The 270,372-nt window shown below is 38.4% G+C and overlaps 6 protein-coding genes and 1 pseudogene across 6 annotated transcripts; 3 read left to right on the top strand and 4 right to left on the bottom strand.

Moving 5' to 3' along the window:
• Positions 1-35,004: 35,004 nt before the first annotated feature.
• On the bottom strand, positions 35,005-39,791 carry LOC126611963 (uncharacterized). Its single transcript, XM_050280265.1, has 3 exons — positions 38,607-39,791; positions 36,139-37,700; positions 35,005-35,619 (listed from the first exon to the last, which is right to left on the bottom strand). The coding sequence occupies exons 1-3, from the start codon at positions 39,745-39,747 to the stop codon at positions 35,005-35,007; spliced, it is 3,318 nt and encodes a 1,105-aa protein (XP_050136222.1). The 5' UTR covers positions 39,748-39,791.
• Positions 39,792-51,315: 11,524 nt separating this feature from the next.
• Positions 51,316-52,807, bottom strand: LOC126612024 (F-box/kelch-repeat protein At3g06240-like). The gene has a single exon (XM_050280317.1). The coding sequence runs from the start codon at positions 52,727-52,729 to the stop codon at positions 51,536-51,538; it is 1,194 nt and encodes a 397-aa protein (XP_050136274.1). The 5' UTR covers positions 52,730-52,807; the 3' UTR covers positions 51,316-51,535.
• An 18,189-nt stretch (positions 52,808-70,996) lies between these two features.
• LOC126611962 (uncharacterized) lies at positions 70,997-71,992 on the top strand. Its single transcript, XM_050280264.1, has 2 exons — positions 70,997-71,456; positions 71,823-71,992. Exons 1-2 carry the CDS (start codon positions 70,997-70,999, stop codon positions 71,990-71,992), a joined length of 630 nt encoding a protein of 209 aa, XP_050136221.1.
• A 14,160-nt stretch (positions 71,993-86,152) lies between these two features.
• On the top strand, positions 86,153-187,008 carry LOC126609803 (F-box/kelch-repeat protein At3g23880-like; annotated as a pseudogene).
• Positions 187,009-217,344: 30,336 nt separating this feature from the next.
• LOC126609799 (F-box/kelch-repeat protein At3g23880-like) lies at positions 217,345-218,764 on the top strand. Its single transcript, XM_050277727.1, has one exon. The coding sequence runs from the start codon at positions 217,470-217,472 to the stop codon at positions 218,670-218,672; it is 1,203 nt and encodes a 400-aa protein (XP_050133684.1). The 5' UTR covers positions 217,345-217,469; the 3' UTR covers positions 218,673-218,764.
• A 26,123-nt stretch (positions 218,765-244,887) lies between these two features.
• LOC126609804 (F-box/kelch-repeat protein At3g06240-like) lies at positions 244,888-246,182 on the bottom strand. The gene has a single exon (XM_050277731.1). It carries the CDS (start codon positions 245,928-245,930, stop codon positions 244,902-244,904), a length of 1,029 nt encoding a protein of 342 aa, XP_050133688.1. The 5' UTR covers positions 245,931-246,182; the 3' UTR covers positions 244,888-244,901.
• Positions 246,183-260,712: 14,530 nt separating this feature from the next.
• LOC126609800 (F-box/kelch-repeat protein At3g06240-like) lies at positions 260,713-262,070 on the bottom strand. The gene has a single exon (XM_050277728.1). The coding sequence runs from the start codon at positions 261,946-261,948 to the stop codon at positions 260,755-260,757; it is 1,194 nt and encodes a 397-aa protein (XP_050133685.1). The 5' UTR covers positions 261,949-262,070; the 3' UTR covers positions 260,713-260,754.
• Positions 262,071-270,372: the final 8,302 nt, after the last annotated feature.

Below are 270,372 nucleotides of genomic sequence, written 5' to 3'. Positions count from 1 at the left end.
TGCAATTGGGCAACAATGGGGATTAGTAGTACTGCCCACTCCACGTTGAGTTTAAACTATTCGAACCGTGTATTTTGTAAGTCTCGATTCACATATCATCCTTAAAAAAATTCAATCTAATCCAAAATCATTTACCTATGAGGTGTCTCAAATATTTCCGACCTAGCTAATATTTTGCAAGGATGATCTATGAGGTGTAACTCGAAAAATAGACGGTTCGGATTTTTGAAGTTCAATGTGGGATGGGTCTCACAACTAAACCCCATCTTTTGATAAAAAATAAAAAAAAGGGATCAATTCCCTTAAAAGGTGTATATGGTTGTAGGCCTATTTAACTGAGCTATATAAGGAATAGAGAGAGGGGGCCAGTGGCAACAAGAGAGAAATAGAGAGATTTAATTCTGAGGTGTACTTATGCCTTTATTTATAGTAGTAAGAAGAGCAGAATCCTTACCCTTTTGGGATTACATCTCTTAATAGGTAATCAATTCCTAATATATAACTACAAGATACTCCTATATATACTAGGATTTGTACAATCACATTTCTAATCCGATAGGACTACAACACTCCCCCTTAAGTGTGTAAATACTCAAACAAAATGTCGCATCAGGTCTTCAACAATTGAGGTAGAACAGTTGATGAAGTAGTAGGCATAAAGGGTGAACGCAAGTTTCAAGCACAACTAAGTATGCATTGATAGCAAAACTTATAAAACCTCGCTATGGTAAAACCCAAGGTATGGGGAAAACCCATTGACTAATTAGTGAACTCAAAGGAGTATGATCATCCTAGGATGGGTGCCTCATTAAAACCTCGTTATGTTACAAAAATCCAGTTGGAAAAATGCTCCTAATCGTAGAAAAAGAGTACATCAAGATCAAGTGAGATACTCCCCCTAAGTTAGACATAACTCAGATAATTTACGCATACTGATTCCTTGGACAAGTGATTGAATTCAAATAATTTACGCATACTGATTCCTTGGACAAGCTTCTGAAAAGTAGACTTGGGCAGTGACTTCGTGAAGAGGTCGGCCAGGTTGTCATGGGAACGGATTTGCTTGACTTTAATGTTCTGATGTTGTTGTTACTGGTGAGAGTAAAAGAACTTTGGCGCTATATGATTGGTGTTGTCTCCCTTGATGTATCCTTTCTTCAATTGCTTAATACATGCAGCAATGTTTTCAAAGATCGTCGTAGGAAGGTCAATAATAGAAGAAAGACCACTAGTGATTCGAATATATTCCATAATTGTTCTCATCCAAAACCACGCTCGCGAGGCTTCATGCAGGGCAGGAATCTTAGTATGGTTCGAAGAAGTCGCAACTAACATTTGCTTGGTAGACCTCCAATATATAGTGGTGTCTCCAACGATAAAGACATAACCCATTTGAGAACGTGCCATTTATGGTTTGGACAGATAGCCAACATCTGCGCAACCAATAAGACATGAATTAACCTGAGGACTGAGGGGGCGGTGGCTTCTCTTGATGTAGCAGAAAATGTCTTTAACATCATTCTAGTGTTGTTGTATCTAGCCAAAAGATTAACAGCGAAGGAGACGTCGGGTCTAGTGCATTGAGCCAAGTACAATAAAGCACTAATGACACTTATGTATGGAACTTCAAGCTCCAAAATCTCTTCCTCATCCTTCTTCGGACAGAAGGGATCTCATTTATCATCTAAAGTCCGAACGACCATAGGAGTACTCAAATGCTTCGCTTTATCCTCATTAAAACAAAGCGACACCTTCATGGTGTAGTTCGATTGATGTCCTAGAATTCCATTCGAGCAATGCTCGATCTTTAGGCCGAGACAATATCGAGTTTTCCCAAGATCTTTCATCTCAAATTTCGATTTCAAGTGCGCTACAATTTCCCCAAACTTTACGGGAGTTTCAATAAAGTTCATGTCGTCGACATAAACTGCAACGATTACAAATCCGAAATGTGACTTCTTAATGGACACGCATAGGCATAGTTCATTGTTCACATAACCCTAACTTGTCAAATATTCACTCAGATGGTTATACCACTTCCGCCTGAATTGTTTCAATCTGTAGAGGGACCTTCTCAATCTAATCGTAAGAGTGTTCCGTGGTCTAAAACTATTTGAACCAGTCAATGGAAGTCCTTCTGGAACTTTCATGGACATTTCCGCATCTAGATCCCCATAAAGATACGTGGTTACCATATCCATAAGCTGCATGTTCAATTTTTTGAAAACTACCAAACTGATAAGGTAGCATAAGGTTATGACATCCATTACGAGGGAATACGTCTCCTTGTAATCAATCCCAGGACGTTGAAAGAAACCCTGCACTGTGAGGCATTCTTTGTATCGCACTATTTCATTCTTCTCGTTACACTTCCTCATGAAAACCCACTTGTAGCCCACAGGCTTAACATGTAGTGGAGTAGGAGCTACAGGCCCAAACACCTTTCATTTAAAGAACAAATCGAGTTCAACCTATATTGCTTATTTCTAATTTGACCAATCCGTTATACTTCGACATTCATTGACGGAGTGTGGCTCAATGTCATCGCTAAGCATGATGTTAGAAGAAATGGTATACGAGACTGCATCATCAACTATCATCTCATTCCAATTCCAAACCTCATCCAAAACTACGTAATGGACCAAAATCTCACAATTCTTGGAAGGTTGGCATGTTTCATCTGAAGCATAACTGTAATCTAGAATAACCTCATGCATTGGAACAAATGAGTAAGCAATGGTTGGATTCATACTAGGTTCACTAGTTTATGCCAATTTTCTCTTCATGGGTTGTGAATCCTTTGAACTAGGTGGCCTGCCATACTTTAGGGTAGGAGCAGGTGATTGGCTAGTTGCCAATGTACCTTGTCGTGTGGGAAGTGCGGTCGTCCCACCCTCGGCGATGGTTCGGCCTTCCATGGTGGTATTACAACGTACGATCGATATGTCCATCCTTGCAGGTGCGTTTGTAGCAGGTATATGTAATCTCATCACCTTCTTTAGATCAGTAAAAGCATCTGGCATGCTATGAGCAATGCTCTGAAGATTTAGAATGCGTCGCACTTCAATTTCAGACTAAGGTGTGTGGAGATGTAAATGAGACATTGTGGAAGGTGTGTGGGGATGTAAATGAGACATTATGAGAGTATTCCACGACAATTCGCGACGTTCTATAGGAACATTAGTGATCTCATCTCCCCTTAACGATGAGAAGACTATCTTATCAAAGTGACAATCCGCAAAACATGCAGTAAAGAGATCTCTTATCAAGGGCTCTAAGTAGCAAATAATTGATGGTGAATCATAACTGACATAGATTCTTATTTTTCTCTAAGGACCCATTTTGGTACGTAGTGGCGGCGGTATTGGCACATAAATTGCTCATCCAAACACAAGTAAATGCTAAACATCAGGCTCGTATCCATTAACCAGCTGTAATGGTGAATGAGGTTGGGTAGAGGTGGACCTCAGGTAAACCAACATGACTACGAGCATTATTGCGTGGCCCCAAGTAGATACTGGCAAGTTAGTTCTCATAACCAAAGTGCGAGCTATTGTTTGAAGGCGATTTATGAAAGCTTTTGCCAGGCCGTTTTGGGTGTGAACATAGGGTACATGATGTTCAACTTTAATCCTAACAGACATGCAATAATCATCAAAGGTCTGTGACATAAACTCTCCAGCATTATCCAGTCGAATCGACTTGATTGAATAATCAGGGTGGTGAGCCTTAAGCTTAATAATTTGTGCTAGGAGTTTCGCAAATGCAGCATTGCGTGTAGATAACAAATAGACAGGTGACCATCATGTCGATACATCAACCAACACCATGAAGTATCTAAATGGTCCATACGTTGGTTGGATAGGTCCACAAATATCCCCTTGAATCCTCTGAAGAAATTTAAGGGGATCGTGAATAATCTTTGTAATTGAAGGTTGAGTGTTCAACTTCCCTAAGGAACATACTTTGTAAAGCGGATGGCTAGGATAAGATTTCAATTGATGCCAATGAGATGCTTTGAGGATATGGCGCATCATATCTCGTTTGGGGTGTCCTATTCGATCATACCAAAGCAACAAAGTGTTCTGGAACCCAGCCACATGGTGTGTCTCTACGGCTCGATTGGTTGTTATGTACAACCCACTCGGGAGACGTTCCAGCTTTTCGTGAATATGATTTCAGCCATATTCGTAAGAAGTGATACAAAGAAATTCATAACAATTCTCTTCAGTGGTTTCAACATGATAATGATTATCTCGAATGTCTCTAAAACTTAACAACATTCTTCCGGAACGTGGAGAATAGAGTGCCTCTTTAATGGTTAATTCAGTACCATTGGACAACATTATACAAGCCTTTCCGTATCCTTCTATCAGGTTGGATGGGCCTAAGAGGGTTGTCAGAGGTGCATTATTAGGTGCGAAGTTAGTGAAATGGTGTTTCTCATGCAATATGGTGTGCGTAGATGCACTATCAGCCGTACAACTAACTTCCTCACTAGTCATACCTATAATTATATTCATTCAATTAATCAATTCAAGAAATAATGTCCATAAAATGATATCCAAAGTGCAAAACAAACCAAACCAAACAAATAATTACAAATACTTAAAGAATTATCCGAAAAATTAAACCATAAACCTAGAAAATTAGGAGGGAGGGGGGAGCAGGGTTCGGCCACTAGGGGTATAACACCCTAAAAACATGTCTAAATTTATTTTTCCATAGGAGCGGATGCCTTCTGAAAATTTAAAATCTCTAGAGATGTAATAGCAGCTTCGGGGATTACTACATGCGCAAAGTTGGACTCACAAGGTGAATGATACTTGGCAATGGCCTCGGGGGTAGCTCGGCATATGCTTGACCAATGATCTCTTAATCCACAATGGTAGCACATGTCCAGTTCAATGGAATCCGATTAAACGGTTGCTTTTCCCTTGTTCTTGAAGGTTGGGACCTTCTTGGCAAGGGATTGACACTTCTGGGTCAAGTTTCCTCCCTTGGATGGGCCTCTGTTCGGTGGACCTTGGGCCCGTGGTGGGGCTTGCAGCCATTTCCCATGTCCACGATGGGATCTCAGTCGGTTGTGGCTGCTAAAATTGTCACGTGCACTTCAGGCACGGTGTGCAAGCTGGTAGGTCGAGCTTGATGATTCTTCATCAAAAGCTGGTTCTACCTTTCAATAGGAAGAAAAACAGGTATCAAATTAGAAAATTTGGTAAACTTCTATGCCCGATATTGTTGCTAAATGACAATATTGATGGCATCCATGAATCTTCAATACCCTAAACAAAAATTAAAATGCAAAACTCTATGATTGAAACCCAGAAATCTAAAATAAAAAAACCCATAAACAAATAAAGAATTCCAGAACACAGTTCGAGCCCTCTTTTCCCCATCCCTCTTTTGTTCGACTTCCCATCCCCACAAATCCAAAAAACCTAATTGAACAAACAAGTAATTAGTTGTAAAAAGATAGAGACAATTGATAAGCTCATATTTATATATATTTTACATAAAATTCACTTGTCTTTTCTTAGTTAGTTCCTTATATTTTTGAGCTATTTACTATGTTTTTGTGTTTTGTGTGATTTATCAAGCAAAGAAAAGAAAAGTAGCACAAGTGAATTATTAAGTAACAAATTCGTCAAAACTGCCTGTGCAGATTAGCTGACTTTGAAAGCATGTTACGAACAGCTCAGAATGAATGAGAAAATGAGCCTTATATGCGTGGAAAGCTACGGATGTCTATTTTCTGGAGCAATTTACGGTTTTTAATATCATTTTTCTAGAAGAAGTTATAAGCATTGTAACACTAAAAGGTTCAGAAACATGGATAGCACACACACAAAGAGAAAGGCAAGGCATGGACAGTTTGACATGGGCAGAAAATGGGTGGATTGTTGGCTGAAATAATGAAGAACATGTGTGTGCAAATGCAAAGGAAAAAAACACACACATGGGCAAAGGAAACACACACACATGGGTAGAAAATGGGTTGATTTGTGGTTGAAATGATGGAAGTCATGTGTGTGCAAATGTAAAGGGAAACATGGACATCACACACTCATCCACCACACCCATTACATCCACTCATTACCAAACATTCATCCACTACATCCATTACATCCACTCATTACCAAACATTCATCCACTACACCCATTACATCCACTCATTACCACAACACTCATCACTACCACCTTAATTAGAGGGTGGTCCTTTCCCTAGCCTATAAATACATCCACCCTTCACCATAACAAGGGGGAAGAAAACAAAAGAGAACACAATCCACCCATCCACCCTTCACCATAACTCACCTATATCCATCCACCACCATAATTTACCACTCATCCATCAAACCACACCTTGTGCCGCTACAAAGAGAAGAAGAAGGACCCTTGGACGTGCTTGCCATTCAAATTGGATTGTTGGAGCGTTTTTAGGTGTTTTCTTTCTTTTGTTTTCAATGTTTAAATTTGTTTATCTTTGCTTTGTAAGTATGAGTGGCTAAACCCCTATTTAGTTAGGGGGAAGTTTGAAGCCATGAACATGCTTGAGATTTAAATTGATTTCTTCCAATTGTGATTTGATAAGTTGTGATTGCAATTCAATTATCTATTTTATTCATAACTGATTCTTGTATGTTTATTAAGGATGCATACTTAGTTTTCATGCATGAATTAGATGCTAGAATATAAATGAGTTTCACCTAATTGTTACAAGTTTATATTCATGAGTAGTGAAGGTTGTTTATCACAATCGCGTTAATTGAATTCTTGGCATAAGTTTCATGCAATTCATAGTTACAAGTGTTTCGTCAATGCTTATGATTTTCATAGAACTTAATGATTCTTGCTTGTATCTCTATTATGCAATTCATGTAGGGAACTTGTGGGGAATGCTTTGGGTTGTTGTATGCAATCATCCAATTCAATGAAATTAGGAAAATCTGAGGATTAATTTAAGCGTACCTAATTAATCTGGGGTGTTGAGCATCATAGTTTATTGAAAAGCAAATGGAAATCAATTCATATACAAGTGTGTCATGTGTGAAGAACGGACCTCTAACTAATCCATCCATCATCTTATTTCTTAAATTTGTTTTACAATCTGCCAAGTTTTATAACTTGTTTGTTGGTTTCAAATTCATCAAAACTAAAATCCCCCTTTTACTTTCTTGTTTCAAAGTGTTTAAAATCTGTTTGTTTGTGTTTTAGAGTGTTTTGAGTCAAGTCAAAACCCAAATTTCGTCCAAAGTTGTGTTAGAGTCAGAAACTGCCTAGTTTGTGTTTTTAGGCAGTTTTGAGTGTCTTTAAGTTATTTTGAGTCTTGTGAACCTGTTTTGAGTTCTTTAAGTCTATTCAAACGTTTTTAACTTTGTTTTTATGTTTTTGAGTTAGTTTAGAGGTTTTAGCAAGCCCTTCTAATCCCCGGTTTAGAACGATCCCTACTTGCATTATTACTACAATTCGACAATAAGAGGGTTTAATTTGTGTGTTAAGTTAATTTTCGCATCAACAATGACCGAGTAAGAAAGAAAAAGAGATGAGAGAAAGAGAGACAAACATGATGGTAGTGGAAATATTGCTGCCGAATCTTCACTGGCCAGAAAGAACGAAACTTTTTTGGCCAAAACGCAAAATCTGGTACAAAAATCATATCTTTAAGGATGGAACACTAATACAAACAAGAAACCCTCACTTCGAACCTTCACTCTCATCTTCCCACTCTTGCAAATCGAAACTTAGAGATCTGAGCTTAACCTAGAAACTCAAAGCTCACAGAGCTTTCTCAGCATGTATTTCTTCCAAATAACAGAAATGATGAAATGAGCTAATGGTTTTTAGTATTTATATGTGGGCATTTTAGACTCTTTGGTTTTGTGCATGGTGTGCATGGCTTATTTTACCCGCCCATTTGGTATTTTTGTGTATAGGAGGATGTCGTTTAGATTATATAATGCACCAACTAATTTTCAAAGGTGTATGATGAGTCTATTTTTTGATATGGTGGAGCGTTTTATAGAAGTATTCATGGATGACTTCTCCGTTCTTGGGTCTTCATTTGATAATTGCCTTCACAATTTGGCGCTAGTACTTAAAAGATGCCAAGAGAATAATTTGGTGTTAAATTGGGAAAAATGCCACTTCATGGTGCAAGTCTTGGGGCAAAAAATTTCAGAGAAAGGTATCGAGGTTGATAGAGCGAAGGTTGAGTTGATTGTAAAGCTTCTACTGCCAACTTCAATGAATGTAGTTTGAAGTTTCCTTGGTCATACGGGGTTTTACTGTTGGTTTATCAAGGATTTCTCGCAAATAGCCAAACCTCTTAGTAATCTTCTTCAGAAAGAAGTTACGTTTGATTTTGATTCTGAATGCATATCTGCTTTTAACACCTTGAAGAATCTACTCACCTCAGCCCCTATTATGACAACAACCGGTTGGAGTCTTCCATTTGAACGGATATGCGATGAAAGGGATTATGCCATATGAGCTATTTCGGGGTAGCGAAAGGACAAACTTCCGCATGTTATTTACTATGGAATCCAAATTATATTGAAATTGTAGTTCCTTGTATATTCATTAAACTAGGTTTACATTCTTATATACATATCACTCGACACATTCCTATTCTATTGCCTATAATCAAGGTTGACCAAAGACTAAATTAGGAAGTAAATAACTAATTATCAATTTACAATATATGGTAAATCAATCAGAGATTTCTTTCTCAACACTCCCCCTCAAGTTGGAGTGTATGTTAATGACACCCAACTTGCCAAGTAAAACCTTAAACTATGTCGAGCTTAGTGGTTTGGTGAACAAGTCTGCAGGTTGATTCAAGGTTTGTATGTAACCTATTCTCACACACTGAGTGGCAGTCTATTTCAATATGCTTTGTTCGTTCATGAAATATTGGATTCAAAGCAATGTGCATGGCAGCTTGATTATCACAAAATACTATGACAGGTCGTGCATGATTCACTCACAAGTCATTCAAAATGTTCCATAACCATATAACTTCACAACATGCAGTAGCCATAGAATGATATTTTGCCTCTGCACTAGAACGAGAAACGGTGCTTTGCTTCTTCGTTTTCCAAGAGATCGATGCTTGACCAAGGAAGATACAATAATCAGTTATCGACCTTCTCACAAAAGGCTTGTAACTATAATGAACCTGTAGAAGGTAAGAAAATGGCTTGTCCACGAGATTGTTTGATGTACCTGAGAACCTTATGCATTGCTTTAAGGTGTGGTTATCGTGGCTTGTCCATGAATTGGCTCAACATATTAACCACATAAGTCAGGTCAAGCCTCATGATGGGTAAGTAAATCAGCCTCCCTATGAGTTCTTGTATGATGAAGAATCATGTAGGTGCATCCCATCTGTTTGTGTGAGGGACAAGTTTGGTTCCATTGGGAACCGTGAGGGCTTCGCACCAAGGAACCCAGCCTCTTCTAGTATCTCTAACGCATATTTGCATTGGCATAAAGCAATCCCTTATTTTGATCTAGCAACTTCTATTCCAAAAATATTTAAGTTTTCCCAAATCCTTTAGCTTAAAATGTAGAGAAAGGAAGAGTTTGGTCTCTTCAATTTCTCTCAAATTGTTTCATGCAAGTATCGCATCATCAACATAGACAAGTAATGCCATGAAACTACCTTGACAATTTCAGATGAACAATGAGTAACTTGACAATTTCAAACTACCTTGACAGCTTGATAAACCATTGTCTCTTGGCCTGTTTTAAATCGTAAAGGGATTTGTTCAATTTGCATACTCGAGTCTCCCTCTTTCGTTCAAAACTAGGAGGTAAGAACATATAAACATCCTCGTATAAGTCACCATGCAAAAATGTGTTAGTCAAATCAAGTTGATGAAGCCAACCACGTAGGGAGGCAATACTGAGGAAGACACAGACAGTAGTGAGCTTGGCAAAGGGAGCAAAAGTTTTCAGTAATTAAGCCTCTTGATTTGATTGTATCTTTTGGCAACAAGACGAGCTTTGTAGCGCTCGACACCCCCATTAGGTTTAAGCTTCACCTTATAGACCCATTTGCAGCTAATGGGATGTTTATGATGAGGCAAGGGCATAAGAGTCCAAGTGCGATTGTCCTATAGTACAACAATCTCTTATTGCGTGGCATCACGCCATTTAGGATCTTGGACAGCTTGAGAAAATCTGGTGGGTTCTTTGATAATGGTAAGGTTGGTAAGGAAGGTTTTATGAGTAGGGGATATATGATTATAGGATAAATAACGAGATAGAGAATGGGGCATACCTGATGACTAGACCATGCTTGTGGAAGATGTGGGAGCAACGCGAGATAGGAGGGCCACCTCGACGTGAAAGTCCTACAAAAATATGGAATGTTTGGTCTGTCTGGTGCCTCGACGGATTGGAGGAAGTGGTTGGAGGTGGGGAAGAATGAGGTAGTAGGGTAGTGGGAGGGGTTGGGGAATTATCTGGTGGTTAAGTTGTAGTGGGTAAATGAGATAGAGGTGAGGTGGGGTAAACAAGTTGTGGAGATGTGGTATCAACGTTGTCTCATGGCACGAAACTTGGGTAATGCAACTAAAAGGGAGAGTCCAAATCAAATTGGATAAGTAAGGGTGCAGTGTTTGATGTGGATGGGGCAACGAAAGTGTTATGGCTTTGGAATGGAAAATGGTCTTCAAAAAACACAACATCCTTGGAAACAAATTTCTTATTTTATTTTATATCGAAAAATTTATAATCCTTTTGACCATAAGGATATCCAAGAAAATGCATTGGATTGCACGAGGGTTGAATTTAGACGGCCTTTGGGCGTGTGCAGAAGCAAAACATAGGCTACCAAAAACGTTTAAATGGGAATAGTTAGGTGGTTTGTGAAACAATTTTTTGTAGGGTCTTTTACCTTGAAGAAGTGGAGTAGCTGTTCTATTGATGAGGTAGGCCGATCCCCTCAAAAACATTTTGGCAGACATGCTTGAAAGAGCATAGCAACATTGAACAAGTGTCGGTGTTTACGTTTAGTAACATCATTTTGTTGTGGTGTATTGATGCAACTAGATTGATGTATAATGCCTTTGAGAGCATAAAATTGCTCAAGTTAGAACTTAGGGCCATTGTCACTTCGTATTATTTGAACTTGAGTATTAAATTGAGTCTCAATCATTTGAATGAATTTGACTAAGATGTCTTTTGTGTCGGATTTATGCTTCATCAAATAAACCCAAGTACTTCTAGTATGGTTATCTAGGATGATAAGAAAATATTTGGCACCTTAAAGAGAAGCAATCTGATAACCACCCCAAATATCAATATGCAATAATTCAAAACATGACTTGGTAGAAATATAACTCCATGGAAAGGGTGATCTTGTTTGTTTGGCCAATGGGAAAATTAAACATTTGCCTGAATCACAAGACTTATTATTAAAAAATGGAAATAACAAAGAGACTTTATGAGATGGGTGTCCTAGACGTTGGTGCCAAAGTTGTGGTAAGACAGTTTGGATACTATTGCATGTTCCTTTCTTCGATGGGTCGAGGTAGTAAAGTCCCTACCTTTCAATTCCCATCTCAATCTTCTTCCCTGAGCAAAGGTCATGGATGAGATAAAAATGGGTTAAGAATGTTATGACATATAAGGAATCATAGGCTAGTTTACTGATGGATATTAAATTCAACCTAAAGAACGGCACACATAGGACATTATGAAGGATAAGATTATGAGAGAAAACAACTTGTCCAACGTGAGGGCAACGAGGCCATTTAGCAGTTCAATGGAATGATTTTCAATGGGTTGTGAGTTGTGAAAAAAGACTAGGGCTGCAAACAATGTGATCCGTGGCACGACTACCCAGGATCCAAATACTTTGGTGCCTTTCTATGGAAGAGAAAAGGCTTTACTAGAAAATTCTTCATGACTAGAAGGATTACCGCCTTGATTGGCAAAGGATGACTTATTCTTGTTCAACAGCTGAAGGATTTTCTTGCAATCCTCGTGGGAGAACAGGAAACTAGGCATTGTCTATAGCTTGTCGTGTGTTGAAACTTGATTCCCCTTTGAAGAAAATGGGCGACTGGATTCGGTCACAGCAGCTGCTTTCCATTTTCCACATAATTTGAAAGTGTGGCCTTTCCATCCGTAAAAAGCGCACTTGAGATGTGCACGATAGTTTTTGGTGGTATGATTTGTTTTATTTCACTTTCCACATCGCACCTCATTGTCCTCCCGCACAGGTTCTCACAATGAATTCTTCACTGCAAAGACAGAAGCCTCTGATTGTGTACTCTTCCCATTGGAAACTCTGCTTGGCATTCATGTCGAATGACCAATGCATATGCCTTGTTCACCGTAGGTAGTGGTTCAAAGAGAAAGTATTGCTTCGAATCGTAGCATACAATTCATTTAGTCTCATAAAAAACTTCATTATTTTCTGAGTTTCAACATATGAGGTAATCTACTTCTTCGTTCCACAATTGCATGCTGGAATAAAACACAAAGCATCACGTTCATCCCATCAACTTTTAAGTTTAGTAAAGTAAGAACTTACACTCATATTGCCTTGGACACAATCATGGATCTCATTCTGGACATGGAATAATTAAACTATATTCATATATGAGAACCTCTCCTGCAAACTTGCAAAATCGATCCACGTCTGTCGAGCATCCTTGTAGTTGATGACACTCCCTGAAATCTCTTTCGACATGGAACCTAGCAGCCATATCTTGACCAAGTTGTTGCAACGATTCCATTGGTGCAACTCCTCAGGGTTGTTTTCACTTGGTTTCTTGATTGTTCCATCAATAAAGCCAAGTTTGTTCTTGACTGTTAAGGCGATACTCATGCATTGAACCCGTGTGCGGTAGTTGTTTTCCACCAATGGCTGTGGCACGAGGATTGCACCAGGTTGGTCTAAGCGGTGGAGATAAAGTGGATGATGTAGTATTTGTATTTGACAAATTTCATTCTTATCTTATTTGTTCAAAGGTTGTGGTATATGCAGATCAAGTAGCCTTGAAGTACTTGATGTGTAAAAAGGATGTAAAGCCGAGACTGACCAGATGGGTTCTTTTTCTTAAAGAGTTTGACCTCGAGATTAGGGACAAAAAGGGCTCCGAAAATGTGGTAGCAGACTACCTGTCAAGGCTTATCCAAGATGGTGATGCAGAATCTACACTACCACTCAATGAAACTTTTCCAAATGAACACTTGTTTGCTACCCAACATGGAGAAGTCCCATGGTTTGCTAATTCTGTGAATTATTTGGCTAGTGAGGTGATTTTGAAAGATATGAGTTTTCAACAAAAGAAGAAATTTTTCTCCATGGTCATGCAATATTTTTGGGATGATCAATATTTGTATAAACATTGTCCAAATCATGTGATTCGCAAATGTGTACCCGAAGCTGAATAAAACATCATTCTCAATCATTGCCTCTTTCTTGTGTGTGGGGTACATTTTGGTGCCTCAAAAACAACAGCTAAAGTTCTCCAATCCGGGTTCTTTTGACCCTCTTTATTTTTTATGGCGATGGGGATTTTTGGTTTTGTTTGGCCAAAATGATGCTTTTATGGAACTAAGACAAACTTCCACGGATTTAACTTTGCTGTTGAATTCTTCAGAAGCAATTACTGCTTACACCCAATCCCGGCCGGACACATGTTCGAGTTTTAATTAAAAAAAAAAAAATTTGGACACGTGTCGAACATGGATTAGGTGTAAGCAGAAGCTGCTGCTAAATTTGCAGCAGCCAAGTGATAGGAGCATATTTATGCGCCTTAGTTAGCTAGTTCTTATGCACTTTTATGGTGTTTTCTTAGTTAAAGTCGTCTTTTAAGCTAGTTTTATGTGTTTTCAGGTTTTTAAGGACAAAGTAAGCAAAAAGATGCAATTTGGAGCATTTTGGAGCAAAATTGAGCTAGAATGGAGCTCATGCATGTGGAGCACAAAGAATGGACGAATTTGAAGGATTGAAGAAGCTAGGAATGTGTTTCAAAGTTGAAGACTTGAAGATGCAAAGTTTCCTAATTGAAGTGGGAAAGTGCTTAATTGAAGATGAAATCCTAGTCAAGCATGGATTCCTAGTTGAAGAAGGATTCCTAGTTGAAGAATGATTCCTAAGTGAAGTTGGATTCCTAGAAGGTTGAAGTTTCCTACTCAAACAAGGTTTCCTACTTGAAGAAGGGAAGTTAAAGCCAAAGAATCAGCTCAAGTGAAGACACCTTATCCAAAACATTATCCATAACCTTATCCTATCCTATCTTATCCTAATCCTAATCTACCTATATTTCAGCTACAAAAGGGATTTCTTTTCCTATTTGGAGACTTAAAACCTGATTTCTAGAAGCCTTATCCCTTCCTACAAAAGTGCCACACCTTATCCCTTGTTTTTTCTAGAAATTAGCCACAAAACAACCTTGCTAGAAGGCCTTATCCCTTGTCCTACAAAAGTGACACCCCAAACCTTTCTAGAACTTCTAGAAACCTGATTATTCCTTTCCCCCTTGGTTTCTAAAAGCCTTAGCCTTTTCCTTCAAGGATTGTGTGTTATTATCCTATACAAATTAGGCCTTTAAATCCTTTTCCTTTGCTACATAGGGGCTGCGAATTTCAGCCTATAAATACCATCCCTTGCTGCACAAATCATTCACCACCCTCTACCATATTTTCACTACACCATTCACCCAAACATCCCTCTTGTGCCGTGAGTTTGCAAAGGAGAAGGAAGGAGACTCTTGGAGCCGTGCATGCCATTCAAGGAGCTTGGATTGTTGGAGCGTTTCTAGGTGTTTTCTATCTTTATGTCAATGTTTAAATTTAATTATCTTTGTTTATTTGCGAACATGAGGAACTAATTTCTTTATAGTTAGAGGGGAATTCAAAGCCATGATCATATGTTTTATATGACTTGATTTTCTCCAGTTATGATTTCATAAATCGTGAATGTGGTTTACTTATCTATTTGATTGATAACATGTTTATGTATGTTGATTGAGGGTCGACACTTAGTTTGCATGCATGAATTTGATGCTAGAGTATAAGGGAATTTCACCTAATCGTTATTAACTTATATTCATAAGTAGTAAAAGTCGCTAGTCACGATTGTGTTAAGTAAATCCTTGGCAAGAGTAACATGCGTATTCCATAGTTATGAATGCCTCGTCAATGCTTATGATTTCCATTGAACTTAATGATCTTTGATATGTGTCTCTATCATGCGTATTCCATAGTTAGGGTCCTTGATAAGAATAATTTGGTTGTAATGCGTATTCCATTCAATTCAATGAATCTAGGGAAATCTGAGAATTAATTGGTGCAATCTAGTTAATTTGGGGTATTGTCATTCATGGTTTGTTGAAAGAGTAACTGGAAATCGAGTCGTATGCATATGTTTCATGTGTGGAGAAGGAACCCTCTATCTAGCCTTTCACCATCTTAATTTCCATCAAATCGTTTTTGTCAAGTTTGTTTTCAAAGTTTCTGTTTTAAAAGTTAAATTCGTCAAAACCAAACCCCTTGCTTTTAAATCTTATTTTTAGAGTCAAAACTTGTTTCTTTTAAGTCTTTTGAGTCTTTGAAGTTCTATTTTCGTCCAAATCACTTGTTAGGTCTAGAATTGAGTCTTTTTTATTGTTTCTTGCTGTTTTTAGTGTTTTAAAGTTAGTTTTGAGTCTATAGAGTCTAGTTTAGTGTTTTTGAGTCTTATTTGTGTTGATTAGCATCCCTAGTTAATCCCCGGTCTAGAACGATCCCTACTTGCTTAAATACTACAATTGTCATCAATAGGGTTTAATTTGTGTGTCAATATAATTTTCACACCACCAAGTCTAGTTCAACTTCCTCGTGACAATATGTAGTAATGTTATAGTTGCGCAGACAAGACAGACAAAAAATATTAAAAAAAAAAGTATGTGGAGTATGGGATATAACGGATGGGAAATAAATTCTTTCCGGATCTTTTCCTTCAAAACTCACGGATCAAGTGATTCGAACCTTTGAAATTTGATCAAACGGCAAAAAATTATTATAACTTTTAAATTTTTTTACTAACTTCTTTGTTTTTAGCCATTGAATCAAATTTCAAGAGTCCGAATCACTTGATCTATGAGTTTTGGAAAGATCTTTTTCCTAACTGATGCTCCAATTTTATTTATTTTTAAATAAGAAATTAACGGTTCAAAGACCAAGAATATGAGAAATTTTGGAAAGGGATCCTCTTTGGATCGCTTCTTCCTAATCCACCATGTCCGAATATTCGGTCAATTAAAATTTGATCAAACGGCTAAAGTTATTATAACTTTTAAAACCAACCTCTGTTTATAAGGGTTTGATATAATTTTAAGGAAAACTAATGAACAGTCCAAAAAAAACATCCCTTTTAATGAACAGTCATTTTTAAAGAGATAGTGAATAGTACCAAGGAAATGTATAAATGTGATTTTTTGTTAAAAGTGAACAGTACTATAAGTGTTTTGTTAAAACTCTTATAATTTTAATGGTTCACATCATTGAACTTGATGAATCAGGAAAAAAGAATTCGGAGAGAACCTCTTTTCAAAAAATCTAAAGAAAAGTTAGAAAGAAGAAAGAGGAGTTGAAGAACGAACCGTAGGACTGACAGAGTGACGGTCCATGGAGGCGGTCTAGAAAGTGTGATTTGACCATGCTCAAAGGCATGACAACTTTTGGCAGGCATCGTACAGTAAACAGTCTATCTCTCTCGCCCTACTATGTGCTTGAATGCAACAACTACTGCGATCTTTTGAAATTCATAAGTCTTTTTAGGCTATCTCCAACTAATGGCTGGCCAGAGGGCTCATTTTAGCCCTCTGACCCTCCAAGATTCTCCAAGATATTAATATTTTAATGAACAGTTGATAGGAGCATATTTATGCGACTTAGTTAACATGTTTTCTTGCATTTACTTACTTAGTTATTGCTTATAAGAGTGTTTTAAGCTATTTTCGTGTGTTTGTAAGTCCTAATAACAAAGTTGGAAAGAAAGTGCATTTTGGTGCAATTTGGAGCAATTTTGGGCCAAAATAGATTGCATGCATATGGAGCAAGTGGGATGGACGTTTTTGGTGTTTTAGAAAGGGTTTCAACACATGCAAAAATCTGAATAATGAAGTTGAAGTGTGGAAGTGTGCAGATACATACACTTAAGGAACAATTTGAAAGGAAAAGAAGTGAAAGATGCCATTTGTTGGATTGCTTTACAAGTTGTATTCACATTTTCAGCAACTACAAACATATTTGCAAGCTGAAATGATGCATAACATGTGTGTAGAGGTGTAAAGTGGCCGAAAGTTGATGTTTGCAAGATGAAATGATGCAAAACATGTGTGTGAAAGTTGTCTAACAGCTAGTACATGTGGAAAAGGGATGGAATACAAGGCAAATGCATCAGAAATTGAAGAATGAAGGCACATGGACAGCTACAAAGGAGTTGAATTAGCAAAAGAGGAATGATTGCCTTTTGTTAAAGGCAAGACACAATGATAAAAGAGCATGTAAACTAGCTGTTTTTGCATCATTTTGGTCTTTGTTTGTATTGTTTATTGAAGCCATTTGAGTGATTCTTTGCTTTGGAGCTTCTATAAATAGGGAGTGAAGGGAAGAACACTACACATTACACTACATCAAAAACACATCAACCACCCCTCCATATTCAGAATTTTCGCCAGAAATCATTCCCTATCTTTGCCGCAGCCTTCCTTCACCTTTCTACCATATTTTTCTGATTCTTTTTACCCTAGCCGTACCCCCCATCAATCCTAAACCCTTCCATACCATTCCATACCCATTCTCCCATACAAATACCACCCTAGAACCTGACTTTAGACCAAGTGCCGCAGCAAGGAGGAAAGAAGACTTGTGGATGCACTTGCTGTCCATGTTGGATCATCTAGGTGTTTTCTTTCTTTGGATTTTAATGTCTAAAGTTATGTATCTTTGCTTAGTGAGTATGAGGAACTAAACCCCCATTGGCTAGGGGGGAATTCGAAACCATGTTTATGCTTGCTATATGATTTGATTACTTCTAATTGCGTTTCATAAGTTGTGAATTCAATTTACTTATCTACAGGAATTAAAACTGATTTGTGTATGTTGGTTAAGAGTGCACGCTTAATTTTCATGCATAAGTTTGATGCTAGGATATAAGGGAGTTTCACCTAATCGTTATGAACTTATATTCACAAGTAGTAAAGGTTGTTGATCACAATCGTGTTAAGTAAATTCTTGGCATGAGTTTCATGCAATTCATAGTAACGAGTGCTTCGCCAATGCTTATGATTTTCATAGAACTTAATGATTCTTGCTTGTATCTCTATTATGCAATTCATGTAGGGAACTTGTGGGGAATGCTTTGGGTTGTTGTATGCAATTCATCCAATTCAATAACTTAAGGAAAATCTGAGGGTTAATTAGTGCAATTCACGGTTAATCTGGGGTGTTGGGAATTCATGGTTTATCGAAAAGCAATTGGAAATCGTTTTGTATGCAAGTGTGACATGTGTGGAGAAGAACCTCCTAGCTAGCTTTCCATCCATTCACTTTTATCAAATTCGTTTTAGAATCTGTTCAATTTACAAAGTTTGTTCTTGTTTTCAATTTTCGTCAAAACTCAATCCCCATTTATTTTGAACTGTTAGATTAGTTAGAAATCAATTTAGTTTGTGTTTTTAAGTGTCTTGAGTCAAGTCATAACCCAATTTCATCCAATTTAGTGTTAGGTGTTCAAAACTGCCCATAAAGTGTTTTAAGGCAGTTTTGAGTGTTTATTTGTAGTTTTGAGTCTTTTGGTTTGTTTTTGGGTTTTATAGTTTAGTTTTGCATTCTTTGAGTCTAGTTTAGTGTTTTAAACTTTGTTTTTACGTTTTGAGTCAGTTTCAAGTGATTTGGCAATCCCTCATAATCCCCGGCCTAGAACGATCCCTACTTACATACTTTGCTACAATTGATAAAAAGAGGGTTTAATTTGTGTGCTTATATATTTCGCATCAACAGTACAGGGCTATATTTACCTCCGTCTCCAACCGAAGGCCAGAAGGCCAGAGGGCTCGTTTTAGCCCTTTCACAAAAAACCGTCTTCAACCAAGGGCCATAGAGCCAAACATAATTTATTATTTCAAAACTACAACTTAAATTCAAATCCAACGGCTAAGTGACGTCAGCATGACATCAGCTAGCCATTGGTAGTTGACATCATACTGACGTCAGCTAGCCGTTGGATTTGAATTTTTTTTTTGCTATAAATAGGGTGGATATTGGGATATAATTCACACAACTTTGAATTCAATCTATTTAAATTCAATCTCTTTCAATTCAAGTTTGCAATGAATTCCAACTTTGGATCCTCTTCAGATTCCAAATGGGGGTCCTCATCTAATTCCAAAAGAGAATCAAAATGGGCGCAAATGAGACGAGAAGATGAGGAGTCTGATGAAGAAGTTCAAGTAACGCGCAACAAACAAAACATAGCAGCAACCATGGCTACGGCCATGGTGTGTCAGTCAACTGAGGAACAACTTCAATGGGGTCGCTCTATTGCTGGTCGTTCTTACAAACCACGAAACAGAGTGATTACGCATGCCAATCTGATGAACAACTACTTCAACCCCAACTCGGTGTACACAGAAGATGATTTCAGACGTCGCTTCTGGATGAGGCGTCATGTCTTCGAGCGTTTACTTTGTGATGTCCAGCAGGTCAATCCGTACTTTCGACAGAAGTGGGATAGAGCAGGCCGCCCTAGTTTCTCACCTCATCAGAAGGTTACTGTTACGCTCCGAATGATAGCCTATGGCTCCCCAGCTGATTCGATTGATGAAACCCATGGTATGTCTGAGTCTACATGCCTTGATACTCTTCAAGAATTTTGTGACACAATTGTTCAGCTTTACAAAGACGAGTACCTCCGCGAGCCAAATCAAGAAGATCTGAATCGGCTCATTCGCAAAGCTGAAGACCGTGGGTTTCCGGGCATGATAGAGTCATTAGACTGCATGCATTGGGATTGGAAGAACTGTCCCATCGGATGGCAATGAGGCTTTAGCGGAAGGTCGAGAAAGCCAACTGTTGTGTTAGAGGCGGTTGCCTCATTTGACACATGGATCTGGAATGCTTTCTTTGGAGTCCCTGGATCCTAAAATGACATTACAGTTCTTGGGCGTTCACCCCTCTTCAATAACTTGACGGAAGGTAAAGCACCTCAACTTGACTACTACATCAACAGCCGTCAATACAATATGGGGTATTACTTGGCAGATGGCATCTACCCAAAGTGGGCGACACTTGTCCAAGCAATTCCAAACCCTAGGAATGATGCAGAAAAGTTGTTTACCTTACACCAAGAGGCATATCGGAAAGATGTTGAGAGAGCTTTTGGTATTCTACAAGCACGGTGGAAGATCACCAGCGAACCGGCAAGAGGGTGGAGTTGAGAAAATTTGGACTCCATCATGATGTCTTGCATCATATTACACAATATGATAATGGAGGATGAGCGAGATGGGTATATTGATGGAGAGTCCGATGACGACCAAGAAGATCCAAATAGGTCAAGAAGGGCTCGTGCAAAAATATATGATGAGCCTAATTTGCCTTTCAATCCAAGAACTGGTAGTATCTCTATAGATGAGTACATGAGGCGCTATAGAATGATACGTTCTCGTGCCACAAACAATTACCTACAACAAGATCATGTTGCACATCTTTGTCACAGCCTGTCCCGAGATTTTATTTATCGAGGTTGTGAAATGATAAAATTACCCTTGACGGTTACTAAGGTATGTGTGTGGCATGTTATTGGTCTAAATACATACATTCCTAAGTTGTTGGAAAATAATTTAAGTTGGATTAAAAGTTGGTATGTATGTTTTGTATGGTTAGGGATTTGAAGAATTGGATGGTGATTGTTTTAGGGGGACCACACACACACACACGGGACAATACCCTCACACGTGCCCTCTTTCTCTCCTCCCTCGCAGTTCACACATGGGGGCGCGTGGACCAGTGCCCACTTCGACGCGTGGAGGCGCATGGCAAGTCCAAAAATTTTCTTAAAAATACCTCGACATCCGTGACATCGAGTAGGTCACTGTGGTATATTCATATACCCAAATTGAGCATCGTATGAGAAGTTATTTCGTATTGTTGGTTATGTGCTTTACATAACGTTTTTATAGTTGTTTCGCATATAGGTGAGACCTATCTCGAGCACGAGCGCGTTCAAGGGCGTTAAGGGGGCTATGACCCTTCGACTTATCAGTGAGTGGGCAGTATTTTCTGTTTATACCTATATACTATTGAATTTCCCAGAAATTGAGTTTAAATGAAATTATGTTTCTAAAATGCCATGCATGCATAATATGAATCGTATGAATTAGTAATTGATGCATATAAATGTGAATTGGTGCTGTGGACGCACAAGTGAGTATTAGGTGAGTTTTATGTTATTCATGTGAATTGTCGATGATGTGTATTATGTTGATAGCTCATAACCTGCACCTTTGATGTTAGTGCTTATATTATTCACCCCGCACCACACGCTAAGTAGGTGCTAGTCGTACAGACCACTAGAGGTGGTTCCAACATGCTAGTCGTACAGACCACTAGATGTGATTCCGACTGGTAGGTGACCTTAGATTATGTGCACATATGATTGATGAGAGAAGCACTAGAGCGTATTATTACACCATTCTTATTGTACAGACTACTTCAGGTAGTTCCGATTTATGTGCAGAGTAGTGCCGTACAGGGCACCGTGGTGACTCCGGTTGGATTGGATATTGAGCTATAGAATTAACCATACAGGACCAACTGTAGGGTCTCCGATTGATTCCTTATTTCACCTGTTATATTGATGCATCATCATTCTGTTTTTTACGCTTATAGCATGGCATACTTTCTGGTTTTTGATAAAGATTGATGATTTGAGATATATGGAAATTATATGCTATTGTGCTATTTTCTGGGAAAGTATACAGGTTTACAGCGAGGGGTTAGAAATGTTTTCGAAAAGCTTTGTTTTACTGACCCACTCAATTTTGTTTTGCGCCCCTCCAGGTTCTAGTTAGCAGTTGGTGGTTGACGAGGACTTCTACGGCGTTCTGACAGACTCCTTGAATGTAGGACTCACCTGCAGGTGTTGTAATTTAGTAATGGTCCTACTTGACTGCACCTAGTGCTTAAGCTCTGTTTATGTGTGTGTTCACACTTTAACTCACTCTAGCATGCTAGTTGGATATTATTGCTAGTAGTTGGTTTTTATTCCTTCGTATTTCTTTTATCATTTATGCTTCCGCGTCGCACTTATGGTTACGTCACACTCACGTAACAGCCAGCACGTCTTGATTCTAGGATCGGGGTGTGTCATCTTTGGGCCCAAAGAAGCATGGAGTAGGCATTTACGTTTTATGTTTTCAAATGTTTTTAAAAATGTTGTTTCAGTTTCATGTTGTATAATTTTTATGTTGGTTAATGTTATTTAATGTTGTTTCATATTGTTTAATGTTGTTTCATGTTACTTAATTTAATTTAATGTTGTATAATGGCTTAGGAAGTTATAGGAAAAAAAAATAGAATTTAAAAAAAATATATGAAACAAATTTTGTGAAATAGAAGTTATAGAAAAAAATGGAATTTAAAAAAAATATGAAACAAATTTTGTGAAATATAAGTTATAGGAAAAAAATGAAGGAAATTATTGAAAAAAATATTGAAGGAAATTATTGAAAAAATATTGAAGGAAATTATTGAAAAATTGAAACAAATATTATAGATGAAGGAAATATTGGAAAATATATTGAAGGAAATATTGAAGGAAATATTGAAAAATATTGAACAAGGAAATATTGCAAATGAAGTGAAGAAAAGAATTGTTTAAATTAAAAACAAATAAAAAAAAACAAAAAAACCCAATGGCTAGTTGACTCAACTAGCCGTTATATTAAAAAAAAATTGAAACTATTAGTGTCGGTTATAACCGACACTAATAGTAAATAAAAAAAAATTGCCTATGAATACCTATTACTGTCGATTATAACTGACAGTATTAAAAAATCCTTCTTTAATGTTGTCGGTTATAACCGACAGCAATAGGAAAACTATAAAAAAAAAATAGCCAGCCCGGGGCTGGCTGGCTGGCCGAAAACAGCCAACCCTTTGGCCCTTTGGCCCTTTGAAATTCCATGGGGCCTCCCCAGATTCCCGAGCCCTCTGGCCTAGCCCTCGGTTGGAGACAGTTTTAGGGCTATTTTCGACCCTCAGGCCCTCTGGACCCTTTAGTTGGAGATGACCTTAGTCAATTGGGCAATTCACATGACTTCTCCCTTTAGTTTTCAAACAATGTAAATCATAGAAATAGTCATGAATTTGCCTATTATAAATTATTTTAGTTCTTTCATGAAAGGTCCATTAATATCCTCGTTAAGTGAAAGGGTTGGCCTAAAAAAATATTGTTAAAAATGCAATTCACATAACTTCTCCTTTTAGTTTTTAAACAATGTAAATCATATAAATAATTATGAGTTTGTCTACTGTAAATCATTTTAATCATTTCATAAAAGGTCCATTAATATCCTCGTTAAGTGAAAATGTGGTCTAAAAAAAATACTGTTAAAAAAGTGATCATTTGATCGTTCACGTCACAATTCAACGAGAATATTGACAAATTTTTTCATAAATTTAATAAGGATATTGACATGTTTTTCACTAAAAAGACCAAAATTATTTATAGTGGACAAAATCACGGACCAGTACTATCCAACCAAAATGAAAGAGTTATAACAATCTCATGGGTCATTTTTGGCTAAAATGACAATTCCCAACTATTGCGATTTGCAACAACCATTTCTTATGAAGGTATTAGGGTTGAATTTTGATTCAAAAACTATTGAGAAACCTTTCATATGGGTCATTTCTTCGCTCTCTCACATCTTTAATACAATAATATTAGAAGGTGGATAAACACATTCTTTTTTATTTTTATATTTTAAATTGATGAACTCATGAAATGTGCGTCTTTTTTGCCGCTCAAAACGATACTATTCATAAAATCTAGCTTTTATAATTTTTGTTGTTTTATTGACACGTACTTAGAAAAAATATTTTCATGTTTTGTATATGTTTTATTGATTTCGTTAAATTGCACGTGTTTTTAAAAGTCCAACATACAATACACATTTTGTACATGTTAGCATGTACTTTTCATCTTTAATACGTGTTATTGTACACATTTTTCAATAGTACATATAACTTCACACATTCACCACAAATTTTTAACATAAAATAATTGATTAATTTAAATAAATAATTATTAAAATTAAAAATGGCTGAAGTTGTCAATTAATACACGTACGTAATTTTTTGGCATACTATACTTGTGTTCTTATTTTATGAACAATGAATAGCTGCTTTAAAGCTATAAATATTCTTTGTCGCCTAAGTTTGTATAGCATCCCTGATCTTACTTATAATGTTACAACCCGTACCACAAAATATTACATTTTATTCTCAAACCATGTCAAATGACCAATTGCCCTCCTCTCGAATTTCAATTTCTTAAAGTTTCTCAATGTTACTAAAAACCATGGGATGGGCATTTTTGTAATTTCACCTGGGCATGCATTCTCATGTGAAATTTAGACTTTTAGGTTTGCCTTCCCTTGTCAATAATTTAATATGTATCACACATGCTTGAATTAGTCTTAGCCTCTTAGGACATACTTTGCACTAAGGGCCGCCATTGTTGCAAATATTCACTCAGGGGTTTGACTTCTTACATTAAAGGTTTGTCATGCATATGTATTTCATGTTTAAATTTCTAGTTCATTCTATCTAGAGGTTATGTCTCATCAAAACTTTTCACTGCTTACCACAGAGGCTGACTGACATTTTTTTTCTAAGTGTGGTTTTCTCACCCTTGATTTGAAACAATTGCTTTGGCTTTTGACATGTGTCTCCTTGCTCCCTTTATTTGAAATATCCATGCCTCTCGCTAGGGTTCATTTGGTTTTTGGGTCTGAGATTGAAAAATATTTTAGTGTTGAAAATACTGCTGGGTAGTGAATCCCCACAGTACCTTGGAAGACTTTCCAATTCTCACACAGAATGGGTTTTCAACTTTGGCATAAGTTTTCAATACCCATGAAAATGGAAATTGACTTTAGATGCAGGAGATCGTTTTTCTACATTGGGTGTTGTAAATGTCAAATTGTAATAATTCGAGTTGCTCTATAAATAGAGCACTCGAATGCAATCAAAAGATACGAAAAAAAATATACAGAGAGACTCACGGTAGAGAGAGAGGAAAGAAGAGGAGAGGAGATAATAGAAAGAGTTATCTTTGTACTCTTATTATTTCAGATTACAATGAAAGCATCACTGCTGTCCCGATGATGTACTCCAGTCACACTGACTGTAGAAGAACCTCGTAAATTTTGTGTCTTGTTTATTTATCCCACTGCACCCACCATCAATTTTATAACACGTTATCAGCACGAGAAGCTCGCATGTCAGTGGAAAACACAACGTCATAAATCCGGTGAAACACTATCTATCTCCTACCCCTGTCAGTTAAAATCTCACAGAATAAAAGGTATGTCCATTTTCTGTATCTCCTACCGCGCCAGAAGCGCCCCACCGAATTCCGGTGAGAATTGAAATTTACAACGACCTGTAGTCGTCACGAGATAAGAAAACTCGTACCTGACAACTGATTTCCAGAGATCCAGAAGAATCTCATTAGACTTGGAAACCCAGATCGCGTCGTTTTTTACGGATCTAAAGAACTCCCATGAATACTCGGTTGTCTGAGATGGTGATGGCAAGAATGAATCCACACAGGCCTCTCTATCTTGTACCTCCATCAACCACGTTGTCATCTATGTTTCTGTATGGAGGTTCTTGCTTCGCGATGCCATGTTCTCTAAGCCATGCAAGAAAAAAAAATTGAAGAAAACACGGGGATGGAAAATGGTATATCTTATCTGGCCTCTTCCATGGAAAAAGTAACAGTCTGTGGGTTTTTACAGAGAAAAAAAGGCAAAAGCAATGAAATGGTGCATCAGCACCTTTTGAAAAACATAAGACAAAATAATAAAATAAAAGAAAAAATGATGGTGTGTCAGACACCATGTGGAAACTAAGAAAAAAAAACCAAAAGGGTGAACTCTTTTTGGATGGTGTCGTACCATCTAAAAAGAAAGAAGAAAAAATATATATTTATGTGAATTGGTGTTGATTTAAAACCATTTCACAAGTTCTATTTACTTAAATGCAATTTATTTACTATGGCTGGAATTACCGTCTATTGCTTTAATTTATTTATTGTACTTATCTTTTGTTACGATGAGCATAACAAGGACCCAGAGTTCCTTGATTAGATCAGAACCTGCAGTTTCTTGATCCTCATCATATAAAAATAATTGGACCCGAAGTTCCATCGTACAAAAAGGATTGAGCATGAAGTCCCTTGATCCTCAAGATCAAGACATAAAGTTCCTTGATGAGTACCGTAAGTTTGAAGTGCCACAGTGCCTCAACTTAATTGTAATAAAAGCCATAAGAGTCTCAGTCTACAGACTATTAAATAAGGACCAGAAGTTCCTTATGTCCATACTCAAAATGGTTTAGCAGAAGCATTTATTAAGCGGATGAAATTGATTACCCGCGCTCTGCTCATGAAAACGAAATTGCTAGTTTTCTACATGGAGACATGTCATTTTACATGACGCATTATTAAGTTCGGTTGAGACCAGTTGCCAACCATCAATATTTCTCAGTACAACTCGTGTTTGGGCACTAGCCAAACATTATACATTTACAAGTTTTTTATTGTGTTATCTATGTGTCTATTGCACTGCCACAACGTACTGAAATAGGCATTGATGTTAAACATCATCTATTATTCAATATTCAGAACCCTTGACTGGGGATATATTTACTGCATGGTTTGCGGACTGTCATTTTGATAAGACAATCTTCCCGCCGTGAGGGGGGGAAAATATCATTCCAACAGAATGACGAGAAATGATCTTTCCAGAAGAACGAAGAGAATTTGTCTTATTTTGATTCACGAAGCAATCAATGAGAAAATGAAGTAAGAATAATTGAATGATGCCAGATACATTTAATGATGCAACGAAAGTGATGAAATCACATATACTTGTTGCAAATGTGCCTACAAGAATTGATATCCCTGTTTGGACAAAATAATGAGGCAGTAAATGAGTTATCTGTTGCACGCTTGAAGCGTGACAAACCCTCAGACTCAAAAAGGTTCAGTCCTTCGAAAAAAGAAGAATATTGCATTACTGAACTATTGCATTCCCGAAGCATAATTGTTGCATGCCAGAAGCATGACAGTTGCCGCATGGATACACATCCCAGAAAGGACAATATGCGGACATGAGAATGTTGATGTTTCATGCATGAAGCATGATAGACGTATAGGTTCCAATGACTCAACTCCCGGAAGTGGAGATTAAGATCCAAGCTCTATAACGCTCAAGAAGAGGTTATGATCCGCATTCTCTAAATTACGACTATCCTGGAAGAGATAGTGTAATGCCCTTGAAAAGGCAATGGACATCCAAAGAAATAAAAAGCTTTTATGCATGCGCATGAACATGAGAATATGAGATCACGGATTGATGATAACCAATGGTAATTTTGGTTTTTACAAGTAGCTACTAAAATCATCAATGAGCTGTGTTGATATTGAGTCTCATTCTTTCAACAAAAAAAAACAAAGATGGAGAAAGGCAATTCCATTACAATTTTATAACAACGTGGGAAAATGGACTATATATTTGAATGTAATACAAATAGCCAAAAGATGTTGAACCAAGGAGGTTACATTGGGCATTTGTAATACAGTGAATTACACTCACATGATATGACACAAGGTTACTAATTGAAACCTGAAATTATAATCTTGTAAATGAGTTCATATGAATGGAGAATTATATACGAAAGGTTGTGAGTCGCTCATATCATATCTCCATAAGTAAATCCCTCAATTATACATGGGAGCAAATTGCTCTGTATAAATTCCAAAGGAAAATGTGTCATGAAGTGTAGAAAATCCCTGAATGATTCAACTTGCTTGAAGTAAGCCCCCGAAGGGTAAAGCATAAAATATGTACTCAATACCAATGGATGGTATAATTGCCTTAGTGAGTACTATCATTATGATATTGTTGCAACATACTAAAATCTCTTGCAAGAATCGATAACATTAAATTAGAACTCCTGAAGAGTTGATGATGTTAAATTAGGACTCCTGAAGAGTCAAGAAAGATTATAACATGTTGAGAGAAATATTGTCTCGAACTGCAGATCGAACAATATATCAACACGAATCTTATCCACGATGTTTATGATATTAAAGAATCGAGTAAATTGTACAAATGGTCCCTCAACTTTAATCAAATTGGAGCAATGGTCCCTCAACTAAAAATCCATTACCTTTGGTCCCTCAACTTATCAAAACGTGCAGCTATGGTCCCTCAACTAAAAATCCATTACCATTGGTCCCTGAACTTTAATTCAAGTGGAGAAATGGTCCTTTAACTTTAACCCAATTGTAGTAATGGTCCTTCCAATATAACTCGTTTTAACAAATTTTTTGACATAGTTGACGAAAAGAACCATAATTATACACTTTGATGAGTTAAGGGACCCTAATTATATAAATAGTCATTCCAACATAGCTTATTTTGACAAAATTTTGACAAAATTGATGAAAAGGACTATAGCTACACATTTTGATAAGTTGAGGGACCAATGGTAATGGATTTTTAGTTGAGGGACCATTGCTCCAATTTGATTAAAGTTGAGGGACCATTTGTACAATTTACTCTAAAGAATCATATGGATTGAAGATTATGAGTTAAATACTCAAATATGTAGAAACTAAGAATGATCATTTATCTTCGAGAGGGTAAAGATAAATTGATATTTGGTCCAGAAGAACCACATCTTAGAGAAGTATATGCTTTATTGTATTTGATGCAATACATTGAATGAAATAAAGCTTATCTATTGATATCTCTGAGAAATTACAGACATGTACATACACATGAAAACATGAGGGAATCTTCACAAAGGTTGCTCATGTGAAGCCTCAGTACTCGGAAGTACCCCATAAGAGGGAGGCACCAGAGGTTGATTATTTGGAACATCAGTACTTGGTGAAACTCCAGACGGTTGAGACAATGGGTGTCTTTCGAATAAAGACCTGAACCCTTACTTGTCATTTTGAGTCCGACCTTCAGATTCCAGTAGCTGATTGAGCTTTCTTTTCATGCTCATTGAGTAATTATATGTGTAACATTCTATTCTCGTGCTTGAGCCCTCTAATCTCTTGTTTAAGACTTGCCACCTCAGCCATCAATGATTCAACTTGGTGAGTTCAAGCAAGTAGGCGTTGGCCCATATTGGATACAGAGCCTGCACATTGAATACTGAGAGCCAAAAAGTCTTGAACGGCAGCGTCATCAGATCGGTTTGAAAGGATTCTGTTTTCCTTGGGAGTGAGAAGATTCCTAGCTACCACTGTAGCTGTTAGGTCATTCTTCATCACAGAGTCCCCAACCGTAAGAGGACCATTTGAAGATAAGGAAGACGGGCGCCAAATATTATCCTGATGCGGCTGGCCTGTATTAGTCCTAAGACTCAAATCTAAGCAAATGTTAGATGGGCAAGCCATTTTCAGAAGTTGATGAAAGATAAAGGTTGGACATAGTGAAATCTCAGAAATACAGTAGAGACAATTTTCACAAGTGGGAAATCTTTAAAGTGTGCAAATTTGAATACAATCAGTACCTCTATAAAAGAAGAGGCAACAGAGCCACTTGTTCAGAGATCGAAGAGGCATATCTCTCTGAATTTCAAAAGCCAGATTTTCCTGAATAAAGTTTGTTGGCATTTTTCAGACGCAATCTCAGCTTTGGATATCACGTACAACTTTGTCAAAGATCTCTGATAAAGTTGAAAACGCATGAATTTCACTATTCCGACTACAATACTGTTGCCGACAAGCGTGGATGACAAAGTCACATCCACACCACTACCTGCTATTGGAGAAATCCCTATATATGTCGATTTTCATCCTCCATGGCAAGGCACACATCTAAAACTCCTAACTCTCTCTTTCACTGCCAAAGATGCATCTGCAACCAAACCTCTCAACATACTTAGTTTTATTCCTATCTGAGAATACCTCTTCAAACAAGTCACACCAGAGCAAGAGTATCTTATATCATCAGGGACGAGAGCAAGAGTATCTCATATCATGCAATCTCCTTGTCCTTTCCTTTGTCCTTGTTCTTACCTGCAAAGACAAGCATAAAGAAAGCAATATGTCGGAACCTCCACTCAAACTCCAGATAAGGAACCAACTGCCTGGAACCTTTCCTGATTGCTTACCTAGCTCTCGAGTAGTCATCTTCAACTGTTGTTGGAGTTGGGTCTCCAGTCACCAAGAAGTGATAAACCATCCAAATGCAAGGGTTGCATTCCACTCCTGCATCAAAGGGCAAATACTGCAGGAGAATATGCCACACATGCATGGGGAAAACCAGGGAAAATACTACTTAAGCAATGGGAGCAAGTAAGGAAAGTGAAAATGATACATTGAAAGATGTGGAGACAAGCGCAACAAACATGTGTTGATTCATCCCAGACAAAACCGAAGATCACTTGCCACGTGAAGTTCCTCATGGTCTAATTTCATTCAAGATCAAGCCTCGAAGGTCCTTGAAGAAATCACAATTCCGATTCAAGATCAAATGTCCACCACCCTTGAATAAAATTCAGCTCCAGATAAAAAGAGTAAATTCAGACCTTTGAAGCAAGTCTAGCAGAAAGCCCTCCAGCTCAGTTCAATAACAAGCCTGTGGAAAATTAACAACAAGTAAAGCACCTCTTTCGGCAACTCTTCTTACTAAGAGACTGAAGCAGAATGATCAATGATCAGCTTAAATGATTTAAAAACAGGGGGAGATACTCATCAGGGGGAGCATCCAAAACAGATCACGGTTTAACGAGGTAACTGATGTTGATATGTGGGCATCCAAGAGGGAGTGTTGAAAATACTGCTGGGTAGTGAATGCCCACAGTACCTTGGAAGACTTTCCAATTCTCACACAGAATGGGTTTTCAACTTTGGCATAAGTTTTCAATACCCATGAAAATGGAAATTGACTTTAGATGCAGGAGATCATTTTTCTACATTGGGTGTTGTAAATGTCAAATTGTAATAATATGAGTTGCTCTATAAATAGAGCACTCGAATGATACGAAAAAAAACATACAGAGAGACTCACGGTAGAGAGAGAGAGGAAAGAAGAGGAGAGGAGATAATAGAAAGAGTTATCTTTGTACTATTATTTCAGATTACAATGAAAGCATCACTGCTGTCCCGAGGATGTATGATAGCGATTTTACCACTTGTAAAACAAAGGGTTAAACCATAGAAAATTCTTGCAAGAGAACAAGTGTTTGTAGTATAGAATGGCTCAAGCAAGGTCGATCTCCTCAGGGACTGATATAAACAATTTACGAGTTTTTGTGTATTTACTTATTTAACTCTAAGAATTACACTAATTTGACGAAACTAAATACTACTGGATGTGAATTAAACAAATATCTAAAATGGGAATTTGCTTATAGGAACAATGATTCAACTTAACAAAACAATTAAAAATATAAACTCAAGATAATACAATTAATTTAAGAAAATTAGATTGACAAGGTGCTAGAGTTCAACCTTTACCAACAACACTCCTACGTAGCTCTTCCAATTGCTTAAATAATTGAAAATACCTATTCTTTGAAGGTTGGATTTTCCTTATGTATGTTTTACTTGTGACATTCAAGCTAAAACTCATACCACTACATGCAATTTATCCATGACATTTGGATTAAATATAAACATGAATGATTCATTAATCTTGATGAAAATCCTTTTGTTAAACCATGTAATCCCTAAGAGTATGATATTTACCTTAGGATAAATTACAATCCTCAATCACAAGAATCATAACCAATTTTAACGTGACATTCGTTCAAAATTGCATCTAATGACTTTTCTAAACATCCTAATGGTGATCAAGCATCAAGACACATAGATAGTTTAATTTAGAGATTGAAAATATCAAAGCAAGCATTTAACAACACTTAAGCAATTGAAAGAGAAATCTACATAATCATGTTGCGGCTCATGGCCTCACTCTAGCAAAATAAATTAGTTACACATACTTGTATTAATACATAAGAAATTATCCATAAAAAAATAACAAAGAAAGAAAACACCCGTTTTTACAAGACGAGCTTTCCGTTCGTCTGCTCTCTGCTCCTGACTTCCTCTTTCTCTGCACCCCTCCACTTGCTCTGTGCCTGACTTCTCCTGCGCACCAACTCCCTCTTCTTCCGCACCCCCTCTGCTGCACACTGCCTTCCTCTTCTTTTATTCTTTCGTTTTTTTTTCTTTTCTTTCTTTTCCGCACTGCCTCAGTGCTCTCTCCACTCTGTCAGTTTGTTTCTTTTTTTTTTTTTTTTTTCTTTTTCCGTTTGCTCTCCTGCACACCCCTGTCCCGTGTCAGTCTCCCTGCATTATCAGTCTCTCCTTTTTATTTTCCTCCCATGTCGTGGTCTCCTCCCCCTTTCTTTTGATGCCGTGCCTTTTTCTCTCTGTCAATCTCTCTGTCCTGCCACTTCTTCTTATCTTTCTTTTTTTTCTTTTTCCTTCCACTCCTTCCTGTCTTCTGCCTTTTAATTTTTTTAATTTTTTTTTATTTCTTTTCTTTCTATATGTTATGTGTCTGCTATTTCTTCCTATGTGCCATCCTCTCTGTCATCCTTTGTCTGTGTCTTCTCTTTTCTTCCTTTTAATTGAAATTGATCCTAAAACAAATTTAACTGCACATTAACACAAGGTAAGGTAAAATGCCACAATTTTAACACAAAAACATCACAAAGACTTTAGAAATAGATGGTATAAATGCATGAAATGTATGAGTGATCAAATTCCCCCAAACGAAAGACTTTAGAAATGGATGGTATAAATGCATGAAATATATGAGTGATCAAATACCCCCAAACTTGCATTTTTGCTAGTCCTCTAGTAAAACAAAACACAAAACAAAATCAGTCAATTAAGACTAGATTCAACAACTTAGTAGCCAACTTCTCAATTTCGATTTCAGAGATAAGTGCTAATCATGAAACAAACAATCAAGAACTAAGCAAGAGCTCAAACATCATCCAATAGTTAACCAAATTTCCTTCAAACAAAACGTTGAAATGCCATGTGTGAGCTAGCCATGTCAATGCAATTCCAAGCTCCTTTAAATCATCATATGCAAACATGTGAGCTTCTCACAAGACATACGCTCATTCACTCATAAGTTTTGGTTAATGTGTTTCACTCAAGTGATCTCATTGTACATGCCGCCATATGCTTGCTTGTCCACCTAACTCGCTATCAATATTTAAGTAATACCTTGGATCAATAGGACTTTATTACGGTTGTAATGGGGCTAAAGGTGATAGGCTAATGAAAGAAAGGATATGGAAATCAAAAATTTTGAGAAAGTACACTTCGGTAGTTTTCCAACACCTCAATATCACACCACCTCAAATTGAAAGCAAAATAATAAAACCTCGAGCACATGTTACTCCCCAAATTTAACTTCAAAAGGAAATTTATACTCTGCAGACACATTTTCAACAAATCAACACTCTCCAATTTTCTTTTTCTTTTTTATTTTGACAGAAACAAATCTGCAAAGCTATGCATAAATCTGCAAAAACTACATCACCCATCAAATTCACCTTTCATTGTAATACACATGCTCCATCCATCTTTCTACATAAATGAAACCCCCAAGAGCACAACCCATGTAATACTTTCTCAAAACAATATGGAATTGATTTCTGTGTATGGGCTCAACTCCAATATCGGAGCATGGTAAAGAGATGTGGCTAACAAAGAAATGGCTTAGTTAAAGGCTCAACGGGCTACTACGGACACACATAGCATATAACGTAGGCATGAAAGGCTCAAACGATCCAAAGATGGCCTATATCATTTCCAAGTTATTACATGAATTGATTAATGAATCGAGAAGTATAAACAAGTTCTAGAGATACATGTACAGTGAGATCATACGCACAAGAAGGAATGAGATTGATGCATAATGGTTCAATCATGTAACGGCTCAAAAGCTCACAAGGTTTACATAATCTCACATGATTCACATATGAAACGCTAAATCATGCTCAAGTTTCACATTGACAAGACTAGACACATTTATTTTTCAAGGATGCTTGCTGGAAAGTACAGTTAACACAAAGACAATGAAAAGAACTTAGACTTCTTGAAAGGAAGAAGGAAATTAAGATCAAATCTCATCATTGAATTGAGAAGTAGCTACAAACAACAACAAAAATGAAAAAAAAAAACAATTTTTTTTTTTTTTCAAAGCAGTAAACTAACGAAATATATTTCCACCCCCAAACTTAATTATAGCATTGCCCCCAATGATAATGAAATGAATTTTGAACAATAAACATAAAAATGGAAGGAAAGAAATACAAAATGAAATCAATACACATAAAGAAAAGGAAAGAACACACCAATTTGTGTAGGCGAGGAGAGCAGCAGTAAAAATGCATTTTTGTTCCATGATAGAATTCCAAATCATCCCCAAACTTGTTTCAACACGTTCCATTATGCATAACAAATGTGTGAGTAACCCGTGGGATTAAGAAACTTTGCAAGAAGTTGTGGTAGAGATTTGCAAAATCATTACCTGCATAAGGAAGCAAAAGTAGGACTTAAACACACAAACCAGAAAACAACAGAAAAATAGAACAAAAACATTTAAAATTATTCAAACTAAAGATGAAAGATAGAAAGCTTGGGTTGCCTCCCAAGAAGCGCTTTTAGTTACTGTCTAGAGCTAGACATTCTGTTGGCAGTTTGATTCAAATAACAGGTTCCTTCAAAGTGATGGAATCCTTGGCAATATCATATGGAGACTCCTTGTATAACTTCAAGCGATGTCCATTAACTTTGAAGACAAAACCAGTTTGCATGTTTTGGATATCCACAGCCCCATGAAGATGGACCTGTACAACACGATATGGACCATTCCAACGTGATTTGAGCTTTCCTGGGAATAGTTTCAGTCTCGAATTAAAAAGCAAAACCTTTTGACCCGGTTGAAACTCTTTACGAAGGATGTGAGCATCATGAAATTTCTTGGTCTTATCCTTGTAAATCTTTGCATTCTCATAAGCATCATTCCTTATTTCTTCCAGTTCATTCAACTGCAGCTTTCGCTTCTGTCCCGCTGCTTGGTAGTCAAAATTGAGGTGCTTAATAGCCCAATATGCCTTATGCTCAAGTTCCATAGGTAGATGGCAAATTTTCCCATACACCAAACGAAAAGGAGACATCCCAATTGGTGTCTTATAAGCTGTCATATATGCCCACAAAGCATCAGTAAGCTTTAAACTCCAATCCTTTCGAGATGAACTGACAACTTTCTCAAGAATCCTCTTGAGCTCACGATTAGATACTTCAACTTGTCCAGATGTCTGTGGATGGTATGGGGTGGCTATGCGATGATGAATATGATACTTGGCACAAAGGGCAGCCATGGTGCAGTTTAAGAAATGCGTACCTTCATCACTGATGATAGCACGAGGTACTCCAAATCGGGGAAAAATAGTATTCTGCAAGAAACCGAACACCACAGAACTTTTGCATGTTGGAGAAGCTATTGCCTCCACCCACTTAGAGACATAATCAACCGCTACCAAGATGTAAAGATTGCCATGTGAAGAAGGGAAAGGTCCCATGAAGTCTATACCCCAAACATCAAATAGTTCAATCACCAAAATACTTTGTTAAGGCATCTCATTTCTCTGAGAAAGATTTCCAACTCTTTGACACTTATCACAAGCCTGGCAGCAGAGGTATGCATCTTTGAATAAAGATGGCCAAAAGAAACCACTCTGTAAGATCTTGGTCGCTGTCCTTCTTGGTCCAAAATGACCACCACATGCATAGTGGTGAGCAAACTTCAAAATGCTTTCTTGTTCTTCTAAGGGGACACACCGACGAATGATTTGATCTTGGCAATGCTTGAAAAGGTATGGCTCATCCCAAAAGTAGTGTTTTACAGTGGAAAGGAACTTCTTCCTTTGTTGGTAGCTAAACTCTGATGGTATTTCTCCAGATGCCAAATAATTTGCGATGTCAGCATACCATGGTACTTGATGAGTAACCGCTAGAAGTTGCTCTTCTGGAAAGCTCTCTTGCAGGGGCAATGAATCTGTCTCATCAGTGCTTGCATTTACTAATCTTGAGAGATGATCCGCCACAACATTCTCACGTCCCTTTTTATCTTGGATCTCCAAATCAAACTCTTGCAAGAGAAGGACCCATCGAAGCAATCGTGGTTTGGCCTCTTTTTTAGACAATAAGTACTTGAGAGCAGAATGATCAGAATACACAATAACTTTAGCACCAACTAAGTACGATCGAAACTTTTCAAGAGCAAATACCACTGCAAGTAATTCTTTTTCTGTAGTGGCATAATTCAGCTGAGCATCATTCAAAGTGCGGCTGGCATAATATATAACATGGGGGAGCTTGTCATGTCGCTGACCAAGGACAGCACCCACAGCGTAATCGGAAGCATCGCACATGAGCTCAAAAGGAAGGGTCCAATCTGGAGCTGTTATAATTGGGGCTGATGTGAGAAGATCCTTCAATTTGTTGAAAGCATCATGACAATCTGCATTAAAATCAAAACAAGCATCTTTAGCAAGTAAATTACAAAGAGGACGACTAATTTTGGAAAAATCCTTAATGAATCTTCGATAAAAACCAGCATGTCCCAAGAAAGATCTCACATTCTTCACAGAAGTTGGTGGTGGTAATTTGGCGATCACCTCAATCTTTGCCTTGTCGACCTCTATTCCTTTGCTTGAAATTAGATGTCCTAGCACAATGCCATGCTTAACCATAAAATGGCATTTCTCCCAATTTAACACAAGATTAGTCTCCCTGCATCTTTCCAAAACCAAAGACAAGTTATCCAAACATATATCGAAAGAATTACCAAAAACAGAAAAGTCATCCATAAAAACCTCAACAATATTTTCAACCATTCCAGAAAAAATACTCATCATGCATTGTTGGAAAGTGGCAGGGGCATTGCACAATCCAAATGGCATTCGTCTGTATGCAAATGTACCAAAAGGGCATGTAAACGTTATCTTCTCTAGATCCTCAGAGGCAATTGGAATTTGGTTGTACCCTGAATAACCATCTAAGAAACAATAGAAAGAATGACCAGCTAGTCTCTCGAGAATCTGATCAATGAACGGCAGCGGAAAATGATCCTTTCTAGTGCTGTTATTGGGCTTTCTATAGTCAACACACATTCGCCATCCGGTGGTCATCCTTGTAAGCACAAGCTCGTTGTTATCATTCTTCACCACAGTAATACCAGCTTTCTTTGGAACCACCTGAGTCGGGCTCACCCATTTACTATCCGAGATTGGATAAATAATACCTGCATCAAGCAACTTCATCACCTCAACTCTTACAACTTCCTTCATGATCAGATTTAGACGTCTTTGAGCTTCAGCAATTGGTTTAGTCCCAGCTTCCATAAAAATTCTATGCATGCACAAAGCTGGACTAATACCCTTTATGTCAGCAAGTGTCCACCCCAGAGCATCTTGATACTTGCGAAGAACTCTTAGTAATTTTTCTTCCTCCGTGTCATTAAGATCAGCAGCAACACGCAAGGTCTCATTCACCCCGAGATGAGCATACTTGAGGTGGCTCGGCAGTAGCTTGAGCTCTAACTTCGGAGCTTGCTCACTTGAAAGAAGAAGGGGCTGCTTAGGTACTCCAAGGCTTTCATAAACATGTCGCCACCTTGGATTATGAATTGGTGCACTATCCAATGCAGCAATGACGTCCACCACATTTTCTTCCATAGATAAAGTAGCATCATGGTTGGTGAGGCAAGTTAACAGCTCATCATTAGATGATCGTCAGGCAAAGTTTGCATGCACAATCCCATCCAAAACATCAACACGAAAACACTTTTCAGGTTCGAAAGGACGTTTGACAGCTTCAAAGAGTTTGAATACAACTGACTCTACTTGCACTCTTAAGGTTAAAGTACCTGCTTCCATATCAATAAGTGTCCGGGCGGTGGCCATGAACGGTTGGCCTAAAATGAGAGGCACTTCCTTGTCTTCCTCCATGTCAAGTACAATGAAATCAGCTGGAAGATAGAATTTATCCACTTTAATAATCACATCTTCCAGAATACCCAAAGGATAGGTCACGGACCTATCTGCCAATTGAAGACTCACAGATGTGGGCTTGAGTTCTCCTTCACCTAATTTTTGAAAAACAGAATAAGGCATAAGGTTAACACTTGCTCCTAAATCAATCAATACTTTATGAAAATCAAGACTACCAATAGTACAAGAGATAGTGAAACTCCCCGGATCTTTCTTCTTGGGTGGTAGCTTATGTAAGAGGACAGCACTACATTGCTCAGTTAAAATCACCTTCTCGTATTCCAAGAACTTTTTCTTTTTAGAACATAGCTCCTTCAGAAATTTGGCATATGATGGGATCTGTTTAATAGCATCTAATAGAGGCAAATTAATTTGAACCTTAGCCAACGTCTTCATGAATTCAATGCATTGTTGATCCTTGGAACGTTGTTGCTGCCTTTGTGGAAATGGCAAAGGTGGCTTGTATGGTGGCTTGTCAGAAGGTGCAAATAAACTACCAAGGCCTTTTTCTTTGTTTGTATCAAAGTTGGGTTGAGATTGCATTTTGTCACTTGCACTAGGATCTGGAATACCTGCTGCAGAAATAGCCTCTGACCGAGACTTTGTAGCTAACGGTGCACTTTCAGTAAGCTCTTCTTCTTCCACTTCGGCTTCATGATGCACCATTTCTCTGTTGTCATAACTCTTGCCACTTCTTAATGTCCGTATTACTTTGCAATGCTCCATCCCTCTTGGATTTTGCTCAGATTGGCTCGGGAACTTTCCTTTCTCTCTTTCATTGAACATGGTAGCAAGCTGTCCAACTTGACTCTCCAAATTTCCCACTGATGCCGTGAGATTCTGAATGCTAGTTTGTGTGGATTGGACAAAATTGTTGGTGCTATTAGAGATAGCAGACATATGTTGAGCTAGCTGTGACATTTGGTCTTCAAGAGATGGTTTCTTAGTCTCACTAGTTGATTGGTAAGACTGTTGGTATTGACGTGGCTGTTGGTTACCACCCCAACTGAGATTGGGGTGGTTCTTCCACCCAGGATTATATGTATTGGAATAAGGGTCACTTCTGGGTCTAATGAAATTATTCACCATATTCACATGCTCTTGCACAAGCTCAGGATAGCTATCCTTGTTGGGGCATTGAGTGATGTCATGAGTTGTCTCACTACACATGATGCAAGCTTCCTGGGCATTGGGCATGGAAGAGACCTGCATTAAGGCAGCAAACTTGGCATTAAAATTCTTTTCCATTTTAGCAATTTGAGCAGAAACATTAGGAGAACTCTGAGAAATCACAAAAACTCCCCTCTTTTGTGTTTGTTCTTCTGTCCATTGTTGGGATTCAGAAACCATCATATCAAACAACTCAAATGCTTCCCTTGCAGATTTTGACATTAACGACCCTCAAGCAGATGCATTCACTTGACTCTTGGTGGTGGCATTGAGACCATCATAAAATATGTTCATTTGAAGGTTAGAATCAAACCCAGCATTAGGACATTTTGTGTACATCTCATTATACTCCCAAGCTTCATGGAAAGACTCGTTTGGTTTTTGAGCGAAAGCCAATATCTCTTTCTTGAGTGCAAGAGTCTTGGAAGAAGGAAAAAACTTATTGAGAAATTTTTCTTGCAATTTTGTCCATGTTGTAATGCTATTGGCAGGCAGAGAATGCAGCCACGCCTTGGCTTTGTCCTTCAAACAGAACGGGAACAAGCGTAACTTGATAGCTTCAGAAGAGAAACCTCTGATTATGGTGTTGTCACATGCCTCAATAAAATCAGCCAAATGCATGTTGGGATCACTGTTTGGCAACCCATGAAAGGATGGCAATATGTTGAGGATGTGAGGTTTGATTTCAAAGGTTGTCCCATCTTCCACATCTGGATATATAATGCACCTTGGCACTGCATTGATTCTCGCTGCCAATGAATTCCTTAAAGGTTGACCTGCTGCAGGTAAGGCTAGGGCCATGTGTGCAACTGGTGCCAAAGGTTGGAAAATAGATGTGCTGCTCTCAGGATCACGGAACAAATCCTTAAGAAAAGTATCACCAAGGTTGGAATCTTGTGCTAAATATTTTTCTCTAGCTAACTTCCTTGCACTTCTCTCTGGTTCAGGGTCGTAAGGAATAAGCACTTGATTCTTGGACGTTGTTCCAATCACCATATACTACACCTGAACAAACAACAGAAATATTAAGCCAAAAAATAAATAAAAATAAAAATAAAAGTAAAATAAAATAAAACTTAACAGAAGCTAACTAAACAACAAAAAGGAAAAGAAAGTAAGTAAACCTAGATGAATTAAAAACACAATTTATGCAAATTGGCAACCACTAGTTAGTTAAACAAAGACAAAAATCTCACACCACACATCCATTGCACTTAATCAAAGATCGAAGCTCAACTAAATTAATTGCTGTTTTTTTTTTTGGTTTTTTTATTTTATTTAATGATTAATAAAAATAAGACTTAAACATAAGCATAAGAAAAATAAACACAAAAGCTCGGGAACTGTTGGCACAGTCCCCGGCAACGGCGCCAATTTCTTGATAGCGATTTTACCACTTGTAAAACAAAGGGTTAAACCATAGAAAATTCTTGCAAGAGAACAAGTGTTTGTAGTATAGAATGGCTCAAGCAAGGTCGATCTCCTCAGGGACTGATATAAACAATTTACGAGTTTTTGTGTATTTACTTATTTAACTCTAAGAATTACACTAATTTGACGAAACTAAATACTACTGGATGTGAATTAAACAAATATCTAAAATGAGAATTTGCTTATAGGAACAATGATTCAACTTAACAAAACAATTAAAAATATAAACTCAAGATAATACAATTAATTTAAGAAAATTAGATTGACAAGGTGCTAGAGTTCAACCTTTACCAACAACACTCCTACGTAGCTCTTCCAATTGCTTAAATAATTGAAAATACCTATTCTTTGAAGGTTGGATTTTCCTTATGTATGTTTTACTTGTGACATTCTAGCTAAAACGCATACCACTACATGCAATTTATCCATGACATTTGGATTAAATATAAACATGAATGATTCATTAATCTTGATGAAAATCCTTTTGTTAAACCATGTAATCCCTAAGAGTATGATATTTACCTTAGGAGAAATTAAAATCCTCAACCACAAGAATCATAACCAATTTTAACGTGACATTCGTTCAAAATTGCATCTAATGACTTTTCTAAACATCCTAATGGTGATCAAGCATCAAGACACATAGATAGTTTACTTTAGAGATTGAAAATATCAAAGCAAGCATTTAACAACACTTAAGCAATTAAAAGAGAAATCTACGTAATCATGTTGCGGCTCATGGCCTCACTCTAGCAAAATAAATTAGTTACACATACTTGTATTAATACACAAGAAATTATCCATCAAAAATAATAAAGAAAGAAAACACCCGTTTTTACAAGATGAGCTTTCCGTTCGTCTGCTCTCTGCTCCTGACTTCCTCTTTCTCTGCACCCCTCCACTTGCTCTGCGCCTGACTTCTCCTGCGCACCAACTCCCTCTTCTTCCGCACCCCCTCTGCTGCGCACTGCCTTCCTCTTCTTTTATTCTTTCGTTGTTTTTTTTTCTTTTTCTTTTCTTTCTTTTCCGCACTGCCTCAGTGCTCTCTCCACTCTGTCAGTTTGTTTCTTTTTTTTTTTTTTTTTTTTCTTTTTCCGTTTGCTCTCCTGCACACCCCTGTCCCGTGTCAGTCTCCCTGCATTATCAGTCTCTCCTTTTTATTTTCCTCCCATGCCGTGGTCTCCTCCCCCTTTCTTTTGATGTCGTGCCCTTTTCTCTCTGTCAATCTCTCTGTCCCGCCACTTCTTCTTATCTTTCTTTTTTTTTCTTTTTCCTTCCACTCCTTCCTGTCTTCTGCCTTTTAATTTTTTTAATTTTTTTTTTATTTCTTTTCTTTCTATCTGTTATGTATCTGCCATTTCTTCCTATGTGCCATCCTCTCTGTCATCCTTTATCCGTGTTTTCTCTTTTCTTTCTTTTAATTGAAATTGATCATAAAACAAATTTAACTGCACATTAACACAAGGTAAGGTAAAATGCCACAATTTTAACACAAAAACATCACAAAGACTTTAGAAATGGATGGTATAAATGCATGAAATATATGAGTGATCAATGTACTCCAGTCACACTGACTGTAGAGGAACCTCGTAAGTTTTGTGTCTTGTTTATTTATTCCACTGCACCCACCATCAATTTTATAACATTTAGAGCTTTATTTTTCATTTCCATCTCAGATCTCTTAGAAGCATCAAACATATTTTATGAGTAATGTTCTTCATTGAATATTTATAAATCTTTCTTTGAATTTGCTTGCTTAAATCTTTTTATATGCTCATCTATTTTGGCTAGGAGATTTACATTTTCATAAAAGAGTTGTTTTAGCTTTGAGCTGTCTCTTTGAGTTCCTCATCAGAAACCCTAGCCACAAGATCACTCTCATCCACTAAACACCCAAATTGTTGCATATTAGGGTAGCATTGTTTTTGTGATTTTGATTTATGTTTGTGGTCAAGTTGTTCAAATTTCAAATCCTTAAACTGACCCATTTTGGGTTATTCTCGTCAGTTTCTTCTTTCAATTGTTTGACTGGAGAAATTAATTAGACATTTGAATCCAGATTCGCATATCATCATATGCATAGTTTGTGTGTTGGTCTCGATGCTACAAGGTGAAGAATTCAGGATGAGCTGCCATCATGTGAAGATTGGAGACAACACCATTTCAATGCCACAAGTTGAAGATCTTAGGAGAAGCTACTACTTCTTGAAGACCAAATGAATTCATCTCGTGTAATGTAAGGCTGCATAAAGATAAAGCTACTTCGTAGACTAGGTCCAGGAATTGAGTTTTGTCGGGTACTTTGTAAGAATCTTGCTTACACTAGTGGATTGGACTTTGTGGTGAGTCTCCGGTTTTTAGCCCAGAGGTGGGTTTTTCTGGTAAAAAACTTCTTGCGTTTTTTGTCTCTTAAACTTGTCCACATATCATATTTGCTTGCATATATTTCATGCATCCTATGAGTTGTTATTAGATATGTGTTAGTGACTAAGTCATATATGAGCAATGAACTGAATTGTTATTGACTACAATAACTTTTAATGAACTAAGTTTGATTCGTAAATTTGTGTTTGATTAACTGACGAATATGTACTTAGTTGACTGGTGAGCTTAACTAGTCAATCCAACATACTTAAATTCATAATTTCTTTGTTATCGTTGTTTACATAATGAATTGATATGTAAATATGTTCAAGTTTAGGAATTATTGTTGTGAAACTAATCTGGGTAGACTCTGATTAGTTGAACGTATTGGATAATTAGGATTTGTTCTTACAACTACATTTTATATCACTGACTAACTTGTAACTAGTTGATTAGCTCATTTAACTAGTTTATTATGCAAAGTTAATTTTTTTTACTTGCAGAATATTCTATGTAGTACCTAATTTCAATTGGTATTAGAGCCATGCTCTTGATATACATAGAGTGATCTCTGGGATTTACTGGTATTGGGTGGAATCTCACTATGGGTCATGATTTTGTTCCTAGCTTTTGTAACTCTCATCCGTTCTTTGATGGAACAACTATGCCGAATGGAGTGAGAAGTTTCAAACTTTCTAGAAGCTCAAGATCCAACCACTGTTGATTATCTCACCCTTGATAAGGAAGATGTAGATTGGAAAGAAACAAGGAAATGTTTTCAATCATAGAAATACATCATCTTGGAGTTTTTCTGGACAATGTTTCACTTGTTGTGGAGTTGGTCACTATGATGCCACATTTGCCAATAACATGAAAAGACTAGTTTATAAAGAAGATAAAGCTAAGACATAACCTTCATTGATAGTAATACTGAGCACTCCCAACTATCAGACTAGTCATCAGATAATGAAGTACAAAGTGTTGCTCTTATTGCTTTAGTGGATGAAGGTCATCTGAGTGATGATAAACTTATGTTGGATAATTATGAGGACTTGACTGATGAGAAGTTGTGTCTTGACTATGTCTCATTCTTTTGTGTGACTTATGTTGCACAAGTGGATAATATTGGGTTGACCAAGAAGGTTATTATGCTGGAAGAAGAAAATGAGTCTTTCTGATTAGTCAAAGTGGAACTGAGTGAAAAAGTTGTTTCTCTTGAGGCTCAAGTCAAGATTCTAAATGAAATGAGCTCTGTATGTATTGATGAAGATGAAAGAGGCGATCTTAGTGCTACTTTTGGTGCTGGAAGATTTGTGGAAAAGGTGTGTGTTGGAAAACAAGTGTGTGACAAAAGACGCCATAGTTGTGTGGAAAAAGGTTCATGCTCTTTGGACATAACTACACAAGTTATGGATGAATCATTGCATGTGACTTTTGAGGAAAGTCTTTTCTCATAGACAATTTTCATTCCCACGTGTCATTATTGTTACGGACTTGATCATATTCGACCTAAGTGCAAGAAACCCTTCTCAGATAAGAAGGAAGTCAAATAATGACTCAAAATGTTGATTCCTCTAGATCTAACAATATCAAGTCTTGTTCAAGACGGTTTCAAAGAGGTTCCGAAAAAAATTTATAGCTCACTGTGCTTCCTTAGTCCCAAAACCAGATGTATGGTACTTGGATAGTGGATGCTTCTGTCATATGTTTGGGTCAAAGATATCTTCTTGTCACTTGAACCGTCTAGTGGAGATGATGGTGTGTTTGGTGGAGTGTACAAGTCTCAAATTACTAAAAAAGGGGCTGTCAAGATTATTGTTCTTCCTCAGCTTGAAAATGTTTATTATGTGGCTAGGTTGACAACAAGTTTTCTTACCATCGACCAACTTTATGATGATGTTGCTGATGAAGTGTGTTTCTCCAAGAAATGTTGCAGAGTGGTTGAAAAAAATGGAAAGAACTTGCTGGTTATTCTAAGGTCAGAAGATTCTTATTATTCCAAAAGGTGGCATGTCTTCAGATTGGAACAAAGAAACTGATAAATCAATGGTTTTAAAAAGGCAGCCACAATTTTTCTTCTTTGCATGTCATATGTGTGAATCTTGCAACCCGGGAAAGCAATCTGTAATGTTTCACATGGGAGTCTTCTTCATCGGAATTCCCAATGCTTGTTGAAATGAAGCCTTAGAGGCCAAACTCTAATGGTGTTTCATGGTAATGTGATGACAATCTCGATTGCTGGATGCATTAAAAAGCAAAGGTATGTTTCTTTCTTTTATGTGAATGCAAATTGTTATTTTGTCATGAGTACTTGTGTTTTTATGATATGGATATTGTTTCTGTCCAATAACCCTCAAGTGAAACAATTGGCTATTCATCTTCGTAGTTATCTTGTGTGTGAAACTGAGAATTGGAATAACCCTTGTTTGGCATTTAACAATGAATTGTTTTGGAACTCAATTTCACTTTGTTGGAGGGTCCTTGGAAAGAAAATTTCTATTTCAATCTTGGTGCCATTTGAAAAACAGCTAATTGGATGCCTCACAAACTCTTTGGGTAATCAAAGGTGCAAAATTCTTCGATGATCTATTGATCTTGATGTCACTATTGAATAGGTTGAATAGCCATACTTCCAAAATTTCTTTTTGATGTATGATGCGTCTCCATTTCTAATTTTGCCGTTTCTGTCAACTCATCAGTTAATGATATTTTTCTCTATAAGCATCTCTTACATTGTTAGTATTTTGTGGATTAACCTTGGATAATCTTTCTATTTTGATGTCAAAGGTTCTCCCTACTGTGGCTGATAGCTTCTGAAAAATTATTGTTTCATTTAACAAAAACTTGTGCTGGTTTAGAAGTTAGGCTTACTTTGGTCTTAATTGAGTAGTGGCAACCCTACTTACTTTATAAATTGAGCTTAATATCAATTCTAGTGCAAAACACCACCTATTTATCTCTTGGTTTCTTGCTCAGTGCGCCTCAAGATAAAATCATTAATATGAGCCTCAAAATCATCAATCATGAGCAACTTTCTCAAAAATTCCAAAAAGGGAATCTCAATCTCTCATTCCTTCAAAAGTGTTATCCCATGCAATGTCATGGGTCATCAAATTTTTCCACTTGTCATAAAATGCTCAAAAGGTTCGTAGGGTGCCTCAAATACTTTCTGCACCAACTATATCAAATGACTTTTGTACCTTTTTGCCACATGCCACCTTAAAATCTTTATTGGTCTTGGCTTTCCATTGTGAGTAGTTTTGTGTTTAGCTTGTTGTTCGATTTATGTTGACCTCCGAGTTAATATTGAGTTTAATGGTTTGGAGTTTTGATTTAAAGATGGCTATCACCAATCCCATTCCCATATCTGGACACATCACAGTTGCACCATGAGCTTGTGTTAATCTATACTTGACTATCCATGTGTGACCTTGAAGACCTGCCATTTGAGAATTGCATTGCACGTTTAATTTCCGGTCATTACTTATTTTCTGATTTCTTCTCATGGAAGCATAAATATTAGAGTTTTTCACGAATGAAGATAGATTGGAATAACTGTTCACAAATAAATATTAGAGTGGAATAACGTTCTTCGGTGACTTCACTCTTCATTCGTGAACAGTGATTCCACTTTATCCTTGAAGACCTTTTGTGCACGGCTTCCACAGCGCCTCGTCCCCAGTGGCAAAGCTACGTGAGGGTTAGGGGCAGTGGCGAAGACAGGATTTGCCGAGCGGAGGGGCGAAATTCAAAAAAGTGCAAGGTTCAATTGAAGCAGTTGCTTTCACATTGGAGAGTGCAAAGTTTTGAGTTAATATTCAAAGCAGAAAATAGTCTCTCTACCAAAGCGGTTGTAAGAAATAATGTCAAAACCAATGTAAGAAGCTTAAATTGGCTAGGATTAAATCCTAAAAAATGTTAGGCGCCAGTCAAATAGCTGATTGGGACATAGCAGCTAGGTGCCTAGGCAAGATCTAGGCAGGAACCTAGATGATTTAAATTATCGTAAAGTAAGCATTAAACAATATTTACATTGTTTTTAAAAAGTAATACAATATTTATAAATAATGTGAGAGTTCAAGATAAATATGGTGGGAGTCTTAGAAGAGAAAATAAAAATACATACAAGAATAAAAAAAGAAAAAAAAAGGAGAGAAATGGGTTAATAAAGCACACAAAAAAAGGTGGGGTCAGAAGAGAAGAAAAGGGGGAAATTGGTAAACAAACAAGTGGGGTAGAAAGATAAATACTGGAAGAGAAGTGGTGGGTCAGCACAGTATTTTAAGAGAGAAAAAAAGTAAACAAACGATCAACAGGATAATACTTGGGTAAGGTGTCAGTACCCAAATTTTACTGACTTAGGTGGCCCAATAATTGTCCAACACTTGTCTTTAAAACTCACACCCTAATGGACAATAATTGGGTCCTCATCGGTGAGGACCCAATATACTGAATTACTATTTAACCCAATCAAATCAAGCCATTTGCCATTTAAAATACTCTTTATGCCTATAACCAAGCAACCAACTTTAACCTTACACCTATAACAAAACAGTTCTTCTCTCATCCTTCCATGCCGCAGATCTCATCCCCGTCCACGTCAAATTTAACTTGAATTTCTCCATCAATCTTTCTCCTTCAACATACCCAACCCTGCCCACTCATACCTAACTCCCTTATCTACCATGGCAACACCTATGCAACTGCTTAATTACTGGTAGCGGAGTAGTCGCTTTCTCTCCTTTTTGCCTATGGTAGCAGAGTAACGGCTTTCTCTCCTTTCATCCCTTCAACTTCTCTCCTCTGTCTTCATCATTCCTTTGTAAATCCAACCAAACTATCACCTTTCCTCTGCAAATTCGACTAAGATAGTGCACTGGCCAAAACCAATTTTTACAAGTGCCATGAATTTCAACATGAGCGGAGGTGTTGAACCAGCACTCCTAGGCTTGTTTTCCGGTGAGGGAGGGGCAGCCGCCACTCCTTGCCCTCACATAGCTTCGCCATTGGCGAAGAGTGGTGGCCGCCCCTCCCTTCATTGAAAAACATGCTTAGGAGCGCTTGTTCAACCCCTCCGCTATGTCAGAATTCATGGCACCTGTAAAATTAGTTTTGGCCGGTGAACTGTCTTGGTCGAATTTGCAGAGGAAAGGTGATAGTTTGGTTGGATTTCAGATGAGTGACAAAGATGGAGGACAGGGGTTGAAGGGATGAAATGAGAGAAAGCTACCATGGGCAGAAAGGAGAGAAAGCGACTACTCCATTACCAGTAATTAAGCAGTTGCTTAGGTGCTGCCATGGCAGAGGAGAGAGTTGGGTATGAGTGGGCAGGGTTGGGTACGTTGAAGGAGAGAGATTGATGGAGAAATTCGGGTTAAATTTGATGTGGACGGGGATGAGATTTGCAGCCTAGGATGGAGGAGAGGAACTACTTGGTTATAGGAGTAAGGTTAAAGTTGGTTGCTTGGTTATAGGCATAGAGGAGTTTTAAATGACAGATGGCTTGATTTGATTGGGTTAAATGGTAATGTCAATATATTGGGTCCTCACAAGTGAGGACCCAAGTATTATCCATTAGGGTGTGAGTTTTAAAGACAGGTGTTGGAGCTACTTAAGTCAGTAAAATTTGGGTATTGACACCTTACCCAAGTATTATCCTGCTGACCGTTTGTTTACGTATTCTCTCTCTTAAAATACTATGTTGACCCACCACTTCTCTTCCGGTCTTTATCTTTCTGCCCCACTTGTTTGTTTACCCATTTCCCCCTTTTATTCCTCTTCTGACCCCATCTTTTTTTTTTGTGCTTTATTAACCAATTTCTCTCCTTTTTTTCTTTTTTTTTTATTCTTGTATGTATTTTTATTTTCTCTTTTAAGACTCCCACCGTATTTATCTTAAACTCTCATATTATTTATAAATATTGTATTATTGTTAAAAAAAACAATGTAAATATTGTTTAATGCTTATTTTACGATAATTTAAATCCATCTAGGCTCCTGCCTATATCTCGCCTAGGCACCTAGCTACTAGATCCCAGTCGACTGTTTGACTAGTGCCTAACATTTTTTAGATCTAATCCTAGTCAATTTAAGCTTCTTACATTGGCTTTGATATTATTGCGTACAACCGCTTTGGTGGATAGACAATTTTCTGCTATGAATATTGACTCAAAGTTTTGTACTTTCCAAAGACCGCTTCGATTGAACCTTGCACTCTTTTGAATTTTGCCCCTTCCCTCGTCAAATCCTGGCTTCGCCACTGCTCATCCGTCGATGCTGATGTGTGCACCCCCAGAATCCCCACGACCTATGTAGTGGTATTGGTGGTTGATACGACCTAGAACCCTACTGAGAAAAAAATGACAAAGTTGGTGGCGCGTTCCCAAGGCAGCAGATCGCCTCGTTCACGTGTTTGCATTCGGGGGCCGCCTATCTCCTTGTTGGTGGCAAACTTGGTAGCCATCGAGGCTGCTGATCTCTTTGTTGGCGGTGAGCTTAGCAGGGCCGTCGAGGCCACCAATCTCCTCGTCATGGAGGGACACGTGGACGGTGCATATAGACGTGAGGATGAGGATGGGCTTGGATTTGGAGGGGCGAGGAAGGCGACCGGGCAGGGGGGAGCGTAGTTTGGGTTGGGGTAGTGTAGGTTGATCTAGGGAGAGAGAAGGAAGGGGAGGTGAAGAGGGTGGAGGAGAGGGAGGAGGTGAAAAGGGAGGAGTGGGAGGGATCAGGGAGTTAAAGAGGGAGGGGGAAGAGAAATTTTTATTTTTTATTTTATTTTTAATTTTAAAATTTTCCAATACCCACATGGGCCATATTGACATGTGGTGTGTAATTATTGTCCATGTGGACGCCACATCATCAATTAACGAAGGTTATGATAGAAAACTTAACTAATGTATGAAAGTTAGGTACTAAACTGAGACGAGAAAATCTTCACGTATGAAATATTGAAAACCAAGAAACTTCAGGGTGGTAAATTGAAATATTTAATGAGTAGTCTTTGAGGCGACTTAAATATAGTTAAACTTGATTGATATCCTGAAACTATTGGTGATTTATTTTCACCACATGGTCATCATACATACCGTATAGCTAGCTATAGCTGTAGTTTATTGCAGGTACTAATATCTCTAGTAGAGGCTCAATTCGCTAGTAGACGCTAGTCATCGGTCACGTAGATGCTATTTCACTAGCTTGCTATACAACTTGAATTACCTTGATTGTCTGATTGAATCACTTTCTTCGATATGACGAGCTTGGGATATGAATTGTATTACTATTATGGCAGTATTAATATATATATGGAGTTTTTGACTAGATAAACTTGATATATATATATATATATATATATATATATATATATATATATGGAGTTTTTGACTAGATAAACTTGATCCAGTCACATTATGTTTTTTGACCCCTCAGGACATAGCGAGCACAAGGAAATCCCTACAAATGACGAGTGGGCTTGGCAGTTAGATTTTCACCGACGGACTTGGTGATGATTCCCTTACTGCATTTTTACCTAGTTTGTAATAATCGCATAATCGTACTTTTGATTATGCATTGCACTACATTTTATTGTGTTATTGTTGTGTGAACTACCTTATGCTCTGAATTGATGTGATAATAATGGGATTGTATTCCCAAACATGTGTTCCCAAGTGGGGAGATTGATCAAGCTTTGCCTTGTAGTTAAATTTGATTTCATTAATGAGCGTTTTGGTTCCAATTCATTCACATAATTATTTTCTTATGAGCTTTCGTCTCTAAGTTGACCGTGTGATGTCATTTTACGATTGGGTTATATTGTCAATTTAGTGGCGGCCAACACATTACGACCTCTTAACATGTGGTCATTGGGTCAGTGCGTGTCATATAAATATTTGCACTTCTACGCTAGAAGGTTAAACTTGATTGTGTTAAATGAGTAAAAACTTATTAGGGTTTTAAGAAGGGCATTTTGAAGGAAAAAAAAAAAACCGAATACATAAGGGAATTGTTATTATTAATTAACTCTAAAGGAAATTAATTATCATACACTTTCAAATTGAATAACTTACAAAATATGGAAAGCACAAAAACTAAAGGCCTTTCATGATAAGCAAACATAGTACGAAGGCCATAGAGCAATTAAATTAAAAGATGCAAACTCAAGCCTTATATCATGCATACAAATTAAAGAGGAGAAAATGGAACTTTGCCCTCAAACTCACTTAAGTGGGACAATACTTTCCACGTAAATTAGAGCTTGAAAATCTACAACCTTATTGAGAATAGGAGGAATATGAAGATACTTGATATTTCCGGTAATAGAATTATAAGAGGTGGCTCTTCCATCGGAGGCAAGCATAAGAAGCTCCTCACTTTTCCAAAATGTCAAAGGCTTCTCAATGCCTTGTAAGGGTCCAATGGTTAGGAGTTTTGTCCATGATCTCTTATCTCCATCATAGTCGTCCATTACCCAAATTTCATATGATTGAGAATCCCCACTTTTATTGTAACGAGAGCAAAAAGAAGCAAGGGATTCATTACGAAGAAAAATGTAAAAAAATGTAAAACCGGATTCTCCCCTAAAAGGCAATTGTATTCTATGAAATGTCTCATCACCTAAATCAAATGAAAGTACGTATTCCTCGCCATCCGTTGCATACCAATAACAAAATCCCTTCAAGTACACCGAACAAGACCAGGAATAGGTATTACTTGATATATCAATCTTGATCTCTTTCCAAGAGTTAGCAGTCATGGTGTATACCTCAGCCGTGTGAGGAAAAGTAGTACAATGATAGTATGTTTGCTCATCATCTGAATACTCACAATTTTCTATAATTTGCACAACCTTATATTCTTTAGCTTTGCAATCATAGCCAAATCCCAGTGCTTCAAATGTTGTATCCAATTCAAATTTTCCATCGGCAGGGGGTAGAAGAAGGCATGAATCGGGAAGTTGCATGAATTCCCTTGTTGCAGGATTGCATAAAAGAACATTTTCCCCTGCTATTACACAAACAATCCCATTGCAATAACCGAGAATTTGAACAAAATCATGATCTTCCAATGGAAACGGTATATTTAGGTCCCCAACATCATAATGAAGGTTATGCTCATCACTATCAATGGAAATATTAATCATGGACCATAAAACTTCTTGTTTCCAATTATGGTCCGGGAAAATGTGAGGCTGAGAACGGTTAAAAAGGATACAAATGGCGGATGAGAGTTTGTTGTCCACAGAATTGTTGAGGTGTTTTTCCACAAAACTTGGACTATTGATGAGAGTGCACCAAGACTTACGTATACATTTGAATCGCATCAGAGACTTGGTCGGCAACTTGGACAGGATTTCGACCACCCTGTCTTCAGGAGTTTCAGTTTCACGCATTTTTACAGTTTTGTTCCACATGAATTCTTCACACGTATATATACACAGGAAAGAACACCGCCAGTTTAAGAGGCAAACTAAATCAAACTTGAAGTCCCTAAGGCCTGATAGGTCGAGGGTCAATTCTGAAACATATTACCTCATTAGATTCCAAAATCCAACAGTATTAAAAAAACTTGGAGTTCCACAACCACGACATACATAGCTATCAGTTTCGAGTTTTATGGAGGATCATTCCTTCAAATTTTACTATTTTTATTTTTTTTACTACTATAAAAATAACCATTTAGATTATACTTTTTTAATTTTACATTAAATTAACTAAGAAAGGAAAATTCACATGATATCCTTTGTTGAGGCCCAAAAATGTCATTTGGAAGCCCATTCATGTCTCAAAGCCGAGCTTAAAACCATGCATAAAGTGCGTAACGGAGAATAAGCCAATTTATGAGCATGCCACGTCAATAAAATTAATAATTTATTAGACTCCAAGCCCATGCAACTGCCGCATATCTACCATGCCAAGCCGTATTATGATAGTAATACATTAATATTATAATACATGTCACACCTTGCATGCGACATGCTTAAAAGAGCCGAAGCCATGTAACGAGGCTTGCCGAGTAGTTTGTGGTGTGGATGGATACGGAAGTTCACAAGGCCTACGTAGAATTCGAATTGTGAAACCTTGAGAGAAAAAAGATTTATCCAAGCCCATGATTTTGGCTTCGCGTGGAAAGGTTTGAGAGGAAACAGATATATCCTTCTTTCTCCCTTATAAGCCAACTAGAATACTTACTTAGGAAACAACAAAAACCCAAACTTGAGCTAACCAAATCACATGTTTACCTAGAGCCACACGCCCCTTTATTGCACAAAAAAGAATCTTTCCTTCCCAAACTCACACTGGAAAAAGAGAAGAGAAACCAAATCAGAACCAAATCCCCTACTTCTATAAATGCAAGGCATTGGTACGCTCTGGAGAAGATACAAACATGTGGGGGGATGAAGAAAGACAAGGGCAAGAATGCATCATGTAGAGTAAGCTTTCTCTAAGTGTAGGAAACCCTCGTTCTTCAGGGATAAGCTTTCCTTTGGTCTTAAGCCTTCCAATAAGCCTTCTTAACTCCAGCAAAATCACCAAACCATTAAAAACCTAGATTAGCTACTTCAAAGCCATACTTCAAAGCTAGTGGGCTTTCAACTTCCACACCATGCATCGTTCGTGCAAGTCATGATTTATTGTGATAACGCAATAATTCCTAGTGTTTGTTAGTTTAACAAATACTCCTCAAAGCCGTCATGATCAGCCTAAAAAGCACTCGTTAATTCCTAGGGAAACACTTTGTCAATGGCTAGGGAAACACCCTATCAAAGCTTAGGGAAACACTCGTCAGCACCTAGGAAAACACTCATCAGCTCCTTGAAACACTCCATCAGCGCTTGAGGGAAACATTTCATTAGTGCTTGAAACATCAAACTACCGATGAAAACATCTTATCGGCATTGGAAGCATTCAACATAACACCAGACCAAGCACCTAGGAGCTACCGGAAGAAGAACAAAGCATTCCCAAGGACTTGCTTTTCCTTCCGGTTGCTTTGGCTTAGTCCTCGCTAACTTAGAAACAAGGGAGGTGAATGTTTTGGCTCATCTCTTTACAACCGAAGTCCATCGAAGTCTTCGATACAAACCACCCCGCCAACATAATTAGCGACTCCATTAGGGACTAGGCTATTACTCTTCCAGTGGCTCCACGCTTTCACAAATTTCGGATGCACAAGCTGCCAAGGAAGCTAAATATAAGAACATCCTCTCTTCAGTTTCATTTTTATCATTTCCTCGTCAAAATAATGATACATAAACATTGGATACAGAGTTTTGATGCACAAGCTGCCAAAATGAATTGAAAGATAAGAATTTTCTCTCAAAATTTATTTTTCCTGTATTGTCGAACAACTATGCATTTACCCTTTTCTATGGGTCTATGGTTTAGATATCTATCTTCAAGCAAAACGAATTTCATGACAATTCATTTTAGTGGCTCCAAAAGTCATGGTAGTTGGATACTGAAAACTCTAAAGCAAGTTCCCAGATTTAGTTGCATATCCAGCAACTCGGGCTTCCATGCTTGTACAACAACAACAACAACAACAATAAAGCCTTTTCCCACTAAGTGGGGTCGGCTATATGAATCCTAGAACGCCATTGCGCTCGGTTTTGTGTCATGTCCTCCGTTAGATCCAAGTACTCTAAGTCTTTTCTTAGAGTCTCTTCCAAAGTTTTCCTAGGTCTTCCTCTACCCCTTCGGCCCTGAACCTCTGTCCCGTAGTCACATCTTCGAACCGGAGCGTCATTCGGCCTTCTTTGCACATGTCCAAATCACCGGAGCCGATTTTCTCTCATATTTCCTACAATTTCGGCTACTCCTACTTTACCTCGGATATCCTCATTCCCAATCTTATCCTTTCTCGTGTGCCCACACAACCCACGAAGCATCCTCATCTCCGCTACACTCATTTTGTGTACGTGTTGATGCTTCACCGCCCAACATTCTGTGCCATACAACATCGCTGGCCTTATTGCCGTCCTATAAAATTTTCCCTTGAGCTTCAGTGGCCTACGACGGTCTCACAACACGCCGGATGCATTCTTACACTTCATCCATCCAGCTCGTATTCTATGGTTGAGATCTCCATCTAATTCTCCGTTCTCTTGCAAGATAGATCCTAGGTAGCGAAAACGGTCGCTTTTTGTGATCTTCGCTAGATTGCTCCGGTCATTAGTGTGGATAAGTATATAAATGGATAGAGATAGGAAAGCAAACACAAGATGTACGTGGTTCACCTAGATTGGCTACGTCCACGGAATAGAAGAGTTCTCATTAATTGTGAAGGGTTTACACAAGTACATAGGTTCAAGCTCTCCTTTAGTGAGTACAAGTGAATGATTTAGTACAAATGACATTAGGAAATATTGTGAGAGAATGATCTCGTAATCACGAAACTTCTAAGTATCGGAGTGTGGTGTCGTCTTGACTTGCCTTATCTGTCTCATAGGTAGATGTGGCATCTTCTCTGGAAGTACTCTTCCTCCATCCAGGGGTGGTATCTTTAACTGGTGGAGATGCACAAGGTAATGTATCAACTTCACTTGAAGCTTACTTGTAGTTTCAGGCTTGGTCAAGCGCGATACAAACCATGTAGTAGGAGTCCTCCAAGTCGCCGAGCTAGGGGGTCTGCTGAAAGAGGTGACAGACGAGGTAAGCAATCAGAGCTCCGACTGATTGTTCACCTTCTCCCCATCTTGCAGCAGCATGAAGGATAAAGAGAAGAAAAATGAGAAGAGATGATATGAGATACTTTTGCTTTTGAAGAAGTAACTTTCCACAGGCTTATTCTTGAACTGAGCTGGAGGGTTTTCTGGTTTCCTCCAGAGTATAAGGCCGGCTGAAGAATTTGAGGGTCAAAACAAGTCCATCAAATCTAGAGTACGTTCCACCCTGTTGATATGGGATACTTTTGCTTTTGACAGAGTAATGGATGTATCGGCACGTGTGCTGTTACGCTTGTCTCCACATGCTTCCTTGTATCCTTCGCACTTGCCCTATCTGTTCCTCAAGCAGATGCGGAATCTTCCCTGGAAACATAAGATGTTGAAGATGAGTACTCGAGAGCAATGCCAGGTAAGTAATCAGGTAAGGGGTTCCAGGCAGTCAGTTCCTGGCTGGAAGCTTGATTCCAAGTGCTGACTGATTGCTCTCTTTCTCCTTGTCTTGCAGGTAAAAACAAGGCCAAAGGAAAAGACAGGGAAAAAGCATGATATGGGATACTCTTGCTTTTAACCCTGATGATATGAGATATTCTTGCTCTAGTATAGCTTGTTTGCAGAGGTATTATCGGGGGGAAAGAAAGCTGAATATTTCGAAAGGCTTCGTTGGAAGTGCCCTCTCAGATATGATGAAGGGTTGAGCATTTTTGCAGGTCTGCCTGTCCGTTGGGGATGGAGGTCGACATATATAGGAGTCTCCCTAACAAGTAGTAATGCTATTCCTTTACCCTGCTTGGTCATAGCACGGTAGTGGGAGCTGCCAGTTTCACATGTTTTAACTCTGTCAGAGCACTTTGAAAAAGTGGTCTGTGGTATCTGGCTCTCGAGATTCGGAGAACGATGCCTCTTCGATTTTTGAGAAAGCAATCATGCTAGGGGTCTGGCTCTCGAGATTCGGAGAGCAGTGTCTCTTCGATTTTTGAGGAAGTAATCATGTTGGGAGTCTGGCTCTCGAGATTCGGAGGGCGGTGCCTCTTCGATTTTGGAGCAAGCAATCTTGTTGGAAGTGTTGTCTCGAATGTGAGTAAAGGTTGGGCAAAAAAAAAAAGATTCATCATGCTCAATTCAATTTTCCACTGCGAGATCCAAGGATACCATCATCCTTGTTTCCTCTATCATTTTCGTTCACATGCTTTGGGTTTCTTTCCAAGATATCTACACCACCATGCAACTGCCCATGCTCGATGTTTCCTGCGGCATTGGCCAGAGTCTAGGCCAACGCTACTAAGGCTCTGCCTAGTACTTTCCACTATCCAAGTTGGATGGGTAAGATACGAATTTCTCTCCTGCCATCTAAGATTAATTAATTGTCTTCCCTTGCTATTTTAAACTGCTATATTTATATTTGCCCATATTTTGTTAGCTCCTTATGGAATTGCACATGCACATTAGTTATCCTTCTTGAAAACACTAGTTACTCCAAATGACTGTGCCTACTGCTCAATGCAACAGTCTTAAGAAACCATCCTATTATCCTAATTCAAGAACTCTATGATAACATTCTTAGATGATATTGTGCTAGGCAAAACCATGTTTTGTTCGATATGCTCATGCGTATTCCATTAATTTGTCATTTATATGCTTAACACACATTTATGCATGATCACATGGAAAGCCCAATTTGCACAGTAGCATGATTTCCATCCACTCACAAAGTTGTATTAAAATGTGATGTTAGGAACATTACTTGGTGCCTAAAGTTTGTAGTGCTTGTGTTAGCATAACAACTCTTTATTAGCAAGCACTGGTAAATCGTCGAACCAAATCGAGTATGAGGATGAGTGAAACATCACTGTTGGCCACTAATGGTGTATGCGTTTCATGCTAGAAGGAATCCTCAAACAACTCATATTAATTGTGGAAATGCAAGGGACATGGAGATTAATTTTTCTATGCCGTCATGTACTAGCCTACAAGCAAATGCCATGCGAACCTACCATCAATCATCAAAGCCAAGCAAGTTGTGCTAATTCGTCATAACTAATCCCATAGGCTACGGAAGAAGGAGGAACAACCACAATGATGCAGGCCGCCTCTCGAACAACCTCGAAGTAAAGGCACCATGCCATTGTCAAAGTTATCATGCAGGCCGCCTCTCTTGTAGCCACACCATCCATATTACTGCTACGAACAACTCCCTCGAGTTGATCTCTTTACGGAAGATAAGCACTCTTGTAACCTATTCCATTTTTTAGTATATTGCTTTTTATTCTTTAAATCAATTAAAAGTCAATTGCATATTTTATAAGCTCTCGGTATCACACAATGCCATGCCAGATGATAATTTTGATATTTACATACTACTCATAAATATAATGGCTTGAGAATCTCTATTAGTCATTCATGAGTTCTCATTTACCATTGCCATCTACCGCTCAATACATATAGAAAATCCTTGAAGTTTTGATAGATGCTTTTTTGGTTTTTTTTTTTATTTTTTTATTTTTTATCCCAAACAAACGATATTATCTATACTAGAAGGTAGGGAGGGGTGAGCTTAGTCTCACAATGGGCTAGCAATAATGTGGTTCAAATTTGTATTTGGTGAGAGTCGAACATAAGACCTCTAACTTACAAGTGAAGAGGAATACCACGAGACCATAATACTATATGGCTAAGTTTTGATAGCTACTTAGCTATTGTTTGAACACTCATGTAAGTGGGAGAGGCAATAATGTCTTAAGTTAAAGATTGAACGTGCTAAATTTCGTTAAGAGTTTGTTGAACCATGTATTTTCACAAAAAAATAAAAAATAAAAAAATATAGAAGTGGAATAAATGTGGAGATGTTTGGGGATTACAGGTCTTAAGGAGTGAAAATAATATGGAGATTGTTAATATTTCTCCCCAAAATATTTATAAAAAGGGTAAATTACGTAAAACTACCTCAATTGTTGGGTCATTCACAATTTCATACCCCGTCTTTAAAAAATGTCAATGACATACCTCATCTACGAATTTGTTTTGTTACAATTTCATACCTTCCGTCAGTTGTCTGTCAATTCCTTGTTAAATGCTGAAGTGGCTTGAGGCGGGACTCACTTTCAATTAAAAAAATTAATTAAATATTAACTAAATATTAAAAACTTAAAAAATAAATAAATAAAACAAAAAAATCCAAACCCACACCCTGATCCTCCCCCCCCCCCCCGAAACTCCCTATCCCCTTCCCATCTTCCTCATCGACCCGTGTCCCCCTCACACCGCCCCCCCCCCCCCAAAAAAACCTTCATTCCAAACCAAGAACCCCACCCCCACCTCCCCCGCAACCCCCCCCACCCCTCTTCTCCCTCCTGAGCCTCCCAACCACCTCCCTTTCCTCCACTCTCTTCACCTCCCATCCCATTCAAAACTTAAAAAAATAAATAAATAAATTAGAAACAAATATGAACCCAGATCGTTACACCCCACCCAACCCTTCCTTCCCGTCAAAGTCTAACCACCTCAACGGGTCCTCAAGTACCAGGAGCTCTGTTGAAGTCAGGTTCGAAGAGTGGAGGAGATGAAGGTGGTTGGGAGGCTCGGGAGGGAGAAGAGGGGTGGGGGGGTTGCGGGGGAGGTAGGGGTGGGATTCTAGGTTTGGAAGGAAGATTTTGGGGGGTGGGGGGGGGGGGGAGGGGATCTGGGTGTGGGTTTGGATTTTTTTGGTTTTTTGGTTTATTTATTTATTTTTTAAGTTTTTAATATTTAATTAATTTTTTTAATATTCAATTATGTTTCAAGATTCAAGCCACGTCAGCATTTAACGGAGGAATTGACAGACAACCAACAGAAGGTATGAAACTGTGACTGACCCAATAGTTAAAGTAATTTTATATAATTTACCCTTATAAAAATGTTACAAAAATGGGATAATAAAAACACTTCACAACTGGGGACGTGGATGGTTTCGTACAGTCATCCCATTATGTAGAGTTTTTTTAACCTAAAAACTATTTACCATATGTGGCGCGCAGGCCAAATAGATAATAAACTAACTACGTTCTTTGGTTGAGTGCGAGGCGTGCCAACACATTAGCCGAGCTTGCCGGGGAGTAAAATGAATGTTGTTGTGGCATTGGGTGCACTAATGACTTTTGAATCTTGTGACTGCGGCTAAGGAAATAACACGTCTTGGTCTTTGGGTTCGAGCACTTAAAGATAAGGCTTTTATTTTTGTGAAGTTCATGAATCATAGGCACTGGGTTCGGCAACTATAATTATGTTCGTGAGAATATAAGTGCACTGAGTTGGTTCCAGAGTATATGGACACAAGTATTCAAAAGAAATGTGTGTCTTGATTGTAAATATGGTTCAGCCGTCTGAATGCCAAACTTTAAAATGAACTTGTAGGTATCCAATCATAAAATGGTTTGGCTTTCAATGTGCCGAACATTGTAACCTGGTAACACCTCACTTCACCAAAAAGGCTACTACGATGACCTCTTCAAACTAGGATTCAGAGAATCCTTGCTAATTGAGACTTCAAGAGTTTGCGCATGGCAGATTTGTGTGTTGATTTAGAGAAGCTTTGAATTTTGCACTCGCCTTTCTATTTATAGTAGCAATTCTATGTGGCCGAAGTAGAATCCCATTCGTACTGTAACTCCTCAATCCTCTTTGAATGGGCTTCATCCAGTCCTACTACATGTAGAACTCTGTGTCCAACACTAGTATTTTTCAGATTCAATCCATGACTCGAGGTATAATTGATATCCAATGACTCCTTGTTATATCATGACTCAGTCGACCTTCTTATCCAGATATGATCAACTTCTGATAAGACTCAGCCGAATATCATTGGGTTGGGATTTCCTTGGGTATATACTAAGATATGCTAATTTCATATACTGGACCGAGCCCATAATTATTCTTGGCCCAAAACTATTGTTTTGGGTCTAAACATTGCCCCTTAACTTAGGTCTTCAGCCTACAACACTTGGCCAAGCAACGGACTTGAAGAAGTGAATATTTTCTAACCACCCACTTAGATGCATTTATGAGGCACAGATCTGTTCAAAATGTGCCCTAAAGCCAATCATACGATGATGCTTTACGGATGTTTCACATGTTAAACTAATCTAGTTTAATATAAAGGGCAAAAATTATTGTTTAAAGCTGTCTCATATAAATGCTATATGCCAAACGATAAGTCCAAGGGATATGTAATTGGAAGAGTGTGATCTAAAGAAGTTAGATTCATGAGACCATTGTCTTTCATATGCATATCCTAAACATTTCATATCATAGGATTGCCAATTGGGCATTGACAATCCGTTAAGATCAGTACGTGCTATATCTTCTTTTAGGGAGAGTGATTGGTCTCGAGTCATTGGTGTGATTGACACCAAGACAAGCATGTAGGTGCTCAATAGAGAATGAGTCCACTGAACACGATCAACAAGGAGTTCTCATACTCATGTCACATGAGAACTCATGGTTGGGATAATGCAAAGTAGTCATTTGACCTGAGGCATCATAGTTGTCTTGTGGTTAGGTCTTTGTTTTTTGACTATGTCAAAGTCTCTCCATCAAAAGGTGTCCACGGCATAGTTGGGGTTAAGCCATTTAACCATGGAGGAGTGAATGCGCAACAAGGGATCTCTAACCTTCAAACCGTTTAAGGGAGAATTCTTGCACCCACAATACAACATCTCAATATTGTTAAAAGGATCCTACGCTATCTCAAAGGGTCCATAGATAGGGACATCATCATGAGTAATAACCAGTCCACTAAGATTCATACATACGTTGATACTCACTGGGCAAGCAGTGCCATTGACTAGAAAATCCACCATTGGTTATTGCACATTTGTTGGAGGCAACATTGTCACTTGGAAAAGTAAGAAACAACAAGTCATTGCCCACTCTAATGCTATAGCTGAGTATCGAGCAATGGCTACCACTGCATCTGAATTAATTTGGCACAAATGTCTTTTATCTGACCTAGGGTTCTCGAGCATAGCTCTCATGTCTCTCATGTGTGATAATCAGGAAGCCATGCACATTGCTGCCAATCCAATTTTTCATGAAAGGACCAATCATATTAAAGTTGACTACCACTTCATCAGGGCTCAAGTTCAGTCACAACTCATTCCAATGATCTTCACTCTCAGTCATGATTAATTGGCAAATGTGGTTACTAAGGCTCTATCGTCTGCACAATTTCAGCATCTCCTAGGCAAGCTTGGCTTGACTATTTTCCTTGATACAGCTTAAGGAGGAGTATTGGAGTACAGATATGAAATCAGGCTATTGGAGTACAGATATGAAATTAGGCACTCTTTGTCAACAAAGCATGGCACTTTTTGTCAACATCTCCTTTGTCCTTTGTGTTTGCACCTAAAATGTGCACCATTTCACTTATTTGGGCCATTTGGGTAAAATATGGCATTTGGAGGATGAATGTGCAAGAAGGCTAACTTGGAAAAATATTTAGCTATCAAGTGGGATAGTTTGGCATTAAAATAATGCTTTTCCCTTTTTATGTTGGTGGTGGAGGTTTGTCAAGAATTTTGTTTAATCAAAACAAATGTTTGCTTTTGGATTGGAAGATAACATGCAGACACGGAAGTGAACATATGGATGAAACAAGCCACCTTGCTTCTTTTAAATGTTAGTTTATTGCAAGTGGTGGAGACATATGATGAAAGTATGTGGTGGAGATACAAACTTGCTTATTTTAATATTATTTCACAATGCAAAACAAACTTGTCAAGAATTTTGTTTAATCAAAACAAACGTTTGCTTTTGGATTGGAAGATAACATGCAGACACGGAAGTGGACATATAGATGAAACAAGCCACCTTGCTTCTTTTAAATGTTAGTTTATTGCAAGTGGTGGAGACATGTGGTGAAAGTATGTGGTGGAGATACAAACTTGCTTATTTTAATATTATTTCACAATGCAAGCTGCAGAGGAGTTTCTTTCGAGCAAGTGCAATGCTCTTAGCAATGGGCTTTCTCAGTTCTCTATATAAACAAACATACAACTTGACTCTCAGCCAAGCAAATGCCCAGAAAGTCGTGTTTTGTCCAAACTCTGCACCCTTTTAGCCTTAGATTTCCTTAGAAAGACATCTTTTGTCTATGTAAAAGCTCTGCTACCTTTTCCTAAATGTTGTAGTATCGATCTCTCTTATATAAACTTTTTTCTAGTCGTCCCCTTTAGTACTCAATCCTTTTGTAACTGCAAAGAGAAAAGACTGCATGACATTTAACCTTGCCTGACAAGGTGAAATCTTACCCGACCCTTTTTGTTTTGTCTTTCAATTAATAGATCTGGTGTTATAACGCATTCCCTAGTTTGTATTCAAGTTCTTTCCAGTCTTTTGATGACTCAAAGCTCCATCAGTTCTCATATCTGGTTCACTTAATAGTTTTATCAAGATTGGAATGAATTAAACTGATGACTTGATCAGATATGGACCTTCACCCCTTGAACATACAAGATAACTAAAAGTCATTGATCTCAAGGCATAGAAAAGAACTTAATGTAGACTTAACCCACCTACAACAATCCTTTGATAAATAAGAAGTCAAAAATCACTTTGGGCGCAAGTAATCGGCTTAAAACACACTTGTTCTACATCTGCCATACAGAGATGGCAGTGACACGCCTAAGCACTTAGTTGGTTTTGATTGCGAGCCTCAAGGCCTACACCTAAAGCCCCACAAAGGCACCTTTCAGAACTAACTTTGTTCTCCTCTTGCAGTATTGTGACAAGCAGGAGCCCAACAATCAACCAAAGTGCCAACTCCTCGGGGAGCTGTGTGCTCAAGCCAGGAACGCTCACCAGCCAGATTTCCTGCCCAAACACTCTGTTTTTAGCTTTGATGTAATCCCTTAAATTAAGGAGTCTTTGTTCCTTCTCTTTTTCTATATACGTGCTATTGTACATTCACACAAGATATGAAATATACTAGAAACTTAAACTAAATTTCTACACTTTTCTCTGTGAAACTTTTGTTATATGATGTTCAAAGTTTCAGTCTAGTTTCTTCTTTTTCAAAGTGACTAAGTTTCGTTATAAGCGTGACTGTAATCTTATGTTTTCAGTTTTATCAAACTCATAAATATTCCTCTCTATTGCATCCAATGCTTCAAAACTGAAATACCTATTATTTGGATTGAAACTTGATTTTTGGCCCAAAGATGGAGTCGGCCCAAAAGGAGGCCTGGAGGAATAGAAGATCAAGGCCCGGCCGAAACCTGGGAAAGCAGGAAAGGGCTTTTTCTGACTTGATACAATTCATAAGGGCCACTTGCCTACCTACCCAAGGACCAAGTGGTGTAGACTGATCAGACTGCACAGCCCATAAAGTACTTTATGGTGGCATTACATGTAATAAGGCTGATGAGTCATCACCCTCAGACCGCATTCGGGCAAAGCTGTTGCTACAGGAGCCAAACCGAGTCGTCTATAAAAGGAGGAAGAGAAGACAGGAATAAGGACACTCAATCAAACAAACAAAAGCACAAACTCTGCTCAAAAAGCCAGATTTGCCTTTCAAAACGAAGTTGTAGTCAGCCCAAGCCTTCATCCCCCGCGGGATAATCTTTTCTCCCAACCTCTGTAATAGCTCTACTACCTTGTTCGAACTTGTTGTAGTATCGATTCACCTTTTGTATTCTCCTTTCCCCTCTCCCCCTCTAAGCTTTCAGACCTTTGACAGAACTACAAAGATAGGGACCTGCAAGACGATCAGCCTTAATTGATAAGGTTTAATCTTGCACGACCTGCTTTGCTCTATCTTTGTCTTCTCTTTCTTTAAAGTCTAGCAATATGTTGTATATTTCCAGTTATATGCAAGTTGTTTCTAGCAAAATCACGATGACAAAGCTTTCTCAATACTTGGATCCGATTTGAATATATCTTTAGTGTTTAAATCAGATCCAAGTCCTAAGCCCTCAGGCATGTAAATCTGATTAGTTTAAAAGTCCTTGGCCTCAAGGCATAAAAAAGAACTTTATGTGGACTTAACCCATCCACGACAATCCTTGATAAACGAGAAGTCCGAAGTTACTTGGGGCGCAAGTAATCGACCTACCTCTTGGTTTTATTTCTATTATATCATGATTATCATAGAACGCTTAAGTATGGAATGGATTCTGATAGGAAGCCTCAAGGCCTACACCTAAGGCCCCACAAAGGCACTTATTTGGATTCATTCTATTCTGCGGTCTAGATGGTTTGAGTATAAGAACGAACTCTAATGGGAAGCCTCAAGGCCTACACTTAAGGCCCCACAAAGGCACCTATTTGGGTTCGCTCTACCTCTCAGACTCGGATAATCAGAAATATAATAGTTATAAGACTCCGACAACCATAAAGACCAAATATAATATGCTCAAGTACTGGTTTAGTTTGACAGGAAGCCTCAAGGCCTACACCTAAGGCCCCACAAAGGCACCTGTTATATCTAACACGGTTTCTCGGGCATATGCATATTCACAACTAAAACTTGACATCCATTCGACATCTGCCATGCTGAAGATGGCAGTGGCACGCCTGAGCACTAAAATGTTAACCTTGATTATGAGCCTCAAGGCCTACACCTAAGGCCCCACAAAGGCACCTCTCAAAGTTAACGCTGTCCTTCTCTTTCAGCCTTGCCCGAAGAGTCTTGCCCGAAGAGTCTTGCCCGAAGAGTCTTGCCCGACGAGTCTTGCCCGACGAGACTTGCCCGACAAAGCCCGACAGGAAAGCAGAAACCCGACAGCAGCCCTCAACCGGCGCCAATCTCCCAGGGAAGCTGTGTGCTCGTTGGCCAGGAAGTCATCCCCGACGGAAATTCTTGCCACGAACATAGTTTTGGCACGCCCGGTGGGATTTCTAATCAGAAGATAAAGAAACAGATATGCCAGAAGACTTACAGACCACGTTATTTCAAATGCTGCAACGATTGGAGAAAGCCTCCACAGGCTCTAGAGGTGATATAGATGTGGTTCCTCCCAAAGGCAAAAGACGTAGAAACAGCCAGCCAGACGAGATGGTCATAATCAACCCTGCATTTCCCTTCTCAGAGGCCCCTATAAATATGCTCAAAATGACATGGGCGGAGAAAGGAAAAGGGAAGATTACAAGGGAAAAAGAAGAAAGACTGGCCGAAAAACCTACAGAGGGAATAATCAAACGGCTCGAGTATCCAAAGGCTGCCATAATCAAGGGGATGGTTATGTGTAGTAAATGCCAGTGTGAATGTGAGCAAGAGGTTCCATTGGCTGGAGTCCTCATTGATCACGAGTTAATCAGGAGGAAGGAAGAAGATACAAGAAGAGAAGCCCGCGAAAGAAGTAAGCAGGCAATAAAGAAGGATACTTCCCGAAGTGTTTTTCAACGCTTAGGAGGTGATTCCCAGCCCAAGGCTTTGTCAGAAGTGTTTCGAAACCATAAAGCTTCTGATGAGGCAGAAAAAATGGAGGCCAAAGTCCAGAGAGGTGCAGATCATCTTCAGAATGGCCAAATGGGGAGGGAAGTCAAGAGAATTGATGGGATAGCTAATCCCGGCAGAAAAGGGAATCCTGCCCACCTCGGGCGAAAATGGTATGTAGTCGGGAAGAACGGACAGCCTACCAAACCGATGGGAGCCTTTATGATCAGGAGGATTCAAAGGCAGCACAAGGCCTACATGAACTCTTTGAAGACCCCCACTACCTCTGAAGCCTCAAAAAATCAAAAGTTGGAGAGAGCAACATCTGGAGGTAGTAGCCAGCCCTGTTGGCGAAGTAAGCAGGAGGTAGAGAAAGCTAATAGCAAAGCAGAAGGGGCGGGGGATCATGTGCCGCAGAGCCAACATTCTGGGAAGTATAGGATCTTGAGAAGAGCTCAAGAAGGTCTGATCATGGTACCAACTCCTGGGTGGAAGCCGGAACCTATTCACATGGGGACTGTTGCAAGACCACTTTCTCTGCCATTAGTGGATCCCTTTGGTGAAGTCCCAAAACAAACGTTGTACGAGGCCATGGATCAACCACAACAGGAAGGGATACAAGAACCACTACTTCCAGCCGATGCGATGGCCTGGTTAGATGAATTCATGGACCAAATTGGGAGCAAGAAGGAGGATGTACTCGAGCCCAGTAATTTCCACATCAACATGGCGTATGTATTATCCGCCATGATTGGTGCCAGACCTGATCAGCCTGCTACTATGGAGGGTGATTACTTAACAACGGAGCCAATGATGGCACAAGTCAATGTGGAGATAGCAGAAGAAGAAGACTCGGGCAAGGATGAGCCCTTAGAAGCATCCAAAGGTTGTCCTATGAGGATTTACACAGACGAGATGGTGTTCAGTCGCCCGAGTATTTCGTTGGCCAACCATCGGAAGCCTATATATGTTTCAGCTCACTTGGAAGGTGTGTCATTCAAAAGAATTTTAATTGATGGAGGAGCAGCTGTTAATGTGTTACCGGCTAAGCAGATGAGGAAGATGGGGAGATGTACGGAAGATCTTATTCACACGAACCTTACGGTCTCTAGCTTCTCAGGTGCTATCACTAAGACGCATGGGATATTACCTTTGGAGGTGGACTTAGGATCCAAAAAGATAATGCTGGCATTCTTTGTGGTGGACTGCACCTCCACCTACGGAGCCTTACTCGGAAGAGATTGGATCCACCAAAGTTTAGCCATACCTTCCACTCTTCATCAACAAGTGGCTGTATATCATGAGGCAGGTACTGAAGGACCAGGTTTTTGGGAGATAGTAGAGGCCGAATCACGGCCATTTCTCCCCACAGCCAATGTGGCGGAAGCAAGTTTCTACAACCCCAATGTAGGAATCTTGAAGTGTTCAGGAGCTGACGAGAACGGCCGCCCTACCAAGGTGACGGCCCAAAAGCTTCTGGAACAAGGAATGCTCCTTACTAAGGAGGAGTGGGATAGACCTTGTCTCATACCAAATTCCCTACACCATCAATGACTGAACAAAAGAAGAAAGATCAGGTCATGGCAGTCAGATCCCTGATTAAAAGACTGTTGGTATATGGGAAGGGAAGAAGACAAGAAAGGGAGCAGGAAGAGCAAGAATGGCAGGAAGAAGCTTCAACCAGCCAGCATGGAAATGGAGAGGAATCTTGTAGTGAAGAACTGGATAGGGCCATTCAAATGGCCGAGTGCATATATGATCTAGATGGGCCAGACGACTTGCCCGAGAGCCTAGAGTTGGTTGAATTTTTATGTACAGAACCTGATAAGCCATCACCCGAAGTTCAGGATCCTTTGGAAGTTATTGATCTAGGCACGAAGGAGGATCCAAGACCAATACAGATCAGTGGTTTGTTAGGGGTTGATGATCGGGCAAAAATTATTTGTCTTTTGCAAGAATTCAAAGACTGTTTTGCTTGGCATTATACCGAGATGCCAGGGTTAGATCCAACCTTGGTGGAACATAGAATGCCCATCAAGGAAGGATATAAACCGGTCAAGCAAGCACCACGGAGGATGTCAAAGGAGATAGAAGAAAAGGTCAAAGAAGAGATTGAGAGACTAGTGAAAGCTGGTTTTATCAGACCAGCCAAATATGTGGAGTGGTTGGCCAACATTGTACCCGTTTTAAAAGCTGTAACAAAAGCAGTACGATGTTGTGTCGATTACAGAAATATTAATGGCGCTACACCAAAGGATGAGTACCCCATGCCCATGGCTGATTTATCCATAGATGCAGTAGCAAAGCATAAAGTTTTATCTTTTATAGATGGAAATGCCGGATATAATCAGATAAAGATGGCTCCAGATGATATTCATAAAACAGCTTTTAGGTGTCCTGGTCATGTAGGGGCATATGAGTATCTGGTCATGCCATTCGGGCTCAAGAATGCTGGCGCAACATATCAAAGGGCAATGAATGCCATTTTTCATGATCTCATTGGCCAGAGCATGGAGGTATATATCGACGACATCGTGGTGAAATCTAAAACAGAAGAGTAGCATCTAGTAGATCTCAGGCAAGCATTGATAAGGATGCGGATCCACAAATTAAAGATGAATCCAAAGAAGTGCGCATTTGGAGTAAGAGCGGGCAACTTCTTGGGATTTTTGGTGCATCAGAGAGGTGTGGAAGTGGACAAGAACAAGTCTCGGGCGATATTGGAGTCACCTCCACCCACCAACAAAGTGCAGCTTCAAAGGCTACTAGGCAAGATCAACTTCTTGAGGAGATTCATTGCCAATTTAGCGGGCAAAATCTAGCCGCTAACTCCTCTACTAAGATTGAAAGATAAAGAGAATTTCGAGTGGGGGCCGACCCACCAGCAGGCATTTGACAGCATCAAGGCCTACCTAACTTCTCCACCAGTGCTGGTACCACCGCAAAGGGGAAAGCCTTTGAAGCTGTATATTTCTGCTTCGGAAAAATCAATTGGGAGTTTGCTAGCCCAAAATAATGAAGGTGGAAAGGAGCAGGCCGTAGACTACCTCAGCAGAATTTTGACCGAGGTAGAAACAAGATATTCTTCGGTGGAGAGATTGTGTTTGGCTCTATATTTTACTGCCATCAAGCTAAGGCATTATATGTTACCTTGTCACGTGCACATCATTGCCAAAACAGATGTGATAAAGTACATGTTGTCAAAACCTATGCTAGCAGGAAGGATTGGGAAGTGGATTCTAGCACTGTCAGAATTCAGCTTTCAATATGTACCCCAAAGGGCAGTCAAAGGCTAGACAATTGCTGACTTCTTGACCGAGCATCAGGAACCTCAAAGTGAGGTAATCAATATCCCGGGAAGTTTGGAGGTTACTAGCGTTTGGATCCCACCAAGAAGTGATGTTTCGGGCAAAGAAGATTGGATCCAGCAAGAGATAAGAAGAGTAACGGGCCTCTGGATTACTCCTTGGAAGCTGTATTTCGATGGATCCCACACTCAGAAGGCTGCAGGGGCTGGGATTGTGATTATAAATCCTCAAGGGGTTTATCATTATTACTCATTCCTGCTCGATTACCAAGAAAATACTAATAATCGGGCAGAGTATGAGGCATTGATTATTGGTCTAGAAATCCTGTTGGATTTGGGGGCAGCAGAAGTAGAAGTCTTTGGTGATTCAGAGTTGGTAATAAACCAGCTAAATGGCGAGTTCAAGTGCAGACATATCACTATGGCGGGGTACTATATGGCAGCAACACAATTGTTGAGTTTCTGGGAGTCTGAGATATCAGTCAATCATATTCCTAGGGGGTCTAACTTAGCAGCCAATGAAATGGCGCAACTAGCCTCAGGAGTGCCAATACAGGAAAGAAAGTATGGAATAGATGTCGAGATCCAAACAAGAAACCTTCCTTCCATCTTAGACAGGGGATTTAGTTTGGATGTAATGGTTCTAGAAACCAAGATGGAAGATTGGAGGGCACCCATCATTCATCATTTGAAGGATCCCTCTTCACCTACAAGTAAGAAGAATAGGCAGCAAGCAACCAAATATGTCTTATGGGCGAAGAACCTGCTAAGAAAAACCCCAGATGGATTACTGTTAAAATGCTTAGGCCAGGAAGAATCCATGAGAGTGATGGCCGAAGTACATGAGGGAATATGTGGAGCACATCAAGCAGGGACAAAGATGAGATGGCTACTCAGAAGGTACGGTTATTTCTGGCCCGACATGGAAAAAGACTGCAAATCTTATGCCCGCGGTTGTGAAGAATGTCAGAGGCATGGACCTCTCCAGCACGTGCCTTCAGTGCCTTTGAATCCAGTGGTCAAGCCTTGGCCGTTCCGAGGATGGGCGATGGACTTCATCGGGCAAATTTATCCAACTTCTAGTAAAGGGCATACTTTTATAATTGTAGCAACGGATTACTTCACCAAGTGGGTGGAAGCATCAACAGTAAAATCCATAACTTCCGCCGTAGTCAAGAATTTTATCGAGACCAAGATCCTGCACAGATATGGGGTGCCCGAGACTATAGTGACGGACCGTGGGCCATCTTTTATTTCAAAAGAAGTCGAGGAGTTTGCAAGCAAGTACAAGATAAAGATGATCCAATCCAGTCCGTACTACCCTCAGTCAAATGGGCAGGCTGAAGCTAGTAACAAGATCCTGGTCAACATTATTAAAAGAATGGTGATGGATAGTCCAGAAAAGTGGCACGAGATGCTGGAGAATACGTTGTGGGCATACAGGACTTCTAAAAGAGCAAGAACAGGCACAACTCCTTATGCCTTGACGTTCGGGCAAGATGCAGTGCTCCCCATGGAGATCAACGTTAGTTCCGTAAGAATTCAGAACCAATTTGGGTTACATAGTGCGGAATATATCGAAGCCATGTGTCAAGGTATTGAAGACCTGGATGCAGCCCGAATTGAAGCCTTGAACCAGATTCAAGAAGGAAAGATAGCTGTTACCCGAGCTTATAACAAGAAGGTGAAGGTAAAGTCTTTCAAAGAGGGAGATTTAGTATGGAAAACAGTCCTCCCGCTGGGAGCTCAGCTTCGGGGTTTTGGATAGTGGAGCCCGACATGGGAAGGTTATTTCATTACTAGTCGAGTCTTGAATAAAGGAGGATACTACCTAGCGGACCTCGAAGGAAATGGGCAGAAACATCCCATTAATGTTAGATTCTTAAAAAAATATTGTCCTACATTATGGGATGTTAGGGATTGTTACATTGAAGAGGGGGCAGAGTGAAACAGGCTTCAGGAGTCTCATGTGCAGTGCTTTTGTTCATCAAACATTCAAAGAAGGCAGAAAGACAGAAATTGCTAAAATAGTATTTATTTCATGTCGACAAATTGATGAAATTTACAGAGTTCCAATCCTATGTGTTACATTTGATTCTCTCTGAGTATGGTGGTGTCTTCAGCTGGTTTCCCGATGTCTTCATGGATGGAACCCAATCGGGTGATCGGGTTGTGCGGCCAACATGGGCCTGGTAGAGGATCCTCCGACGGGGCTGTCACCATATGTGATGGTGAAGCCCGATTTATCGTCGCAGCTTGCGGGAAGACAAACCATCAAGAGGAAGCCGCCTGACCAAGGGTGTTGGAGATAGAGGGGCGGTTGACCAAGGGTGTTGGAGATAGCAGTCATCAGGTGAAACATTCTTTTCTCGCGAAAGGGGAGTTTTAGGAAACTCCACTCAAAACCTGAGGAACCCATTTTTCAGTTTCTAAGAGGAGACAAGAACGCTCAAGATGGATGGAAGTTAAAGGCTAGAGCCAAAGGGGATTTGGTAGTTTCATAGGAGAAGTCCCGAGCTAGATTTTATAGGACCCAAAACACAGCTCAAGGGTCGTGAGAAGAGCAAGGGGCACCGGAAGCACAAATTCCCAAGGAAGGATATGCATGCATGCGGGTATTCAATCAATGTCGACGCTTGGGATTCCAACCTTCACATTAATTGAAGGGGCACTGTTTGGATTGAAACTTGATTTTTGGCCCAAAGATGGAGTCGGCCCAAAAGGAGGCCTGGAGGAATAGAAGATCAAGGCCCGGCCGAAACCTGGGAAAGCAGGAAAGGGCTTTTTCTGACTTGATACAATTCATAAAGGCCACTTGCCTACCTACCCAAGGACCAAGTGGTGTAGACTGATCAGACTACACAGCCCATAAAGTACTTTATGGTGGCATTACATGTAATAAGGCTGATGAGTCATCACCCTCAGGCAAAGCTGTTGCTACAGGAGCCAAACCGAGTCGTCTATAAAAGGAGGAAGAGAAGACAGGAATAAGGACACTCAATCAAACAAACAAAGACACTCAATCAAACAAACAAAGACACTTAATCAAACAAACAAAAGCACAAACTCTGCTCAAAAAGCCAGATTTGCCTTTCAAAACGAAGTTGTAGTCAGCCCAAGCCTTCATCCCCCGCGGGATAATCTTTTCTCCCAACCTCTGTAATAGCTCTGCTACCTTGTTCGAACTTGTTATAGTATCGATTCACCTTTTGTATTCTCCTTTCCCCTCTCCCCCTCTAAGCTTTCATACCTTTGACAGAACTACAAAGATAGGGACCTGTAAGACGATCAGCCTTAATTGATAAGGTTTAATCTTGCCCGACCTGCTTTGCTCTGTCTTTGTCTTCTCTTTCTTTAAAGTCTAGCAATATGTTGTATATTTCCAGTTATATGCAAGTTGTTTCTAGCAAAATCACGATGACAAAGCTTTCTCAGTACTTGGATCCGATTTGAATATATCTTCAGTGTTTAAATCAGATCCAAGTCCTAAGCCCTCAGGCATGTAAATCTGATTAGTTTAAAAGTCCTTGGCCTCAAGGCATAAAAAAGAACTTTATGTGGACTTAACCCATCCACGACAATCCTTGATAAACGAGAAGTCCGAAGTTACTTGGGGCGCAAGTAATCGACCTACCTCTTGGTTTTATTTCTATTATATCATGATTATCATAGAACGCTTAAGTATGGAATGGATTCTGATAGGAAGCCTCAAGGCCTACACCTAAGGCCCCACAAAGGCACTTATTTGGATTCATTCTATTCTGCGGTCTAGATGGTTTGAGTATAAGAACGAACTCTAATGGGAAGCCTCAAGGCCTACACTTAAGGCCCCACAAAGGCACCTATTTGGGTTCGCTCTACCTCTCAGACTCGGATAATCAGAAATATAATAGTTATAAGACTCCGACAACCATAAAGACCAAATATAATATGCTCAAGTACTGGTTTAGTTTGACAGGAAGCCTCAAGGCCTACACCTAAGGCCCCACAAAGGCACCTGTTATATCTAACACGGTTTCTCGGGCATATGCATATTCACAACTAAAACTTGACATCCATTCGACATCTGCCATGCTGAAGATGGCAGTGGCACGCCTGAGCACTAAAATGTTAACCTTGATTGTGAGCCTCAAGGTCTACACCTAAGGCCCCACAAAGGCACCTCTCAAAGTTAACGTTGTCCTTCTCTTTCAACCTTGCCCGAAGAGTCTTGCCCGACGAGACTTGCCCGACAAAGCCCGACAGGAAAGCAGAAGCCCGACAGCAGCCCTCAACCGGCGCCAATCTCCCAGGGGAGCTGTGTGCTCGTTGGCCAGGAAGTCATCCCCGACGGAAATTCCTGCCACGAACACCTATGTCTGCTTTACTGATAATGTCCGCGTTGTATGCCAAACTTCATTAGTTGGGCTCCTACTTCAGAATTACAGATCCATCACTACAAATACGGAATACCCATCTTAAATTAGCGGTTAATGTTACAAAATTAGATGTTAGGAACACGGAAAATAGATGGAAAATTTTGTACTGTAACTTGGGCAAAAAAGAGAGCAAATCAAGTTTGAAGCAGAATATCACTTCTTCATGAGAGTTAAATCGTCAGTGGAATTCAAGATTCATGATTTCCTAACATTTGGAATCTTAAAGATGTTGGTTTAATTTCTCGATAATATGTCTACTTCGGGTCAAAGAAGGTTGAAATTATTTGGCATAAATAAGAATCTAGAATAAATCTGGACTCCTAATTGTGGCCATCAGTACATGACTATGTTACTGATTACATGTCAAGTTATCTTAGTAGTTTATCTATTCAGTCCATAAAGTAGAATTACGTATCATATGGATTTAGCAAAAACAACTATTGTCTTTGTCAGAGAAGCACAAGTTATCAGGGAAGGGGAAGAAACCTAAGACTTTTTGAGGATGTATAGTTTTGGCCTTGTTAGGGGCAATCTGGACGGAAAGGAATAGGATGATTTTTGAGAATTGTGTAGATAGCAGCAGTGGGGAGTTGTGGGAGAACGTTCGTTTCTGGTCTTCACCTTGGGCTTCGGTGGCGTTAGATTTTAAAGATTTGTCCCTTTTGTATTTTTGCCTTTATTGGAAAGCTGCTATTAGTTAGCTCTTCGAGATACCTTAGCTCGTTTTCCTTCAGGCTTTTTCCGGTTTATTTCGTTGTTTGCTTTGAGTTTTTGTGGGCTTCTTGTTCCCTTTGTGTATTTTTATTATCTTATGCAAAAAAAAAAATGTTGCTTCTTTCTCAAAATAAAACAACTTGTCATTCTCAAAATAAAACAACTTATGATCTTTATTAAGTAGGGAGAATTAAGAATTTTCATTGTCCCTGTTGAATGTGAAATTGCAGCAATTCAAGCCGGATTATACAGCTCCGCCTCCTCTATATCATTATACTAGTATCCCAATGAACTTCTGGTATTTTCTACCCATCCAGATTCTCATGTTTTGGAGATATGTTCCAGACATCTTAATCATTAAAATAAGCTATCTTGAGCCTATTGGAGTTGTTTTGAGTCCAAAACGTGGCTATTCAGTTTGCTAGCAAATTTCTCCATGTTTGACTAGGAGATTGTTTCCAGTTTCTCTTAATTTATTTTATTCCTAGTTTTATTCTAAGACCTTTTCTAGGAAGTATTTTTCTTTTGTAATAGTATAAATAAGGCTAATTAGCCATTAGGGTTCTCAATGCACTACTTTGGAGAATTGACTTAGAGATCTTTTGACTATTACAAGTTGTTTTCTATTCATGTTCTTGATAATATTTTTCTTTATGATTGTGCATAACTAATCCCTTTCTAGGGTGAGGTTGTGAGATCCCGTCCCAAATTTAATATTATTTTATTCCCTAACCTTGAGAAAACGAAAATACCTTGACGGACTAAGTGGAATTTCTACCTGGACATTTAAGTCCTTATCACTCTTTGTCACCTTGTGCATATTTCTAGGTAATATGTGTCCTTACGAACATGTGAGCGTGGACGAGGCATAAATCAGACGATTTATGCACGTTTCCCAATGAAGGGCAAAATGTTAATTTTGCACTTTTGGGAATTTATTACTTGTTTATCGAGACAACAGTGAGTTATCCATATTGCAAGCTGCAGACTGTAATATTGATGGCTTATTTGTTGGGTTTGTTAAGTAATTGGGCAAGTAAGCCTGTTTACTTTAGTATTTTATTAATTAGGTCTCGTTCATAATTAATTATTATTTGGGCTTGACCCAAAGATATACACACCTATTCTCAGAGCATTCGACGACATGAATGCGTGGGCGCAAGTTGGAATCGAATTCAGTGCTTTAATGAAGATTTTACTCAACTAAGGGCAATTTAGTCAATTCACTATTCTACATATTTTTACATTGGTTATTTTATTATTTGTTTTAATAAATTTTGTAAGCTGTGGGTCCCACGTCCACCTCTCACTCTCTTCCACGTGTCCCTTTTTCTCCCACACACTCAGATCCCTCTCTTTCTTTTAACTCTCTTCTTCTCTCGTTTTTCTCATTTCAATCTCACCTCTAACTCTCTTCCTCTCACCTCTGTAAAACATAGAGGCCTAAAGGCGAAGAACGAGACCACCACCACCACTCGCTCACGGCAGCGAGTCACACCACCAGACCACCAACTCAACTCTGATTCTCTCTCTTTCCTTCCCTCTCTCTGTCTCTCGTCCTTCTCAACCTGCATTACCATGGATGGTGGCCCACCGCCCAACCCATTGAACTAGACCACCATTATCGCCATTCTCATGGCAGAACCACAACCATCACCCCTACTTCCTTATCTCAGCGAGGGTCTGCGAGCACCGTTCGAATACAAAAGGATTCCGGCAAGTCTTTGACGAATTTGATTGGGGTATGATTTTAGACCACTGGATTTACCTTGCCCTTGCTATTTTGATATAGATTGACTCACTATTTACATGTTTTGGCGATGTCTGAATGTAGAAATGAATGAGGAGTTTTTCCTCGGTTTTTTTTACGATGAACCTGCATTTTCAGGCCGTTTTGCGGCCAACACCGACCACGATTCGGCTCCATGTTGGTATCGATCTATTCTCCTCATTCCCAGCTTCAAAACCATATAACATACATTGAAAATAGGTGAGTATCGAGCTCGAAATGAGCTCTCAAATCAAAAACTTGCAATATGCAGTCCTTGGAGATGGCGGGTGCGTGTGTACTCACAGGGCGTGAGGCGCGCGTGGGTGGCCAAATGTCTCCTGCGAGTGCAGCATGTAGCTGCCTGTGTAACCACTTTGTGTCAGCGCTTGTAGAAACCGAGGTTCCTCTTAGATTTCTCAACGTGCCGAATCTAAATCCATCATCCGTTTTCCGAAATTCAATCTTTTTTAAGTTCCTTTATTAACCGTACTGTGTATGAAAACGCGTAATGACATTAACACGTTATATATTTATATAAATGGTTTCATTTCTATGTGAAACACATCTCAAGGATCTTTGATACCTGCGAGGCGGGTTCGACCTGACGACATGATTTGTGAATGGGTCTTTTCTTTTAATTAGTATATATTTATTTAGTTTTCATATATATATATATATATATATATTTAATAATGAATTTTCTATGTGATGCCATAATTAAATTAATGTTTATAAGAAATGTCGTAATAATGAGAATTATGAAATCATCATAAATCCTACCGGATGCACATGTATGCATACTATTATGGGATACCTTAATTATATTCAAAGCTATGAATAGTATTATATTGACTAGAATTATCGAATTACTGTGGCATAATCATATTTATGTTAGCCGTTCATCTTGCATGCTACACTGGTGTTAGTACTTGCCAGGGCCAAGGCAAGTCTTCACATGTTTGCTCATATCGCATAGATGCGCTTACCTTAAATCCATTGTAGGTGTCAATCTTGTCCTAGATTGCTATATAGGCAATTAAGACTCGTATTTAATGCGCATAATGCCAGTTTTCAAGTGATTGTAGTACTAAAGCATAAATCATTAGGCACCCATTCATATTCATGTCAGAAAATCACTGCATGAGCTCATGTGTCAGCATATGTCAATGAGCACCTGATATTATATGTTCGTTTATGCGAGAAATTGCGATCATCGGATGTTATATGTTTGACATGTGAAATATTGTGATTTACTGAATTTTTGAAGTATTGTTGTTACAATAGTTGTTCTCATACTATACGTAATATATATATATATATATATATATATATACACACACATATATATACACATATATATATATACACACACTATACATGTTTTAGGGCAAGGGGTTATACATTTTCGAAAAGGTTTTACAAAGTTTTATTTTCAGGCCCACTTACCCTTATTTTTTGCCCCTCTAAGATTTAGTGGCAAAGGTCTTGTGTTGACGAGGATTTCTAGCAAAAGTTGATATAGGAGATTACTTATGATGATATAATTCTTATTTTACTTTTATTGTACTTTACTTATGCTCTAACATCACGTGTGAAATTGGTTCATTCCGTGTCATATGCGCACTCTTGTATTTAGACTTTTAGGTTTAAATTTATTCATATTTTTGCACATCACTACACTTTATAGCTTTGTCACCTTCTGGGTGTCGGCTAGCACCATTCCGTGTCAAGTTGTGTCACAGGCCATGAGCCTTATCAAGAATATGTTGTTTCTTTTCAATTTACTTATGATATTATGCATGCAGTTTTTGCATTATTAATCACCGTGTTTAAATACCACGTCTTAAGGGTTGCATGGTTTTTCAAAGAGTTTTCTTAAAGCTTAATAAGTTTTGCATGTTTAGATTTGATCTAAATACCACAAGCAGATTGCATGTTTGATATACATCCTATATTGGAGGTCCAAGTTTTGCTATAAAAAATAAAAAATTGGGGATCCAAGTAGTGCATACTTTAGGAAAACCTAAACCTCAAAATATGCATATACAAGTCATAAGTAACTAGGAGAACTACATAGGATTGTTAAGGTGTTAAGGTGACAGCAGAACCTTAATGTCTTTTTATTATTTTAAATGTTTTTATTATTTTAGTATTGTCCTTTTGCCGAATCTTTTAATTGTCCTTTTGCCGAATCTTTTAATTGTTTTTATTATTTTAAATTTCAAAATCAACTTTTTTCTAAATTTTGTTTTAAATAATTAATTAAAATTTTGTTTTAATATAAATTATTTTAAATAACCCCTATGAAGATCGACCTTACTTGAGCCGTTATACTACAATTAATTTGTTCTCTTACAAGTATTTTTAAATATTTTTATTCCTACTTTTGCAAGTGATAAAAATCCTATCACATACCAAGCATCTATTGGCTCAACAGAGTTGTTGAGCCCTTGTGGCTTATAAAAGTCCAGACACTCCACTCAGACTTAGTAAGATTTAATGAACTAATTAGCCCAACATGACCAGATAAGAATTTAGCTCTAGTTGCTTATCATTCTCAATTTTCTTGTCATGTAGCTAGAATAAGCTCCAAAGTTTAGATAATCTTGCTAAACTTTTTCTTAATTTAATAAAAATGAATGCTTTAATTTAAGTACCTAAAACCCTCCAACTTTTTAGTGTCGTTCTAAATTGGTCTCAACCTTTTTAAACATTCCAAACAAGTATCCAACCAAAGCAACGAGAGGGGTTCTTTGGCTTCAAAGAATTCAAGGGAGCATTCGTTATCACCGATTTCATATGCGGATTCAAGCACGGGATCATATCACGGATCTCCGAACGACGATCGTTACCAAGGGCCTTCGCTGACACCCTTGATGTCAATGGGAGAGTCTTATCCTTTGGCTATGCAGGTTATGACTATTGACTACACCTCTATTGAAGAGCAAGATGCACATGTGAACACAAGCAAGAACCTAATACTTTCACCACAAAGAGTGATTTGGTTGACGTTGTCTCATGAGGCAACATGGACAAAGCGTTGGGGCTATGCAAGATGGATTACAACGGATATTTTGTCATGTAGACTACTCTGAACGATTGAAAATATGGTTGGAGTTTTCTAGCTGCTTTTATTAGTGCTAGGATGAGTTTTTCGATTTTCTAGTATCTCGTCTCTGGTTGAGAAGAGCTTTTGATATGTAGTATACCGGTTTTTGCTCTCTCAAGTATTCTCGGATCAAAGTTATGCTTACCGCTCAATTAGATACGGCTAAGTACTAGTACAAGTCTTCTCAGTCAATTGGTTTGGATAGCAGCGGAGGTTTAGAAAGGTATTCCTTGATCTTAGTGAAGGCATCTCTACATTCATCTGTCCAGAGTAAACCTTTGCTCTTCTTTGTTGTCATAAAGAATGGTTTGCATTTGGTGGTGGATCGTGAAATGAATTTGTTGAGGGATGCCACTCGCCCTATTAAGCTTTGTATTTCTTTCATGGTTCTTGGCAATCTCATATCTATAATGGCTTTGATTTGATCTGGGTTGGACTAGATTCCATGCTTAGTAACCATATAACCCAAGAATTTGCTTGACGCTACTTCGGATGTACACTTCTCTAGGTTCAGCTTCATGTTGTACTTCTGAAGCAAGTAAAACGACTATCAGATATGTGTTATATGGTCTTTCTTCTCTTTTCTCTTGACGACCATATCTTCTACTTAAACCTCCATTGTGTCTCCGATCTTTTCTTAAAGATTCAGTTGACGAGTAGTTGGTACGTTACACCTATGTTTTAGAGTCCGTGAGGCATGACTTTGTAGAAGTACGTACTCGATTGATGACAAAGGACGTTGTTTCCATGTCTGGCCGTACTTCTTTATTTGGTTGTATCTGGAGTAAGCATCCATGAATCTTAAGAGTTCATGTCCTGCGACTGAATCTACCAAGATGTCAAATCGTGGGAATGTATAGACCATTTGGGCAATCCTTGTTAAGTCCGTAAAGTCCACACATTATGCCCACTTCCTATTCTTCTTTTGTACTGGCATAACATTTGCAAACAAGTCCGAGTGGTGGACTTTGATAATGAACTAAGCGTCCTTGAATTTGTCAATTTCTCATTTGGGTCTTGGTGGAGACGGTGGCAGATCATAAAGAGATCAATTTCGGTTATGTCTTTTGCTGGGTAAGTGAAAACGTCATTGTTAGTTTGTAGGAAGCTGGTGAATAGTTTTTTTCCTCGGTCGATCATCTTTGTGCTAATCTTAACTCTCTATTCTAGTTTGTCGGGATCAAGGCTGATGTACACAATGTCTTCATTTTACTTTGACTCCGAAGTACCATCATCGTGAGGTCAAGATCCGTGTTAAATTCCTTATAACTCGTTTGTTGACCCCTTAGCTCTGATTGTTATGCTGACTCGTCCATGCTGGTGCTAGAGCTTAGTTTTCCTTTCCTGATCATGTTAATGCTTTCAATTGTGCAACAACGCAACGCCATTGATCTTTTTTTTTGTTTCTTTTACTCATCCGGGAGCCGGGTAATAGAGTAATTGGTGATAAGTAGACGTAACAACTTCATTTTACTTAACCAGTTCCGGTGAAGAATGGCTTTGTGGGGGAGTTAGCCAATCAATTACATGGAAAGTCACCAGGTGGTTATAGGGTTCTGCTTGGACCACTGTTCTAAAAATCCCCGCCTAGCGCCGCCTAGGCCCCGCCCAGGCGCTAGGCCCCAGCCCACCGCCTAGACCACCTAGGCACCCGCCTAGATCCGCCTAGGTTGCAATTCACTTAGACAGAAAATACATAACTTTCATTTTGCATTTTGTTTATTTCCAATAAATTGTAAGAGACTTGTTGCATACTTGAATAAACAAACATTATATCCTTATTTCACATGTTTTCATTATGTTCCAATACTTCATGATATATACGCATTCTATTTTGTACTTTATGATGAAATTATATATATTTCAAGTAGAAGCAGACACTTATTTACCTGAAATATGATAGATTTACTTAAATCTGCCTAGTCCGCCTAGGCCCCGCCTAGCCGCTAGGCCCCAGCCCGCCGCTCGACTAGCGCCTAACGACTTTTAAAACCTTGGCTTGGACCGCTAGCTTCACCATTCACAGAGATTGCACTAGTGCCCCATTGAAGGTGTGAATGGTTGGCTTCCCTTTGTTGATGTTATTGAGGATTCCAATCTTTTCGACAGTGTCTTTAAATTAAACATTAACTTCTGAGCTATTATCGACTAGGACGCTTCTCACCAGGCCGTTGGAGATTTGGACCTTGATGACTAGGGCATCATCATGAGGCTAATAGACATCTTCCAAATCATAATCTAAAACATCAGGATGTTAGAATCAATCACCAGTGATTTTTTGATGGTATCCACCATTCTTGGTTTTTTGCATGTCGCCTTCCTTTCTTTCTGACTGTTTCCCATATATTCTTGTTCGTCATATATGCAATTCCCCCAGATGATGCTTCTTCCCTCGAGCACTGGGAAGGGTGGAGACTCAAAAGTCTATTGGATTTTCTATGATGTTTCTTTAGGATAGGGTGTTGAGACGACTCCTCTGATGTCAATTCAATCACCTTTGTCTTTTGGGCAGCCAATTCTTCCAAACAAGTAACAGTTTCTTTGAGGTTTTTGATGTGCGCCTTTATGTTGGCTAGTCTAGCAAATTCTCTAGCCAGTGGACTTTGTCGAACCCCTTCTAAAGACAAGAAGATTTCCATGACATCTTCCCACATCTCGTTGATGGTGGCGATGTCGTCATATTCCTGATAGATATTTCCATGGGAGGTGATAAAGTCGATGTGGTTAACTAAGTTTACTGACATATCAATTGACAGAATGGTTGGGATGGGAAGAATACGAGTTCATTTTCAATGAAAGAACCATTTGTTAGAACCAAATTTGTGAACCACCATGAGTGGTGGTTGAGTGCAAACTCGAGCAACCTACAAAACAGTAAACAACCATACGCAAGCCTAAGACTTGGGGGCGGTATGCCAGCCAAAAGCTCTCCGACGGTCAAGTTATGCCGGCAAAAAGCTCTCCAACACTCAAGTTATTCCAGCCAAAGGCTCTCCAACAATCAAGTTATTCCAGCCAGATGCTCTCTGATAGTCAAGTTAGTGAAATATTTTAGATTCAAGCAGTGGGCAAGAGAATTCAAGTGTTTATACTGCGTTACCATGGATGAACACTAGATGGGTATATTTATACTGTAGGGAGAGACATTTTTAGGATAAAACCCTCATTCTAAGCCAAGAGAATCCTAGAAGATATTTAGAAGTAGATATTGCATTATGTTAGGAGTTATGATTGCTTGCGGCACATGACAATTCCTAGATTGTAAGAACTCGGAGTAGCATCTAATTATGTCCATATCCGGATCAGATCGCGTGTCTTGCGGAACAAGCATGGTTATCCAGCTTAGTCGTTAGGACTCCACCTAGTGCCCTGGAGTAGAGTGATGGTAACACTGCTGCTCCGTTTGATATAGCTCCACCCAGAGCTAGTGAGTGCATGATCAAACTTCTGAGGTAATTGTATTCGGATCAGCCTGAGGTAACTATATTCGGATCAGACTTACTCTGGTCCTAGAAAATCATAGTCCCACATTTATCTTCCTTGCCATGGTAGTTGAGCTTGCAGTAGTTGCAGTCAGTAGATCATGGCTTCTAATTCGATCGAACTACCTGTGAAATAAATATGGGCCTCGCCAATTAATGAGGGCATTTTCATCAATAGTGAATAAAATTCCACAAGTCAACTCTATGATTTTTCAAATTAGTTTTGAGAAAGCCAAGCTTTAAAATTTACAAGGAAAAATAATTACAAGAAAAAGTCTCTTACGTAACTTAAATTGAAATAGTCCCGCAGTCAAGTTTATCTTGCCTCATTAGGAAGAGTTCGCCACCAAACGATCTTACACGAAGAACACATCATCAACCAAGAGTATTTATTACAAAGTCTGTTCCCGATAAATATGACGAGTCTTGAAATCTACAAGCCAACTTCTTAATGTTGTCCACCAAGGAATTAAGATGGCACCTTAATACAAAATCTATAAGGACTTCTATATCTCCCTCCACCTCTATGGTGATGTATCTATAGTCCATCTTATATATACGAAGAATGAATTCAAGAAAATGTTTCACTACATTTTTGCTACAAGGTCAACACACCAATGATAATTGGTCTCACTTATTTTCAAAGTTATAATGAAAATTGTACATCAAGAAAAACAAAAACGGAACTGAATTTCATAAACCAGTTTTAATATCACGCACACCTTATATATTTCTTTATTTTTTTGGTTACTCGACAACAATAATGTGTGTGTTTATTAATACTAAAACAAAGTAGATGACACTTACTACAGTGGCGGAACGGAATACTTCATATGCTCCCTTGGTGCAAGTTCAATCCTCACGCCCCTAATATTTAACAATTTATTCCATTAACACTATCGTTTGTCAAAAAACAAAAATAGAATTCTAACATAGATATGATGTACCACGATAACAGAAACATATACTTGTTTCTAGATCATATATTAACCTTGCATTTTCTGTAAGGTGTGTTTACATTATTTTATTTTAACTTTTTAGTCTATTATGTACAGAAATATAGAATTACCAACTTTTACACAAATTTTCAAGTGGATGAGATTGGTCAAGTGGTCTAGATCAAATTATCAAGGTTCTAAAAAACGCTAGGCACTAGTTCGGCAGCGGGCTAGCGCCTAATGCCTAGGCTGCTAGGCGGGATCTAGGCCGGCACCTAGGCAGCCTTGGCGGATTTAGGTAAATTTCTTGCATATCTTGTAAATAAGTGCATATTGACACATAAAAAATAAAATTATAACTGTATGAAATCCATGAATAAGATAATAAAAGAATGATGAAAGACAAAAAGAGAATCAAATAAGTCCAAAATTTAAAAATACATTAAGCATATATGTCATATAACTTAAGATATTTTAAATGATTATATCTAATTTTTTAAAAATAAAAGCAAAAATCCCATGTAGTGGGTTGGGTGGTTCATAATAAAATTACTAGGAAATCATGCCAGGCATCCCCTAACCAAACTACGCACATTGGTACCATCCCCAAAATCCTCTCTCTTTTATTTATGATTTTATTTGAAAGTTGAGATCAGAAATCATGAAGAGGTGCATGCATCCTTCCCCATTACATCAGCCTAGAGGCTCCCAAACGAAGGAGACCATTTTGACGCCTCGAAAAACATGACTTTTGTGCATTTGGGTCCATCCAGCCTGCATGTGTCCTTCAATGTCCGATATATATATATATATATATTATTAATTTACAAAGACACTATTAATGTTTTTGTGCCTTCTAGTTTAATATATTTAAATAAAAAATAGATTTTCGTGTCCCTTTACACTTCCTCTCCTCAATCTTCACGCCTCACTCCCTCTTCTCAATTCCTCTCCTTCTCCTTATACTCTCTCTCTCTCTCTCTCTCTCAATCCTCCCGCCTCTCTCCTCTGACCTCTTTATCCCTTTCCCAATCCAACCAAACCTCTCTCCCACTTTACTTTTTCCCAAGTTTTTCTTATTTCCTTATCTCTCTCTCTCTAGATTCTTCTTTGGCTCCTTCAAGGAGGTCTCTCCGCATGTCACTTCCTGGTCACAAATCTCGACTTTCCTTCTCTAATAATTGATGGACCTTCTTTCCGTTTCCTCTTCTTCTTTTTTTTTTTTTTTTTTTTTTTTTTTCTGTTTTCCCTTTGTAAATTCCCCTTTTTTTTTTGTTTCCTCTTCTTCTATTTTGAGCTGTAAGTTCCTCTTCTTCGATGGATTTCAGAGAGAGGGAGTCGCGGCAGCTAAGAAAGTCGTGGTGCACAGAGAGGGAGTCGAAGCAAAATTTCTTCCCAAGAAACCATTTCACTCCGCCTAGACCGCCCAGGCCGCCTAAGAGCGCCTAGGCGGATGCCTAACAGCTCCCCAATTTTTCTTAACGATTTGGACCTAATCAGATCGACACACCTACGCCTAGCACCTAGGCGGCACCTAAGCCGATTTTTAGAACATTGCGAATTATACAATAGATTCTTTAAAATATGCATCAAAAGTCTATGCCTAAAGTAAGGGTCCCTTCTGTAACGTTTTACAAAACAATTTTTGAAAAACAAATTTGTAAAACCAATTTAGGAATGCTTTTAGTATTTATTCTCAAAAATGGTTTTTGAGAAAGAAAACATTAAAAATCCGTTTACTACCAATATCTAAGAGGATAAATTAGGTTCGCATCTCTAATTTATTTTTTCTTAATTTCATCATTTAATGTAGAATTAAACAGTAAAATTTGAATGGTTACTTTTGTATCAAGTTAAAAAAAATATTAAAAATAGTAAAATTTGAACGTATGATTCCCCATAAAACTCGAAACTAACAGGGTTGTGGTTGTGGAACTTGGTATTGTTGAATTTTAGCATCTTATGTGGTACTATGCTTAGTAATTGAATCTCGATCTACTAGGCCTTAGGGACTTGGAGTTTGATTTAGTTTGGCTCTCAAACTGGTGGTGTTCTTTTCTGTGTATATATACATGTGAAGAATTCAAGTTGAACAAAACTGCTAGAATGTCCCAGGTGCATGACAGTGAAACTTCTGAAGATAGGGTGGTCGAAATCCTGTCTAGGTTGCTGCCCAAGTCTCTGATGTGATTCAAATGCATACGCAAGTCTTGGTGCACTCTCATCGATAGTCCAAGTTTTGTGGCCAAATACCTCAACAATTCCGTGGACAACAAACTCTCATCCTCCACTTGTATCCTTCTCAACCGTACTCAGATGCACGTTTTCCCGGACCAGAGTTGGAAATATGAAAATTTATGGTCCATGATGAATCTTTCCAATTATAGTGATGAGCACAACCTTCATTATGATTTTAAGGACCTAAATATTATCAAATGAGCAGGGATGAAGATCACAGATCAAAATTGTAAGGAATTTAGAGAGAGAGAAAGAAATATAGACTGAAGAACAAGAGAGAGAAAGAGAGGGAAATCTTTCTGTATATTTTTCATTAACCTCCAATGTAACAGTACAAGACTATATATACTACAGACTTTGCTTACAGACTTTTCTTACGGACTAAGCTATTCTGAATTACATAATATTTTGACAAGTGTCACCATCTGAGACTTGCACTAAGTTCTTTATATCTTTACATCCCCCCTCAAGCTCATGCTTATGGGAACTAAGCATGAAATTGGAACAATGATGAACAAACAATGAATTAGAAAAACCCTTTGTTAGAATATCAGCAAATTACTCTTTGGATGAGACATGTTGCACATGGAGATCCCCTCGGATGACTCTTTCCCGAACAAAATGGTAGTCAATCTCAATGTGTTTAACTCGAGAGTGGAAAACAGGATTGGAGGATAAAGCAATAGTTGAAATACTATCACAGTAGATCAGAGAGGCTGTAAACAAAGGAACTTGAAGATCACAAAGAAGTTGTCGAATCCAAGATAGCTCGGCAGCAGCAATAGCTAAAGCCCTATATTCTGCTTCAGTAGAAGATCTGAACACGATGTGTTGCTTCTTCGAAGCCCAAGAGATAGGACTGGAACCAAGATAGACTACATAACCAGAAGTGGACATGTGATCATTAGGGTCTCCAGCCCAATCAGCGTCACTATAGGCTTGAAGATTCAATTTTCCAGGCTGAAAATGAATACCATAGGTGATTGTGCCACTAAGATATCGCAAAATCCGCTTAACTGCAACAACATGACATTTCATAGGTTGCTGCATAAACTGACAACATTGATTGACAACAAATGCAATATCTGGTTTGGTGAATGTCAGATACTGCAAAGCACCAACAATGCTTCTGTATTGTTCTGGATGTTTGTAAGGCTTGCCATCATTCTTAATCAACCTATGAGAGGGAAGACATGGAGTCACACATGATTTGGAGTCCTGCATATCCACTTTGTGCAACAAATCTTGAGTATATTTGGACTGTGAAACAAAGAGCCTAGAAGACTGATATGAAATTTGCAAACCCAGAAAATAATGCAGTTGACCCAAGTCCTTCATGTCAAATTCCTTAGTAAGAGCCAATATAACATCAGAAATAAGAGAGGAATGACTGCCAGTTATGATGATATCATCAACATAAAGCAACAAGACTACTATACCAAGCAAAGAAGTCTGAACAAACAAGGATGGATCTGCAAAAGAAGCCTTGAACCCCAAGCCAGGTAGAAAACTAGTAAACTTCTCATTCCAGGCTCTAGGAGCCTGTTTTAACCCATACAATGATTTGTGCAACTTGCAGACATAAGTGGAAGGATATGCAGTACTAACAAAGCCCGAAGGTTGAGCCATGTACACTTCTTCATTAAGAACACCATGGAGAAAGGCATTATTGACATCTAATTGTCTCAAAGGTCACTGAAATGTGCAGCAAGTGCTAAGATTAACCTGACAGTAGTGGGTTTGACTATGGGGCTAAATGTCTCATTATAATCAATACCCTTCTCTTGGCTATACCCTTTGGCAACTAACCGAGCCTTATGTCGAGCGATGGAACCATCAGGATTCTTTTTAAACCTGTAAACCCACTTGCAGCCAACCAAATTCTTCTCTGGAGGAAGAGGAACTAGGGTCCAGGTTTGTTGAGCATGAAGAGAATTAATCTCTTCTTGCATAGCAGACTACCACTCTACTACTTTACAGGCAGATTTGAATGAACTTGGTTCAATAAGAGAAGTATCCTTAGAAGCAACAGAAACTGCAAAAGCTTTTCTCTTGGATATCCCACTTTCAGACCGAGTTTGCATAGGGTGTAAGTTAACTGAAGGAATCGGATGAACAACATGGAGACTTTCAGGTAGAAAATCAGGATCCACATGGAAATGTGACTGTGTAGTAGCAACAGGTGGCATTGGAATAGGATTAGAGGTGCTCAAAGACTCTGAGGCACTAGGAAGTGTTTGCAAAAATTCTGAGGCACTAGGAGTTGAAGTTAAAGATGCTGAGGCACTAAGGGTTGAGGAGAAAGGTGATGTGGATGATAATGGTGATAAAGATGTATAAGGAATAATGGTGTTGTGAATGGTAACCTGTGCAGGTGTAACAGACGGTGGAGAAGATGTAAGACTCTGTGAAACAGGTTTAACTAATGGCAAAGTAGGAGATGGAAAACTAGACTCATCAAATAAGACATGCCTAGACACATAAAGTCTGCCCAAAAGAGGATTATAACATATATAACCCTTGTATTGACCAGCATAGCCTAGAAAAACACATTGAGCAGTTTTAGATTGTAATTTGTGAGAGTTATGTTGCCGGAGAAGAGGAAAACAAGAACACCCAAAAACCTTTAAATGTGTTAAAACTGGTGGTTTACCAAACAAATAGGTATAAGGAGACTGCATAGACAGGGTTTGGCGTGGCATTCTGTTAATTAAATAAACAGAAGTAGCACAAGCATGAAACCAGAATGGAGATGACAGTTTGGCAGTTTGAAGTAGGGTAATGGCAGTCTCAACAATGTGCCTATGCTTTCTCTCAGCAAGGCCATTCTGCTCAGGTGTATAAGGACATGATTTTTTGTGAGAAATTCCTTTTTCAAGCAAAAATTATTTAAATTGGTTGCTAGAATATTCACCTCCACCATCGCTTTGAAATTTTTAAATAGAGATAGAAAACTGGGCAAGTATATAGGCATAAAACTGCACAAACACTTTGAATACCTCACTTTTATTCATTAAAGGAAATATCCAGGTAAACCTGGTACATTCATCGACAAAGCTGACATAGAACCTAAACCCTTCAATAGACATGACAGGTGAAGGTCCCCATACATCACTATGTATGAATTCTAAGGGATGAACAGTTTTATTTGCTGGATATGGAAATGGAAGTTTAGTAAACTTCCCTTCTAAACAAGAAATACAGACACGTTTTGAATGGTCCAAAGAAAAAGGCACCTATGACTGATGTAACATTGCAGAAACTACAACATTGGAAGGGTGTCCTAATCTCTGGTGCCATAAATTGGACTTGACTTGATGTCCAAGAAAGCAAAGTTGCTGCTTGGACAAGTGAGGTGCAGGAGCTTTGACAACTTGATTGAGAATGGTCTGTGGTATGTAAAAGGGTATGAGATATAAGCCACCTCTACATAGTCCCTGAAGAAGTACCTTCCCTGTGATCTTTTCCTGAATCTAGAAACAAAATTCATCACAAATAAAACGACATTTGTTGTCCTTACACAGCCGATAAATGGATAGGAGATGTTGAGATAATTTTGGAACATGCAATATTTTCTTTAATTGAAAAGCATATTTGGGAGCATATAAAGTGGAAAAACCAACATGAGAGATGGTCAAACCTGAACCACTAGCAGTAGTGATTGTATCAGTGCCAGTAAAAGGAGCTACAGTGTTTAGAGAGGCAAGATCATAAGTCATGTGAGAAGTTGCTCTTGTATCAGCAACCCAAAATTGTTCCTGGGGAGAAGAGGGCTGATAATTGGCATGCATGGCAGTAAGATTTGAAGATGGAGATCTCCCTTGATAAGAGTAATTGGCTCTGTGATAGCACTGTATTGCGGAATGCCCAAACTTGCCATATATTTGACACTGAACAGGAGAAGAAGTCACTGTTGTAGAGGAGTGTCTTTGAAAGCAATCAGCAGCAATGTGTCCTCGTTTGTTACAGATTTAACAAACTGGAACATCATAACTATGATCAGGACAAGTGGAAATATGTGGTTGACCCCTTGCTGGACCAAGAATACCAGCACCACCATTAGGAGAACCATTGTTAGAGAATCAAGGATGATTGCCATATTGATTTCTCCCCCTTGCTCGGCCTCTGTAATTGGAACTCCTATAGCCTCTTGGATTAAAAGAGTTGCTATTACCATTAGAACCACCAGAATTATAATGCCCAGCACTGTGAAGACAGCCTCCATTGGTGCCACACTGAGAAGAAGAGCTGCCATGAACCCCAGACGAAAATTGAGAACTATTAGACTGAAAAGAACGATCTTGATTTAATGACCCTTCATCAAGCATCAAAAGTTTGCCCTTATCTTTTGCCATCATCGCAGACATGAATGAATTAGTAGTGGTAGGAGCTTCAACAATGGCTTCTTCTGCAATTAGTTGTGCTCGAAAATCTTTGAGCGTAATAACATCTTCCCTGCCCCTAATTACTGTCCTAAAAGTATTGTATTCTGCAGGTAATCCTTTAAGAGCTAGAATGACAATATCATCATCATCAAAAACAACACCAGCTGCAGACAGATGATCTCTAGCATCTTTGATCCTTTGCAAGCACTGAGAGACTGACTCATATCCTTTCTTAATATTTTGTAATTCGGTTTTCAACTGAAAGATACAAGCCTTTGTGATAGTAGAAAACCTATCCTTTAAGTTTTGCCACATTTCATGAGAATTAGTGCAGCCAATGATACAAGACATGGCAGTTGGAGACAAAGTGGCAATGAGTAATTGCATTAACGCACGATCATGCATTTTCCAGATCTGAAAGGCCTCAGTTTCAACACCTTCCTTATCAGAACTGGCATCAAAGCGAGATGGACAACATCTTGTGCCATCAACAAAGCCAAGTATGCCATGACTTTCAAGAAGAAGAACCATTTGATAACTCCAAACAAGATAGTTTGTATCATCAAGCTTAACAGTCACAGAATTCGACACAGTAGAAATTAAACTAGTAATAGGCGATTGCACAATCTGTAATTGAGCAGCAGTCACCATGATTTCACAATTCTTGAGAAAAAACCAGAAATTAGGGTTTCAAAGTATACTGAATCTTGAAGTAAAGAAGAAAGAAGAAAGAAGAACAGATTGTAGAGAGAGTTGCAAAAGAATGACGAAGACTTTCAATCACACAATACGTCGAACACTTGGTGCGCACACTTCCAAGATACACCAATTTCACAATTGCTCAAAGAAGAAGATCGTAATCAATCAAGAACACCAAAAATTCATACCAGATTGGAGATAACTAGAATGCGGAAACAGCAGATGAACAGGATCGAAGAGAGAATTCCATAACCGGCGAAGATACCATATCAAATGAGCAGGGATGAAGATCACAAATCAAAACTATAAGGAATTTAGAAAGAGAGAAAGAAATATAGACTGAAGAACAAGAGAGAGAAAGAGAGGGAAATCTTTCTGTATATTTTTCATTAACCTCCAATGTAACAGTACAAGACTATATATACTACAGACTTTGCTTACAGACTTTTCTTACAGACTAAGCTATTCTGAATTACATAATCTTTTGACAAGTGAAATTTTATAATATCTTTCTGTGTAATGAATTCATTGCTTCGTTTTGCTGTTGTTATGATCCAAATAATGAGGATTTGACATTATGTGAAATATGGGTAATGGATGACTATGACAGAGTTAAGAGTTCATGGACAAAACTCCTAATCATTGGACCTTTAAAAGGCATCAATGAGAATCCATTGGCCTTTTGGAAAAGTGATGAGCTTCTTATGGTTTCATGCGATGGAAGAGTCACCTCTTATAATTCTAGTGCCAAAAATCTCAACTATCTTTATATTCTTCCTATTCTCAATGAGGTTAGAGATTTCCAAGCTGTTATTTATGTGGAAAGTATTGTTCCAATCAAGTGAGTTGAGCGTAAATTAAGTTCCATTTTCTCTTATATATTTGTATGCATGTTATAAGATACATCGATGGAACATTGTTTTGTTGAGATTATATCCACAGATATAGTACTCATAGCCAAGCGCCGTTCAAAATATCATCTTGTGTTCCATCCAACTTTCACATATGAATTTTTACTGTACCCCATGCGGTTTTATTTTATTTTATTGCATTTTTCGTTGGTCCCTTAATCTCAATTCACGTGCATAATAAAATATTATTTTTATTAATTTCCACAACACATATTTTTCTACAAATCCATGGTATTCCTATGCATTTGTAAGTAAGAGGTTTTAGGTTCGATTCTCGCCAAATGCGAATTTGAATCACATTATTACTAGCTCATTGCGAGACTTAACCCACTCCCCCACCCTTTAGTATAAATAATATCATTCGTTTAAAAAAAATATATCATTAGCTTAATTAATCGTAGTAATGCATTCCTGCATGACACCAAGGTCTGTCTCAAAACATCATCAAGAGCATCAATGATACTTACGTCTCAAATCACAATTCTTTAGACCGAAACCAAAAGAATTTCTCTAGATCCAAACCAGGGAATTTGCCACAAAGTTTGTTCCCGATAAATATAATGAAATTCAATGTCAAATGAAAATTACATCGTTAATAACATCAATAGGGATTTCAAAATCTCCCTCCATCTCCAACTTGATGTATATATAGTCCATCTTATGTCGCCCTGTTTCTTGTCATGTTTTTGTTTTAGATTTATTAAAGTGTTTACTTACAGTATACAGTTATGCCAGAAGGTGGCATCAAGAGGTTGTAACGACTTAATCATAAATTCAAATCTCATTTGAAAGAGAATACTATCGTAGATTGTTTAAAGCTAGCACCTACACCAAGAAGAGGACCACGACTTGGCTCACCAATCACCTTCTTGTATATAACCGAATCACTTACGTCATTTTATCCTTCCATTGCAATAGTCCTTTTACTGTCCATTTTTTTCTTCAATAAAATTGTAATATATAAGCATACGTTATACACACAATAACATCTAATAAAAGAGTGCGACAACACACATGCATAAAGTTATTTAGTGGAATATTTTGGAACAATCAATCGGGTTAGGTTTAATTCTAGTACGAACAAGCTATTAAGATTTTAAAATATAAAGTTCGTTAAATAAATTTTAAATATGCAAAAACGATTGTGTGAAAACAAAGCATAAATATAGCATTTTACCTCATCTTTTCTATATGTTATCATTGAAACTGAACATGTTGTGTACACAATTGTGGACTACTCCCTATTCCACGCATTTTGCGCACTTTGTTTCTACATGAAAAAGAAAGCAAAACTAAAACCCAACTATCTCACATCATGCATCTACATGCAAGTAAATAATACATTAACCATCAAAAGACAATATTACTAAAATAAAACTTTTACCTTCCACTCATGCTTCTCCCATTTCAAACATTTTAAACCAAATTCCTCAATAGTCTTGTACTTTTGAAAAACCGAATTCCTCAATGTGCTCAAACAAACGGCATATCTTGTTTTAATATGTCAACACCATAAATTTTAGCTTGCCCTACCAAATTTTAAGCGATGGAAACAATTTTGTCAGTTAAAGCTATCTTACACGACGGACATCGCCAGTGTTAGTGCAATATTAGTCAGAAAACTAGGTTGACTGAAAGCTCGCACATGATGAACATAGTTCGTAGGTGAAGAGACAATTCGCCAGGTAAAATTTTGGCGCCAAGGAGGAAAAATTTTGACCAACTAACAAATGTGTCATTGTGGTAGAATGATTTATCCAACGGAGTAGTTTGTCGAGAAACTTTTCTCAAGGTGGTCAAAAGTCCATTTGCCATGTGTCAAAAAAGCCCACCGCCCAAACATTACCCTTCTCGTGTTTGTAGTTACCCGACAGAGTAGTTCGTCAGTTAAACTCTCAATCGCAATATATAAGTCCGTGCTTCCACTTTATTTTTCTCATCCATATCCATTCATTCATTTTCCTCCACCACCTCCTCCCATCCTAAACCCTCAACGTAAGTTTATAAGAAAGCAGCATTAGCAATCCGAGCATTTCTCATGGTTAGGAATCCGAGCATTTCTGCCTGATTTTTAAGTTGTAAACCATATTGTTCAATAATCAGAGGATTGGGTGATATTATATTATTATGTAAACTTTTATATATTTTCAGTAATTTGAAATAGTTTGTAAAGTTGTAAACCATATGGTTGAGTTTTTGTTCACGGAAATTTGCATTTTACTTAATGAAAGGGGAAACATATTTGTGGAAACTAGTTTTACCAAATTTATTCGTGTTATGACATCTAATTCGAAAAGAATAGGGAACATCGTAACATAAAAATGGTAAATATTGAAGAATTTATATTTTGATGATATTTTACACACACACAAAATTGTAACTGTAAGTAGAATTTATTGATAATATTTGGTCAAATATACACCCTTCGAAGTGTCCCAAATATACCTAAGTGTGGGAAATGAACTTTAATGTTGCTTACCCGACAAAATTTCTTCGGTTTAGAGTTTTAACGGTCATCAAAAGCTGCAATTGAAATTTACAAGTTGTCACATAAATATAAACACATGTGTTGGGAATCTACTGACAGAAACTTCCTCGACGGAGATCCTTCGGGTAAACACATATTCGTCAAAAGTTCAAGACTTCTATTTCCAAAGTGTCACAGTTACCCAGTGGCATGTGAATCAAATGACATAGAAATTGTGAAATATATTACAAAAATATACCAACTATTTATATAATCAAATATAACAAATTAAATGTATAATCACTATCAAACTTACGAAAATTTAAATGAGGAAAAGGAATAAGAATACATAGCCTATGATCTGAAGAAAGACGTGATGTTGCTGCCCTAAAGCCATAAACGCCTCCCTACGTGCAAGTTATGGTTGTGCCTACAACTCCAAGATACAACCCAAAGCCTCATAGGATGTTTGATCTATTACGCATGACAACGGCAGACAGGATTGCCAAATAGTGATCAATTGCCCAAGAATTCTAAAACATGAATTGTAGGAATATAATTGATGATGACAGAGATGTGACAAGTGAAGGAGACAATAGTTTTTTCATGTATTTTTTTTTTTGTCTGAGGTTTCTTGTTTAAAGAACTTTTCCTACTTTTTCAGAAAAGGATTATGACTCTTCAAATAAAACATCACTCTAAAATATTAAAAATAAATAAAATAATAATAAATTTTGAATCTTTAAAATAAAATATAATTAAAATAATTAAAATATCCAACAATCCCCCACAAGATTCAAAACTCTATGAGGAATAAAATAGACACATTTGAAGAAATAGAAGTTTGGGCAATTTGTATATCATGCAATGGGTGTAGTTGTCTTTTGGGCTTGAACCTACACTTAGTGTTCATAGTTTTCACCTGAAGGAATCATAGTGAACCAAGCCTTGAACTAGATTTCTCTAATTTAGATTACAACATATGACACACACAGAATAGATCAAAAACTTGGCGTGGGTTAACACTAATTATGGCCATGCACTTAATCTTGATTTTCAAGAGTGTTATTAGAGAATAACCTAATCCCCAAGATATAGCTGCTCCTCCCAATAATAATACATATCCTGAAGTAGATTTCACTTTGGAGTTATCTATGATCCAATTTGCATCAATGTACCTTTCTACTGCATAAGGAAATCCCTTATAGTTTATAGAATAATCCAAAGTTCCTCTTAGATACTCCACCTTAAAGCATTCCAGTGTTCTTTACTTGGATTATGAGTGTATCTACTTAGTCTTACAACTGCATAAGCTATACAGGGTCTAGTTTTATATGCTATATACATCAAAGACCTAATCATTTGAGAATACTGGAGTTGAGACATGGGTTCACCACTATTTTTAAGTAAGCATGCACTTGGTTTATATGGTGTCGAGACAGGATTGCAATTAAAAAAATTGAACTTCTTGAGCATTTTCTCAATTGAACTAGCTTGATTTATAATAAAACATGCTTGTGTTCTTTCTACTTTCATTTCCCAAAATAATATTGTCTTCTCCTAGATCTTTCATATCAAACTTCCTTGATAGATAAGACTTAACATATTTCACAATTTCCAAACTTGTTCCAAATAATATATCATCAACGTCAAGACATAAAATACACATTGTCCATTGCATTCATCATAGTAGACACACTTTTCATGCTCATTAATTTCAAAAATCATATTCTAAAATGACTTTATCAAACTTTTCATGCCATTGGTTAGGAGCTTGCTTGAGTCCTTATAACAATTTAACCAACTTACACACTTTATGTTCTTGGCATTTCACTATATATCATGTGGGTTGCTTCATGTAAATTTCTTCATCTAAATCTCCATTCAAAAATGTTGTTTTAACATCCATTTGATGAACTACTAAACTGTTTATAAAAACTAAAGCTATGAGGATTCTAATTGTGGTAATCCTAGACACATGAGAGTAAGTGTCAAAATAATCAATTCCTTTCTTTTAAGTAAATCCCTTGGCTACTAGCCTAGCTTTGTACTTGTCTGTATTTCCATCAGGCTTTAGATTCTTCCTAAATACCCACTTGCAACCAATTGGTGTAGTACTAGGTGGTAAATCTGTTAATTCCCAAGTGTTATTTTGTAAAATAGACTCAACTTCACTATTGATAGCTTCTTTCCAAAATGGAGCACTGGTGGAGATCATGGCTTCTTTATAGGTTGTTAGATCACCTTCAATTAAAAAGGTATAAGAATCATCACCAAAAATCCTCTCTACTCTAGGTCTCTTATTCCTTCTTAGTTCTACTAGAGGATCTTCTTCATTTGTAACTTGATGACTAGTACTTGTGGAGGCTTTGTCAGTACTAGTGCATGATTTATCTGCCACTTGCTTTTGCGTTCTAGTCTTGAAAGGAGACATGTCTTCAAAATATGTTGCATTCTTGACTCCAATATAATGTTATTCGAAATTTCATTTATTTCAAAGTTAAGAAATCTATTGGCATTACTATTATGAGCATAACCTAAGAAAACAGTATCCATAGTTTTAGGTCATATCTTCTTTCTCTTAGGTTCTGGGATCGCAACATTAACCAAACACCCCCACACTTTCAAGACTTGAAGATTTGGAGTTCTCTGTTTCCAAATATCATATGGAGTAGTAGTGTTGTCATTAATGATTAGTCTATTTAATATAAAACATGCAATCAAAATTGCTTCCCCCCCACAAATTTTCAGGTAATCCAGAACTCAAAAGCATTGCATTCACCATGTTCAATAAGTTTCTATTCTTTCTTTCTGCAACTCCATTTGATTGTGGAGAATAAGGTGTTGTTACTTCACGTATAATACCATGCTCTTTAATGAAGTAAGATCGGTAAGAGTGTACACACCACCTTTATCAGACCTAAGTATCTTTATCCTTTTCTCTAATTGATTTTCCACTTATGTCTTGTAAATCTTGAATTTACCAAATTCTTCATCTTTGGTCTTTATAAAATAAACATAATAATACTTTGAACAATCATCTATAAATTACAAAATACTTATTACCAGCTCTAGTAGGTGATCTATTTGAGTCACAAACATCATGATGTATATGCTCTAAAATTTGGGTATTCCTTTCAACGGAGTTAAAAGGCTTCTGGGTTGTTTTGCTTGTACACAAATTTCACACATGCGTGAGATTCATATTTAACTTTGGGACTAGGTCCAAATCCATCATTTTCTTAATTTTGAACAAGTTTACATGTCCCAACTATTCATGCCAAACATTACTAGATTCAACATTCAGAACTTTAAGAAGAGTATTGCACTCGGAAGAAACACTTAACTTAAATAATCCTTCACTAATAAAACCTTTTCCAATAAATACATTATTCTTGGTTATTAAAACCTTATTTGATTCCATTACAACTTTATAACATTTCTTTACTAAACATGATCCACCAATTACATTTCTTCTAATATCAAGGTCATGTCGTACATCCTTTAAATTTAAGACCTTTCTAGATGTCATCTTCAATTTAATGTCTCCAATTCCAAGCACTTGAAACATTGAGTCATTCCCTAGAGTTACACGTCCTCCACCTGATTCATGGTAGGTTTTGAAACATTGACGATCAAAACAGACATGTACATTAGCTCCAAAGTCTACCCACCAATCCTTATTTTCATAAGTAAAATTGACAATGGAATCATACTTAAAATGTGTTTGAGAATATTGTTGCTCCATCAACATATTCACTTGGGCTTTTGGACCAATATGATTTGACTTAGACTTGTTCTCCTCAGTCTTCTTGTAGAAGCAATCCTTAGCCATATGATTGGTTCTTTCGCAAACAAAGCAAACCCCCTTCTCTCTTCCTTTATCCTTAGCCTTTTGGAAGTTATTATCTTGGTTGGGTGATTTGTACTTAAAATTCATTCTCCTAGGTTTGAAGTTTTTCTTATTATTTCTGGTGAACTTGTTTTTTATTTTACCATTTTTGTTGGTGTCATTCTTAACTAATAAGTTGTTTGCTTTTCGATTTCCTTCTTTTGGCTTGACCTATGTTTCTCTTCGACCCTAATTGAATTTATTACTTGAACCAAAGTAAGCTCTCCTTGTTTATGCCTTAGAGTTCTAGCAAAGTCATTCCAAGATTGAGGCAATTTATCAATAAGGTAGGAGACTTTAAAGTCCTCACTGAACTTCGTTTCTTTCTTTTCAACTCCTCTTAATAGCTCCTGATGCTTAAGTATTTGTTCCCCCACAGACTTGTTATCAACCATCTTATAGCCATTAAAGTTTGAGACCTTGAACCTATCCATCCCAGCATCTACAATTCCATATTCCGCTTCTAAAGTTTTTAAAAGTTCTTTGGCGGTGGGAGTAGTAGCATGATACACATCATAGAGGTAATTAGAAAGGGCACTTAAGATTCTGTTGTACCAATGGTATTCTATTAGTTGAGGGGTTAGTTTAGAAGATGACTCAAAAGAGGAATCTTTGTTTGATTGAGTTTCATCAAGGGCGGAGATAAGTCCTAGGACAGTTAGCCAATATTTCATTTGTTTTGCCACCTACGAAAATTGTAGCCACTAAATTTTCCAGGCTTAACATTATTGGCTTCTTCTCGACTTGCCATTTGTTATGTAATACTGACTAATAACAAGTGAGAGAGATATAATATTGCTATAATATTGGAGAAATTAAAGCAGATTGTCACTCAAAAGTTTAACAAGTCTAGATTGCTATAATATTGGAGAAATTAAAACAGATTGTCACTCAAAAGTTTAACAAGTCTAGGATAAAATATATTACTGTATAATAATCGCAGATCAATTGAAAATGATAATTACGCATAGATTTAATTAAGGGAACTTTAATGAAAAACTCTCGGTACTGTTCACTTTAACGAAGAACCACATTTTTACCCTAAAAGGTCAATTCTGGTACTATCGTCTCTACCCTTTATTTTGTCCTTATCATTAAAACTCAAAGTTTTCAAACCCTTTTCATTAGTTTTTCTTTTAATTAAAGCATAAAAACAATTAATATATATTAACATGCAATTTTATTCAAATCATGTCTATTCCAAGAATTTATAATTAAAGCAATTCAATTGTACTTTAAATTGACGACAATTTAATATTTAAGAATTAATTGCAATTAAATTGTACAGGGATTATCAATCCCAAAAAATAAATGACCGATAAGCAGTATTAAAGTGCTTTGGTAAAAAAAAAGAAAAAAAATGCAGAGAATCAAAGATGCAACGAAAGCAGTATTATAAACACACTTCTTTGCAACTATATTAATACTTTAAAAACCAAATAATTAAAGACAGGAGTAAAAGGTTCAACTAATATTTAGATGAAAAAAACGAAGGGCAGGATTAGCCTTTCCCAGAAAATTCAACGACAGGAAAAACTACAATTATTGGGGCTTTCAAATCACAATGAAAACATATTGTAAAAATTTGCAATTATATTATCACACTGTGCAGCTTTAGATTGAGAAATATATTGTAGAAATATACCAACTATTTATATAATCAAATAAACAAATTAAATGTATAATCATTATTTGACTTATGAAAAATTAAATGAGGAAAAAGGAATAAGAATGTCTTGCTTGTTAACTGAAGAGAGGCGTGACATCGCTGCCCTAAAGCCGTAGACACCTCCCCACGTGCAGGTTATGGTGGTGCCTACAACTCCAAGATAAAACTCAAAGCCTCACAGGATGTCTAATGCATGCCAACGGCAGACGGGATTGCCAAGTAGTGATCAAATGTCCAAGAATTATAAAACAAGAATTGTAGGAATGTAAGCTGACAATGACAGATGTGAGAAGTGAAGGAGACAATATTTTTTAACCTATTTGTTTTCTTTTTGAGCTTTCTTATTTAAAGAACTTTTCATGCCCCTTCAAAAAAGGATTATGATTTTTCAAATAAAACACAACAGTTAAATATTAAAAATAAATAAAATAATTATAATTTTTGAATTTTTGATATAATTAAAATAACCAACAGAAACATTGCTCGACGAGCCTCCGTCGGGTAAATACTATAATGTTAATCAATGGGTTACAGACATCAAGTCACAGGCTTGGGCCATCTTGTAACATCCCACATTGCCCAAGGGAGTGGATCCTGTAAGCCTTATATGTATATTCCCATCTCTACCTAGCACTATGCATTTTGGGAGCTCATTGGCTTCGGGTTCCATCGGAACTCCGAAGTTAAGCGAGTTCGCGCGAGAGCAATCCCATGGTGGGTGACCCACTGGGAAGTTCTCGTGTGAGTTCCCATAAACAAAACTGTGAGGGCGTGGTCGGGGCCCAAAGCGGACAATATCGTGCTACGGCGGAGTCGAGCTCAGGATGTGGTTGTTAGAGTATAAGGTTTGTAGGTTGTTTGTAAAGTGTAACACTTGGCAGTGTATTAGTGGATATGGTTTGAGGTAGTTATTGTAGGTGTAAATATAAATAGTGAAGAGTCTTGTAATTATGACATATAGAAAAAGATAAAAAATTTGAGATACGATTCTCTCTCTCTCTCTATATTCTTTTGAGTACTTTCTCTCTCTAGTTCTTGATTTCTCTTCTTAGTATTGTTATCATGGTATCAGAGCCTCTCATGGTTAACATTGGTGGTCGATGATCCTTTGCTTCCGCTCCTGGGTCGTCTTTCTGGTAGTTGTAGTCGCCGTCGTCATTCGAGTTTCTGTGCGATTGAAGGAGTTGTTTGGTTGTTTGGTCGTTGTCGCTGTTTATTCTTCAATCCTAGGGTTTGGGTGCTTGTTGATTCTTGCAGTTTCATCGATTCTTTAGAGGTGATATCTTTCGTCTTACTTGTTTCTTGGAGATTTTGTCGTGAATTTTCTGATTGCTTTACTGGTTGGCACATTCTTTGTTCCATGAATTGTTGATTTGTTGCGATTATATCTGGCGTATTCAATTTTCTTGTGAATTGGTAAACATGGTGACCTCTGCTCAACTAGCTCTTATGCAATCACCTATTTCTTCATTAATTCCTAGTGTGGGAAATACTGTTATGGTGAAACTTGACGATTCGAATTATGTAACTTGGAAATTCCAACTCGAATTACTACTGGACGGCAATGGAATTTTAGGCTTTATTGATGGTTATATACCCTATCACATCTACTACTGCTCTATCCTGTGTTATTGGATGTACAAGCTCCAAACAAATGTGGAAAAATCTGTGTGAGAGGTTTGCTAATATGACCAGAACCAATATTGTGCAACTGAAGATTAACCTTCAAAACATAAAGAAAGGTCCTGAGTCAATTGATGATTATTTGCAATGTATTAAGAATGCTAGAGACCAATTAGCTACTGTTGGTGTTGTCATTTCTAATGAGGGTATTATCATTGTTGCATTACGTGGACTTCATCATGAGTATAATACAATCAAATCTGTCATTCGTGGCAGAGAGAATCTTGTCTCTCTTCCAGAACTATGGTCTTAACTGAAAGCTGAAGAAACAATTTTGGATGATGTTCCAAAACAAGTACCTCTAATGTCCGTTATGGTTGCTCATACCTCCAGTTCTGTATATGATGCTGGTGGTACTTCTGGTACCAAGTCTATCTCTCCAGGCTCTCCTTTTGGTGGTCCTTCCAATTCTTTAGTTTCATATTCTCCAATATTGAACCCATATCAGTAGATGCCAGCACTTCAGTCAATGCCACAACTTCAGCAATTGTCATTTCCTTAAATGCCATTATCTTTGCCTCAAATGGTAATGCCTCAAGTGCCTATACTGGGTCCATATGAATTTGTCTCTCAAACTGGCTCAGGTAGCTATAACAATTTCAAGGGGAACAATTTTAAATCTAAGGGAAAAGGGAAGAAATTTTTCTTTGGTGGCAATAATTCTCAGTAGCCACCTTTGTATAGAAGTAATGTTTTTCCTGTTTCACAGCAGTCTTCTCCATTTGATCATCAAATGCAGTCTCCTTAAGGGTTTCAACCATTTCAAAAATGTCAAATTTGTGATAAGAAGGGTAATTCAGCGATTAATTGCTTTCAACAAGGATGCCAAATTTGTCATCGAGTGGGGCACACTGCTGCCACTTGTTTTGATATAAACCAGCAGACTATACAGGGTTATTCACTGCATCCTCAACAATTTCAATAAGCTACATAGGGTTACTTTTCCTCTCCACATTGTTATCCTCACACTCAGAATCTTGGAATGTCTTCAGTTCAATTTCAGAACCCTTTTATGATGCAGCATCCTCAATATTCTTCACATGGGGTGTCTCCTCAATCTCATTCACCTATTGCTATGAATGCTTGAACTACCATCAATCCCACATCACCTCCACAGGAATTTTGGCTTCTAGATTTTGGAGCCATGAATCATATGACCTTAGATTTGTCGAATCTCAATGTGGCAGCACCCTATCCTTCTACTGAAACAGTCATTGGAGCTAATGGTGAGGGTTTATGTATTGCTCACATTGGCAATTCTACTCTTCCTACTCCCAATTATAATTTTCAATTGAATTATGTCCTTCATGTTCCACGATTGTCTCAACACCTTTTGTCTATGCATCAACAATTGTCGATGCATAGTTGATGAGGTGTCTATCTCTATATAGGATAAGGCAACTACAAAAAAAATGTTCCACGGACCAAGTAGTAATGCAGTGTATCCTCTACCTATCATCAAGTCTACAAAAGCTTCACTAGCAGCATTTCTTGGACAAAAAGTCTTTTCTACAATATGGCATAATCGATTAGGGCATCCTACAAACTCTATTATTCGTATAGCACTAAGTAAAGCATCAATTTCAGACAGTGAAGAGTCTTGTCCTCACACATGTATTCCTTGTCTTAAGGGCAAGTTCACAAAGTTACCCTTTCCTGTAACTACCTCAAAATCTGTCATTCCCTTTGAAGTAATTCATTCAGATGTGTGGGGCCCTGCACCTAGTGTGTCTATAGAAGGATATAAGTACTATGTGTCCTTTATAGATAAATGTACTCGATACACTTGGATCTTTCCACTCATTAATAAAACTGATGTGTTTGGTATTTTTCTGCAATTTCAAGCTTATGTTTCAAACTATTTTGCTGCCAATGTTAAAATTCTGCAAAGTGATGGTGGTGGAGAGTATGTGAGTGCTCAATTTCAAAGGTTTCTTAGCGCCAAGGGTATTCTTCATCAATTATCTTTTCCTTATACTCCTGAACAAAATGGGTTGGCCGAGCGAAAAAATCGACATGTTGTTGAAACCGCCATTACTCTTCTTCAAACAGCCTCTTTCTCATCTTCGTTTTGGTATCATGCGTGTGCTACTGCCACCTATATTATAAATAGGATGCTTGCATCACTTCTTGGTATGAAGTCTCATTTTGAGGTTTTATATCACTCTCCACCCAGACTTGATCACTTAAAGGTGTTTGGCTGCTTGTGTTATCCCTCTGTGAAACCTTATAGATTTGATAAGCTTGAACAAAAAACAATGGAGTGTATTTTCTTGGGGTATGGTGCTAAGTATAAGGGGTATATATGCTATTTTATGCACAACAAGAAGTTTATTGTCTCTCGACATGTGTTATTTGATGAAACACAATTTGCTTCTTGGTCAAATATCTCATCTCATGTGTTCAAGTCCTCTGGTTCTCAATCTTCTGGGATGTCTTCTACTCCCATGGTTCACAACAACATTTTTCAACACCCTTCAGTCATCCATATACCTTTACCTCATGTTTTTGTCCCATCACCTGATGCTACCGTACAAACTGATAATGTCTGTTCTTCATCTCTTGTCCCTTCAAGCTCCAGATCAGATTCTCCAAGGTTTTCTGAGTTACATCCAAATACAATTGTTTCTCAAGTTCCAGAATTACAGTGTGTGTCTCTTCCTTCCCACAATAGTCATCCTATGCAGACTCGATCTAAATCTGGAATTGTAAAAAAGAAACAAGCTTACCACATTGCAATACACTTAGATTCTGATATTAAACTAACCTCGTTCACTGCAGCATCAAAGTCACCTCAGTGGAAAAAGGCTATGGTCGAAGAAATAGATGCTCTTCTACAGCAACATACATGGTCTTTGGTTTCCTTGCCTCCAAATAAAAATTTGGTGGGATGCAAATGGATATTTAAGATTAAGAAACATCCTAATGGTACCATTGCAAGATATAAGGCCAGATTAGTGGCTAAAGGCTTCTCTTAAGAGGCAGGTTTAGATTATTATGAAAGCTTTAGTCTTGTGGTTAAGCCAACCATAGTGCGATTAATATTGTCTCTTGCTGCAACTAAAGGGTGGAAACTCAAACAACTCGATGTCAAGAATGAGTTCTTACATGGCTTTCTTGATGAAGAGGTCTATATGTCACAACCACAGGGTTTCATTGACAAAGATCATCATGAATATGTTTGCAAGTTGGAAAGATCTCTCTATGGACTCAAACAAGCTCCTCGAGCTTGGAATGACAGGTTTACTACTTTCTTACTGTCACTAGGGTTCCAATCATCTTTTGATGATCCTTCATTGTTTGTTAAACATGATGGCAAGTCAATTATTGTGTTGCTTCTATATGTGGACGATATAATTCTTACTGGTAACAATGATTGTTGTATTCAAACTGTGGTTTCTCAATTGACCAGGGAGTTTGACATGAAAGATTTAGGCATCCTTCATTATTTTTTGGGATTGCAAATTGATTATCAGTCTCGGGGCATGTTTGTTCATCAAACCAAATATGTTCAAGATCTCCTCATCAAGACAGACATGTTACAATGCAAGACATGTATTACACCATGTCATCCGAATCTGAAGCTCTTGAATCATAGGAGCTCATCCTTCTCCAACCCTACTTTATACAGAAGCATTGTTGGTGCTTTACAATATTTGACTTTCACTCGTCCAGATATTGCATACTCGGTAAACCAGGCTTGCCAATTTATGCATTCTCCTTTGGAATCTCATTTTATTGTTGTGAAGAGGATACTGAGATATCTTAGGGAATTTGTTTTCGACCTGGTTCATTGGATTGGGCTGGTGATCCCAATGATAGGCGTTTTACAACAAGTTTTGTGGTCTTTCTTGGCTCCAATCCAATTTCGTGGAGTTCTAAAAACAACACATAGTCAGTAGGTCCTCTACTGAAGTCGAGTATCGCTCAATGGCTACTACAACTGCTGAGATAGTTTGGCTTCAACAGTTGCTCAAAGATCTCCATATTGATAGTTTTTTTCTCCTCTTCTTAATTGTGATAATATCTCTGTTATGGCCTTGGCTACAAATCCAGTTTTACACTCTAAAGCTAAACACATCGAAGTGGATTGTCACTTTGTTAGGGAACAAGTACAACAAGGCGTCATTTCTCTTCAGTTTGTTGCCTCTGCAGATCAGTATGTAGACATTCTCACAAAAGGGTTATGTTCTCCTCTGTTTACTCACCATTGTTCCAATCTTATGCTTGGGGATTCCTAACATAAGATTGAGGAGGAATGTTAGAGTATAAGGTTTGTAGGTTGTTTGTAAAGTGTAACACTTGGCAGTGTATTAGTGGATATGGTTTAAGGTAGTTATTGTAGGTGTAAATATAAATAGTGAAGAGTCTTGTAATTATAACATATAGAAAAGGATCAGAAATCTGAGATACGATTCTTTCTCTCTCTCTAGATTCTCTCAAGTACTTTCTCTCTCTCTAGTTCTTGATTGCTTTTCTCAGTATTGTTATTAGTGGTGGGGGCTCGATTGAGATGTGACAATTTGGTATCAGAGCCAATCCTTGGTCGGAAGTGTGCCGATGAGAACGTCGGGACCCTAAAGGGGGGGGTGGATTGTAACATCCCACATCGCCCAGAGGGAGTGGATCCTATAAGCCTTATATGTATATTCCTATCTCTACCTAGCACGAGGCCTTTTGGGAACTTACTGGCTTCGGGTTCCATCAGAACTCTAAAGTTAAGCGAGTTCGTGCGAGAGCAATCCCATGATGGGTGGCCCACTGGGAAGTTCTTGTATGAGGTCCCAGAAACAAAACCGTGAAGGCGTGGTCGGGGCTCAAAGCGGACAATATCGTGCTACGGCGGAGTAGAGTCAGAGATGTGGTGGGGGCCCGGGCCGGGATGTGACAAATCTACTGACATGGGCATTACTCGACAGAGATCCGTCGAGAAAGAACAATTAGTCAAAAGTTGAACCTCAAGTGTAGACAAATTCCACTGACACAATACTATAAATATCTTCCTTGTTATTCATTTTTCTAATGATTACTCCTACCAGCCACACGCATTGTATGAAACTAGTATGCACAATCCAACAGTAAAAAAAATGTTCTCATAAACTTGGAGGTCACGTATGCAAAAAATAAAATAAAAAATTGAATGTTTGGAGATTAGGAAATAGGTCGCAAATTTTTGGCAATTAGAAATCAAAATTCACGATATAACAGTTGTTTTAAGCCCGATTGGGGTCATTTTTTGCAAATTCAATCGTCAGCCCCACAATATTATGATCGTCATTCCTGATGATGCATTAGTTATTTTAGAAAAAAATGAGCCAACAAAAACCTATATTCTACTTGGTGGAAGTATAGAAAAACATGAAGTGTTTTTGGTATTGAAGCTTTTGAATGAGAAACACATTGTATGAAACTAGTGTGCACAATCCAACCGTATGTTTGCATTAACTTGAAGATCAAGTACGCAAAAAATCATTTAAAAAGAACCTTCAAAGATTAGGAAATAGGTAGCAAACTTTCGACAATTAGAAATCAAAATTCACAATTTAACGATCGTTTTCAAGTCCGATTGGGTTCACTTTTTGCAAATACAATCATCAACCCCACAAGATTATGATCAACTTTCCCAATGATGCATTAATTATTTTAGAAAAAGTGGAGCCAACAAAAACCTTATATGATATAATTTTCAATATTTTGTCAAGTAAGTTCACTTTTCCGTCAGTTAAAGACCCAAAACAAAAAACCGCTATAAATTTCGTTTGAAAATCAAAATTTCCCCAACCAAAATGTTTGAATTTTCAGGAAAATTTTACGCTATGACATTTTACTTGGTCGACGAAATATAAGGTTAACTAACAGGTGTCGTAATTTTTAAGTATTTCTACGCGATGAACCTCTGTCGGGTAAAGGTTTAAGGGGCACACTTGTGTGACAGGATTAAGAAGGATTGGACTGGACTAGACTATAGTCCTTTGTTTGGTGTGCATCTGGATTAGCTTCATTGAGCTTAACCCGGACTCGCTTGGATTAACAACCTCCCTAGCCGTTCTTAACGAGCAACCCAAAAATTGGGCGGACTTGTAAGCCAAAGCAAACTGAGAGATTTTCTGCATCTTCCCTTGTCCTCATCTCGCGTCTTCCCTTCGTCCTCATCTATGCGTCTTCCCTCAACGTCGTCCTTGCCGTGCTCCCTCATCGTCGTCCTTCTCACCCTCATCTCTGCGTCTTCCGATCTCTGCATCTGCTCGCCCCAATCTATCACATACCCATACCCAATCCCTGCCCATGCCGTCTGCAACTCCAATCCCTACCCATGCCCATACCCAACCCCACCCACCCGTGCCGTCTGCAACTTCAATCCTCACCCATGGAAGAACAAGTGAAGTTGGACGGGAAAAGGGGCAAAGCGAAGAGAGAGAGGGATTTGAACGGAAAAACAAAGGGAAGAGAAAGGAAGCTGAACAGGAAAGCTCACGTGGCTGCCATGAAATTGGCGATTAAAGCTTGAGAGGGAGGGGTTGGGGATTTTTGGGGGAAGACGGTAGTACTGAGAAAAAGAGGGAGAAAAGGCAAAAAAAGGGAGAGGGGAGGGAGTCAATGGGCGGAGATAAAAATGAATTAGGGAAGAAGATGATTCTAGCCAAATGATAAAATAATAACAAAAAAATTAGTAAATTAGATTAAATTAATGATAAAATATTGTATATATATATTTAATAATATAATATTCGAATCCTGCTTTTTAATCCAGCATTACATCATACACTTCACTAAGTCAGTTCAGCTTAGTCTAGTCTAAGTCAGTCCAGCTTAGTCCCTGAAGCTAGTCCAGTCCGAGATAGTCTGGTACAACAAACGCCCTCTAAGGCTCTTATAAGCCCAAAAACTCGAATATCTTTTTTTACGATCATCGAATCAAATGATCCAAATTTTTAAAATTTAATTCCAACGGTTTAAAATAGAGATTTCTTTAAAAGTTATAATAATTTTAACAGGTTAAATTTTAAAGATCCGGATCACTTGATCCGGTGGTATTGGTAGAAAAGATCTGGAGGGAATCTATTTCCCAAAAGCTTCTGCTTTCTTCCTCCTTGGGCCGTTTCAGCATCTCTCTCCCTCAAACTGCTCTCTCACTCACTTTCGATCTCACTCTCCCTCTCGATCTTACTCTCACTTTCACTCTTACTCTGTCTCCCTCTTAGTGCTCTAGCACTCTTACACTCTCACCCTGACCGTCCTCCTCACTCAGGTTATTCTCCTTGCTCTCACAACATCCATTTCACTCTCACTCTTCTTGTGCAAGTAGTAATTTTTTTATTTCGGTTTCTTGATTTTTGATTTCGATTTGATGATTTATAATTTGGATTTGGGGTTGAGTCTTATATAATTTGTGAATTGGATTATAATTTGTTAGCTAAGGGTTGTATATATTGAATCTGTGATGTTTAGGGTTAGGGTTTTAATATGTTAAATCTATGATGTTAACTGATAGGGGTTGAATATGTGATATTTAGGGATGGATTATGCACGGTGAAGATATGAGTTTTGTGAAATTATGAATTGAATTAAAATTTGTTAGTTGTGAATTGGATTATAATTTGTTAATTTGGGATTGAATCTGTGATATTTAGGGCTAAGTTTGTGAAAATTTTAATTTGTTAGTTTTTTTAATTTGTTGAATATAGTTTGTTAAAGTGATGGCTCTCAGTTTGATTACCAGCGGCCACCAGTTTACTTCCTCTTCGGCTCAAAGTGAGACGTCGGCCCCTACTGGGCTGGCCAGTGGGATCCAGACCATGACTGCTGAGTCCGCTGTCGGGACAAGTTCAACCACCCAGTTACCTCCACTGCACGATCTGCCAGGCGATACAGCAGAACCCGTTGCCACCAGCCGCCCCCACCACACCCCACGATTACATCACCCCCATTTGGCAGCGTGGAGGCCGAATCGGCCCCTGTGGAGGGAAGGGAGGCAGAAAGACCGCTCCCTACCAGGCCGAGGAATAAGAAGACCCGGGGAATTTGTCGAAGCCTGAAGACAAACCGGGTCACTCGGACCACCCAGTCCTGGATCCAGACTGCCACCGCCGAGCGTGCACCAATCTCAACAGTTTGTTGACCCACGAGTGCGAGGTCCTCATTCGGAGCAAATGCCCCATGAATGCTGATTCGTGGATTTCACATCGGTGGTAGGTAGGGCTGGGCACGGGCCGGGCTGGGCCGGGTCTATTTTTGAAGGGACCGGACTGGATCCTAAATTAAAGAAGATGGTATGGGCCGAGCCGGGCATTACAATTCTGAAAATAAGAACCGGACCTTACCCGGCTCGGTTGAAACGAGCCGGTTCGGTCCGAGTACACGGGTCCTTTTTTTTTTTTTGGGTGTTTAAAAATGTTTGCTGCACAGATTGCAGTTTGAAAAAACGGTATAGATTCTAGTTACAGTTTACACAGATTCCAGTATGGAAAAAATCACAGATTGCAGTTTGAAAAAAATTGCACATATGGCACAGATTGCAGTTTACACAATTTGCACAGATTGCACAGATTCCAGTGGAACTCATTCTTCTTGTTAAAAACCATCTGAACCGAGTGAAGAACAAAGTAAATAATCAATTCAAACAGGAAAGAGCTTCCTAAAAAATCCAAGAGACTAAAACATAAACCTAGTCAAATATGAGTTAAATAGTTTGCTTGTAATAGTAATTGGGTAAGAAACAACCATAGTTCATATACAGTTGCAGATAGATACAACCAGATACATTTGCAGCATAGATACAACCAGATACATTTGCAGCATAGATACAACCAAGAAAAAAACATTTGCAGCATAGATGTTAGAAGATTTTGATCTTTATTTCATCACCATTATGGTGCATAAGAAGGAATGCTTTAATTGCCTACCCAATCTCCTCAACAAAATGCAATCTCTTCGGTTAAGTTGTCCCCCCCCCCCCCCCCCCCCCACCATAAAACGGACAACAATAAAAACCAGACTACATGAACAATACAATTTCTTCCTACATACAGGACCTTCAATATAAATCAGAATATCCAAAAAAAGTACATTTCCAATCAAAGAATATGGATCATAAAATTGAGAAAATAGTCAGCCAACGTGGTGAACAAAATCTAACTTTATTCCGTAACTAGTCCTCACCCAAATATCGTTTTCAAATATCCTCGTGTTTCTCTCAAACCAAGAAACCCCAAAAATTGCTGGCATACAGCACCTTCACAAAAGCCTTCATATCATCACCAAACTACTTATGTACCCTGCAGGAATTACCCAACTTACATTTCCTTCCCTACACAATAGACAGAAGTCTGCCGATTATTTAAAAGCAACAAATGATTAGGACGTCCAAAACTCTATCACTCGTAGAACAATTATATTCAAACGCAAAATTTAAAACTACTGTAGAATGTTCAATATCCACAACCAATGGAATTGCATCAGAAGGGTGAGGAAAGACAAGCTGAGAATGGAACAAAACTGCAATAAAGTATAATGAATGCTTATCAAAAAGAAAGAATAATGAATGTCATGCACTAAAAACATGTGTAGTGCCAATCATTAAGATTACTAATATAAAAGAACTGATCATGAACTTCAAAATCTTGATCAAAATCTTCTCCACGGAAATGAGCGATATTAAGAACAAAGTAAACCCACAATCACAAGAATTCCAAGTCTTTCGGATATTTGTTATGATTTGACACTAATCAGGAAGTAACATACACACATAACTTTTTCGTGATCAATCGAGTAGCGCAAGTAACTCTGTTTCTGTGGATGCAAATTTTCACCTCTTCGATCTTGGACGATTTTGCACCTACAAAACAACTAGCACCTTAGGTTAAGGCCAAAAGCCTCACGCGCCCACGATGAATGGGGGGGCTTTGGCCGAAGAACCTCCGATGCCAAAGTTAGAATTTTAGAGAGAAATAGTGTTTAGAGTGTTTTGGAATTTTTGCAAGAGATTTGGAATGAGTGTTTGGTAGAAATGTGTGACTATTTATAGGACCAAGTTGGTCCACATTTTCAAGAAAGTGGCCGGCCCTTTTGTGTGTTTTTAGGTGAATTTTGTGATTTAATTAGCCACTTTATTGGCTAATAGAAATAAATGGGAAGTTACCCAATTGAAAGACTAGCATTATTTGGCTAATAAAGTGGAGGAAATCTGAAAAGGTGTGGAGCAAAGGGAGGGAGATGTGGCCGGTCTACTAGGTGGAGTTTTAGGGTTTATTTTAGGTTTAATTAGCCAATTAATTGGCTAATTAAATATGAAAGGAAATGTTTTAGTACTTTATGGTGTTGATTGGCTAATAAAAGGGAAGAGATGATGGAAAAGGTAGAAAAAAGGTGATGTATTAGGTTTTGAATGGGAAGAATATATTATTTAGATAATTAATTAACTAAATAATATATTAGGGAAATTAAATTTTGGAAATAATTACCTAAAATAAGATAATTTGGAATTGGTTACCTCTTCTGGAGCATTTTTGAATTGGTTGAGGATGATTACCCACTACTTGCGCGTAGGAATCCCGGTATGCCTCAAGGGTATTTTTGTCCTCTTTCGTTCAAAAGTCCACGTGTCGCCTAGTGAATATTTTTGGCTCCACAAATGCCCCCACACCTGTTGAGCTGCTTGTAGAAAAGGGCAATAGGTGTAGAGATTTTCTTGCTTTAGGAAACTCTGAATTGCTTCCTATTTTGTTGTTGATTCTCCCTCTCAATAGGAAATTAAATCCTTCTAGGAAAAGGAAATAAATTTCCCCAAAGCTTATTTAAGTCCACCTTAAGTGGATTGTTAAATCAACTTTTAGAGAGAAACTTATTCATCCTTACAAGAGAAAAAGAGAGCTTAGAGGATATTTGTTCCCCCTCCTCTAGCAATCTTCTACGTCTTGCCCGTGTAAAGGATCGCTCTTTGTTGCTTCCAGGTAAGAAAAATTTGATTTTCTTGTCTTCTTGATTTTCTGGAATCTTTGGATCTTGACTCTTGGCTTGATGGGAATCGGAGACTTGTTATAGGTTGATCTGGTGAACCATGGCATGGTAATGCCGTAAAAAAATATATATATATATATACATATTTTATTTTCTGTTTTTCTTGCTGGGCGTTGAAGCAAGCCAGGCCATCGGCCTGGCAGGTTTGCTGGGTCCTGCAGCTTTAAATTTTTTTATTTTATTTTATTTTTTTTTAAACAACTCTCTAACAAATCTTCCTTGTACTTTTGTAGAATTTTCAAGCATGTGTTCCTCGAGCCGTAAGAACGATGATGGTGTGCCCCCGTTGTATCGTCAAGGCGGGTCTTTGAGCAAGATTGGCTACTTCAAAGCTGCTCATCTCAAGATTAGCTCCGACAATTTGTTTAGAGATTTTCTTGAAACGTATTGGCATGCCATTCCGTCGGGAGTGCGTGTGAGGCGAGTTAAAGATGGTAGTAGCCGAGAACCATGCAGTGGAACTCGGAGGGCTATCAAGTTCCATCCTTACTATTTTGTGTTAGGGTTTACTTTCCCTATGCCGCGTTTCTTCCAAGAAGTGCTTTGCTCTATGAAATGTGCGCCTTCCTAATGTTCCCCGAATGCGGTCCGAGTGATGGTAGGGTTCCACAATTTGAACCAGTTCTTTGACTTGGGACTAACCACCAACGAATTTTGGTATTTCTTTGACATAGGTCGTATTGATGGAGTTGGACAACTGCGAATCCGTCATAAGCTTTTTGATAATTCGAGCAAAGGAGATCATGATTGGGCCAAAGAGACTTTGGAGATAAGTGGAGAATGGGAATCTGATTCTTCTCCCGAGCTGCGTGTATCAACGGTCTTCATATCTGGTAAGCAGACTGCTTAGCCTTTTCGGCTGCTTTGCTTTAGTGCCAAATCATTCTTCAATTTTCTGATTGTCTTCTGTTTCTTTTTTTTTTTGTAGATTCGGAATTTGGCTCAACTCTTAGGGTTTCTCCAGATATGAAAAAAGTGCATGTCGCTCTGGGTATTCCTTCCGAGTATCGTGAGTGGCGTTGGCTGCTTAGTCCTCTTCGTAGGGAAAAGGGTGGACTACCCCCAGAATAAGAAATAAAACGGATCAAGGCAGACGCGATGGCTCGTCCTATCACTGTGGTGGAGCCTACTACCAATGAAGGTGGGAAAAAGAAACATTCCCCGCCTGCTCAAGAGATGCCTGCTGAGAAGAAAACGAAGACTGCTCGTGGGGATTCTCCGGCTGCTCCCAAGATTGTGATTGACCTGACTTCCTCTAAGGGCGAGAAAGAACGAACTGCTACATTTGTGCCGGTAACGCCTATTGCTTCGAAGGCTGCTAGCTCGATTGCTGAAAAAATTGCTCAGCGTCAAAGTTCTTCCATGCCTTTGGTACCGAAGTTTGTGCCTAAACGTCCGTCCGGGATTAAACCTGACTTACCCTTGAAGAGACTTGCTACTATGAAGATTGATAAGGTGCCCATGTCTGCTAAAGTGGTGCCGAAAACTGCTTCTTCCGCTGCTGCAACCAACTCGTCTGCTGATAAGAACGAAGCTGCTCGCTCAGGCAGGCTTGAAGAATCCGCCAAGGCCGTTTCTGGGGAGGCTGCTAAGATTTGTGCTCTTTTGAAACCAGATCTTCTTGAAGACATGGATGTATGTGCCCAGTTTGTTGATGGCGTCAAAGAGATTGTTGGTCCGAGTCTTTTTGCAAAGCATACACCCGAGTATAGGAAGACTGCTCTGCTAGCCATGATGCAGAAAACAACAATTCTGGCAGCCGAGTCTATGTTCCTTGACCAAGAGGACACCAAGGCTGCTAAAGAGATGGCAAGAACTATGGCTGCCGAAGCTTATTCCTCGGTCGAAAAAATAAAAAAATTGGAGTCTGAGCTTGCTGCTTTGAAGGAATCTCATACTTCTGACCCCACTTTTCTCAGATTCGAGATCTTGAGCGTTCCATATCTGAACTTCGCTCCGCTGCTTATGCAAAGGATGAAGAATTGATTGCTACTTACAACCAAGCGATCCACTTCAAAGAGGTTGTTGACAGGCTTGAGCCTCAAGTGTCGGAACTTCAAGGTGTTTTGAAGACCAACGACAATCTGAAGAAGGAAATTGAGGAGTTGCAGCGGGTTCGTGCTTGCCTGCTTGAGGAGAATGAGCAGTTGAAGAGTGAGAAAGATGGTTTCGAGGCTTCGCTTATTCAGAACCAAACCGATTTCTACAAGCTGGGCTATGTAGATCATCTCTATGGGCGGCCGTCTGACTTTGAGTTTTCCGGTAAAGACTTCGAGACCTTCTCTATTTCCCCAGAAGACTTGCTCGATTTTACCTTTGAGTCTTCTATCGGTGAAATAGTTAGAGGAGTTGATACCCAAGCTGGAGCAGTCGAGGGTAAAGATTCGGAGGATGCTGCTGCTGAGAACACCAAGGCTGCTGAAGGTATAACGACCGAGCAGTTGGGAGATGTCCAAACTATTGAAGAGTAGTCTTCTAGGTAGCTTTTAGGGTTTCCTTTTCTTTCCTTTGTTGCTTTTGCTTGAACTCCTTCTGTATTTGCTTGTTGTTTATCAATTTTGCTATAAAATTTAATAAACTTGCTTCTTTTTCTTTTCCCATCCTTATTTTATATATATATATATATATTTTTTTTTTTTTTTTTTTACCCTAACCTTTAGACCTTATAAGCCAGTGGCAGGCGTGCTACTTTTCTATAAGCAGACAAGCCCACATAGCCTATGCAGCCGTAGGTGTTGATGTAGAACTTTTGCAAAGTTATTAACCATAGGGTTGGCAGCCGGATGCCTTACTTACAGAAGCAGACGAATCCGCGTAACCACTTGGCTATTCAACCTTGGATCTTTCCAATTCCGTAGGCTGTGTAGCAAGTACCACAACACTTTAGGACTTGGTGTAGGTTATTCTGCGTTTGACAGAGGTGAAGCTTATCAACTACGTAGCATGTCGGCAGTGGATAAAATCTTCGTGTGTGCACGCTAACTTGTTTAACCTTTCACAATAATGTGCGGTTGCATAAGTCTAGCGTGGTTCTACTGCTCGAAGGGCAAGCCGTAGGCAGTCTTCTGGAAATCCGTAGGCTACCTTAGTGCACTCGGTAGCAGCTTTAGGTTTCCAGGGCAGCCGCCCATCGGGTGTGCTGCATAATGTGCCCCCTCCGTCTCTAGGGCCCGGTTCCCTGCGGATTAAGCCGATAGACCCATAATCCTTCAACTAGCTAAGCCTTGAAACAGACCATTGTGGCTACTTCTAGGAATCCCGGCGCAAGCCATCATGCATCTAGTTATTCTAGGGCAGCCAAGCTCATCCACGTCTGGATATTCGGAGTGTTGAGTTTATCCTCCCTCCTTGGAGAGCACAGTTGGTCCTTTGGGGGGTGTAATTTTCTTTTGAAGTGCAGAAAGAAATAAGTTGTTGTAGACATATATTAAAGCCAAATTACAAATTACTTTTGAATTCTTTATTGAAAAATAAAATGAGCGAATAACTTGGTTGCAAAAACTGCATGATGATTGGATAGTCCTCGGTTTACGAGGTGGTGCCCATTGAGATGCTCGAGTCTTCGGGTCTTGATATAGTGTGAAGTCACACATGGTATTTCCTCAAATTGTAGGCGTTCCATTGCTTCTCGATCTCTTTATCATTCATGGTAGCAAGAGTATAACTGCCTTTGCCGCCGACTCTGTTGATCTTGTAAGGACCTTCCCAGATGGGGTCCATTTTTTTCGAGCCTTCTCTGCGGGCAGTGATGAAAGCTTTTCTTAGGACTGGGTCTCCGGGTTGGAACTGCCGGATCTTGGCCCTTTTGTTGTAGCTGGAAATGAGCTGCTGCTGGTAGGCTGCGATGCGGGTAATGGTTTGTTCGCGCCTTTCTTCTGCCAGATCTAAATCTGTGGCCATTTCTTTACTGTTCCGCTCAACGTTTGGCAATAGAGTATTGATGCTTGGCACGATGATGTTGGGAGGTATGATTGCCTCGGAACCAAACGCCAAAGAGAAAGGAGTTTCACCGGTTGCTCGTCTTTTGGTGGTGCGATATGCCCATAAACATCCTGGGAGCTCATCTAGCCATTTTCCCTTTTTGTCGGTGAGGGATTTCTTGAGGCAGTCGAGAATCGTCTTGTTGGATGCTTCAGCCTGCCCATTGCCTTGAGGATATCTTGGTGTGGACATGTGTTGTTTGATGCCGTATTTTTGGAAGAACTTTGCCAAATCTTTTCCCACAAATTGAGGACCGTTGTCAGTGACGATGGACTGAGGGATGCCAAATCGGCAAATGATGTTCCTCCATATAAAGCGCTCTATGTCCGTCTGAGTCGTGGTTGTCATGGGTTATGCTTCTACCCATTTGGTGAAATAGTCGGTTGCCACGATCATCATGCATCTGCCCCCCGTAGCAGGCGGCATAGGCCCTACCAGGTTGATTGCCCACTGCATGAATGGCCAAGGACTCGTTTGCGGGTGTAGCTCACTGGCGGGTAGTGCTGGTACTGGTTTGTAGCGTTGACAACGGTCACATTTTTGTACTAACTCCTTAGCATCTTGGTGCATGGTAGGCCAGTAATAGCATGCGTTAAGAGCCTTTTGGGCTAAGGATCGACCTCCAGAGTGATTCCCACAAACGCCTTCGTGGATTGAGCTTAGAACCTTCAAGTCATCGGGAGGTGCCAGGCAGCGGAGATGTGGTCCGGTGTAGGATCTTCGGACGAGAATGCCATTCCACATATAGTAGCGTGCCGACTTAATTTGGAGCTTCCTTGACTCCAATCTTTCTGTGGGTAATGTGCCGCTGACCAAGTAGTCTATAATTGAACTTTGCCAAGTGGGAGTTACACTAACCTGTGACACTTCGGCTATCGACTCCATCTCTATGCTTGGCTTGTCTAGATATTCCACCGGAATGGAGCGTTTGAATTGGTGGTCAAGGGCGGAGCCTAAACCAGCTAGTGCATCTGCATGTGCATTGTCTGCCCGCGGAACTTGAGTGAGAGTGTAAGTCTGAAATGCTTCAAGCTGCTGGCGTACTTTCTCTAGGTATTGTGCCATCCTTGGGTGTTTTGCCGTGTATTCCCCAGTAGCTTGGCTGGTTATTAGTTGGGAATCAGAATGAATTGCGAGTTTCTTCACCGCCAAGTCTTTTGCCATTCGGAGGCCTGCTAGTAGAGCCTCGTACTCTGCTTCGTTATTGGATGCTTTGAAACCTAGAGTGATCGCCTGCTCGAGCATTGAGCCATCTGGAGTAACAAGAACTACACCTGCTCCCGAGCCTTTATGGTTGGATGCACCGTCGACATGCAAGTTCCAGAAATCTTTATTGGATGGAATAAGTGTGGCTAAGGTACTCTCGGCTGCTTCTGGGGCGTCGTCGGGCCGCACTGTTGCGTTGCCTAGGCTAGGTGTGAATTCTGCCACGAAATCTGCCAAGGCTTGGGCCTTTATCGCTGTGCGAGGTTGGAAAACTAAACCATATTGGCCAAGTTCCAATGCCCATTTCATCACTCGTTGAGAAGTGTCCGGACCATGTAATATTGATCGTAAGGGATATTGAGTCATAACAATTACTGTATGAGCTTGAAAGTAGGGTCTGAGCTTCCGAGCCGCAACAACTAACGCCAAAATTAATTTTTCAATCTTCGGATATCTTGTTTCCGCATCGAGAAGAGCTTTAGAAGTGTAGAATACCGGCAGTTGGGCCCCCAGCTCTTCTCGTATGAGAGCAGAGCTCACTGCTACCTCGGAAACTGCCAAATAAATATATAAATCCTCCGCTGCTTCCGGCTTGGATAGTAAGGGAGGTGATGTGAGATAATTTTTCAAGTCTTGGAAAGCTTTTTCGCATTCTTCATCCCATTTGTTTCTTTGTGCCCTCTTGATAGCTTTGAAAAAGGGTTTGCATCGATTGGTGGATCGTGAGAGGAAGCGATTGAGGGCGGCTGCTCGTCCGGTCAAGCTTTGGATCTCCTTCAAGGTAGTTGGAGATTTCATCTCTATGATTGCTTGGATTTGCTTGGGATGTGCTTCAATTCCTCGTTGGGTTACTAAGTACCCTAGGAATCGACCTGAAGATACTCCAAACGTGCACTTGGTGGGGTTGAGCTTCATCTTGTACCTTCTAAGGATATTGAAAGTTTCTGCTAAATTGCGAATGTGATCTGATCGCTGCTTGCCCTTTACCATGATATCGTCGACATAGACCTCCATGGTTACCCCAATTTGCTTTTTGAACATCATATTTACTAACCTTTGGTAAGTGGCTCCCGCGTTCTTGAGGCCAAAAGGCATGACCTTGTAGCAGTAAGTGCCTCCCTCTATCACGAACGCAGTTTTCTCCTTGTCGGGCACATGCATGGCTATTTGGTTGTAGCCGGAGTATGCGTCTAAGAAACTAAGTAACTGGTTTCCAGAAGTTGAATCTACTAATAGATCAATCCGGGGGATAGGATAATGGTCTTTTGGGCATGCTTTGTTGAGGTCGGTGTAGTCTACACAAACCCTCTATTTGCCCTTCTCTTTCTTCATGACTAGTACGACATTAGCAAGCCATGCCGAGTGTGCTACCTCTTTTATGAAACCGGCCTCCAATAGTTTGTCGATTTCTGCCTCGATGATCGCTACTCGTTCGGGAGCGAAATGTCTTCTTTTTTGAATTACCGGTTTGGCAGTTGGATCGACGTGCAGCTTGTGGCAGGCCATTTTGGGATCAATACCGGGCATGTCGGATGGTGACCATGCGAAGATATCTCGATTTTTCCTAAGGAAGATTGTGAGTTCTTCCTTCTCGTCTGGGCTTAGTCGTGAGCCAATTTTAGCCGTCTTTTCCGGCTGCTGGGGATCAAGAATGATGTCTTCGGCGTCCTCTTCGGGTTTCCATCCTATCTTGTCTGCTTGGGTGCCATCTTCTCGATCCACCTGCTGTAATTGCTATTTGGCAATTTCTTTGCCCTTTTGGACTTCGGTAACCTCTATGGGGGTAAAGGTCTTCTTCTTTGTTTCTTTTAACATTTGCACAGTGCATCGTCGGGATGAGGCCTGGTCAGACTTGATCTCTCCGACTCCTCCTCCCGGGATGCGGAATCGGATTTTTTAATACTTGACGGAAGTGACAGCATCCAGCTTGATCAACCAAGGTCTCCCAAGAATCCCATTGTAGGGAGATGGGTCGCTTACAATCGTGAATGTTTTCTTTGAGACGACTGGCGGTGTTTTTACGTCAAGTATGATATGGCCGATGGCAGTTGAGGTGTGTCCGTTGAATCCAGTAAGTACTTCTGCCCGGCGTATGATTGTACTTTCCAGGCCCATCTTCTGAATGACTGAAAGTTGAAGTAGGTTGACCGCACTTCCATTGTCAACCATCATCCTGTCGACTATAGCATGGGCTAGTTGGACAGATACTACTAATGCATCGTCGTGTGGGAAATCGACTCCTTCTGCATCCTGCTCCGTGAAGCCAACGATAGGTCCAGGTTGGGCATCGACTGCTTGAACTTGTGAGATTAGTAAAGCCTGCTGGATCTTCCTCTTTTTGGAGTTATTAGTAGCCCCTAAGTGCTCGGATTCAGCGAAAATGCCATTGATTCGAATCGTCTTAGTTGGTGGCTCCTCATCTCCGTCAGCATTCCTTTTTGGCTGCTCAACTGGCTTGTCCAAATATCTATCGACTTTGCCTTCTTTCACGAGTTTCTCTAGGTAGTTCTTCCAAGTGTAGCAATCGTTGGTTGTGTGATCGGGACCTCGGTGGAATGCGCAATACTTAATGTGGTCCAACTTGGAAGTATCTCCTTTTGACTGCTTCGGCAACTTGAACCATGGTTCATTCTTGACGTCACGAAGGATTTGATGAATCGGAATTGAGAACTTAGAATAGTTGTTGGTCATCGGGCCTTCTTTGGTCGTGGGTCGGTCCCTGCGCTTGAACTCCTGCCTGCTCTTGTTGGGTTGTTTTTCATCCTTCTTTTGAGCAGCTGCCAACTCTTTTCGAGGTTGTTCGGGAGCCTTTTCTGCTTGTCGAGCCTCGTCCCAAAGCGCATGCTTTTCTGCCAGAGCAAAGGAATCTGCTAGAGTTACGATCTTCGCCTTCTCTGCTTTGAATCTCTTCACGTAATCGCGAAGCGACTCTTTTGGGTTTTTCTTTACGTTGAACAGGTGATCGGACTTCTTCTTGATCGATCGATAAGATGAGTATTCTTTGGTGAAAACCAAGGAAAGATCATCAAAATTCTGGATGGATCGTGCCGGCAAGGTATGAAACCAATCTTGTGCCTCGCCTTGTAAAGTAGTGGCGAATATTTTGCACATAAGGGCGTCATTATTCCGATAAAGGACCATCGCATTTCGGTAATGCTTCAAGTGTCTTTCGGGATCCTCATCTCCTTTGAAAGATGTGAAGTGCGGCATGCTAAACTTGCGCGGAGGCTCTGCCTGCTCGATCTCATCCGCGAAAGGTGACCTGCTCATGTTGGTCATATCTCGCCTTAGTGCCTCATTAACCATTTCGTTGCGCCGAAAATCACGCATCCGTTCATTGAAAAACCTTTCTACTTCTTCTTGGATTTGCTTTTGTTGGGGTAGCGGAGCTTTTGGCTGCCCTTGGTCTTTTTCTACCGGTCTAGGCTGCTCTTCTTCTCGGTCGGCTCGTCTACGCTGTGGCTGCAATGGATGAGATAGATTCCTAGCAGGCGAGGGATTTCTTTGCAGGCTACCGGTTGAACTAGAGCCAGATTGAACGATCGTTTCCTTCCGTTTGTCAGGTTGCCTGCTCCGATGTGATGTGGAGGATACTCCTTGTGAGCCTAATCGCGAATGAATGCTTTGCCTGGAAGGTTGCCCATGTTGATTATCAAAGCGTGGCCCTAACCGTGAATGTATACTTGCTTGTGGGCCTAACCGAGAGTGCACGCTCCTCCGCGCGCTAAGACGGGAGTATACGCTATTTCGGGGGCCCAATCGAGAGTGTGCACTGTCTGAATGCTCGACTTGTGATGGGTTGAATGGCTGCTTTCCAGGACGCTGTTTAAAAGGCTCATTGTCTACCCTTGTTCTACTTCGGGAAACTTCATCGTGGGCGCGATGCATCTCAGTACGTTGTAAAAGTTGATTCACCAAGGTAGTTTGTTGTGCAAGGGCGCTCGTCAATTCTATGACTTGTCGGGACAAGTTTTGTTCGCCATTCGGATTGGAAGAACTTGGATGGAATGCACCTCCTTGAACAATGAAAGGGTGGTTGACTCCAAGTGCGAGATTTGAGTTGGGGAATGTCAAATCTGCGGAGAAATGTGGTGAAAACACCTCAGCCTCGATGATTGGTCCGGATGGTTGAGATTGTCTCGGGCGGACTTGGGCAGCTTGGGAAACCATGAATACAGGCTGGGCTGCGGGGGCAGGCTGGATCACTAGGGTAGGCTGGATCGTTGGAGCAGGCTGGGTTACAAGAGCAGGCTGGATCACGGGAGCAGGTTGGGCTACAAGAGCTGGCTGGATCACGGGAGCAGGCTGCTCAATGCGCGGTGCATGTGAATGCGAGGCTTGGGCTTTGGTCCACGTAAACTTGGATGGCACGGCTCGGGCCGTGGTGAAGGCCCCATGGACCTCGCCACGAGCGGCTACCGAAGTAGCCACCGTGGTGGTTCCCATGGCGGCGGTGGTGAAGGCTCCATGGACCTCGCCACGAGCGGCTACCGAAGTAGCCCCCGCGGTGGTTCCCATGGTGGTTGTGGTGAAGGCACCATGGACCTCGCCGTGGGTGGCTACCGAGGTAGCCATCACGGTGGTTCCCATGGTGGAAGCTCGTGGTGATGATGCCGCTCCCCTTCTTGTCGCATTTTGCCTCATGGATCTCCGCAGTCCCATTTCTTGAATACTAGAATTTTTACTTGCGAAATTTTCTAAATTTCTAGTCATTATATTTTTCTTATACGTTTTATCAAAGAACCTTTGCAAGTAAAAAATTCTATAAATAAGAACGTATGAAAAATATTCAAATGGACTAGAAAATAAAGAAAAACCTTTTTGCGCGAGAGTCTTTTACGAGTATGGATAACAACTCTCAATGAAAGCACCAATTTGTGGATGCAAATTTTCACCTCTTCGATCTTGGACGATTTTGCACCTACAAAACAACTAGCACCTTAGGTTAAGGCCAAAAGCCTCACGCGCCCACGATGAATGGGGGGGGGGCTTTGGCCGAAGAACCTCCGATGCCAAAGTTAGAATTTTAGAGAGAAATAGTGTTTAGAGTGTTTTGGAATTTTTGCAAGAGATTTGGAATGAGTGTTTGGTAGAAATGTGTGACTATTTATAGGACCAAGTTGGTCCACATTTTCAAGAAAGTGGCCGGCCCTTTTGTGTGTTTTTAGGTGAATTTTGTGATTTAATTAGCCACTTTATTGGCTAATAGAAATAAATGGGAAGTTACCCAATTGAAAGACTAGCATTATTTGGCTAATAAAGTGGAGGAAATCTGAAAAGGTGTGGAGCAAAGGGAGGGAGATGTGGCCGGTCTACTAGGTGGAGTTTTAGGGTTTATTTTAGGTTTAATTAGCCAATTAATTGGCTAATTAAATATGAAAGGAAATGTTTTAGTACTTTATGGTGTTGATTGGCTAATAAAAGGGAAGAGATGATGGAAAAGGTAGAAAAAAGGTGATGTATTAGGTTTTGAATGGGAAGAATATATTATTTAGATAATTAATTAACTAAATAATATATTAGGGAAATTAAATTTTGGAAATAATTACCTAAAATAAGATAATTTGGAATTGGTTACCTCTTCTGGAGCATTTTTGAATTGGTTGAGGATGATTACCCACTACTTGCGCGTAGGAATCCCGGTATGCCTCAAGGGTATTTTTGTCCTCTTTCGTTCAAAAGTCCACGTGTCGCCTAGTGAATATTTTTGGCTCCACAGTTTCTACTTCAGATTTCCATAATCAAGAGCCCACCATTTAACTATCTACTAATCTAGTATCTAATTTCCTTAAGAACTTAGAAGTTAGAAGGCATCAAAGCTTGCCAAGTTACTGCAAAATTATCAATTCAATCATCAATCTACTGCAAAATTAACTCTAGTAACCTAGTTTGAAAACCCTAAAATCCCAAATTCCAATTTAAAAACCCTAAAATCCTTACACCTAAAATTCAAATTAATAACAAAACCCTAATTTAAAATTACCTAACTTTTAGAGGGATGATGGCTGGTACCAGTGTCCTCGACGACGGTGATGGGGTGATGGCGATCACGACGGCGCGGGTTGCTGTTGAAGAGGAAAGAATCAACGGCAATGGTGATGGCTTGGGTTCCCTGGGATGTTGTCGAGGAGGATGATGGGTGGTGCCGTTGTATTCACCGAGGACAATCGACGATTGGTGAGGGGATTGGAGTCGAGGGAAGGGAAGGGAACTGTCGAGGGACTGAGGTCTGAGAGTTTGAGAGAGTGTGAGAGTGAAAGTCGGGAATCGGGAATTCGGGATGAGAGAGATAGAAAGAGAACTTAGGGTAACACTAAAACAACGGTTTAGATTAGATATGTAGCTTATTCATCTATCTGGTCCATTCATTTTAATTACAAACGGGCCAGTCCAGGTACCCGCGATTCCTATACTCCGGGAACCGGCCCGAACTGAAAATCATAAAGACCCACCCCGGCCCATCCTGTTTCTCTTTTTTTTTAAAAGTAGGAACCAGCTCGTACCCGCCCCGACCCGCGGTTCCTGTACCCGTTTGCCCAGCCCTAGTGGTAGGTTCCTGAGGAGATATGCCACCAGCTTACTATAAGTCTACAACTAACACATGTTCATCTTTTTTTAAATATTTTTTAACATTTTGTTTTTAATTCATTATTTGTTTCTTGTTAATGAAAATTTGCAGTCCAATTTCATATGGACACGACTACAAAAGGGCACATCAATGGCGGTGAAAAACCGACAAGAAACACCCATTAATGTCGATTTTTTGGTAAAAATCTGACATTAAATGGTGCAATGTCGCATAGAAAAACCGACGCCAATACTACCGTCACAAAAGGGTAATGACGTCACTTAACCCCCTTAATCAGCCACCAAGAAGCAAAGTAATATAAAATATAAATGAACAATAGTGTCATTTAAAAGTGACATTGGCTCTTATTTCGCTTATAATCGACATGAAGACCGACATTACATAAGAAATAAACAATAAAAATATCACACTTGCTGTCGCTTAAAACCGACATTATGTAAGAAATAAACAATAAAAATATCACACTTTTTGTTGGTCCAAACCGACATCAAAAAAGTTAAATAAATAAAATACTCAAGCTATTGTCGGTCGTAACCGACATTAACTAACGTCTTCAATATTAAATAATTACGCTGCTGTCGTCCATAAGCGACACCAGATATATTAAAAATAATAAATTTTAATAAAACTTCCTCGGTTTTTAGTTAATAATATTTACAAAAAATTATATAAAAATAATTTCAACAATATTTTTATAGTTGTGTGGTTCAATTTTTCTTTTGCACCATCATGATGAGTTCCAAAACTGCAGCACAGACCATGGAAAATATGGAGATGAAGAGGCCAATGCCCATCCTTTGGAGTGTAGTTAGGCCATTCTTGTGACCGGTGTATTTTCTAGCTGCTGGCACAATGATTCGATCGTATATTGGGACCCAAAAAATCACACTTAGGGTGTCAAAGATGGAAAGAGATGTTGCCGAGATTTCAAAGTTAGAGCGGCCAACACGAATATCCATGAGGGTGCTGATAGGAGCATATTTATGCGACTGAGTTAGCTTGTTCTCATGCATTTATGTTGTTATTTCTAAGTTAATTATGTATTTTAAGCTATTTTCGTGTGTTTGTAGGTCCATAGCTTGTTCTCATGCATTTATGTTGTTATTTCTAAGTTAATTATGTATTTTAAGCTATTTTCGTGTGTTTGTAGGTCCATAGGCCTTATGAAGCAATAAGATGCATTTTGGTGCATTTTGGAGCAGTTTTGGGCTTGGAATGGATAGCACATGCATGGAGCAAGGTGGATGGACGAAATTGAAGACTAAAGAGGCTTGGAATGTGTTAAAAAGAAAGAAGAATTAATGTAAAAATGACAAATAGCTCAGCAACCAAAGAAGAAACATGAGTCAAGATTACCTTATCATCATCCATGTTCCCTCCTTACACTTAATTGCTACACCATTCCTTGTTCCCTCCATCATTTCAGATTTCATGCATCATTACTTTGAATCATTTCAACACCACTCCATTTTACCCATGCTTTGCATCATTACTTCACTTTCACCTTTGAATCATTTCAAACACCACTCATTGCACTCAATTGCTACACCATTCATTGTTCCCTTCATCATTTCAAATTTCATGCATCATTACTTTGAATCATTTCAACACCACTCCATTTTACCCATGCTTTGCATCATTACTTCACTTTCACCTTTGAATCATTTCAAACACCACTCATTGCACTCAATTGTTACACCATTCCTTGTTCCCTCCATCATTTCAGATTTCATGCATCATTACATTGAATCATTGCACTCAATTACTACACCACTCCATGTTCCCCTCCATTGCCATGCACTTCCTCTATAAAAGGAAGTGTGTGTAACATAAATTCAGTTCATATTTTGTTAGATCATTCACTCCCATTTCAACGCAACCTTCATCCAAACACTTCCATTCATCCTTACATCCAATCCTCCATCCAAACAAACCTTCAAACACTCACCAACACCTTGTGGCGTAGCAAAGGAAGGGAAGGAAAGTGCTTGGACGTGCTTGCTGTCCAACTTGGATCGTTGGAGTGTTTAGGTGTTTTCTTTCTTTTGTTTCTAATGTTTAAATTCATTTCCTTTCGTTTTGTTGTAAATATGAGTGGCTAAACCCCTCTTGGCTAGGGGTGATTTCAAAGCCATGATTATGTGTGCAATATAATTTGATTAATTCCTGTTATGAACTCTTGAATCGTGAATGAAATTGGCTTAACTATTTGATTGATAACTTATTTGTATTTGTTAATTAAGGGTTGACACTTAATTGGCATGCATAAATCCATTGCTAGAATATAAGGAAGTTTCACATAATCGTTACAAACTTATATTCACATGTAGTGAAGGTCGCTTATAAACGATCGCGTTAAGTTCAATTCCTAGCAGGAGTGACATGACGTCATAGTTGCAAGTGTTTTGTCAATGCTTATGATTTTCATTAGACGTAATGATCTTTGGTTGTATCTCTATTATGATGTCATGTAGGGAACTTTTGAAGAATGTTTTGGGTTGTCGAATGATGTCATCCAATCCAATAAAACAAGGAGAATCTGAGAGTTAATTAGTGATGTCACGGTTAATTTGGAGCATTGTCATTCATAATTCAATGAAGTGGTAACTGGAAATTAAGTATTTGCATACATGTCATGTGTGGAGAAAAAGCCTCTAGCTATCCCATCCATCATCTTATTTCTCAAATTTGTTTTATAATCTGTCTAGTTTTTCATACTTGTTTGTTTGTTTCAACTTTGTCCAAAACTCAATCCCCCTTTACTTTAGTGTGTCCAATTAGTTAAAATCTGTTTTAATTTGTGTTTTTAAATGTTTTGATTCAAGTAAAAGTCAATTTTCGTCCAAAGTCATTCCTAGTGTCTAGTTTAAGTTTATTTAGTTGTTTTAAGCTGTTTTAAGTATTTTAAGTTTGCTTTGAGTCTTGTGAGTCTTGTTAAGTATTTTTAAGTTTAGTTTTATGTTTTTGAGTTAGTTTAGAGGTTATTAGCAAGCCTTTCTAATCCCCGGTTCAGAACGATCCCTACTTATACTTATACTACATTTGTCAAAAGAGGGTTAAATTTGTGTGTTAAGTTAATTTTCGCATCAGGTGCCTTGCAACACAAAGAAGTTGCTCATCTGACTGTAGACTACGGCAAAGATGATACCAGTGGCCCATATGGGAAGCAGCCTTATGATTGATTTTAGCTCCTCTACTTGGGTAACTGTACTGAGTCTCCGTGGGCTTTTCGAGTCTTTTATCTAGTCACCTTGTACCTCCACTGCCACTTTGTCAAAGAACCTGTGAAGTAAAATTTCAGGTCAACAGAACAGCAACAACAACGAAAGTAAAATTACAAAACCGCTATTCGTTCGCTCTAATGCTAGAGAAAAAAGAACTCTCAGTCTTATAGTTTGATTACTCAACTAATAACCATAATAAATTAAAAATAGACCACCTTCGACTTCTTCCTCTTCGAATTGGATTTCGTCAGCATGCTCATCTTCAAATGATCCATCGCAAAACAATCTGGAAGAAGAAGTACAAAAACTAAAAAGTGAAAAAGGAGAAGAAATGGAAGTACGGACGAAATTGGGAAGGAGAAGGAGAGACTGAAATTAGGGAAAAAAATGAAAGCACGGATGAAATGGGGGAAAAAAGGGGTTTAAATAGGGATGTTGAGTTGGCGTCGGTTTAAACTGACATTAAGTTCCTAACGTCGTATTAAAACCCACTGGCGTCGCAATAAGTGAGGCTTAGTGTCGGTTAAAACCGCCACCCACTTTTGACATGCATTACTTCGAATTAAATCCACCCACTTTATGACAACAGTTATTGGACCAAACATGGCGTCGGTTTCGTTAAAGTTGGTGTCGGTTTAAACTGACACCACCACTGACACACTTTATTGATACATTAAATCAAACAACCACTTTCTGACATAGTTTTTTTAAAATTCACATGGTGTCGCTTTAGTTAACCCTTGTGTCGATTCAAACTGACACCATAGTCTGACAATCTTTAATGAACTGCACATTGCGTTGGTTTAAATGCATTTGGCGTCGGTTTAAAATGACACTATATCAGAACAAGCGGGAAAGTTCCCGCCTAGTGTATTTCAAATTAGCTGACAGAAAAATAGTTTTGTAAAAAAAAAATGTCCCCATACAAAAAAAATAACGAGTATTTTTTTTTGGTTACCTCATATAACATTTTAAGATTTTATTAAATAAAATTGAACTTAAATAAAATGCGTAATAAAAAAAAATATAGTCTAATTAATACTTAAACACATAAAACTAGTTTCAACGATTCAACCATCAAACATGTTTGTATATACTTCGAGATCGTATACGCCAAAAATTGCAAAAAACAAACATTTAGAGATCAAGTAACGGGACAAAACTTTCCGACGGTTATAAAATGAAAAATCACGATTTCACGATTATTTTAACTCCGATTTTGATTATTTTTTAAAGCTACACTCCTTGATCCTATATGAATAAACTCTTAAGTGTTAGTGAATCTATTGTTTTGATGGGATACGCATTCTACGAAACTAGTTTCAACGATCCAACCGTCAAACATGTTTGCATATACTTCGAGATCGTATGCGCCAAAAATTACAAAAATCAAACATTCAGAGATCAAGTAACGGGACAAAACTTTCCGACGGTTATAAAATGAAAAATCACGATTTAACGGTTATTTTAACTCCGATTTTGATTATTTTTTATAGCTACACTCATTGATCATATATGAATACAATGAATGAATTCGATCTTCAATGTGGATACCACAAAATCTTATGTTATACTTAATGAAAGTATAAATAAACTCTAAGTATCAGTGAATCTATCGTTTTGATGTGGTATCCACTAGTGTAAATATTTTAAATTGAAGATTGAATTCATTCATTGTATTCATATAGGGTCAAGGAGTGTACCCGTAAAAAATCATCAAAATCGGAGTTAAAATAACCGTTAAATCATGATTTTTCGTTTATAACCGTCGAAAAGTTTTGTCTCGTTACTTGATCTCTGAATGTTTATTTTTTTGTAATTTTTGGCGTATACGATCTCGAAGTATATACAAACAAGTTTGACTGTTGGATCATTGAAATTAGTTTCGTAGAATGCGTATCCCATCAAAACTATAGATTCACTAACACTTAGAGTTTATTTATACTTTTAATAAGTATAACATAAGATTTTGTGATATCCACTAGTGTAAATATTTTAAATTGAAGATTGAGTTCTTTATTGTATTCATATAAGGTCAAGGAGTATAGCTGTAAAAAATCATCAAAATCGAAGTTAAAATAACCGTTAAATCGTGATTTTTCGTTTATAACCGTCGAAAAGTTTTGTCTCGTTACTTGATCTCTAAATGTTTGTTTTTTGGAATTTTTGGCGTATGCGATCTCGAAGCATATATAAACAAGTTTGATGGTTGGATCGTTTAAATTAGATTCGTATGATGCGTATCCCATCAAAATGATATATTCACTAACACTTAGAGTTTATTTATACTTTCGTTAAGTATAACATAAGATTTTGTGGTATCCACTAGTGTAAATATTTTAAATTGAAGATCGAATTCATTCATTGTATTCATATAGGGTCAAGGAGTGTATCAAAATTGGAGTTAAAATAACCGTTAAATCGTGATTTTTCATTTATAACCGTCGAAAAGTTTTGTCTCGTTACTTGATCTATGAATATTTTTTTTTTGCGATTTTTGGCGTATGTGATCTCGAAGCATATACAAACAAGTTTGACGATTGTCCCGTTACTTAATCTCTGAATATTTGTTTTTTGCGATTTTTGGCGTATTCTACGAAACAAATTTCAACGATCCAACTGTCCAACTTGTTTGTATATGCTTTGAGATCGCATATGCCAAAAATCGAAAAAAAAAATATTCAGAGATCAAGTAACTGGACAAAACTTTTCAACGATTATAAACGAAAAATCACGATTTAACGGTTATTTTAACTCCGATTTTGATGATTTTTTACAACTACACTCCTTGACCTGATATGAATACAATGAATGAATTCGATCTTCAATTTAAAATATTTACACTAGTGGATACCAGAAAATCTTATGTTATACTTAATGAAAGTATAAATAAACTCTAAGTGTTAGTGAATCAATCGTTTTGATGGGGATACGCATTCTATGAAACTAATTTCAACGATTCAACCGTCAAACTTGCTTGTATATGCTTCCAGATCGCATATGCCAAAAATCGCAAAAAACAAACATTCAGAGATCAAGGAACAGGACAAAACTTTTCGACGGTTATAAACGAAAATCATGATTTTAACGGTTATTTTAACTCCGATTTGATGATTTTTTTATAGTTACACTCCTTGACCCTATATGAATACAATGAATGAATTCGATCTTCAATTTAAAATATTTACACTAGTGGATACCACAAAATCTTATGTTATACTTAATGAAAGTATAAATAAACTCTAAGTGTTAGTGAATCTATCGTTTTGATGGGATATGCATCCTATGAAACTAATTTCAATGATCCAACCGTCAAACTTGTTTATATATGCTTCGAGATCGCATACAACAAAAATTGCAAAAAACAAACATTCAGAGATCAAGTAACGAGACAAAACTTTTCGACTGTTATAAACGAAAAATCACGATTTAATGGTTATTTTAACTCTAATTTTGATGATTTTTTTACAGCTACACTCTTTGATCCTATATGAATACAATGAACTAATTTGATCGTCAATTTAAAATATTTACAGAAGTGGATACTACAAAATCTTATGTCATGATGATCGATGAAAATTGAGGATTTTGTAAAAGGAATAACATGCAAGAGAGGAAGAAGAAAACACGGGGAAAGTAAAATACCATCAATCTGTCGTTTACAACCGACACTGGGTTTCAAAATATTAAAAAAAATAAAATCTATGTCGCTCAGAACCGACACAGGTTTTAAAATATTTAAAAACAATACTTAGTGTCGTTTAAAAGCGACACCAATACTTTATGTTGCTTAAAAGCGACACTATTTTTTAAAAAGCGACACCATTATTTAAAAATTATTAAAATATATGTCGGTTATAAGCGATATTAAATGTTTACGTCGGTTAAAATCGACATAAACAGTTTACGTCGGTTAAAAGCAACAATAAATCTGACGTTATGTTCGGTAGATGTCGCAAATGTTTTATTCACCACTATATTATATTAAAGCGACATCACCTAGTGACACAATAAGTCCATTTTGTAGTAGTGGGAAAGGGCAGGATAATTGGTGTGTGGAAATTGATCTGGAGCTCACGGTACAAGAAATGGAAGAATGAGCTCCCCAAGTACTATGACTCCTGTCTGACAGCAGAGGCAGCATGGGCGGACCTTCATAAGGAGTTCCTGGAGAGAGTGGACGAGGGACACCGGCTTTGCAATCACTATAAGAGTGAAAAGCTCCAGGTAATATATATATATATATATATATATATATTTTTTTTTTTTTTTTTAATTTTATATTAATTTCATTTGTATTTTATTATTTTTTTTATCTTCATTTAAATTAATATTTTTTAATGTACAAAACACAAAAAAAAAAAAAAAAAAAAAGGGCAGCAAATAAGGGAAACCGCGTGCCGTAATCAGAGCATCTTTGAGTCCATAGCTTCCGCAACTGAAATCGTATTTTCTCCTAAGTACTTTGTTCCCGCAACAATAGGACATCCATGATGATCACGAATAATGAATCCCACAACAGCATTCTGATTTATTACTGAACTATCAAAGTTTATAATAGGGTGTTTTAATAAAAAGGGCTTGAACTAAGTTTATTTTAACAAAAAACCATCGTAAAACTTTCTTTAATGAAAAATGCTTAAACTTTAAGGAAAATTAATGAAAATGTCTTGAAAACTTTGAGTTTTAATGATAAGGACAAAATAAAGGGTAAAGTGAATAGTACCAATATTGATTTTTTAGTGTAAAAATATGGTTTTTCATTAAAGTGAACAGTACCAGGTGCTTTTCGTTAAAGTTCCCTAAACTTTAAGGAAAAATGACAAAAACTAAAGCCTCATAAGTAGGAAACAATCCCATGTGTGTCGTAAATAGTGGGTATGTATGCCCACATGCATATAGTAAACTTTTCATATGCTTAATAGTGTAATTTGTTTGCTTTCAAAGTATTTGCTCTATAAATAGAGCATTACAAGTGTTCAAAAGTGAAAGAGAGAAAAGAAAGGAAGGAGAGAAGAGAGAATAGAGATAAAGTTATCTTTGTACTCCTATTATTCCAAATTATAATGGAAAGCATCACTGCTGCTCTGAGGACGTACTCCAGTCACACTGACTGTGGAGGAACCTCGTAAATTTTGTGTCTTATTTATTTATGTCATTGCACACACCGTCGATTTTACAACACATTATCAGCACAAAAAGCTCTCGTGCTAGTGGAAAGCACAACGCCACAAATCCTGTTCACTTCCTTCAGCTGGAATCTCACAAATAAGAAAATCTTATATTTTATCTTCAAATCTCAGTACAATTGATTTTCTTGAAGCAACTATATATTGTTGTTGTATGACTGTATATCATCATTTGCAGAAGCAAAAGAGTACAGACTCAAAATTCGTAGAGAATTTGACAGCCATGTAAACAACCTTGGAACTCCAACTTGTGGACCTCGGATTGAAATACTTTCTTCTTAAAAGTTGTTTTTCCTCTCCATATCTACAACATATCAAAATTTCAGAAAACTTTAACGGTGTGATCGTCGCAGATGTCTGAAATACCAAACTAGTTTCCAATTTCCGTAGAAAACTGGATAACCACCTTATGAGTACCAAAACTCCATTTCGGTAGCTCAGATCGAAATCGTTTCTTCATGAAAGTTGTTCAGTATCCTCTTATCCATATACTAAAATTTGAACTAAATCTAACGGTTTGATCTTCTTATAAGTTGCAAACACTCTTGACTCCAAAACTTATGGGAACCGATTCGACTTTTTTGAAACTCACCGGAGGAGGAACACCAATTGGAACTTATTGTTACTATTATTTATTGAGTAACCAAAATGACTTCAGAACTGCGAAATAAAAATAAAAATAAAAGAATCAAACAAAAGAAGTGGCAGACCAAGAAAAAAAGAAGAAGCAAAAGATGAGGACTTAATCATTGCATTTTCTGTTTTGGCATATTTATGTGCATGGTGTTGGTTTAAAGCTCATGTCACAAGTTCTATTTATTTAAAGCAATTTATTTACAATGGGTAGAATTACTACCCTTTGCTTTAAAGCTTTGATATTTATGTGAATGGTGCCGAATCAAAGCCCTTGTCACAAGCTTTATTTACTTTAAAGCAATTTATTTACCATGAACAGTTTTACCGCCTATTGCTTTAAGTTTTGATGGTGCTGAATTAAAGCCCTTGTCACAAGCTTTATTTACTTTAAAGCAATTTATTTACCATGGACAATTTTGTCGCCTATTGCATTAAGTTTTGATGGTGCTGAATTAAAGTCCTTGTCACAAGCTTTATTTACTTAAATGCAATTTATTCATTATGACTGGAATTACTGCCTATTGCTTTAATTTATTTATTGCACTTATCTTTTGTTACAATGAGTATATATAGGACCTGAAGTTCATTGATCAGATCAGAACCTGTAGTTTCTTGATCTTCATCATATAAAAATGATTGGACCTGAAGTTCCATCCTGCAAAAAGATCGGGCATGAAGTTCCTTGATCCTCAAGATCAGGACATGAGGTTCCTTGATGAGTACTGTAAGTTTGAAGTGCCACAGTGCCTCAACTTAATTGTAATAAAGGCCATAAGAGTCTCAGTCCATAGACTATTTAATAAGGACCAGAAGTTCCTTATGTCTATACTCAAAATGGTTTAGCAGACGCATTTATTAAGCGGATGAAATTGATTACCTGCGCTCTACTCATGAAAAAGAAATTGCAAGATGGGTAAATACCATTTTACATAATTCATTATTAAGTTCGGTTGAGACCAGTTGCCAACCATCAATATTTCTTAGTACAACTCGTGTTTAGGAACCAGCCAAACATTATACATTTACGAGTTTTTGGTTGTGTTGTCTATGTGCCTGTAAGACTGCCACAACATACTAAAATAAGGCATTAATACAAACTGAGAATTCATGTTGAATTTGATCTACCATCTATCATTCAACATTTGAAACCCTTGACTGGGGATATATTTACTGCATAATTTGTGGACTATGATTTTGATAAGACGGTTTTCCCGTCATTAGAGGGAGAAAATAACATTGTTCCAGAAGAACGATGAGAAAATATCATTCCAGAAGAATGATAAGAAAAGACCGTTCTAGAAGAACAAAGAGAATTTGTCTTATTTTGATTCACGAAGTAATCGATGAGAAAATGAAATAGGAATAATTGAATAATGCAACGAAAGTGATGAAAACATATATACTTGCCGCAAATGTGCCTACAAGAATTGATGTTCCTGTTGGATAAAATAATGAGACAGTAAATGATTTATCTGTTGCACGCTTGAAGCGTGGCAGACCCTCAGACTCTTCCAAAGGAGGAAGAATATGGTACTACTGAACTATTGCATTCCCGAAGCATAACTGTTGCATGCCAAAAGCATGACAGTCGCCGCATGGATATACGTCCCAGAAAGGACAACTCGTAGACATAGGAATGTTCATGTCTCATGCATGAAGCATGATAGACATATAGGTTTCAATGACTCAACTCCCCGGAAGTGGAGATTAAAATCCAAGCTCTATAACGCTCAATAGGAGGTTATGATCTGCATACTCTAAACTATGACTATCCCAGACGAGATAGTATAATGCCCTTTAAGAGGCAATGGATATCCAAATAAATGAAAAGCTTTTATGCATGCGCATGCACATGAGAATACGAGATCATATATTGATGATAACCAATGGTAATTTTGGTTTTTACAAGTAGCTACTAAATTCATCAATGAGCTATGTTGATATTGAATCTTGATAGGATTAAAAGCACACCACAAAGTAGCACATAAATGTCCTATTGATTTTCCTTATTAACACTAAGATTTGTCAATTGTAGCATATGAAAATAAGGGTCTTTCCCGCAGAAGATTGTTTTATCTAACTACCTAAAATGTCACAAAAACTGGGTTGTTGTCCCTACTGATCAGCCACCGAAAAATAATTATTAGACTGACTTATACATATCTAAAGTCTACGAAATTTTATATGTAGATACTAGACACACAAAGCTACACTCACACAAATTTTTGGGATTTTTGGAGTTGATTTTCTATTTAAATTAAATCGAACAAAAACAGGATAGAAACAAATTTTAAGTAGTTCACAAATTAAGAAAAACGAGTTAGGGGTATTGCTATCCACCACCAAATAATCATGCAAACATGTTATGTTTTATTCAAATTTCTTTTATTTCCGGATGAAGATGCTCAAGTTGGCTCAATGTTAGAACTCAACCTATTACTCTTTCTTACGTAGTATGTTAAGAGAATGACGTTTTCAACTTAACTTAGTCCCTAGCATGCAATCTAGAATGACGTGTTCATAGATTTAACAAGTAGAAATCATTAAGAACGAAAAGAGTTTGAGTCATCACAAGGCATCGTAAGTACTGGCGTTGTCTTACTTATCCTAGAAATTGGTTCACATGTTAATCGCAATTAACAAGTACTACTTTAGAACATATGTAGGTCCTCATTCGACAAGGGCAGGCACACACATACTCATAGCATTAGAATCCTATATATGCTTACTACGTATGCATCCATAGAAAACAAATAAAGAATTCATCAATGAGACAAGTAGTGAACCAAGTTTCATCCATTCATAAAAATAATTTAACGAAATGTCATAACAAAATTGCAATCATATTCGGGGCTTCAAAACAGCCCCTAACCTCAAAAAAATTAGTTACACATAGTTCTCAAAATAAACCAAAAGAAAGACATGAGTTTGAGAAGATAAAACCGAGAGAAGAGAATGCCAAGATTTCCTCCTTCCTTTCCTTCCTTTCTCAACGCAGCAGCCTTGCTTTTTTTTCCTTCCCTTCCTTCTTTTTTTTTCTATCTTTTTTTCTCTAAAGAACTCTCCTTTGCTGCTGCAACCTGCAGCCTTTATGCCCATGTTTGCTGCCCCATTTCTGCTCCATAACTCACCCCACTAACAGCCATTTAGTGATGACAATAAGTGAGAGGAAATTGTAAAACAATTGTAACTCTTTGGGCAACCTTTATGCCAATTACTCCCACTTAATCCTCATCTTTAATTCCATTTCACCTGATATTTGAGGAGATGTCAGCTGGCTTGTTCTTGGCTGCAAGTTTTATTGGATTTATTGCCTTCAATGCAGTTACAAACTGCACAGCGTCTTGGAAACCTTTCAGTGTTAAAACGGCCATAAAGTCTTCTACAAAAATGCTATTAACAATCCGCGAAATGTTCCAGAAAATAGACATCCGTAGCTTTCTAAACATATAAGGCTCATTCTCTAATTTGTCAGCTGACCTGCACAGGCAGTTTTGACGAATTTGTCACTTAATATCCAACTTGTGCTATTTTTCTTTTCTTTGCTTGACAAATCCTACTAAACACAAAAACAAAGTAAATAGCTCAAAAATATAAGGAACTAACTAAGAAAAGACAAGTGAATTTGATGTAAAATATATATAAATATGAGCTTAACAAATACCCCCCCACACTTAGCTTTTGCTAGTCCTCGAGCAAAATGACGAAAATATGAAAAAGTAGCAACATGAAAAACAATAGCTTCCCCCGATGTGACCCTCATAAAATTTCATTCAAGAAAACAAATCATCAAGAACCTTAGCTAGCACCAAACAAGCTAATCCAAGCTCATCTTCCTTATTCAAATGTTAGCAGTAACCTTTTAATCATCCATGAAGTGTAGTGTGTGTAATAGCCATGCTAATGCAATTTCAAGTTTTTTTTAAAACACCACATGCTAACTAGTGATCTTCTCACGGGACATACACTCAATCACACATATGTTTAGTTTAACGTGTTTCGCTCAAAGAATCAAATGTGAAAGATCTACCATAAGCTTGCATAAAGATCTCATCTCCACAATCATAATTGCAAAACTTAAATCAAGAGGACTTTTATTGGTTGTAATGAGGCTTAGGGAGAGGGTTATAGAAATGAAGGGATAGGTAAACACAAGTTCCAAGCTACATTGCAAGCAATTCTCTTGTTGAGATTTATAAGAACTCAAGCTCTCCAACCATTCTACTAATACCTCCAACCACACCTCTAAACTGAAACTTAAAAAAAAAAACTTTTATTTGCTTTGTATACAATTTTTCTTTTCTTTTTCTTCTTTTTTTTTTTGTTTTGTTTTGTTTTGTTTTGTTTTTTTTGTTTTTGATCCAATTTTCGTACATAACTAAATACAAACATGAAATACCCCCACACTTATTCTTTTGCCAGACTCTTTCGAAGTACTTCACAAATATTTCTCATAAGACAATCTCACATTGCTCACTAGCTAGCTTGGAAAGGGTAAGGAAAAATGTTTAAGGTATAAGGGGAGACATATCTGGTGATAAGAAATAAAAGGCTCAACATATACGGCTCAAATTGGCAATCTAATAATATCATTTTTCTTTAGGAAACATGCTTATTTGGGCCATGGTGATAAACCTAATGCCTCTATCATTTTCAAGTTCATGCAATCAATGACAAACATTTCAAAAGATCGTTAAGCAAGTTCTAGAGATGTAATTCACATAAGTTCATCACACATGAAAGAATATGAGTGTATGAAAAATGCACACATTTTCAATAGGCTCAAAAACTCACATAGGTTGTATATGGTCACTATATTCACATGCGAAGCTTTAAGTCATACTTTAGTTTCACATCAACAAAGCTATGTGCATTTGGTTTTTCAAAGATGATTAAACATGTACAAGGCTAACAAGAGAATAAGGAATTTCACACAACACATGCTTACTAAATTCTTGATCACCGTGGTTCAAATTCAATCCAATTATATCATTGGGTCGGGAAACTAACAAAAAATCTACTTCAAAATGATAAAGAAAATAAGACAATATTTTTTTGGATTTTCACATTTTCTGAATTTTTTTTTTAAAGAAAACAAATCAATCCAGTTTTTAGTCGAAGGTACGAAAATTTTCAATTTGGTCATTTTTTCAATCATTACCCCCAAACCTAAACTGGACATTGTCCCCAATGTCAAAAAAACACATTAATGCATAAAATAAAATAAAAAGACACAAAATAAAGCATTTGGACTGAAAACTTCCCCAATTTGTAGTACAATCAAGTGATGACCCCCAGACTGCAATTCTGCAATAAACTCCAAAGGTGGACATAACCATATGTTCCTACAAAAAAAAAAAAAAATAATAATTCAGTTCAACATGCAAGAAAATTAAGAAAAGAAAATGAAAAATGGAAAATAACAGAAAAAGACAATGGAAAGAAATATTGGGTTGCCTCCCAATAAGCGCTTGCTTTTACGTCCGTAGCTGGACGGTACCAAGAGTAATCATCCAAGGGGAGATGGTTCTTGGAGGGGTACAACCTCCACATCATGCTCTGCAAAAGACTCATAATATGGCTTGAGTCTATGCCCATTCACTTTGAACATGTTTCCGGTCTTTGCACTTTGGATTTCCACTGCACCATGAGGAAAAATATTAGTTATAACAAATGGACCAACCCATCGAGAACGAAGTTTACCTGGAAATAACCGAAGGCGAGAATTAAATAGAATAACTTTTTGTCTAATGGAAAAGCTCTTCCTTGATATCATCTTGTCATGAAATGCCTTTGATTTCTCCTTGTATATTCGACTAGACTCGTATGCATCATTCCGGATTTCGTCTAACTCATTCAATTGAAGCTTCCTCTGTTGTCCAGCAACACTCATGTCCATGTTGTAGGCTTTGATCGCCCAATAAGCTTTGTGCTCTAACTCTACTGGAAGATGGCATGGTTTCCCATAAACTAACCGAAATGGGGACATTCCAATAGGAGTCTTATAAGCAGTCCTATAAGCCCACAATGCATCATTCAAGCGCATGCTCCAATCTTTCCTACTAAGACTCACAGTTTTCTCCAAAACTTGTTTCACCTCACGGTTTGATATTTCTGCTTGACCACTAGTTTGTGGATGATAAGGTGTAGACACTTTATGTGTGACATTGTACTTCCTAAGCAACGCTTCAAATGTTCGATTGCAAAAATGACTCCCTCCATCGCTAATGATTGCTCTAGGTATAATATGTAAAGAAAACCATTTGAAACAACTTTTGAATCATTAGTTTTGGTGGCTTTTGCTTCCACCCATTTAGAAACATAATCCACAGCCAATAATATGTAAAGAAAACCATTTGAATATGGAAAAGGTCCCATGAAATCAATGCCCCACACATCAAAGATCTCAACAACCAAAATAGGGGTTTGTGGCATTTGATTTCTTGGGCCTAAGTTACCTGTTCGTTGACAACGATCACATGTTGCACAAAACTCGTACGCATCCTTAAACAAACTAGGCCAATAAAAACCACTCTCTAACACCTTCAGGGCTGTCCTCTTTGCTCCAAAATGGCCACCACATGCATAAGAATGAAAAAAAGTTAGAATAGATTTAAACTCAGATTCGGGGACACACCTTCTAATCAATTGATCAGTGCAATATTTCCACAAATAAGGATCATCCCACTCGTAGTATTTGGCGGTTTTGACAAGCTTATCTTTTTGAGCACGTGTAAAATCATCCGGAATCTTTTTTATGACCTTATAATTGATAATATCTGCATACCAATGGTCAGTAATCTTTAATGAAAACAGTTGCTTATCCGGAAAACTTTCACGTAAAGGGATGAGATCTTCCTCTGTGTTTGAATGCACAAGTCGGTTAAGATGATCTGCTACAACATTCTCATTCCCTTTCTTATCCTTGATCTCCAAGTCAAACTCTTGAAGCAGAAGTATCCATCGAATGAGTCGTGGTTTTGCATCTTTTTTGTGAGTAGATACTTCAAAGCTGCATGGTCAGAAAACACAATAACTTTAGTCCCAATCAGATAAGATCTAAATTTTTCTAAAGCAAATACAACAGCTAGAAGCTCATTCTCTGTTGTTGAATAATTCAACTGTGCATCACTGAGTGTTCGAGATGCATAATAGATGACATGTGGCACTTTGTTGACACACTGCCCTAGAACTGCACCAACAGCATAGTCTGAAGCATCGCACATCAACTCAAAAGGTAAACTCCAATCTGGTGGCATGATCACAGGAGCCGTGGATAACAACTCCTTAAGCTTGTTGAATGTTACCACACACTCTTCATTCATATCAAATGTTACATCCTTTTGAAGTAAATGACACAAGGATCTAGAAATCATTGAGAAGTCCTTCATAAACCTACGGTAGAAACCTGCATGTCCAAGAAAAGAACAAACCTCCCTGACAGTAGTAGGGATGGGTAAAGAACTAACAAGTTCTACTTTAGATTTATCAATTTCAATTCCCTTTTCAGATATGATATGCCCTAGAACTAATCCATGCGAAACCATGAAATGACATTTTTCCCAATTTAACACTAGATTAGTTTCTTGACAATGTTTTAAAACTAGGGACAGATTATGTAGACATGTATCAAAAGAATCACCATAAACTGAAAAATCATCCATGAACACTTCAATTATTTTCTCAATCATATCAGAAAAGATACTTACCATACACCTTTGAAATGTGGCGAGGGCGTTGCAAAGTCCAAACGGCATCCTTCGATATGCAAATGTGCCAAATGGACATGTGAAAGTCGTCTTTTCTTGATCCTCCGGAGCAACTGCAATTTGATTATATCCAGAATAGCCATCAAGAAAGCAATAATGAGAATGACCAACTAACCTTTCTAACATTTGATCAATGAACGGAACTGGAAAGTGATCTTTGCGTGTGGTGCTATTTATCTTCCGATAGTCTGTATAGACTCTCCAACTATTTTGCACACATGTAGGCATTAGCTCACTAGCTTCATTCTTAACAACTGTGACTCTGGATCGCTTCGGAACTACTTGAACAGGGCTCACCCATTTGCTGTCCGAGATAGGATATATGATGCCAACATAAAGAAGTTTGATAACCTCTTTTTAACGACCTCCATCATGAGTGGGTTCAAACGGCGTTGAGCTTCCCTAGTTGGTTTTGCACCTTCTTCCAGCATAATCCTATGCATACATGTAGCTGGATTTATACCTTTGATATCTGCAATGCTTCAAGCTATGGCAGTTTTGTGATCCTTCAGTACCCGGATCAATTTCTCCCCCTCTTCTGCTGTGAGTTGTGACGATATGATGACGGTTAATGTTTCATCCTCTCCCAAAAATGCATACTTCAGATGTTTAGGGATCGGTTTAAGCTCCAATTTAGGTGCCTGAATCACAGAAGGAAGAGTTTTTTCGTTAGAAGTAGGAAGAGAAATAAAATAGAAAGAACACTTACCACGAATTGGTGAAAGAGACTCAAGAGAGGCCACTGTTTGGATTAATTCTTCTTCAATGTGCTCTGAATAATTAAAATTTCCATGTGTAATGCTATGCACTAACGCCTTTTCTAAATTATCTTGTCCCACACCTTCATTAAAACAATCCTGCACAAAATAGTCAAACGCATCAATAGACAAACAAGATTCTAAATCACTAGGGTACCTCATAGCATTGAAGATTTTGAACTTGACACTTTCTCCATCAATTTCCATGGTTAAGGTACCATCGTAGACATCAATCTTCGTACGCGCCGTTCTAAGGAATGGTCTTCCCAATATAAGAGGAAGTGCAGTAGGCATAGGGTCATGCTCCATCTCAAGAACAAAAAAGTCAGCGGGAAAAATAAGCTCATTCACTTGCACAAGTACGTCATCCAATAGGCCTTTGGGATATCTATTTGAACGATCTGCCAACTGGATTACTACCTTTGTTTCCTTCAAGTCTCCAAGGTTCAATGACTCATACACTGAATATGGCATCAGATTAATGGATGCCCCCAAATCACACAATGCTCTCCCAAACTCTTTCCCTCCAATTACACATGGAATGGTAAAGCTACCGGCATCCTTCAACTTCGGTGGCAGCTTTCTCTGCAAAACAGCTGATACTTCCTCGCTTAATGCCACAGTTTCTTGATCATTGAATCTCCTCTTGTTCGTACAAAGCTCTTTAAGGAACTTTGCATACTTGGGCACTTGTTTTATGGCATCTAAAAGAGGTAAGTTCACTTGGACTTTCCGGAAAGTATCCAAGATTTCCTTATCAGTTTGCTCTTTCTTAGACTTCATAAACCTACGAGGAAAAGGAATAGGGACACATGAGTTAAATGAATTTTGAACTTCTTTACTTACCTTATCAGAATCTTTTTTGTTCAATTCTGTATCTTTAGGAGACTTTTCAGTTTCTGTTGAAGCTTCATCTTGCTCAAGATTCTTGGTTTGTAGCTCCCCTTGTTCAATTGTGTCTTTTCTAGTCCTCTTTTGCATCCTCGGCTGCTCAAAAACTTCTTTTCCACTCCTTAAAGTCACAACATTCATCTGCTCCGCATTTGGATTCACCACGGTTTGGCTAGGCAACCTTCCTGGTTGGTGTTGTTGCCCCATCAAACTTGCTAACTGACTCATTTGGCGCTCAAGGTTTTCAATTGCTTTGTCTGTTTTCTGTTGATGAGATTGAGTAGAGTTAGCTAAAGAAGCAATTAAATCCTCAAGAGACTTACTTGGAGCTTGTTGTTGTTGAGGCTGAAATGATGCCTGTGGTCTTGCTTGAAAGAAGCCAGGCGGACGGTTATAGTTGTTGGGAACAAATTGTTGTCCGTTGTCTTGATTGTTCCACTTTAAGTGTGGATGATCGCGCCATCCTGCGTTATAGTTGTTGGAAAATGGATCATACTTTTGCCTTTGTTGCCCTTGAAATCCTCCTAACGCATTAGCTTGCTCAAGACCACCTTGATCCATCAACGAATGGCACATGTCCGTGGCATGTCCCATCATTGAACATACACCACACACCTATTTTGGAGCCACCATAACCTGTTGCACAAGATTAGTCAAGTTAGCTAATTGTAATTCAATACTAGAATTAGCACTTACCTCGTTAACTTTCTTAAGAGGTAGCTCATCTCTCCCTCCAAATTGTCGTGTATTGCCAACAATGTTCTTTAATAATGCCTTAGCATTTATTGGTGTCTTGTCCATGAATGCTCCTCCACTTGCTGCATCAAGCATTACACGATCAGTACCACATAATCCTTCATAAAAATACTGTATTAAAAGATGCTCTGAAATTTGATGATTAGGACAAGATGCAACCAAATGTGTGAATCGCTCATAGTAATCTCCAAAGGGCTCTCCATGTTGTTGTCGGATTGCACATATGTCCTTCCTTATGCTTGCAGCTTTTGTGGCCGGAAAATATTGCTCCAAAAATGCTTGCTTCACCTGGTTCCATGTGTTTATTGATCCCGGAGGTAAATTGTAAAGCCACTCCTTTGCCTTGGCTTCTAATGTAAATGGGAATGCCCTCAACTTGACTTGCTCCTCATCCACATTTGCTGGTCTCATTCTCGAGCATACCACGTGAAACTCCATGAGATGCTTGTTGGCATCCTCTGTTGAGAAGCCATGGAACTTAGGCAAGTAGTGAATCATGCCGGACTTGAGCTCAAATCCTCCGTCTGCATTTGGATCGGTGATGCACAATGGTTGTTGATCCGTATTCGGCGTTGCCAACTCCCTCAAAGTACGGTTATCAGCCATGCCTTCTTGTGGTTCTTCCTCCTCTTCAGAACTCAAATGTAGTGGAGAAGATGGTGGTAAGGACACCGATGCACGCTTCGACTTGATTTTTCCCTGAAGCTTTCGAAGTGTTCGTTCAAGCTCAGGATCATACAAAGCTAGATCAATGCTCTTGGACCTTCGAGTATGCATATACTACGAAGAGTACCTGAAATAAAAATAAAAACAAAAACACTAATGAGACAAGAAAAGAAAACAACAGAAAAATAAGTAATTAAAAATAACAATCCCCGGCGACACGGCGCCAAAAATTTGATAGGATTAAAAGCACACCACAAAGTAGCACACAAATGTCCTATTGATTTTCCTTATTAACACTAAGATTTGTCAATTGTAGCATATGAAAATAAGGGTCTTTCCCGTAGAAGATTGTTTTATCTAACTACCTAAAATGTCACAAAAACTGGGTTGGTGTCCCTACTGACGAGCCACCGAAAAATTATTATTAGACTGACTTATACATATCTAAAGTCTACGAAATTTTATATGTAGATACTAGACACACAATGCTACACTCACACAAATTTTTGGGATTTTTGGAGTTGATTTTCTATTTAAATTAAATCTAACAAAAACAGGATAGAAACAAATTTTAAGTAGTTCACAAATTAAGAAAAACGAGTTAGGGGTATTGCTATCCACCACCAAATAATCATGCAAACATGTTATGTTTCATTCAAATTTCTTTTATTTCCGGATGAAGATGCTCAAGTTGGCTCAATGTTAGAACTCAACCTATTACTCTTTCTTACCTAGCATGCAATCTAGAATGGCGTTTTCAACTTAACTTAGTCCCTAGCATGCAATCTAGAATGGCGTGTTCATAGATTTAACAAGTAGAAATCATTAAGAACGAAAAGAGTTTGAGTCATCACAAGGCATTGTAGGTACTGGCGTTGTCTTACTTATCCTAGAAATTGGTTCACATGTTAATCGCAATTAACAAGTACTACTTTAGAACATATGTAGGTCCTTATTCGACAAGGGCAGGCACACACATACTCATAGCATTAGAATCCTATATATGCTTACTACGTATGCATCCATAGAAAACAAATAAAGAATTCATCAATGAGACAAGTAGTGAACCAAGTTTCATCCATTCATAAAAATAATTTAACGAAATGTCATAACAAAATTGCAATCATATTCGGGGCTTCAAAACAGCCCCTAACCTCTAAAAAAATTAGTTACACATAGTTCTCAAAATAAACCAAAAGAAAGACATGAGTTTGAGAAGATAAAACCGAGAGAAGAGAATGCCAAGATTTCCTCCTTCCTTTCCTTCCTTTCTCAACGCAGCAGCCTTGCTTTTTTTTCCTTCCCTTCCTTCTTTTTTTTTCTATCTTTTTTTCTCTAAAGAACTCTCCTTTGCTGCTGCAACCTACAGCCTTTATGCCCATGTTTGCTGCCCCATTTCTGCTCCATAACTCACCCCACTAACAGCCATTTAGTGATGACAATAAGTGAGAGAAAATTGTAAAACAATTGTAACTCTTTGGGCAACCTTTATGCCAATTACTCCCACTTAATCCTCATCTTTAATTCCATTTCATCTGATATTTGAGGAGATATTAGCTGGCTTGTTCTTGGCTGCAAGTTTTATTGGATTTATTGCCTTCAATGCAGTTACAAACTGCACAGCGTCTTGGAAACCTTTCAGTGTTAAAACGGCCATAAAGTCTTCTACAAAAATGCTATTAACAATCCGCGAAATGCTCCAGAAAATACACATCCGTAGCTTTCTAAGAATATAAGGCTCATTCTCTAATTCATTCTGAGCTGTTTGCAACTTGCTTCCAAAGTCAGCTGACCTGCACAGGCAGTTTTGACGAATTTGTCACTTAATATCCAACTTGTGCTATTTTTCTTTTCTTAGCTTGACAAATCTTACTAAACACAAAAACAAAGTAAATAGCTCAAAAATATAAGGAACTAACTAAGAAAAGACAAGTGAATTTGATGTAAAATATATATAAATATGAGCTTATCAAATCTCGTTTTTTTTTTTCGTCAACAAAATTATTGGCCAAAATGGAGAAAGGCAATTCCATTACAATTTTGTAAAAACGTGGAAAAATGGACCTATATATTTGAATATAATACAAATAGCCAAAAGATGTTGAACCAAGGTGGTTACATTGGGCATTTGTAATACAGTGAAATACACTCACATGATATGACACAAGGTATTGAAACCTGAAATTATACTCTTGTAAACAAGTTCATATGAATGGAGAATTATATACGAAGGGTTGTGAGTTGCCCACATCATATCTCCATAAGTAAATCGCTCAAGTATACATGGGAGCAAATTGCTTTGTATAAATTCCAAAAGAAAATGTGTCATGAAATGTAGAAAATCCCTGAAGGATTCAAATTGCTTGAAGTAAGCCCCCGAAGGGTAAATCATAAAATATGTACTCAATACCAATGGATGATATAAATTGCCTTAGTAAGTACTATCATTATGATATTGTTGCAACATACTAAAATCTCTTGCAAGAGTCAATGACCTTAAATTATAACTCCTGAAGAGTTGGTGATATTAAATTGGGACTCTTGAATAGTCTAGAAAAATTATAGAGTGTTGAAGGAAATATTGTCTCGAATTGCAGATCGAACAATCTACCAACACGAATCTTATCCATGATGTTTATGATATTAAAGAACCATATTGATTGAAGATTATGAGTTAAATACTCAAATAATGTCGACACTAAGAATAATCATTTATCTTCGTGATGGTAAAGATAAATTAATATTTGATCTAGAAGTACCACATCTTAGTGAAGTATATGCTTTATTGTATTTGGCACAATACATTGAATGAAATAAAGCTTATCTATTAATATCTCCGAGAAATTACAGACATGTACATACACATGAGTTAAAACAAACAAACAGGATGAAGCCTTCACAAAGGTTGCTTATGTGAAGCCTCAGTGCTCGGCAGTACCCCAAAAGGAGAATGCACTGGAGATTGATCATGTGACACCCCAATACTTAGCAAAACACTAGAAGAGGAAGGCATCAGTTGCTTTCGAAATCTAGCAATGAACCTCTGGTGATCACTTTGAATCTGACTTTCGGATTCTTGCAGCTAGTCGAGCTTTCTTTTCATGCTCATTGAGTAATTATTTGCAAACACATGTAACACTCTATTCTCGTGCTTGAGCCATCTAATCTCTTGTTTAAGACTTGTCACCTTAGCCATCAATAATTCAACTTGGCGAGTTTGAGCAAGTAGGCGTTGGGCCATATTGGAAACAGAGCCTGCACACTGAACACTGAGAGCCAAGGAGTCTTGAACGGCCGACTCATCAGACCATTTTGAAATGATCCTGTTATCTTTTGGAGTGAGAATATTCCTAGCTACCACAGTTGCAGTTATGTTATTCTTCATCATAGAGTCCCTAACCGTAAGAAGACCATTAGAAGATAAGAAGGACGGGCGCCATATATTATATTGACGCTGCTTGTCTGTATCACTCCTAAGACTCAAATCTAAGCAAATGTTAGATGGGCAAGCCATTCTCAGAAATGATGAAGAAAAAAAGAGGTCAAATAAAATCTCAGAAGTGCAAGTAGGGGAAAATTTCTATAGGTAGCAACTTTTTGAGCATACACTTGAACACAATTGATGTCTCTATAAAAGAAGAGGTAGCAGAGCCACTTGTTCAATGATCGAAGAGGCACCACTCTCCGAATTTGAAAAGCCAGATTTTCCTGAATAAAGTTCGTTGGCATTTTTCAGACGCAATCTCAGCTTTTTCGGATAATCGCGTGCAACTTTGTCAAAAATCTCTGACAAAGTTGAAAACACGTAAATCTTACTGTTCTAATTACACCACAGTTGCTGACAAGAGTAAAGGCACAACACCACTACCTACTATTGGGGAAATCCCTATATATGTCGACCTTCATCGTCCATGGCAAGGCACACATCCAAAACTCCTAACTTTCTCTCATCTCCAAGAATGCATCTTCAACAAAGCATCTTGAAATACTTAGTTTTCTTTCTCTCTGAAAATACCTCTTTAAACAAGTCACACCAGAGTAAGAGTATCTCATATCTTCAGGGACGAATGCAATAGTATCTCATATCATACAATCTCCCTGTCATTTCCTTTGTCCTTGTTCTCACCTGCAAAGACAAGAATAAAGAAAGCAATATGTCGGAACCGACTGCCTGGAACCTTTCCTGATTGCTTACCTAGTATTGCTCTCGAGTAGTCATCTTCAACTATTGTTAGAGCTGGGTCTCTAGTCACCAAGAAGTGATGAACCATCCAAATGCAAGGGTTGCATTCCACTCCTGCATCAGAGGGCAAATACTGCAGGAGAAGATGCCACACATGCATGGGGGAAAAGCAGGGAAAATACCACTTATGCAAGGGGAACAAGTAAGGCAAGTGAAAATGATATATTGAAGTATGTGGAGACAAGTGCAACAAACACGTGCTGATTCATCCTCAACAAAGCCGAAGATCACTTGACACGTGAAGCTCCTCATGGTACAATTTCATTCAAGATCAAGCCTCGAAGTCCTTGAAGAAATCATAAGTCTGATTCAAGATCAAGTGTCCACCACCCTTGAATGAAATTCCGCTCCAGATAAAAGGAGTAAATTCAGACTTTTGGAAGAAATATAGCAGAAGACACTCCAACCCAGTTCAAGAACAAGCCTGTGGAAAGTTAACAACAAGTAAAGCACCTCTTTTGGCAACTCTCCTCGCTAAAGGACTGAAGCATAATGATCAATGATTAGCCTAAAGAATTTGAAATCAGAGGGAGATATTCGTCAGGGGGAGCATCCAAAAATAGATCAAGATTTTAACAAGTTAATTGAAGACTTATGTGGGCATCTAAGGGGGAGTGTTGTAAATAGTGGGTATGTATGCCCACATGCATATAGTAAATTTTTCATATGCTTAATAGTGTAATTTGTTTGCTTTCAAAGTATTTGCTCTATAACTAGAGCATTACAAGTGTTCAAAAGTGAAAGAGAGAAAAGAAAGGAAGGAGAGATGAGAGAATAGAGAGAAAGTTATCTTTGTACTCCTATTATTCCAAATTATAATGGAAAAGATCACTGCTGCTCCGAGGACGTACTCCAGTCACACTGACTGTAGAGGAACCTCGTAAATTTTGTGTCTTGTTTATTTATTTCACTGCACACACCGTCAATTTTATAACAATGTGCAAAACAAATTAAATTTCCAACCAATGCCCCTGACGGAGCCGTCAGTCCAGTTCCAACATAAAGTTGAAGTTTCAAATCACGCACAACTGGCAGAACTTCCGATGGTCATTTGGGAAAAAATGTCATCAATGGAAACTCTTATTAGTTCGAGAAATTTGGCAGTCAAAGTATGAGTTTGACTTGAAATTGTCAAGATTCAAAACCACCATTAATAATTGCTAGTAAATTGAGAAAAGATGAAAAGCCAATTACTTGGCATGAACAAATCTCCCCGGTCCAGATTCCTGAAAACGCCATGCTTCCAAATAAATCAATTGCTAGCACTACTACTACTCATTGTAATAATATCTTACGTCAATTCCACTTTGTTTAAGGAAGGTTGATTCGAGGAATTAAAAAACTTCTCTCCTCTGTGAGAGGTTTTCTCACCTCCGTGTGACTGGTTTTCGTTCTCTTCGTTTTGTTTTGGTGCCAGTTGGTGACAATTTCATGTATTATCGTTGTAGTTTGTGTTCTGGTTTTTTCCAATTTTTCCTCTTCTTCCCAGTGCCTGCATCTTTTCCTTCCCCCTCCATGCTTTCCTCACGATCTACTCCTCATTTTCTCCTTTTGCCGTTGATTTCACCATCCTGGGCACTATTCCCAAATCCCCTGTTTCCTCTTACCTCCTTGACCCTTTCCCATCCATCATCTTCCTCAGTTGGCTCCATCATCTCTCTCCTCATTTTTGATCGGGTAACGCTTCTACTTACTGCGTTTTGCCGTGAATCTTTGGGAGGGTGTGTAGAGCTTTAGCTCGGGTGTCTGCACCACCACCCTTGTTGGCCCTTGCTAGTCACTCCCGTTGTTGCTCGCCCTTGTCGGCGATGTTGCCCGTGGGTTCTTTCTGCCTGTGTGCTTCTTTGTTCTCTTGGCGGCTATTCCGGTGCTGGTCTTGGGATGATGATGTGACCTCTATCCTCACCACTTCTGGGTTTCTTAATGGTTTGATCTCAAGTAATTGTGGCGGGTGCCCAATCGTGATGTGGTTCTCTGTCGGCAAAGGTATCGTTTGCAGCAGGAAGCCTGGTTGTGTAAGGTTTTGTGTGGTTTGGTTGTTTGTCTTATTTTCTATATGTTATGGCCCTGTTTCTTTGGTTGTGTTCATATGGTTTTAGGCCTTTGTTGTACTTCTCCAGTTGGTAATGAAGTTTATCCTTTGTCCAAAAAAAAAAAAGGAAGGTTGATTCAATTTTATAGTGTAAAAGGAGTGTAATAGATTAATTGGTTGCGTTGTGATTATGTATATTCAAGCTTTGAAATATCATATTTAGCGAGATATCATATTCAAGTTTTCTTAAATTGAACATGATTAATGGGTTGCGTTGTGATTTTGTAGATTCAAGATATGAAATTCATGCCAGGAGAGTGATTTGAAATGTAATATTTGGTTAAATTAATTGTTTTCCAAATGGTATTGCTTAAATTAATTGTAAGTAAAATTATTTCAAGGATTGGGTATCTCATGAACAACGCCATGGGCACGGGCATGTCACCACCATCATCACTGTCATGAAGATGGTTGTTACTCAGGGGATGCAGCGAAATCGGAGAAGACACTATTTCTAAAATTGAACAAAAAAAGAGACCAAGAAAGAGAAACTATTTCTGAAATTGGATTAAGAAAGAGACAATATTTATGAAACAGTTTGGGCCCAAAATGATAGTTTGGACCGAGTTTAGAGCCACTCTCGGCCTAGTAACCATTTAGAATTCTGTTATGGGTCCTCCAGCCATCATGGGCCGTCTAGTCAGGGTCGGCTGAATCCTATTGCAAAGGAGATTGGTTTAGATAAGGGTGAGGTAGTCGAAACCTAGTGCAACAAGGAGTCCTAAGGCTAAAACTAAGGATGCTAAGAATTAGAAGATGAATCTGGTTTGTTAAAGAGCTTGGTTCAAAGTCCTATTGGAGTTAGGATTGGCCAAGACCTAATCATATTAGGTTGAGGAGTTCTAATCCGAGTACAATTCTAGCTCGGCCATGAGGGGGTTTGCTACTATAAATAGAGAAGGGAGTGCATCATTCACACCCCCACCAATTCAACACACAAATTGCCCTGCGCAAAGCTTCTCAACAACCTTTGAGATTTTATCCTTCTCCCCTTTCTTCCGCCAACACATCTTCAGTTATGATAAACAGCACTGTGAAGGCAACCGATGGCATCTTCAGTTTTGATAAACAACACTGGAGCCGTAGAATCAGCTGATCAAGGAGCACATTCAGTTTGGATAAACATCACTGCTTCGAGACTGACTGGTTATTTATCCAAGTCTCGATCGACAAGGATTTTCGAGTCCTCGTTGGTAAAGGTCATCTCATCAGCCTTCTCGGCGAAGTGAGGTGTTACAGGTTATTAGGCTCGGCACGTTGAACGTCGAGTTATTTTATGATTGGATATTCATAAGTATCTTTTAGAGTTCGGCATTCCGACGGTTGAACCGTATTTACCATCAAGACATATATCTCTTTTGAGTATTTGTGTTCATATAGTCTGGTGCCAGTTCAGCGTGCTTATACTCTCATGAATATAATCACAATGACAGAACCCGGCTGACGATTCGTGAACTTCGTAAGACTAGCAGCCTTGTCTTCAGGCTCTAGAACCCAAAGACCGAGACATGTTCCTTCCTCGGCTGTAGTCGTAGGCTCAAGAAGTTAGCAACACGCTTAACGCCACATCAACACATTTTACTCTTCAGCCGAGTTGGCATGCCCCGTACATAATCGAAGGATGTAGTTAACTTATTAGTTACTCGGCCAGCGCGCCACGTAGGCTTGTTAGTTTTTAGGTCAACATTTTGGCATGCCCAGTGGGACCAAGTACTAAAGCTACGAAGTTCATGACCATTTAGACACTGTCAGTAAAAAGAAAAAAAAAACAATAATGAGAAAATCAACGACTAATCTTCTAGTCCAAAACCCAGGACAAGATAGCTTGTTACAGGCACAGAATCCTCCTGCTGCCGTGACACTTGAAGTCACAAGCACGACACGCCGAGAAAATGAAGATAATCTTGGCGGTTAGACTCATGATATAGAAATCCCCACCAAAACGACAGAAGGCATTTTCATTGAAGGAATAATGGAGGATTGTGACGAGGATGTGGAGATGCCTCTGATCCACCAACTAGGTCGTTTCTTCAGCGACGACTAGAAGAGCAATCTCGGCAATTTGAGCAAATGTTTAGCCGAGAAGTAAAAAACATATTTTAAGAAATGCATGATAATAACGCTATACATAACAGGTTGCTCGAAGTATTGGTAAATAAAGCCTATGAAGGTGGACCTGCCGATCGTTCTAGGCAACCCATTTTCAAGACCAACCCATTGCTAACGGTATAAGACAAGACAGGATCCGCTCGGCTCAAAATGATTGACTTAGAGAAAAGTTGCTGGTCAACTAGCAAATCAGACGAATTCAACCAGAGAGCAGAAATGGCATCGGTTGATATGGTTGAAGTTTAGAGAATGATTGATTCAACCTTGAAAAAAAGGGCCAAAGTTTCCAAAATTTATTCACCCATATCCTGCCTTTGTAGAAAAGCTTGTGTACCCCAAGGTGCTCAAGATCCCAGATTTCAGCCTTTTCGCTGGAGAGTCGTATCTGTCATCATTAAAACACGTGGCTCGATTCACTGCTCAATGTGGGGACGTTAACAGTGATTTCCATAAGCTACAATTGTTTAACTTCTCGTTAATCGGCTCAGCATTCGCATGGTATATCAACCTCCCACTGAACTTTATCCAAAGTTGGGAGGAACTAGTCGAGAAGTTTCATGAGCAATTCTATCGACCAGGGATAGATGTGTGAGTATCTTCCTTGGCCAGGATGGCTTAAGCCTCTGATGAGTATCCAATGGAATACCTTACGAGGTTTAAGCCAGCTAGAAACTGGTGCCGAGTACCTCTCCTTGAAGTCGAGTTTGTTAGACTCGCCCTAAATGGCTTGGATGTGGAGTACAAAAAGAAATTCTTGGGCGTAAGTTTTTGAGATATGTATGAACTAGCTCAGCATGTCGAGCAATACGATAATTTACTCCGATCAAAGAAGATCTCGAAGCCCACTTCCAGAGGAACGATCTATAAGAACCTTACGGTCAGTTACGCATCAGCAAACATGAAAGAATCCTAATATGCCAGTATAGATGTGGCCGAGATAGTAATTGACAAACCATACATATGTAAAGCATTGGCTTATGCTAACTCCAACGATGCAAAAACCCACTCGGCCTCTAAGGAAGCTGCTGTCAAAACGTCAAAAGTCTATACTTTTGACATCACCAAGGCTGACGCCATCTTCGACCATCTATTACTTGCGAAAATTGTCAAACTTCGGCCAAGGAATAATATTCCCAAGGTTAAAGACTAGAATAACATATTTCAAGTATCACAACTCAAACAAGCATACAACAAACAACTGTGTCGTATTTTGTGACACCATTCAAAACTGGATTGACAATGATAAGCTTAAGTTCCCCTAGAAACAGATGATCGTCGATGCCAATCCTTTTCCTTCGGCGACGGTAAGCATGGTAGATGCTCATCTACCTAGGGATAAAGGGAAAGGCAAGGTCAAGTTTATTCCAATGCAGTTCATCCCGAAGTAGAACTATTGGCCATGATTCAAGATTGATTTGTTTTCAAACGAGCCACCTAAAGATTTTTCAAGACCATTTATTGTCGAGTCAATGTCAGACTCCAGCGCAAATGAAACTGACGGGCCAATAGTTTTATGTAGTCGGTGTAAAGCAAACATCATCTTAATTGTGCTGAAGGAAAAGTAACTTCGAGTTGAAATATCGCAACAGACGCCCATCGCTGCGCGACATCCTAAAAGTTACTCAGTGCAGGCCAACGCCAGAAGGTTTTCGATCAATTTGGCCTCTAAGTACCAGATAACAAGCCATATTCGGCTAGACGATGCCTTGACTTCGACGTGCTATTTTACAATGAGGATTATTATGCGTGCAACTCTAGCAGCTCAAGTTCACTAGCCAACAAGCACACATTCAAACCACTTGAGCCATGCGACCAACATTGGTATACATACAACTCACCCACCGATGTATATACTATGTTGTCCAAATTGCAAAAATGTCAGCACCAAAGAATGAACTGCATGGCTCGCCAACAAGTAGCCCAGACCACCTCAGTCGCCAAATGGCAGCCAAAAGAAACAGTGGATAATGAAGATGACCGACAACCTCCGGCCATCATGGCCGAGTTACTCCAAGGTAAGAAAATGATCGACTGTGACTTCGAAACCACAATTGAAGAATCCAAAAAATAAATCAAACTCCTTTTTGGCCTGGGGAGATGAAAGTTCACCTTGAGCAATCTCCACCCCACAAGAGCCATTAATCAAAGTCCGACAAAATCTCTACCCGTCGTTTCTCGACGAAGCTTTAGAATACTTGCGGGCCAAAAACATGCCAAGAGGCTCTTGATCTGGCATTAACTTGCCCAATTCTCGGGGATGAAGGTTAGATTCCAACATATAGGTGAAGCTTCAGTTCTCGGCTTTGAGGGAGACCCGTTCACTGATATTGATGTTGCCGACCTCTCTTTCTCTTTAAAGGACCTCTGGTATTTGCGATACCATTTTGAAGTTTTTTTCAGCCGTTTCCCTCTTCGGCCTCACGATCGATGAGAAAGAGCACGTGGCACAATTGGATGCTTACCTTGACACAAGAAACGCTCACATCGCGTATTAGGAATAGACTCGCAAGGCTTTACAAAAGATAATCCCTATGCTGAGCGAGCCTAAAGTTAATGGTTATAATGAAACGGATCCAATGGATGCACTGTAAGAACGGATTCTGGTGGCGACCGAAAAAGATCAGGCGGATAATGTCCATAAGTAAGATACGTTGCTCGATAACCCAAAAGACGAAGATCACGACCCAATGGGTCATTAGGTCTTCCATAACATGGAAATCAACATGGTCCATGTCTTACCTGTCGAGTTCTAGCCAACTACATCTCAGCCAAACATCCTGGATGGCGACGTGGTTGCCGATGAGGCAACACAAATCGATTTTGTGGCCAATAAAGATATCAAGGAAGCAAGCAAAGAAGATAAACTTAGGGCAGCTCTTGCCGAACTGTTCCCCTGCTCTTCCACTGTTAATCTTCATCATTTGAAGTCGTTGTATATTATGGCTCATATTAAGGGATACCAGGTTTCCAAAATTTTCATCGATTATGGAGCAATAGTCAACATCATGTCTGTTTCTATCATGAAGGCATTTCGTCGCCCTAACAACGAACTCATTCCATCAGGGGTAACCATGAGTAGCTTTGTTGGTGATAAGTCCCAGACCAAGGGAGCTCTTCATTTGGAAGTAAATATCGGAGGTCGCAATCATATGACCACGTTTTTCACAGTCGATTCAATGACCGAGTATAATGCTTTGTTCGGTCGTGACTGGATCCACCAAACGAGTTGTTTCCCTTCGACATTATATCGTCCTCATCTTCTGGGATGGCAAATTGGTCGTGCTTCATTTGGCAAACAAACAACCATTTGAAGCTAATATGATTCAGGGTCATTACAATGATAATCACGTTGGCTACATCACCCTGCAAGGTTGCAACGAGGACAGGTGGCCGACTCGGATCTCAGTTCAGAAAGCCATTGAGGTTGGTGCCAAGACTGTTCACCAGGATTCGACGAGACTCAGGTTGGCTGACCTAATTACAGACCCTGATGTCTGATACTAAGCAGAATAGATGTTGGGTCGCGGTTTCATCTATCATGGAATGACTGCTGGCCCATTAATATGTTATGTCCACGCAATCGAAGTCTGGCATGAACTTAGTGGAGTTCCTCAGTCTAGTCCTATCACTTGATAAAGTCCAACTTGCCCCAACCGAGCACGAAGACAATCAGCCTTAGGTCAAAGACCCATTAAAGGAAATAAATGTTGGAACGGCTGAAGACCCTCGACCTTTATTTATTAGTGCTTTGTTACCCCAACCTATGAAAACTGAGCTTTGTAAATTACTCAAGGAATTTAAAGACTGTTTTGCTTGAAGTTACCATGAGATGTCTGGTTTAGATCGAACGCTCGTCGAGCACGAATTATGCATCAAGCCTGGTTGTAAACCGTTCCGCCAACCCCCCCAACAATTCTCGATCGAAGTACAACTCGGCATAAATGATGAACTCGCTCGACTTTTAAAAGTTGAGTTTATTCGAATAGCTCAATATGTCAAATGGTTGGCAAACATTGTCCAGGTTTTAAAGAAAAGTGGTGCTTTACGTATTTACATCGATTTTCGAAATTTGAATTTGGCAACCCCTAAAGATGAATATACAATGCCAATTTCAAATCCATTAATCGATGCAGCAGCAAACCACGAGATGTTATCCTTCATGGATAACCATGGTGGTTACAACCAGATTTTCATTATTGAGGTTGATGTTCACAAAACTGCTTTTCGTTGCCTAGGCACTTGGGACTTACAAATGGGTTGTCATGTCATTTGGCCTTAAAAATGCCCGTGCCACATACCAATGCACTATGAATACTATTTTTCATGATTTGATTAGCACCGTCATCGAGGTCTATATTGATGATGTTGTAGTCAAATCGAAACGTTGTCGAACATATCTAGATGATCTTCGTCAGGCTGCGTCAACATAACCTTAAAATGAATCCTGCCAAATCCACCTTTGGTGTATCGGCCGACAACTTCTTAGGTTTCCTTATACATCATCATGGCATCGAGGTGGACACAAATAAAGCTCGGGCGATCATTGATACCCCCTCCCCAATAACCAAGAAGCAATTACAATCACTACTCAATAAAATCAATTTCTTCTGCCATTTCATTTCTAATTCGGTAGGGAAGATGAAAGTTTTTTGCACGCTCTTGAAACTTATGGATTCTGATAAATTCGAATGGCGTGGGGAGCACCAAGATGCTTTCACATAAGTTAAGGTTTCCCTCACTACCCCATTTGTCCTTGTGCTACCTTGGTGCGGTAACCCCCTCAAGTTGTATATCTTAGTCGTCGAGGAATCCGTTAGCTGTCTTCTTGCACAAGACAATGAAGCGGGGCAGGAGCAGGCCATTTTTTATCTTAGCTGGAATATTAACTCAGCCGAGATAAATTATTCACCCGTTGAGAAACTTTGTTTAGCTTTGTTCTTTGCTACGTCCAAGCTTCGGCATTACATGCTCCCTTCTGTTATGCAGGTCGTCGCGGAAATAGACGTTATTCATTATATGCTTACTCGTAAGATAGTGAAATGCCGAATCAAAAAATGGACAATGGCGCTGTCCAAATTTAGTTTGCAATACGTGCCCTAGAAAGCTGTAAAAGGATAGGCGCTGGCCGATTTCTTAGCTCAACATCTCTCTCCATACGGTATTAGGGGCAACGATGTCAAAATTGGCATGGTTGAAACACGTGATAATTATTGGATGATGAATTTTGATGGCTCTAGTACCTCGACCTCGGTTGGCATTAGAATCGTCATCCAATCCCCAAATCACTACTGATGGTATTTTGCTCTAAAGCTGGATTTCGATTATACAGATAATCAAGCCGAATACGAAGCCTTTATCATCATCCTTAACATCCTTCATGACTTAAGGGTAACCCGCGTGCTTGTTCTTGGCGATTCGGAACTTGTGATTAACCAACTCAAATGGACTTTTTGTTGCATGAGTTGCACTCTGGCACCCTATCATATAGTTGCCATTTATTTAGCCGAATCGTTTGAAGGCATTACATTCAAGCACATCTCATGAGTTCGAAATACCGACACTGACGAACTGGCTCAAATAGCCTCCAGAGCACAACTACTGGCGGGCGAGCTAGGTCGGATCATACTAGTAGGAAAACGTCTACAACCAGCCTTAGTTAATCAACAAGTTCTCCAACATGACCAAATGATCCGTACATGAGTTACGTCCCTACCTTCGTTGTTGGAACGAGAAAATCTTATAGATATTTGCACGGTCGAGGCATTACCTGACGACTGGAGAAGGTCAATTATGCAATATCTCGATAATCCCGATGGCAACCATGACCGTAAGACAAGGGTAGATGCCACAAATTACATAAATGTACTAGAATGAGTTGTACCGAAAGGGTGCAGATGGTCTGTTGTTATTATGTCTCAGCCCGGAAAAGGCAGCCTAAGCGATTACAGAGGTACACGAAGGAATATGCGGGGCGCTTCAATTTGGACGCAAAATGCAATGGTTGCTCCACATACATGGATACTTCTAGTCGAGTATGTTGAAAGATTGCATTGAATACGTGCAAAGGTGTGTAAAATGTCAAATCCCTAGGCCTATATAGAGGGTCATAGCCGAATTACTTCATTCGGTCACCAAACCATGGCCGTTCAGAGGGTGGGCCATAGATGTAATCGGCAAGATCACGCCATCTTCTAGATCAACAAAGCATGCATGGATACTCGTAGCAACTGACTACTTCACCAAATAGGTCGAGGTGAAATCTTACATCGAATTAACATCTAAAGAAGTTTGTAATTTTGTGGAAGAAAACATTATGACCAGATTTAGCGTACCATAAACGATCATAATGGACAACGACACAATTTGTACTGCTGATAGGATTAAACAATATGCGGCAAGTTTGAAAATTCGGCTCGATCAGTCCACGTCGTATTACCTACAGGAAAAATGGACATGTTGAAACAAGTAATAAAAGAGAAACCTGGTATGTGGCATTTGAAGTTAAATGAGGCATTCTGGGCATATCAAACTTCACTCTGATTAGTAACAGGGACGACCCCATATACGTTGACTTATGGGCACGACGCGATGCTACCGGTCGAGCTAAGCATAAACTTGTTACGAGTTATCGAGCAAAGTAGTTTGTTCAGTGTCGAGTATAGTCAGGCCATTAGGCAAGAGCTTGAGGACTTGGAGAAAGCTCGGCTCGATGCCTATAACTTGCTAGTAGCGTATAAAAAGATTGTCGAATGAGTTTATAATCGACGAGTTAGGCAAAAGATGTTAGGCGAAGGAGAACTAGTATGGCAAACTGTGTTACCTATGGGGATTAAAGACCCTAGATTTGGGTAATGGTCATCGAGTTGGGAAGGATCTGAAGGATTTATTTTGAAAAACATGTTCATTTGAATAACATCATATGGCATGCAATTAACAAATTAAAGGCGGAATCATGCTTGTATGCATTCAAAAACAAAACATTACCCATGAAATTCAAAGCCTAGTAGATTGGTGAACCAATAATCAACTCAAAACAAAGTGAGTTGAAATTAATACCTTTGTAGATTCCTCTTTGCATAAGCAAAGGCTAATCACCCAAAGAGATAGGGGCCTTCATTCCTTACTTCTTAGATCCATGGATTTGGATGGAAGAATAGGTTTCTCCAAGTTCCCAAAATAGGGAACCTCTAAGTCTCTTCACCAAGGTTTGATTGTAGAAGAAATGAGTGACCTTGGAGTAGTAGTATTGCTAGATGTACCCTCCAAGGTGTTAGCTTCTTTAGAGAGAAAATGGAGAGACAATTCTCACCCATTTTCACCCAAAATAAACCCTTAATCACATTAATGAATATTTTGTTATAAAGTCATTTATATAGTCACTTCTTTAAGTGACCTAAATAACCAAAACCCTAATTCATCACACTATGGCTTGCCATTTAGGGGATTTTGGGCTTTTGGGCTTTAATGAATCTTCATTCATTAAATTGTCATACAACTTAAGTTAATGGGCTTGACGTTCGAAGCCCATTGGGCCTTAAGGTCCAAAACTATCCCGAAGTCTTTAACGAACTTATTCGTTTGATTAATTAACATATTAATTAATCCTTGCCATAAATAAATGATTAAACCATTTAATCATTCTTACTCATTTCCGTTTAATCTTCAATCTCCACCTTTTATGGTGTGCGATCCATTAGGTTCCTTTTAGCGAGGTAGTGGGCGATTAAAACCATTTTACATCGATTGTGAATTGAAACTATTTTCAATTCTCCCTTTAGTGATTACACACGTTTAGGGCTTCCACAAACCATGAGTGACACCTAGCAGCATATCATGGTTACCCAAGCTAATCAGAAGAGGATAGAGAACCTATTCAGTTTGGGATTACAAATGCAATACGGTCCTTCTCTGATCTAATACTCTTGTCCACATTGTTTGGTATGATAGTTTATTTATTCATGTCTACTATCCAATGTGATTCGTGTGCTTATATGATTTCCTTGAATGTGATTTGGAACGCATTCCCTAATCTCATTCATACTCTGGCCAGAGATTTCAAATCATATCATAGAGTATTCTCCCTCAACTGTTTGAAGGTTAGAGATCCCTTGTTGCGCATTCACTTGTCTCCATAGCTAAGTGGCTTAACCCCAACGATGCCGTGGACACCCCGAGGGGGTGACTTTGACATAATCAAAGATCAAGGACTTAACCACAAGACAACTGTGATGCCTCAGGTCAAAGGACTACTTTGCATTATCCCAACCATGAGTTCTCATGTGACATGGAATATAAGAACTCTTCGTTGATCACGTTCAGTGAACTCATTCTCTATTGAGCACCTACGTACTTGTCTTGATGTCACACACACCAATGACTCGAGACTAATCACTCTCCCTGAGAGAAGACATAGTACGTACTGATCTTAACGGACTGTCAACGTCCAATTGGCAATCCTATGATCAGGAACATTTAGGATGTGTCTACGAAAGAATGGTCTCATGAATCTAACTTCATTAGATTACATTCTCCCAATCACATATTCCTTGGACTTTATTGTTTAAGCATATAACATTTATATGAGACGGCTCAAACAATAATTTATGCCCTTTATATGTAAAACTAGATTAGTTTAACATGTGAAATGTCCGTAAAGTATCATCACATGATTGGCTTTAGGGCACATTTCCAACAATCTCCCACTTGCACTAGAGCCAATCAGCTTGGTCATCTTGATGATACCTCTTCTGTAGTCATTTCATAAATGGCTGAATAGTAGGCCTAGACAGTGGACATCTATATGTGTTATCCATAGAAGCAACCTTGAGAATAACGACGTCACCATTATACATGATTCTCAATCATGTGGTTCAGTCTCTCATTTGAGTTCGGATCTTGATGAGACCTTGATTCCCAGGCTTGAGCTATCGCCCCATTAGTGTCATACACTTTCTGGTTGGAACCGAATAGAGAGTTCATAAATGAACTTTCCCATCCAAACAACATTGTTGTAAACTTCTATATGGCAATATATCTTGCATTCATAATGGAACACACTAAAGTCATACTTTAATGTTTCCATCCAAATATCTCTTTAGTCATAATAAAGAGATATCTGTTTATCTCTTCATTCATAATGAAGAAACATCCAATGATGGATTAGATTCATAATCTAATACATTTACGCTTCCATTACGTCACTTTGATTCTTCCTCGATCTTTGAGGAATTTATCCTTTAGTATTTCTCAAATACTTAAGGACTCACTTGACAGTTGCCATGGTTCTGATCCTGGGCTTGCACTGATATCATCTTGTACCGTTCTAGGTACAACTCATATCAATGTTTTTCATACAATATGAAATACATAAATCACCTTTCTGCGTATGCATAAAGGATTCAATTTACGCATTATTTCTTTGGGAGTCAAAGGGTACGTTCCCTTTGAGAAGGGCAACTTGCTAGTCTCACTAGAATCGTCCTTCTTATTGAAGTTTATCATCATATGAGAAACTTCCTAGCATCCATTGTCTATTATTAGGGATTGATATAATCCAATTATATCATGAAATATATCATTATAGATTTCCATCCCATGTATATAGACTATATCTCCCATATACATTCTATCGTTTATAGAATGCTTAAAGTCATAACTTTAACGAAGAAGCTTTCTTTTCATTTCCAAAATTAATATATCATATATATACTTAAATTTTAGGAACATGATTAACTCCCACTAATCTTTTGTAAAACTAGTAAACAAAAGCTTCCTTTTCTCATAAAATGCAAATAGCTCCCACTAACTTGCTATGATCCATGATGGATGGATCTCTACAACTTACATGTCTTGTGATTTATAGTTTTAGACATATATTATCAAGACTATCTTAATAATGGTTTCGGAAACCCATATTATGTCAAAACATTGAATCACCATTTAGTTGTAGCTAGCAATCTTCGAATTAATTGAAAACAAGACTATCTCAAAGATGGTTTCTTCAAAGTCAACCATTCTCTTTGATTGTAGTCACCTTAAGCTACCAATTAGCTTGAAGGTTTCATTATTTCGAGTCAAATGGTACTTTACCATTTTCTTGAGTATATATCGTATATGCACTCAATGTAGTCATAAGGATTTTCATTCTTATCGACTACCTTGGAGCTTGTGGTATAGGAACTAGGTTGTTATATTTGTTGATTACTTTCTTGTCTCTCAAAGAACCCATTCTTTGAGTTCTATCTCTCGTTCATTTGCATCTTAGGCAAATCACATTGTAGGATTACAATGAACTACCTAACAAAACAACCTTTGTTAGTTGGTTTATAGAAGCGATATCCAAAAGTTATTTTAAGGATATCCTACAAGATTGTTATCAAACAAATATTGCTAGTTAGCACACAACCCCAAATCTTTAACATGCTTAAGATTTGTCTTTCTTTTCCAACTACATCTTATGGAGTTATGAAAATTTTGGAAGATCTTCTAATTGACAATCATATTGTTTTAGAAGTATATATCCTATATATGGGTAATAGATAACATCTAACGAACTAAATCTTATTTGAGTTCGTTCTTCTCCTAATGGAGAAATACATTATCTTATGATGCTATTTTCCTTGATATCTTTCAAGGAAACTCATGTAAAGTGTTACCTTTCCTTGGATCAAATCTAAGGAGGTAAATACTTTAGATATCTTACTCATCTATTTACATTTCTTGAATTCTTTGAAACCTTTTGCAAAGTATTCGGACTTGTGTTTATTCAAAATAAACTATAGTCCAACCGAGAGTGATCTTCGGTGAATGTCATATAACATGAGTAGTATTATGTTGTGGACAAGTGCCACTAACATCTAAGTGAATTAACCTCAACAACTTTGTGATTCTTTCTTCTTTCCAAAAGAATAAAGATTCGAACATTTCGCCTCTATACAATTTTAACAAGAAGGTATTGGATCCGGATCTAACGATCCAAAACATCCTTGTTTCACCAACTCGTAACTTATGTTTTAGAGGTATCACAATTTAGTTGGGATTAGTCACTACCTTGCAACCTTTTGGGTTTTAAGCATCATTATATTCTAAACAGTTAACACTACCATATCATCTCTACTATAGAGACAATCAATTAGATTACTATAATCCAATTTCTTTGGTAGTTTATATGAGGAAGTAAGTACTATCTGTTTTCACAGAGATCTACATTTGATTCACGTTTCGTATGTGAAGCACCTTTTCTTCTCTCATATATCTTCTACTTCTTATTAGTCACACTTTTACAACGATTTGTAAAACATAGTTACTAATACGGAATCATACATTCAAGTAGAAGAACCAACTGTTTTGAACTTTTCAAGAACATTTTACAACACCTTCGAAAGGTGTGTCCTTGACACTTGCAAGACATTTCTTGCAAATACCCCTTCCAATGTCCATCCTTTCATAAAGAAAGTTTGTTCCCTTGGAGTTATTTATCTTCTTTATTTGACTTTCACCTTTGACTACATTAGTCATGGTCCCTAAACTCCCACTATCTCTCTTGAAACCTTTTTTCAATTGTGTTATACACATCAAACAATTTTGGAGAGCATGTGGTTTATTGTTCACTACATAGTTTACAATAAACTTAGTGAACGATTAGGATAGGGAAACAAAGGTGAAGTCCTTGCCTAGTTTCCGTCTCGTTAAGTGGTTTATCACTTCAACATTCAATGATTCAAAATCATCATAAGTCCATGTTAATGGACTATTTTTGTCAACCAACCATTATGTTCTAAACATAATTACAAACTTTAAAGAGTTGTACAAGGCAACTCTTATTTCTTCACACAACAAATTGTAAGTGAAGAATCATGGCACATAAAGTGTCCATGCCCTTGTGCTTACTTCTCAAGTTCTTTGTTCAATTAACAAAGAAATAAGCACTAAGTGTTTGTATTGACTAAGGGTTGTTCAAAGCAACTCTTATTTCTTCATACAACAATTTGTAATTGAAGAATTATGACATTAAAAGTGTTGTCCTCTCTATGATAGACCTTTTCTAACATATTCTTCTAATGATACATTATCAATAGGAAGATTGTGAGGATGAGACTACTTAGGTACATTTACAAGCCATTAAAGACAATCTATGGTTTTGTAGTACCAAGTCCGTAAACTAAACGTTCGGCTTTTATTTGTCAAGTGTTGGATAGCGTTTGCAAATATATTGGTAATCAAATACATAACGAATATAAATTGATTGATTTTAAGCCATTTGATTCGGGTCTTTAAATCAAAATAGCACCACCCACTATTTTTGGCAAATTCCATATCCCTCATTGGAATTCGAGAGTTTTGGATGAAACTCTTAGTAGGTTATGGGAGACTCACTATTACCAAGCCCACCTCAGAAGAACTCCATATTGGCTAGCAACAATAATAATGAGAGAGTACGCTTACTCATTTGCAACTAATGCAAGTACCCATCTTGTTTGGCCTCTAGAGAATGATGCCTCAGAAGAACTCCATATTGGCACCATTGCACTTAGTTAAGTCATTCCCACCATGCTAGTTCAAGTAGGGGTTCAAGAATGGCCTCAGAAGAACTCCATATTGGCCACACTCGTTGCCTACCTTTCACTTCATCATATGTTTATAGGCTTCTCCTGAATGTAAGCACATACTTTGCAACCCCAGAACTGGACGAATACATTGTACGAGTCACAAACGATTGAAGCCCACCACGGTGGAAGGCCACGAAAGAGTGTTCTAAGCACTCTCACGCTTATCAACTTAATAATGGTTTGGTTGAGGGTTTTAGGTCTCATCACATATAAACATACATTTTAATCTCTATTAAAACTATTTTGGTCCTATTACAACTATTGGTCCATATGATTGTTTTAGTTGTACATAATACTCCCACTATGCTTTTAAAACGGTTTTTAAAGCAAGAGTATATGTTACTACTAACATAAGGTTTGCATTCATTTGATGGACTATATAGTTGCCTTAGGGCCTTAGGATGACTATGAACCTTTGTTTAGATTCAACACGAGCCTTGTGTTGAATCTCGGTCTAGGGATGGAGATTGATTTTAGTTACGCGTTTAATCACATTAAGGCGTGTTGTCTTAGGGGCGTTGGACCCAATTACTTCATTTTCATGCATATCATATAAAGCAAGAAAGAAATACTTCAAAGTAAAGGATGAGCTTATGCTCATTACAACATTTGCATAAAACAAATTACCTTAAAGTAAAGAAGGACTTATGCCCTTTTACAACATTTGATCAAATCAAATTACAACCAAAATCTAATCTACACATTCCCATGGTTCAAACAAATTTGAAACGCCTTTCACATAGCTCAATTATATTAGGCTTAGGTTCATAATCATCCTTTAATTAATTAACGCTTTAACTAATTAATTGAATGCAACATTTTCATTTGGTTTTTGTATCCATAAAATTGATTTAAGTGGAGCTAAACAAAATGAAAATCCAATTCTCATTTAAAGAGACAAAACAATTTTGTTCTCATCCTATTTGGGCCATCATGCAATAACCACAACTTTTTGGGCCATATTGCGAAAACATAAACTTTTGTGGTCACTTTGTAAAAACACAAAAGTCACTACTTCATGTAAATACAACTAGAACCCAAAATTTAAATAAATTCAAAACTTCATTAAAGGAGCAAAACAATTTGTCCTTTAGCGTTTTTAGGCCTTAACGTCAAAACGTAAACTTTCGGGTCAAAGTACAAATACACAAAAGTATCAAAACTTTATGTAATTGCATAAAAGCCCCAAAAATACCCTATTTTATTAGGGTGGCCGGTTTTTAGGGATAAAAAGGAGTGGTGGGTGTTTTGATTTATTAGTTTTGTCAAAAACAATCAAGTAGTGCTTTCACCTTTCATAAAAATAATATATGTTTTGATGATTGATATTTCTTTCATCATTTATACAAATATTTAACACTTTAAATACTTTCATAAAAATAATATATGTTTTGATGATTGATGTTTCCATCATCATTTATACAAATATTTAACACTTTAAATACATGATAAATCATTTGAAAAACATATAACATAAACTTTATGAAATATTCAAAACTTTGAATCAAAACACAAAACCTTTTTGTTCTTGGCAAGAACATCAAGAACATTGAAGAACATCCATGAAAACCCATAAGAGCTCCATGAATGTTTTCAAGCCATAAAACTCAAATTTTCACCATTCAAAATGGTGTTAACATCCTAGGGTACTTAGGGGTTCCAAAAGTCACCTTAAAACATTTTTAACAAGACAAACATGAACCCAAAAAATCACCCTTTGGATTTGGCCGAAAATCCCCAAAATCATGGCACCAAATTTTAGCTCCAATATTCATCCTCATATGAACTACATCTACAACATTTGAGATGGCAAATTTTCAAACAAAATTTTCATTCAAAGAAGCAAGAATAAAGCTTGTAACAATTACAACTTTTAAATCATAAACTTATGAACTACAAAACCCAAAAGGATTCACCAACTACTAGACCTAGGCTCTGATACCACTTGAAGGATTTATTTTGAAAAACATGTTCATTTGAATAACATCATATGGCATGCAATTAACAAATTAAAGGCGGAATCATGCTTGTATGCGTTCAAAAACAAAACATTACCCATGAAATTCAAAGCCTAGTAGATTGGTGAACCAATAATCAACTCAAAACAAAGTGAGTTGAAATTAATACCTTTGTAGATTCCTCTTTGCATAAGCAAAGGCTAATCACCCAAAGAGATAGGGGCCTTCATTCCTTACTTCTTAGATCCATGGATTTGGATGGAAGAATAGGTTTCTCCAAGTTCCCAAAATAGGGAACCTCTAAGTCTCTTCACCAAGGTTTGATTGTAGAAGAAATGAGTGACCTTGGAGTAGTAGTATTGCTAGATGTACCCTCCAAGGTGTTAGCTTCTTTAGAGAGAAAATGGAGAGACAATTCTCACCCATTTTCACCCAAAATAAACCCTTAATCACATTAATGAATATTTTGTTATAAAGTCATTTATATAGTCACTTCTTTAAGTGACCTAAATAACCAAAACCCTAATTCATCACACTATGGCTTGCCATTTAGGGGATTTTGGGCTTTTGGGCTTTAATGAATCTTCATTCATTAAATTGTCATACAACTTAAGTTAATGGGCTTGACGTTCGAAGCCCATTGGGCCTTAAGGTCCAAAACTATCCCGAAGTCTTTAACGAACTTATTCGTTTGATTAATTAACATATTAATTAATCCTTGCCATAAATAAATGATTAAACCATTTAATCATTCTTACTCATTTCCGTTTAATCTTCAATCTCCACCTTTTATGGTGTGCGATCCATTAGGTTCCTTTTAGCGAGGTAGTGGGCGATTAAAACCATTTTACATCGATTGTGAATTGAAACTATTTTCAATTCTCCCTTTAGTGATTACACACGTTTAGGGCTTCCACAAACCATGAGTGACACCTAGCAGCATATCATGGTTACCCAAGCTAATCAGAAGAGGATAGAGAACCTATTCAGTTTGGGATTACAAATGCAATACGGTCCTTCTCTGATCTAATACTCTTGTCCACATTGTTTGGTATGATAGTTTATTTATTCATGTCTACTATCCAATGTGATTCGTGTGCTTATATGATTTCCTTGAATGTGATTTGGAACGCATTCCCTAATCTCATTCATACTCTGGCCAGAGATTTCAAATCATATCATAGAGTATTCTCCCTCAACTGTTTGAAGGTTAGAGATCCCTTGTTGCGCATTCACTTGTCTCCATAGCTAAGTGGCTTAACCCCAACGATGCCGTGGACACCCCGAGGGGGTGACTTTGACATAATCAAAGATCAAGGACTTAACCACAAGACAACTGTGATGCCTCAGGTCAAAGGACTACTTTGCATTATCCCAACCATGAGTTCTCATGTGACATGGAATATAAGAACTCTTCGTTGATCACGTTCAGTGAACTCATTCTCTATTGAGCACCTACGTACTTGTCTTGATGTCACACACACCAATGACTCGAGACTAATCACTCTCCCTGAGAGAAGACATAGTACGTACTGATCTTAACGGACTGTCAACGTCCAATTGGCAATCCTATGATCAGGAACATTTAGGATGTGTCTACGAAAGAATGGTCTCATGAATCTAACTTCATTAGATTACATTCTCCCAATCACATATTCCTTGGACTTTATCGTTTAAGCATATAACATTTATATGAGACGGCTCAAACAATAATTTATGCCCTTTATATGTAAAACTAGATTAGTTTAACATGTGAAATGTCCGTAAAGTATCATCACATGATTGGCTTTAGGGCACATTTCCAACAGGATCATTCGTCATCCACAAAATCCTCGACAAAGAGGCATGCCACTTCAGATATCAAACTGGTTTGGTTCACAAATTACCAATCAATGGAAAATTCTTAAAGAAATATTATCCAGTTACTTGGGAAATGCAGGAATAAAGAATTTTTATTGATTTTCAAATGGCGTATAAGCAAAATTACAAAAATCAACCGACCTACAACTAAAGACAAAGTCTTAAGGGGTCGAATGAAGGAAACCTTTAAGAGCAGCTTTCAGTTCTAACCACCTTACTTAGCCCATCGTGACTTCGGCCTGCCTTGTCCTTTTATCAAGTTGTAGTTGTTGTATCCGATTTGTGCTCATCGCGTACTCTGTTGGCCTAGGTTTACTCGACTCAAAATCCTTCTCAAGCTCCAAACCAACGGCCGACCTTTGATGTTGAAGTTCGTGAGTGACCATTGCGGCCGTAAGGTCATCCTCCGCCCAAAGAGCCCTCTAAAAAATAATGAAGTATTGCCGGGTTCACTATAGGACATTGGATAGGTGAACAACATTTGTAAGGTCTTTCAGACATTCTACGACAGAATCGAGGCCGTTGTGTTGAAGGATTTGTGAGGCCAAAAGGGACAAAAGCTCATGTAGCTTGAAGAAGGCACCAGACGCAACGACGATCGCAGAAGGCCCAACAGTCCCAGAAGTGCTGGAGAGAAGGACGTCGAGCTCGACTTCCCATAAAGGCTGCACAGAGAAAGTTGTTAGGAAAAATTTTAAGGGATAGCAAAAATGGAAGTTGAGTTAGACTTGCCGAGATGAGATTTCGACCATGTCTGCTCGTTCATTGCTCGAACCCAGAGAGCTTAATAGCCGAGCCCAATGTTTAAGGTAGCCTTTTAATTCATGTGGCCGATAAAGGTTGTCTACATTTGATGGCCATTGAGGTGGCCAATAAATGTAAATAACGCATTTCGATGAAATGAGCGATTGGGCACCTAGCAATTAATGTTTTTCGTTTAGAATTATGAGGTTGGAAATTAATAGAAAAAAGGTATTAAGCCTTACAAAAGTCGAGGTGGCCTCCTGATGAGGAATGCCGATATTTTGGTTCTAAAGATGGATCGACGTTTTTGCCATCGCTTCTGGCTCAACTGGAGGTGGAGCTTCATGCCCGAACCCAATTCAGCCGTAGGAGGATCGACCTAGCCAACTGCCTCAACCGCTGGCTAGGGATTGGAAGTTGGTGGTCCGACCAATTGAGGGTGCCTCACTAGAGAAGGTACTTCACTCTCGTTCTCCTAATCATAAAAGGGATTGGTTGTTTAGTCGAGAGATCCAGTTAAAATGAGAAAACATTAGGAAAATATTGTACCTCTTCTTCCAAGATGATCACTGGAGCCTTCTTTGGATAAGGGGGAAGACTTTCTCGGCCATTGTTGTCGTCTTCTCTAGTATAGCGACTGTTGGGCCGACATCAGCATAAGCAACAGTTGGCGCCAGTGTTGCAAGTTCCTCCACAATCGGAGTGACGATCGGCTCGACCATGACGGCAGCTTGCATGGTGGGTTGGACCACGACCGCCTGACCTGTGGGTTGAGTTGAAGAGTCCCACAGTACTGTAGTCGAGGCCTGCACAACAGGAAGGGGGAGAGAGATATTATGAGCTATTGTTCCTATGGTTTGATTAAAAATGACATGAATTTGCCATTCTCCCTTCTTTGCCTTTTTCTTGATGAACTTTTAAGGCCGGGTAATGTTGTCGGTCGTCTTGACCTCCTGGCGAGGTCGTTTACTCGGCGCAGCAGAGGTCGCCAGTGGATTTGGTTCGGCTAAAGAATGACCGAGTTTCCTTTTGCCCACAACCATCATAACCACTTTGGCGCTTTTTATTGAACAACCACCTGGAAAAACTAAGTTCAAGTCAAAACAAAGTTCAAATTAAGTAGATAAATAAGAGAAGAAAAAGGTATATACCTTGTGCCGTTTCTTTGGATTTTGCAGTGAGAGTCTTTCTCGGTCGATCGCCAAAAAGTTTCTTCAAACTTCCTCAGCCGAGCTACCGAAGAAATCCTTGATGTAGGCATCCTACCAATCAGTAAAGGTGTTGGTATTGTCGATCTCTTGGTATATGATTGAAGACGGTATTTGGTGCACCGATCTTGGAATTCTTTCTCGACCTCTTCGCATTCCCTCTCTAAAGAGCTGGATAGGCGTTCTTGGCTCCAGAGTGCGCGAGAGGTGAGGAGTGGTAGATGACAGCCCTCGAGGTAGCCCAGTTGACGGGCTACATAGTGAGGATGGTATATCTCCTAGCTAGCCCTTTAAGCGTCGCAACCAAATGGAAGGTCATGAGCCAGGACAAACGACCCCCAACACTGTTGATGGTCGGCCTCATCTACTTCTCCCCAAGCTAATGTAGGGAGCCTGATAGAAGATGGATATTTCTAGCGGAAGCAAACCAAAAATTCTTCCTCTGATAAATCTTCAAGGCTAAAGAAATATTTGAATATGTCTTCAACCAAATGAATAGGAAGGGGGCACAGAAGTAGACCTTCCGCAGACCCATCGCTTTAAAAGAATTGAAGCTAGGGATCTCTGGCCTCAGCGTGCAGATGTAGACCTACAACCAAAGTTAGAAGACCCATAGTGGGTCGTTCTGGTGTAGGTAGATCTTCCTAGCAGAGGCTTCGGCCAAGCACCGAGTGAGATTGGCAAGGATATGTTCAACTTGGTACAAAAGATAAACTTGGTAACTGGCATGTTCTCGGCCAAGTATGTGTTCAACTTGGTACAAAAGATAAACTTGTTGTACCAATAAAATAAGAAGGCCTCGTGCTCTCCCGTTTTGAGACCCTTCTTTTTCGAACCAGCGAAGTGGTTGATCAAAGTGCTGAAGTTGAAGAAATTTTCATGCAGTTTTTAATGTCTTTTTTTAACTGCCCTTGGTTTTTCTTCATCAAAACTTCAATTGCACGATCGTCGAAGACTGCCTTCATGTTGAAGTCAAATTTATACCACAAGAGAGTGGTGTTGATAGGCAAACTGGAAGGGAAGGTGCCAAGTATTGCTGTGACATCTACCACGGTCGAGTTGATGGGGCCGAGGGGAATGACCATTGTATTGGTGGCCGAGTACCAGAAACTCAGGGCGGCCATCAGGAGCTCTTGATCCATAATAATTTCATGGGTGGAAAGCTTGATGGCATCGAAAATACCAAGGCTCTTCCACTCACAGTCGAAGTTTGGCTTCGTACAGGTAACCCAGGCGACCCAGGTTGCGGTGGTCAAGGGCTAACCTCGTTAAAGGGGTTCAAGGCAGTGGGCCTTCAACACCATGGTAATGCTTTATGGGACATCACCTTTAAAGAATAATTTCAGAGTTTGATGGGAGGCATTCGAGTCACCCTTGGATTAAAGGGATTTGATGGCATTCCGATCGATGATGTCTCGGCACTTCCACTCCTCAGCAAGCTTGGTGATAAAAGTGTTGGCAACCATTGATGAAGGTTTGAAGCTTTTTGGGTTTCGAAGTTTGGTTTCTTTTCTGGGTTGAGAGCGAATGGCAAGATTTTCTGGAAGTTTGGAAGCGTAAAAATCCAAATGGAGATGAGCAAAGTATTTATAGGCGTTTAGGAAGAAGATCAACAGTTTAAGTTTAAAGGAATAAGGGGCAAATCCGACTAGATAATTTGGTAATCATAACGGATATTTGAAAATCTAGGTGAAGAGGCCGAAAAGCTCATAGATTGAGGGTACAAGATTGTGTGTGATGGCAGGTTTTTATAGCAAAGAGACATTTCAATATCTGCACGCCTCGTAGAGGTCGAAAAGTTCTCGAATCAAGGTTGCATGATTGCGTGTGACGACGAGTTTTATGGCGAAGGGACATTTCGATGTCCGTACACCTCAGATGTCATTATTAAAGGATGATCATACATTGTGCCTAATAAGACTGAGATCATGCATTGTGCCTAATAAATGAGCCTGGATGGTTGGATATTCAAGGCTTTTCAGTGTCCTTTAGGAATATGCTAAGGATTTATTTCACTTCTTCAAGGTCGAAGCTCAGCCAGGAATTGTAAGCCGAGGACCTCAGAAGCGAGAGGTCAATGTTTGGGCTCAAAATGAAAGTTTAGGCCGAGTTTAGAGCCACTTTTGGCCCAATAACCACTTAGAATTCTGTTATGGATCGTGCAGTCATCATGGGCCGTCTAGTCAGGGTCGGTCGAATCCTATTGCGAGAAGGATTGGTTTAAATAAGGGTGAAGTAGTCGAAACCTAGTGCAACAAGGAATCTTAAGGCTAAGGTTGAGGATTCCGAGAATTAGGGAATGATGCTGAGAATTGGCAGAGACCTAATTATATTAGGTTGAGGAATTCTAATCCGAGTACAATTCTAGCTCGGCCATGAGGGGGTTTGCTACTATAAATAGAGAAGGGAGTGCATCATTCACACCTCATCCAATTCAACACACAAATTGCCCTGCACAAAGATTCTCAACAACCTTCGAGATTTTATCCTTCTCCCCTTTCTTCTGTCAACACATCTTCAGTTTGATAAACAGGATTGTGAAGGCAACCGGCGACATCTTCAGTTTGGATAAACCGCATTGGAGTTGTAGAATCAGCCAATCAATGAGCACATTCAGTTTGGATAAATAGCACTGTTTTGAGACGGACTAGTTATTTATCCAAGTCTCGGCCGACAAGGATTTTTGAGTCCTTGTTGGTAGAGGTCATCTCATTAACCTTCTTAGTGAAGTGAGGTGTTACAGGTTACTAGGCTTGGCACGTTGAACGCCGAGTTGTTTTATGATTAGATATTCACAAGTATCTTTTAGAGTTCAACATTCCGACGGCCGAACTGTATTTAGCATCAAGACATATATCTTTTTTGAGCATTTGTGTCCATATAGTCTGGTGCCAATTCGGCGTGCTTATACTCTTACGAATGTAATCACTAGGACCGAACCCAATGTCGACGATTCGTGAACTTCGCAAGACTAGCAGCCTTGTCATCAGGCTTTGGAACCTAAAAGCCAAGACATGTTCCTTCCTCGGCCGCAGTTACAAGATCAAGAAATCAGCAATGCGCTCAAAGCCAAATCAACATATTTTACTCCCCGGCCGAGCTCAACTGTTAAGTTGGCACGCCCCGCACAAAATCAAAGGACGTAGTTAGCTTATTAGTTACTCGGCCTGCGCACCACGTAGGCTTGGTAGTTTTTAGGGTCAACATAAACGGATTAAGAAAGAGACACTATTTATGAAACATACTAATTACTATACATTATCTATGAAACCGAATCAAGAACTAGACACTATTTATGAAACATGACCAAGAACTAGACACTATATATGAAAGTGAACCAAGAACTTGGCACTATTTATAAAACTGGACAAAAAATAAGACACTATTTATAAAACTGTACCAAGTACTATACATGATTTATGAAATAGCAATAACTAGGCACTATTTATGAAAGTGAACTAAGAACGAGGCACTATTTATGAATCTGGACCAATAAATAGTATAGTACCGTTCAGTTTCATAAATAGTGTACCACCGTTCAGTTTCATAAATAGTATAATACCATTTAGTTTTGTAAATAGTGTAGTACTGTTAAGTTTCATAAACAGTGTAGTATTGTTCAGTTTCATAAAGAGTGTCTGTGATGGACCTGCGTTAGTTTTTTTTTAAAATTTTTTATATTAAAATTGTATCATTTTCATTAAAGTTTAAGTTCTTTTGTTCTCTTTATTAAAATTTAAGTTTTTTTTTCATTAAATAAAGTTAAGCATAGTTTTTTCGTTAAAGTAAACTTAGCCGAAGCATTTTTCATGAAAGCTCCTATAAAAAAAGGGCTTCGAAACTTTGAATTTTAATCAAAAGCCATATAATAACTTTATTTAATGATAATGACAAGAAAAAAAAAGGAACAAATGCGCGTGCAAGTCGCACATCAACCCTTGTTGAGTTTCATAAATAATGAATTTAAGAAATAGTGATAATACCCGTATTCAGTTTCAGAAATAGTCAATGTTCTGTTTAAGAGATAACGTTAGTACTAGTGTTCAGTTTAAGAAATAGAGATATTGCCCGTGTTCAGTTTTCATAAATAGTTAGTGTTCAATATAAGAAATAATGTAGCACCCCTATTCAGTTTCAGAAATAATTTGTTTACGAAATAGCCAGTTTAAGAAATAGACACTGAAAGTACAAAAATTTTGATTACTTATTCCCTATTTGGCTATCAATCCCAACATTTGATCTTAGCTCATGCACTTAGTTTCATAAATACTTATCCTAATTTATTCTTATACTAGTGTAGTGAGTTTCTTAAGCAGAAAACCCAAGAGTTTCTTACAAACAATCAAAATGACAATTTCTGAATCCCATAATCCCACTCTTGAGGGAAGCTATCTATCAGAAAAACATGAGTCGTCCTCTGTCAAAAAGGTAACATCTGGTGATTATGCAACACATTGCCCAAGTAAATATAACACTACTCCTAAGCTGGAAGATGTACCACCTACTAAGGTAATGGATGCTTCAAATGATGAGCTGCCTAGTCGAATTTCATCTCCTCCAAGTCAAGAATCAACTGAATCTCATCCTCCTCAAGTAGCTCAACCTCAGCTTCTTTAAGCCCTGGTTTGGCATTGAGGTGCTTAAAAAACAAAATTGCTTATTTTTAAAGTTTTTATGTTGAAGGTGCTTGGTAAACTCAAAAAAAATGGATTATTTTGAAAGTTGTTGTGATTGATAGCTGAAATCATCAGAAAAGTTGAAGCAGCTAAATGTTTCTTTGGAAAACTGGCTTTTTTTCAAAGCACACAGAGCTACAGTGCATCTTTAATGAAACTTTCTAAAGTCCAATAACACCCATGAACCAGAAACGGCTCCATCTGCCGTCTTCTCTAATCACCAAACCAGAAACGGCTTCACCGATCTCCATCTTCCCTCGAACCCAACCCCTTCTTTGCTTCAAATTGATTTGTCTCCATCATCTGATCCAACAACCTCGATCTCATCAAGATCCAGCAAATTTATTCAAATAGCGGGTTGGTGAGAGAGAGACAGGTGCGAGAGCTTGAAGAGCAACCCATCAAAGATGACGTTGAGGGGAGTAGTGCAATAGGCATAGCCACAGTGTCGGAGTGCAGACTTGCTCCAATGGCAGTTGCCATGTCAGCTAGATGAAGAAGAAGGAGGAATTAAAATAAAAAAGATGAAGAAGGAACAAAGAAAAATAAAATAAAGATAGAAAATTGGGAATGGGGGGAGAGTCGGGAGACTTTTCTTCTACATAGATTATTAATAAATGAACATGGATAAAAGAAAGATAGGAGACTTCTAGATAGACTATTAATAAATAAAATAATAATTATTTTACATTTAACATGATACTCATTTTATACATTTTTTTTGTCATTTCACACAGTCACATTTGTTTTACATAAAAATTTATCAAACATTATCATACTGCTTTTTTTCTTTTTGAAAAGCACTTTTACAAAAAAGTTTATTAAACACTCTGCTGCTTTATTTCATAGCTATTTATTCTCACAGCACAGCAGAAACAGTAACAGTTTTTTTTCAAAAAACAACAATACCAAACCTGCCCTAAGAGCTATGAACTCAATCCCCACTTCAAGCATTATCATCTTCTCCAAATACCATAAGCAAAGAAAGTGGTTCCTACCACCCTGGTTTTCATGAAAAACTTGATTTTACCACACTTAAAACAGTATAATTAAATAAAGGGAGTTTTAACGAAAAACACGCGGTACTGTTCACTTTAACGAAAAACCACATTTTAAAACTAAAAAGTCAAACCTGATACTTTTCACTTTATCCTTTATTTTATCCTTATCGTTAAAACTCAAAATTTTCAAATAATTTTCATTAGTTTTTCTTTAAATAAAATCAACAATAAAATCCAGAAATTTGAACATCATCAAAGCTACGTAGCTGCTTCACGTCATAACGAGGCTGTGGTGGTTCAACCACAGCAGGAGTAGCGGCCATAATTTTGTATAACAAAATTGAAAACCTACATAAGTTAGAGCAATAGGGTTAAGTTCTGTAAGAACCAGCACAAATATATTAATAATTTCGAATAGCTTCCACTACAAGTCAAGATTAAAATAAATTAAATTGATCATATCAAAACTATCAATCAAGTAATAAAGTTGACCATATCAAACCTCTGGGTACATATTTAAATTAAAATGGTGTGTTATCCAAACACATCTTTTTACTTCTCACACACCCCTTGTTTATTTCTATCATTTGATCTTCTTTAATTCATCTGATTTAACGGCTGAAAGTTAGAAAGTTATGTGAGAAGTAAAAAAAAGTGTGGATATCATATCCCTAAATTAAATTAGTAAATATTAAAGTACAAAACAATTGAGGCAAATCATACAGTCCAAAACAAAAAGCTTTTAGAAGTAAGAACTTGCAATATTATCCATCATGCTAGCCACTTCTTATACACAACTACTTTCACCTTTCTAATATCATAGTTTTTTATTTTTTTAACTTTTCATTTTTGCAATCTGTTTGGTCCAATCTTTGAAACTTTCATTAAACTGCTTGCTAGAGCGTAGAGCCTACAAATGTCAGGCAGGCTGCTTAAAGGATAGTAAATGTTCCGTCTTACCCATCAATAGCTAAATGTTAAATTTCTTGAACTGCACAACCTATATGCCAAATACCCGAACAGTTAAAAAACATTGGACATTCGTTGTACTCAATCTACACATATCCTAGGACCAAGAAGTTATAAAGAAACAACATGGATCAAACAAAAATTAGCAAATTACAAATAAACAAATAAGTAGAAACAAGTTACCCAACTATTTAGTTAGCCACTTACTGCAACATCAACATCAATTTCAGTTCCACTTCACTTCTTTCTTGAGAAGAAACATTTTTCGACACAAACTTTGATGTTACAAACGGTGGACAAGAGTCCAGACTTAGGTAAACATCTTAACCAACTGCCCTTGAATCCAACAAAACGGATTAAAGACTTACACAACCAAAAACACGTCACACAAATGCCCAGTTCCAATTCTTGTACCCATCTATTTTTTTCATAAGAAAATAACAAAGAACACTAGCTATAACCCATTTAATAATGATGGATCTTGTTACAACCTGTTTTCCATCTCCTCTCATCCCCTTTTTCACTTTGCTTTTGGCTGCTGTTTTGGCCTCTTTTATTTTGTCTATGTTGCTTGCCCTTCGGGGCTGGAGTGCTTTCTGCCTCCCTCATTCGTTCCTTGGGGGCTCCCCCTTTTTATACGATCTCTTCGATTTTGACCAAAAAATAATGATGGACCATGGCTAATAGTAACTAACTCTGCCACATGCTACTTGTGCGCTGTAATATCATTGCTACGGTGGTTACCAAGTTCAGTAGATATGTTGAAGAAAGAAAGGTCCTTATATTCTGAATGTGGCCACCTACCCTAATAATCCAACTCAGTTTACCTCTCTAAACAACTCTACCACAAATTTAAGGTTATTGTTCAAATTAACACCCTTAATTACTTACAGAGCCCCCAAATCTCAATCAAGAAGATCAGTAACTTCAAATGCGTAATTCAGTAACAAAAAACTAGAACCGGAAATTGAATAGGAATTCGAGTTGGGAGATTTACCTGCAATCACGAGATGATCGAGGGAAATCTTGATCATCTAGAACTGAGCAATATAATTCGCCATGTTCGACCTCGATCTATATACCAGACATGCGCAATTGTTCATTATCAATATAGAGAGAGAAAGACACCTATACATACATGTAGAGAGAGAAAGAGAGAGAGAGCTAAGTGAGGTGGTGGTTGCAAGTGTGTGAGTTTGCTCTCTCACTGTGCAATGGAGGAATTGGATCGAAGTTCTATAGTGCAAGCCGGTAATTTCCTTTTTTTTTTTTTAAGAAAACTAAGAGCAAGTCCACCGGAGTGAACATTGCCCAGCACCCAGTCCAAAAAGCAGCCCAACACCCTGTCAATTTGCTCCAGCCCGCAAAACAGCCTGGCACCCAGCCCAAGCCAGGCAACAGGCCAACCCATTTCAGACAGACCTAGAGGTAGGCCTATTTGGCTGGCGTGTGCATCACACTCGCGACTGGGCGCGAGTAGCAGACAAGGTTGCAGGTGGCGAGGCCCGCTTGTCAGTCCACTTGTGTTCACCCGGAATAGGGCTACGTGGCCCTCCTCATTGCCGTTGGATTTCCAACGGCTATTTTTTGTAGACCGTTGGATTTCCAACGGTAAAAAAAAAATTAATTTGACTTTTAAAATGGATCATTCGATCACAGATCAACGGTCCACGTTTTTTTCACAAAAAATAAAAAAAAGGCCCAATGGTCAGAAATTTGACCGTTGGCCACGTGGCAACTCCCTGGCTCTTGGATTTGAATATTTTTCAAATCCAATGGTCCGGATTAATTAACTATATTAAAAATTATTAAAAAATACATAAAATTTTAAAAAATGTTATTTTTTTTCTATAAATACCTAACCCTCATCTTCCACCTTTACACCACATTTCAATATTTTCTACACTTTCTATATTATCTACATTTCAATATTTTCTACACTTTAAGAGAAAAAAAATGTCTTCGTGGAAGCTCATTGAAGATGTTACGTTGTGTGAATGTTGGGTTCACACTACTCATGACCCGATTACAGGTAATGAGATGGATAAGCGAGAAATGTGGTGTAAAGTTACGAAAGTGTTTTGTGATGTACATGGAAAAGAAGCCAGAACTAGTTAAGGTCGTTGGAAAAAACTCAACGCATCCTTTACTTGTTGGAAAAACGCCATCTCATGCTTCCGGTAACTTCCGTAGTGGGACAAGTTTAGCGGACCAGGTGACAATATTTTTATTTATTTATACGCATTCCACCCACATCAATATTTTAATTTATTTAATTTCATATGTAATTTTTATGTTATTTCTTATGTAATTTTTATATGCATTCCACCCGCATCAAAATTTTAATTTATTTAATTTCTTATGTAATTTTTATTTAATTTCTTATGTCATTTTTATGTAATTTATATGCATTCCACCCGCATCAATATTTGAATTTATTTATTTGTGTTACACCCGCATTTTTTAACACTATCTTATCCCACATTTTTATAGACACTACAAGCTCAAGCATTCTACAATTCAAAGAACCAGAACAAATCATTCAACAAATGGGAATGTTGGGAAATTGTCAGAGATTGCCCTAAATACAAAATTGTGGCAACCGGTCTAGAAGTTGTCATGCACGACATGGGTTTACATAGTTCGCCAGAACCAGACACGGCCAAACAAAAAGCCGACACATTTAAAGACAGGGAAGGGACGCCTAAACAAGTGCCCGAGATCCAACCGACTCAGCAGTCCCTTAGGCCTCAAGGTAAAAAGTCATCAAAGAAAAAAGGTAGTTCTTCCAAAAATGACTACACTAAATATATGGAGGAACTTGCTTGCTAAGGTGAACTGAACATGGCACGGGAAAAGGCTAGAAATGAGGAAAAAGTTGTTGCTATGGCAGCAATAATAGCAGCTACTAAGGCCCGTGATGCGGCGGCTGAGAGACAAAGAGAAATAGTTAATCGAGAGAACATGTTGGTTAGACAAGCACTTCATCGAGAAAATGAAATGCTTAGAGAAGAAAGGATGGCTTAAGCAGATCGTGAAACTATGAGCAAGTCTCTAGTAGGACTGTCTCCGAATTCAAACTATTTTTGGACATCGGAAAAAAGAGATGTCATGCGAAGGAGGCGTGCAAGAGATGCGGAAACAAGTCAAGGGGGTTCTAGCTACACAAATCATGGCAACCAAGATCTTAGCACCACATATCCTAACTCCAGAGACTTTGTATAATTTTTATGTAATTTCTTATTTTTTTTAGAATTTTATTTAATTTCTTATGTAATTTTTATGTTTTTTCTTCTTTTGAACTTTATTTAATTTCTTATGTAATTTTTATGTTTTTTGTTTTTTTTTCTTTTGAACTTATTTAATTTCTTATGTAATTTTTATGTTATTTCTTATTTATTTTTAAAATTTTATTTATTTTTATTTAATTTATTATGCAATTTTAATGTAATTATTTATTTATTTTTGTACTTTCTTTAAACACATGAAATAAGATTACATAAACTCACCAAATAAGATTACATAAACTCACCAAATAAACTTAAAAACAAAACACACTACACAGAATTACATAAACTTAAAAAAAAATACAATTTATTCTTCAACCACAGGCCTCATTTTAATTATCTTCACCTTCATGCAATCCCCACTGGTGCTCAATCAAGTCATTCTAGTGTGTTACGTGCCAATATCGCTCTTTCACATCAGTGTAGCGCTGAAGGATCAATTCATTGTAACGTCTATCGTGTTCCAGCGGCTCGTGTTGCACGGGATCTTCGATCCGATCATGAGCACAGTAGATACGTGTTCCTGAGTTGTTCATCGGATCCGGCTCATATTTATGGACAATATCATAATCATACTCATCTTCAACAATCATGTTGTGGAGAATAATACACGTCATTATGATGGATCAAAGAGCCTCGACATCAAACATTCTAGTTGCAGCCCTGACAATCGCCCAAAGAGCTTGCAGGATACCAAAACAACGCTTGACATCCTTCTTACACCCTTCTTGACATTTTGTGAAGTGTTTTTCCTTTTCAGTCTGTGGATGTGGCACTGTTTTGACAAATGTTGACCACCTTGGGTAAATGCCATCTACAAGGTAGTATGATCCTTCGTATTGGGTATCATTAACCCAATATGTGCATTTCGACGATTTTCCTTGCAGCAGTTCGTCGAACACTAGGGATTGGGCAAGGACATTTAAGTCATTTTGAGCTCCTGGAACACCAAAAAAGGCATGTCAAATCCATGTATCAAATGAAACCACCGCTTCCAAAATGATGCTTTTGGCTCATTTTCTGTCGCCATAAGCTCTTTGCCACGCACTTGGATAGTTTTTCCAAGTCCAGTGCATGCAGTCGATGCTTCCAATCATGCCAGGGAAGCCTTGCATCTCACCCTTCCTCATAAGCCTTTGCATGTCCTTTGGCGTGGGCGTCCGAAGGTACTCATTGTTGTAAAGGGCTTCAATTGCAAAGCAAAACCGCATCAGGGACTCCAGAACAGTTGTTCTTCCCATCCTCGCAATCTCATCCACTTGATCTGCAGATGCTCCATATGCAAGCATTCACAAGGATGCCGTAATTTTTTGCCCGGGAATAAGACCTAGAACATGAAAAGCATCCTTTTTTTGCACAAAGTATGGATCATGGTTGCAAATAGCACTCAGGATTTTGTCGAACAAATTTCATTGCATTCTAAAATGACGTCTAAAAACATGATCATGGAATATGCTGTTGGGAATAAAATAATCTTCCAATAGATTTTTACCTTGTCTTTCCCTTTTTCTATCGAGGTTTGCAGCACGTCTTGGTTTGGCTATCTGACCTACGGCTTCCATGACACGGCGGGAATGTGAGGCCCTTTGCCTTCTATGGTGATCATCCTCATCCTCCTCCATGAAGAAAGCCTCATCTCCACCTCCACCTTCCTCAAGATTGGCCAATTCTGCCAGTTGTGCCAACAACCTTTTCTATTGCTCCTGCAACTGTTTATACACTCTCCTTGAAGAAGACATTGTAATAAGAACTCAAGATTTGAAAATGATGAACAGGGATTCTGAGCTAAAAAGAAGGATTGAGCTTGGTGTGAGGATGGATGTAGGGATGTAGGGTTTATATGGACAAAAAAAAGAAAGGATGAGGTTCTGGACAATGTCACGTGGCACTACGTGATTGGTTGAAAATCTTATCAAAATCTTGGCTAAATTATTGTAAACCGAAAGTGACACGTGGCGTGTCGGGATTGGTTGAAAATATTATCAGAAATCTATCCACAAAATATTACGTTCAGATAATGATACGTGGCATGACGTGATTGGTTGAAAATATTATCAAAATCTTGGCTAAATTATTGTAAAACGGAAGTGACACATGGCACGTTGGGATTGGTTGAAAATCTTAGCGGAAATCTATTCACAAAATAGTACGTTTGGATAATGACACATGGCGTGACGAGATTGGTTAAAAATCCTATCCAAAATTAAAACTATTTTATTTTTTATTCTTTTAGAAAAAATTTAAAAATATTTTAAATTGGCTGGGTGCCAGCGCATTTTGTAGGGGTGGAGATCGTTTATGCCAGCGCATTTTTTTCACTGGGTGCCAGTGCATTTTTTTAGGGGTGGAGATGCATTGGCCTATTACTATTCATTGAAGTCTGTTACTGTTCACTGGAGTGGATAAATGGGCTGGATGCTGGCACAAAGTCCTTAGTGGTGGACTTGCTCTAATGAAAAGTGATTGAAAATTTTGAGTTTTAACTAAAAGGACAAAAAGGTGTTGTAAGTGAATAGTAACATGAGTGACTTTTTAGAGCAAAAATGTCCTTAACATTAAAAGTGAAAAATATCAGAAGTGTTTTGTTAAGACTCTTTTTTTTTTAACAGTTGGGGAGAGGTAAACGACCAAGGTATGCCTTTAGGGAAAAATCAGAAACTCATTAGTTGGGCCAGTTATGTTGGTCTAGTTTGATGTTATTTTTGTCATAACCATTAAATAAAGTTTGTAATTGGTTTATGGTTAAGATTCAAAGTTTTGAATCATTTCATTAGTTTTCCATTTTCTTCAGGGTTAAGATCCCTTCTTATTTCCCAGACGCTCTTTGCAAAACAATAAGAAATAAATAGATGGTCTTGATCTTCACCATCTACTTGACAAAAAGCACAAATAAGGAGCATTAGGAATAAATCGACTTACTCTTACTCTTGTTTATAGCCTTCTTGGAGCCAATAGCTAACCAAAAACTTTAACGTTATGAGGAATGTTTAGTTTCCAAATTTTATCAAAGGACTTTGGTACTGGCGACTCTTGTTGTCATCATTTTGAATCCACGGGGCAGATTTAACCGTAAAAACCCCGTTGGTGGGAGGACCCCAAATCAACTCATCCTCCCTATACTCATAACTGGAGGGATGCTACAAATTTTCTTAACAATACTATTATCTTCTGTTTTTTTATTACTTTGTTTTTCTTAAAAAAAAAAAAAAAAAAAAAAATTGGCCACAGAGTCCATCCCACTCCAACATTACTATCATGGATAGTGACTTTGAGGAGAATTTATTGATAAACAAGAAAAATACAATATGTCAAGGGGGACATGAGGCCAAACCCTGACCATTAAACAATTCATAAAAACAAGTCAAAACCTCTTCAACAAAACCTATAACAAGGAAGCGTAGAAAGGTTATGAGAATAAACAACCGCAACACGAGGGCATGAATCCCACCAATGAACACCAGGGTGATCAACATCATAATTGGCCAAACAATTAGCAACTTGATTACCCTGCCTAAAAATATGAGAAATCTGAACCTGCATGGAGGATAGTAAAACTCGACAGTTATGCCAATAGAATGAAGAATGCAAAGCTCATTCACATAATTCTTCATACAATGGGAATTGAGAGAATCAATTTCAAGGAGTTGAAATTTAATAGATCTTACAACATAATTGATGGAAACAACCTCATGAAAATGAAGAGTGTTGCGAGCATGCCAAATAGAATAAAAATCAACTCCAATCTACTATAATCAAGGACATGAAGCACTCTACTATTTTTCCAATGTCCAATAGCAATGAAATCAATAACTTTCATAAAAAAATTTAGTTGATCTCTTTAGTTTCAGGAATAATCCTTAGAAAGGAAAAATCCAGTTATGAGACCAAAACAAAATACTCGCCCCGTTTCCAACAATTCATCTTATCCCCTTAGCTAGAACATTGTCTACTCTTTAGGATCCCCTTCCAAGCAACAGATTGGTTTTGTTTTATCTTTGTTTGAACAAGGTCCCACACGTATGACAATGTGAATTTTTCTTTCTTTGTTAATTAAAATCATGTGATGTCACATGCTGACCCATATATACGGATGTCATTTGGATTTTCCTTTCTTAATTGATTTAATGTAGAATTAAAAAGTAAAATTTGAATGGTTATCTTTTTATCAATAAAAAACTTAAATAGTACAATTTGAACGTTTTCATAAAACTCGAAACTGATTGGATCACCCCTGTGTTCTTGGATAGCTATAAATGTTGCGGTTGTGGAAGTCCAAGTTTATTTAATACTATTTGATAGCTATAAACTCGAAACTGCAGAAATGTCCCAGGTGCGTGAAAGTCAAACTCCTGAAAATAGGGTGATCGAAATCCTCTCCAAGTCTCTAATGCCATTTAAATGCGTACACAAGTCTTGGTGCACTCTCATCAATAGTCCAAGTTTTGTGGCCAAACACCTCAGCAATTTCGTTGACAACAAACTCTCATCCTCCACTTGTATCCTTCTCAATCGTTCTCATTTGCTCGTTTTCCCGGACAATAGTTATAAACATGAAATTTTATGGTCCATGATTAATTTTTCCATTGATAGTGATGAGCACAACCTTTATTATGATGTTGAGGACCTAAATATACCGTTTCCAATGGATGACCATCATCCTATACAGATTAACGGTTATTGCAATGGGATTGTCTGTGTAAAAATAGGGAATAATGTTGTTCTATGCAATCCTGCAATTGGGAATTCAGGGAACTTCCCGATTCTTGCCTTTTTCTACCTTTCCCCGAGGAAAAATTCAATTGGAAACGAGCTTTCGAGGATTGGGATTTGGTTATGATTGCAAAGCTAAAGAATACAAGGTTGTGCAACTTATAGAAAATTGTGAGTGGTCAGATGATGAGCAAATATATTATCATCGTATTGTTTTTCTTCATACGGCTGAGGTATACACCACAACTGCTAACTCTTGGAAAGAGATCAAGATTGATATATCAAGTAAAACTTATTCCCGTTCTTGTCTAGTGTACCTGAAGGGATTTTGTTATTGGTTTGCAAGCCATCACGAGGAATACATACTATCATCTGATTTAGGTGATGAGCTATTTCATAGAATACAATTACCTTCTAGGAGGGAATCCGGTTTTAAGTTTCATGGTCTTTTTATGTATAATGAATCCATCACTTCTTATTGCACTCATTACGATCCAAATGAGGATTCTAAATTATTTGAAATATGGGTAATGGACGACTATGATGGAGTTAAGAGTTCATGGACAAAACTCCTAACCAATGGACCCTTTAAAGACATTGAGTATCCATTGACACATTGGAAATCTGATGAGCTTCTCATGCATGCCTCTAGTGGAAGTGCCACATCATATAATTCTAGTATCAGAAATCTCAAGTATCTTCATATTCCTCCTATTATCAATGAGGTTATAGATTTCGAAACTCTTATTTATGTGGGAAGTATTGTTCCAGTAAAGTGAGTTGAGGGCAGAGTTCCACTTTCTCCTATTTAATTTGTACGCATGAAGGCTTGAGTTAGCATCTTTTAATTTAATTTGCTTTGTGGTTTTTGTACTATGTTTGCTTATCATAGGGTACCTTTAGTTTTTGTGATTTCCACATTTTCGTAATGTTATTCTATTTGAAAGTATGTGATAACTATTGTTTTAGAGTTAATTACTGATAACAATTCCATGTTTTCCTTTTATTTTCTTCGAAATTCCCTTCTTAAAAATCAAATAAGTTTTTACTCATTTAACATAATCAAGTTAAACCTTCTAACATAGGCATAAGTCTACTCTCCTAAGGCCTTCATTTTGAGGACATGTGAGGTCATTCTTTCATATGAGCCTTTAAATTAATCTTATGATAGATTAAGCTATCAACTTAAATAACCCATGTTACATCCAGAGACAATAGTTCTGAAAAGTAATTAAATTGAATAAAAATTTCTAACATGAAACATTCTGTCTTCTTCCCCTACCGTGTCTTTGCTCCAAAACTCTTTCCTTTCTCCATCTCTCTCTCGATCATTCACTCCCCTTCTCTCCTCCCAAGTTTCTTTTCCTTTTTGAATATGAAAAAGGCGGAGAGTCCTGTTTCAAAATTTGCACCTTTGTTGGAAAATTTCATATGAAAAAAGGGATCACGCGTTTAAGAAGGGGAACCCAATTTTCAGAATCACACAATCTCATTTTATTTTATTTTATTTTATTGTGCTTTGTAATTAACTGTGTTTGAATATTATTGATAAAAGATTGGATGAAATCGGAGGTGTAACAAGTTGGGCTTAGATATTTCATGAGGAGGCTAGGTTTTACAAATGGAAGGGATTCGACATGACGTCCTTCCTAGAAGACTCTATCTCCAAGTCAAATAGGAGAATCTACATCAAATTGGGAAATAACTCTCTACTCTCCAATGCAGCTTGGGATTTCTACATCTACTGACATTTTTGCATGCAGCCTAGGGGTGTGGGGCCATTTGTGAAGCAAAAAATAATCAAAATATTCCTAGAGACGACACGTGGACTTTTCTCGAAGAAGGTGAGATTACCCTCTTTTAATGGGCATGGCACACATATTTCCCACGTGCAGCTTAGCATCCCTGGAGGTTCAAAGATCTGACTACGGATGACACAACCTTAGCCAATGGGAAGTCATCATGTGTAAGGCAAAACCCTACACCTAGGCTAACCTCCTCTTTACAAATACTCTCATCTCCTCCAAATTTTGGCAAGCCTTACGCTACACATAAGCTTTTGCTATGCATACAAACCCTAAACAATCGCTCTTTTCATAGTTACTAACTTAGGCATCGAAGATCCATTGGTCAAACCCATTCTCCCACCTCATGGGCGCGTGTGGCCTTATCTTTGATCAGAGGTTGATAAGTTAATTTCATAGTTTATATATTTTACCCAACTTGATGAGTCCATTTTATACTATATATTTTACCATATTCTTAGTATTAATTTATTGGTTATTTTGGTGAGATTTTGATATTTTGAATTATATTTCTAATGTAGGACATTTGACTTCCTCTTGAGCATAAAGTAATCAAACTGACGAATTTAGGAATGATTATAATTGAAGGATGTTTGTGAGTCATTCAAGATGATTGTATCAAAGTTTCAAAATTTTCTATTAAGCCGTTTCACCATGGCAATAAATAAAGGCCCAATGAGCAGCTTTCCCAGATTGACCTTTTTGGACATTTTGGGTATATGGAGGTCAAGATGGCATATTTTGAGGAAGATTCGTATGAGGATTTGTTGGGGGTGATTTAAGCTTTCAAAAGAGACTTTTTGGGATCAAATTGGAGTTAATTTGGTTAGTCAAAAGTCTGATTTTCTGATAAGTCCAAATTTCAGTTCAAATAGGAAACCTTTTATTTGCTGTTTTATTATTTTATTATGTTTCCTAGTTTTATTCTAAAACCTTTTCTAGGTAAGGTTTTACTTTGTAGTAGTATATATAAGGCTTATTACCCATTAGGGGGAGACACACTATTTTTTGGAGAATTTCAAACTTTTTACCTACAAGGTGTTTTCAATCCTTTTTCTAGTTAATGATATTTTCTTTAGTTTTTATTATGTTTATGTGTAACTAATTCCTTTTGCTAGGGTGAGGCCACGAGCCTTAGCATGAATATGTGATTTTATTAATTTGCTTATGAATGGATGCGTGCTTTCTTTGAATTATTAATCATTATGTTTAAACTATCTAATTGTTTTAGTGATTCGCGACCATTAGGGTATTTAGACAAGTAATTTGATGTAATTTTTGTGGATGCAAATTTCTTCCTCATTGATCTTGGATAAAATTGCACCTACAAAATAAATAACACCTTTGGTTATGGCCACAAGCCTCACGCGCCCACGATGAATGGGGGGGCTTTGGCTGAAGAACCTCCGATGCCAAAGTTAGAATTTAGAGAGAAATAGTGTTTAGAGAATTTTGGGATTTTTGCCAGAATGTTGGAATTGGTTTTTGGTGGAAATGGGAGCATATATATAGGGATAGGAGGTAGCTTAATTTAGCAATTAATATATTAATTAAGAATAATATATTAATTGGTTAATTATCAATATAAAGGGAATGTTTTTATGACTTTCATGGCATGATCAGCTAATCAATCAAATAATGGTTGAAAAGATTAGCTAACCAATGTAAAAAAGGCAAATTGTGGTAGGAAATCAAAGGGAATGGCCGGCCCCCATTTTGGAGAAGGACCAACGGCTTTTAGGGTGATTTTTGGCTTTTAATTGATAATTTAATTGAAAATTAATGAGTTTATTAGGTAATAATCCCATTAATTTTTCAATTAAGTCAATTTATGTGGAATATTTGGTAGGTTATAGAATGGTTATTTAATTATTTGGCTAGGAGGAAAAGTGAGGTAAAAATATATGAAATGAGATAGGTTTTGAATTGTTACCTATTTTGGGCATTTCTAACTTGGTTAAAGATGTTTATTCGCTACTCGCGCGTAGGAATCCCAATGTCCCTCAAGGGTATTCTTGTCCTTTTTTATCCAAAGATCCACGTGTCGCCTTGTGATTATTTTTCGCTCCACAAATGCCCTCACACCTGTTGGGCTGCTCGTAGGAAAGGGCAGCAGGTGTAGAGATCTTCTTGCATCAGGAAACGTAGGATTGCTTCCTATTTTGATGTTGATTCTCTCTTTAATTGGAAATTAGGTCTTTCTAGGAAAGGGAAATAAACTTCTCTCAAAGCCTATTTAAGTCCACCTTAAGTGGGTTATTAAATCAACTTTGGAGAACAATTTATTCTACCCTACAAGAGAGAGAAAGCTAGAGGATATTTGTTCCCCCTCCTCTAGCAATCTTCTACATCTTGCCCGTGCAAATGACCGTCTTTAGTTGATTTCTTCGTCTTCTCCGTGCCGCACCGATGTAAGAAAAATTTAATTTTTCTTGCCTTCTTCTTGGATAGTGCTATTGCGGGGCAGCCGTCGGGGTGGTGCGGCACGTCGGCTAGCAGGGGCCAGGAGTTGGCTGAGCATGGGCCGGGGAGATGTCGTGGCAGGGACCACTGCTTGGGCAGCTCGGCTTGGCTTGAGCCAAGGGCAGCTTGTGCGGCTGGGGCCGCGGATTGTGGCGTTGGGGCGCAGTGCTAGGCGAGCCGCATAGCTCATGTTCTTTGGGCTCTTGGACCTGACTCGGGCCAGGCTGGCGATTGAGAGAAATGAGGAGATTGTGGGCCTCATGGGCTGCTGGAATGCTGGGTATGCAGGCCTCCTACCTGCACAAGAGATGCCGGTTGAGAAAAACTGAAAACTTCCTCCGTTGTTTGTAAGGGTATGCCTGCTGCCGAGAGGCTTGTGATTGACATGACTTTTTCTAATGAGAAGAAAAAATGAGGCTGCTAGATCTGAGCATGTGGCGCGTGCCATGTCGGGAATGGCTAGTATGATTGTTGATAGGATTGTTCGGCATAAAGGTCTTGTCATGCCCTTAGTGCCAAATTTTGTACCAAGACGTCTGTTGGGAGCTAAGTCCGGTTCACCTTTGGAGAGGCTTGCTATTATGAAAAGCGATAAGGTGGACTCTACTGCTAAAGTTGCGCCAAGGCTCATTCTTTATGATGCTGAGACTGATTCGCCTGTTTGGGAATGAGGAGACTGCTCGCGTAGGCAGCTGTGAGAAACCCACTAAGCCTGCTTCTAGGGAGGCTGCTGAGATCTATGTGCTTTTGAAACCAGATCTCTTGAAAACATAGACGCTTGTGCCAAGTTTGTTGATGGCGTCAGAAAGGTTGTTTGCCCAGGCTTGTTTGTGAAGCATACGACCTAATATAGAAGGACTGCTCTGCTTGCTATGATGCAGATATAGTAAGGCTGCTAAGGAGACGGCAAATACTATGGCAAATTCTGAGCTCGTTGCTTTGAAAGGGTCTCATATGTCTGCCCCCATTCCTTTGCAGCTTGAGGCCGTTCGCCAAAAGATCATTGACTTGAAGACTAGGCTTGACGCGATCCAAGTTAAGCATGAAAGTGCAGAGAAGGAGATTGGATGTTACATACCTCAGATTCAAGATCTTGAGTTTGCAGTTTCTGAGCTTCGTTTCGCTGCTTATGCTAAGAAGGGAGTAGATGAGCTGCAGCTGATGCGAAATATATAAGCACACAAATTAAACCCTCTTTTTGTCAATTGTAGTAAAGAATGTAAGTAGGGATCGTTCTAGGCCGGGGATTAGGAGGGATTGCTAAATCACTTGGAAACTGACTTGAAAACGTAAAAACAAAGTTTAAAACACTAAACTAGACTCAAAGAATGCAAAACTATACTTTAAAATACTAAGATAAACAAAAAGATTCAAAACAGCACCTAAACACTCAAAACTGCATTAAAAACACAATCTAGGCAGTTTTGAACACTAAGGAAGAATTTGAACAAAAATATGTTATAACTTGACTCAAGACACTTAAAAACACAAACTAAATTGATTTCTAACTAATATGACTCAACAAAATAAAGGGGGATTGATTTTAGACGAATTTGAAAACAAAACAAGAACTTTGTAAAACAAAATAGGTTTTAAAACGAGATTGATCAAATTGAATGGATGGGAAGCTAGCTAAGGGGTTCTTCTCCACACATGTTATACTTGCATACAAAATGATTTCCAATTGCTCTTCGACAAACCATGAATGCTCAACGCCCCAAATTAACCATGAATTGCACTAATTAACCCTCAGTTTTTCCACAAGTTATTAGGTTGGATGATTGCATACGACAACCCAAAACATTCCCTACAAGTTCCCTACATGAATTGCATAATAGAGATACACGCAAGAATCATTAAGTTCTATGAAAAACATAAGCATTGACGAGGCACTCGTTACTATGAATTGCATGAAACTTATGCCAAGAATTTACTTAACACGATTGTGATCAACAACCTTTACTACTTATGAATATAAGTTCATAATGATTAGGTGAAACTTCCTTATATCCTAGCATCAAACTTATGCATGAAAATTAAGCGTGCACTCTCAACCAACATACACAAATTAGTTTTAATTCATAGAGATAAGTAAATTAAATTCACAATTCATGAAACGCAATTGGAAGTAATCAAATCATATAGCAAGCATAAACATGGTTTTGAATCCCCCCCTAGCCAAGGGGGGTTTAGTTCCTCATACTCGCAATTACACAAAGATAACTTAATTTAAACATTGAAATCAAAGATAGAAAACACCTAGAAATGCTCCAACACTCCCAAGGCTTGGGCATAGGCACGGCACAAGATGTTCCTTCTCTTTCCTTCCTTGCAAGCAGCGGCACTAGAGGTTTTGGACGGTTTTGGGTGGTTTTTATGGTGTAGAATGGATGGGGAATGGTATGGAAAGGTTTAGGATTGATGGGTGGTGTGGCTAGGGGTGGTTTTTGGCTGAAATTAGAGAGAATGGTGGTGGGAAGTTTCGGCCAAAGCAAGGAGAAAATCCGTTTTTTGATGAATATGGGAGGTGGTATTTATAGGCTTGAGAGAGGACCACTCCATTTCCTTTGCATGTGCAGCTTGTGTGGGTGTGTGTTGTCATGTTTCCCCTTTACATTTACACACACATGCTTCATCATTTCAACCACCAAACACACACATTTTCTGCCATATTTTCCTTTACATTTACACACACATGCTTCATCATTTCAACCACAAAACACACACAATTCCTACCCATGTGTGTGTGTTTCCTTTGCCCATGTGTGTGTGTTTTTCCTTTGCATTTGCAGACACATGTTCTTCATTATTTCAGCCAACAATCCACCCATTTTCTGCCCATGTGTGTGTGTTTCCTTTGCCCATGTGTTGCCTTTCTCTTTTTATTAGCCAAATCTGCTTAGCCCTTTTCTGACCTTTCAGTGTTACAATGCCCATAACTTCTTCTAGAAAAATGAGATTAACAATCCGTAAATTTCTCCAGAAAATAGACATCCGTAGCTTTCCACGCATATAAGGCTCATTCTCTCATTCATTCTGAGCTGTTTGTAACATGCTTCCAAAGTCAGATAATCTGCACAGGCAGTTTTGACGAATTTGTTACTTAATAATTCACTTGTGCTACTTTTCTTTTCTTTGCTTGATAAATCACACAAAACACAAAAACATAGTAAATAGCTCAAAAATATAAGGAACTAACTAAGAAAAGACAAGTGAATTTTATGTAAAATATATATAAATATGAGCTTATCAAATACCCCCACACTTAGCTTTTGCTAGTCCTCGAGCAAAATAAAGAAAACAAAACACAACATAAACCTTCCAACGTTTGCCTTAGGGATTTCTAACACACATGACATGTTAAAAATCATTATCCCCACAGATTTGAGTCATCTTCACACTTAAGCACATACTTAATCATAGTCACCACGTACTAGTTCACATTTAACCAATTAAAATATGATTTTGAATGTAGTAACATGCCTTAGAGAATTTGCTCAAGTCCTTACGAGATATTCACTCAATTTTCACTCAGATTTTCTAACTACACACCCTATACTAGTTATATGTGAGAAGATTGATGTAGATATGAAAACGAACGCTCACATATATGTATCACAAAGAAAGCAATTTCTGGAGTTAATAAGCATGTTTAGATATGATCTCATGAATGGAATGCTACTACTTAGATGCGAGAACCAGTGACACCCTATGCTCATACCAAATTCAAACTCCACAAATTGAAACACATAACACTCAAGATTGAAGTCAAAGGTTGTAACGGGCTTGGGGTGTTGGCTAACAAATGAAGGATAGGGATAACAAACGTTCTTAAAGCAATAGCAAGCAAAGTAATGAACTTGAAACTTAGAATTCACTTAGATTGCAGAAATCAACTTTTAAACACGACGGGAAGATTCAAGCAATAATTAGGGTCGAATTCAAAGTTTTGGACCCCTTCTTCAACAAACAATACTTTAGGACTCTTTTTCACATCTTTTCAACTCTTTTTTTTTTTTTTCATACTTTTCACCCGTTTCTTTTTTTTCTTTCTTTCCACCCGTGCCTATGGCACACTACTTACATGAGAAACAAATTCCCCCACACTTATTTTCTGCCATACATAATCAAAAGGAATTCAATTTGAATCATGCTTTACTATGCTTTAAGAACAAGGGTATGGATGGTCCTAATCTAGGCTAGGTGAGGATAACGTGGGTTAACAAAGAACGTAGGCTAACAAGGCTCAATGGGGTTAACTTAAACATATAATGAAGTAGGATACACGGCAATTTGGCTTTGGTGGTGGTAACTACACAACTTCATCTTGAATATGTGTTATGCAAATCAATATCATGCTTTGAATGAAATGGGCATGAGTTCTAGCATTTGGAATTAAATGATGAAACGCCTTCTAAGTAGTAACCAAGCAAAGAATAATGAGATCATGCAACGACTTAGAAAACAATAATGCACAGATTATCAACTCTCCAAATAACGTTTAGGCTCAAGTCTCACAAGGTTGTAGCGTTTGTTTGAGTTCCTTTTTTCAAGCATGTTACAAAAACTAATTTTTCCTTTATGATTGCATGTGAATTCATAAATTATAACCACAACCAAGCATACACCAAAGAGTAAATCAAATGTTCATCCATGTTTATAACTCTCTTTAACAATCATGTAATTAAAAACCAAATCCTCATCATTGTGTTGGAAGGTACCCTAAGACACAAATAAACATACAAAAACAACTCTTTTTAGGTTTTTCAAAACAATTTTTTCAAATTTTTATGAGATTTTCGGATTTTTATATCAAAACAAACTAAAACACTTCAAAACAGCTTAAAAACACTTAAAAGAGCAAGGAACAACATTAGAAGTAATGGGTGATAAACTCCTACGACTTTCATGCAAAACAATGGTTACCCCCCCACACTTAAATCAAACATTGTCCTCAATGTTTCAAGCATAAACTCACACAAAAACAAGCAAATAAACAAACAACGAATAAACATGACAAGTATAGCAAAGTAAACAAAAAAAATAGACAGAGTAGAGTTTAAGAACGCAAATCTGGTTTTGGAGATAGATGATCTTGTTGACTTTCCACAGCTTTGATCTCGAACTGGTTTGGAATTCTGAGCGAGGAATATCAGAGTTCCTTGGTTTCAAATCAGACTCCTTCTGCTGGGATGATTTGATTGTGCAGTCTGCATTCTTCTCTGCTTGTTTCTTCTGCACGGCGGGCAGGCACGAGGTAAAGGTTTTGGTCTGTTTCTTTCTTCAATCTTTCCAAGTGCCCACCTCTTGCTTTCTTTGTCCTTGTCCCTAGCTAAGGATGAATTGGCAAATTGTCTCCACATGCTTCGAGGTATCATTTTCACTTCCCTTATGATGCGGTAGACGAAGCGAAAGCATAAGATGATGAAGATGAGTACTCGAGAGCAAAGCTAGGTAAGCAATCAGGAAGGGGTTCCAGGCAGTCGGTTCTTGATCGGAAGATTGATACCAAGTGCTGGCTGATTACTCACTTTCTCCTTGTCCTAAAACAACGACAAGGAGAAGGACAGGGAGAAAGCATGATATGAGATACTCTTGCTTTCAACCTTCATGATATGAAATACTGTTGCTTTGGATGGGTTGTTTGCATAGGTACCCCAAGGAATAAGGAACACTGAGTGACTCGAGAGGGTTTGTTGGAAAGGCATTCTCGGAGATGACGGAAGGTTATGTATGTCTGCCTTGCCATGGAGGGTAAAGGTCGACATTTATAGGAAATAATAACCGGTACTGTTCTTTCACTCCTGTCGGCAACCGTTGGATGATTGAACAGTAAACTTCACGTGTTTTCTACTTCAACAGAAATTGTCGACAGATTGCCCGTGATTTCCTCAAAGCTGACGAGGCTGAGAAAGACAGATGGTTGGAATCGGCGCTTCGACAAACTACCCGTGATTTCCGCAAAGCTTTCTCTGCATGTGACAAGTGCTGACGAGGCTAAGAGAGACAGATGGTTGGAATCGACGCTTCGACAAACTGCCCGTGATTTTCACAAAGCTGAGTTTGCGTGTGACGGGTGCTGACGAGGCTGAGAAAGCTGACACTCTTCGATATCTGGAATCGGTGGTTTATGAGCAAGCCCAACTTTTGAGAAAGCTGGCGCCTCTTCGATCTTTGAATTGGCTTCTTCGATTTCTGAGCTCGCCTCTTCGATCTCTGAAATCCCATCGCGTGCTGATTTTTATAGAGGTATGCAGGACGTTCAAAGCACACTTGAATTTCTGCCTGTAAGAACTCCCGTTTTGCACTTCTACGATCTTGACTTGTCCGATCTCCTCTTTCTTTAACACCTCTGAAAAATGTCTGGCCCTTCCGACCGTCGTTTTGACTTGAACCTAGGTGAAGAGGTAACCTCGCCTTCTCCAGACAACATATGGCGCCCATCTTTCATATCCCCCACTGGTCCCTTTACAGTTGGGGATTCGGTGATGAAGAATGATATGACAGCTGCGGTGGTGGCCAGGAACCTTGTCACCCCCAAAGATAACAGATTACTTGCCAAACGGTCTGATGAGCTGGCTGTTAAGGAATCTCTGGCTCTCAGTGCGCAGTGCGCAGGTTCCGTGTCTAATATGGCCCAACGCCTATTTGCCCAAACCCGTCAAGTTGAATCCTTGGCGGCTGAAGTGATGAGTCTCAAGCAGGAGATTAGAGGCTTAAGCATGAAAATAAACAATTGCACAAGCTCGCACACAACTATGCCACAAACATGAAGAGGAAAATTAACCAGATGCAAGAATCTAATGGTCAGATCTTACTTGATCATCAGAGGTTTGTGGGTTTGTTCCAACATCATTTGCCTTCGTCTTCTGGGGCTGTACCGCGTATTGGAAGCTCCAAATGATCAACCTCTGCTGCCTCCTCCTTTTGGGGCTCCGCCGACTGCTGAGGCTCCGCCAACTACTGAGACTTCTCCTAAGCAGCCTTTGTGAAGGCTCCATCTTGTAATTTTCTGCTTAATGTTCCTTTTTTTTTTTTTTTTGAAAATGAATGTAAGAATATGTTGCATATCTATCAATGTTTCAAAAATAAACCCACACCCAAAAATAATTAAATAAACAAAAAAAAAAATGACAATCATGGCAAAATAGAAATGCAGAAAAGGGAAGGTTTTTAAAAACGCAAAACTGATTGTAGAGCGATTCATAGATCTTCCTTTTTTGAATACATGGGTTGCCTCCCAAGAAGCGCTTGCTTTAACGTCGTGCAACCGGACGATACCTCTCGTCACATTCCCCTAGGTTCCATGGAAGTGATCTTTGAATGGAAGGTGATACTTGAAGTGATTCGGCAATGGTGTAAATTCTAGTGTGGGTGCCTGAATCATCAAAATCAGCAAGTTAGTGGAAAAAGTAGTAAAATTGGAGAATATGACTTACTTGCTTTGTCCGACAAGAACTCAATGACAAACACCACTTTTTTGAAAGTTTCAGGGATATTGGACTTGGCCAGATTGAATGTGATGGTTGGGACTTGTCCCATGTCATAAAATTCAACTTCTTTAGGAATGGTTGTTTCAAGCACATCCTCTTTGATGCATTCTACATCTTCTCCAGCCACTACTTTCTCTTGAATCATTTTTCTTGGTGTACAAAGTCCTTTGAACATTTCAACACAATCTGGAACTTGATTTGTTGCACCAAGAATTGGAATATCATTTTGCACCTTTGGGAAGGCTTCCACGATGTCTTTTTCACTTTCTTCTTTCTTGGGAATCAAAAACCTACGAGGAAAAGGGACGTTCGGAGGAATAACATTATAATGAAATGAAATTGGGACGTCCTTACTTGTGGTGGGTGGTTTAGAGGGCTTAAGGGGTTGCGGCAAGGGTTGTTCTACCCTTTCCGTGTGTATGTCTTCTTCCTCCTCCTCAATTAGCAGCTCCTCATCCACTTCTAGGCTATGTTTGGATGTTTTTAGGTTAGCTTCAACCTCCATAGCACTTCTCAAAGTGATAGCATCATGGATTTCAAAATCTTCCTTCGAATTTTCAATAGTTGAGTTGGGGAGTTCACTCTGCTCTTGAATTTGTGCCATGAACTCCATAATCTGCCCAGGTTGCTTCTCCAATTCACTCGCCTTCTTGGCTTGATTTTGTATCTCTTTGTTTTGATTTTCTACTTTCTGGTTCAAAGAGGTGAGTAACTTATTAAACATATCATCATCCAAAGACGTACCTGAATTGAATTGGGCAGATTGTTGTGGTGACTGTGACGGTTGATATGGCCAGTGATAGAACTCCTCCGATGGTGGCAGATATTCTTCTTGTTGTGAGCCCTGCACCATAGAGTTTAATTCATTAAGAATTTGATTGTAATCTATTGACGAGTCTGAGTTTGATTGGGCATATTGTATATGAGGTTGTGGTGGCTGCATAGGTCCTGAATAGAACTCCTCATATGGCTGCCAATATCCTTCATGTTGAACTTGTTGAGCTTCCCACCACATAGAGTTTGAATGATCACTCCAATCTCTTTGTGGGCAATGATTGGCTTGATATCCTTGCCTATAAGACGCACCAAATGTAGGGACACTTTGCATTGTGGTCCTTTCGGCATATTGTGACAATTGAGAAGTAAGATTTGCCAATTGAGTTTGAATGCTAGCAAAATCCATGTCTTACTTCTCTAGTACCTAAAATCAAAGAAAGAAAACTAAATCAAATATCAAAAGTAAAACAAAAGACATGAAAAAGAAACAACAGGGGATTAGCAAAGTTGCTAATCCCCGGCAACGGCGCCAAAAATTTGATGCTAAATATATAAGCACACAAATTAAACCCTCTTTTTGTCAATTGTAGTGAAGAATGTAAGTAGGGATCGTTCTAGGCCGGGGATTAGGAGGGATTGCTAAATCACTTGGAAACTGACTTGAAAACGTAAAAACAAAGTTTAAAACACTAAACTAGACTCAAAGAATGCAAAACTATACTTTAAAATACTAAGATAAACAAAAAGATTCAAAACAACACCTAAACACTCAAAACTGCCTTAAAAACACAATCTGGGCAGTTTTGAACACTAAGGAAGAATTTGAACGAAAATATGTTATAACTTGACTCAAGACACTTAAAAACACAAACTAAATTGATTTCTAACTAATATGACTCAACAAAATAAAGGGGGATTGATTTTAGACGAATTTGAAAACAAAACAAGAACTTTGTAAAACAAAATAGGTTTTAAAACGAGATTGATCAAATTGAATGGATGAGAAGCTAGCTAAGGTGTTCTTCTCCACACATGTTATACTTGCATACAAAATGATTTCTAATTGCTCTTCGACAAACCATGAATACTCAACGCCCCAAATTAACCGTGAATTGCACTAATTAACCCTCAGTTTTTCCACAAGTTATTAGGTTGGATGATTGCATACGACAACCCAAAACATTCCCTACAAGTTCCCTACATGAATTGCATAATAGAGATACACGCAAGAATCATTAAGTTCTATGAAAAACATAAGCATTGACGAGGCACTCGTTACTATGAATTGCATGAAACTTATGCCAAGAATTTACTTAACACGATTGTGATCAACAACCTTTACTACTTATGAATATAAGTTCATAACGATTAGGTGAAACTTCCTTATATCCTAGCATCAAACTTATGCATGAAAATTAAGCGTGCACTCTCAACCAACATACACAAATTAGTTTTAATTCATAGAGATAAGTAAATTAAATTCACAATTCATGAAACGCAATTGGAAGTAATCAAATCATATAGCAAGCATAAACATGGTTTTGAATCCCCCCCTAGCCAAGGGGGGTTTAGTTCCTCATACTCGCAATTACACAAAGATAACTTAATTTAAACATTGAAATCAAAGATAGAAAACACCTAGAAATGCTCCAACACTCCCAAGGCTTGGGCATAGGCACGGCACAAGATGTTCCTTCTCTTTCCTTCCTTGCAAGCAGCGGCACTAGAGGTTTTGGACGGTTTTGGGTGGTTTTTATGGTGTAGAATGGATGGGGAATGGTATGGAAAGGTTTAGGATTGATGGGTGGTGTGGCTAGGGGTGGTTTTTGGCTGAAATTAGAGAGAATGGTGGTGGGAAGTTTCGGCCAAAGCAAGGAGAAAATCCGTTTTTTGATGAATATGGGAGGTGGTATTTATAGGCTTGAGAGAGGACCACTCCATTTCCTTTGCATGTGCAGCTTGTGTGGGTGTGTGTTGTCATGTTTCCCCTTTACATTTACACACACATGCTTCATCATTTCAACCAACAAACACACACATTTTCTGCCATATTTTCCTTTACATTTACACACACATGCTTCATCATTTCAACCACAAAACACACACAATTCCTACCCATGTGTGTGTGTTTCCTTTGCCCATGTGTGTGTGTTTCCTTTGCCCATGTGTGTGTGTTTTTCCTTTGCATTTGCAGACACATGTTCTTCATTATTTCAGCCAACAATCCACCCATTTTCTGCCCATGTGTGTGTGTTTCCTTTGCCCATGTGTTGCCTTTCTCTTTTTATTAGCCAAATCTGCTTAGCCCTTTTCTGACCTTTCAGTGTTACAATGCCCATAACTTCTTCTAGAAAAATGAGATTAACAATCCGTAAATTTCTCCAGAAAATAGACATCCGTAGCTTTCCACGCATATAAGGCTCATTCTCTCATTCATTCTGAGCTGTTTGTAACATGCTTCCAAAGTCAGATAATCTGCACAGGCAGTTTTGACGAATTTGTTACTTAATAATTCACTTGTGCTACTTTTCTTTTCTTTGCTTGATAAATCACACAAAACACAAAAACATAGTAAATAGCTCAAAAATATAAGGAACTAACTAAGAAAAGACAAGTGATTTTATGTAAAATATATATAAATATGAGCTTATCAGCAGCGCGTCCGTGTTAGTCTGCTTAAGAAGAAAGAGCAGCTGAAGGATGAGAAGGATGGGCTTGAGGTTTTATGACCTTCTCTATTTCTTCGGAAGACTTGCTTGCTTTTACTTTAGGCTTCCATTGGTGAAGTAGTTGGAGAAGTTAGTGCCCAGGTTGGGGTAGTTGGGGGTGATGCCGCTGCTAAGAGCTTCGCGGCTGCTGAAGGTATGGCGACCGAATAGTCATGGGATGTCCAGGCTGCTAAAGTGTAGTCATCTAGGTAGTCTTTAAGATTTTCTTTGTTTTTTCCTTGTAGCTCTTGTTTTGCTTGAACTCCTTCGGCCTTTGCTAGTTGTTTATAAACATGTTTTCCTTAGCTTTTCTTCAATTTTGCTTCTTTTGTTCATGCCCTAACCTGTAGACTTGATAGACCAGTGGCAAGCATGCTACTTTTTTATAAGCAGACAAGCTCGCATAGCCTATGCAGCCGTAGGTGTTGGTATAGAACTTTTGCAAAGTTGTTAGCCATTGGGTTGGCAGCCGGATGCCTTACTTATAGAAGCAGACAAGTCCGCGTAACCATTAGGCTGTTAACCTTGAGTTTCTCCAATTCCGTAGGTTGCTTAGCAAGTATCACAACACTTTAGGACTTGGTGTAAGTTGTTCCGTGCTTGGCAGAGGTGATGCTTATCGACTACGTAGCATGTCGGCAGTGGATAAAACTTCGTATATGCGTGCTAGCTTGTTTAACCTTTCACAAGAATGTGTGGTTGTAAAAGTCTAGTGCGGCTTTACTGCTCGAAGGGCAAGCCGTAGGCAGTCTTCCGGAATTCGTAGGCTACCTTAGTGCACTCGGTAGCAGCTTTAGGATTCCAAGGCAGCCGTCCATCGGATGTACTGCGTAATGTGCCCTCTCCGTCTCTAGGGCCCGGTTCCCCACGGATTAGGCCAAGAGACCCAAAATCCTTCAGTTAGCTAAGCCTTGAAAAAGACCATTGCGGCTACTTCTTGGAGAGCTGACCCATGTGGGTGTTGGGGAATTGGTTTACCCTCTCGTATTGGAGAGCAATTAGTTTACCCTCTCACATTGGAGAGCATGGTTGGTCCCTCGGGGGGCGCAATTCCTGCGGTAAGTCCCTAAGAAGGGCGCGGTCTTCTTTTGAAGTGCATGAGTGATCAGTTGTTGTAAGCATGCAGCCAAGCCAAGTCGTGATTACTTCTGAATTCCTTATTGAAAAATGAGTTAAACGAACGAGAACTTAGATGTAAGATAAGAACTGCATAACAACTGGATAATCCTCGGCTGGTGAGGTAGTGCCCGCCGAGCTGCTTGAGTCTTCGGACTTTGATGTAGCGAGAGGTCACACATGGTACTTCCTCAGATTGTAGGCGTTCCACTGTTTTTCGATCTTTTTGTCGTTTTATGGTGGCGAGGGTGTAATTGTTGTTGGCACTTACTCTACTGATCTTGTATGGAATTTCCCAGATGGGATCCATATTTTTGGAGCCTTTTCTGCTGGCAGTGATGAAGGTTTTTCTTATGACCAGTTCTCCAGGCTGGAACTGCCGGATCTTGGCCATTTTATTGTAGCTAGAGAGGAGCTGATGCTGGTAGGCTGCGATGTGAGTGATAGTCTATTCGCGTCTTTCTTCTGCCAGATCTAAGCTTGTGGCTATCTCCTTTTCGTTGCTCGTCTTTTGGTTGTGCAATATGCCCATAGATATCCTTGGAGTTCGTCTGGCCATTTTCTTTTCTTATTGGTGAAGTAGTCGGTTGCTACGATCATCATGTCTTTGCCCCTAGTAGCCTGGCTGGTGATTAGCTAGGACTTCGGAATGAATTGAAAGCTTTTTCACCACCAAGTCTTTTGTCATTCGAAAGCCTGCTAGTGGGGTTTCGTACTCTGCTTCGTTGTTAGATGCTTTGAAGCTTAGAGTGATCGCATGCTTAAGCATTGAAACGTCTGGGGTGGCAAGAACCACAGCGCTCACGAGCCTTCGTAGTTGGATGCGCCGTCGACATGCAAACTCCAGAAATCTCCATTGAAAGAGCAGGTGTGGCTAAAGTGTGTTCGGCTGCCTTCGAGGCGTTGTTGGGCCGAGTTGTTACGTTTGTCAGAAAACTTTGCATCTGCCAGGGTCTACGCCTTTATTGTCGCCGGTTTGGATTCGGCGGAATAGTGCGTCATGATGATGACTGCGTGCGCTTGAAGGTAAAACTTAAGCTTTTGGGTTATAACAATTATCGCCAAAGTTAGCTCTTGAATTTTAAACAGCATCGATGAGAGCTTTTGAACTGTAGAATACAGGTAGTCGGGCCCCTAGCTCTTCTCACATGATGGTAGAGCTTATTGCTACTTTAGATACCGTCAAACATGCGAATAAGTCCTCTGCTGCTTCTAGGGAGGTGATGTCGGGTAATTCTTCAAGTCCTTGAATGTGCATTGGCGAGCCTCATCCCAAAGTGCATGTTTCTCTGCCAAAGCAAAAGAGTCTGCTAGAGTTAGATCTTTTTTCATGATCAATTTTTCGAATAGCGGGTGGTCTGCTGGAAGTCCTTTTTGGAAGGCTGCTCTAGCTATCGAGTCGTTGCATCCAACTATTTTTGCCTTCTCTACTTTGAACCTCCTCACATAGTCGCGAAGTGACTCCTTTGGGTTCTTCTTGACGTCGAACAAATGGTCAGACTTCTTTTTTATCTAGCAATAGGATGAATATTCTTTGGTGAAAACCAAAGAAAGTTCATAGAAATTCCGGATAGATTGTGGCGGCAGGGTGTAGAACCAATCTTGCGCCTCGCCTTGTAGAGTGGTGGCGAATATCTTGCACATGAGATCATCGTTGTTTCGATAAAGGATCATTGCGCTTCGGTAGCACTTTAAGTGTCTCTCCGGGTCTTCATCCCCTTTGAAAGATGTGAAATATGGCATGCTGAACTCGTGTGGAGGCTTTGCCTGCTCGATCTTGTCCGTGAAGGGTGACCTGCTTATGTTGGTCATGTTCCGTCGTAGTGCCTCGTCAGTGACCTCGTTACGTTGGAAATCATGCAATCGCTTAGTCAAGAGTCTCTCTACTTCTTCCTGAATTTGCCTTTGTTGGGGTAGCGGAGCTCTCGGCTGCCCCCAGCCATGATTTGCTGGTCTAGGCTGCTCTTCCATGTGTTTGGCTCGTCTATGCCGCGAATGCAGTGCATGTGGTGTGTTCCTAGCAGGCGAACGAGTTCTTCGTAGGCTGCTGGTCGAACTTGAGCTGGATTGAGTGACTGCTTCTCTCCGTCCATCATGCTGCCTATTCTGATGTGAGGTGGAGGATGCTCCTTACGGGCTTAGCCGCGAATAGACAATTTGTCCGGAAGGTTGCTTATGTTGACTATCGGAGTATGACCCCAACCGTGAATGTATGCTCATCCGGGGGCCTAGTCGAGATTGCATGCTCCTCCACGCGCTAAGACGGGAATGTACACTGCCCAAACGTTCGACTCATGGCTGGTCGAGTGGCTGCTTACCGGGATGTTGTTGGAAAGGTTCATCTGCCCTTGTCCTACTTCGGGATACCTCGTCCGGGGCACGTTGGATCTTGATGTGTTGCAAAAGTTGATTCACCAAGGTTGTCTGTTATGCAAGGGCGCTCGTCAACTCTATAACTTGTCGAGACAAGTGTTGTTCGCCATTTGGATTGGAAGAGCTTGGAAGGAATGCGCCTCCTTGGGTAGTGGAAGGGTGGTAGACTCTGGGCGCGAGATTTGAGTTGGGAAATGTCAAATCCGTGAAAAAATGTGGTGAGAATGCCCCCAGCTCGATGGTACGTCCGGATTAGTCTTGGGCCGACTTGGGCTGCTTGGAAAGCCATTGAAGCAGGATAGGCCGTGAGAGTAGGCTGCTCGACGGAAGCAGGTTGGACCACGGGACTGGGCTGCTCGTCGGGAGCAGGCTGGGTCACGAGAGCAGGCTGCTTGGCAGGAGCAGGCTGGACCGCGAGAGCAGGTTACTTGGCGAGAGCAAGCTGGGCCGCAAGAGCAGGCTGCTTAGTATGTGATGCATGCGAATAGGAGGCTTGGGCCCGGGCCCGTGCAAACTTGGATGGCATGACTTGGGATGTGGCCTTGGTGCCATGAGCCTTGGATGGCACGGCTCGAGTCATGGTCTTGGTACCGTGAGCCTTGGATGGCACAGCTCGGGTCGTGGTGAAGGCTCCATGGACCTCGCCACGAGTGGCTACCGAAGTAGCCACCGCGGTGGTTCCCATGGTGGCCGTGGTGAAGGCATCATGGACCTCGCCGCGGGTGGCTACCGAGGTAGCCACCGCGGTGGTTCCCATGGTGGAAACTCGTGGTGGTGATGTCGCTCCACTTATTGTCGCATTTAGCCTCACGGATCTCCGCAATCCTATTTCTTGAACATTAGAATTTTCACTTGTGGAATTTTCTAAATTTCTAGCCATTATATTTTGCTTATACGTTTTATCAAACAACCTTTGCAAGTAAAAAATTCTAATAATAATAACGTATGAAAAATATTCAAATGGACTAGAAAATAAAGAAAAACCTTTTTGTGCGAGAGTCTTCTACGATTATGGATTTCAACTCTCAAACAGAGCACCAATTTGTGGATGCAAATTTATTCCTCATTGATCTTGGATAAAATTGCACCTACAAAATAAATAACACCTTTGGTTATGGCCACAAGCCTCACGCGCCCACGATGAATGGGGGGGCTTTGGCCGAAGAACCTCCGATGCCAAAGTTAGAATTTAGAGAGAAATAGTGTTTAGAGAATTTTGGGATTTTTGCCAGAATGTTGGAATTGGTTTTTGGTGGAAATGGGAGCATATATATAGGGATAGGAGGTGGCTTAATTTAGCAATTAATATATTAATTAAGAATAATATATTAATTGGTTAATTATCAATATAAAGGGAATGTTTTTATGACTTTCATGGCATGATCAGCTAATCAATCAAATAATGGTTGAAAAGATTAGCTAACCAATGTAAAAAAGGCAAATTGTGGTAGGAAATCAAAGGGAATGGCCGGCCCCCATTTTGGAGAAGGACCAACGGCTTTTAGGGTGATTTTTGGCTTTTAATTGATAATTTAATTGAAAATTAATGAGTTTATTAGGTAATAATCCCATTAATTTGTCAATTAACTCAATTTATGTGGAATATTTGGTAGGTTATAGAATGGTTATTTAATTATTTGGCTAGGAGGAAAAGTGAGGTAAAAATATATGAAATGAGATAGGTTTTGAATTGTTACCTATTTTGGGCATTTCTGACTTGGTTAAAGATGTTTATTCGCTACTCGTACGTAGGAATCCCAATGTGCCTCAAGGGTATTCTTGTCCTTTTTTATCCAAAGATCCATGTGTCGCCTTGTGATTATTTTTTGCTCCACAATTTTTGTTGGAACATCACCCTGAAATTGAGGAGAGCTTCTTATGATTAGTAATTGTAAGTTTACTTAAGGTGAACATCACACTCTTAAGGGTTGCATGGTTTTTCAAAGGATTTTCAAAAAGGCTTAATGAGTCTTGCATGTTTATATTTGATCCGAACATCATAGACGGGTTATATATTAGATATACATTTTCACTTGAAGATCACGCAGAAATTATGCATTAGGAAAACCTAACCTTCAAAGCATGCATGTGAAAATTCATAAGTAATTGGTAAAATTGCACATGATTGTTAATAATGACAGCAGAACCCTAGTGTCTCTTTAAATTGATTTTCTAGTTGATCTATTTATTTATTTTTATTTGAAATCCGTTTTAATTATCCAAAATCAACATTTTGCAAACTTTGTTTTAAATAATTAATTAAGAGTTTGTTTTAAATACAAATTATTCATTCAATCCCTGTGGAAAACGACCTTGCTTGAGCCATTTATACGACAACTACCTTGTTTTCTTGCAAATATTTTTAAGTATTTTTATCCCTACTTTTACATGTGGTAAAAATCCTATCACAACTCTTAGGACATCCAACTTTCCCTTGAGCAAATACTACTCAAACTAGCGAATTTTGGAGTGATTCTAATTGGAGGATGTTTGTGAGTCTTACAAATTGTTTGTGTAAAAGTTTCAGATTTTTCTACTAAACATATTATTTATGCCGATGAAACAAAGTAGCAGTTCATAGTGCGCAGTGTAGGAAAAATGACGTTTTGGGTATAAATACGATTTTTGTAGTCCAAAATGGCCTATTTTGTGCTCGGATCCTTCTGGAAAAGTGTTAAGACATTTTAAACCTTAAAAGAGCTATCTTGGGCCTGTTTTGGAGGGGGCCAAGGCCTAAAGCATCACTGATTAGTAATATGACATATTCTCCTTTATTGTTTAATAGTTTGTTTCCTAGTTTTATTCTAAGACATTTTCTAGGAAGGATATAAATTGTAGTACTCTAATAAAGGTGGCTGACCCTAGGTTTTTTCTACGAACTTTTGAGAGGATTGCCAAAGGCTTTGGCAGATTTCAGACTTTATTCTAAAATGTGTTTTTAATCTTTTTCTATTTCAATAAAATTACTTTTGATTCTAATTATGAATATGCGTAACTAATTTTTTTTGATACGGTAAGGCCATGAGCCTTAACATGGATAGGTAGTGTCATATCCTGGCCCGGGCCCCCACCACATCCCAGGCTCGACTTCACCGTAGCACAATATTGTCCGCTTTAGGCCCCGACCACGCCCTCACGATTTTGTTTCTGGGAACTCACACGAGAACTTCCCAGTGGGTCACCCATCCTGGGATTGGTCTTGCGCTCGTTTAACTTTGGAGTTCCGATGGAACCCGAAGCCAGTGAGCTCCCAAAAGGCCTCGTGCTAGGTAGATATGAGAATATACATATAAGGTTTACAGGATCCACTCCCCTGGGCGATGTGGGATGTTACAAGTAGCTTTTATTTAATTTTTTATGATATTATGCATGCATACTTTGAATTATTAGGCACTATGCTTGAACAATCTAATTGTCTTAATGATTAGCTACAATTAGAATGTTTAGATAAGTAATTGGATGCAATTTAGTTGGAATGTCATCCTGAAATTAAGGAATGCTTCTTGTGATTGATAATTGTAAGTTCACTTAGGGTGAATGCCACGTCTTAAGGGTTGCATGGTTTTTCAAAGGAGTTTCACAAATCGTTATGAGTCATGCATGTTTACGTTTGATTTGAATGCCACAGAAGATTTGCATGTTTGATATACGTTCTATCTTGAATGCCATGAGTAGAATGTGCATTAGGAAAATCTAATCTTCAAAGTTTCATGTGTAATTCATAAGTAATTGGTAGAACTACATAGGATTGTCTAGGTGACGGCGGAACCCTAGTACTTTTATAATTAATCTTTCAAAACCGTTTCCTTTAAAATTGTTTTCTTTAAAATTGGTCTCCTTCATTTTAATCCTTGGCAAAGATGACTTCTAGATTAAAACCATGAGTAAGAATAAAATCTAATTTTAGTCCCTTGATACATTAATAACCTCATTTATTAATTATATTTTAATTTTTTTTAATTATTTCTCTTTTTCTTCCTAATTTTTAATGTATTAATTTTATTTCATTTTCATTTCATTTATCGTAATATATTTTGTTGTAAACATTTCGATTATTTAATTTTTGTTAATACAATATATTTGATGTACTTTGTCTTATTCATTTAGGTATATTAACACATCCCGACCCAGAATGTCCACTAGAACTCCTAATCGAGCTGTGCTGGCAGACACCTGGATGGTGACGAAGCCATAAAGTGTAGTGATGTGGAAAATGTGAATAAATTTAAAACTAAAAGTGCCTAAATAAAAAAGTGCGATGTGAGCGGGAACGAACTCATTTCACACGTGGTGTTAGAGCATAAGTATAGTACATTAAGATAGAATAAGGATTATACCCTCAAAGGTAGCCACCTATACTGAGATTTGCCAAGAATCCTCGTCGATAAGATAATTCAGCTGCTAAAACCTGGAGGGACGAAAAACAAGGGTGAAAAGGCTTGAAAATAAAGTTTTATAAAAACCTTTATGAAAACATTGTAACCCTTCGCTGTAAAACAAGTATAGTTTCCCGAAAATCATACTACATATAAGTATGAAATCAAATACATGCCAACATAAGTATGAAATCAAATACATGCTAACATAAGTATGAAATCAAATACATGCCAACAATAAATCCAGAAATATGCCACAACATAATATCTCAACAGCAATATGAATATAATCATAAATTCAACAATATGTACTAGCATGCAAGTCTGAGTCACCTAATGTGACCTGTACAACTGCACCTTTTGCTTATCAATCTATGCTAACACACGAGTCGAAGTCACCTAATGTGACATGTACGACATGCTAGGTGTAATAATATACGCTCTAATGCCACGATCATGTGAAGGCCAGCCCTATGCGTGGGTCACCTACGAGTCGGAGTCGTCTAATGCAACATGTACGATAGGCTAGCACCTAACTTGGATCTAAGGGGAGCTTGTGGTGCGAGAGGTGAACAATCATGTGAAGGCTGGCATACTAACACCGAGGTGCAGCAATGATGAGGACTACATGAATATATGCATGCCATAATGATTCAATGATTGCAATCAGCATAATAAACTCACATGAACTTACCCGCATATCCCGTAGGATTATTTTAGCATCTCACCATAGTGCAACATTTCTTATAACAGTATTTAATCATGACATGATATGCATAAATCAATTCAAAGCACTTGTGGAAACTATAAGGTTATATGTATATATACTATAAAAAGGAAAAAAACCCATTCACCTGAAGTCCGCGCTACAACTCCCTAGCACGAATATTGAGGCTTCTCGAATGATCAGCGCCTAGAACAATTATCAAATCACATCTCAGAATTCTTATCAATAGAACACGTAACTTACATAAAACACATCCTCAAGGACGTTCTAGAATGATTTGAAACCCATTCACCAAAAATCAAACGTCGGTCAAAGGTCAACGGTAGGGTCCACAACCCTACATAACTTAATCCGAAAGATCCACACCTCAAATTTCCGATCCACAACTTCCAAAGATGCACATTATTCTTCTAGAACATCATATTGAAGTTTCATTACGATCCAACGGTTGGATCTCCGCCAATTGCAAATTCAAGTGGCGGTCAACAGTTTATTTAACGAACTTAAAAATCCAATTCGGGAAGATCCATTTGTCAAATTATGATCCTTCAGTTCCTATGGTCCTCAAATATTACGTACTATAATGTATTAAGGTTTGGTGACAATCCAACAGTCAAATCGTCGATTCATATAAGGATCAAGTGGAGGTCTCTATCAAAACAATGTTCAAACGATGAGATTTCATCAATCGGACTTCGCATAGGGAATTGGGGTATCAAATTTATCCTAGGAAGGTCAGGGGTTGCCTCGGCCCACGCGCCCTCGACTCGCCGGAAAAATCAACTATTTCTAAAAATTCTCAAACTTCATAGAAATGAAGATCTCAATGAGCAAAGCAAGTTTAATACCTATGGCCAAGTCCAATTTTTCCGGGAAAAGCCTCAAATCCACTCAAAGCCGTCGGAAACCTTAGAATGGGTGAGCTTCGATTCTCATTCCTCGGCATTTCGACGACCCTACAACTGGTTGGGTCTTGTTCCTGGGTCCAAGGGGAATTGATTAAGGGTGGTGGTGGGTGGTGAAACTCGCTGGATCGGAGGAATCACTGTCGAGCACCTATGATGCTCAGGTGCTGTTCTACACGGTTTTGGACCTAAAACCCTTCGAATTTGAGTGGAGATGGTAGATGGGAGGTTGTGGAAGAGATTACAGGTGTTGGATAATGGTGGTTTGATGGAAAAAAGGCGGAAACCGCAGGAATTTGGTCGGGTGGGTGCACGGATGAGTCAACAGGAAAGGGAAGTCTAGGAGTTTCTCTCTCTTCTCCCCATTGGCCATCTCTCACCCCTCAATTTCTGATTGGTCCTCCCTTTCTTTAACTGATTGGTCCCTCATTTTCTTGCTTAAAATTTGATTGGTTTCTTTCCCACAAGGTTGGAGTTCAATTTATTTATAACTAAACTTTAAATAACCAATTTCAAAGGTCCGTAATTATAATGTTATAATCTGGACTCGCGAACTGCTTTTGTCTATGTGCTTGTAGTGACGAGTACTACAAGGATACACTAAAAAAAAAATGAGCCCTACGTCTCTCTAACCGATGATCAACGAAAGTCAAAATCTTTGCCTCTAGGGGCATTTTTTCGTAAAACCACTACTTTAAAATTTATAAAATTGTAAAGGTAGGAACGGGTTGTCACATATGTTAAATTCATTATAATACATTTCCGTGCATACATTTTGTGACAGCCCATCCCAGAAATAATTTTGGGCGATGTGAAAAGACGAAATTGCCCTTGAGCGTTGGTGGCGTTGTGTGACTAAGTTTTTGTTTAAGGACCAATATGATGAGTCCCTAGTATGTTGGACCCAATCGCAAGTAAGGAAAATAATTGGTTTGATTGGTGGGTGTGCAGATAGAACCACACACACACATCCACATCACCTTCTCTCACTCACTCTCTCTCTCTCTCGGTTTCACTCACTCTCGTACTCTCTCTCTCTCTTGGTTTCACTCTCTCTCCTTGTTATACGTACGGACAAGAGCAAGAACGCCTCAAGCTTCACAGATCGAAGGTTTTTAGAGCACCATTATGTTCCTCGTGGTGCTATGAGTTGATTGATATCCATTTCAGGTAAGGATACCTTTGATACCTCAAGAACCCGAGAAACGAAGTTTCATGCACTGTTCACATGGACGTAAAACTACTTTTTTCAGGGAATTTGAAGCTCATAGGAAGCTTAAGGAGGTCCTCACTAGTCTTGGGATACCTCGTTGGAAAGAATTGGACGTCGGAGGGCCGAGATCGACGCATATCTAGGTAAGCCTAACTATCGAATTTTCTCGGGGAAAATCTAGTAATTTCTAAGCCTTGAAACTTATATAACGTGATTCTACATGTTATTAGCTTCATTTTGGTGCAAATTTCATAAGTTTTGGTGAAGAAACGAGTGAGAACAAAGGTTTTGAAGTTTTACCCAGTTTTCCGGCGACCGGCAACTCGCCGGAGACGAAGACAAAATATTCCGTCAGTTTGGACGGAATATGCTGATGCCGTCAATTAGTTTGGATGGTTACCGTTAGGATTTAACAGAATATTCCGCCGAATATTTTGACGGCGTTAACTGACGCCATCAGTGTGCCTGGCACGTGCCTGCGCATCTGGCCGTGCCTTGGCCGGTGCGTGAGGGAGCGTGGGTGGTCGGAAAAATAATCTAACAATTTGAGGATGATCCTGGGGTTGTGTAGGTCACTGTGGTATATTTATATACCCAATTTGAGCTATGTATGAGAAGTTATTAGCTAGTTTTGTGTATGTGCTTTAAAATAACATTTTTATAGTTAATTCGCATATAGGTGAAACTTATCCTGAGGACGAGAGTATCCAAGGGCGACTCGGGGGCTACGACCCTTCGACATACAAGTGAGTGGGCTTTTGGTTTTCAGTATATATTTATATACTTGATATTTTCCCAGAAAAATGTGTTTAAATGATGATATGCCATAAATGCCATGCATATGCATTTATATTTTGTGTATGAATTGGTGTGTGATACTTTATATGTATAAATGTGGTGCTGTGGAGGCTCAGGTAAGCTTAGGTAAGCTATGTTTGGTTATGTGAATTGTTGATGATGTGATATGTGATTGAATAATGTTGAGCTCATAAAACTGCATTTAGGGTGATTGTGATTTAGCCAGAGATATGACGCATGCCTATTTATTATGTCACCTCCAGCACTATATGCTCATATTGGATCCAATTTAAGTGCACAGTCTTGTCGTACAGACCTTATTTATGGTTCCGACTCGTAGGTGACAAGCGATTTATCGCCCGGCTATTATGTGAGAGTAGTATTGAGCATGATTATATTACACCCATTATTCTCGTACAAACTTTTTCATTTGGTTCCGACTCTTGTGCAATATATTGACGTATAAGTCATTGTAGTGACTCCGGCTAGATTGACTTTTGAGCTATAAATTCAGCCGTACAGACTACCACAGGGGTTCCGGCTAACATGTTATATTTCTATGAAATTATTATTACCTGAATTGCTTAGTCTGTTATATCTTGGCATGGCATACATATGATTATGATTATGATTATGTGAAGTATGATTTGAATTGATATGATTTCATATATATATTTATGTATATGCTTATATCTTGATTCTGGGAAAAATTATTCATGTTTTACAGTGAGGGGTTAGATATGTTGATAAATGAAATGGTTTTGTAAAACATTTGTTTTCGCCCACTCACATTTTCTGTTTTGCGCCCCTCCAGGTTTTAAGTAAGCTTGATGTTGGTGGCTTGAGGACGTCGGTAGTTCTGACCTATCTAAATAATAGTAGAACATTCCTGGTACTATATAACTAGTACTTGTCCTACTGGACTGCACCTAGACTTATTATGCTCTGATTAGGAGTATTTACTTTTGTAACTATCTCCTATCACTTCCTGTTTAGTAGTGCACTCTAGTAATTCGGTTTTTAATTAATCATATATTTTCTATTATTATTGCTTCCGCACTTTGCACATGGCTATGTCACTCTCACTTGACGACCAACATGCCTTGACCTCGGTCGGAGTGTGTCACATTTAGTTACACACATTTCAGTACATACATTTCAACACAAACATTTAGTTACATTAATTCAATATAATACATTTCGGTACTAACATTTCAGTGCATACAATTTGGTACACACATTTAGGTACATTAATTTATTATAGTATATTTCGGTGCTAACATTTAGATACATTAGTTCAATATAATACATTTTGGTATTAACGTTTATGTACATTAATTGAGTCTTTCAAGTTTGAAGAATGTTAAATAAAATTAAAAAATTAAAAAATTCTTTTTTGGTCAAAAAATAAATTAAAATTTGTATATTAATAAATTTAAATATTTAATAGGAGACATTAAATAAAATTCACATTAATTATTTTGAATTAAGGACACAACAAAGGATTATAATCAATATGTAATCTAACACTAGGTTTATTTTAAATTTCAATTTTCTTAAAGGATTAATGTCACATCCCGCGCTCGACTCCACCGTAGCACGATATTGTCCGCTTTAGGCCTCGACCATGCCCTCACGGTTTTGTTTCTGGGAACTCACACGAGAACTTTCCGGTGGGTCATCCATCAGGGGATTGCTCTCGCACAAACTGACACACCCCGACCGAGATCAAGGCATGCTAGCTGTCACGTGAGAGTGACGTAGCCATGTGCATAGTGCGGAAGCAATAATGATAAGAAATATATGAATAATTTAAAATCGAACTACTAGAGTGCACTACTAAATAGGAAGTGTTAGTAGTAAGATACAGAAGTAAACACTCCCAATCAAAGCATAGAAAGTCTAGGTGCGGTTCAGTAGGACAAGTACTAGTTATACAGTACCATAAGATGTCCTACAATTATTTAGATATGTCAGAACCACCAAAGTCCTCAAAGCCACCAACAGCGAGATTACCTAAAACCTGGAGGGGCGCAAAACAGAAAACGTGAGTGGGCAAAAACAAATGTTTTACAAAACCATTTCATTTATCAACATACCTAACCCTTCGCTGTAAAACATGTATAATTTTTCCCAGAATCGAGATATAAGCATATACATAAATATATATGTAAATATATCACTTCAAATCATGCTTCACATAATCATAATCATATGTATGCCATGCCAAGATATAACAGAGTAAGCAATTCAGGTAAGAATAATTTCATAGAAATATAACATGTTAGCCGGAACCCCTGTGGTAGTCTATACGGCTGAATTCAAAGCTCAAAAGTCAATCTAGCCGGAGTCACCACAATGACCTATACGGCAATATACTGCACAAGAGTCGGAACCAAATGAAAAGGTCTTTACGACAATAATGGGTGTAATATAATCATGCTCAATACTACTCTCACATATTAGCTGGGTGATAAATCACTAGTCACCTACGAGTCGGAACCCTAAATAAAGGTTTGTACGACAAGACTGTGCACCTAAATTGGATCCAATATGAACATGTGGTGCGGGAGGTGACTTAATAAACAGGCATGTGTCATATCTCTGGCTAAATCACAATTACCCTAAATGCAGTTTTATGAGCTCAACATTACTCAATCAAAACTAAGAAAAGTCTTAGTTCTAATTGGGTCACAAATCTAAAACAATTTAACCCAAAAACAACACTTAAACCACATCACACAATTTAACGTCCATGGGCATTTTTGTCAATTCACGTCAATGAAAAATATTTTCTGGGACGGGCTGTGACAAACTCGCTTAACTTCGGAGTTCCGATGAAACCCAAAACCATTGAGCTCCCAAAGGCTTTGTGCTAGGTAGAGATGGGAGTATACATATAAAGCTTACAAGATCCACTCCCCTGGACGGATGTGCACGCCTGGATTTAGGTCGGGGTGTGTCAATTAAAGTAAAAAAAAAAAAAAAAAAACCCCTTTTAAATAATCTTTGTGGGAACAACCTTGCCTGAGCATTCTTACTATAATAACTATGTTCTCTTGCAAATTTGGTGTGATTTTAACTCTCTTTGCATAGGCACTTAAAATCCTATTAGAAATGTTAATTGTTTTGCAGGTACAAATTTGTCAACAAAAAAAAAATCCCTTTTAAATAAATCTTTGTGGGAACAACCTTGCATGAGCATTCTTATTACAATAACTATGTTCTCTTGCAAATTTGGTGTGATTTTAACTCTCTTTGCATAGGCACTTAAAATCCTATTAGAAATGTTAATTGTTTTGCAGGTACAAATTTGTTAAGATAGAAGACGGTAGAATATTGCTACCCCATAGTCCATCTTATATATGAAGAATGAATTCAAGAAAATGTTTCACTACATGTATGCTACAAGGTAACACACCAATGATAATTGGTCTCACTTACTTTCAAAGTTATAATGAAAATTGTACATCAAGAAAAACAAAACGGAACTGGTTTTCACACATCATTTTTTATCTCTCACTTATTTTATATAATTTCCTTATTTTTTGGTTACACGATGGATACAAAAATGTCCGTTAATTCTAAAACAAAGCGGATGACACTTTACCATATTGACATAAAGTAGTAATTCATATGTGCCATGGGGCAGGTTCGACCCTAACCAATCCTCTTCTCTTAACATTTAACAATTTAACCCACTAATATAATCATTTGACCAAAATAAAATAAAATAAAAAATCTTCAAAATGATGCACCACAATAACACAATCATATTCTAGTTTCTAGAACTTATATTAACTTTGCATTCTCTGTAAGGTGTCTTTAGATTATTCTACTTTAATTTTTAGGAAAACTAATGAAAGACACTTGAAAACTTTGAGTTTTAACGATAAGGACAAAATAAAGAATAAAGTGAATAATACCAATTTTGACTTTTTAGTGTAAAAAAATGATTTTTCGTTAAAGTGAACAGTACTGTAGACTTTTCGTTAAAACTCCTTTAATTTTTTAGTCTGTCATCTACAGAAGTAAGGTTGCGAATTATTAACAGATTCTTTTAAATACGAAAAGCCTATGAGTATTCTCCTGCAAAAAGTAAGGGTCCGTTTTGTAAAACAAAAACAACAATTAGTTTTTTATTTTATTTTATGATTTAAGAATGCTTTTGGTTATTTAATTTCAAAATGATTACTGAGAAAGAAAACATTGAAAATGTGTCTATTATAAATTTAATGTAGAATTAAAAAGTAAAATTTGAATGGTTAGTTTTGTATCAAATAAAAAGATTAAAAATAGTAAAATTTAAACATATGATCCTCCATAAAACTCGAAACTGACTCGATCGCCCCTATTTATTTAGTACTGTTGAAATTGAACCTCGATCTACAGGCCTTAGGGACTTGTATTTTGATCTAGTCTGGCTCTCAAATTGGTGGTTTTCTTTCCTGTGTATATATACGTGAAGAATTCCTCTGGAACAAAATTACCAAAATGTCCCTGGTGTATGAAAGTGAAACTCCTGAAGATAGGGTGATTGAAACACTATCTAGGTTGTCGCCCAAGTCTCTGATGCGATTCAAATGCATACGCAAGTCTTGGTGCACTCTCATCAATAGTCCAGGTTTTGTGGCCAAACACCTCAACAATTCCGTGGACAACAAACTATCATCCTCCACTTGCATCCTTCTCAACCGTTCTCAGGCTCATGTTTTCCCGGATAACAGTTGGAAACCAGAAGTTTTCTGGTCCTTGATTAATCTTTCCATTGATAGTGATGAGCATAACCTTCATTATGATGTTGGAGACCTAAATATACCTTTTCCACTGGAAGGTCATGATTTTGTACATATTGACAGCTATTGCAATGGGATTGTCTGTGTAATAGCAGGGAAAAATCTTCATTTGATAAATGTTCTTTTATGCAATCCTGCAACGGGGGAATTCAGGCAACTTCCCCATTCATGTCTTCTTTTACCTTCCCGTCCTAAGGGAAAATTCGAATTGGAGACGATCTTCGGAGCATTAGGATTTGGTTATGATTGCAAAGCTAAAGAATACAAGGTTGTGCAAATTATAGAAAATTGTGAGTATTCAGATGATCAGCAATACTATTATCATCGTATTGCTCTTCCTCACACGGCTGAGGTATATACCACGGCTGCTAACTCTTGGAGACAGATCAAGATTGATATATCAAGTGAAACCACTCATTATTCTTTTTCAGTTTACTTGAAGAGATTTTGTTATTGGTTTGCAACCGATGGCGAGAAATACATACTTTCATTTGATTTAGGTGATGAGATATTTCGTAGAATACAATTGCCTTCTAGGAGAGAAACCGATTTTGAGTTTTCTAATATTTTTCTATGTAATAAATCAATTGCTTCTTTTTGCTCTTGTTGCGATCCAAGTGATACGGATTCTACATTATGTGAAATATGGGTAATGGATGATTATGACAGAGTTAAGAGTTCTTGGACAAAACTCCTAACCTTTGGACCCTTGAAAGGCATTGAGAATCCATTTGCATTTTGGAAAACTGATGAGCTTCTTATGGTTGCCTCCGATGGAAGACCCACCTCTTATAATTCCAGTACCGGAAATCTCAACTATCTTCATATTCCTCCTATTCTCAATGAAGTTAGAGATTACCAAGCTCTTATTTATGTGGAAAGTATTGTTCCAATCAAGTGAATTAAGTTCAAATTTAAGATATATCGATGGAACATTGTTTTGTTGACATCATATCCACAAAAGTAGTACTCATAGCCTAGCGCTGTTCTAAATCTCATGTTGTGCTACGTTTAACTTTCGCATATGAAATTTTATTATCCCCTTCCCGATGTAGTTTTATTTTTTTTATTGATCAATTGAATGTCTCTACTTGGTCCTCTAAACTCAAATTGTAGACATAACAATATATTATTTTTATTAAATTGCCACAAGTTATACTTTTGATTTCAAGAATCAATAGCTTAATTATTAGTAGTAATGTATTTATGTATGACACCAAGGAGGACGAATCTATTAAGGTACCTGGTGGTCCCGAGATCACCCAAAATTGGCTTAAGTGGCTATGACGGCCTCCGAGTACCACCTAAGTCTTGGTTGTGGAGGAGAATACTGCAGCGTGATGTGATTATATTTTCATATATTTTAATCATATAGTTCTATTAAGGATAGTTTTGTAAAAAACAAAAGTTAACAGTATCAATTTTGTAAATAGTTTGGCATTCTGTTGCTGTCAGTGTACAGCTCTTGTATAAATACTCAATGATGTAATCTAATGAGTAGATTTTATATTATATATTTAACCATATTCTTAGTATATTTTGGTTAATATTTTGAAAGAATTTTGATACTTTGAATTGTATTTCTAATATAGGACTTTCGACTTCCTCTAGAGCAAAACGTGGTCAAATGGACGAATTTTGGAGAAATTCCAATTGGAGGACGTTCGTGAGTCACTTAGCTCGATCATGTCAAAATATCAGATTTTTTCACCAAACGGTTATTTTCTGGCAATAAAATAAATGAGCGATGTGCAGTGCTGGAATAATGACGTTTTGGGCTTGAATTGTGTTTTTGGAGCCCAAGATGACCTCGGATGGGTTCATGGCCTTCTGGAGATGTGTTCAAAACGTCTTGATCTTCAAAACAAGCTATCATAGGCCGGATTTGGAGGATATCTGAGACTAAAACGTGGCTGTACAGTTACCTGGCAGATTCTCCTAGTTTAATTAGGACTTTATTTTCTAAGATATTTTATTATTATTTAGTTTCCTAGTTGGAATAAGAGACTTATGTTTTAGGGTTTGTGCGATGGCTTAGCAAATATATTGCTTGGCCGTCTACAGTTTTTCTGGACGCTTATTATTATTCAACTTCAAAGACAAAAGAACTTTTGCTAGGGTTCTTGGAGATTTTCTACTTTAAGGTGTTTTCATTCATTTTCTTCTTAATAATATTTTCTATGATTTCAATTATGAATATGCGTAACTAATTTCTTTTGCTAGGGCGAAGCCTTGAGCCTTAGCATGAGTATGTAATTTTTATTTAATTGCTTATGATTGATTGCATGCACACTTTGAATTATTGACCACTATTTTAAACTATCTAACTGTCTTGATGAATGGCCACCATTAGGATGTTTAGACAAGTAATTGGATGCAATTCGGTCGGAATATCACCGGAGAATTGAGTATTGCTTCTTGTGATTGATAATTGTAATTTCATCTAAGGCGAATAGCACGCTCTTAGGGGTTGCATGGTTCTTCAAAAGGTTTTCATAAAACTTAATGAGTCTTGCATGTTCATATTTGATCTGAATATCACAGACGGATTGCATGTTAGATATACGTTCTTGCTTGAATATCACAAGGAGAATATATATTAGGAAAACCTAACCTTCAGTAGCATGTGTAGATCATAAGTAATTGGTAGAAATTCGTAGGATTGCTAGGTGATGGTGGAACCCTAGTACCTTTATAAATTTGTATTTAAAACTCTTTTCTTCGATTATATTAGTTTTTGTTTAAAATTCGTTTTTAATATTACCCAATCTCAAAGTCTCTTTTCTCAAGTTTTAATTCTAAGTGGTTGATTAGGAATTGTTTTTACATAAATTACTAAAATAGTCCTTGAGGAGAACGACCTTGCATGAGCATCTATACTACAACATCCTTGTATTCTTGCAAGTATTTCATGTGATCTTGCCCCTATTTGCATAGATGGTAAAAATCCTATCATAATCTTATTCATTAATCAATGAAAAACATTTACCCAATTTGGAATCCTTCGCCTTTGCCTAATAACTGATGATCCCTAATTCGCAGCTTCTTCTTCACGCTTCCCTCTTCTTCTTCTCTGAAACCCTTCTGAATCAACTTCTCATATTCATCTATCTCCAACTGTGAATTCGTGCCCTAATTCTTCTAGCACTCGGTCAATTGCATCAATTACGATTCAGAATATCGGATCCATGGTCCCAATCAAGCTCACCACAACCACTACCTCACATAGATTGCATTGTTCGCTTTGATCTTTTGCAAGTATAATCTCAATGGAATTGTTAATGGATCCATAAAAGCTCCACCTAAAATTCTTCGTGATTCATCTGGAAACTCCTCCTTGAATCCTAAATATGTAGCCTGGTTCGAAAACGATCAGAATATCATTATCTGGATTAATTCAACTCTCTCTTAATCTTTAATTCCATATACTATTGGTGTAAATTCCTCTTGAGAGCTATGGTCGAAACCTGAATCGCAACATGTAGCAGCATCACATTATCATATTCATGAACTCAGATCAATACTTTGAAGCATTTCGAAAGGTGAATCCACTGTAGCTACACATCTTCAACAAATTCAGGAGATCACTAGTGCTCTTACTAGCGTTGGAACTCAATTGAAGATTCCAAGCTTATCTCTATTACACTTCATGGATTACCTTCTGAATACGAGTCCTTTGTTGACGCAATTCATTTCTGTCTAGGATCTACAACTATTGATGAATTACATGGCTTGCTTTTTAGCAAAGGAATTTAACTTGCAGATCGAAAGAAATCTACCACCTATGGAGCCTATCAGGCCTTTAATTCCTCTCTTGGATCATGTACTGGTATTCTACCTACACCAACCTCAAGCCCTAATTCTCAGGTATTTGTTGCTCAGCATCCTCCAAATTTTACTTAGCATCAAGGTCGTGGGGGAGATCGTAATCAGCCAAACCCTAGGTCATCTCGGAATCGTGGAATGGACAGAAATTTCTCTCGTTATCCATCAAATAATCAGTGCCAAATTACAATCGCTACAACAATCAAAGAAATAATCAAGGTGGTCGTTCTGGTTACAACTTCTCTGGCAGAAGAATTAATTACTTGTCAAATTTGTCGCTAGTCTAATCATGATGCTGCTAAGCATCCTCAACTTATGAATCCTCAATTTTGCAACAAGAATTCTCAGTGCAAGCACCTCTACTGCATCTCCTTCGTGACTTATTTATTCACTAACCAATTCTCATACTCCTGAACATAGTTTTGTTATTATTAATGTTTTAGGGTAAATTACATAAAATTACCTCAATTATGGGTTGAAATACAATCTCATACCTCATGCTTTAAACATTATAATGTCATATCTCAACTTATGAATTCGTTGCAATGTCAAAACCCCCGTTAAATTTTCTTTCAATGTGGCTGTTAATTGCTGACGTGGCAGACAGTAGACTTACTCACTAATCCAGCTAGATTGATAAATTAATTAAACTAAAAATTAAGAATTTTTTGGTAACAACAAAATTACAATAACAAAGAAGGTCCCACCACTAAGCTTAGCAACTCCTTCCCCATCATCACAGTACATTTTCCTTCTCCCACACCACACGCCACCCTCACCTTCATAACTTCGGCGAAGTCCTCTTCTTCTCTAGTCACCGATTGTCCTTGCTGGCGATTGATTATTTATGAAACAAATTTCTCCCCTTATTGATAAATATGATGAAAAAAAAAAACAGGGGATGGGATTAGATCAGACCCAGGATAGAAGCACATGAAACCGATCCAACTCAAGAGTAAATTGGATCAAATGAAACCTGGTTTTGAGTTAGCTTTTTGGATCGAGAAGAGAGAAAGCAAGTCCAGGAAATGGAGTGTGTAGAAAGTAAAAAGATGGAGGGGAAGACTGAGAGTAACAGAAAGGCAGTAAGGGAATGTGAAAATTGGGCAAGTGAGAAATGGGAAATGAGAGTCCAACATACCATGGATTGCCTGAAAGCCATCACCAAAATATGGATGTGGATTTACTGGATTGGGTAAAGATTGGAGCTTTGGGAAGCTCTGCCTTTTGAAATTTTAACTTTTGTTTACAATTTCTCTTCTACCATCCTTCTCTCCAGCCCACCCCTTCTCTCTTTTCTTTCTTTTCAGAACGTTGGTCTTTTCTCTCTTGATCGAGTCGTGCGGCTATCAGAGCGTCTCTCAAATATTGATCATACGACTACCAAGTGTAGAGTCTGGAGCTATGGGATTGAATGTCGTAAAAAAAAAATGAGGATTTGTTCGGGCAGGAAACCTGGCTGGTGGGCATTCCTGGCTCGAGCACACAGCTCCTCGAGGAGTTGGCACTTGGGTTGATTGTCGAGCTCTTGCTTGTCTCAATGCTGCAAGAAGAGAACAAAGTTAGTTTTGAAAGGTGCCTTTTTAGGGCCTTAGGTGTAGGCCTTGAGGCTCGCAATCAAAACCAACTAAGTTCTTAGGCGTGCCACTGCCATCTATATATGGCAGATGTAGAACAAGTGTGTTTTAAGCCGATTACTTGCGCCCCAAGTTATTTCTGACTTCTTATTTATCAAAGGATTGTTGCAGATGGGTTAAGTCTACATTAAGTTCTTTTACATGCCTTGAGATCAAGGACTTTTAGTTATCTTGTATGTTTAAAGGATGAAGGTCCAGATCTGATCAAGCCATCAGTTTAATTCATTTCAATCTTCTTATGACTATAAAACCATTAAGTGAACCAGATCTGAGAACTGATGGGGCTTTGAGTCATCAAAAGACTAGAAACAACTTGAATATAAACTGGGGAATGCATTATAACACCAGATTTATTAATTGAAAGACAAAACAAAGAAGGTCGAGTAAGATTTCACCTTATCGGGCAAGGTTAAATGCGTTGCGGTCTCTTCTCTTTGCAATTACAAAAGGATTGAGTACTAAAGGGGATGACTGGAAAAGAGTTTATACAAGAAGGATCGATACTACAGCATTTAGGAAAAGGTAGCAGAGCATTTAGATAGACAAAAGATGTCTTTCTAAGGAAATCTAAGGCTAAAAGGGTGCAGAGTCTGGACAAAGCATGACTTTCTAGGTATTTGATTGGCTAAGAGACAAGTTGTATGCTTGTTTGTTTGATTGGTTGAGTGTCTTTGTCTCTGGGCCCTCTTCCTCCTTTTATAGAAGAATTAACCTGACTTGTGCTATTTCTGCTCTTGCCCGAAAGCAATTGGAGGGTAAGGAACCATCAATATTTACATGATATGCCATTCATAAAGTGCTTTTGGGCCGAGAGTTGGTGGATTTCCATCGGTTGTCACTTCGTTTATAAGCACCTAATATTTGCATTTAATAGGGAGCCATCATGTTGTCTCGAAGTGGACATCTGGGCTTAGTGCTGGGCTTTGGGCAGAAATTCTTCTTATTGAACTCTTTTGGGCTTTCTCTCATCTAAGCCTAAAGTTAAATATTAACCCAAACAGGATCGAAGAGAAAGAAGGGGCTATGGGAGTGAATTGCATTAATTTAGGGCCCAAATTGTAAATATATATTTTTTATTTTATGATACTTTTTATTAGTTTCAAATATAAGTAATAACAATTTTTAATTAGTTTCTTGTCCATGTAGCTTAAACTTGACATCTATATCAGCAAACAATGTGGACCCCACATTTGTTACATTATCATTTAACAGTTAAATTAACATAAATTTTAACGGAGCCCTGACATTGCAACAAATTCATAAGTTGAGGTATGACATTGCAATGTTTAAACACATAAGGTATGAGATTGTGGTTCGACCAATAATTAAGGTAATTTTGTATAATTTACCTTCTTTTTTTTGGGTAAAGTTGTATAATTTACTTTTAATAAATGTGAAAATGGTCATCTAGAGGGATGCAATGGTCATTTCATGTAAGGATGATCTATGAGATATAGGTATATATATAATTTCATGTAAAAAAGTATCTGCTTGTACTTTAAATATATATAATTTCATCATAAACTACAAAATATAATGCATATATATTATGAAGTATTGGAACATAATGAAAACATGTGAAATAAGGATATTATGTGTGTTCATTTAAGTATGCAACAAATCTCTTACAATTTATTGGAAAAAAATAAAATGCAAACTGAAAGTTATCTATTTTCTATCTAAGTGAGTTGCAACCTAGGCGGGCGCCTCAATAGGTCTAGGTGTCTTTTCTTAATTTTCAAACACCTAGGCATTTTTTTTCTTAATTTTCAAATGCCTAGGCATTTTTTTCTTAATTTTCAAACGCCTAGACATTTTTTTTTTAATTTTCAAACGTCTAGGCATTAATGGGGGCGGTGGCCAGCCGTCTAGCGCCTAAGCAGGGCCTAGACGGAACTCGGCGAGGATTTTTAGAACAGTGACACACACACATATCGTGATCCTTGTTTAAACGGGCAAAGGCAGTCTTTGAAATGTTCTCTGTCGTGATCACTGTAAATGGTCACCTCAACTAATTGACAATTCTGATCAACCCCATGCCGCTCCAATCCAATGACAATAATCCCAATCTCGTGTGAACTTGTGTCAAATACTAATCCCGTTTGCTCTTTATCCCAATTGCAGTTTAATTGCAATACCATCTCATCTTCAAACGACCAGCTAGGATATAGACCATATTAGGTTAAGATAATTCAACATATAATTAAGAGATAATATCATGATTAAAATCACAATATTATTCCTCAATAATAATTGAAAATCATCTCAACCACTTTGTGATCCAATGGCCTAAAACTGTACTCATCCAATGATCTCAACTGCTCGAGCCGATAGTGTAATTTTTGGTCCAAACAAACATGTATACCAAGTGTCGAACCCCAATACTACATGGCCATGTGTCAATTCCAAGGTGTTCCACCTGTTTTCTTTATCCCATTCTGAATAATTGTCAAGTTAATATTATTCCTATATTTATATTTTACTAAATTTTTACTTTGTTTGAAAGTTTAGTAGCCGATTTTTCTCTACTATAAATAGGGTGCATTTCCTTGTTTTTCAAAGGGAAGTGCAGTTGGCTGTCATGGGCGGACTCCCATTTTTTTGCAAGCCTTCCCCTATAAACATTTTTCAGTTGCAGTCCTATTACATCAGGAATGTGATTGTGTAAATCCTAGTATATCTTGGAATATCTCTCATATTCCTATTAGGAGTAGATTACCTATTAAATGTTGTAATCCTAAAGGGTAAGGAATTAACCTTCCCTACTACTATAAATAAAGGCACAATGGGGTGGAATAACACACAACCACAATTACACACACCCACAATTACACATCGCTCTCTTTCTCTCTACTATTGCTGCACCTTTCTCTCTATCTATGACCTCCATAATTGTTCAGTAAATTATGCCTACAACATGTTATCAGCACGCTCTTAATGCTGCGCTAAAGAGAGTTTGATCCTCAATCATGGGAGTATTACGTTTTAATCATTCTTTTTATGATTAATGTACTATTTTATTGAATTGATCTACATGCTATTGATTCATTTTAATTTTTCTTTGTTGAACGCGATACAGCGCATTGAAGATGCAATTCTGGCTTTCCGAGAAGGAACTTCTACAAATTCAAAGGTTTTTATTGTTTTCTGCCAATCAGGTACGCTTAAAATAAAGTAAGATATTTGAATCGACCTTGAAGCATGAAAACATTCTCCATGATGCGTTTATATTTTTCTTCTGATATGTATATTGTATATGTTCATATGTTTGTCAATATATATATATATATATATATATTTGTTTCATGCATTATGCAATTATATTTGCTATGTGGAATTTGTGAGTCAATGTATATAAAATAAATTAGAAGCATATTCAGGGTTTCCTAAACCCTATGGGATTTCGAAAAAAAAATGAAAGGGGAAACTAGACATGGTGTGGCACACCCACCGCACCATCACTATGCACGTTGCAACCAGGCCTCGGCCTGGGGTAAATTTTGATGGGCCTGAAGCCCGGAGCCTGACTGCACCTTGGCCCGCAGCCATTAACTCACAGCCAGCAAGCCTTGTTTGCTGCGCTCCTAACCCGCACCCACCCAGGCCTAAAGCCTACTCACTTTGGTGCCAACCCACACGACTGGGCTTGGTCCATGCGGCCTATGCCAACAAGCTGTCATGCTTGCTGGGCTTTGCATTAGGCCCGACCCATATCGCAAGTCACCAGCCCATATGGCTGGGCTCCTTATGCGAACCCACATGCCAACTTTCACTAGGCCTTAACCTGTGCCTCCCCCTTGGCCCCAATTACGCCAACAGTTGTTGCTGGGCTTCAAAAATTGGCCCATGGCCTAAAGACCAAATTGTAGGCTGCTTTTGTAGCCATACCCAACTCGAGCCCCTCTTTTGCTCACGGCACCCATCCCTCTTTTGGGCTATGATATTTTCGACCCATGATATTATTTTAATATTATTTTTGCTTCTACGATCAACCCTGTTTGGTCTCAATCTATTGAATTAATTAAAAGTAACATGTAGTCCATTAATCTAATAATGAATATAAAATTATTGACCTGAATATCACTTTTGGACATTAACGATTCAATAATTTATTTTTATACTTTGAACCGTTGACATACTTTCGTAGTAACGAAGCTCTCATACTTGAGTTCTCGAAGAACCTCAAATCCACTACACTTAAATCAGCATATTGCATTTTGTGTTCTTACAGGAATCTCTCTTTTATGAACTAAACATTCATAAACTACATTGCACCTGCAATTTCAAATTTAGTGTCTTTGAAATCCAAAGTTTTCATAAAACAATATACCCATGAAAACCCGACGTTTTTCATGAAAACTGTGTCTTAGAACCCGAATGTTCTAACTTTGATGCTTATGGATGATTCATTCTCATAGAACCAATCACAATCTTGTTCCCTCCAAATTCAATAGATTGTCGAACTGTCACAAGTTCGATTTCCCTTATTTGGACGTTTCTAATAGAAACATTTAAGTGGGGTACAAGACGTGAATCTCCACTTGACTATCAAGAAGCTGAGAAATCGTTGACGCCAACAATGGCATGGAAGAGCTGAATAAGCCTCCGCCATGATCTTCATTCAAAGACTTATACCCAAAGCATTACAAACGAAGTACCTCATAAACGAGGATTCCATGGCTCTTTGGCTCACTCCTATGGACCGTCTAATCATAAAAGACATTGCCCAAAGCACACCATGATTACGTCCATGAATGAGTACAATTCTGAAGTTTATAAATCCGATCGAGTTTTGACTATATAATATTATTCTTGTCCTTCCATGTTTCTAACTCGCCTCTGAAGCAGCAGTGTAAAAAGCAGAAGTTTACCAAATTCTCATATCTAATTACTATCATAACATATGGTAGAATCAGGGCCTGCCAAGGTGTGGCATCATGTCCGAAGCATAATCCTTGGCACTTACGACCTAAAACTTCAAGAATAAGGGATAATATTCCTAAGCCTTAACCCTGCAGAATCTACTTTTGTCTCAATGGAATAGATTGTTGGTTATGCACCTGTTCGTGCCCCTACCAATGTTGTTAAAGAGTATCATTCTAGTAGTCAATATGTGAGACTAATTTTGCTCCACTAAACATCGTTGGAAGATCAGAATTTTGACATGAAAGGCCTTGTTGGCCGAATCTACCCTAGTAACTTTGGTTTACTTTGTGAACATTTTTCCATGTTTTTGGATTCAAGTTTGGTGTATGTTTTACTTATGGATAATCTTATTGATATTGTCCACGAATATGAGTTAATTGAATCATGTTTCTTAATACATATGACCAATTCAATTAAACATGTGATTAGGTAGGAATGTGGGAAAGTTAGTTGTCTAGATGAATGCGTACTACGCACACTAACTTTATGCCTAAATCACATAAACCTGATTAAGAGCATTGGCACACTCCTCGTTGTATGAACGGTACTACATCACCATTTAAAGGATCTTAAATTCTCCTAATCGTTGAGTTTTTAAGGATATTCGAGATCACAATGATCATAAATAAAACCACTGAAGAAATAAGAGTGAAATATCTTTGCATCACCTCCAAAAATGAGCATGTAGCTTTGATTTGGGGCCAATGGGTTTTCTCCCAACTAGGAACACACCATATGTGGCCAACCTAGAGCTTGGTGATTGAGCAGTTTACTTGCTTTGGCACGACCTTTTGGGACACTTAAGTCGAACAATGATGCTATAACGCATCTTCTTACCTGAAGTAAGGATCTTGTGCCTACAAGCACACTTTGCCAAAGCCCGCTCATTAGGGAAATTTATTTTCTATATCATTCTTCGCAAAGATACCAAATCACCCCATTTTCACAATGGATTCAAGGGAACATATGTGGACTAATCCAACCAAAATGAGGACCATATAAATACTTATGGCTTTGGTTGATGAATTGACAAACTGGTCACATGTTTGTCCACACACATTGCTGCTAAACCTCTTGGCCGATTAAGGGTTCACCACCTTACTTATCTCTTAAGGCTTGGGAGACTGGATAATGTCAGAGAGTTTATATCGACAGTTTTCAATAAAGTATTGCATGTCGTTTTGGGTTTATAATTGAACATCGAATTTCCATGTTCACCCTAAATAGCCTTCCATAGCGATCATAAAGCGCAATTTAAATGGTCGCCTGGATTTTGGTGAACGTACCAAGTTTTCAGTTTCTGCCTAGGACTATGCAATCTTACATGCAGTTATGTTGGTTTGCCTTAAAGCCCATTACCACCCAACCTATATAACGTTACAGTTGGTTACTAAGTACGAACATGACGATTTTCGTATTTACGCATTTGGGTAAGCATTCTATGTGCCAAGTTGCGCCGCCGCAACGTACCAACCTGGGTCCTAAAAAAAAGATATGAATCTTTGTCAATTATGATTCTCCTTCACCTTCACTCTCGTAGAGTCGTTGCATGCGATCTCTTTACCGCTCATTTGTGGGTTGTCACTTTAATAAGACAGTCTACCCGCCATTAGGGGGAGATAAGAACATCAACGTTCCTGGAGAACAGCGTGAATTTGCATGGACGTTGCCCACTATGTCTCATCTCAATTCCCATACCACACAAGTGTGATAAGCAAGTGCGATAAATTCTAGCTTTTAGAATGTTGCTCTAGACGCATTCATCTGATCTAGCTAAAGTGACGAGATCATATACAAGCAGCAAACGTGCCTGCAAGGATAGACGTACTTAACGGACGTCGAGTCAACATCCTTAGAGGGTGTGCCGCCCTTGTTGGACGGTTTGGACGCCCCTGTTAGACAGTCCAGTACACCGATGGATAGCCAATCAATCTGTCTTGGCCTAGAACACGACAGATCACTCGGTTCATAGGATTCACTTCCCTAGAAGATGAAGGCATGACACAAAATGAATCTACACTTGATCGCTGTCTTGAATCATTTCCATCTCATAAGATTAATCTGGATTACTCCCCAGACTTGATGTTTGATAAGAGCATATTTATGCGAATTTGTTAGCTTGTTTCTTCGCATTTAGTGAGTTAGTTTCTGTTTATTATAGTTATTTAAGCTATTTTCATGTGTTTGTAGGTGCAATTGGCAAAAGTGGCAAGAAAAGGTAATTTGGAGCATTTTAGAGCAGTTTTGGACTTGGAATGGATAGCATGCATATGGAGCATAATGGATGGATGTTTTTTGAAGTTTAAAGAGGCTAAAAATGTGCTACAAATCTGGAAGAATTAAATCAAGACTTGGAAAATAAGGAATCAGCTAAAAGGAAGGAATATTATCCAAACCTTATCTTATCCACTCCTGTTTCATCTAAACATTATCCAAACTAACCTTATCTTATCCTATCCTATCCTAATATTATCCTACCTTATTTACAGCTGCAAGGGGGATTCCTTTTCATATTAAACCACTTGTTTTCTGGTTCTAGAAGATTTGTGTCGAACTACCTTATCCATTTCCCCCTAGGAATCTGCCATGCAAATCCTTCTCCTCTACAACCTTTGTGTCGTGCCCTAGCCCTATATCTACACCAATACCACACACATAAGAGCCTGAAATCAGAAAAATACACAATTGTGCCTCAACTTTGCAAGGAAGGAGAAGAAGAGCTTTGTGTCGTGCTTGCCATCCAAAGCCATTAGAGTGCTGGAGCATTTCTGGGTTCTTTCTATCCTTAGTTTTAGTTCAATGTTTAAATTAGATTGTCTTTGTTTAATTGCAAACATACGTAACTAATTTCGTTTTAGCTAGAGGTGAATTCAAAGCCATGAACATATATGTAATATGAATTGATTACATCCAGTTATTGTTTCATAAATCGTGAATGCAATTTACTTATTTGTTTGATTGATAACTTATTCCTGTGTGTTGATTAAGGATGCATACTTAGTTTGCATGCATGAATTTAATGCTAAAATATAAGGGAGTTTCACCTAATAGTTATGAACTTATATTCACAAGTAGTGGAGGTTTCTAGTCACGATCATGTTAAGCAGGAGTATCATGCAATTCATAGTTACGAATGCCTTGTCAATGCTTATGATTTTCATAGAACTTAATGATCTTTGATATGTATCTCTATTATGCAATTCATGTAGTGAACTTGATAAGAATAATTTGGTTGTGTTACTGAGTCCAATTCAATGAATTTAGGAAAATCTGATGGTTAATTTGTGCATTTCACGGTTAACTTGGGGCATTGTCATTCATGGTTTATAGGAAGAATAACTGGAAATCGATTTGTATGCATATGTGTCATGTGTGGAGAATGACCTTCTAGCTAGCCTTTCACCCTTTTCATTCACCCCAATTTCGTATCAATTAGTTTGTTTTCTGCAAGTTACTTAGTTTTAGTTTTAAAATTCATCAAAACCTACACCCCATTAGTTATTTGAGTCAACTTAAGTTGAATTTTCGTCCAAATCACCCTTTAGTTCCTGTTTTAAGTCTGTTTGTTTGTTTTGTGATGTTTTGAGTCATTCTGGTCAGTTTTGGGTCATCAGAGTCTAGTTTTGTGTTTTGAGTTAAATTTGTGTAGATTAGCATCCCTCCTAATCCCCGGTCTAGAACGATCCCTACTTATCCAAACTACAACTATCAAAAAGAGGGTTTACGTTTGTGTGCTATTTTATATCACATCAATGTTCTTAGTCCAGTTTACTAGTTTGGATGAGCTAAATGGAATTGAAATGAGATTATCATCGATGATGTTTTCACTTATATGGTAGCTACTGACATAAATGAAAAACAACGATATCGAACTGTGTTCCGTTGATTAAGTGACAACGTAAAACTGATTGGACAACTGAAGTTACAATCTAGGTCAAATTCCTTACCAAATTGTGTTTTGGACTTGTCGTTCCTACACTGCCCAAGGTAATCCTATTATGTTACAAGTAGGAAAGGAAGCGTTATGAGATGAATGAAATAGTGCGTTATGATGCACACCTTATGGTGCAAGGTTTCTCTCAAACATCTTGTGATTGATAGCAGCATTATGAAATGTGGTTAGCGTTTCTCCATTGGGATATAAATACGGAGATTTACATGTATGTTCTTGAAGAATTACATAGACTGGTTCAAATAGTTCCAAAACCACGGAACACCCTTTTAACTTGTTTGTGGCGTTCACTTACAATCTGACGAATGTGGTATACCCATCTACGTGATTATTTGATCAGTTAAGGATATGAATTATGCCCTTGCGTGTTAAATTATCAAGTCTTATTCTGAATTGCTAGTATTACAGTTTATGTCGTTGACACGAATCTCACTAAGACTCTGGAAGAGCTTGAGAAAACTACCTCGCACCTAAAGATGGAATTTGAGATGAATGATCTTGGGAAAACTCATTTATGCATTGACCTGAAGTTGAAGCATTGTTCAGACGATATTTTGGTCCACCGGTCGAACTACACCCTGAAGGTATCACCTTTAAGTATACCTTTGATCGTTCATACGTTATATGTATATGAAACCCTTGAAGAGGTTATGGAATTCGAAATTCCATATCTGAGTTTAACTTTGCGCTTTGTTATACTTAGCTCATTGTATTTAGACAGGACATCTCATTCGTTGTTGATCTTGGTAAAGATGCAGCACCGTGCCTACACGTAACCATTGAATTGGTATTAAAAACGTACCCTGAAGGTACTACATGGGCAAATCCCAACGCATCTCAAGCGGATCCAACCCCTTTGATCCTTGAAATGATGCTTGCCTTGTTTGTTATGCTATTGTTGGTTACTTATCAAACCCGCACAAGGCAAAATCCCTAAATGGTTATGTCTTTACCGTTAGGGATATCGTAATATCTTGGAGGTCCACGATATGACCCTAGTTGCGAAATCTTCGAATCGTTCCAAGACTCACCTCACTTCACTACACCACAAGTGAGACATGGTTAAGGGTTCTTGTTGAGCATATTTGAAGTACTTGTTGTGTTCTCATCCATCGTTGCCGCATGAATCAACCTGACCAAGCCATCATACATCAACAAAGTCAACGCCAAGACATATTGCGTCTACATCTACATCAGCAAAGCATTAGGAGATTGAAGCCATGCAAGCCAATCCCAAACAACCTTGCCGACCTCTACACGACGTCACTGCCGAAGTCAACCTTCCAAAAGCTTGTCCAAGGAATTGGTACGCTGAACTATTCATATGCAATGCTTGTAGTTCTCATTTGGAAGTTATGTCAAACTCAGGGAGAGTATCCAAAAGTATACTTACTTGATCTTAATGTACTCTTTTTCCTTACGATTGGAGCATTTTTCCCACTGGGTTTTTACCACCTAACTAGGTTTTAACGAGGCACCCATCCTTGGGTTGATCATACCCTTGTGAGCACTTCTAGTTGAGTCCAAAATACGTATAGTTTTGACTTAATGCAACTTCTCACTTTTCTCCTTAGACTTTGGGTTTTTCCTCCACCTTGGGTTTTACCATAGCAAGGTTTTATGAGTTTTACTTTTTATGCATTCTTCCGTTGATTTGAGACTCACATTCGCTCATTGTGCCAATGACTTCATCAATTGTACTGGCTTCACCATTGAAGACCTGATGCACCATTTACTTGAGTATTTACACACTCAAGGGGGAGTGTTGCAGTCCTATTAGATTAGGAATGTGATTGTGTAAATCCTAGTATATCTTGGAATATCTCTCATATTCCTATTAGGAGTCGATTACCTATTAAATGTTATAATCCTAAAGGGTAAGGAATTAGCATTCCCTACTACTATAAATAAAGGCACAATGGGATGGAATAACACACACCCACAATTACACATCTCTCTCTTTCTCTCTGCAATTGCCGCACCTTTCTCCCTATCTATGGCCTCCATAATTGCTCAGTAAATTATGCCTACTACACTTTCATTATTCTTCTTTACAACCCTTCTCCTATTAGTCAATAATACAAAACACATTATAGATTATCTCCTATTTAAAATTCCAACTTCCATATTTGATTCCATCCCAACACTAGTTTAATATTTATTTATTGGACATAAAATCAATAACCTTTAACATTTTGATTAAAAAAAAAAATCTCTTAACATTACCCCGTTCACTTTTAATTAAAACGAAAAACTTCTCTAGTGTTTCTTTCACAGAATCATAGTCAACCCTGGAGCAAGAGTCCAACACTAAAAGGCTATTATTCTTCTCATCTTGAAATTTCATATTTTCATATAAAATTCAAAGTAATTCAACAAAAACAATACTATTTGTAAAATCTATCTTACTTTCTATAAAAAAAAATTTATTGTTTCTCGTCTATCTTACATCTTACTTAAGTGTTAGAATTTGGACCTTTTGATTCATTCTTCTTATTAAATTTAACAATATAGATAACGAGGTTATCATGTAACAATTTCAAAATATGAAAATTCCAGAAAGACAATTATGATTATTGAATATAAAATATTATAGATGTATGTGTTATTATTGTGTTTTGATTAGTAGTTTTGTAACTGTTATTCGTCATATTTTTTTGCATTTGTGAAGGGCCCCTCCTCACATGAAATCCTAGCCCCGCAACTGGTGGCTATGCAATTCAGGAAGCCATGTAAAAAATGTGTGTGTGTGTGTGTGTGTCCATATTTTTATATAGTGAGACAGATTAGAAAATATAAGAGTGGAAGAAATACATGGTACTTAGGAGTGATTAAGGACCTTGCTCAAGTATGTGGAACTTAGTTATTTGTTGGAAAATATTAGTATTTTAGTTTATTTGAATGTTTGGTTTTATGGGCTTAGCCCGTTAGAATTAGGTTTTGTTAGAGATTAGGGTTAGTTTATTATAAATAGGGTACTTTGTTATTCATTAGAAAATAAGTCAGTCACAATGTAGCCTCTTAGGGTTTTGTAGCCGTTCCGGCATTCTCAGTTTGTTTAATAATATTCTTATTTTGTAGTCTTGTTTGTTCTGCGTTCGTTCATTGTGGTATGTGCACTCTGATATTCAACTTGGTATCAAAGCAGGTTCGATTCTTCGGAATTTAATCTGTTCTAGATGGGTATCAATTTGTTCATCCGTTTGTCCGCTGCGTATCAGTTTGTTCAAGTTTGTTTGGAAGTTCGCAAATGGCATCAGCATCGGCATTGGCATTGGCATTGGCATCAACATCGGCATCGGCATCAGCATTGGCATTGGAATTTGAAGGCTTGCATCCACATCTGCTTGTTGGCAAACTTATGTCATGTACCACCATGAGTTTGATGGGGGGTGTTGGAAAATATTAGTATTTTAGTTTATTTGAATGTTTGGTTTTATGGGCTTAGCCCGTTAGAATTAGGTTTTGTTAGAGATTAGGGTTAGTTTATTATAAATAGGGTACTTTCCTATTCATTAGAAAATAAGTCAGTCACAATGTAGCCTCTTAGGGTTTTGTAGCCGTTCCGGCATTCTCAGTTTGTTTAATAATATTCTTATTTTGTAGTCTTGTTTGTTCTGCGTTCGTTCATTGTGGTATGCGCACTCTGATATTCAACTTTATTATGGTAGTAACGTGCATCTTCAATTTAGCTTTGGAATCCAGGTAGGGGAAATACATCAGACTTTGGAAAATTTGATTTTATTAAAAGGAAAACTAATGAAAAGGGTTTGAAAACTTTGAGTTTTAACGATAAGGACAAAATAAAGGGTAAAATGAATAGTACCAGGTTTGACTTTTTAGTGTAAAAATGTGATTTTTCGTTGAAGTGAACAGTACCGTGGGCTTTTCGTTAAAACTCCTTTATTAAATATCATGAAATGTTTATATTATTATTATTATTGATCTTATTGGTTGATTCATATGATCTGATGCTATTTGGATAAATGCTTCTCTTGTGTGTTTACTTGTTATTGGTTATAGAATTATTGCTGAAATGATATTAGTTGAGAATATACTATGACACATGTGAAAGATGAAATGATATTATTTGTGCATCACTCATGTTGTGAGATGTGGTAGGAACTTCAGTGTTGAAATTGCAATTCTGGAAATAAGTGTAGTTGGAAAGGATCTTTTGTGTAGTTGAATCTATTCATTTGAAACCAGTTATAAGTGAGCCAGTGTGCACATTAGAATAAGGTAACGGCAGGATAAATTGTCGATGTGGGTGATTTGGTCTGAGATCAATGAATTAGATAAGGTGACAAACAAAAGAGGTATATGAACTTAGGACACCTTATGGGGGTTAGTTTGCATAATAGAATATTCGAACCACCACTGCAAATGGTAAAATGCACAATATGGGACGTGCATGTCCGCGTATTTTATTATATAAATTAATGAGTGTAGCTGAAGAGGCTGCATTGCATTCGTGCATTGTTATCAATAATGATTTCTTGCTTGATTACTGATGATGTCATGACACTTAATTTAGTATTGTCAATTTATTGTAGTAAGGTTATGTCCCTACTGAGCTGTAGAAGCTCGTCCCTCTATTGTTATGCAGATTTACGAACTAGACATCCAAAAGGATAAGCATGATGAGATCAGATTAGATGTGAGAATAGAAAGTTATTCATCTATTTACTGTAAAATTGTAAAAAAAATCTTGATTTTTATAAGAATCATGAGTTATTTTTATAAGAGGAATTCATTTTCCAGTCCAACGTGTTTAAATTTTCTTTTATTTATTGAGTTTTTAACTCATGTTTCGGATTCAGGTTCGAGTTTTTTATACTGACCCTGAGTTCAGGTGACATAATTTTTGTGATTTAATTAATTTGTGTGCAAATATTTAGTCCCAAGGCGTTTGAAAATTAAGAAAGTACATCTAAACCTGCTTAGGCGTCTGCTTAACCCGCCTAGGCACCTGCCTAACCCCCCTAAACCCACCTAGTCTGTGACTTTCACTTAGACAGAAAATCACTAACTCTCATTTTGTATTTTATTTTTTTGAATAAAATGTAAGAGTTTTTTGAATACTTAGATACACACTCATTATATGTTTTTTTCCTTATGTTTTCAATATGTTCTAATACTTGATAATCTCTAGTCAATTTATTTTGCAATTTATGTATCCAAATACAATTATTTGTTCCTTTAAGTATACACGTTCACTTATTTATACAATATATTATAAATATACTTAATTCACTAGTCCACCTAGGCACCCGCTTAGTCGTCTAGGTGCTTCATTCCAACTCGCCGCTTGACTAGCGCCTAACATTTTTAGAACCTTGGTTGTACAGAGTTAATAGTGCTTAACTTCATACGCTTTTGTTTAAAAAAGGCTTAGTTTCCCATTAAGAATTAGTTGAATTTTACAGATGGATGCTAAAGCATGACTGCAGTCCGATTGATTCTTGAATTGTCCCATTCTTTTGACAGTTTGGGAATGCATAGTTATGTGTCATAGTTTGTGGTTCATAGATTAGGTTTCAACCGTGGGAAGTTCAGTAACATCTTTCTTTTTCTTCGAGTGCAAGATAGGTATTTATAAATCTACGTCATGCACTTGAAGAACTGCAGGGAGATGTTGCTGGAAATTTTCCACATCGATATCTAATTTGATGAAGCCATAAATTACGTCACATAACTACGCATTCCCAAATGGGATAGGGCCCTTCAAGAGGCATAAGATGACAAGATCTTGTTGAAGTTGTTGCAGACATTGTATTTTTATTGTGGTTGCAAACATAATGGATGGGCAGTAGATATAGAATCTAAACAGATGTGCATATGAATACTTAGATAAAATAAATGAGTTTATCTTTGCGCGATGAAATTTGTCTTTGTGCGACGAACTTCATCGCAAAAACTATTAAATGTAGTAGTGTTGTGAGGTATCACGTTTTTGTAAAGTTTGATTTGACCATGCTCAAAGACATGACAACTTTTGGTAGGCATCGAACAATATGAGTTCGGATACTCTTTGTGAGAATCCCGAGAATCTGTGAATTATGTTTGTTCATCGTACATTGTGGGGTCAGAAATCATTTTATGTATTTTTATTTAAAAATAAACATAAACAGTACTTGATAAAAACTAACCGCACGATGTATGATGAACAGACACGATTCACAGATCCCTATAATCCTTACCAAAGGGATCCGGAGAGGATCCTGTTGTGAACAATATACACTCTCTCTTATGATACTATGTGCTTAATTGCGATAACTACTATGATCTTTTGAAATTCACAAGCTTTTTAGTCAAATGGTCTGTTTAGTCAAATAGTCTTGGGATTGACACATCTCCACTTTAGTCCTTGATAATGAACATCTATAGAAGTAGTCCTTAATTTGTCCATCGTAAATCATTTTAGTTCTTCCATGAAAAATCTTTCAATATTCTCGTTAAATTGAGGAGTTGAGTTGACAAAATACCCTTAAAAAGGTAGTCACATGGTCGTTCACTTGATAATTTAACAAAGATATTGATAGATTTTTCACGAATTTATTTCCGTCAAATCTAGCTTCTTATCATTTTTACTATTATATTGATGAGAGGTTACAAATATAGTTTGTAAATTCGCATATTATACAAGTATTTACGTGTTCTAAAAAACATACTTCTGTTTTCGTACACATTTTAATGATTCGTTAAATTGCATGTTTTTTATAAGTCCAACGTAGAATACACGTTTTAAACATACATGTACATACTTCCATGTTTAGTACATGCGATTGTCACACATTTTTCAATAATACATGTAAAATTCACATATCCAACACTTATTTTTAACATAAAATAATTAATTAATTTAAATAAATAGATATTAAAATTTTAAAAAAAATTATAAAAAAATAAAAAAAATAAAAAAAAAGTGGTTGAATTTTTCAAATTAAAGTCTTAGCAAAGTTTTCTAATAATACACATACGTATTTTTCACATACCATACTTATTTCGTATTTTACAAACTATGGTTAGGGGTTATAAGGCTATAAATATTCTTTGTTGCCTAAATTTTTTAGCACCCCTATAGTAGAAGGTTTAACTTGATTATATAAATGAGTAAATATTTATTAGATTTAAGCGGGAAAGTCTGAAGGAAAAAAAAAAGAAGAAAAACATAAGAGAATTGTTATCATTAAGTAACACTAAAGAAAATTAGTTAGCATAAACTTTCAAATAGAATAAATTGCAAAATGTGGAATGCACAAAAACTAAAGGCATCCCATGATAAGCAAACATAGTACAAAGGACACAACAACAACAACAACAAAGCCTTTTCCCACTAAGTGGGGTCCGCTATATGAATCCTAGAACGCCATTGCGCTCGGTTTTGTGTCATGTCCTCAATTAGATCCAAGTACTCTAAGTCTTTTCTTAGGGTCTCTTCCAAAGTTTTTCTAGGTCTTCATCTACCCATTCGGCCCTGAACCTCTGTCTCGTAGTTACATCTTCGAACCGGAGCGTCAGTAGGCCTTCTTTGCACATGTCCAAACCACCGTAACCGATTTTCTCTCATCTTTCCTTCAATTTCGGCTACTCCTACTTTACCTCAGATAGCCTCATTCCTAATCTTATCCTTTCTCATGTGCCTATACATCCAACGAAGCATCCTCATCTCCACTACACCCATTTTGTGTACGTGTTGATGCTTCACCACCCAACATTCTGTGCCATACAGCATCGCCGGCCTTATTGCCGTCTTATAAAATGTTCCTTTGAGCTTCAGTGGCCTACGACGGTCACACAACATGCCGGATGCACTCTTCCACTTCATCCATCCAGTTTGTATTTTATGGTTGAGATCTCCATCTAATTCTCCGTTCTTTTGCAAGATAGATCCTAAGTAGTGAAAACAGTCGCTCTTTGGTATTTCCTGATCTCTGATCCTCACCCCTAACTCATTTTGGCCTCCATTTGCACTGAACTTGCACTCCATATATTATGTCTTTGATCGGCTTAGGCAAAGACCTTTAGATTCCAACACTTCTCTCCAAAGGTTAAGCTTCGTATTTACCCCTTCCTGAGTTCATCTATCAACACTATATCATTTGTGAAAAGCATACACCAAGGAATATCATCTTGAATATGTCCTGTTAACTCATCCATTACCAACGCAAAAAGGTAAGGACTTAAGGATTGTTAATGCACAAAATCAATGAGGACTTTGGTACAACAGAAAGTATTAAGTTTGGGATCTTCGCTAGATCGCTCCGGTCATTAGTGCGGATAAGTATGTAAATGGATAGAGACAGGAAAGCAAACACAAGATGTACATGGTTCACCCAGATTGGCTACTTCCACGGAATAGAGGAGTTTTCATTAATTGTGAAGGGTTTACACAAGTACATAAGTTCAAGCTCTCCTTTAGTGAGTACAAGTGAATGATTTAGTACAAATGACATTGGGAAATATTGTGGGAGAATGATCTCGTAATCACGAAACTTCTAAGTACCGAAGTGTGGTATCGTCTTCACTTGCCTTATCTGTCTCATAGGTAGATGTGGTATCTTCTCTGGAAGTACTCTTCCTCCATCCAAGGGTGGTATCTTTAATTCGTGGAGATGCACAAGGTAATGTATCAATTTCACTTGAAGCTTACTTGTAGTTTCAGGCTTGGTCAAGCGCGATACAAACCATGTAGTAGGAGTCCCCCAAGTCGTCGAGCTAGGGGATCTGCTAAAAGAAGTGACAGACAAGGTAAGCAATCAAAGCTCCAAGCAATCAGTCCCAGGTCAAAAGTTTGATTTCAAGTTCCGGCTAATTGTTCTCATTCTCCCTATCTTGCAGGCAGCATGAAGGATAAAGAGAAGAAAAATGAGAAGAAATGATATGAGATACTTTTGCTTTTGAAGAAGTAACTTTCCACAGGCTTATTCTTGAACTGAGCTGGAGGGTTGTCTAGTTTCCTCCAGAGTATAAGGCCGACTGAAGAATTTGAGGGTCAAAACAAGTCCATCAAATCTAGAGTACGTTCGACCCTGCTGATATAGGATACTTTTGCTGTTGACAAAGTAGTGGATGTATCGGCACGTGTTCTGTTACGCTTGTCTCCACATGCTTCCTTGTATCCTTCTCACTTGCCCTATCTGTTCCTCAGGCAGATGTGGTATCTTCTCTGGAAGCATAAGATGTTGAAGATGAGTACTCGAGAGCAATGCCAGGTAAGTAATCAGGTAAGGGGTTCCAGGCAGTCAGTTCCTGATTGGAAGCTTGATTCCAAGTGCTGACTGATTGCGCTCTTTCTCCTTGTCTTGCAGGTAAGAACAAGGCCAAAGGAAAAGACAGGGAAAAAGCATGATATGGGATACTCTTGCTTTTAACCCTGATGATATGAGATATTCTTGCTCTGGTGTAGCTTGTTTGCAGAGGTATTATCAGGGGGAAAGAAAGATGAGTATTTCGAGAGGCTTCGTTGGGAGTGCCCTCTCAGATATGAGGAAGGGTTGAGCATTTTTTTCAGGTCTACTTGTCCGTTGAGGATGGAGGTCAACATATATAGGAGTCTCCCTAACAACAAGTAGTAATGCTATTCCTTTACCCTGCTTGGTCATAGCACGATAGTGGGAGCTGCTAGCTTCACGTGTTTTAACTCTGTCAGAGCATTTTGAAAAAGTGGTCTGTGGTATCTAGAAAGCTGATGTTGCGTGTGAAGATTACAGACAAGCTTTATCCAATGAGATCTGGCTCTCAAAGTTGAGAAAGTGGTGCCTCTTCGGTTTTCGAACAAGCAATCCTGTCGAGGATCTGGCTCTCAAGATTCGCAGAACGGTGCCTCTTCGATTTTTGAGAAAGCAATCCTGCTGGGAGTCTGGCTCTCGAGATTCGAATAGCGGTGTCTCTTCGATTTTTTAGAAAACAATCATGTTGGGAGTCTGGCTCTCGACATTCGAAGGGCGGTGCCTCTTCGATTTTGGAGCAAGCAATCTTATTGGGAGTGTTTTCTCGAATGTGAGTAAAGGTTGGGCATGTTTGCTAGTCTACCTTGCCACGGGGCATAGAGGTTGACACACAGGGACTTTCCAATTATCCAGCAGTGGTGCTATTCCTTTACCCTTGTGGGTAATAATATGGTAGCTAGACCTTCAAAATTGATGTGTCTAAACTTTGTTAGTGCTGTTTCTTTGTTATTCTTTTACCCTTCTTAGTCATAGCGATATAGTGGGAGCTGCAAGCTTCACGTGTCTAAACTTTGTCAGAGATCTTTGGCAAAGTTATATGTGGTACCCATGAGCTAATGTTGCATGTGGATAGTGGATGATTGAACAGTAAAATTCATGTGCTTTCTACTTCACCAGAAATCTTCGACAGAATGCCCGTAATTTTCGTAAAGCTGAGTGCGCATGTGACAGGTGCTGACAAGGCTGAAAAAGCAGGTGCCTCTTCGATTTCTGAGATCGGCCCTCGTGGTCTCTAAGCAGCCCAACTTTTGAGAAAGCAAGCGCCTCTTCGATTTCTGAGATCGGCCGTCGTGGTCTTTGAGCAGCCCAGCTTTTGAGAAAGCAAACGCCTCTTCAATTTCTGAGATCGGCCCTCGTGGTTTCTGAGCAGCCCAGCTTTTGAGAAAGCAAACGCCTCTTCAATATCTGAGCAGGTGCCTCTTCAATTTCTTAAGCTCCGTCGAGTGCAGATTTTTATAAAGGCTGGCATTAAGTTCCAAAGCGCACTTAAATCTCCACCAATAGAAGCTCCCTTCTTGCACTTCTAAGATCTTGATTTGTCCGACCTCTTCTCTCTTCAACACCTTTGAAAATGCTTGGCCCCTCCGACCGTCGTTTTGACTTGAACCTTGTTGAAGAGGCAGCCACGCCTTCTCCAGACAACATATGGCGCCCATCCTTCTTATCCCCTACTAGTCCTCTTACCGTTGGGGATTCCGTGATGAAGAATGATATGACCGCTGCGGTGGTGGCCAGGAACCTTCTCACTCCCAAAGATAACAGACTACTTTCCAAACGGTCTGATGAGTTGGCTGTTAAGGATTCTCAGGCTCTCAGTGTTCAGTGTGCAGGTTCTCTGTTTAATATGGCCCAACGCCTATTTGCTCGAACCCGCCAAGTTGAATCATTGGCGGCTGAGGTGATAAGTCTCAAACAGGAGATTAGATGGCTCAAGCATGAGAATAAACAGTTGCACCGGCTCGCACATGGCTATGCTACAAACATGAAAAGGAAGCTTGACCAGATGAAGGAATCTGATGGTCAGATTTTACTTGATCATCAGAGGTTTGTGGGTTTATTCCAAAGGCATTTATTGCCTTCGTCTTCTGGGGCTGTACCGCGTAATGAAGCTCTAAATGATCAACCTCTGATGCCTCCTCCTTCTAGGGTTCTGTTCAGTACTGAGGCTCCGAATGATCCCCCTATGGTACCTTCTCTTTCTGGGCTCTACCGACTGCTGAGACTTCTCCTAAGCAACCTTTGTGAAGGCTCCCTCTTGTTTGTTTATTTTGACTTATGTATATGTACATATTTTTAACTTATCGGAGATATCAATAAATAAGTTTTGCTTCATTTCAACGTATTGTGTTAAATACACTAAAACCTTCTTCACTAAGTTCTTTGAATTTTTCTTTTGTTGAAACTTGTATGTTGAGGCTTTTTGAGTGGAGCATGTAGGTTGAGCTAGTGTTCCCTTAATTTCCCGAGTGAGGAAAATTTCTCGGTTGGAGACTTGAAAAATCCAAGTCACTGAGTGGGGTCGGCTATATGAATCTTAGAACGCCATTGTGCTCGGTCCTGTGTCATGTCCTCCGTTAGATCCAAGTACTCTAAGTCTTTGATCGGCTTAGGCGAAGACCTTTAGATTCCAACACTTATCTCCAAAGGTTAAGTTTCGCATTTACCCGTTCCTGAGTTTCATCTATCAACACTCTATCGTCTGTGAAAAGCATACACCCAGGAATATCATCTTGAATATGTCCTGTTAACTCATCCATTACCAACGCAAAAAGGTAAGAACTTAAGGATGAGCCTTGATGTAATCCTACAGTTATGGGGAAGCTTTCGGTTTGTCATTCATGAGTTCTTACGGCAGTCTTTGCTCCTTCATACATATCCTTTATAGCTTGGATATATGCTACTCGTACTCCTTTCTTCTCTAAAATCCTCCAAAGAATGTCTCTTTGGACCCTATCATATGATTTTTCCAAATCTATAAAGACCATGTGTAAATCCTTTTTCCCATCTCTATATCTTTCCATCAATCTTCGTAAGAGATAGATTGCCTCCATGGTTGAGTGCCCTGGCATGAACCCGAATTGGTTGTCCGAAACCCGTGACTCTTGCCTCAATCTATGCTCAATGACTCTCTCCCAGAGCTTCATTGTATGACTCATTAGCTTAATACCCTTATAGTTCATGCAATTTTGTACGTCGCCCTTATTCTTGTAGATAGGCACCAAAGTGCTCTTTCGCCACTCATTTGGCATCTTCTTCATTTTCAAAATCCTATTGAAAAGGTCAGTGAGCCATGTTATACCTGTCTCTCCCAAAACTTTCCACACTTCGATCGGTATATCGTCCGAGCCCACTGCTTTTCTATGCTTCATCTTCTTCAAAGCTACAACCACTTCTTCCTTCCTGATTCAACGATAAAATAAGTAGTTTCTACACTCTTCTGAGTTACTCAACTCCCCTAAAGAAGTACTCCTTTCATGTCCTTCATTGAAAAGATTATGAAAATAACCTCTCCCCTAAAGAAGTTCTCCTAAAATGAACTTAACTTTGCCCTCAACTCACTTGATTGGAACAATACTTTCTACATAAATAAGAGCTTGAGAATCTATGCTAGAATTATAAGAGATGACTCTTCCATCGGTGTCAATCATAAGAAGCTCGTCACATTTCCAAAGTGTCAATGGCTTCTCAATGCCTTTGAAGGGTCTAGCGACTAGGAGTTTTGTCCATGAACTCTTGACTCCATCATAGTCATCCATTACCCATATTTCACATGATTTAGAATCTTCACTTCGATCATAAAGAGAGCAAAAAGAAGCAATGGATTCATTACACAGAAAAATATAATAAAACTCAAAACCGGATTCTCTCCTAGAAGGCAATTGTATTCTATGAAATCTCTCATCGCCTAAATCAAATGAAAGCCTTGTAAACCAATAACAAAATCCGTTCAAGTACACTGAACAAGAACAGGGATAAGTTTTGCTTGATATATCAATCTTGATCTCATTCCAAGAGTTAGTAGCCATGGTGTATACCTCAGTCGTGTGAGGCAGAGGAATACGATGATAATATGTTCGCTCATCATCTGAATACTCACAATTTTCTATAATTGGCACAACCTTGTAATCTTTAGCTCTGCAATCATAGCCAAATCCCAATCCTCCAAAATCGTTCTCCAAATCGAATTTTCCGCCGAGAGGGGAAGGTAGGAGAACGAATGAATCAGGAAGTTGCCTGAATTCCCTCGTTACAGGATTGCATAAAAGAATATTCTTACCTGATATTACACAAACAATTCCATTGCAATAACCATGAATCAGTACATGTTGATGGTCATCCCTTGTAAACGGTATATTTAGGTCCTCAACACCATAATAAAGGGTGCATGCAACTCTATCATTAAAAAAATTAATCATGGACCATAAAACTTCATGTTTCCAACTCTTGTCCGGGAAAACGTGAACCTGAGAACGGTTGAGGAGGATACAAGTGGAGGATGAGAATTTGTTGTCCACAGAATTGCTGAGGTGCTTGGCCACAAAACTTGGACTATTGATGAGAGTCACCAAGACTTGCGTATGCATTTGAATCGCATCAGAGACTTGGGCAGCAACTTGGACATGATTGCGACCACCCTATCTTCAGGAGTTTCAATTTCATGCACCTGGGACATTTCGGCAGTCTTTTTTTTTCTACAGGAATTCTTCACATTTAAATATACACAGGAAAGAACACCACCAGTTTAAGAGACAAACTAAATCAAACTCCAAGTCCCTAAGGCCTGATAGATTGAGGTTCAATTACTAAACTTATTAATTACCACACAAGATGCCAAAATCCAACAATACTAAATAAACTTGGAGTTCCATTACTGCAACATCTATAGTTATTAAAGAAAATAGGGGTGATCCAAATTTGGTTTTTTTGAGTTTTCGAATGAAAACAAGGGCGAGCCAGTCAGTTTCGAGTGTTATGGAGGATCATACATTCAAATTTAACAATTTTTAAAATTTTTATTGATACCAAAATAACCATTCTGTTGTGGTCTATTTTATCTGACAGATGGACTAGGGCCGGCGGCAGAGAGAGAGAGAGGAGAGAGATGTGTGTTTGTAGAATTGTAGGGGAATGTGTGTGTTGTTATCCCTCCTACATTGTGCCTTTATTTATAGTAGTAAAGGGAGAGAAGATATTCCTTCTTCTCCAAGTAATACAAGTTGTAATAGGAAAGGATAACTAGAATCAAATCTTATCTAGGATTTACACAATCATACTTAAACTAGGAATGTTTACACCACTCCCCCTTGAGTGGGTAAATACTCAAGGTAGATTCAGCATCATGCAGAGGTTGAGGAAGTCAACTCGTTGGCATTGATTCCAAGGAACAACGCTTATTCTCAATAAGGTAGGAACTTGCATAAGTAGTAAGTCTCACTAAAAAACCCTAAGGCTATGGCAAAAACCCAAGTAGGGACAAAATCCATAGTCTAAGGAAAAATGCGTGAGAAATGCAAAGTCAAAAGAAACGTCTACAGGACGTCATCAGGGATATGACCAGCCCAAGGTGGGTGCCTCGTTAAAACCTAGTTAGGTAGCAAAAACCCAGTGGGAAAAATGCTCCTAATCGTAGGGAAAAAGAGTACATTAAGATCAAGCAAGTATCTAGAAGATACTCCCCCTGAGTTTGACATAATTCCAAAGAGAAATAGCAAAGTTACAACTCAGAAAGTTTACGCATACCAATTCCATGAACAAGCTTCTGAAACGTCGCCTTCGGTAGTGATTTGGTGAAGAGGTCGGCCAGATTGTCTTGTGATCGGATTTGCGTGACTTCAATCTTCTGATGCTCTTGTTGTTGATGTGTAAAGAAGAACTTCGGCGCAATATGCTTGGTGTTGTCTCCTTTGATGTAACCCTTCTTGAGCTGTTCGATGCAAGCTGCGTTGTCTTCAAAAATCGTCGTCGGGGCATTAACGGCGGGATGAAGATCACAGGAGCTTCGAATATGGCCCACTACTGCTCTCAACCAAAAGCATTCCCGAGTTGCTTCATGTAAGGCGAGAATTTCAGCATGGTTAGACGAAGTGGCAACTAAGGTCTGTTTAGTTGACCTCCAAGATATTACGGTGCCTCCAACGGTAAAGACATAACCCGTTTGAGAACGCGCCTTGTGCGGATCAGATAAGTATCCAGCGTCGGCATAACCAACAAGGCGAGAATCAACCCGATGAGCATAGGGTGCGGCATCACTCGAGGATTCGTAGGGATAGAATAAGCCCAAATCCGTAGTACCCTTAAGGTAACGGAAGATGTCTTTCACGCCAGTCCAATGTCTGCGTGTTGGTGCATTGCTGTATCTTGCCAAAAGATTAACAGCGAAGGAGATGTCGGGTCTAGTGCATTGAGCTAAGTACAATAAAGCGCCTATCGCACTTAGATAAGGAACTTCAGGCTCCAAAATCTCTTCATCATCCTCTTTCGGACGGAAGGGATCTCGCTTTGCATCTAGCGTACGAACGACCATAGGAGTACTCGAAGGCTTCGCTTTATCCTCATTAAAACGGCGCAACACCTTCTGGGTGTAGTTCGATTGATGTACTAGGATTCCATCCGAACAATGCTCTATCTCGAGGCCGAGACAATATCGAGTCTTACCTAGATCTTTCATCTCAAATTCCGACTTCAGGTGCGAAGCAGTTCTCGCGAGCTCTTCAGGAGTTCCGATGAGATTCATGTCATCGACATATACTGCAACAATCGTAAATCCGGAATGTGACTTCTTAATGAACACACAATGGCATAGTTCGTTATTCACATATCCCTGACTAGTCAAATACTCACTTAAACGGTTATACCACATTCTTCCGGATTGTTTCAAACCGTATAGTGAACGCCTCAGCCGAATTGAGAGCGTGTTCCGGGGTTTGGAAATATTTGAACCAGTCAATGTAAGTCCTTCAGGAACTTTCATATAAATTTCCGTATCAAGATCCCCATAGAGATACGCGGTTACTACGTCCATCAGCTGCATATCCAGTTTTTCGGAAACTACCAAACTGATAAGGTATCGAAAAGTAATCACATCCATAACGGGTGAGTAAGTTTCGTCATAGTCAATCCCGGGGCGTTGTGAGAAACCTTGTGCTACAAGACGAGCTTTGTAACGCACAATTTCGTTCTTCTCATTACGCTTCCGAACGAAAACCCACTTGTAGCCAACGGGCTTCACATGTGGAGGAGTAGGAATTACAGGTCCAAACACCTTACGTTTCGCAAGTGAATCAAGTTCGACTTGGATTGCTTGTTTCCAGTTTGACCAATCAGCTCTACGTCGACATTCATCAACGGAACGCGGTTCAATGTCATCGCTCAACATGATCTCAGTAGCTACTGCAAATGCTAATGCATCGTCGACAAACATCTCATTTCTACGCCACACATCATCTAAGCTAGCATAATAGACCGAAATCTCACGATTCTCGGGAGGAGGATTCGTCTCTTCAAGGACGCTTCCATAATCTAGAATTTCCTCATGAGTTGGGTAAAATGAGTAAGCGATAGTCGGATTCACGGTAGGCTCTTCAAGACCTTGTGCCGTGGTTTTCCTCTTCCGGGGGTGTGAATCCTTTGAACCAAGGGGTCTGCCACGCTTTTGTGTAGGGGCAGATGATTGGCTAGCCGCTAATGTACGTGGATCACCAGAATTGGCGTCCCGGGCTTCCAGGAGGGTAGTCCGTCGTACATTTGGTACATCCATCTTTGCAGGCGTATTCGCAGCTGGAATATGTGATCTTGTCACGCGCGCTAGATCGGTGAAAGCATCTGGCATGCTCTGAGCTATGCTCTGGAGATCTAATATGCGCTGCACTTCAGCTTCAGACTGAGCGGTGCGGGGATCTAAATGAGACAAAGTGGGAGTCGTCCACGATAATTCGCGTCGTTCATTAGGAACGTTGACGTTCTTATCTCCCCCTAACGACGGGAAGACTGTCTCATAGAAGTGACAATCCGCGAAACGAGCGGTAAACAGATCGCCTGTCAAAGGTTCTAAGTAACGAATAATCGAAGGAGAATCATATCCGACATAGATTCCCATCCTTCGCTGAGGCCCCATTTTTGTACGTAAGGGCGGCGAGATCGGCACATGGACCGCACAACCAAAAACGCGCAGATGCGATATGTCGGGTTCGCATCCAGTGACCAACTGAAGGGCACTAAATGGTTGTGTCGCAACAGGCCTCAGGCGGACCAACTTTGCTGCGTGCAATATTGCATGGCCCCAAGCAGCGATCGGGAGCTTGGTACGTATGACCAACGATCGAGCAATCATTTGTAAACGCTTAATGAAAGCCTCTGCCAGGTCGTTCTGGGTGTGAACATGGGGTACAGGATGTTCAACTTCAACCCCAACCGACATGCAATAGTCATCAAAAGTTTTAGATGTGAATTCTCCAGCATTATCCAATCGAATAGATTTGATCGGATAATCAGGGTGGTGAGCCCTGAGCTTGATAACCTGAGCCAACAGTTTGGAGAATGCAGCGTTCCTTGTGGGCAACAAGCACACGTGTGACCAACGTGTAGAAGCGTCAACCAAAACCATAAAATATCTAAATGGTCCGCAGGGAGGTTGAATCGGTCCACAAATGTCCCCCTGAATCCGTTGTAGAAAAATGGGAGGATTCGAACGAATCTTGTCATAAGAAGGCTTAGTAATAAGCTTTCCCATAGAACATGTTTGGCATGCAATTTCATGGATCGAACCTAAGCTTCGGGTTAGTGGATGCCCGTGTGAAGTTTTGAGGATACGGCGCATCGCTATTCGTCTATGATGTCCCAAACGATCATGCCAAAGTGTAATTTCATGCGCAGTCCCTGTGGTAGGGCCGGCCACATAGTGGCATTCTATGGGGCGTATGGTCGTAGTATACAGACCACTCGGGTTACGCTCCATCTTCTCTAGAATACGCTTCTGGCCATATTTGTAGGAAGTTACGCACAGAAATTCAACTCCGTTTTCTACGTGGGTTTCAGCGTGGTAATTGTTATCTCTAATGTCCTTGAAACTTAGTAACGTTCTTCCGGAACGTGGAGAATAGAGTGCCTCAGCAATGGTCAAGATTGTACCATTGGACAACATTATACGTGCCTTACCGTATCCTTCGATCAGGTTGGATGGGCCTGAGAGGGTTGTCAGAGGTGCATTCTTAGGTACAAAGTTAGTGAAATAGATGCGTTCACGCAAAACAGTATGCGTGGTTGCACTATCTGCCAGACAACTAACTTTCCCACTATTCATACCTAGAATGAAAAATTAATTTGAATTGGTCACATGCATAAAAGTTTATAAAAACAAGTATCAATTCAAAATAATTTCATTTATTCAAGGAAAAAACTTAATATCCAAAATAAATCGCCAACTAATAATCCAAAACATAAAGGAAAATTGTTCAAAATCAACCAAAAAACAAGGTGGGGTTCGGCCACAAGGTGGAATTCGGCCCCAATTGTCTTATTTTAACTGAAAAATAAGTCTATGTCTAAGATTCTAATCTTCCATAGGAGTGGTATCCTCCTGAAAATCAGAAACCTCCATCTTTGTAGTCTCCGGTTCGTCCACTTGCAGGAAGTTTGATTCAAACTTCGTACGACGAGAATGATATGCATCCACAACCTTCTTGGGAGCACGGCAAATACGGGACCAATGGTCCTTGGAACCACAACGATAGCACATATCGTCATTCATTGTGGCAGGTGCTTTGCCTTTATTCTTGAAGTTCGGGGCCTTGGGAGCGAGGTTTGGGCGCTTATGGGCTTTGTTTCCTCCCTTGGATGGGCCTTGGCTCTGTTGACCTTGGTGGGATGGCTTCTGGCCGCCCTTACCACGCCTCTTTTGGCGTTTTGGGTGCTGATTAGTGCTATAATGTGCTTCAGGCACAGCAGTAGCCCCAGTAGGTCGAGCTTGATGATTCTTCATCAACAGCTGGTTCTGCTTTTCAGCAAGAAGTAAAACAGAGATCAAATCCGAGAACTTAGTGAACTTCTGAGCTCTATATTGTTGCTGCAGGACAATATTAGAAGCAGAGAAGGTCGAGTAGGTCTTCTCCAGGAGATCCTCTTCAGTCAAAGTTTCATTGCAAAACTTGAGAAGTGATCGGATTCGACAAACTTCAGAATTATATTCATTCACAGACTTAAAGTCTTGGAAGCGCAAGTGCTGCCAGTCGTGTCTTGCTTCAGGCAAGAATATGTCCTTTTGGTGATCGAAGCGATCAGCCAAAGCGACCCATAATGCACGTGGATCCTCCTTAGCAATGTACTTAGTTTGTAGAGCGTCATGGATATGTCTTCGGATGAAGATCATAGCAGTGGCTTTTTCAGCTTCGCCAACAGGTTTATCTGTTGCTTCTTCAATAGCAGGACGCAAGTTCTTTGCAGTGAGGTGGAGCTTCACATCTTGAACCCACTTGAGGTAGTTCCTTCCAGAAACCTCCAAAGCGGTGAAGTCGAGTTTGTTCAAATTCGACATGGTCCTATCAAAATAGATGGACAAGATGTGGTTAGTGTAATGGAGAAAAATCAATCCATTCACATAGGAGTAGAACATACAGGTTCTAATAGACATGTATTGGTTTAATTTTGCATGAAAAACTTCGGGTTTTCATGGGTGATATATTTAAGTGAAAACTTCGGGTTTTCAAACAAGGCATGTGTATAAGAAACTTCGGGTTTCAAAGTAATTATGAACTTCAGGTTCATATATTCCTGCAGGCAAACACAAATATATATATGCAAACAAATATGCAAAGAATATATGCAGAGATATTGTATAATGATAAGTGAATTAATTTATTTTTGGTCTTCAGGGCCAAATTAAAGTGTGGGTGAAAATATAAAAACCCATATTATTTAAAAAAAATTAAATAATAAAATCTCGGGGCCTAAAAATATAGGCCAAGAACCCTCGGGTGGGATTACAGGCCCACGGGGTGAGAAGAGGGGAATGGGCTGCTGTGTGCAGCCCTAAATTTTTTTTTTTTTTTTTTTTTTTTTTTTTTTTTTTTTTTGGTATTCAATTATATTATATGCATGTATAATTTTAATGAATCACATATTTACGTTGATGCATATGCAAATAATAGTTTCAATGCATGTACATATGTAGGATTCAATTCATGACAAATATCAAATTCACATAATTGTAGCAATTTTGATTATGAAGCATACACAATTTATGTAGAATCTAAAATACGTTAAACGTAAAGTTGGGTCATGCATCATGGTGAATGTTCATGCTATCAGGGCTTGCAAAATATCGAGTTAAAAACCGTTGTTTGGAAAGAACCTGATTGTGTGATGATATAGATGAACTGGTTTGATGCAGAAAAATTATTTCTTCAATTTCGGCTTTCATCTTCAAGCTTGTATCACGTTTAACATAAGAAGAAAAATAAATTGAATCAATAACAATATATGAATTCAATAAAATCAAGATTTAATCAATTAAAAATAATTGAAACGTAATACTCCCCTGATTGTAGACGAATAAATTCTCTTTAAATTCTTCTAAGCACAGCGTGAAGAGCGTGCTGATAACGTGTTGTGGTCTATTTTATCTGACAGATGGACTAGGGCCGGCGGCAGAGAGAGAGAGGATAGAGATGTGTGTTTGTAGAATTGTAGGGGAATGTGTGTGTTGTTATCCCTCCTACATTGTGCCTTTATTTATAGTAGTAAAGGGAGAGAAGATATTCCTTCTTCTCCAAGTAATACAAGTTGTAATAGGAAAGGATAACTAGAATCAAATCTTATCTAGGATTTACACAATCATACTTAAACTAGGAATGTTTACAACACATTCAAATTTTATTTTTTTAATTCTATATTAAATTAATGAAATAAAAAAATTAATGAAGGGAACCTAGTTTCTCCCTTTAGATATTGGTAGTAGACAAATTTTCAATATTTTTCTTTCTCAAAAATCATTTTGAGACTAAATATCCAAAAGCATTATTAAATTATAAAAATGAAAAATTATGTTCATGTTGTGACTTAAATTTAACGAGAGAAAGAAAAGCTACGGCATAGAAAAGAGATGGAGAAAAGACTTGAAGAATTATGTATGTTATTTCTCATGCCTTGTGCCTTTATTTATATTAATAAGGAGGACAAAGTAAATTTCTCTCCAAGTAGTACAAGTATAATAGGAAAGATTTTCTAGATCCCGAATGATTCCTAATTGATCTCTACTTAGGATTTAGACAATCACATATGTGCTAATAATGTTCTCAACACTCCCCTTGAGTGTGTAGTACTCAAGCAGTAGACATATCAGATCTTCAAAAAAATATGGAATTAGTATTGTCTCGTAGGCCCAATGAGCGATTGCGAATCTCAAAACAAATGAAGGAATGCATAGGTAATAAAACTCATAAAACCTTGTCATGGTAAAACGTAAGCAGAATGCTCACAAGGGTATGACCAAGCCAGGATGGGTGCACCTTGTTAAAATCTAGCCAAGTAGCAATAAACCAATGAAGAAAATGCTCCTAATCATAGGGAAAAGTGGTCAAGTGAGTACACTTTTGGATACTACGTTGAGTTTGAGAAAACTTTCAAATGATAACTACAAGCATTGCAACTGAGATAGTTACGTATACTAATTCCTCGGACAAGCTTTTGGGAGGTGAACATTGGCAGCGACTTTGTGAAGAGGTTGGCAAAGCTGTCTTGGGATGTAATTTGCTTGATTTCAATCTTTTGGTGCTCATGCTAATGTAGACGCAATATGCTTGGCATTTGCTTCTTGGATGCATCATGTTATGATCTGGTCGATACATGTGGCATTGTCTTCCAAGATTGTTTTTGGGACTCAACGATGGATGAAAAACATGTACTTGAAATATGCTCAACAAGAACTCTTAACCATGTTTCTCTCGTGTGGTGTAGTAAGGTGTGGTTTAGCAACTAAGGACTATTCGGTTGACCTCCAAGATATTGTGGTGTCCTCAATGGTAAAGACATAACCCGTTTGGAAACATGCCTTGTGCGGATTAGACAGATCGTCTGTGTTAGCGTATCTCACAAGGTAGGCATCTTTCTAAGAAATCATGGGTGTGATTCATTCTATGATGCATATCATAGAATAATGTCAAATTCGTAGTTACGGAACAATGTCTTTAACACCAATTTGATGGTAGCGTGTAGGCAGTGTTGCTTTATGCCAAAATATTATTAGTAATTGAAATGTCTAATCTAGTGCTTTTAGTTAAGTACAATAAACTCCAGTCGCACTAAGATATGAAACTTTAGGCTCTGCTACCTTCTCAAATGTCTCATTTGCATCTAATGTATAGATATATGGGGTAAACTCAAAGGTAACACCTTCTTTGTGTAGTTCGACTCGTGGACCAAGAATACCGCACAACTATAGTCAAACTCGTCAAAAAAATTCCACCGAGAACTCCAACTCGAGTTCTTCCTTCCCCGCCACCAAAATACACATATGCAAGGACATATTTGAGTACCCCAGGTTGCACTGATTCTAATTTTTTTGGTTTTGAGGTGAGATTCAAGACGGATTGTTGTGGTCTGGGGTGGTGGTGCACGGTGGTGATAAAGAGAGGATGAGAGAGACCGAGTGTTAGAGAGGGAGAATGTTTCAGAAAATGGGAAGGAAGAAAGCACGAGTGGGTTAAGTCCCACTAAAATTCCTCCCACACAAAATTACTATTTTTCCCTTCACTAATTTAATTTCATAACTGGGCTCTCGTAACCCAAATTCGATTCCGCTTTCACCCATGCATTGGCAGGTTTGAAAAATAATTTAAAAAATATGAGAATTAGAAATCTAACTCAGAGGTCCATAATTACTCAAGGCACTCGATAGGGGTATTTTGGTCATTATATATATAGGGTGAAGTGCCGATTTAATCCCTGAATTATCACCTCAGTGAAAATTAGGTCCTTGAATTATTTTTTCGGTAAAATAAGTCCCTAAATTCATTACAAATTGCTAATTTCATCCTACTTTTATATTCAAAGTCATTTTATCCAATTTTTCGTCAACTTAAATCACTTGACACACTTTGGAGTGTAATACCATCATTTTCTTGTCCATAAGCCCTTAACATTTCTTATAGGTTTCGAATTTAATGTCTAATTTACCATCAAAAGTTAACTTACACTTTTCTTTATGAAAAACTATCAATTTATCCTCCAAATTTACTCCATACACTATTTCTTTATGAAAAACTATCAATCTACCCGCCAATATGTATCACATGCAAGTAACGTGACTTAAATTGACGAAAATTTGAATATAGTAGCTTCGAATATAACATTAGGGATGTAATTGACATATTTTTATAATTCAAGGACTAATTTTTATGAAAAAATAGTTTAGGGATCTAATTTTCACTAGGATGATAATCCAGGAACTAAATTGACTGTTTACCATATATATATATATGGTGACCGGAAAATTAACTCAGAGGTCCATAATCACTTGTTCTTAAAAATTTAGAAGAACAGCCTAATCCAGCTACAGCTGGCAACAACATCGTAATCTGTTGACTGGAAAATTAACAAGCTACCTGCCATTATATATATATATATATATATATATATATATATAAACAAAACAGCTCCACATGCTGCATATAATATAGGGACAAAAGCAAATTTGCAGTACACATTTTGACTGGAAAGAATATACATGGCCAACACGAATTAGGTGAATTGGAGTACGCATAGCCGTTAGACTTTACATATGGGCCAACTTGCTATGGTACTATAATAAAAGTTGAGATTCCATTGATAGAGATTTTACCATCTGCAAAAATAGGGATAAAAACACTTAAAAATACTTGCAAGAGTACAAGGTTATCGTAGTATAGCAACTCAAGTAAGGTCGTTTTTCATAAGGATTGAATGAATAATTTATGTTAAAATCAAATCTTAATTAATTTTTTGAAAACAAAGTTTAGAAAAAGGTAATTTAATGACCTAAAATATTAAAAATGAATTTAATTAAAAACAATTAAATAAATTGAGAAAGTAAAGAAAACCAAAAGAAAATAGTTTTAAAAACAAACTTGAGCACTAGGATTCCGCCGTTACCTTAACAATCCTACGTAGTTCTTTCAATTACTTATGAATTACACATGCATATTTTGAAGGTTAAGTTTTCCTAAAGTATGCCCTACTTGGAACCTTCAACATAGAACGTATATCTAACATGCAATCCGTCTGTGGCGTCCAGATCAAATGTGAACATGCAAGACTCATTAAGTTTTGTGAAATCCTTTTGAAAAACCATATAACCCTTAAGACGTGTCGTCCATCCTAAGAAGTTACATATATTAACCACAAGAAGCTTTAGCCAATTCCAGGGACAGCCTTCCGCCAAAATTGCATCAAATTACTTTTCTAAATATCATAATGGTGGCCAATCATCAAGACATTTAGATAGTTTAAAGCATAGTGATTAATAATTCAAAACTTGCATGCATAATATCATAAGCAAATTGAAAAGAAACTACATATTCTTGCTAAAAGCTCATGGCCTCGCTCTAGCAAATGAAACTAGTTACAAATAATCATAAAACAAAATATTATTAAAAACATGGATAGAAAACACCTTGAAAATAAACTTGAATCGTCAAAAGCTCTCTAAACCCAAAATGCGTGTGTTCTCTGTCACATCCCGGCCTGGGGTCCACCACATCCCAAGCCCACTCCACTACCGTAGCACGATATTATCCGATTTTGGCCCCCACTACACCCTCACGATTTTTTTTCTAGGAACTCACACGAGAACTTCCCAGTGGGTCACCCATCATGGGATTGCTCTCGCACGCTACTCTCTTAACTTCGGAGTTCCGATGAAATCTGAAGCCAGTGAGTTCCCAAAATGCCTCATGCTAGATAGGGATGGGAATATACATATAAGGATCACTCCCCTGGGCAATGTGGGATCTAGCCGTGGTGTGCCGACGAGGACGTTGAGCCCCTTAAAGGGGGTGGATTGTAAGATCCCACATCGTCCAGGGGAGTAATCCTTATGGATGCATTTGGTACGCGGGACGGGACGGGATGAAACGGGACGAAGCATTCCGTCCCACGTTTGGTACGCCAAAAAAGGGTGGAACGCGCTGTTCCACGGGACAGAATTTGGATGATTTTGTGTCCCGTGTCTACCCCCTGGAACAGGTTGTTCCACGCCTGTGGAACACAATATTTTACCATTTTAAGACAAATATACCCCATATCTTTTTCAAAAATTACACCATCTAAATCAATACAAACCCTAAAACAATATCTCTTCTCTCTGCATGCCGCTGTCTTCCTCATTCCTCTCCTCTGCATCTCCCCCATTCGCAACCTTCCTTCTCATCCTCTGCATCTCCCCTTTGCAACCTTCTTTGTGAACTTTAGCTCTGCATCTCCAATCCAGGTACGATTTGCCTCTCGGACTCTCTTTCTTTGTATTGCTTCGATCTGCAACTGAAAAAAAAAATTGCTTCCAAGAGGTCTGATGCATTTCTGATGCATTTTTCTTTCTGTTCATACTCTAAAATTTTTGGAACCCACCATCCTAATGTATTAGAGTTCCAATCTAGCTTTATATGCAATAACCATCAACTCACTCAATTTGTTAGGGACACACGAACACTGATTTGGTGAAAACACGGCTCCAAAATATAAGACTTGATTTTGGGATTTCTCTTCTATTTAGTTTGCTGCAGCAATAAAATCATAAAATTAAAAAACATGTTCATTTCTGAACAAAAAATATCTCACGGTTGATTTGAACTCCTTGAGTTCCCAGTTTCATTACTGGAATTGGAGCCCTTCAGCCATATTATTATTTTTGTCTAGTCGCATCTGTTCTTTTGTGCGGATTAATTACAAATAGGTTGAAGAAATTAAAAGAAATAGCAGAAATTGGTATTATTTTTAGATAAAATTAGTACCAGTAACCATTTTAGGATATGAATTGCACATCTGAAGTTCAATTGAACAGGGGTAAGTTAGTCATTTTCATATTTTGGTTCCGTTCTCTGTCCTGCGCACCAAACGCAGAACGGAACAACTCTCCATTCTGTCCAGCGTTTACCAAACGTAACATGGGACCACTGTTTCATCCCGTCTCGTCCCGTCCAATCTGCGTACCAAATGCTACCTATATGTATATTCTCATCCCTACCTAGCACGAGGCATTTTGGGAGCTCACTGGCTTCGGGTTCCATCGGAACTCCGAAGTTAAGCGAGTATCGCACGAGAGCAATCCCATGATGGGTGACCCACTGGGAATTTCTCGTATGAGTTCCTAGAAACAAAACCGTGAGGGCGTAGTCGGGGCCCAAAGCAGATAATATTGTGCTACGGTGATGGAGCGGGCCCAGGATGTGGTGGACCCCGGACCAGGATGTGACAATTTTGTATTAGAGCCTAACCCTGGCTGTGGTGTGCCGACGAGAATGTCGGGCCCCTAAGGGGGGTGGATTGTAATATCCCACATTACCTAGGGGAGTGGATCATGTAAGCTTTATATGTATATTCTCATCCCTACCTAGCATGATGCTTTTTGGGAGCTCACTGGCTTCGAGTTCCATTGGAACTTCGAAGTTAAGCGAGTAGCGTGCGAGAGCAATCCCATGATGGGTGACCCACTGGGAAGTTCTCGTGTGAGTTCCCAGAAACAAAACCGTGAGGCGTAGTCGGGGCCCAAAGCGGACAATATCATGCTACGGCGATGGAGCGGGTCTGGGATGTGGTGGATCCCGGGCTAGGATGTGACATTCTCCCCCCCTCTTTCTTCTCTAAAACCCTAATGGCTAAAAAGCCTTATTTATACTACTCTAATTAAAATCCTCCTAGTAAAAGGTCTTAGAATAAAACTAGGAAACTTGATAAATTGAAATAAAATAGGAAACATAATCATAATTTAACTTAGTAAATTCGTCCAAAAATCTGCACAGCCACGTTTTGGACCCAACTTAACTCCAAAACTGGCCCAAAATAGCTGGATCTAAAGCTTGGACTATTCTAAACACTTCTCCATAAGGCCACGAACCCATCTGATGTCATCTTGGGCTCCAAAAACGCAATTTAAGCCCAGAAACGTCACTTTCCAATAACGTGCACTGCTCCTTTATTTAATCGCCAGAAAATAACCGCTTGGTAGAAAAATACCAAATTTTGACATGAACAAGCCAAGAGACACACAAACGTCATCCAATTTGAATTGCTCCAAAATTCATTCGTTTGATCACGTTTTGCTCCAAAGGAAGTCGAATGTCCTATTTTAAAAATATAAAAGCAAAGTATCAAAATTCTACCAAAATAACCAATAAATTATAACTATGATTAGGGTAAAATATATAGTATAATATAGACTCATCATCCACCATAAAACTAATTGGCAATATAGAGAAGTAGTCCAACCTCTTATAAGCTCTTAAAAGATTTTTCTTTTCACCAAAATGAAATTCTTTTACCTTCATATTCTCACACATATAACCTAACCCACTTAAAACTAGCCTAAAAAAATAAAAACCAGAAAGCAAGCTTTGAAACACCAAAACACAAAGTGTGGACAAAAAAATAAAATCACACAGCATGAGAGAAAGATTGACTTATAAGCCGAGATGCACACTATTTTGAAAATCAAAAGCCAGGTAAGCCAAGACAATTTGGATGCGGTGAAGCTGAAACTGCCGAATAGTAAAATGGAATTAATTACCCGTATCATTACTTCATTCCACTTTTCAAATGGGGATTAATGTTAAGTTGTTAACAAAAGCCCCATTTGGTGCCTATGATTGGATTATAATTGATAACTAATTACGCTCCCCTTTTTCTTTTTCTTTTTTTGTAAACGATAGATTTTGTTAGATTAGCCACTAACAGGATTCGAACTCATGTCGTCATGTAAAAGTTCAACGCCTTTCTACCGCTATAGTAAATAACCACTTGCAACTAATTATGTTCTTAAAATAACGGAAGTTATAATTTAGCGAAAATACGAAAGATCACCTAATGATAGTTATGTAACACCAAAAGTTTGAGAAGAACCTCTCGTATTGAAAAGAAAGAAAAACGTGAAATTCTGAAAATTGCAAAAATAACCTTAAAACTTGAAAGCTATTAGGTTTTCAAGAAGGGAATTTTGAAGAACAAAGGAAAACATAAGGGAACTGTTAGTGTTCATTAACTCTCGAAAAATAGTAAAATACTTTCAAATAGAATAAAATTACAAAATGTGAAAACCCAAAAACTGAAGGCAGCCCATGATAAGCAAATATATTCCAAAGGCCGCAAACCAAAACTAAAAAAATGTAAACTCAAGCGTTATATAATGCATACAAATTAAATAGGAGAAAATGGAACTTCGCCCTCAACTCACTTGACTGAAATAATACTTTCCACAAAAATAAGAGCTTCGAAATTTGTAACCTTATTGATAATAGGAGGAATATGAATATACTTGAGATTTCCGGTACTAGAATTATAAGAGATGGTTCTTTTATCGGAGGTAACCATAAGAAGCTCATCACTTTTCCAAAATGTCAATAAATTCTCATTGTCTTTAAAGGGTCCAAGGGTTAGCAGTTTTGTCCATGAACTCTTGACTCCGTCATAGTCGTCCATTACCCATATTTCAAGTATTTCCAATATTCCAGAATTGTCACTTTTATCATAATGAGAGCAAAAAGAAGCGATGGATTCATTATAAAGAAAAAGATCATAAAACAAAAGACCGGATTCTTTCCTTTTAGGCAATTGTATTCTATGAAATATCTCATCACCTAAATCAAATGAAAGTATGTATTCCTCGTCATCGCTTGCAAACCAATAACAAAATCCCTTTAAGTATACTGAACAAGAACAGTTATAGGTATCACTTGATATTTCAATCTCGATCACTCTCCAAGAGTTAGTAGTTGTGACATATACCTCAGCCGTGTGAGGAAGAGCAATACGATGAGAAAATGTTCGCATATCATCTGAATACTCACAATTTTCTATAATTTTCACAACCTTGTATTCTTTAGCTTTGCTATCATAGCCAAATCCCATTCCTTGAAAGGTCGATTCCAATTCGAATTTTCCCTCCGGAGGGGAAGGTAGAAGAAGGCATGAATCAGGTAGTTGCTTCAGTTCCCTCGTTGCAGGATTGTATAAAACAGCATTTTTCCCTACTATTAGACAGACAATCCCATTGCAATAGCCATGAATCGATACATGATCATGATCTTCCAATGGAAATTGTATATTTAGGTCCTCAACATCATAATAAAGGTTGTGCTCATCACTATCATGGGAAAGATTAATCATGGACCAGAAATATTCTCGTTTCCAACTTCTGTCCGGGAAAACGGGCATCTGAGAACGGTGGAGAAGGATACAAGTGGAGGATGAGAATTTGTTGTCAACGGAATTGCTGAGGTGTTTGGCCATAAAACTTGGATTGTTGATGACCGTGCACCAAGACTTGCGTATACATTTGAACCGCATCAGAGACTTCGGCGGCAACCTGGACAGGATTTCGGCCACCCTATCTTCAGGAATTTCACTTTCACGTACATGGATCATTTCAGTCACCCTATCTTTAAGAGTTTCACTTTTACGCACCTAGGATATTTCGGTAATTTTGTTCCACAGGAAATCTTCTCATGTATATGTACACAGGAAACACCACCAGTTTGAGAGACAATTTAAACCACAACTCCAAGTCCCTAGGGCTTGGTAGATCGAGGTTCAATTATAAACATATTACCACATATGACGCCATAATTCAACATTACTAAATAAACTTGGAGTTCCACAACCACAACATATTTAGCTATCAAAGAAAAAAAGGGCGATCCAGAGTTAGCGAGTTTTCCAAAGAAAACAGGGGCGATCCAGTCAATTTAGAATTTTATGGAGGATCGTACTTTCAAATTTTACTTTTTTATTATTTTTTAATTGATACAAAATAACAGTTCAAATTTTACCTTTTAAGTTCTACATTAAATTGAAAATAAGGTGAGCATAATATTTGTATATGGCCAGCTTGTAACAGATTTTAATTAACTAAGAAAAGGAAAATTTCCATATTCACACAAATTTTAATTAACAAAGAGAATTTTTTAATTAAGAGAATTTTTTCATTAGAAATACAATCACATAACTGCATCCTTATTACAACTAAGAGTTTTTCTATTTAGACACCACTTCTCATTCAATTTTACCCCAATTTGTATCTACGCCATTAAAAATTAAAATCTTTACTTGTTCACCACATTTCTTCGAAAAATACCATCAAATACTCTAATGCAACCAACCACTAATGCACCCTTAATTTCTAAACTTGAGTAGAACAGTTCTAGCAGTGGAAGGCAAGGGCACAAAATATTGCCCAAAACTCAAAAACATTTCTCCACCAGCCCAAAAATTGAAGGCCAATCAGTAGGCCCTACTATACCCAACTTAGTTCCAAGGCAAGTTGATAAGTTCATATTTATATATATTTTACATCAATTCACTTGTCGTTTCTTAGTTAGTTCCTTATATTTTTGAGCTATTTACTTTTTTTTTGTGTTTTGTAGGATCTGTCAAGCAAATAAAAGAAAAATAGCACAAGTGGGATTTTAAGTAACAAATTCGTCAAAACTGTCTGTGCAGGTCAGCTGACTTTGGAAGCAAGTTGTGGACAACTCAGAATGAATTAGAGAATTAGCCTTATATGCTTGGAAAGCTACGGATGTCTATTTCTGGATCATTTCGCAGATTGTTAATATCATTTATCTAGAAAACGTTATGGCCGTTTTAACATTGAAAGGTTCCCAAGAGGCTGAATAGTTTGTAACTGCAATGAAAGCAATAAACCCAATAAATCTAGCAACCAAAATTGATGCAGCCAAGAACAAGTCAGCTGACACTTATTCAAATATAAAAGGGAATGGAATTAAAGATGAGGAATAAGAGGGAGTAATTGGCATAAAGGCTACCTAAAGAGTTACAATTGTTTTACCATTTCCTCTCACTTATTGTCATCACTAAATGGCTATTAGTGGGTGAGTTAAGGAGAAGAAAATGATGCAGCAAGAATTGTTTTAAAAGCAGCGTTGGGGAAGAAATTGATTTCTTTCGGTTCTATCTTCTCAAACTCATGTCTATCTTTTGTTTTTATTTAAGGATTCTGTGTAACTAATTTTTAGTAGTTAGGGGCTGTTTTGAAGCCCCGAATATGATTGCAAGTTTGTTATGACATTTTGTTTGAATAACTTTTATGAATGGATGAAAATTGATTCACTACTTGTCTCATTGATGAATTCTTTATGTGTTTTCTACGGATGCATACTTAGTAAGGATATCTAGGATTCTAACGCTATGAATATGTGTGTGCCTGCCCTTGTCGAATGAGGACCTACATATGTTCTAGAGTAGTACTTGTTAATTGCGATTAACATGTGAACCAATTTCTAGGATAAGTAAGACAACGCCAGTACTTACGATGCCTTGTGATGACTCAAACTCTTTTCGTTCTTAATGATTTCTACTTGTTAAATCTATGAACACGCATTCTAGATTGCATGCTAGGAACTAAGTCAAGTTGAAAACGCAATTCTCTTAACATACTACATAAGAAAGAGTGATAGGTTGGGTTCTAACATTGAGCCAACTTGAGCATCTTCATCTTGAAATAAAAGGAATTTGAATGAAACATAACATGTTTGCATGATTATTTGGTGGTGGATAGCAATTCCCTAACTCGTTTTTCTTAATTTGTGAACTACTTAAAATTTGTTTCTGTCCGGTTTTTGTTCGATTTAATTTAAATAGCAAATCAACTCCAAAAATCCTAAAAATTTGTGTGAGTGTAGCTCTGTGTATCTAGTGTAAGTCGGTCTAATAATTATTTTTCGGTGGCTGGTCAGTAGGGACAGTAACCAGTTTTTGTGACATTTTAAGTAGTTAGATAAAACAATCTTCTGAGGGAAATACCCTTATTTTCATATGCTACAATTGACAAATCTTAGTGTTAATAAGGAAAATCAATAGGACATTTGTGTGCTACTTTGTGGTGTGCTTTTAATCCTATCACAAGTCTTGCGGGCAATGATTTTTTTTTTTTTTGGGATGTATGTAGAATAAGGTTGAGACATGAATCATAATTTATCAAGACACGAAACCACTTTACTTGTATAACGAATATAGGACAAAAACTCACCTGCAGAAGTTCCAGAACTTGAAGCCATATCACCAAAACTCTCACTGAACGTTCTCCTCTCTTACAAAAAATAGAATGCTCGGCTCATAATAGGTTTGAAGTCCAAGAATGAGCATAATCTCTACGAGAGTAGAGGCTACTACATATAGATATCAATCTTTGCCAAAATCAACTAGGATTCCCTATTAAAATCCACATAGGAAACTAATGTGTTTCCTTGTTCAATAAGAAATCGATTTCAATGCCAATAAATAATCCATCTGTAATAAGGATTGGCATTCCACGTTCAATAAGACTTTCCTATACAAGATCGAATACAATATTGCCCACCTAAAACTCATTAATCACACATACTCTTATTCTAACATTCTCCCACTTGAGTACAAGACCAGCCTATGAAGAAAAGTGAGGTTCTACCATAAAACCAATTGGCAATATGAGGAGCATCGCAACTACTTATAAGCACTTGCAAGGCCCCTCCTCATCAATGTGGGATTCATTCTCAACACACCCCAACACGTGGATAATATAACTCGTATGACATGGAGTATGTGTGGCCGTTAGGCTTCACACGTGGGACAACATGCTCTGATACCATGAAGAAAGTTGAGGTTCCACCATAAAACCAATTGGCAATATGAGGCGTAACCAAACTACTTATAAGCACATGCAAGGTCCTTCCTCACCAATGTGGGATTTATTTTCAACACACCCACGCCCCCCCCCATGTGCCTAACACGTGGACAACATAACTCGTGTGATATGGAGCACGTGTGGCCGTTTTGTAAGATTAAACTAGACTTAAAAGATTAATACACTAGCCAAGAACACAAGGATTAATCAACTAAATCACAATCCTTGAATTGAGTATGCGACGCCCCATATTTTGTTGCACTATATATAATTGCATGAACTCCGCCTATGTAAGTTTATCTTACATTGCCGGTCCCAAGCCCGGATAAAGGAGGAGGGGGAGGGCGTCAGGTAGTCGAAAGCCGGCACTCCACAGCTACGTCGAATCCTTATGACAATGAATCCAGAACGAAATCGCGCTAAAGCTAGGACGTCACCCGTAAGTGGCGCGCTGTGTGGCCCGAGCACAGTGATAAGTGAGTAAGGGTCGTTGTATCTCCATCGGCACCCGGATGCAGTGTTAAATGAGCAAGGGGGCCATAGAAACTTCTTTTCGAACGACTCCACTCAAAGTTGTTTGGGAGCATATGCTCCTATCAACTTTACACAGGACACACAAAAGAAGTACTTTGATCCTATTAGACGGGGGATGGTGAAGAAGCTAGGACAGAAGGGTAGAGTTTAAGAGAGTAGAATGCGTTTAGGAACGTGGAATATAGGAACCTTAACGGGAAAGTCTATGGAAGTAGTGGAAGTTATGGTGAGGAGAAGGATAAATATTATGTGCCTTCAAGAAACTAAGTGGGTTGGTCTTAAGGCAAAGGATCTAGAAAACTCAGGGTTTAAGCTTTGGTATTCGGGCACAAATAGAACGAGAAACGGTGTTGGCATCATTGTGGACAAGACCTTGACACAAGATGTTGTAGATGTCAAGAGGGTAGGAGATAGAATCATGGCAATCAAGATTGTAATAGGACAAGAACTCATCAATGTGATTAGTGCGTACGCACCTCAAGTAGGGTTGGATACGAGTTCGAAGGAGAAATTTTGGGAAGACCTTGGAGACTTGGTGCAAGGAATTGCCCAGACGGAGAAGTTATTTATATGAGGAGATTTAAATGGACACGTGGGCAGGGAGACAGGCAACTATGGAGGTTTTCATGGTGGCCATGGTTTTAAGGAGAGAAATGAGGATGGGGAAGCTATCTTGGATTTTGCAATGGCATATGATCTCTTCTTAGCCAACACCTTCTTTAAGAAGAGAGAAGAACATGTGATCACCTAAAAGAGTGGGTCGTCAAAAACACAAATAAATTTTCTTCTAATGAGGAAAGGGGATCGTATAACTTGTAAGGATTGCAAAGTTATACCGGGGGAGAAGTGATTGTAGCTTTGAAGAAGATGAAGCATAGAAAAGCAGTGGGCCCAGACGATATACCGATTGAAGTGTGGAAAGCCTAGGGAGAGACAGGTATAGCATGGCTCACTGACCTTTTCAATAGGATTTTGAAAACGAAGAAGATGCCAAACGAGTGGCGAAAGAGCACCTTGGTGCCTATTTACAAGAATAAGGGCGACGTACAAAATTGCATGAACTATAGGGGTATTAAGCTAATGAGTCATACAATGAAGCTCTGGGAGAGAGTCATTGAGCATAGATTGAGGCAAGAGACACGGGTTTCGGACAACCAATTCGGGTTCATGCCAGGGCGCTCAACCATGGAGGCAATCTATCTCTTACGAAGATTGATGGAAAGATATAGAGATGGGAAAAAGGATTTACACATGGTCTTTATAGATTTGGAAAAAGCGTATGATAGGGTCCCAAGAGACATTCTTTGGAGGATTTTAGAGAAGAAAGGAGTACGAGTAGCATATATCCAAGCTATAAAGGATATGTATGAAGGAGCAAAGACTACCGTAAGAACTCATGAATGACAAACCGAAAGCTTCCCCATAACTGTAGGATTACATCAAGGCTCATCCTTAAGTTCTTACCTTTTTGCGTTGGTAATGGATGAGTTAACAGGACATATTCAAGATGATATTCCTGGGTGTATGCTTTTCGCAGACGATAGAGTGTTGATAGATGAAACTCAGGAACGGGTAAATGCGAAGCTTAACCTTTGGAGATAAGTGTTGGAATCTAAAGGTCTTCGCTTAAGCCGATCAAAGACTTAGAGTACTTGGATCTAACGGAGGACATGACACAGGACCGAGCACAATGGCGTTCTAAGATTCATATAGCCGACCCCACTCAGTGACTTGGATTTTTCAAGTCTCCAACCGAGAAATTTTCCTCACTCGGGAAATTAAGGGAACACTAGCTCAACCTACATGCTCCACTCAAAAAGCCTCAACATACAAGTTTCAACAAAAGAAAAATTCAAAGAACTTAGTGAAGAAGGTTTTAGTGTATTTAACACAATACGTTGAAATGAAGCAAAACTTATTTATTGATATCTCCGATAAGTTAAAAATATGTACATATACATAAGTCAAAATAAACAAACAAGAGGGAGCCTTCACAAAGGTTGCTTAGGAGAAGTCTCAGCAGTCGGTAGAGCCCAGAAAGAGAAGGTACCATAGGGGGATCATTCGGAGCCTCAGTACTGAACAGAACCCTAGAAGGAGGAGGCATCAGAGGTTGATCATTTAGAGCTTCATTACGCGGTACAGCCCCAGAAGACGAAGGCAATAAATGCCTTTGGAACAAACCCACAAACCTCTGATGATCAAGTAAAATCTGACCATCAGATTCCTTCATCTGGTCAAGCTTCCTTTTCATGTTTGTAGCATAGCCATGTGCGAGCCGGTGCAACTGTTTATTCTCATGCTTGAGCCATCTAATCTTCTGTTTGAGACTTATCACCTCAGCCGCCAATGATTCAACTTGGCGGGTTCGAGCAAATAGGCGTTGGGCCATATTAAACAGAGAACCTGCACACTGAACACTAAGAGCCAGAGAATCCTTAACAGCCAACTCATCAGACCGTTTGGAAAGTAGTCTGTTATCTTTGGGAGTGAGAAGGTTCCTGGCCACCACCGCAGCGGTCATATCATTCTTCATCACGGAATCCCCAACGGTAAGAGGACTAGTAGGGGATAAGAAGGATGAGCGCCATATGTTGTCTGGAGAAGGCGTGGCTGCCTCTTCAACAAGGTTCAAGTCAAAACGACGGTCGGAGGGGCCAAGCATTTTCAAAGGTGTTGAAGAGAGAAGAGGTCGGACAAATCAAGATCTTAGAAGTGCAAGAAGGGAGCTTCTATTGGTGGAGATTTAAGTGCGCTTTGGAACTTAATGCCAGCCTTTATAAAAATCTGCACTCGACGGAGCTTAAGAAATTGAAGAGGCACCTGCTCAGATATTGAAGAGGCGTTTGCTTTCTCAAAAGCTGGGCTGCTCAGAAACCACGAGGGCCGATCTCAGAAATTGAAGAGGCGTTTGCTTTCTCAAAAGCTGGGCTGCTCAAAGACCACGACGGCCGATCTCAGAAATCGAAGAGGCGCTTGCTTTCTCAAAAGTTGGGCTGCTTAGAGACCACGAGGGCCGATCTCAGAAATCGAAGAGGCACCTGCTTTTTCAGCCTTGTCAGCACCTGTCACATGTGCACTCAGCTTTACGAAAATTACGGGCATTCTGTCGAAGATTTCTGGTGAAGTAGAAAGCACATGAATTTTACTGTTCAATCATCCACTGTCCACATGCAACATTAGCTCATGGGTACCACATATAACTTTGCCAAAGATCTCTGACAAAGTTTAGACACGTGAAGCTTGCAGCTCCCACTATATCGCTATGACTAAGAAGGGTAAAAGAATAACAAAGAAACAGCACTAACAAAGTTTAGACACATAAATTTTGATAGATGAAACTCAGGAAGGTGTAAATGCGAAGCTTAACCTTTGGAGAGAAGTGTTGGAATCTAAAGATCTTCGCCTAAGCCGATCAAAGACAGAATATATGGAGTGCAAGTTCAGTGCAAATGGAGGCCAAAATGAGTTAGGGGTGAGGATCGGAGATCAGAAAATACCAAAGAGCGACCGTTTTCGCTACTTAAGATCTATCTTACAAAAGAACGGAGAATTAGATGGAGATCTCAACCATAGAATACAAGCTGGATGGATGAAGTGGAAGAGTGCATCCGGCGTGTTGTGTGATCGTCGTATGCCACTGAAGCTTAAGGGAAAATTTTATAGGACGGCAATAAGGCCGGCGATGCTGTATGGCACAGAATGTTGGGCGGTGAAGACTTAGAGACTCTAAGAAAAGACTTAGAGTACTTGGATCTAACGGAGGACATGACACATTATCGAGCATAATGGCGTTCTAAGATTCATATAGCCGACCTGACTTAGTGACTTGGATTTTTCAAATCTCCAATCGAGAAGTTTTCCCCACCCGGGAAATTAAGGGAACACTACCTCAACCTACATGCTCCACTCCCAAAGCTTCAACATACAAGCTTCAACAAAAGAAAAATTCAAAGAACTTGGTGAAGAAGGCTTTGGTGTGTTTAACACAATACGTTGAAATGAAACAAAGCTTATTTATTGATATCTCTAAGAAGTTACAAATATGTACATATACACGAGTCAAAATAAACAAACAAGAGGGAGCCTTCACAAAGGTTGCTTAGGAGAAGTCTCAGCAGTCGGCAGAGCCCCAGAAAGAGAAGGCACCGGAGGGGGATCATTCGGAGCCTCAGTACTGGACAGCACCCTAGAAGGAGGAGGCATCGGAGGTTGATCATTTGGAGCTTCATTACGCGATACAGCCCCAGAAGACGAAGGCAATAAATGCCTTTGGAACAAACCCACAAACCTCTGATGATCATGTAAAATCTGACCATCAGATTCCTTCATCTGGTCAAGCTTCCTCTTCATGTTTGTAGCATAGTTATGAGCGAGCCGGTGCAACTCTCATGCTTGAGCCCTCTAATCTCCTGTTTGAGACTCATCACTTCAGCCGCCAATGATTCAACTTGGCGGGTTCGAGCAAATAGGCGTTGGGCCATATTAGACACAGAACCTGCACACTGAACACTGAGAGCCAGAGAATCCTTAACAGCCAACTCATCAGACCGTTTGGAAAGTAGTATGTTATCTTTGGGAGTGAGAAGGTTCCTGGCCACCATCGCAGCGGTCATATCATTCTTCATCACGGA

This window comes from Malus sylvestris, chromosome 17 (assembly GCF_916048215.2).
Source record: "Malus sylvestris chromosome 17, drMalSylv7.2, whole genome shotgun sequence".
Classification (NCBI taxonomy): Eukaryota; Viridiplantae; Streptophyta; class Magnoliopsida; order Rosales; family Rosaceae; genus Malus; species Malus sylvestris.
Note: the sequence above shows the minus strand (reverse complement) of the source record. Positions and strands in the feature narration are given on the sequence as shown.

What these genes read in the sequence shown, in the direction of transcription:
- LOC126611963 (XM_050280265.1), bottom strand. Translation starts at nt 39,747, where the DNA reads ATGTCAAAATCTGCAAGGGAAGCATTTGAGTTGTTTGATATGATGGTT. An exon ending in GGTGATTTTAACTGAGCAAT is followed by an intron (nt 37,701 to 38,606) that starts GTAGTGCTGTCC and finishes TTTTTATGGAAG; the next exon opens with CTGGGACTAAACCAATTGCT. An exon ending in ATCAAATCATTCGTCGGTGT is followed by an intron (nt 35,620 to 36,138) that starts GTCCCCTTAGAA and finishes TACCATCCACAG; the next exon opens with ACATCTGGACAAGTTGAAGT.
- LOC126612024 (XM_050280317.1), bottom strand. Translation starts at nt 52,729, where the DNA reads ATGTGGAACAAAACTGTAAAAATGCGTGAAACTGAAACTCCTGAAGAC.
- LOC126611962 (XM_050280264.1), top strand. Translation starts at nt 70,997, where the DNA reads ATGATCCAATCCAGTCCGTACTACCCTCAGTCAAATGGGCAGGCTGAA. An exon ending in GCTGGGAGCTCAGCTTCGGG is followed by an intron (nt 71,457 to 71,822) that starts GTTTTGGATAGT and finishes TGGTGTCTTCAG; the next exon opens with CTGGTTTCCCGATGTCTTCA.
- LOC126609799 (XM_050277727.1), top strand. Translation starts at nt 217,470, where the DNA reads ATGTCCCTGGTGTATGAAAGTGAAACTCCTGAAGATAGGGTGATTGAA.
- LOC126609804 (XM_050277731.1), bottom strand. Translation starts at nt 245,930, where the DNA reads ATGCATACGCAAGTCTTGGTGACTCTCATCAATAGTCCAAGTTTTGTG.
- LOC126609800 (XM_050277728.1), bottom strand. Translation starts at nt 261,948, where the DNA reads ATGATCCATGTACGTGAAAGTGAAATTCCTGAAGATAGGGTGGCCGAA.